This window comes from Manis javanica, chromosome 14 (assembly GCF_040802235.1).
Source record: "Manis javanica isolate MJ-LG chromosome 14, MJ_LKY, whole genome shotgun sequence".
NCBI lineage: Eukaryota > Metazoa > Chordata > Mammalia > Pholidota > Manidae > Manis > Manis javanica.
Window position 1 is genome coordinate 61,059,449 of NC_133169.1, and position 244,147 is coordinate 61,303,595.

Here is a 244,147-nt window from a genome sequence, read left to right on the forward strand (position 1 = left end):
CAGAGAATAGATTGGTGGTTGCAAAAGGCATGGGATAAGGGGGAGGATAAAATGGTTGAAGGGGGTCAAAAGGTACAAATTACCAGACATAAAATAAGTAAGTCATGTTAATGTACAGCATGGTGACTATAGTCAATAATACTGTATTGCATATCTGAAAATTGCTGAGAGTAAATCTGAAAAGTTTTCATCACAAGAAAAAAATTGTATCTATGTGTGGTGACAGATGTTAACTAGGCCTTTTGTAGTGATCATTTTGTAATGCATACACAATATCAAATTGTTACATTGTATATCTGAAGCTAATATAATCTTCTATGTCAATTATACCTCAATAAAAAATTTAAAATATAGAGGATCCTATTGACAAAATAAAAATATTTCTCTACCTTATGAAAATAATTGCAGTTCTCCCAACTCTGTCCTAGCATCTCTGACCACCTTACTCAACCTGCATTATTTTAACACCTACCATACTATGTAATTTTCCTTTTATTTATTGTTACTTTCATTGCCTTTTCTCCATAGAATGTTGGTAGGCACCTAATAAGAATTTGCTGAATAAATGAACAATTGCATTTGACTAAACGCATTTAAAAAATACAAAGAAAGATAACAAAATACTAACTGTATCTCTTTTTAGATGGTGTGATTATGGCTAGTGATTACTATTTTCTTTACACTTCCCTAGGTCATACAAATTTCTGCAATGAATATGGATAATTTTTATAGTAAGGAAAATGTGTGTGTGCATGTTCGTATATGTTTAAAGAATGTTAACCTACATCTCTAAATGGATCTTTACCCTGAATCATTCTAGATCTTCCACACTTTCAAAGACCTCCTGGGGAAATGATTTTACAGTCTTTCTCATCAACCTGTGTCAGGGTTTAAGATCCCTGAGAATGAAGTATTTCTTCCTATCTGACTCAGTTCCATTTGGCCATTGGCAAGGTTAAATTGGTCTACTGTCAGGCAGTAAGGCATGTGTTGAAGACAGGAGAAATGAGCAGGAGAGAAACGTGTTTTTTTACAGTGATGGAGTAATAACGATGAAAACAAGGTAAGTAGGAGAGAGAGAGAGAGAGAGAAAGAGAGAGAGAGAGAGAGAGAGAGAGAGGACTCCCCTCCTAGAAAGGTCCAACCATCACAAATTGCAAACATTTATGTGCTAGCACCCAGCATTGGTGATTTGCTAGAAAAAGGTGATTTCTGCAAAGTCCCTGCTCTCAAGCAGTTTATAACACAGTAGGGGAGCTGTGGGCTAATGTTTATGCCTAGTCTCCTCCCATAAATCAGCAGGCATTTTTGACGGTAGGCATCCTGCTTATTAGTAGTGCATTAAGCGGGCAGCTGCTGGGGATGGATGGGGATGCTAATGTAATAACTAAATGTAATAACACTGTTCAGATATTGTAAAAAGAGTTTGACTATTTTCAATTACCCTTCTATGGACTGTCTCCTCTTTGTACCATCTGCAGCTTTATTTTATTGGATGGTATATTTTTATCTCATTTTATTCCTTGACTAGCTTGTCCTTAGCACAATTATGACACATGCTTGCAAGATTCCAAAATAACTTCAAGCCTAGATTAAGTGAAAGATAAACAGGCAAAACTGGGATGGAAAGGAGCACCAGGATCACGTTAGAATTCCAGAACCAACTATCAGTGAATTAGTTTTGTGGTTTGGGGCATTTGGTCCTAGAGTGCCTCTCTTTCTCCTCAGGAAATGGAGAATTATTTGCAAGGCTGGTGTTTAAACCCTTCCTGCTTCCTGATTTCTGGGAGATGACAAAACTAAGCTGGTCATTTTCCATTATATAATGTTCCTGACAAGTAAGCTTTGAAACCTTTCTTAACAGGAACCCAATTTCTTTGGCTTTCTATGCTGAGTACTTCCTAGTTCCTCACTCCCTCCTGAAGGTGCACAGCCCTGTCCTAACATCAGTGTTAAAGGTGGTGTTTGAATTCTGTCAAGTTCTCCCAGTCCATAGGTCTTCACCATGAGTTTGAATGGTACTTCATGTTTACATCCAGACAAAATGGATTTCCTCAGCACGAGTGTTACGAGTGAGTGTAGCTGGGGCTCTGCTGCACGCCTGAAGCACGTGCACCCTGTCCTTTCCGCCATACTCGCGGCACATGCCCTCCACATGGTTCTGCTCCTTCCCCAGGATGCTGGGCCGCTGTGGTCTGGTGGAATGGCTGTGGGAACTGGAGTCAGGAGACCGAGGTTCAGGTCCCAGACTTGCTGTTTCCTGTCTGTGGCCTGGTTAAATTAAGTCTTTAAACCTACCATGAACATGTAACACGAAAGCAAATGTGAATATGCTTTGCAAACTGCATTCAGAAATATAAAGACTTTTTTGTTTGGTAGTGAATTTCTTGAATCTCCTGTTGCCCCTCCCCATCAAAAGGGGTTCCCCTTCATTTAAAATTCTCTGCTAACCCTTTGTCACCTAGTTAATGCCTCCTCTGCCCCAGATGCCATCTTAACCATCTCTACCTCAGCCTTCCCTGACCTCTTACCTGGGTAATTTCCTCTTAATATGCTTAGTAGTGAACCTTTCCTCCTACGCTCTTGAACTAGTCATAATTTTCCATCAGCAAAATAATTTACTGATTATTGAAAGTCAGTGTAGCTGTGGAGGCAGACAGCCTGGATTCCCACCATGGGAGGTGCTTCCCAGATGCGCGATCTTGGGCAAGGTAAAGAATCCAGGCTCTACCCTTCGAGTGCAAGCACAGGGCCTGGCTTAGAAAGTGCCTCGAAGAGTTTTTGAATGTAATAATGAATACTTGAATTAATGGATTTAAATTCTAAACCTGTCCTCATCTGAAAATGATGGGATCGTGCTTCTATTCCATTATCCATGTTACATTAAGTCTCATAAGTCTGAAAGACAGAGGGCTTAAAACCAAACCTTTAGGAAAATAATTTCCCTTAAATTGCAGCTAAATCGCTGGTAATTATATACACCATTCAGTTGGGTACTGCCTAGCTCATTATTTGTGGCATCTAAAATAGTAATAATAAACACTTACAAATACAAACACCTCTGCTAGACATTTTGGATAATACAATAATGAATGACTATCTCTCTTTTGGAGATGCTGGGTGGGAAGTTATAGTATTAAGTTTTAACACAGTATCAGACCAAGGCTCCCGGTGGTAAGAACCAGCAGAAGAGTGGACAATGTCTAGCCACTGGTGGCAGATGACGGTGCACTTTCAGTCACAGATAAGGTAAATGGGAAAATTCAAGACAATTCACATTTGGTTCTCACCCCTTCTGCCATGTCCATCATTTTGTTAATACAAAAAATAAGTTTACTTTACCCTGTTTTGCCTGTATTTGCTATTTTTCCCCCCAAGAGTTTGCTCTAAAGCTTTATAATATAGACAAGTTACCCTGAACCATTTCCACAGCAACAATTTCTTAGTTTTAATAAAAAAATGTATCTTACTAATTTCAAATGTAAAAAAAGCTCCCATTGAAAAAGTATAAGTTGTGTTTAATTTGTTTCATATAAAATACATCATTTTTAAGGATTTGGGTCTCCATTTCAGAGAACTATAAAGAGAAATGTATACTGCAGAAATGGCCAACCTATGGAGACAATAAAATGACTAGTACTTGCAGGAGGAGGAGGGACATGATGGGCAGGATGGGAGCACATGAGTCGGTAGAGCACAGGGGATTCTTGGGGCAGTGAAAATAGCTGATGTGCTAAATATCACAGATGGATGTGCCCTCAAACCTTTGTCCCAATGCATCAACCATAGCACAATAAAAGTGAACCCTATAATCAGCTATGGACTTTGGGTGGTTAGGATGTGTCAGTGTATGTTCATCTTCTGTTAAAAAATTAAATAAATACACCATTCTGGTGAATGATGTTGAGTGATGTTGATCAATGGAGGCTATGCTTGTGTGAGGGCAAAGGGGATATTTTGTTGTAAGCCTAATACTTCTTCTTAATGAAAAGTCTTTAAAAAAGGAAATGTATGTTTCAAATTTATGGTTTAAAGGGAGATCACTTCATCAGTCTCTATAAAGTGTCCTAGGCAAGGAGCTATCCTGAAAGTGCTAATTGGCTTGTATTATATCCAATCATTGCCTTTTCTTGGTTGAGCAGATAGATTTAGAGGAAGACAATTGGCCTGAGGGGGTAGGTACCATGTTGCCTCAGCAACCTTTCAAGCCCTTTGTCTTGTTAGCAGAACTCATCTCCCTAGAGAAACCCCAAATGCCTAGATCCTCTGCTTCCCTTACACCTCGAACATGGGTATAAGACTCAGGGGGATCTGAGGATAAGTCTGCTAAGGACTTTCTGGGAAAGCTTTTTCTCTCAAATGAGTAAATAAATAAATAACACTTTTCTTGCTTTGATGTTGTTTTGGGAGAAAGTGATGCCTGGAGCCATAGCAACCTTTTTGAGATTTGAGGATCAAAGTCAACATACTGAACATATAGCACAAAGACAGAAAGAATCTAGGCTACTGAAGACCTCTCTAACTGCTGCACTCAGCCCCTGGGTGTATGAGAAACCAAACATGCTTGTTGCTAATGACCTTTAATTGACTATTCTGTTACAAGCAGTCAAAACTATGTGATTTATTAGTATCCCTTGTATCCCTTGGCCATGACAATGCAAGACCAAACAGTATCAACTAAGCAACTTACTTATTTTAAAGTGGGCCCACATGAATCACTAAAATGTTTAGAACAGGGCAAGAGACTGGCCTGTGGGGGTTAGGAATTGAGGGTTCCATCATTCCCATTCTGGCATCAACTAGTAAAGCGACTGTTACTGAGCAAGTCACATAACCTCTTTCATGTGCAGTTTCCTTATGCATATGGTGAGGAATTTGCACTGAGAAAGCATGTAGGTCCTTTTCATCTCTAACATTGTGATTCTGTGCTTACAGCAGTGCCAAGTGGTGGATTCCCTGAGGAAGCAGACTGTGAATCAGCTAAGCTTGGAGGAGGTTTATGAGGAAGTGCTCTTCGGATCAGCACCTGCAGACAGGTGGGACAGCTGCAGGATTGGTCAAAGGGAGAAAAAGAGCTGCAGTGCAATTTCCCTGGAGCTGAAGCTGGGATGGTGGAGTGAGGAGGTCAGGCCTTATTATATCCATGGGTCACTGGAAAGGCTGCCCCAGAACAGTGTGCCACCTTGGGCAAACTGTCTATAATGGCGACCCTGTGAGCGGCTGGTGGCTGAGGGCTTTCTGTGTGGTACACTTCCAGCAACTGGAGAAACATGCTTTCAGTCCTCACAGCATCCACCATGGATAGGGCCGGTTTACTTGTGTTAATAACATAAGGTTGGTAGCTTTCTTCCTTTTATTCACTGAATCAAGAGAAACAGTACAGAAACTTTCAAACCTTCATAAAAATAGAGAGAATCATATAACAAACTCCCATCTACCCCATCCTCCACCATCAGTAATGGTCCACATTCTGCTATTTTTGTTTTGCGTAGTCCCCATTTCTACATTTTTCCTCTCTACTAATGTGTCTTAAAGCAGACTCCAAATATTCTAATAATTGCTTATGGTTGATTAAACTTAATATAGGATGTCCATTTATGTCTTTAATCTTAGAGGCTTTCATTATTAGATTATTTTAAATCATAGTATCAATAACATATAGCATGCACGTTGGCTCCATAAGCTCATTTCAAGAGCTTCTCATGGGCTGCTGAAAAGATACCTTCAGACCAGGAATTCCCACCATGCTTTCTTTCATCCTGCAGTAGGAAACCAAGAAGTTCAGAACTAGATTTAGACTGCGAGCAGTGGGGTCCCATTGCCAGCAAAGCCTTGTAGGGTCCCTAGTGAGCAGTGTGTTTTGCGACCAGTGCTCAGACGAACAATGGCAGGTTGTGGAGCATTACTCAGTAAAATGATGACTTTGTGGTTCCCAGGGCCCATAGGTCCTGGTTTAAAAATAGTGTTTGTTTTAGCTATGCCCTCACTTTTCAAAAATTCTTCCACATAATGGCCCTCTCAATCATTCTCATTTCCAAACAACCATGTCCACTGACACTTCCAATAACATGGAGGATATCAGCCCTGTTGCCATAAAAGGGGATCCCAGACCATAAGGGGTTATGAACAAAATGGAAGGTTTGATTCCTCTTAAAAGTCAGTTGGAAGGTACAGAAAGAAAGACATAGAAGGACAGTTCAGATTGAATGCATCCCCTAAACCATATGTTATCTCAGGAATTTACATGAAGGATCTTCTACTTTGTTTTCCAGAAGGTGCATCTTTAACTGTGTTATTTTCTCCCTTGTGGGAACCCTGACTACAAAGCTAGACAAATGTTTTTTGAGTTCTTAAGTGATTGTGGAGAAGCATGAAGGCCTGCTGGCTTTAACTACTGCCTCACATTGCATCTTTATCCAGCAACAAGGCAACTGGTCCCTATTTATGGGGTAGGCGGAGCATAGAACATGTGACTGGGGCGGGACTGATACGGGAGGATGAGAACCTGCAACACCTATCCTCAAAAGCTGAGGGCTCAATTGTGATGAGAAGCCAGGCAAGCACAGCAATCTAATGAGAGTAGTTACTTTGGAAGCACAGAAGTAAACTGACTGTATCATACGTGTGGATACAAAATCTGCAAGCTTCTTTAATGCTAAAGGTACTCAGGAATCCAGTGAAAGTACGTCACCTTATCTCCATGTATCACCTTCAGGCAGTCTAAGAAATTTAGTTTTTTCTCGTACTGTTTGTAAAGTCACTCAAATAATGAATTCAAGGTTTAAAAATTTAAAAATGCAGACTATATTCGAAGAGTGAAATACCAACCTTATATGGTACTTGCAGGGTGCTTATAAAAGATTTTTATTTGGAAGCATAAGTTTCAAAATCACAAGATGGAAAACAGTTTTAATAACTCTTCTAAGATTCAGTATCACAGAAACTGGGCAAGCAGGGGTAAAATTATTTTGCCTCTAGGAAATAAAGGTTTGGAACATTAGACGGAAAAAAACTAACAAAAATATGAGCAAACCAAACCCAATAATGTAACATAAGTTATATACCATGATCAAGCTGAGTTTTTTCTAGATTGTAGGTTAATTTAACATTAGAAAATCAATTCCAGAAATTCAAACAGAGAAAAACCATGTGATTACCTCAATAATGAAAAAGTATTTGACAAAACTGAATTTACATAATAGAAACCTCTTATCAAAGAAGGAATAGAACTATACATCCTGAACATTGATAAAGAGTATCTACAGCAAACCTCATTTTTAATGGTGAAATGTTGACAGCATCCCCTTTAAAGTCAGAAATAAGACAAGGTTGCCTGTTATTATTAATTCTATTAAAGCTTTCTCCAGCGAGGTTGAGACAAGAAAAATAAATTAAAAGTATAAGAATTGGAAAGTAACACATCATCTATTTTCCCAGGAAAAATCATTGTGTAGAAGAAAATAATCTATAGATAAACAATTACAAGTTGCTAGATATAAAAAAGTACAAAAGTCAATTATATTTCTATATTCCAGCAATGAATACTTATGCATAATTTTTAAAAAGATGCCACTAATTTAACATCAAAAGTATAAAGATTTCAGGAGTGAATTTTAGAAAATGTGTATAAAACTTCTATGAGGAAAATTATAAAGCTTTTTAAAAATACATTAGAGAAAGCATAAGTCAAATCATATACCATATTCATGGATTGAAAAGTTTAACATCATTAAGGTGTCAGTGTTCCCCAATTGATATTTAGATTCAATAATATTTCAGTAAAAATCCCAGGAGTTTTTTTCCTGTGAAACTCACAAGTTGATACTAATATTTATATGGAAAATCAAGAGGGCAAGAGGGAACTTAGTTTAGTAGAAATGAAATAGAAATGCAACTATAATAATTGATACAATATGGTAAGAATAGACATGACTGATCAAAGGAATAGAAAGCGCAGAAAACGTGTGCTCATGCACACACACACACAGAGACACAGTTTATGGCAGCGTAGTCACTGCTTTTCAGAGACTTTTCAATAAATTATGCTGGGACAATTGGTTGTCCATATAATAAAAAAATGAAATTGGACCTGTACATTATGCCACATCTGCAAATCAATTCCAGGTGGATTAAAGACTTAAATGTGACAGGTGAAATTATAAAACTCTTGGAACACAATATGGGAGGATCTCTTTACTACCTAGGATTAGGGAAGTGTTTTTTACATAAGACACAAAAATGCCTCACACACTACACAGGGAAAGGTCGATAAATTAAAACTACATTAAAAGAACTTCAGTTCGTTAAAATTTACCACTAAGACCATGACAGGACATGCCACAAATCAAGAGAAGATATTTGCAAAATATATAAAAAGCAGAAATGGGCAATGGAAAACAGGCCCTTCACAGAAGAGGAAATCCAGATGGCCAATGAAAAGATGTGCAACCTCAGTAGTAGTTGGAGAAGTGCAAGTAAAATCACAATAAGGCTCCATTTTGTTACCACTAAATTGGCAAAAATAAAATAGAACCATATTAAACATCAGCGAAGGTATGCATAATTTCTATATGTATTGCAAGTGAGAGGGTAAATCCATGCTCCAATATGCAAAACAATTTGGCATTACCAGTTAATAAAGATATACATACCTATGACCCAGTAATTCCACTCTCAGCATATCTCTTAGACCTAGAGAAACTCTAGAGTGAATACCAGGACCAATGTATAAAAATGTTTACAACAGCTCTATCGGTAATAGAACAACCTGGAATCACCTCAGATAGCTACTAACAACAGAATGGGTGAAAACAGCACTAAACACGAGTAAATGGTATCATACTACCCGGAGCAAAACTGTGCCACATGCAGCAAAATGGAAGACTCTTCGCAACATGATGGTACTTGAACAAGCCACAAAGAACATGTACAATATGATTCTATGTATATAAAAGTTAAAAAAACATGCTGAAATCTAAAAATATACATTTTCTTTTTACAGAGGAAAACACATGGTATTACATATTAAAATAGGAAGGGACTGCTAATTGGAAATCCAGAATGGGATGGGATAGAAATCCGGGAGTTCAAAGATCTTAAAAGGAAACAGGTTCTTTACTTATGCTATGTAATCATTATATCCTTATTCTTTATACCTCACATACTTGAAGTATTCTTTCGTATCAACTTAATAGTTGGTAAGTTTTTAAAAAGAGGAACTGACCTGTAGCAATCTTCATATTGATTAAATCTAATTTGTGGTTTTTTTAAGGGCATACTTTCCTACAGTAATCATATCCTGACATTAATACTGGAATAGAAGTAAAAAATAAATCCTCATTATCCCAATAAACATGACAGAAAATCTTCAAAGAGGAACTTTGAGCAGAGGAGGAAAGAATAAAATAACCACCCACTTGCACGAAGCCAAAAGACTCCGTTGGAAACAAGTAAGCGAGACACACAACCCCCCAGCCAACACTGCCTTTAATTCCTTGATAAGGCTGTAAATTCTTCCCTGGCCTGGAGTTCAGTGTAAACACTCCGAGAGCTTGAGGGACCACAGAGAGAGACAGAAAGAGGGGGCAATGCTCACCATCAACTGTTCAGCACAGAGCCCGAACTCTCCACATCTACCAAGGGCGCTGCGCCCTGCGGTGGGCAGAGGATCTGGGTCAGGGGGAGGCCAGGGCTCGTCCGACCAGGGCCCCTGGGTCCTGGGAGCCCAGGTAGGTCCTCAGCGGGGGCCAGGCTGCAGCGGCTGCACAGACCTGTCACCTGGTCCACCGCGGCCTCGGGTCCAGGGGCCCGGCTGACAGCTCCGCTTGCGCACCCACCTGGCCCCGGTGAATGAGACCACAGGTCAGGTTCCTGAACTGCGCCACAACAGCCCCTTGGGGGATGAAAAACACACTCTAGGCACGAAGTCGACGGATACTTATTTCCAGGTTTGCAAGTGGGAGATTAGATCACATCTTGTAATTAATTTGGATGCCTTGCCTTTTCATTCATTACCAAGAATGAAACACCCCACTGTGTGCAGCATCGGGGGGAGCAGGCTGCCTGCTGCTCTGCCAGCCCCAAACTTCCCAGATGGCAGTTGGCAGTAACAACTCAGCCTGTCGGCTACAGTACTTAAAGCTGATGGATATATATTGTTTTTGTTTGGGGGGGAAAAAAGCCATTCTACCATTAATGACTCCTGGAGTATTAGCTCAACAATTTTCCTTTATATTAGAATAAAAGATGATTTAGAAAGATTTCCCATGGCTTCCTATACCAGTACATATTTTTAAACCAACTTTTTGAAGGTATAATTCACATACTTTAAAATGCACTCATATTGTGTACGGTTTTATGAGTTTAATCCGTGTAACTACCACAATTAGAATGTCAAACTTTGCCAGAACCCCTTAAAGTACCCTTGCTCCTTCCCAGTGCCCCAGGGGGCACACAATCTCTGATCTGCTTTCTGTCACCATAGATTACTCCTGCCATCTACAGAATTTCAAATAAATGGCATCAGCCAAAATATTTTTCGTTCAAGGTCTTCCCCATTCTGATAAACTATTTTCTGAGCGGTCTTTCCTGATGCTCATTGCTCAAACAGCAGGACTTGATTTTGTTTTGTTTTTCTTCCACTGGTTTTTCCTATTTTAATCTATTTCCCCCAAAGGGAGTACTTCTGATCTGGTTTCAAACTAAAAAAGTTGAAAAGTTAAAGATTTCTAAATGGAAGTGAAAAAACATTTGACTGACATAGTGATAGTTAAAAAAACAAAAACAAAAACCACTCCAACATATCTGTTCCATATGAGTTAACCAGACATATGAAATGTACCCAACCCGTGGCCATGGCTGAGTGCAAGTGTTGGCTTCTGGGGGAGTGTGACAAGATGCATTTATAATATCCATGAATAGAATGAAAAAGAAAATGCTGACAGATCAGCCAATTACAAAATAGTGAAAAATAAAAAGCTGCCAGTTGGAATTAGCTATCAACATTTCCTCTCTGTGGAATCCACGAGAAGAAGGTGGTTTCCCTCTCCACATTTCTAAAATGCCTTCTGCAGGCAGGCGAGTTTGGGGTAAAATAATTGGTTCCCACGGGTTGCCAGCTGTGTCCAGTCCCGGTAGAGCAGAAGTTTCTCTGCAGTGGGCAACGCTGAGGTTCCCGCTCTTCAAAGTAATCTCAGGCACAAAGCCTCTTAGGACTCAGGAAGAGACTTGCCTCCTAACACAATTTTCACCTCCTCCCTCCATCTTCCAGGCCATTAGACTTTGAGAGGCTGTGGAACGGCATCCACCAGGCAGAAAAGGAGACTGCAGACTGTTTTCCTGCCTTCTATTTTTGTTACCCACCATATCTATTTTAATGGCAATTAAACTCTGGTGCCCCCGCTTATCACTGTTGGCTAATGTGTTTAATTCCACCACTCCCAAAGGGAATAATCCCGAATCTCAAGCCTGTGCTGTACTGGAGACCCATGAACGCTTAATCAGAGCAAACAGAGGATTTGGTTTGTATAAACAGCAAAAGCTCATGTCTTTTATGTCCAGAGAGCAGGACTAAAAGAAAAAAATGACGATAAATCATTAAGAAACAGCATAACGTAAATGTTGTATGTTTATTTAAAACTGCGTACAATCATTTGTCTAGAGCTCCAGTCCAGCTTCAGAAAGTGACTTGCTGTAATGAGGTTCGGAGGCCAGCAACGTTCAAGAGCCAAAAGACGTATTGCCTCCTCCCCAAACTGGCTTATGGGGAAAGTGATAAGCTCTTAAAAAGAACCAAAGCGTCCTAGAGGGTAATGTAACAGTAACACATAGCTTTAATTTTTTTTTTTAAACAGTTCTTTGTTAAGGTGTCAGGTTACACAAAAATCTAAGATAGTTTTAAAAAGAGGATGCAACTTCTTTTTGTCTGGGTTGAAGTGAAAATTCCACACTGATAATAACATCCTTCTATTTGCTTCAAACAAAAAGCAGTATGACTACTAGAACGGTGGGGGTGGGGGATTGGGCCGCCTGGGGGCGCCCTGCCGCGCTGCGGTGAGGAGCCCGGGAATGGGGTCAGGGATTCAGAGCCTGGCTTGGAATTCTGACCTGGATGCTTCTCAGCTGAATAGCCTGGGGGAGACCTTTCTCTCCCTCAGTCTCCTCATCTGTAAAATGAGATGACGATAGAAGCATGAGCCTCCGAGAGCGGCTGCAAAGATTAAACCCATATGGAGTGCTTAAATGGTGCCCAGCGCCTAAGAAGTAAGAGTCGGCTACTCAGAAAGAGGGCCCTTCCACATGCCTTTGAACACAGCGTGAAGAAAACCTCAGGCAGGGGTGGTTTCACTGGAAGGTGGTGACAGGTAGCGACTGACAAGAACAGTTAACGTTGCTCTGGAACCTGAAAGCCAGGTTTCCCGGAGAGAGGGGGCGAAAGTATTCTCAACTGGTCTCGGACGGGAAGGGTAAATACATGTCTGTTCCCACATTGCCTCAGAACCATAATATACGGAAGCCAGAGCGAACTGTTATTGCATATGATTGCACTGTCTTTTAAGATGCGCCTTCTCTTTTATTAGCACAGCACAGACCCAGCCAGGCCATATACCGGGGCTGTCATAATGGTGGCGCACTCAAGCCTGACTTCTTTAAGACAATGTCAGCACCGATGAGCTCAAAGTCAGACCTGAGCCGTATCTGAAATTCCCCATTCACCTGCTCGCAATATGCTGCTGACAGGTGATGCGGATTCTCTTTTTTTCCTCATTGATTTATTTGATCGGGAAGGGTGGTTGGGGGGAACCCTTCATGAAGTTTCAACCCCATAGTAATCAAATAGACAGGGGTGGGTGGTGGGGAGTTTGTTTTATTAAGTAGATGTGATACACTTCTCAGTGTATGTTCACACTTCTCAGAGATGAAAAAAAAAAAAAAAGAAAATTCTAAGGAATTGTCCATAGAAAGAAGACATAGTTTATCAGTAGTTTAAGAGAACATATTCTTGGGAAGGAAATAGATCTGAAGAATATACAATACAGCCTCAAAAAAAAAAAGTTAAAATTATGCAGTTTGGAAGAATATTAAAAACAATTTCAATATGACCCAAAGACAAAGTGTTGTTTCCTTTGTCTCACTGCTATCAAAGGCAGATCTTCTACAGAAATCAGAAAGGTGAGGCTAGTGTACTGGGTGACACTTGCAGTTAATGGGCTTCCTCTCTAAGTTTCCCAGGTAAAGTCATAGTGTGTATGTGTATCGTGGGACATTTCTTGACCAGGTAAATAAAGATTCATTTTAAAAAATCAATTATGTCATTCATTTGAGATCACTGTTATTAATGATAAATATATTCATCTAATTCAGCCCTTTTGAATTCTATTTTTGAGACGCCAAACCAGTAAGATCATGTGCCCTGGTGTCTTGGTTTTGCCATTTCCCTTTAGTTTACTTGAATTTAAAAATGACGTTTTCTTATAAAAACCCAAGCAATATTTATATTTGTATTAAAAACATTCAGGAAGCAAAGTTGTAAAGCTTCTACCTTTCTGAGGCTGAAAATCCCAAAGCGGGGCTAAGATAGAAACACATGAAACATTTTACAATAGTTTTGAAGAGATTTCATTGTCTGTGTATGATTAGTTCTTCATAAAATGCACTGTGAAATGATATTTGCTGGAGAAATTCAGTTCCCAGGGAGAGAGTCACAGGGAGAATGTAGAGCTTTGCTCGAAGGATGGGAGGGATGGAAGAGGGGAGGGAAGAGCCTGAGGCGAGCATTAAGAACCGTACATTCGTCCACCAGCAAGTATTTATCTAGTTTCTACTACATGCCAGGCACTGTGCTCATTTATGAGGTGCTGGAGGTACAGGCTGAGCAAACAGGTCCAGTCCTTGCTCTGTTTGAGCTGTTAAAAACAGGACAACTGGCCCCAATTGGCATCGTTTATGCTGAGCCCCACGTCACCAAACTGAGACTCAATTACAGTTCTGGCTTCTAGAAAAGGAATCTTAAACTAGTCCCTCAAGCAATCACCTGATCAGCCCTGGCTAGGTAATTCTGCCTGACAGACCCCTGCCCTCCCCTGAAGGAAAGGAACTGTGTAGTAAACCAGCCCACTCTCCTGCCCCATATAACTTCCCTGTTCCTGCTCCGTCTGCCTGTAAAAGTCCTGCATTTTGTACAACTCCTCAGAGCTCCTTCTTATCTGCTAGATAGGATGCTACCTGATTTGAATAGATTTCTGCTCAGATAAACTCTTACTTTTTATTATCCCTCAGTTTATCTCCTAACAGAGCTTAAAAGAAAACTTTTTAATAGAATTAAGTCTTTGTATTTTTGCTACTGGTCTCATTTAAACTCTTACTTTAGATGTACCCGGCAGGGGGCAACAGCTGTTGGTTGCTTTTCTCTCTCCTCCTACCTTCTGACCCCTGTCCAGGAATGTGGGTCCTCCTGTGTTCTCTACCTTTCTCCCTATGAAAATTTTGTTTTCATGAGCAACAATTCACATAAAAGATTAAGACTAAACAGTTGTCTCCCTCAGGAGACGTATTTTAACAGGAGACAGTCATAACTAATGGTGTTATTCCAGGTACCAGCAAGATTGCCCAGGAGGCAATTTGGGTGGGGGGCGTGTTTGGGGAGGAGGAGAGGGCTTGTGGTTGGGAGGGGCTGCAGAGAGCTTCCCCTCCTCCCCGCAGTCACATCCCACATCCCCAGGCAAATATCCCAACAAGTACTGATTTAACAAACACCTAATATTTCTTTAAAATTGCTTGCACTTCTTCAGTGTCAGCTAACCCGTTGATCTCAAAGTATTGCTCTGAAGTCACGTAAGTGAGCACAGAGAGAAGAATGAAAGTCTTTGAGCAGCTTTCTTCACTTCATAGCCCTGTAGACCTGATAATTGATTTCTCTTCTTACTCTTTGCTTCGCTGTGCATTTTAATATATCTGGGGGCAGTTTTGGGGGGCCTTTTGTTTTGGGGCAATTTTAAAATTAGAGCATAGCAGTAAAAGATCATTTAAGATATTTTCCAACAGTAAGGGCAGTGCTAGAGGCATCTCAGCTAGAGGTTCAGAGGAGACCTGGGAAGACGGGGTTTGCATGCGCCTTGGAGCACCATGAAGCACCTGGGCCTGTGCTGAGACCCCGTCTGCTGCAGTGAAGTTTTACCACTTCATAAGCTGTATAGCCACAGACAGTTCTTTAACCCTCCCAGCAGCAGTTTTCTGTTTTTGTAAGATGTGGATCATCATGTGTCTTCTGAGATCAGTATAAGACTGATGAATGAAGGCATCTCAAATGCCTAACAGTGATGAAGGGCTTCCTAACTGTTAGCTCACTTTCTTTTACTGAGCAAGAGTTTATTGCCTACTATGTGCAAGGTGCTGTTTTCAGGTATGGGCAAGTCGCAGTGGAGAAAAGTTTCTGCTCTCATGAAGACTGCATTCTAGTTGGAGTACCAAGCCAGACATACATGAACAAATAACATGACAGGTGGCAGTAAGTGCTATGAAGAAACCAATCCGAGGGAGGAGAGAGTAATGCTGGTTGGGAAGAGGAGTTACTGAAACAGGAGGTCTTTCTGCTGTTTAAGCCGTGGGCTGCTGGCAGAAAACAGAGAGGCTGGGGTAGGTATCACAGGACACGCAGGGAGGGAGCCCAGAATTCACTGTCCCTTGGCCAGGCCCACTTTCGAGTTGTTCTGTGTCTTCTGGCCTGTCTGCTCTCTTACTGCTCTTTAATTTCCCCAGTTATGACATGGAGACACTTTGTGCTAGGAAGCAGCAGCGGCCGTGGGGACGGAGAGGCTTCGCCACAGCTGCTGCCTCTAGAACCCGTCCACATCTGGAGAAATCTGCACTAGCAGATGGTTATTCTGCTCCAGGCGCCTTGTAAACCATGGGGCCCACCTCTCATTGGAAATAATCTTCCCCAGACCCTGAACTGGCAACCCCTGGGTCTTTTTGCATCCCAGTCAGCCTGCATAAAAGCAGGTGTTCTGAGTTGCAAGGGGCCCCAAAACGGACTTGCATTTTCTTCAAACATGGGCCGACCATTGCTGGAAAGAAATGACTGAATGATACTGACCAATGCCAATCATTCCACAGTGGTAAAAACTGTGGTATCCAATTTATCTGGAATCCAAATTTGATGCCAGGAATGGCTTCCAAGAGAACTCATTATCTGTCTAAATCATAATTATGTCAAGACTAATGTCAGCATCTAGTATTAAGCCAAGTATAAGCCCATGGAAGCAGCAGGATGGAGCTTTTCTTAGCCAGAGTATTACTCAGTCTAGCCATCATTTATTGAGATTCTCCTCCCCACAATGCCTGTCCTAGAAGGCCAGGCCTCAGAGGGCCCTTGCAGGGACCTCACAATCAGGCCGGGTGGTCAGAGGAAAGCACTCTCTGCTTGGCACACCTGGGGCTGGGACAAGAATCAGGAAAGGGCTTGTAATTATTTTATATACAGCAGTCAAGCCCACTAGTATCAATAGCTAATCAATAATCTCCAATTTCTCCAGATTAAAAGTCCCTCCTCTTGGGAAGAGATGAAATGAAGGAGATGGGCAGACAAGAAAAGTGCAAACAGTGCCCCATAGCAGAGGAAGGTGGTGGGGACCGTGCCCTGCTACATTCGGTGTGCAAGCCCTGCTTCAAAGGAACACTGCGTATACCACGGCCCTCCTGGAGGTATCAGGTCCCTCAAGCAGCAGTCTAATGCTAGATGGCAGGTGAGTCATCGTCACAGTGTGAGCGAGGGGTCCAGGCCCGCACACTAGTCTCTCTGCCTACAATGCCTTCTCTTGCTACCTGCTTGGAATGTACCCTCTTTCTGAAGCCCTCCCTAAGTGAGCCACCTGCTTTTCCATTTAGTTTTCTTAGGAACTTGGGTCACATCTTCACTTACATTCTGGTCTTCCATGTAATTATTAGCCCACATGCCCATCCTCCCAACTGAATTCGGGACCCTGGAGAGGTGGGTCTATTCTGGAGAGGGGTCTCGACCTACCTCTGAGGTGAGTTTTACAGCTAATGGGTGCTGAGATTCACACCCATATCCTGGCTCCAAAATGGGAGCCTTTAACCACAGCTCTGTGCTTGCCATGCTCTAACATTTTGGTATATCCACTGTCAGTTATTTAACCCAAAAGAATGAATGAAGCATTTGATCAGTGATTAGGGAGAGGAATTGATTAGGGGTTCCCAGGTCCCGCTGTGTCGATGCTCCCATACTCGGGCTGGGGGTAGAAGGGGCTCAGATGTTAGAATGGAGGGCCAGACAAGGCGGAGGAGGTAAATTCCTTCGGGTAATCCTGGGCCATGGTATCTAAGCTGGCTGCCATTCCAGCAGCCTACAGGCAGGAAGCATGGCCTTCAGTGGCTGCACACCCTTGTTACACTGACAGATGATGTCTGTGACCCTGGTAAATGAAATCTGTGAGAACCATTTTGAAAAATACCTGGTCTTTGTTTTCTCTGCTCTACATGCTGTGTGCTTACTGACAAATAAGCTCCCTTTCTACAGAGATTTGCCTCCATAGTTGGGCTTCCCCACAGCCCGGGAGCTTGAGGGTGAATAAAAGCCCTCTGACTGTTTTCAAACTTGTAAACACAGTTTTTCTGGACCACTTTATCAAACTAGGACTTTGAGTTTTCTTGAATGACTTGTACACTTTGTTTGAAAATGTCTTTCCTCACACAGTGTAATGGAAAAAAAATCCACACAAATAAGAAGTCTGGCTGGCAGGTGTTTTAACAGATCTAAAATTATAAAGCCAAGAACTCATTCTCCTATCTTTAAAACTGACCAGGCCCTGTGGGCCCTGATTATTGTTTTCTCAGTTCTATTAATAGACTTAGCTGGTGCCCTGCAATGTATAGTACATGGCATGTTTTATGGAAACACTAACACAGACTCTATTTTGGAAGTTTTTCTTTCTTTCAGACTTGACATCACATGTTTGATCAGAAGTAATCATAATTTATACATTTTTTTTGGTACAAGCTACTTGTTTTAGCTCCTCAAAGTGGGAAATGTCAGTACAGAGAAAGGTCTCTTTGTGAAGTAAAATCTCTTGAAACACAGAACACTTTTGACACTTGGAGACTGTTCCACAGGTCTGCTTGGTTTCCCTCTTCAAAGTGATCAAATGCAACCTGAAGAGGGTTTCAGATGAAAACTCCACTGCTGTCTGCATTCTCCCGGGCTTGATAAACATGCATGAGAACTAAAAACGGCTCAGCTCTGTAGCGTCACTAACAGCCACTCAGTCCATCCAACTTCCAAGGAATTACTTAATTAATTTTTCACAAAAAGTGATTCATACACATCGCTAAAACCTCAAAAAAGCACAAAGGATCAACAATAAAAAGCAAATCTACCTTTTACACTTGCCCTTTGTACAATTTCTTAGTTTCTTGTGTATCCTTACAATAATTCGTGCATATAATAAACATCATGTCACACATATCATAGCCTACTATATATGCAGTTTAAAATACAGCTTTCTTCAAACACATTTTAGAAATAGCATCTTATCAGTATTATAGCTCTACAGAAATATTTTTTAAACCTGCTTAGGATTTAAAGAGTCCTGTTTTGATGGGCATGGAGGTGATTTTAAGTCTTCCGCTGTTATGGACAGTTTTAAAATAAATCAGAAAAATGAAATAATTTGACTCTATGGGACCTCAAAAGTGTATGGTAGTCATTCCTTAAATCAGGAAGTTACATTCCAGGACAGATATTTTAGTGACTGGTGTACTCTGTATATTCTCCATTTATTTCTCTCTTTTCCTCTTCTTTATTTTGTGTCTATTATGCAAAAGTCACTGTCTCTATTAGTTACCCAAGACAGTTTTTATCTACTGTTCATAGTAGTTCAAACAGAAAATAAATAATTGATTATTTCAGCATTTTAAAATTCAGAATTATACCCCCAATAAAATAATCTTGTCTTAAGTATTGAACCTGAATCTAACCAAGCCCCAATCTGCCAAATTACAGAAAGTACAGGAGAGACAGGATTCAGTTAAACTGTACCATGAAGAAGCAATTAGCCAAATCAAAAAGTTAGATGTTTTGCAGGTCAAATAATCCAGGTTTTTCCATAAGTTTATACCACAAAAAAGGTAGAAACTGAAGTTTGTTCTAGAATAAAAGAAACTTACTACAAATATATGAATTAGATTTGGATTTTGATTCAAACTATCTGTAAACAAACAAACTAACATCTTTGAAACGATCTGAAAAATTTGAATACAGCTTGGGTGATAAAAAATAAATTATTATTAGTTTCATTAGGTGAAATAATGGCCTGGTGGATATGTTTTTTAAAATGGTCCTAAGCAGAGATGTATACTGATATATTTATCAATGAAATGATATGAAGTCTGAGATTTTTTTCAGAATATGCATGTGGATAAAATGAGAGTTCCTGTGGCCAGGATTCTCACCTGGCCCTGGTTGACCAGCTCACTACACACATGTGGGCAATACATAGCTGCTGACTCTATATGAAGAGCTCTACCCAGTGCTCTGGGCATGACACAGTGGCAGGGCTGCAAGGCTGCAGGAGAGCAGAGCAGAGGCTGGAGTGGTGGCAGCACTAAGGACAGAGGCCCAGAGGACAGTTGTGCAGGATGGCTATGCAGGCAGAGAGGCCCAGAGGACAGCTGTGTGGGATAACTGTGCAGAGAGGCCCAGAGGATGGCTGTGTGGGACAGTTGTGCAGACAGAGGGGCCCAGAGGCACAGACTGGCTTGCTGCACACAGACTCGCTCTGAGTAAACAGTATTTTAGTGACTGACCTGCCACCTGGAAATAAAGTTGGGTATAACCCTTTTACTCTGAGAACATTTTGCTGCCATTTTCTTTGGTCACATTGAATCCATAGTGAACTTGCCTGGGGCTGAAACCCATTGGCAAGACAATGCCAAAAATAAAAATATTGGAGGAGATAAAGATGATTAGCAAACTATCGGAAATCGTTGAAGCTAGGTAGGTGGTGGGGACATGGGAGTCACTGTACTATTCTCTTCACTTTGGGAACTGCATCAGTTTGCTAGGGCTGCCATAACAAGTACCACAGGTGGCTTGGACAACTCAGGAGCTCAAATGTCTTGCCAATGGGTTTCAGCCCCGGCAAGTTCACTATGGATTCAATGTGTGTGTGACCAAAGAAATTGACAGAAAAACGTTCTTTGGGGTGAAAGGGTTATACCCACCTTTATTTCCAGGTGGCAGGCAGGTCAGTCACTAGAATCCCATTCACTCAGAGCGAGTATGTAAGCAGCAAGTCAGTCTCTGCTTCTGGGCCCTTCTGTCCACACAGCCATCCCACACAGACGTCCTCTGGGCCTCTGTCCTTGGCGCTGCAACCTCTCCAGCCTCTGCTCTGCTCTCCTGCAGCCTTGCAGCCCTGCCACTGTGTCATGCCCAGAGCACTGGGTGGAGCTCTTTTTATAGAGTCAACAGCCATGTATTGCTCACAGGTGTGCAGTGAGCTAGTCATCCAGGGCCAGGTGAGAATTCTGGCCACAGGAACTCTCATTTTATTCATAAGAGGCCATCCTCTGAAGCTTGTGGATGAGTGCTTTCCGCCTCATCTTTGCAGGGTCCTTCTTGTGGGTATGTCTCCTCCTCTCTCAGACCACACCAGCCATGTGGGATCAGAGCCAACCCTGACTACCTGACTTCCCCTTAGTTGCCTCATTAATGCTCTCTCTCCAAATACAGTCCCAGTCTGGTGTAGTGGGTGGGAGTTAGCAGTTCAACATATGATCTGATGAGGTGGGTGGGGGCACAGTTCAGCCTGTTGAGGTACTGTGGGGAAAACTGAAGTTCATATGGCCAGGATCCTCACCTGAACCTAAACTGCTCAAGGATGTAACTGGCCTGCTGCTAGGCTACTGCTTCCACACCCATAGGCAATAGGCTGTTATTGACTGAGTCATTATATAAAGAGCTCTGCCCAGTGCTCTGGGCAGAGGCAGAGACAAAGGAGGACCACAGACCTTCAGACTGCTGGATGCAGACGTAGTTCTAGTGCTTGACCTGTCACTGGGAGAACAAGCCAGGTAATAAAGCCTTTTACCCCAAGAACGTTCCATTGTCATTCCTTGGTCTCACTGAAACCACAGTGAACTTGGCCGGGGCTAAAACCCATTGGCAAAACAGGGACCTATGAACACTTCCATAAATAAAAAGTTTTATATGTAAAAGAGATATTAGTTTATGCAGGAGACAGTTTACCACGGGCAGCTTTTCTGCTAACACACAAAACAACGTTGGGTGAGCCTGATGTCTTGCTTCCCCTCCTCTCCCACCCATTCACCTGCCACTGACGACAATCCAAGTGAGCCGAGTTGTTTCAGTGACTCTATAAACACAGCAGACCTCAAACTCTAGAAGCCACTTGAGGAGGATTATGTGTTTTATGATTTGCAAAGATCACTCCAAGGTTGGGAAGCATCTGCATTCCGAGAGGAGAGGGGCCGCACGGTTCTCGCAGAGCCGGACGCACGGGCTGATGTGCTGTTTGCATCTGTTTGGCTCCCGTTTTCCTTCCATAACCTTAACAGATTTCTTGATCCCCACCACGCATTCTTCTTTTCCATCCTGCACTTTTTTTTTGGCCCTCTCCATCTCACCAAGCAAACCCAAGGACCATTCCTGAACATTTTATACCACAAATATCAGACCTCCAAGTGTCAGTCTTTTAGAACGAGAAAGACAGTCTTCTTGGCATACTCAGATTACTGGTGGGTTTTCTTTTTGGAAAATTAGTTGGACAATCTATGATCAAGAGCCATGACTTAGTAGTCCCACTTCAGAAATATATGCTTGCCCCAAAATGGAAAAAAATTACAAGTACAAAGTTGTTCATAACAGTAGTATTTAGATTATCTGAAAGTTGGAAACAACAGATACATGTTTAATGGGAAAATAATCAAATTATAACACATCTAATTGCTGGAAAATTGTACAACCATTAAAGGAGAATATCATAATGGAAAATCTTGAAATATTTCTTTATATGAATATTTTAAATTTTGATAGAGGGGGAAAAAACAAGTCAGAATACAGATAGATCTGGGCAAAATTTTTGTAATATATACACAAAGAGCTCATTTCCTTAATATGTGGCAAGTCTTACAAATCAACCACAGTAACAGCAAACTCCAAAAGGTCAGTAAAAGAAGGAACAATGACAACATGCAGTCTGCAGAGAAGGAAACACAAGTGGCTAAACATATGACACAGTGTGCTCAAAACTGAAGAGAGCATCTTACAATTACAGTGAGATATTAGGTCTCATCTTGTGGCAAAGATCCAAAGACTGAGAAGAGGGTTTGGAGAATGAACTGCTGGTAAAAATATAAATGAATTGTGGGAAAAATGGAAGTTCCTATGGCCAGGATCCTCCCCTGACCCTAAACTACCTGATGATGTAATTGGCCTACTGCTAGGTTACTGCTTCCATACCCCTTAGCAATGAGCTATTATTGACTGAGTCACTATATGAAGAGCTCTGCCCACTGTTCTGGGTGGCGTCAGAGATGGAGGTGGATTAAGGACCTGTAGACTGCTGGATGCAGATGTGACCTACAGCCGTGAGAATAAAGCCTAGTATAAACCCTTTTACCCCAAGAACTTTCCATTGTCATTTCTCAGTCTCACTGAATCCATAGTAAACTTGCCTGGGGGCAAAACCCTCAAGAAAGACAGAATATAACCTTTATGGAGCACAACTTCTCAATATCCCTCAAATTATAAATGCACATCCCCTTTCCTTTACAATTACTAGCAGGGGTTCCACTGCTAATAATTCTGAAGATCACCTTTCTGGGTGCATAAGGATGTATGAGCAGCCTTTTTATATGAATGACCATAATTGGGGTCTAGTAGGGTACATTATGGCATGTCTACATGCAGCCACACATGAAAATGACAAAGCTCTGTGTTTGCTGCCATGAAATAATGTCTGTAATGTAGTAAGGTGGGGGAGATTTCAGATTTCTTTTGTGTAGCAAAAAAAAATGTCTGTACATATGTTCATTTATGCCTGCAAATGCTTGGAAGGTGTGTGGCAAGAGGCATGCTGGGCTACAGGCACTGGCTCTCTGGGGAATGAGATGTGGGGGGACAGGCAGGTGGAGGTCACCTTTTGCTTTCTATAATTTCATACCCTGATAGCTTCAAACATGTGTTTATTTTTATAATATAAAAGATCTAAGTGACAGTTAAGAAAAATGTTCAAAATGCTGAGTAATACACAGGAAACAAAATCGAATTTGCAAAATAGTAAAAACGCATTCAGCAAAAAAAAGGAAAGAAATGCTCTCAGATCATCGTAGTTTGTGATTCAGGGACGGCATTATATGGAAATGTTCTTCTCTGTTACCTAAATTTTCTGTGAACTGCTTACACAGCCTTTCCCATTTTAAACTGATTGAAACAAAATAAAATAAGCATACTAATTTTCTCAACTGACTTCAACTGAAAACTGAAACTCCACACGTGCACTTAGAAGTAGGCTGGTGAAGAGCAGACCTGAGTGACAGCTTGCAGCTCCCCCAGAAACCTGAAATCGAGAGGAAAAGGAGAGGTTGCACCCTGGCCATCCAGCCCCATTGAAAGGTCTCATCTGAACATCCAGGGAACCAGCTGTCCATCTTGGCAGTTTTGAGAACCACATCATTTCTCTTGGCCTCAGATCCATGCTGTTCTCAGTGACTTCTCTGCTGCATAAACCATGGCCCACATTTCTCTCCCAGTCTCTCTCTAATTCTCTCAGCCCCCAGCTCTTCTCCAGGTGCCCTCAAATCTTTACATGGGTCTCACTCTGACCTAAAGCTCTCTTAGATCTTCATTAACACCGTCTACTTCCCTGCCACCATCAAACCTGGCTGTCTTGCAGACTTCTCCGCTAGGCCTCTCAAGGGCAGGTCGCTACTTCCCTCAGACCCCATCCATCAGGCCCACCTCTGCGTCTCAGGATGCTGCCATCTCCCAACCGCTGTGACTCCCAAGTATACTGTCTTCCAGCCCAGACCTCTCTCATAAACTGAAGGGTCATGTTTTGCACAGTCCTGCAGCTGATCTCCTTCTGGAATGTCTTGTACACAAATAACATACCACGTATCCCCAACCTGGACCTTCATTTTCTTTCCACAAACCTACTCTCCTCCTCTAGTGCTTTCCATGCTGGAGAAAGGATCCATTCATGCTGGAAACCTGGGACCCCCTCCACACTTCCTTCTCCCCCACTCCCATATCCAAAACATCACCAAATCATATGGACTCTTATCTTCTGAAGACCCCTTGGGTTCAGCCACCCTGCTCATCTTTACTCCACCATCCCAGCTTAAGCCACTCTCGTATCTCAAGCAGACCTTCACCATCACCTCTACCTGGTCTCCCTCATCTTCTCGGGCCTCTTGCCTGTCTGGTCTCCATAAAGCATTCCTAGGTGCATAACACGGGGCTACAATCTTATCCTCCTTGAGACCCCTCAAATGCATGTCTTCACCCACAGGAGGAAGCCCAAGCTCCTTGGTCAGCTCCAGAGGGATTTTTGCCACCTGTCTATATTCTAGCCTCCTTCATAACTCAAACATTTAATGAGGAGACCAAGACAGAGATGGTACCTGTACTAAGGGGAATAAACAAGTAATCTACATAACCGTGACCAGGACAGGTGCTATGACAGGAATGAACAAGTTCTGGATAGACACGAATGGGTGGGAAGAGCTGACCCCCCTGACATGGGGTGATCAGGAGAGGCCTCTGGGAAGAGCTAATAGTTAGGCTGATTTCAAAAGTATGAGGAGGTATCAGACATTGCGAGGGCAGAAGGAAGGGTGTTTTAGCATCTGCGAAGTGTGGAGGCTGAAATAAATGTTAAGGTAGAGAAAGCAAAGAGTATGTGGCTGGAAAAAGGTGACAGGTGGAGTGGCATGACATGCGTTGGGGAACTAGGCATGGGCCTCATAGCTGCCATCAGGGAAGTAGTTGGGACTTCATTCTAGGGACAATGAAAACCACATTTCCTTCCCTGATTACATACCAGTCCCATTGGGGCCCTTCCAGTTCTTTGAAAGGTTCAACCACCTTCCTGGCACAGGGCTATCCAAATCGGAGGTTCTTTTTGCCTTCAAAGCTCATGTCCTTGTCTCTGGCTGATACCAACATGTCCTTTATGCCTCAGCTGAAGTGCCAGTGAAGCTTCCAACTCAGTCCACACCCTATTTTGTTGGTGCTTACCAACAAAAATGAATTGATAACACATCTGTTTGTCCACCACTCTACCCCAAGGACTGGACATGAGCCAGATCTCCAAAAATATTATTAAATAAATGAATACGTGCACAAATTCATGAACATTGAAGCTAGGTTAAAATTTGTTGGGCCAAGGCTGACCATGACCGTAGACACTTCAAAGTTGGAAGACATTTGGAATCCATTTAAGCCAAGCCAGTTGGTTTACTAATGAAGGATGGATCCAGAAGGGAGAAGCACATGTCCACAGTCACTGGGCTCACCAGCATGACCCACCTGTGGGCCCAGAGATGGGCCCTCACATTTTTCTTCCTGAACTCTGCAGCACTTGAATAAGGTCCTAGGGAAAGTGAATTCCTCAAGACAAACTTTTTCGGGCTGCTAAGAACTGAGTAGGAAAGGGAAAATAATGTAGACAGCATTAGTACTTCCCTGATGGATTTAGTTACATAGATTAAAGTGTCAGCTTGGCAAGGTTCCAGCATGTCTCCGGTCTGACACTAGTTTTAGAAAGAAGGTAAAGACATCCAGCGCTGGCTCCTTGACGAGCTGAGTAGCGGTGTCCCCTGGGTCTCCCTCCCAAACCCTTGGTTCGGTTTGTCACAGTGGGCCTGTTTGGCTCTGGAGAGGCCTACAGCTAGAAAGAATAACAGGAGTGTGCAGTTCAGGCCCGAGACCTGTTGGCACCAAAGTGTGGGAAAAGTTCTCACAAGGCCTGCCCACAGTCGGCCTGGTCCAGACCAAGGTTATTAATCTTTCATGTCCCCAAACACTCAAGTCAGAGAGCTTTGAGAAGGAAAAATAAAGTGGGATGGCAGGGAGGCAGTGTTGTGGGGTAGAAAGAACAACAGAAGGTGACTTGGGAGCCTGACCCCCATAGAAATTGAGAGGGTCACACCAGATGAGGTTCAGGCCGACGACCTGCCTAATGAGTGGGTTCAGAGATTTTGAATCCTGTTCGAATCTGACAGAGCTGAAAGCATTTTCAGGCAGTGGGAGTAGCGCCTGTGATAGTGGAGTCAGACTGCCTAGATTCCCATCTTGGCTTTCCCATACATTACCAGTACGCTCTGAATGGCTTTTTGCTTCAATTTCCTCAGCTGTATAATGGGCCTCATGGGGTTGTTTTGAAGATTACAAGGGTTTCTCTATTAAAGTGGTTGGCACATAATAAGTGCTCAGTATCTTCTGACACAGGTGCAGGACAACAGAAAAGACCTGGGCCACAGAGAGTCAAAGGTCATGGTCATTTACACAGAGTAGAAGGGTAATTCCTCAGCAGCCACCTGTTCTTAAGTGACGTCAAATGAAATGGTGCTCAGGACATCAATAAATGAGCAGGTTCCCAGACTGGCCATACACCTTGACCTCATTTTTGCAAAATTCACTGCAAAACCCATAATACATGTATAGGTAAGGGATGGGAAGGAGGTGTACAAAGAAGGTTAGCGGCGACTCTCTCTGGGAGATGATCGGACTATCTGTGGTGTCTATTTCCCCTTTTATAATTATTTGTAGTTTCTAACTTTGTTCACTAAACATATTAATCTTTGAAAACAATTTTTTTAATGTTCAGGTCAGAGAAAAAGGAGAAACTAAATCAAATTTATGTCAATGGCTTTATTATATGGACAGATTATCTATCATCTGGGACCCTAAGTCATTCTATTTTGTACCTTTACATTTGGAATTTTTCGTACAACTGTTTCTAGGTGCAGAACAAAACCAAACAAAACCTGGAGGAGTAGAGTAGCAGTGAGAAACTAAACATAAATGGTTGCACATGATAATTATTTGTTAAATGACGGAATGAACTAGATGATATTGTAGGTAGAATGTGCATGACATGGCAACGGACAGGACACAGAGTGAGATCCAGCTATACTCACAGTATAGCTCAGATTCTGCAGGAACACACACACACACACACCCCTCAGGTTTCCCCAGGCCTTACAGTCTCTGGGTACATACGGAGTTACATTAATGTCAATAATTCAGATTCCACTGGTGCCTGCCCCTATCTGCTTAACACAGAATTCTTTGAAAATAATGATGTCAATGGATAATGAGAAAGCAGAGACAAATGTAAAAAGAGAATTATGTTCTGTTGTTTCCTTAAGGTGTTTTTTTCTCAGTTGGTTTTTAACGTATTGGGCTTTTAAAATAACTTTCGAAATGTTCTCCTTGGAAAGGCTCCTACCTGTTTGCTTCTCTGAAATCTGAGGGGCGTGAATGCATGTCTGCCCAGATGGGAATGCACGGTCTAAATGTTTCCTCTCTTCCGTAGCCTGAGGTCAGCGCTGGGCCCCTACCACAGAAACACCACATTTTTAATTTGAGAAAAAAGGCTTCAAAATCTCTCCTACCCTTTAGCCTAGTGGGATTTCCCAAACTCTCCAGAGCCAGGAAGTCATCTTGTGGTGAGTTTGGGGCTCTTTATGCTAATACTGGGCAGTTTTCATTCCTCTGCACAAAATACTGATTGAAATGGGATCTGGGAGCAGTAGCTGGAAATGCTCCAAATAATCCCTCACAGACCCTCAGTCCTTCTTCTCCTCAGTAATTTGAAAAGTAGAGGAGATGGCAGTGGATTTCAGGATTGGGTGAGTAAAAGAAGACATACCCCAAAAGCATGGCTTTCAACACCTCATTCCTTCGGAAATATTTTCAGTAACATTTTGGGGAAAGAAGATGGGTAAATGAAGAGTTGAATTCAGTTCTTTTCCTGTTCCTCTGAAGCATTTTATTAGATGCTTATAAGTTGCAGCTTATCTAGACAAACCTGGAGACCTCCAGGGCTGGCCCCTTGCTCTGTGATGCCCTCTCTCTGCCTTCATCCTGAGCCCCAGTGCCTGCTCCCCACCACTCCTCCTGGGAGGGACCTGTCCCAGGGCATTAATGAAATCACTAATGTCTGGCCATATACACCCTAATACCACTGTTCCTAGGATGACATTTATATTATGCTCTGCCTCCTGTATCTCTGATAAGGGAGTTTTTACATGTCACTAAAAAATACTGGATAACCCTCTTTATTAGCCCCATGATACCCTAGCTCATCAATACTTGTCCAGGCCTGATGAGATCATGCTATGGTTCTTAATCAGAGGGAAAGAGAGCAAGAAATACCTTGATTAGAAAATCAATTAAAAACCAGTTACCCCAGGTAAACAAAAAGAATCGTCTGGGCAAGAAAAGAGAACTAATCATGAGAAGAAGTGGCAGGAAGCTTTGCACAGGAAAAGGCATGGGAGTTTTTCTTTTGTTTTAGATAAAACTCTTGTCTTTAAATACAACAAATGCAGCCACTTGTCATTCCCATGTGCTCTGATTTTTCTGGGAACAGGGATGGAACTGTGCAGCGTCACACATAGATGTATCTGGTCCTCAATACGCCCAGCCACAGGCAGGAGGCCTGTCTGACGGTCAGCAGGTGGCGCAGGTCTTGGGTCCCTGCTCCAGAATCAGCTGGGCTGATGGTGTGAAGTCCAGAATTCAGGGTCTCATTCCCTGAGAGTCCTGTTTAGTCAAGCTGAGAAGAGCTTAGAAATCTGCATTATAAGCAAACATTCCATGTGAGTTGCATGCAAAAGAAAGGCCAAGAACTACTCTTGTCAGAGGTGTGATCCTTAGCGCAGAAAGTTCACGATGCTTAGGTCTCCCAGTGAAACAACCCACCCCAGCTAAGACGTGGAGCATTTTTGTCCCCCCTAAAAAGATCCCTCGAGCCCCATTGCAGTTCTACCTCACTTCTGACCCAGACAACCACTGGTCTGAACCACCATAGGTTAGTCTTGCCTTTTCTAGAAACTTGTGTTATAAAATCATATTCATTTATGCCTTGCTTCTTTTGTGCAATACTATGTCTCTAAGATTTTATAGCTATAATGGATGTGTAGTATTTAGCACAGTGCTGGGCCACATTTACTTAATGCCAACTGCTATCATCACCATCAATATCATTTCATCCTGTGAAGATTTTTCATTATTATTTTGGATTTTTTTTTCTTTTTTTGCTATTCAAAAATAATGGGAATAAATGTGGTGACCACACAGTCTTGGAAAGATACCCTTTTAGCAGGCTGATGGTCTTCCTGTTGGAAAGTTGAACTATGTCAGGGAACCCCTGAGACATCAGACACAAGACGGTCAGCTCGCCTGACTTCAATGTGGCTGCCACGTAGACTGACAACGAGAGCTCCGTGGCTCTGTTTACTGCACTTTGCCATGATTTCCTGGAGACCGAGGGTACAGTTATTCTACAAATATTCCTGCTTGAGAAATACTGGTTCATAAAGCTCATGAGTAATGAATGGAGCCAGATACCCTCAGACATGGGACGAAACTTTAACACAAGAGCACCTCTACCTACAATCTCAGCTTCTAGAAAGCTGCCCCTGGAGTTGCATGCATTCCCTTTAATTGCGTTCCAGTTATAATTAGGACACAGAGTACAGGTATCTAGAAAAATAGAGAGAATATGACAGGACACAAATACTATTCTTGTGTTTGTTTCTGGTTCAACTATCATTCTTTAAATGGGAATGTAGATAGCAGAGAAACCAGTGTTAGATTTATGTTATTATTGATGTATTTATTTTTGTCAAGAAGGCTTTCAACCTGAAGTCACTGCAGAGCAGATTAGAAACTTTCCAGGAAAAGTCAATCCAGGCCTGAAACATACATGGCACTAAGCTCGATTTAGTAAGGTATTCCCCCTGGTAGGAAACCTAATATTAGACATAATGCCCTGCTTGGAAAAAATAACATTCGTATTAAATAGTTTGCATTTGGGAGAAAAAGGGACAGCAAGCCCCCTCCCACCCAAACTCCCCCAAAAAGCAGAAGTCCTGAGTAAGGGCAAGTTCCGTCTGCCATGCTGATGGTAACAGAACGAAGTGGTCCATGGGAGGGACATACTGCACGTCATGGCAACTAGGTATTCGGTGGTGATGGAACACAGAGGAGAGTGTGAGGAGTCGGGAACCCCTCGGGTGGGCCCTTGGGACAAGCCCCCTGAGGCCCTGCCAGTGCTCTTCATTTGTGGTTAGTTTGGAAGAATCCCTTTGCTTTGTTTTAATACATAATTTTGTGGGCATTCCTATCCATGCATTCATTCAATAAATATTGATTCAGTGCCAATTTTGTGCCTGGTGCTGGGCAAGCTGCAAAGCTGCTCTGGTTCTATCTTAAAAACAAAATATGTCACTGTCATATGGAATGATAGACCTGCTAATTCCATGAAATTCTTGTTCTATTTTTTAAAAGGACTGTTACTTCTTTCAAACAAATTAAACTGTGGGATTTGTCTCTTGTCTAGTTCTTACCTGGTCCTCCCTGATGGTGTTCTGCATATCTTACTATGTGTATTGTGTCCCTCGTGTCTTGATCTCCTTGAAGGCAGACACCGGGTCTTGTTCACCTTTCTCTCTCCAGGGCTTAGCACAGGGGCCAGGATCCAGAAATTCTCAAACATTCTTGAATAGATGAAGGAACAGGGAAAGAGGAGCTTTTCTAATTTGCCTCAGAAAATAAAAACTTACAGAAATACACACTTAACAGGAGGTCATTCAGTTAAGAATCACCTGGAGAGCTATTTTTAAATGCTCATTCTCAGGTGGCTCCCTGAGGCTTTATTGGGTTGGGGAGGGTCTGAGGGAAGCAAGTGCTTAACAAGCTCCCCAGGCAGCTCTTACCATCAGGTGCATTTGGGAAACTCTGCTCCACAGTAAAACAGCAATACAGATAGAAGATAAATTGTAAAATAAGGAATGTTTTATCTGGGGCCCTTATTTGTATGAACAATAAGCATTGGCACCTAAAACATATTTTAAAAAGCAAACAAGATAATGCTGGAAATCATTTACACAGAAGATCTGTTTCAAAGCCCGCCTTGCCTGCAGAGGGGCAATGTCACTCAAAATCTGACCACCCAGTGCACAGGGAACCACAGCCCCACTGCCTCCCTGGTGTCCGAGCTTGGGGGACCTTAGTCTCATTGTTCCTACCTACTGCCATTTCCCTGTTTCAATTCCCAGTGCAAATGAGGGCCATTCTGAGGTTGTCTGACACGTAAATCTACTGCCCATTGATTTCCAGAAATCCTGTGGGTCCTGTGAAATCCTCTTAAATGAGTATCAGATACAGGAACAAAACTGGGAAATTGAATAGGAAACACCATCGCTCAGGGCAAAATGTGAACGTTCGTCTGTTCTGCTGAAAAACACAGGCCTGGTGTGATCCAGCATAAGCCCAGGCCGATGTAGGTGAGCACATATTTTAAGGAAAAGCCTCACACATGCCCCAATTATTGTGCAGATGTCCAGATTAGAGCAGGACAAATGCGGCAATGACTCTAATTGGCTCCTTGGACAAATTCAAATTTTGAATAAGTCAGAGACAGGGTAAGATTGTTGTACCATCAGGTAGGAGCAACTTCTTGCTAAACTATTACTGAATTGACATCCTAAAACTTCAAGCGACACCTTCTGGAACAAGTCATGAAGTCCCACTTCCATGCTTATGAGGCCGCAGTGAGAAGGCCAGCGAATGGCAGGTCATGAGTCAGCCACCCATCCTTCCTCTCCAACTCAAGCGCAATAGGATTTCGGGCAAATTTGTCCGTTTGCATTTCAGTGTAATTATAATTGAACACATCCTGTATCTACTTTGTTAGGGCCTCCTCAGCTGGGTGCTAGAAGTATACAGCAAACTGCACCTTGGTCTCAAACCAGGCAGGGTTTGTAATCTGATAGGAGAGTTGCCTAAAGTAAATAATATCATAAAGGTAGTCCCCACGATGATACAAACCAGTGCTTCTCGAAATTTAATGTACATTTGAACCTGGGGATCTTGTTATGAGGCAGATTCTGACTCCGTTTCAACTAGGATGATGTCCAGGTCCTGCCTTGCTAACAAGCTCGCAGGCAACGCTATGACATTGATCTGCGAATATCGCACTTTGAGGAAAGTGATGCTGGATGTCAGAGCATCGGGGACCAGGTAGGGGATCCTGTACAACCTCAGAGCTCAGGAGAGAAGTATACTGTACTCTGAGGAGTGGCAGACATATGGATGGTACTTAAAGCCATGAAACTGACTGAAGTCCCCGAGAAAGTGAGTGCAAAGAGAGAGGACCCAGGAGGGCGGAGCTGAGGGTGCATTTACAGCGCAAATTTGGGCTGGATCCAAAGGCTCCTTTTGAGGGTAGCAAAAAATAGTTAGGAACTCAGAGCTGGAGTCTGGTTGTGATGGGTCTCAAATGCCGCTTAAAAGGATTTGGACTCGAGAAGCAGTTCTTGCTCTGGACGGTCTTGGGCGATCCAGCTGTTCGTGTAGCCGATGGCAAGATGACATCAGCCTCATGCAGTCACCCGGTGCCTGTACAAATAGAGTCGCATTAAAGTTAGGCTAATATGCCACTCTGGGGCCTGATAATTCCACAAAACATTTAAGAAAGCCAGTTTGAGTGACTCTTTCACTGCTGCCAGTAAGCTATTCCCGTAGCCGAAGGCAGACTATAAATATGACACATCTCCGTTTGGTAATTGCCTGATTTCAGATTAAGACTAGCAATTTTCTTGTCAGAGACAGGCATGCAGTAGAGAGGGAGTGGGGACATTTGGATAGCCGACACAGTTTTTGCCATGTGAAAAGTCATCTACAGTGATTTTCTTTTAAAGTAACATGGCAGATTCGGCATTAGCACCAAATTTGTTTTTCTCTGTGGTTTTCTTTGGTTTGATACTCTTAAGAGTTAAAAACTTTATTAATCCTGTTAAGTTCAGACCTGTTGTATCCTGTTATATTCCCCTAAACTGGACTGACTCCACTGCAAGAGATGTAGATGAGAAAGCTGGAAAAAGTGAATGCTTGTGAAGTGTGCCCAGGTTTACTAATCCCACCCAGCCTAATCAGGAAACCAAATATGCACTTTTCCAGGATTGCATTTAGCTCTGGTAACCAGTCAGTCGACATGTGTTTATGTGTCTTTTACATGCGAACATGTCTGTGTTAATCCTGTCTTCCCTAGGGCGCCCACTGTGGGGATAAAAAACCATAAATGTGACTAATTCATTCCATTTCAGAATTCCTTCCCCCCCATCCCCCATTTCTGGCCCACCCTATTCTTCCTCAAAATCCTTCAGGAGGTAGAAGAGCTTGCCAAAGTTCTATCCATAAAGTTCTGTTTTATTTATGTACAAAAATCTAATACAGAAAAGACATAATGTTAATTTTTTCATTAATTCTGGGTGGTGACTATCCTGATGTTTGTTATATTTGTTTTCCCTGCTTTTAAACTACTTTAACTTTTTTCAAAATAATAAAAATGCCTCTGCTGAGAACACGGGATAAATAAACCCCAAGGCACAAGGTTTCCCTCTGACTTGTCTTTCTTGGCTCCACTTGCCTTAAATCAGAAACCAAGTCAAGAGATTAAAAAAAGGAGTGATGAACTTTTGCACCTTAACTTAAAACTACTTTTGGTTATGGTGATTTTTTTTAATGCTGAATTTGTTTTGCTAATTTACATGCACTAACACTCATGCTTTGGGACAGATGGGTCAGAGTTCTGACACATCCACAGTCTATAATCACCACCACAGTCAAGACACAAAACCATTCTAGCACCTTGTATAGTCAAATCCTTGACCCCAGCAACCACCGATCTGTGTCTGCCCTATAGTTTAGTCTTTCCCCAAATATTATTATTTTTTGTTTTATTAGTTTTATTTATTGGAGCATAGTTGATATATAGTATTATATTGGTTCCAGATGTACAACATAGTGACTTGATAATTATACACATTACTAGATGCTCACCACAGTAAGGGGAGGTACCCTGTTACCACACCAAGATATGACAATATTATTGATTATACTCTATATGTTGTACTTCCATTCCTCTGACTAATTTATTTTATAATTTGAAGTCTGTACCTCTTTATTCCCTTTTCCTATTTCACCTGCCTCCCAACCCCCTCCCCTATGATAACCACCAGTCTGTTGAATTTATGGGTCTATTTCTTATTTGTTTTGTCTTTTTGGTTACAAATATAAGTGAAATCATATGGTATTTGTCTTTCTCTGACTTTAAAATGCTATTATTTTTTAAGGACAGCCACTTCCTTAGATATGATTTTTATTTTCAGATGACTTCAGTTTCCTAGGTTCTAATTGGGGGAGGTTCTTATTGTTCAATCAGTACATTATCACTTATTTTCCAAACCAGTTGGAAGGAAACAGTTAACAATAGTATAGTCTCTTATGATAGAAATCTCACTCCATTTTTAAGCCCCAAATATACATCCAAACCTTCTGAAATTCATATTTAATTTACTAATCTTTTTGTGTAAGTGGATTTCACACAGCTCTCCCATAGAGAGGTAATTGCAGCTCACACTCACATTAGAATCTCACGTGCAATTTCTGTCAGCATCCTTGGGAAGGGTGCGGAATGACCCGACACCAAGTTTATTTCACTCTCAGGGGCTAAATAGTACTTAGTTTCCGGTTTCCACTTTGTGAGAGCCCACAGTAAGGTGATTTGACACGAAGCTGACAGCATTTCCTTTCTTCTTCCCTTCTATTTAATTATTTTTAGCAGAAACACAAAGACGTTTTAAAATTGCTCTCAGCACCTTCTTTTCAAATACTACATTCCAAGTTCAAGCTCAAACTTAAGTGTAATGAGCCTGTTATCAACACCTGACAGCAAAGAACATAATGAATATGTTCAAACACCCTCTTCACAAGACTGCTATATCTTTCCTTATGAAAGCACAGTATAGATTGTCTACTTTTTATGCATATCATTTTCATAATCTACCTTGGTGCCTTAGCAATATACAAAGAGTTTCTATGAAAAATTGCTTCACTACACAGTGTGGAGAAACTTGTGATGTAAAGAGAAGACAATTATATAATATGCATTAGGAAAAAACCCCAGAGATCTAAGGTCATATAAGATAGCAAATAGGTGGGCAGATGGACACATGTAACTTTTTATGGGCCTTTTGTGATTTTAGCATGCATTATTTTAAAGTGTTTAATGCACATATTTACACATTAGCTTTACTTTGCCATAATGCTTGGGATATCAAATGGAAAGAAGCTAAATGTTTTCTTTCCCAAGAAACAAACCTAATGTGTATATATAAAAATTTCAGAGCATAAGCACTTTTTACAATAGCCAAGATATGGAAGCAACTTAAGTGTCCATTTGTAGATGAATGGATAAAGAAGATTTGGTACATATATACAATGGAATACTATTCGGCCATAAGAAAGAAACAAATCCTACCAGTTGCAACAACATGGATAGAGCTGGAGAACATTATGCTCAGTGAAATAAGCCCAGGGGAAAAAGACAAATGCCAAATGATTTCCCTTATTTGTGGAGTATAACAATGAAGCAAAACTGAAGGAACAAAATGGCAGCAGACTCACAGACTCCAAGAATGAACTAGTGGTTACCAAAGGGGAGGGGTGTGGGAGGGCGGGTGGGGAGGAAGGGAGAAGGGGACTGAGGGGTATTATGTTTAGTACACATCGTGTAGGGGGGGAGTCACAGGGAGAACAGTGTAGCACAGAGAATGGACATAGTGGATCTCTGGCAACCTGTTGCACTGACGGACAGTGACTGCATTGGGGTATGGGTGGGACTTGATAATATGGATAAATGTAGTAACCACATTGTTTTTTCATGTGAAACCTTCATAAGAGTGTATATCAATCATACCTTAATAAAAAAATTAAAAAATTAAAAATTTCAGAGCATAAAAAGCCAAATCCAGTACAGAGTTATACGGCTTGTCGGCGTTTAATTTAACACTTAGATCTGTATATGCTTTTTCAACATGAGAACTATTTTTGTATGTGTTCTTTAGATAAAGCAATGAGCTGTTTAACATATTTGAAAAATTAGCAGCCAAAATAATCAGCTCCTAATCTACATTCCCTTTATAACACTTTGGACATTTTAAATTTACGTATATGGCCTACTTGAATACTGAAGCAAATATACCCTGCAAATATTTATGTACAAATAAACAGTGTTTTAGCCAACAGGCACTCAGATGTGAAGACTGATGTTTTATGACTTGACTCTTAGCCTCGATAAAACATGCTCACAAGGCAACATTTTTCTTTGGGGATAAGTTATAACTTTGCTACAGAGGGCTATTAGGGGACCATTTACTGACATGGGACTGAACCTACGATTCCCACAGAGAAATGATATTTAAAAAGGAAGGCTGATTAATAGAGGGGATTTTCGGGAAAACCTCCCCAGGGGACCTCAAGGGGACCTGGGGGTGCCAGACATGCCATGCAATATTCCTTACTGGAATAGAGAATATTATGTTGCAGCCATTGCTCTCAAGTGAGATATGGCCTGTGTGTATCACTCAGTGCTGCACGAAAGAGAACAGAAGGTTTAACCACTGGGAAACTCACACCGTGACATCACAGTGCTGTTTTTAAAACTGTAACTAGTTTGCACAAGAGAATGTCTGTTTCCCTATCTATGTCTGGAGAGACATGGCCTTTATTTTAAGGCCTAATAGTGTCTCCCTGGGGGGGACTTACCCGAAGGTCTAATGGCATTGAGACCTGGGAGCTATTAAATTGATTTCATCGTGAAGCCACAACTTCAGTCCTCAAAGGGCCCCAGAGTGGTTATGAAAAGAAAGGAAGGAAGGTGCTCTCCCCTCCATGGCTGCCGAAGCTGTGATGAGAGCTTCACAGCCTAGGTCCACCTGCGGGTACCTGGTGCCATGTGCCTCCCAACGTCACCCAAACAGGGAATCGGGTCCCTGGGTGCTTCTCCCTCTCCTGACAAAGCAACGCAGGTCATATCTGAGTGTTACTTGGACATAGCACTGAATATGGAAAAAAGCAGGTGAAACCCTTCACCTTGTCCCCTGTGTCTCTTGATCTCCTGAAATTTCTTCCTTTGAAAAGAAAAAGGGTGAACAAGAGGAAATGAGTTGAAGTCACAGCATGAAAATTTGGATTGCATATAAGACATAATTGAAAACCATCTTTCATTTGCATACAAGGTTCAACTTTTCCAATTGCTTCCAAATTATTAACTTGTTTTATGTATCCAGCAACCCACCATGGGACAAAGGGGGCTTATTATTACTACTAACTTAAAAATCAGGGCACCAAAGAGAGTCTCATCTTTCTTCTCAAACTCAGAGTTCCTGGAGAGCTCTCCTGTAACTAACAGTCCACAAACAGCAGACAGCATTTATGAGTGTTTACAATGGGAAAAGTATTCCACCTAGTGTTTTATATGGATATCTAGTATATTTATCCAAACCTATGAGCTATACATTTGATGCACTGTATATATTTTATACATAATTTGCATTTATCTAATTTCTTCATCCCAATCCATGAGACATGCATATGATGGCAAAGAACTGATAGATGAGAAAAGTGATGTACTTTAGTGGAAACAGCACTGGATCTAGAGTCTGATTAAAATTCCCAGATCCATACATAGTACAACTGCAAGGTAGGAGGGGCCCTCCTGCTCTGCCAGCCCATCTCCACCTAAGAGTCATTCAAATGAGGTTAGACCCTCATTGAGCTGGGAGTGGACTAAAGGACTTGGTGCAAATAACCTGCTTAGCACATATAACATACAAAAAGTGCTCCCTAAGTCTTGGTTCTTAACATTATTTTTACTCTCTAGCTCAGTGTCCTTGGCCAAGCCACTTCACCTCTCTGAACCTAAGAAATTATTTATGCTAACCCCTGCCTACTTCATAAGCTCAATAGAGATAATATATATGAAAAAGAAAACAATTTTTGAATTATAAGTTTCAGAGAAATTTGATTTCATTTTTATGACTTCTGAGTTGGTCCTCAGCCCTGGTCAGTCTCCTGAGATCCACTCCCGAGTTTGTTATTGTCTCTTTTTGTGTGGAATTAACATGCAAGTCAAGACAGGGGAGAAAACCAACGTTACCCACACAGTAACCTAAGTGTTGTGACCAGTGGAGCTGAAGGGGGCAGGTGGGAGCTGCAGACTCGGGGCCCCAGGAGGCCTCGTGGGAGGCACCATTTCAACATCACATGCTCCCAGACAACTCATGGTGAGTGCAGTCAAACTCGCTTTTTCCGTGTACCTTTTAAAAAGACGCGCATTCATGTCTATCTAAGGTGTCACGACAGTTTGCTCTACAGTAAGGCAATGGTCAAGGGCCTCCCACCTAATTTCCTTGAGCTGTCACCCCATGAGGTGGGCCTAAAGGATGCCGGCACCTGCAGAATTCACCACCAACCTCAGATACAATTTGTCTGGCAGAGTAAAAACTGGGCTTTCTGAAAGAGGCCTCAGAAAATGGTGTCTATGATCGTTCTTTCATGAGATACCTTCATAATTTGATACCATTAGCTAGAAAGAGTTACGGAATTGTAATCAGTATTTTTAACACCCTGGATATGGGTCTTAGCCCTGGGCTTCTCAAACTTGTTCTCTAAAGGGCTGCTGATGGCAGCCAGAGGGGCCAAGGGCCTGGGTCTTTACATCAACAGCCGGGGGCCTTCCCTAAGCCCGGCAGGTTTTGAAGTTTCACATTTTCTCCTAAAATAATGTCAATGTGGCAGTCTAAGCCATAAGCTAACTCTATTTATTTTAATATTATTTTACACCTTATACTATGTATTATTTTCTCTCCATATCTTGTTTTGTATTTCTCAATGTTTCTATTTATTTCCAATCATGAAAGCATTGTCATTGTAGGAAATTAGCAAATTACAAACTAAAAAAAAAAAAATTGGCTCATCTTTAATTCCCAAACTACTAACTATTGCTGGTGCTTTCCCTTCTAGGGGTATATGTGTATGTTTATATACATATATACATAAACATTTTTATATACCTATATATGTGTATATATATATACATGCATATGTTTATATATACACACACACACTAATACTAAATATATGATTATGTAAATACATACATACCTACAATTTGAGATCATCCTATAACTATCTTCAAGGCTATATCCTGCTCCATTTACCTAACAGTAATTATCTGATGGACATTTTCATATAACAGTTCGATGAGTTGTAAGAGTTTTAAGGATGGGACCTGTAGCCTAGGTTTGAATTCAGACTCTGCTTACTTACCAGCCTTGGGTATCCTACAAACGGAGGTTAATAGCAGTATTTTCTTAGGGGTGGTTGTGGGGAGGAAGTGCATACAGACTCCCCACACAGTGACCACTATATAAGCATTTAGTGCTATTTCCTTCCACTAATTTAAAAGACTACTTTTGTCATATACTGAATTCCCTTATTTGTTTAGGTCTGGGAACTTCTAGGTCTTCTGTTTCCTTCCCCTGCGCACAATCTGAATGTTTATGTGCAAAAGCAACCTTCTGTTTTACCTAACATTTTTACACCAAGAGGCCAAACTGATCAGGCTCATTCCCCTTATCAAGAAAAAGTAATTTTCAGAATTTTCCCGCCTATTCTTTTTTGTCCATTTTTTCTTATGAACATTAGAATAGCTTGCTTAAATTTGTTTCTTATTATTTGCATTTAAATTGTATTTGCTGGATATCTGAATATATGGGCCTGCAAATCCTCCTATATTGACTGCTCTCCATCTTCATTAGAGGCTGCTTTATTTATACCTAGGCTATTCCATTCTTGAGGCTTTTTTATATCACAGTCTCCCTTAGCCCTGATACTTACTCAGTTATTTGTAAAGCATTTTATCTCAACCATGATATAAAAAGAGAAGAGAGCAAGGCAAATAATATCTTGGCACTTCAGAAACATAATGGACGTACGTATGTCCCTTGCTAGCATTCCCCAGGCACGTTCCTTGGAACGCTGGTGCTGTGAGATGCTGACAGGTTTTAATGCACACACAAAAATAGGGCTGTGTAGTTAAATGTATTTCAGAAATTCTAAATTACAAATAATTAAATAACTTTCTATTCTGCAAGAACTCTCACAAACTTTAATATTCTGATGTACTTTCTGAATCTCCAAAAAGAGATTTTGCAGAAGTGCCCAAACTTTTGGCCATGTGATCTTTTCTAGAAGGAATCAAGACACACACCCATTTGGGAAACTGCTATAAATGGGCTGCTTTGAAGGTTTGGGGTTTGGTGCCAAGGGAGATTGTTTTTTTTTTCTTCCTTCTTTCCATAAGCACTGTCCAGGGAGGTGGACTATTCATTTTAAATCTAGGATAATTGGCCTTGAATCTAAAGGAAATTCTTCTCAGATCTGGCCTGTGAGCTGACTGTGAGATTCACTTTTTGGCAATGGTGCTATTTTCACCTCTTCCAATATCTCATGTGTGTTTTAGTGGGAAGTTGGGAGAAACTCAACAAGCCAAATACTTCTCTAAATGAGAAGCCCAATCCAATATTCTATTGGTTACATGCTGAACTGACTCAACACTGAGTCAGTATTGTTGAGGAACAAACACAGAGCAAATGGTTCCTAAAATACATGCTGAATTTATTTTTAAAACTTTTCATTTGGAAGAAAACGATTTTTCTCCAGCAGGGAATTTTTATTATTTAAACAAAACAACACTCTGCACAAGTATTAGGCTATGTACCAAAATAAAGGTTTTTTTTCCTTCTTTGGCTGCAGGAAATCATTTTAATGCAGTCATTTGTTGGACCTTGGGGTAAAATTATATTTCATAGTTCCCTCGTTCCCAGGCTATGGTAAAAAAGAGATTGATGTCTGAAATTTCAAGTGTATTTGTCTTACAAATTTGTTTGATTCTCTTGGGAATAATTATCTCATATCATTTGAAGGTTAGTAATTCCTTAGGAATGACCTCTCTGTTATAATTAGACTAGGGGTATTTACATGCAGCTAGGAAAAGTGAAAGCTGGTGGACTTTGTTTCTGGTGTTACTATTTCATTAAGCTGTTGTTCTTTAATAGCAGGAGTCAGAGGGACACTGTTTAACCAAGTAAAGATTTTGTTTTTTTTATTTTCTGAGAATAGATAATGTTGAAAAACATGGCAATGTTTCGTTAGAAATATCTCATATGACATTATGAGTGCCAAGGGAGATTGTTTTTTTTTTCCTTCTTTCCATAAGCACTGTCCAGGGAGGTGGGCTATTCATTTTAAATCTAGGATAATTGGCCTTGAATCTAAAGGAAATTCTTCTCAGATCTGGTCTGTGAGCTGACTGTGAGATTCACTTTTTGGCAATGGTGCTATTTTCACCTCTTCCACAAACTGGGGAAGGCATTTCCAGTGGGTGTAGAGAGGGATGTCCAATGATTTCTTATTTCTAAATTTGCTGTTGATAGTTTAGTTAGACCCAGACTTGAGAATCAGAACTTCAGTGGAAGGAACAAATGAAGGAAGGGAGGAAGGGAAGGAGGAACAGAGAAGGGAGTGGGGAAAAAAGGAAGAAAATAATTGGATCCTACAAATGGTGAATCCAAGAAGTCACAATCCTTTAAGGAGATCAAAAAAACAAAAACACAAACAATAAAGACAAGAAAGACAGCATTGTGCAAACCACTCAGAACTTCAGCGAATATATGAGCTAGAAAAAGTGGAAAGGGAATTTAAAAGAACCTTCAACATTTACCCTCCCATAGCCAAACAAAAAGAAAGAAAAGAAAAGAAAAAAGATGGAAACACCACAGCTTTGGGATTCTAAGTAAGCTGGTTCTTTCCCTCATTTCAGAAGATTAGGTTTTAATGTTAGGTCTTCGCATACACGGAGGTTTCTCCAGTCAGAGGCTCTATTCTGTTGGGTCAGGGGCTCAGACCCTAAGGACACTCTAATCTTGCTACAACATAAATGAATTCTTTCTTACATGCCATTAGATTCAAATAAAAAACTCAATTATGGAATGCATTATTCACACTTGGAGCACCCATCAATAACTCATCATCAGAGAAAAAAACCTGCACTTAGTAAGAACGTTGGAGAGATGCCGACTACTTCCATCTCCTACTCCATACGGGCATGTCCTTTTATGCCAGACAGATACTAGCCCGTTGTGCCTGATCTGAAACCGTACTGACCTGGAAAAATAATGTATCTGGCTCTAACTACTAGGATAAGCGTTTAAAGCCTATACATTGGCCTGTATGGGTTGAAGAACAGTTAGTGAGAACTTCTTATAAAGCTAGGATCCCCAAAAGGATTGTCCTTCTATTAAAAACAAAACTTCCCAGGGACAAAAGGAATCAGTTAAGAAAGCTCAAATGTCTTAACAGTAAAAAACAGAAGCTGGGAGCCTAGGACACCTGCAAATATTGAGTCTGAATTTATGTCACCATGTGTGATGGATATCATCTGCAAATTTAGTATAAAAACTGTTCTAAGAACCCCCAACAGAAGCAAGCTTCTTTATTAGTCCCATAATCTTGGGCACACTCGCTTAAAAAAAAAAATCCTTACTACTACTGAGGCCCTACTAGACATTTAGAAAGCAATGAGGAAATAATCCACAGTAAGTGAAAGTGAGTGAGACATAGTTAATGGGATAATTACAGCTCAATAATGTTAAAAGAACTATAAGTATACTTTAAAATGGTTAAAGAAGTAAAGGGACATTTTTACAGTGAAATAATAGGAGACAATAAAATTAAAAGATTTTGAACAAAACCAAATCAAACTTCTAGAAATAAAAATGGAGACACTGAATTAAAAAAAACTTAATAGCTGCATTAAAAGCAGATAGGCCCATAGTAGAGAAAGCATTCATGAATTGAGAGGTAGATTTGGGGAAATGACCTAGAGAGTAGCACAGAGAGATTAAACATATATATATATTTACAAGAATTTAAGAAGTACACAGAAAAGAAAGCAAAAGTCTAGCCTGAATACAAGCTTGAGAGATTTGATAATGGAAAGACTGGGAGGGTGGGACTAAACTATCAGCCCTAAATACTTAAGAGTAGAGCGTCTGTTATAATCACAGTTGAAAACATAAGGCCACGTGTTTCATTAGCAGTTAATGAAGAACATCAGGAGAAATCAGCACCAAGAGCTTTTAAGAATGCAGAGGACTAGGTTAGCCAGGAGTCTTCATTCAGATAAATAAGGCTCTAGAATCAAGTTTCCTCCAACTCAGTTTACTAAGCAAAGCACTTTCCGGTAACAGTAAGAAATTTCCTTTGAGCGTTTCCAAGGACTGCTGACTTGTAGCCTTGAGGCCATGATCATTTGTTTTTAGGGAATTCTGTTTTAGATCATTTATTGTAGGGAGCTTTGTTCACTTTAAATTGCATACTATGTCACAGGAAGTTGTGACAGTGGCTTTAGCGATTTTAATGTTTCCCATTTTCTTAAGTTAGGAAAAGAACAGGTCTTTTCAAATAAAATAAAAGAATGCAGTTATTTCAAAGATTATTTTAAATCACAAGAAACATATCTCATTTGCCCACAGCTTATGTAGGTGGGTAGCTGGAGAGTTTTCTGAAGTTGAGGAAGGACATGACTCCTTATATGAGGACACAAATGACTCCAGCGAGATAAAAAGCATTGCTGCATAGCTGGACATACCACAGGCTATTGCAAAACACTGAATATACACAGAAAGCTTAAACATGACCAGAGTGAAGAGACAGATTGTGTACCAAGGAACAACAATTACAGTGACATAAAACTTACTGATCATTACTGTGTCCAACAGAAACCTCAAATATTTATGAAACACCAACAATTTGCTAGACATCGGTGTAGATGCTTGGAGGTAAATCAGCAAGCACAACTGACAGGAAGTCAGAAATAAAGAAAGAAAGGATCGGAAGTTGACGGAATAATATTTGAAACTGAAAAAACCTTGTGATACTTAACTTGCTACTAATACTCTCTGGGATCTCATTATATTAAACTCAATTTGCCTGTTTTCCTTTTTAATATAAAAGTCTGTAGTAGTTATATTGGTTGCCTATTTCTGTTATAATAAATTACTATAGAGTTAGTGGCTGAAAACAACACAAATTTAGTTTCTTACAGTTCGGAAGGTCCGAAGTCTAAAATCAGTTTCACCGGGTGGAAGTCAAGGTGTCAGCAAGACTGGTTCCTACTGGAGGCCCCGAGGGGAGAATCCATTTCTTCTCCTTTTTCAGCTTCTGGAGGCTGCCTGCAGTCCTTGGCTGTGGACCTTCCCCCATCTTCAGAGCCAGCAGTGTAGCACCCTTCACTCTCTCTCCCTTTCTTTCCCTCTCTCCCTCTCCCCTTCCCTTCTTTTCCTCCTTTCCTTTCTCTCACTCACTACACACACTTCAGCTTCATGAAATCTCCCCCCTGCCTCTGCCTCTGACTCTCCTGACTTCCTGTAATTAGGACTCTTGCGGTTACACTGGGTTCACCTGGATACTCAGGATCCTCTCCTCAAGATCCTAATTATATTTGCAAAGCACCTTGTGCCACAGAAGGTAACATGCACGGGTTCCAGGAATTAGGATGTGGATGTGGATGTCTTTGGGGACCATTATTCTGTCTACCAAAGTGGCTGATTCACCTTCCCTTTTGAAGGATAGATATCCTAAAACTCTGTACCCAGCTAAACAAAACTTTTTAAAGGGTGAAGTTCAAATGATATTTCAGGCAAAGGTGGAGAGTTGGCAGTTACAGACTGTGGCTGAGAGAATAGAACTCCTGAAGGATTTTCTTCAACAAGAACGTGAAGACAGAAGGAAGAATTGAGAAGCAAGATGCAACCTCAAAAAAAAAAAAAAAAAGCATACAGCTGCATTAACTATATTAAACACAGTCATGGAAAATCTAATTCTAAATGTTTGAAAAACAAGGTGTCTTAAAGATACTGGAAAACAATCATATGGAGGACAAGGTGGGGATCTGGTTTATGAGAGGAGAACCCGGTGATAGGAGTGCTTGGGGCCCTGGGGAAAAGGCAACAATTTGATGAACTTAAGGGATCACATGAGAACATTTTGAATAATCCCTAAAAAAAACAGAAATATTTGGAAATATGGAGGGGGAAAAAAAAATCACCCAAAGTGTACAAGAACCCTCAGACTCCAAACATAGCATATGCAACTAACAAAACAGCCTTCAAACATAGGAAACCGCAATGGTGGGAAGTGCAAGAGGAAATTAACAAATGCACATTTCTAGTAGGAGGGTTTGAACGCATCTCTCTTAGAATCTGATAGACAAAGGAGCAAGAAATCAGTAAGGGTAGAGGATCTAAGAACAATTCAATAACAGGCTTGACCTGCCGAGCATGCAGAGAGCCCTGTACTGGCTAATAGAATCTGCACTCCTTTTAACGACACTGGAAAATTTGCAAGACTGATCGAACACTAAGTCACAAAGCAAGGGTCAAAATCACCAAATGACCTGTACCAGTGCTGGCCAATAGAAAGATGAGGCGGCCATTGTGTAACTTTAGAGTTCCCAGGAGCCACATTAAAGATGTGAAAAGCAGCAGATGAAATTAATTTTAATAATATATTTAATTTTGCCTAATATATCCAAATATTATTTCTTTTTTCATACTAAGCCTTAGTAATACAGCACATTGCGATTTGGACCAGCCCCATTTCAGGTGCTCATTATCCACATGCTGCTAATGACTGCTGCAATGGACAGAGCAGTACCACGTCATATGGACTACACACTCATGCCTCTGTGTGGTACAGCTAGAAATCAAAATCAAGAGATAGTTTAAAAAATAACAGATTCTGATTGGAAATGCCAGTGATAAATTTAAATAAATTGCAAATCTAGATATTTAGAAAATTTTTAAGACTTCTAAATACTTCATGGTCAAAATCAAATGGAAATTATGGAATATTTAGAACTGGACAAAAATGAAAACGCAGATATTAAATTTGGGGACAAAACGTAGAGCTTTAATTAGCCAGAGACAGGCATATGACTTACATAGGAACTTGGTGTATGACAGAGATTGCGTGTCAGGTTAGTGGGGAAAGAGTAGGTTGTTCATTAAACAATGCTGACAACTGGCTTTTCACATGGGGAAAGCATGTATAGTTAGAATCTTATCTCATGCCATATACAGAAAATGAATTTCTGTTTGGCAGCAGAAAATATTTCCACTTGGAAAATAGGACAATGTTATCAAATGGCTTAAATGATAGATCAAGGATAGTAAACGAGGACAAAAGAAACTGTCTCTAGCCAAAAACCTTCAGTGATGACATCCTTATTTCCCAATTATTATGGGAGAAGACGGCCATAATTTATAGGCTAGTATGGATCTAGGATTCATGAGCAGACAACAGAGGGGAAAGGGCAGTCTTGGAATTGCCTGGAACTGGGTGTGGGCCCTAGGCCAGGCACAACCTCAGCTACTCAGTCCTGGTTCCATCAGCGGGAGAAGAGGGATAAAATGCTTTCCTCCCAAGGCACTAACGGGAATTTACATAGATCAGGTACACCGAGGGCCTAGAAAATGGTAGTTCATTGGCTCTAAAGTATGAGGCCCAGAGTGCACTGGGGCCTCTGTCCTACAGCCGTGCACCCCTTGTGATACCAGAGACCTGAGGATGCATGGTGTCCCACTAGTGCTGTGACGTGGACACGAAGGGCAGGGTGGACATGAGGTCAGGCAAACTTGAATGTGTTCAAATGCAAGCTCCACCTCTTGTTAGCGGTTAGACCTTAGGCAAGTTACTTGACATCTCTAGCCTCAGTATTTATATCTGTAAATAGGGTTAATAACAATACCTGTGTTTCAGTCAAGACTTTTAGTTTCAGCAAGAGATACCAACTCTGGCCAACATAAACAGAAGGGGACTGTATGCATGGTATTGAGTAGCTATGGATGCTGCAGCCTAGATGTCCAAAGTCACGTGTCCCACTGGTCCCACTGTGCCTACTGACAGCGCTGCTCACTGGCCACTCAGACTAGAACCACATCTGCTGTTGGAACCTGGAGGCAGCTCTCTGGAATAGCATATGTTCCAGGCAGTCCCCATGTCTTTGTGTCATTAGTTCTCTGGTCCAGGTCCAGAACAGGTACAGCTGATGATGGAGCATCAGTTACTTGTCCATCTCAGCAGCAAGGGAGGCTGGTAAAGTCAGTTTGCAGCTTCCACAGAGAGGAGGTGGATCTCTGCTTCCACCCAGACCAGAGATGCTCTCCAAGAGAATGGGAGTTCAGATGCTGGCTGGCCACAAAGTATGTCCACTATGCCTGTCTGAAGGACTACTAAGAAGGTAAAATGGCTCACGACCATGAAGCACTGGGCACAGAGCATAGCCAAGTTTCAGAGCTCAGCTGAGCAGCCTGAGGGCAGAATACAGGGGACACAAGAGCATTTTGGGAAGAACAATAGAACATATTCTGACCAGGAAATGGGGCAGACAGGTGAGAAAAGTTCTTTTTGTGTTCCCACCAGCCAAGTTAACAAATATTCCCAGAGATTCTGAATTTACACATAAGAAAGCAGGACTTTGAACAACGTTGAGCCAATGTGAGGTTAGTGACTAAGAAAACCCTGGGTTTATTTTCCTTTTGGAGGGGACTTACCTGTGATGAGCCAAGAGAGAGAAATCTTATTCCATTTTCCCAGATCTTTGGGTGGATATGAGGGCATGGCCTTTCTGAGCACAAGAAATGAACATTGTTTTTATCCCTGTGAGTTATCTTTTTAAAACATAACTTGGAAGATTTCTATGGAGATGCTTTTAGCAGAAACTTAGAAACTCCTGTATGTTTTTTTTTTGGTGGAAGAATTTAATTCATAGAAAGACACTTCCCTCTGGATACTTCATCCCTACAATAAGCCTGAGTACATACTTACTAGCGGTTCTCCATTCTCAGGCCTTCAAGCACTTTCCTATGTCGTAATGAGACAGCGAACATGGGTGGCTTGAAGACTCACAGTGATGGATCACATGGATTTTTGCAATTTTTATTCAACTTCTTCCTGCCTAGACATATTTCTTCAAATCTGCCTCATTTTCTGCAATCTCTGGGACTAAGATTTCTATGAGACTGTAAGTGACTTTGATGGGGAGCACCATGAATTCTATTTTGCTCTCACTTCCCACAAACGCTGGTGCGGGGTTGCATGGAAAGGAAGGTTCAGCAAGTATTATTTACTGCAGGCAGTCTGTGGGCCCAGGCTGCACCCCACACCCCTGCTGGGAGAGTGGTCATCATTAAACTGCATTTGTTAAATAGCTCTGGGCCTGGGGTGCTGGGCTGTGTGAATAAAGCAGCCGCAGTTCACACCCTCTGGGAGCTTACAACATCAACCAGGACATTTTTCACAGCCTGGTGGTGCACTGGTGAGGCAGAACACTAAAAGCATCCATTCACACCGCAGGGCTCAGCTTCTGTCCCAGCCAGGAGCCAGCGGGTCACTGTCTGGCTTCCCAGGCCCTGGACCATCATTTAGAGGCAGCTCAACTTGAACTCAGTGAAAAGGCCCCTTATTGGAAGAATTCACTGAAAACCCACGTGCTAAGTCAGCCCCGTCCAAGGACCTCCTCAAGCTCCATCACTTCCCTGTGACGAGATCCAGGGTGCCCGGTGCAGGTAACACAGGTCTGTGCCAGGTAGTCTCTCCTGTCCAGAGACTCCCTGGCCGTCCAGTGCCTGGAATATGATGGACGCCATCAGGTATGATGTCCATAATACACAAAACAGGACGTGCAAATGAACAAGTGGGAGAGAAACCGGTCATTCTGACTTGTGGGGATCAGAGGAGGCTCCAAAGAGGAGAGGGCATTTGAATTAGGCCTTCAAGTTCGGTGAGAATTTGATGGGCCAAGACAGGGGGCAGAGGCAGGCACTGCAAATTTTTGGGTGAGTCCTGGAAATGTTGAGAGACATGATGACTTTATGAGTCAGGCTGCCAAATAATTCTTTCCCACATAGGGCCTATTTCACCTACTCCCAAAATCCGTGGGTGTGTAAAGTGAGAATCAGGATTGCGCATGTTCCACACGGAGCCCTCCTGCTCTCCCTCCCTCTTCCTGCTGCTGCTGCTCCTCCTCGGTTCACCTGGGAGATGCCCCACCCCAGGACCACAGGAAGGGCAAGTAACAGACCGACCACAGCCTGAACAGCAGCAGCGCCGGGTCAGCAAAGACTTTGGGATGGGCCGGAAACACGAAACCAGCCAGCCCTCCCCACCATTCTGGGTCAGTCAGATGACCCCAACAAGGCGTTCTCACACACTGTTAAACATGTGTCATCCCTTCCTCCCATCTTGAGAGTCCACAAAGAAGCCTCTAAGGGCATTTGGTCTGCCCGGGGTTTGGCAGTAGCATTGACAGGGTAAGAGGCCACCGTCAGCCTCCTAGAGCTTGGAGGGCAAAGGAATCTCAACAGGTGATACAGTCCAGCCCCTGAAGTTTAGTCTGGAAAGCACACAAGTCATAAAGCAGAGATGGTTGTTTCTTACTCAGTTTCTCAGGAAGATGCATTTTAGAAATTGATGTGTCCACCCTGATACAAGAGGTCTCTTTCTAGAGCCTCCCTGTACCTCAGGCTACCCCCCTTTACTCTTCCTGTTGATTTGGGGTCACACATCCAAGAGGCACCTGCTTGTTCTTCCACTTCACATTCCCACAGCTACCAGGGAAAAGGATGGCCTTAACCAAGGATCGCCTCAAGAGAGGAAATATCTGCTTTGTACCAAATTCTTATTTCACCACATCCTACAATTTCCTCTGCCCATGGTAGCCTCAAATGACACCACACAGAGATACATTTTTCTATCAAAAGCAAGCTACTATTTCTTCTTTCCTTTTTCTAAAGAAAAAGGCAAATGATGCCATAGTCCAAAAGATTTCACAACTTCACAGGCAAAACCAGCCAAGTTTGAAAGAAAACATTTCAGCTACATAAAATGAGACCTCTAACACGTGAGCAGCCAAGATCAGAAAGGACTCATTCTTTAAGTGCATGAGTTACTCAAGACACTCCCTGATTTTGCTGGAAGCTTGCCATCCTTCCATGCGCCCCACTTCTACAGCCATCTGACTCACAATTCTTTTTTAATGTGATCACTTATTAAAACCAAATATGTTCTGCTTCTATAATGTAGTGACAGCACATGTTTGGATTACATTTGTGGGTGTCGTATAGAAAAAAAACGGACAATGTTGTTATAAATGAAATTCTTCTGGAAGTCTGATAACTCGTAGACTGTGGTTTCATCTTTCCACCTACAAAATCGGAAGAGTTCTGAAGATTTTATAATATTAAGAGAGGAGTTGTACAGAAAGGACTTGGAAATTTCTGGTTAAGAACAAGTGGCATTTGGGGATTTGTTGCTATTATTGTCCTGATTTTTATTACAATTATTCTGGCTGAACTTGTTTCTTCCATCTACAAATTAGACACTAGATCAAGTAACCCAGACAGGGCATTCTCCACCAGTGAATGTGCAATTCAGATCCATTGCACCAGATTTAAACTACCAATAAGATTTTTCTTCTTTTGAAAAAATTAATGGGCATGTATAATTTCATCCAGGGCAGCAAGAGAAGAAGCTGGTCTTATATCATTTTTATATTATTAACTTTTTGCTCTTCAACTTTATAACTAAATAACAATATATGGGAGATGAGTTGTTATTTAATGCATTTAATTTACTTTGATAGTCAAGTATTGAGTAGAAGAAAAGATTAAGCTAAGACAATTCTTTCCTGGAAAGATATTTTTTCCTCCTTCATTGCAAATATTGCACACTGAGCCACAGTAAAGTAGAAGGAAAAACCACCCATAACATAAATACCCAAAGAACAAGTTACAATGTTGGTAAATTTGTCTGCGCTTTCCTCTAATCATGGTTATTGGGGTGCAAATGCTTGGAGTATATACACAGTATTTAAAACTTTATAACCTAACATTACAACATGACAACTTTCCATGTTTTATTAATTCTTTGTACATTTAGGTGGCTGCAAAATAGTGCATTATGCAAATGATTTACTTAAAGCATTAGATTGTTTTCCTCTTTGAAATAACATTACATTGGACATCTTTGTGCATGGAGCTTTCTCCATCTTTAGGATTAATTTTCACTGGATACATTTTTCAGAAGTATGAATGAAAAAATACTCAGAAGTGAGAGTAAAAATACGTTTCTTGTATTTACAAGACTGTTTCAAGGACAGCTTATTTGATTTAATAGAATCTTTGTCCTGGCCATAGGGAGCACTCACTCTCTGCCAGGTTGCAGTGTATAACTTCATAACTGCAGAGGATTCCCTCTTCAAAATGTCCCTGTTTTAGGAAAATCACATCCAAAAATTAATGCACTGTCCTTTTTCAAATTCCAAATTTCCATGCTGGGTTTTGGGAATATCTAGGGCTTGATTCAGTGTTTGGTGTAGAGAAGGGACCTCATTAAAGATGTGAAGGGAAAAAAGAGAGAGAGACAACTTCTCTTGACAGTATTAAAGTATTATTATATGGCGGGACCAGAGTGATTTTAATTTGTTTTTGCACCATTATGTTATAGAGTTCCCTGGAAGGGTGTGACGCCAGGGTGTGAGACTGTCTATGCACGCACAGTTCACATCTGCTTTACTATGTGAATGTAACTGCACCAGGAGCCCTCGATGTCAGTTTGCGGCATAGAAATCATGCTATTGAGACTTAGTTCCTGAGCAACTGTAGGAGAGATTCCAGAGGGACAAATTCAAGAATGACTTCGAAATTATAGAGCAGATCATACAACTGTCATAAAGCTATCATCAGTTAATAAAACAGCGTTTTCTTTTCATTAAACAAAGTTGGCTTTTTTTCCTTCTTAAAAAAAAATATTGACGCTGGAAGCCTGTAGAACTTTGCCCCTAGGTCTGCTGACTTTTTCATTTCCTGTTTCTTTCTTCCCTTCTTGCATACAGTAGATATCTCTGAAACAAGCTCCCAATGTGTTATAAACAAATACACGTTTCCTCAAAATTGTCAAGCTTCAATGTCCTCACTCCCAGATCGCTGCTACTCTGGGGTCCACTGCTTCCGAACGGAAACGCAGCCAGCCTGGCACACCCATCCTCCCCTCTGCTCCCACAGAAAGAGGCTGTGGAGACATTCATAGGAAGAAGTCCAAGAATAAACATGAGAATATTCTGAATGAAAGCAAATCTCTAATAAGGGTGAATACAACAGTCTGTAAAATGCTTCATAAATGAACTTGCTTTAAATGCAAATCCTTCTTTATAGATCCCTGGGGGGAAAATGAGGCACAGATAAGCCAGAGCAGGAAGTTCTCTCTGTCTCTCCCTCTCTCTCCCTCTCACACACACTCTCTATCCTTTCAGTGTACCGTGTTACCTAGTAGTAAGGTGGCACTCCAGGGCCCTATTTGAGGCCCTGGGAAAGTGCCTCAGCAAGAGTATCCAGGTTCTGTGCTAACCACATCAGCCCGTCAGCTGCCTTATAGAACTTACAGACGCTGAGCAAGCGCACAGCAGAGTTCTTCTGTGTGATGGGCAGGAAAGGAGAGGTATCTTGTGAGACCCCAGAACAAGGGCACCAAACCTTGTCAGGACCAGGGCAGCCACCTGAGGAACGCATATTCAATCCAGACCTGGAGTGTGCCAGCAGTTGGCCAGGTGGGGAGTGGGGTCGGGGGAGAGCATTCCAGGCCCAGCCCAGTGTGTTTGGAGCCCCCAGGCCATGCTGACTGCAGGCAGCGAGGACTTTCCGGGAGGTCTAACACAGATAGGGAATGGGGTGAGAGGAGCTGCAGCAATGGATGTCCCCCAAGACCAGGAGAGATCCTTGAACTTGATCCAAAAGGCAACAGGGAGTAATTATGTGGGGACATGCCACAGCAGATTTGCACATGGGGCCTGAGAGTATTTTGAAATTGTCATTTAGCCATTTTGTAAGTTCTTCCCATATTCTTCTATATCTTTTCCTTTCCAAACAGATGTCTGACTGTTCTTTCTATTGTTTTAGGGGAGGTGTGTTATTTGCAGGGCAGGAAGAACTATACCCTCCAAGAATCTTAGCCTTTTATTTGAAAAAAAAAACAACAAGCACTTAGGAGAACTTGAAGATTTCCAAAAAGGTTACAGGGAGGAAGATGGAGATAGGGGCTTCCCTCCAGGTTAGAAAAATAGATTCCTTGAAGCTGGGGAAGAGAAGGGAGGAGTTAGTATGTTCTAGAACAGTGGACATATGGGGACAATTTGCAACAGCAGGGAGACCCTAGGGAGCTCCTCAAATAAAATCTAGATGGCAGTGGTCATCCCAGAAGACATTGATTGGATGCCCCTAATAGCTTGACCACATAAGACCCTGGAAGCTTGGCAGTTCCAAGGAGTCCAGAACCTCAAGAACATCTGAAGATAATGTTTCTCTTGGCCTGGAAGGATGGGCCCTCAAAATGGACAGAGAGGCAATGCATGAAAAATGAAGTGCTGTCATAGCTTCTGCACTCCTGAAGTGCAGACCACGACTCAGACCACGTTTGCATATTGAAAGGCTGGGTCTGACTCCCGTGTGAAAAATGGATCGCAGAGAGGCAGGTGAAAGATAACAGCGGCCTGTACCCCAGTCCTAGAAGTGAGAATGAAAAGAAGTGAATGGATTTGCAAAATATTTAGAATACAGAAGAGTGAGTACATGGCAATTGGTCAGACGTGGCAAAGAGTGAGGCGGAGGAGTCCAGGGTGAGGCTATGTTCTGGCCTGAACAATTAGGTGCGTGATGGTGTAATAAATGAGGCCATTTTCTGCAGTGGCTACCTGCACAGTGGGGTTGGAGACGCCCACCTGGAGATTTTCCTGGGATGATGTGCTGCAGTTATATACAGGGGATATAACATTTTACCGAAAGTGTATGAATGAGGAGGTAGTAAATGCTCCTGAAGGCAGAAGCTGCAGCTATTAGCTAAGGATATATAAGCTCAGTGGTCAACACATTGCTGGAGATATCACCAAAGTCCTTTCTGTCCAGTGGCTCAAATACTCATGTTGGAAGAGCCCTCAGGAGTCCTGTAGCCAGAAGTGTGGCATAAAGCGGGGATCTTCCTCGAAGGTATGTGGGCAGCTTCTGCCTCTGCACTCCCAGGCCCCCAGGACCTGCTGTTTCTGAAGGGAGACTGCATTTGGGATTCATTCCTAATTCTAAGGAAGTTTTCCTTACCCCACACAGAGAACTGCCCCCTTTTCCCACCACTCCTAGTTCTGTCCTCTGGAGCTACACGGAGTAAATCCAATTCCTCTTCTATATTACATTTGAAAGCTGTTATCATGTCTGTCCTAAGTCATCTTTACTCTAGGCTAAAACTCTACATTATTTCTTTCATCTATTATTTTCACCAGACATGTAGTAACAGAAACAGCAACTGGTATTTATTGCATGTTGTGAGTGTTGTAGGGAGTAGGAATGTCTTTCCCGCTGTGTGAGATGTCATCGCCATCCACCTGCTGAGTGGACAGGACCCTGAGGACCAAGCTGTATGTGGAAGCAAAGAGGACGGTGGGAACCTGGGCCCCTCTACGTGGATGGCCACCACAACATTTGCATGAGGCTGTGATATGAGTAAAGATAAAATTTCCTGTATTAAACCATTGAGAATTTGAAGTTCATCTGTTACAGCAAGTACTACCTTAACTAATACAGTGAAGTCAGATACTGCCCTAACAAAACCAAACATGTGTGGCCACACCTTAGCAGCCAGTTCTAGAAGTTTCAGAAGTGGTAGAAAGGGTCAGGAGGATGGTGCATGGTGGCTTCTAGCTGGCTTTAGGAAGGTACTGTGGAAAGAGATAAGCTCAGGAAAGAATTGGCTGGTTTTCAAGCAAGGTTGGAACAGGGAACAGGGAACGGAGAAAGTCTAGGATCAAGGATCTTTCAAGGTGGGAAAGGTGACTTGCTTCTGGACCCCAGGGAGTAAGAGATGAAATTGAAGAAGGCTTTGGCAATAACGGCCCATGAAGACTTTCCAGTTGAGCAAAGTGACTCAGTCCTGGAGCAGAAACCAGATTAAAGGCACATCACCTACATATCATGACTTCAACGAAGCTGCCATCTGATTGAGAGAGAGGCACAGAGACAAGAAAGCAACAAATGAATGTTCGAGAATAACAGCTAAGAAAGAACTCCATGTGTGGTTACTAAGCACAAGGAATAGATTGAAGCAAATAGGAAGCCTCCTAAGTTTTCTGAGAACATTCTATTGCCAGAGAGACCCTGAGCCTAGACCAAAGAACAAACCAAAACCTCTTTTGACTATTTCAATGTTAAACATCTTTCAGCCCCTAAATTTACACCACCAGGGAGCTAAAGAGCCTGCAGGAGATGCTTCTCAGTGTCCAGCTCAGGAGAGCACAGTTTTCTTGAATCAGCCAGATGACCACCCCATCTGGGACCACCCCACACTGGGATGGAGTGAGGAGCAGACAGTGTCTTTGGAATCTATGACCAGTCACAGCACTGAGGACTTTACATCCTTACCTCACTTAATCTTTCCTTCATACCCAGTTCACAGATGCAGAAAGTAGGTTTTAGAGTGGTTAAGATCACATAGTACGCAGAGCCCATCATCAGCCCTAATCACCAGGTGATCTGAATCAGTAGCTCATATACTATGAACACTTTTTCCCCTAAAGGAAAAGAGAATGAATATTTACTAAGTGCACACTTTATGCAAGGTGCTTTACTCACCCTACTTCACTGAATCCTTACAACCATCCACTGGTACAGTGAAACTTGGAGGCAATAATGTTAAGAGATTTTTAAACAGAGTAAATGATGTATGTAGTAAATGAGTCCATATAAATAAATACTGGGAGCAGAAAGAAGGCACCAACTAGATACATGGAGCCCAAGCTCACTAGACTGGGAGTCTCTGAGAGCAGAGAGCCTTGTCCTATGAGCACTGCTGAGCACAGAGGGAGGACTCAGAGCTGCTTGGTAAAATGAGTCAATGAATGTGGGCCTTAGCAGGTAGACATCAAATTCTCCACGAGATGAATGCTTCATTCATACAAGCATTTATCAGGCAGTTACTATATATAAGATATTGGGAGGGGTGGGGCATGGCTCAGGGAAAGGAGAAGTAATCCAAATACACATACACACACACACACACACACACACACACACAGAGTACTTAGATATTAACTACCCTGATTAATTTCCCTGGGTATTGTGGAGCTGAGCTATACCCAGGCCAGCAGCATCATGAGGGAGAGACGCAGAGCACAGTTCTCAAAGCCCTGCATTTAAACCCAATACAAATATCCAGACTTAGCACAGTGTAGGGTGTTGATCCTCTTAAATCAACATTGGCAGATGTTCCATTGGAGTGGAATGACTGAAGCACAACCATACTAGGGGGTGGATAGGAAGCCAGTCCAGCCAGCCTCTCTCAATGCCATGGAACCTGTGGTCTTTCCAGATTCCCCTGAAACGGACACGAGGGAAGGAATGCCGCATCCACCAGGTGGGGAGTCCTGTTTGACTCTCTTAACGGGCAGCCCTTGTCTGCAGCAGTTTCCCCATTCCTGCTGCTACTTAAACCCTTTCTTGTTCCTCCCTTCCTTCCTCCCTACTTTATTCCTTCCTACTCTTCTTTTCTCTCTCCCTCCTTTCTTCTCTGTATCTTCTTTTGTAATCTCTCTTCTCTTTTTCATCATACTAGTCTCTATCAGCCTCTGTCTAGCAGCCAGTGGAGTTGAGAAGCTCCAAAGAGGACTTAAGCATCTCCTTGTCCTTGCTCTGGAGGCTGAGATTAAAGCTGGCAGGGAACAATTAGAATGCAGTTTCAGGAGCAGCCATTCACAGGCCACATCATACATCCTGCTCACAAATCTACCGGCTGAGCTATTCACATACTATCATTTCAGGCAAAATTGTTTATACATCACATAACGCTAGTCTATGTTGTGTCTGTTGGAGCCCTGGCGAGAAGTCCATCCTGGATTGGACAGTTGGACCCAGGCACATGGTCAACACAAAACACGAGAGATCCATATTTGGGCATGACTTATGCCTTAAACTCCAACGGGGTTTGGCACAACTGTGGTTCTGGAAATCCAGCCCACAGATCAAGTCACACATCAGAGAAAATCAAAACAGAATTAAGCTGGCCACTTTTTCTTTGCATAGACACGAGAGGCATTTTGAGTTAAGTCTGTGAAAGCTTGTTTTTCATGTTCAAGTTAGCATTTGGGCACGGCCAAATGTTATCAGTGCCCTGTTTTATATAACCTTTTCCCATACACAAATGAAGAGGCCCAGATACAAACCCGAAGCATGGATTCAGAGGCAGCACATAATCAAATGGTACTTTCTTTCCTGAAGAGCTTTGAGGTCCCTGCACAAACACCCATCTGCCTAGAACAGTTTGCATATTTTCCTGCCTGGCAGATGGGGTACAAACATGGCCAGGCCCAGTGATCCTCAGAGGTAGGAAGGCACACACTAGGTCTCAGAGCCCAGCCACGATTATTGGCTCCCCTTTGCCTTTGGCCTTGCCTTCCATGGACCCTGACATGTGTAACCTTTTCAGATTTATCCTCCACGATTCCTCTTCATGAACCCGAAGTCTCCATTACAATGGTTAACTCTTTGTTCACCTAATTCGCTTTCCTTCCAGGTCCTGGCTAGTGTGATGTTCCTCTCCATCACCTTCAGCATCTCCAAACTGAAATCCTAGGTCATGTGACTTCCGAATGGAAACAATCCCTCCTCTCACTATAACCTTGGAGCATGTTACGCCCCTTTAAGGATGCTTGTCATTTTCCACTGTGTGTCCAATTGTAACCTGAGAGAATTCTGGTGTCACTAGAGAGAGTGCTAGACAAAAAGAATGCAAAGTTCCAGGACATGTGGGTGACTCAGACTACAGAGATGAGTTTGTGTTCCTTGGCATCCCCAACACCCCTACCCATCTTCAGCATCTGCCCTGCACCACCCTTTCCTTGAACATACACTTCTTCCCTCTTAGTATTTTGGAAGGAGCGAGGTAGGGAGAGGGGGATGATACTGGAAAGAAAAAATACAGCAGGAGCTCAGGAATGAAGCTGTAGGAGAGTTCTCTCTCTCTACCACATGCTCAGCCTAAGGGCTTTCCTAGCAGCCAGTTTAAAAAATAAATGATCAAGGCCGCCAGTGGGGGAGAGAAGTACAGATCTTAGATAAGCCCAATACAGCAACCTAGAAAATTAGGGGCTGGGCTATTCAAACACTAGCTGCAGTCAATACATGAGAGGTCTTGAATGAGAACCCTGGATGGGAAGAACCCCCCTTTCCCTCTCCAGAGATGAGGAATACTGCTGACGACACTTAAAAGCTTGAGATTGCTGGCTTCTCACGTAATCCAAAGGCTTGATGTCTACCTATACCCACACACATGTCCCGGCAGTAAACCCCACTTCTTCACCAATTTTAAAAGTATACTTCGGAGGTGAGGAGTTGGTGAAGGGAAGGGGTGGCACTTGCAGAGGTCCACTGTAACAGGGAATTTGCCTGGTCCCTATCCCGAGCTTCTGGGAGGGTGCCTCTAAACCCTTGGAATTTCCTGAGTGACATGAGTGTCTTTTGTTATTCATGGGGTGGTGGTTATTCATGGTGTCCCACACCCATCACAGCCCAGTGTGTGCCAGTGATATGAGTCAGGATGCGTCTGGTGATGCCATGCGGTATCAGCCCCGTGTATGAGGACAGGGACTGGAAATCAAGCCATGTGGATGATGATTTACCCAGTCATGCTTGAGTAACGAAACCCCAATAAAAACTCTGGACATTGAAGGTAAGGCAATCTCCCCTGCTGTCACACATCCATGTGCCGAAGGGTGATGCTCGCTGAGAACACAGAAGCTTTACATTTAAGAACCTCCTAGACCTCATCCTGGGTAGCTGTTCTTTGTGCTGGTTCTGATTTGCATCCTTTTGCTAGACTGTAAACCTGTAATCATAATTAAAGCTCTTTGAGTTCTATGAGTCATTCTAGCAAATTATCAAACCTGAGGGGGTAGTGGAAACCCTCAAATTTGTAGCTAGTTGGTCAGAAATGCAGATGGTCTGGGGACCCTGACTGTGTGGCTGGCATCTAAAGTGAGGGCAGCCTTGCGGAGAACAGCGCCTTCAGCCATGAAGCCTGACTCCAGGCAGTTGGTGTCAAAGGTCATGCCAGCAGAGTAGTAGCTATCCGCCGGACAAGATTTGGACAGAAAGATGCTATTTCTCCATCTGGAGACCTGAGTTTCCCATGAAGGAATCAGGACCCAAGTCAGAACTCCATGTTTACATATTCTTGTGTCAGGGCCATATCCTAAACAGCCCTGTGGTTCCCTACATAACCAGGGCAAAATCCTAACCTGTGTTTGTGAATGAAGTAAAGAGGTCTCGTTACTAATTCTATGATTTTCACCAATAATAATGCAAAGTTTTGTCAAAGTCATATGTCTTCTATGCCTAGGTTAGAAAGAGAGAGTGGAAGTACATGAATGAACATATTAATGGTAGTTATTTCTGAGTAGGACAGTTGGAATTTTCCAAAACACATATTGCCTCTGGCTTGCTGGTTTGTTTACATGCTGTTTTTCTTTCATAACCTATTAAATGAAATAAGGTGAGTGGGAAAAGTGGCAAGCATCTGGGAACAGGAGGAGCTTTTCCAAAGCATAGATAAGACATTGGGCTCCTTTGTACGCTGCTTATGCATAACTCATATAATAATAATTTTCTCCTGTTGTTGTCCTTCTGGCTCTGAGACCTTGGGCAAGTCATTTTACCTCTGTTTCACTATATGTTAAATTGGGGCTTAAACAAGATGACTGCTAATATTTCTTTCCACTCTAAAATTCCAAGTACACATCAAGAGATTTAAGTTTACATGCCCTTGTCTCCAACACATCCACAGATGTTGGAGGTAGAGATGAGACAGAGGAGTTCCTGAATAGGTGAGTCCCCTTAGGGGAATATTTGCATAAAGCTGATTTGGCAAGTGAAAAATGGACTGTGACAGATTAATGCTGGGAGGCATGATCTGCTCAGTATCTGGCCCACACAGCCTGGTCTGATCAGATCTTCAAAGTCATATGGTCCCTATTTGGTTTTACAATGAATAGCTCAGATGTATAAGTTAGACACCAATTAATGAAATCATCTAGCTCAGAGGCGAGCAATCCTCCCGGGCAGTCATTCTGGAAGCATAGACCATCCACTAGATTTGCAAGCCTGGGGCTTTTAGTCCTGCCAGTGACAGCACTGGTAGGATCCGTCCCGATTCCACATGATGTTTGCTCTGAAATACAGAATGGTTGCCACGGAGGTCAGGGAGGGAATGGCTCCCACAGACTTTACTGATGATGACAGGCTATTCAGAGGTTGGGCTCAGTACCAGGAAGTACTTGGGGTCTGTAGATGAAGGACAAGAAACTTCGGATAAAGCTGCATTTACCTAGTTTGTTGTTATATCCATCCTGAAAGGATCAAGGAAGGACTGCAGGTGGAATGGTTTGGGAAAGCACTTCAGGCTTCATCTTGTGGCACCATGTTTCTGGTTGGGAAAGGAAGCCCTGGACGTGTTCAGAGGTACTGAGAACCAAGCGCACCATGGGTCCTCCATAAATCTCAAGCAATCCATCATTCCTCCAGCCATAGAGAAGCTTCCTCGTCCAAACATGTAGTCACGGAAAGGAGCTTGGCCCCAGACCTCTCTCTCTTTTCCAAATGATGTAGTTCCAAACTCCAGGAAAAGTTCTGGGTGGTTTTTTCCCCTTCATCCTATAGCAACTGATGGCACAAATCTTGGCAGCCCCGGAAACGGTGATTTCCAGATCAAGACACCAAGCAGTGAACTTCTGCCACACGGTGGTCAAACTTTTATAACTTAATGGAAAGAGAATCTGAAATGATCGCCAGAAGGCTAATTGGAAGTGGCTGTGCCTGTTTTCCAACAAGCTCTAAGTAAAAATGGATGTGATTCCGAAAATGGAAATCTATTGTATGGAACTCTTCAGCAATGAAAGCACTTGCTGGCAGATAGCCATAAACTGCATTTATTTAAGTCAATGTTGCATCAGTCAGTATGCTTCACAGATGACATTCTGTGTTTTTTATTTAGTGATACATATTTTACACGTTTCATCCCTACATGTTGGGAAAGAGACTATCAGAAGTCCACTGTAATGGTTGACAACTTACTAACAATTTTTAAACACTGCTACCGCAAAGGTGTTGTTGCAGCTTGAACATTTGGAATTGCGCACTTCCCACTTTCAATACTGAGGTTTCGCCAAATGCGAAATTCACTTCTCAGGGTTCCCCTTTTTACATTGCCCTTTTAAATGATGCATGTTTTAATGGTTCCTTGGGCACATATGATTTGCAAGACCTGTTTCAGCTGTTACTTTATAGACCTTTTGATGGACCATTTGTCATTGGCTTTTGGAGAAAGAACTGAAGTTATGGGATCATGTATGTTTTCTATATAATAGCCATGTATCAAATCTCTATGTGCTTTTTAGTGTGGTGGGAGAATAATTTGATATATTAACCATGTGAGGTTTTCTTCCTTTGCATTTTTTTTCAGCCCTGTGACACTATGAGCATCTCCCAGTAGGACCATTAGATATATGGCCCCCACTGGAGAGCAATTTCAGAAGGAACGGGTGAACAAAGGGGCAAACTATGAGTTTTTCTATTTAAAAGCTGCTTACCTTTGACAGAAGTGATGGGAATCAGACTGACTAACCTCCATCCAAGAGAGCGATCCTTAGAGCTGGTGTGAGAGAGAGCTGAGAATTTGTGAGCGGCCATGAGATGACGGACACTCTGCCCCGGCTGTGGGATGGGTGATCAGACACAGAGGACTCGGTCTGTTTTCTATTGTGGTTACGGAGAGGGGCCAGCCCCACAGAATTCCTTTTGTCTCTGTGCCCCTCAAAAGCAAGCTAGATGGAGTGCGAATGTGGGAATGAAAGAGGGAAGAGAGAGAAAGGACTCGGGAAGTCTTGAAGTCAGGGCAAACAGCCACTGCAGAAGGAGACAGGGTCTGGAGCTTCCTGCCAGGGGTCTGCTGAGGCATTTATTGTAGCAGATGCTGACTTGGAAAGGTGGAAGCCAGTTAAGATTCAAAGTACTTGGTACATCTTAACAGAAGACAGAAGATAAAGATACAAAGGGGCATGTGCACCTCCTACCTTCCCGATATTTCACCCTCTGAACCCTCCCCAGGCACCATATTGCTAAGGAAGACCCCCCTCACATATACCTGGATGATGTGTTGCTAAGGAAGGTCTCCAGCCCCCCTGCTGATGCCCTGTTGCTAAGGAAGGCTCCTGACCCATAAGCCCTCACAGGGGAAGGAAAGCAAAAGAAACCTCTAAGTGACTGAGCCTAATGTTAAAATGACTGACCGAATGTTACAGGTGACTAGATTGTCTTCTGACTGCCAGATGCAGAGGGCAACCCAATCTAAGGAGTGGAGCCATGATTCTTATAAGTTTGTAGCTGGAGAAACGCACCTTCTCCCTTAGTGTCATGTGAAACAAATACTGTCCTTATCATCTACACAAACATAAATAACATACTGAACAAAGGACCCCTTGACTTAGGTCCTAAGTGAAGAATTTACCTGGTGACTGGAAAGTCTCCAGGGGGCTGGGATTCCAGTCCCAGCAGCACCACATAAACAGGTGAGTCATCTGGTCTTTCTGAGACTCTGTTTTCTTATCTGTAAACTGGGAATAACACTGCTGTGCCTCACAATGACTTGCACAGGGTTATGGGGGAGATCAAATAAGAAAAAGTATGTGAGTGTGCCTCCAAGGCTGCAAAATGCTGTTAACTGCAAGGCATTTTAACTATTTCTTTGTGCACAACAGCGTCATGGAGAGGTCAGTTCCAAGAGGCAAGAAGAGCTTTCGGGAGCCTGTAAGGTCATTCAAACAACCTGCCCTCAAGATCCAAGGCACAAAAGTACCTTGAGATTTCAAATAATTCTTAGCTGGCTTATGAGGAGAATGGCTGGTGGTCTATGTTCCAGCACTGTGATTTTAGTCACATCTAAATCCAGTAAGTATGAAAGGTATGATATTTCCTTAGCCCACCTTCACCCCAAATGCCAGGGTAAAGCCCTTGACATTGGCATTAACCTATTTGCATTTGGCCAAACACGTGTTCTTCTTTCCTTAACAACGATGTTTTCTGACTCCATCAAACTAGTTCTTCTTATCAGAAGAATGCATTAAAAAGCAGACAACTAATCTAAATTAAAAAATGTCAGTCCTCTTATGCTTGTTCTTAAGGAAAGTAAATCAGACGTCAAGAGGCTATGAGATACTACAAAGAAATGGGACCATAAAAAACAGGACCAGGTGATAGATAAACAAAGTCTGGGAGTGGTGGTATGTGAATACAGAGGACTATTCCACACGGGCCCTATGGCCACGCTCACGCACGCCTGTGAGAGGAGGGCAGACACCAGAATGCTAACTGACAACAGCTCTGCCACATCTACTCAGATAAAGTCTGTCTTTTCATGCAGTTAGAAATATTATAAAATTGTTTCTTGCATACATCATCTTTGTTATATAGCGTGCTTTATAATGAAGCATTTACATGTATACATATGACTGTAGTTTACATGCATTGTAAGGGGTTTTCATGGATGACTGGACTACACCTATATTTCTGGCCTTAAATTCTGACTTTGGAATCAAATCTCCACATAAAGTGTAACTTTATTACCATTTAGTCAATTTTGCTGAGTTGGACAAAATTTTCAGTATGAAAGAATCACGCAGATCTCTACTGCAGAGTCATCTTATGTATCTTCACCTACCTTTGGAGAAGTACATTGATTATAAATTTATTTGGAAGTAAAATCAGTCTTAGATTTACAGACCTTTAAAGAAGGTCTCCTTTGCTCGCCCATTCATTTCACCTCCAGCTAACTCATTTGCCGGGCTAATACTATTTTTAAAATCCGCAGGAACTTGGCTTGCAGGGGCCATGGCCTCACCAGGGTACCAGGAGGTAAGGGGAGGCGTCTCACTCACACTCAAGGGCTGGCATAAGCAGGGGTATCTGATTTGACAATCAGTCCATTTTAATCACCTCCCAACTTAGACATGCAATCCTCAGGAAGGGATCATGCAGGCAGGAAGTCAGACAATAATCTGACACGTCCTCTTTTGCTTGTGCTAACATTCGCTGGAGACCTAAACTAATTTTCGGTGAGAATAATTCTGCAGGCGCAAGGATATGAAATTATTATTGATGTTTTCAACAGGCAAAATTGTGATGAAGTCTGTCTGTTCTTTCTGAGATCTTTCAGACTGGTTACCTCTAACACCAGTGAATTCAGGAATTAGAGAGTGACTGTAACACGTGTTTCCCAGCTTGGGAGAGACTCAAGAGATGGATTCTCCCTGTTTTTTATGCACTTGGGTGTTGGTGCACGGAGCAACTTGCATATTACAAGGGAGACGAGTGGAAAATGGTGGCTGCTCCTAGCATCCATTCTGTTCCTAACATCATCACTGATGGCAAAACCAAGCCTGGAAGCTTCATCTCCAGAAATGCTGAGGCTATAAGCATCCCTAAATGTGGCCCTTTGCAAACAGGTTTATTAAGGATACCTGGCCCATTGCTTCCACTTGAAAACACAAATTTCCCCATATTTTTCTATGGGGACCTGGGTGTTTCAAGGGACAAAGAGAAGGCAGTGAGCCCCCCTTCTACCAATATATATCTTTTATCTCTTTTATATATTGGGATTTTAAGATTTCATTTTTTTAAGGTTCTACTGTTTTTTAAGAAAGGCTTAAAAATTACTGATCTAAACAGCAGTCCCTACAATTAATTTTTTTCATCTTCACTCAGACCTAAATAATACTCCAAGGTGAGGAATTTCATAGATGGATGATAAGACTTAAAGAGTGTAATCTTGAATCAGTCTTCAATGGCAGCCTTTGACCTAATTGAATGCTGTCTGGGCCTTGAATTATGACAGGACAAAGCAGAAACACCCAGGTGACTACGCATTACCTCAATGTCGGTCATTTCTCCCCTGACGTGTCTCATTCCGGCTAAATACTGCAAACCAGTGACTTCCAGTTGGTCCGCATCATTTTCATGTCTTTATATTTTAGTATCCTTCTAACAAGGTCCTCTTAAAAGACAAAGTTAGCTCCCTTTGGCTCTTCAACCCAAGACCTTCCTAGTCTTCCTTCCTCATCTTGCTGGTTAGAAAAGTTCTTCGTCAGCCCATTCTGGGTGGTAAATTAGAGTTATGAGAGCCATCTTCACAATTTTTCTAGCTACAAGTAAAATGCAAACATCCCTCCAAAGTCAGAGTAAAGTCGCATAGTTTGTACTCTCCCTGCAGCAGGGAAAGAGAAAGGTCTCATGTGTGTGTGCACATATCTCTCTGATTCTTGAATACTGGAGCTCATCCATTGCTGGCTGATTCTTATACCACTTTTGGCCTCCAGCTCCTGACACATAGCTCTTTGCACATGAGGAGTCAGGTTCAATGTTGAGATTTACTGTTGACTGAGTGGCCCCATAAGAGGCAGAAAACCTGATGCTTGCTTTAAGGGGAGAGCTTCACTCGGAGGAGATGAGTTTACATTAAGGAAATGCTCTTTGGCTTTAGCAAGGGACTTAACACTCCCCTTGGCGCTAAGTCACTTACAAGATCCATCCCCTCGTCCTGTGCAAGAATGTTTCATGCCCACTACGGTGCACCCGGGAAAAAGGCATATATGATTCCCGTGCTGCCCAATGTGAAGAGGAACATGTGGTCAGACAGAAAAGGCGGGGCACCTTACACAAAGGCTCCTTTGATGGAATCAAGCACACCTGACTGGGTGATGAGCCCCAGGCCTCTTAGGGTCAGTCAACCTCGGCACAAACCAGCCCGATTTCTGATGTCGGTGCGTTCCTGCCCTTTGAGGAGAGGCCCTCTGAGCACGCCTCGGGCAGCTGGGCCTGTACCGCCCCAAAGGAGCACCTCCCCAGGGCTCTGCCAGCTATAGAATGGCTTAGGGCCCGGACTCTCAAGGGCCGTGGAAGATAGGCCTCCAGTATAGCAAAGGCCCAAAGGGAAAAAAAAAACCCCACAAGACTCAGGCTCCTGACCCTGTCAGAAATGTTTCCACTCACAGGGCCAAACCCAGAAAAAGTGTTGGGCTGGACAGGGTGTTGAGTTTTTCTGTTGGCTTTGCAGGTTGACCCACTGACCAAACACGATACCCCACCACTGCTTAGGATTTTGCAAGTTTGTAATCCATATAGAAGAAACATTGTTATATAAACCTTGCCAAGACTATAGGCCTTTTAAATTCCCAACTAAGAAGCCTGAAGAAATTTATGGCAATCTTGCTAGAAGGGGAGGCCAAGTAAACTCACAATGTTGATCTTAGGTCTGTTTAAATTTCTCTTGCCTTCTGGCACTTGAATTGGTAGTGGAAAGAAATCATTTACTCCTAGGTGCATTAAGCATTTGGAAACACAGGGATACAGGGAAGAGCATTAGGAACGTAATTGATGTGACACATGTGGTCCTGCCTGTGGAGGGCAGGATTTCACTCCAACACTGCAGCCTTTCGTGTCACGGGTGGCACAAAAACCTAACAGTACCTTCATGCAATAAATAAAGTGAATTATTTGGAGGCTCGGTTTTCCTCCCAGTGAAGTCTTAGTAATTAAGCAGTCCTTCCCTCGCCCCCATAAAAGGACATACTGCTTGGAAATGGAGCTAGTCATCCTATAAGGAAGATCCAGTTGGCCTCAAAGTGTGAGAACTTGACTTTTTTTGCAGGTTTTCTCTGCTCCTTTGTCATTAGTCCTGGGTCTCTCTCTCTCTTCTGCTTTTTTGTGTTTGTAACAGTTGCTGGATTAGCAACAGAAGTCACTCAATTTCAGATCATTTTAGGACTATAGCTGGAAGAGAATGAGTTGAACCCAAAAGAGAAAAATCAGCATTTAGCACACGATTTGGCCTTCAGTTGTCCATTGCATGTCTCCATGGGAGAATTGGGCATTCAATGAACAGCGACTGCTTTTGGCCAAAGGTTGCAATTCGGTGGGCCTCGTGGAAGAGCACGAGGCACAGTACTGTAGGAATCTCCACCTTGCCCGAAGCTGGAAGTGCAATGAAGGAGCCTATTTTTACATGCCAGATTACCTTGACTTCATACAACACGAAATGCAATCTGATATGAGGACTGGTAATGACTCAAGTAAAAAGTCATTTTAATGTAAAGTCCTGGATATGATGTATAACTTTCCCAGGAAGCCTGCTAATTGTGCACCCCTAAGGTTCATGGCTACAGGAATTTTCTGGATGTGACGCCTAACCCTTATCTACCCTCTTCCCACCGTCTCCACTTAAGCGCTCACTTGTGTGAAATCTGAGTATTTTATGTAGGGGAAAGCTTGCTGGAGTTGAAACTGGAGGAAAATATGTCTGGATAGAATTTATAATTTAACAACCCAGTAAGTCAGACTGGAATTTATTGGAATAACATCTCCTAAGTATCTTCCATATCCCAATGTCCATAATCAGTGACCTAGATCTTTAAAAGGGAAAGAGAAAATGCCCTAGAATATTTCTCAAGCTGAAGAAAGCTGAACGTATTTAGTCTGTAGGGTTATTTACAGATGTAGGGACTAGAGAAAGAAAAGACAGAGCAAAACACAACAAAACACAACAAAACAAAGTCTTGGTTTCTGATTTTCCCTTAGCAGGAATGACTTCCTTGTTTTCATTCTCTGTAGTCTCCTCCCTATTTCCATTAAGTTCTTGGATTTGTGTATCTTTAGATGCAGACACCCGAAGGCTTTCCTCACTCAGGAAGTTACTCTCCTCACGCCTTGTGAGGTCTTGGAACAAAAAGTAGATGAGAAAGAAACAACTGCTGCTTCTCTGTCCAGAAAAAAAAAAAAATCGCACTGCATCACGTAGCTCAAAAGCAGGCCGGTGGGTTTCTGGGTGTTTTGGTGGCCTGGTGGGGGCGGGAGCATCTCAGTGCAACATGGGAGGCCCCAGCCCTGAGTGAACCCACAGTCGCTGGGCCCGTGGTGGGTCAGAAGCAAAAGGGCCAAGCGACGTGTTTGACTGGGCGCAACTGCTTCAGTCAGAATGCGCAGTTAGTTTCTTTTTTGTCTAATTCTTCATTCCTACTAACTCCTACTTCCCACCCCCAAATACTAAGGCTTTTCTTGATAACAAAGAAAAATATTTCACAAAAAGGAGTTTTCATACTCAGAGAGTTCACTGCGCACTCCCTGAGGGAGGGGAAATACGGTTTGGGAAGGCTCTGTTTGTTGATCTATAAATCACGGTCACCATGTCCGACCCAGTCGCTGGGGTGCCTGGGGTCAAGGGACCCTTTCAGAGCTTAGCTCCGAAGCTTCTCTTTTTGCTGGGCTCTTAATCAACCCTCCAAAGGCAGAAAGAACATCAAACAAGCAAGACCTTGAGAAGGACTGGCGGTTTAAGTGACTCTGCTCTGCTCTGCTCAAAAGAAGGAATTTCTTAGAGATTCTACCCCATCATAAGTGCTTTTTCTGATTATTTGGAGGCAGATGAGGGACCGATAAGGGAGAAAAAGAGATCATTCCAAATAATACAAATGATTTAAAACCAAGAACAAAGACAATAAATACCGACCCCTCTAAGTTCCTTCCTCTTTAAAATAAAAATAATGATGAGAGCTTCCTAGGGTCCCTGAAAGGACTTGGGGCAGCCGCCCAGCATGGTGTGTGATGATGTCCAGTCTCCCAGTCTGCCCAGGTTGGATCCTGGCTTCTTGTGCAATTTTTCTCATCTATAAAAAGGTGTTAATTCCACTCCCTATCTTAGAGAGCTGCTGTGAGAATTCAATGAGAAAAGACACTCACTGTGTTGGGAATAGCCTGGTACATACTAAGTGCTCAGTAAGTTAGTTATTATCATAACATGTTTCAAGCCCCTATCATGATACCGAGGCCCTCAATGAAAGGTAGCTTCTCTACCCATAATTCTGAATTACCTGGGCACATACAAAATGAAGCAGCATGAATGATTACAAGAACATGACTTTTGATGCCAATCAGATCTGCATTCAAATCCTGACTTCTTTAGTCACTAGCTCTGTGACCTTGGGCAAAATCCTTTCAATGTGCCCTGGTTTTCTTATCTCTAAATTAGATAACAATGCCTATCTCACAAGGTAGCTCTGAGGTCCAAATGAAAGTCTGACACAGGAAAATATTTCATTTGAGGGGGTGTCTGGCTTAGAAGGTGTCAGAAACCCAAGGTAATGCTCCACTTTTATGGGTCTGATAAAAGCAGCATGTTCTGAATCCCCATGGGAAACAGGTGCTTCGTGCTGGGCACTGAAGATACAAGGGTGCTTATCACACAATCCTACCTCAAGGAACTTCAAATCTAGAGAAGGGAGCACATAAGGAAACATCGTTTTGATTCTCTGTGGCTCTCAAATGGTCAAAGCATATTCAGAAGACCAGAGAAGATTGGTTAACCTACTGTTCCCTTGCTTGAAAGACCTTCCTCCAGCTCTTCCCCAAATGAACTCCTGCTGCCCTCTGGCTCTCAAACCAGACTTCACTTGATGACGGAAGCTTCCTCAAACTCCAAGCTGTTATCCACAATGAACACACCCCATGTTCCCAACTTTTTAATACTCATCACGTACATAGTGGCTTGTTCGTTACACTCCCTCCTACCTCAGCCCACTAGCATTTTCAGGGCTGTTCATTCATTCACTTGGAGAATGCAGTATAAACTTTTTATATAGGAAGAACTGCTATGCCCCCAAAATTTCCCATGGGTTAATGAACTGATTGTGAGGTGCATCAAGTATTATAGGACATCCTGGGGGCCTCAATGTCTAGCCTCCAGTCTGAAGGTGCAGGAGATAGTTTTGTGATCAACACAATCCAGTAAGTCAAGAATGACTTTGACAGCTCACAAGTAAACCCTCACATCGATGGTCAAGTGGTTTTTAGTAAAGGAGCCAAGACCATTCACTGGGGAAAGGATAGTCTTTTTGACAAACGACATTGTGAAAACTAGATATGCAAAAGGGTGAATGAGCTTGGACCCTTTTTTTATACCATATGTAAATAATAACTCAAATGGTTTGAAGACCTAAACATAAGAGCTAAAATTATATAACTCTTAGAAGAAAACATAAGGGGAAGCTTCATGACATTGGATTTGGCAGTCATTTTGTTGGATATGACACCAAAGGCACAGGCAACAAACAAATGGAAAAGATTGAAAAACTGGATTTTATGAAAATCTAAAAAGTTGTGCATCAAAGGACACCATTAACAGAATGAAAAGGCAACCCAAGGAATGGGAGAAAATATTTTCAAATCATATATCTGATAAGGGATTAATATCTGGAATATATCAAACCCTTACAACTGAACAAGAACAAAAAACTAGCCTGATTTTAAAATGGACAAAGGACTTGAATATGTCTCCAAAGAAGATATAACAAATGGACGATAAGTAAGGGTCCTCAACATCACTAATCATTACAGAAATAAATGCAAATCAGAATCACAGTGAGATATCCCTTCACACCATTAAGATGCTACTGTCAAAATAACAGAAAATAAAAATGTTGGAGAGGTTCTGAAAAATTGTGCACTGCTGGTGACAATGTAAAATGGTACAGCCACTATGGAAAACAGCATGACAGTTTCTTTAAGTTAAAAATAGAATTGCCATATGATCTAGCAATTTCACTTGGTATACACCCAAAAGAATTCAAAGCAGGATCTCAAGGATGTATCTGTATAACCCCATGTTTTCATATAAGCATTATTCACAATAGCTAAAAGGGCGAAGCAATCCAAGTGTCTCTTGATGGATGAATGGATAGAGAAAATGTGATACGTACATACGATGGAATATTATTAACTTCAATAGGAAGGAAACTCTGACCAGGCTACAACGTGAATGACATATGAAGACATTATGCTGAGTGAAATAAGCATGTTGCAAAAGGACAAATGCTGTGTGATTCCACTAATTCGAGGTCCTTAGCATAGTCAAACTCAGAGAGACAGAAAAGTAAGATGGTCCCTTCTAGGGGTAGTGGGGAGGGAAATGGCAAGTTATTGCTTTATGGGCACAGAGTTTCAGTTTGACAAGTTGAAAGAAGCTCTGGAGATGAATGGTGGTAATGGTTGTATGACAATGTCAATGTACTTAAAGCCTCTGAGCTTACACTTAATATATTAATTAATAATGGCAAATATAATACTATGTGTGTTTTACTACACTTCAGAAATGTTTAAAAAAAATAAATGATCTACTTGGAAACTAAAAGCATTTTGGCAATGGTAAATATTCTGTCATGTATATTATCACATTTAAGAAATACTTCTTAAAAAGTAAGAGACTTACTTTAAACTGGAAGCATTTTGGCAATGAAAAGATGCTGAGAATCCCACCCCAGATTTGAAGTCTGAGGTTTATTCTCCATATGGGTTAAGCATGGTTTCTCTGAAAGGCTGAAAGGGCGGTTGTTAGTCCAAGCAGACAGGTGAGGAGAGAAGGTAGGATGTAGCTTGCTGGTGTTTGGAGCAAGGCTGGAGTATAGAAAACCCAAAGACACTGGTCTGCATGAGCTTCACTTCCTGCTTCCTTAGAAACTCCTGTCTTTTGCAGGGAAATGGACTCCATCTGGTCTGAGACATTAGCACTTTTTGAAATGTTGCTTTGAAGATCTTGTTGATGTGTGAGAAAACCTTAGCCTTTTCTTATCTCCTTTGTTTTTAATGAAGGAGGCCTTAGTGATTGTCTGGAGGACTACAAAGCCAGCCAGACTCCAATTCACATCCAAAGCTCAGGCCCCTGGAGTTTGAACACTTTCAAAACTTGGCCCAAAAGAAAAGGGTTGTAAGGACATGCTGCAGAATTAAAGCTGCAGAACTCTGGGTGTTTGAAAAGTGAGCTGGGATGAGCTCTAACTCCTTAAAGGCTTCTGCCAAAAGCAGGGGGAGTGCAGGAGGCCAGGATCCAGGCCTTGCCTCTTGGCTGCGTGGCTCCTGTTCACGGAGACACAGCCCGTGGAAGAGCAGCACGCCCCACCAGGCTAGTGCAGGTGTCCATGTGAAAAGAGCTCAGTCTAGGAAAGCCATCTTACATGGGAAACAAGCTAGAAAGGGGGAGGAAGCTCGGGATGCTGGAAGGAAGCTCTTCACTGTAGGGAATGGTCTTTTAAGAGAAAAGGAGCCAAATCTATTCATGATTCTTCTAACCTCACTTTTGCAAGAATTACTCAAAAAATTTCTACACTGAATCCAGTTTATTTGTCTCATTTGAGGGATGAGCAGCCTGTTGTTTGGCCCAAAGCACATTTATCAAAGTTGCCCCTAGTCCATAGCAAATGGGAGATACCAAATACATTTGTCCCATGAATAATGTCAACTTTAAGAAAGCAAACTTTTTCTAAACTCAAAATCATCTAGCTGTAGATTTTGGCCTATTTCCGTATGTTTTCAACTAAGAATAATTTCTCTTAGAGTACTTGCTTTCTGGCCTGTTTTCTGTGGGTGGTGCCCTCATATCTGAGATTCAATGGATCTGGTCCCTCCCTGCTCCTAAAAATGAGGACCCAGCCAAGAGGCACTTCAAGACTCAGGGCACAGGAGGTGCCCACTGAGGGGCGGGCAGTGCATGAGAAGGGGCAAATTGGAGCCTAGCGTGAAGAAGGAATTTTTTTTCCAGAGTCATGTACAAAACTCACTTGGAGAAGCTGCAGGACCAAGAAACAGCAATTCATTTCCTGAGCCTAAGGAAAGGTGATGTTTAGATACTGCTGAATCAACCGTATGTGTCTATAAAGGGAGCTATTTAAAGGTCCTGTGGCTGCAGGATGAGTGACATCTCCACCCTCTGAGAAAGGTGAACATTGCTATCCATGTCTTTCAAGAACTTCACTGCACTCTCCTAATGCTTTCAAGTTTGAGCTGATTTTCAGATTCTCTTTGGTTTAGACCTGGGCTATTTCTAATATGAAAGGCCCAGAATAAATCTCTGTGGCTTAAAGATTAAAACATTAGGCCTTTAAGAAAAAAATTAAGAAACTGGGATTGAATAATCTAGACATACACATTGCAGAGGAATGCTTCTGCAGATCATTGGGAGTTGCTGGAATCCAATTAAGTGGCTGTGGTAGTTTAAAAACATGGCCCCAAAAGTCTTTGACATTCCTCCCATTGAGAAATAGGAGTCAACATCCCCTCCCTTGAATCTGGGCAGATTTGTGACAGCTTCAACCAATAGGCTAGGGTGGAAATGATGCTTTGTGACTTCCAAGGCTGGGTCCGGCTGGGATGCCCACTCGTAGGGAAGGCAGTCACCATGTAATGCGCCGGACTTCCCTAAGACTGCCATGCTAGAGAGGCATTCTGATCAACAGCCCCAGCTGAGCTCTCCGCTGAGCATCTTGCTGACAGCCAGCACCACTGCCAGCCACGCCATAGGGCCACCTTGAGCATGCAGCCCAGTCAGCCTCCACTCAACTGCTGGCTGCAACTGCTTGAGAATCCAAACAGGAACCACTCAGCTGAGCCCTTTCCAAATTCCTTATCCACCTATCGCGAGCCATATACAAAGCTTGTTTGAGTGACTGAATCTGGGTAATCGGACACGCAGCAATGGTGGCCTGAGTACGGTCCCTTGGCAGCTGGGTGACTTCAGTGGAAAAGGTGAGGCGACAGCTTTGTTTACACACATGTCACAAATTTGCAATATAAGGTTGATTAGGGTTTTTACAAGATCCCATGCTGTTTCACAAAAACCATTATATTCGTACAAGTTACACATGCACTATTAGGATTGCATGTAGTCAGCATGGTGTGGCTGACCTCAGTTAACAGGTACCGTTTGTTATATTTGATGGTTCATATTTACAGTAATAAAATTTGTATTTTTCATTTTGTTATGCATACATTTTTATTTGTTAGATGGCAGATATTTACAAAGCACTTACTATATGAGAGATACTATTTCAAGTGAATACATTTAATCTTCAGATTGGTCCCAGGAGGAAGGGATTATTATTATTATCCCCATTTTATAGATGGGGAAACTTTGTCACATTGAGATTCAGTATCTAGGTCATGGTCACATAATTGTTAAGTGTTGGATTTGAAATCTGACCCCAGGCAGTCTGGCTTGAGTCCATAGACTTTGACTCTGTGCTGCTCTCAATTACGCATTTTATTCCCAGTTCACACACACACACACACACACACACACACATACACACAGCTCCAAAGTATACCCTGAAGCACAAAAGAAGAAATAAAAATACACGATTCAGGAAAATGTCATAAATGTAAACAATCACTGGAACTTAAGTGCAAATATAAATTATGTATCTGTATGGGCTGGGATGACTGAATCCCAGTATACATCTGAAAGTTAGATTTTACAAGATCATCTACCCACTTGTCTCTAGTACCTTATGTTACCAAATTCTGTCATACAGGCTCATGAAGCAACCCAAGTCTTCCTCTTATTCTTAAACACAGCACAACAATCTTCCTGAAAAGCCAGCAACAATATTTACAGAACAAGTGTGAAATCACACTTTCTAGTAAGAAATTTACAATTGTGCTGCTGAAGTAGAGAGGCAGCATTTAAAGTGGCACTCTGTACAGAAAGAAGTCACGCTGCTGCCAGTCAGCCTGTAGAGCCAGCTACGTGTTTACTGGTGGGCATCTGCTTGGCGAGACAGCAGAGCAAGGGCGGGAGATGCTCCCATTCTAACAGCACCAGGGGTTCACATAACAGTGACATCAAGTGCGAAGGAGCAATTAGCATTGCGTGTAGTGATTACGAACATGGATTCCAGAGCCAGAATGCCTACGTCCACACCCTGGTTCTGTCTGCCACTTGCTGGCCAGGTGACCTTAGGCAAGGCACTTACCGTCTTTGTGCCTTGGTTTCCCCATGTGTCAAACAGGAACAATAACAGAAGTGCCTCAGAGCTACTCTGGGGATTAAGTAAATCAACAATGTGAAGCATTTAGGGCAGCTCTTGGCGCACTCTATAAATGTCTGTCAAATAAGTAAATAGAATGCGTGCTCACAGACACTTTACCCCGCATTTGATGCACAATGTGATACATACGGATACAAATAGGAGGGAGAAATGTATGATGACTTTTGTTCTAATTAACACTGAAACCTAATAGCACAGAAGAAGAGATTTTTTGACTAAGCTAACAACTATTTAATGAGCCAGGACATAACTAGAAAAGGTGAGCTGGTTTGAGCAGTGATAGGGTTGCTGAACCATGTGGGCACTAGAATAAAAGAGGAAAATAATTGATTATTGAATGTCCACATTCACAAAGCACCGCGGTGGTCAAAAATATGCCTCCAAATCTTAATTAAATGTTGAAGGAAATAATGAAAATTGTAAATATAACCAACAATATAACCAACTCACAGCCACTGAAGGTCCTCGCGATGTGCCGTACAAAAAGGCAGCGCTGATCACAAACGCTCCGATTCTCCACACTGAGCTATGATGGCTGTTGTATTGGTTATCTACGGCCACAGTGTGTTCTGTAACAAAGAAGCACAAGACCTTTGTGGCACATAACAGTCCCTGTACTGCTCCTGAGCCGAGAGCATGTGCGGATTAGCACGGCAGCCCTGTTGGGTTTAGCCGGGCTCACACATGGCGAGGGGTGGGCTGGCTATTGGCTGGAGCTGCTGGGGCAGCTTGGCTCACTTTCAAGAGTCTCTCCCCCTCCAGCAGGCCATCCCGGGCATGTTCTCATGGCAGGGAAAGAGAGCAACAGACACATGCAAAACCTCTTAAGGGCCAGGCTAAGAACTGGCACACAGTCTTCTCCTTCACTCCATCGACCAACAAGTTTTTGAGATGTGGGAAAATAGACTTCACCTCTTTAGTGGCCAAAACTACAAACTCCCATGGCAAATGGAATGAATACAAAGAGAGGTAAAGTAAAAGGCCATTTCAATGATTCAAAACCTTTCCCCCCAAGATTTACTCTCTGAGGGATGCATATTTTAAATGTATCTAAATTTGGTGGGCTGTATTTTTATAAAGTGCTCATAATGTGTTCTGCAGTTTGAGAACACTCTGACTCTACAGTAAGTCCTAAAATATCATGATGTTTAAGTTAAAACCATAATTGCTTAATAAGACAGAACTGCAATGCACACATCTAACTACCAAGTGCATTTTTGATACTTGACCATTTTTATCATTTGTTGGAGAAAAAAAATCAATGATGTTCTATTGGACAAATTTTAAAACTATAAACAAATACCACAACAGAACAGGATGAAATACCTCCCACATCCATCTGTGACCAGAGTTAGCACTAAAAAAACCACTTGCCTTTAATTCTCAAGTTGAAATTTCAAGTTTCCAACTTTGAAACAGTGTACGTTCTTTCGGTTAGATTCTGACACGGACCAAAAGTCATCTTCAGTCAAGAAATTCTTAATTCCTGGCTTTTGTGCCTAACCTGAATGTCGAGGACTCTGTGACAGAGCCATCAAATACCTTCTGCCATTGTCAATTACTTGTAAGTGGGAATTAAGGGTTTCTCAATTAAAAGAAACAAAGCAAAAGAAAGGAAACGAGATGTGGAAACAAACCCAGAGCTCAAGCTATCCATCCTGGAGCCAGATGACCAGATCCCCCGTCAGGAAGCGAATGTGGGGAAAGACAGACACTACCATTCCTATAGTTTACATGAAAAAAATTATGATGAATGTTTAAGTGTTTTATTTATTATTTGAAACTTACAACAACTCTTTTAAAATATACCTGAAATTGGTAGGCTACGTGGTATGCTCTGCAGATGATAAAAGGTTGAGAAACAAGTAATGGTTAGTCAACATCTAAAAAGGAGCTTGTCAGCCCTGAGAGTCAGAAGAATATAGATTCTGTAGAGATCCAAGCATTTAACTGATTCAAGAGCAGTTGCCATTAGGGAATGTTGTGATTCTGCACCGCAAAGGCAACCTGCCAAGCCTTACTGACCCATGAGAGTAAGGGCAAATGATATTCTTCTGGAGAGAATTTCCCTGAAGTAGACTTGATGGCCCACTCACTCTTCGCAAGATGCTGGGTTATGAGCTCCACGGTGAGTTAGTTTCTTTTGGCTTCTGTGACACATTACCACAAACTTGGTGGCTTAAAACAAAAGAAATCTATTCTCTCACAGATCTGGAGGCTCCAGGGGTCTGAAATCAAGGTGTCAGCAGAGCCATGCTCCCTTCAAAGACTCTAGGAGAGAATCTTTCTCTGCCTCTTTCATTTTCTGGGAGCTCCTGGCATTCCTTGGCTTGTGGATACATCAACTCCAGTCTCTCCTTCCGTGTGTCTTCTATTCTGTCTCTTATAAGGACAGATTATTGGATTTAGGGCCCACCTGGGTAATCCAGGCTGATCTTGAGAACCTTAATCATATCTGCAAAGACCCTTTTCCAAAATATGGTCACATTGCAGGTTCTCTCTCTTAGGGGCAGGGGGTGTGCCATGCAAACGCAGCAGAGAATACAAATAGAAGCTTGAAATTCTTTTATTAAGGGTGTTAAAGGCAAAATAGAGTGTTGTCTCTTACAAAATGTGTATGTGTATACCGGCTACCTGAATGCAGGGAAAATTGACAGAAAGGATTTGTAAGATCACTTCCCACTTATATGGTGAGTCTGGGACCAAAAGTTCTGTTTTCCTGGTCTGATAGATAACGAAACAATTGATTCTGGTTGTGACTGGGGTTCCAAATAATTAGTATTCCCTTACAATTAATTGTATGCACAGTGTGCATAATTTCCATATTTGGGGTTAGGAAAAGGGAATACTCTGGGGTAACAGGTGGGAAAAAGCCCTGGCTAGCTGTGAGTTACTCTTTTAAATGGTAAACAAGTGACTTCTCTAACTTGCTGAGTTCACCTGGCTTTCTTTCTGGGTCCTTATGGGCCTCCTGCTGAGTTAAGCAGAAAAAGAAACTCCTCATCTCTGAGGCAGGCACCCAAGCCCTTTGTCATTTCTGCTAAAAGAGTGAACCAATCCACACAGCTTGTTCTTCCTCATTACATAGCATCTTTATGTAGTGAATGAAAAAATACATATCCCTTCCGGTTACCTACTAGGAATCTTCTGCTTTCATTTCCACTTCATCTTTTGAAGACAGAATTAACAACCGAAAGGTGCCTTTCCAAATGCAAGATCTTGGAGTCAGGGGCCCTTAGCTTGAGATCCAGGCCCTCACTTGCTGAAATTCAGTGTCAAGTTTGGTGTGTTTAAGTTTTTCTGTGGAGTACTCACATTCTCAAAAAGGCCATCACCCTAAAAAGGTAAGAATATCCACAGGTTGTCTCAGTGCTGTGAACCATCAGTTTGCTGTCAACCATTGGCAAGTTCTTCAGTCTCTGTGTATAAAAGTAGTACCCATGCAGGGGATGGTGACAATGATACAGATTCAATGGGAGAAAAATCTTTGGTTCCAACGTGACATCAGCATCCCAGCAGAGGACACACTGAGTGGGTGGGTGGCAGATCTTCCAGATGGGCCACGTGGATGGGGCTCTGTGGTAGCTGTTTAGCAGGGAATCCAAACACTCTTTTCATTTTGACTCAGCTTAGGAAGCGAGTCTGTGGACTGGCCTGAACTCCTTCCTCCTCCAGGGAGAACTGATCACTCCCTCATCTCTGTTCCCTCCTGTTCCTCTATGGCCTCCTCTATATTTTACTCAATTGCAATCTCTCTCTCCCTTCCAGACTTTATTACCTCCATGTCCCATTCATTTTTGTGTACAAGCGTCGGAGCACACTGACTTTTAAAGAGATTTGTTAAGCGAGTATGTGAATGAATGGATCAAGGACAGACATGAATCATCTAAGAACTGGAAGTCCCATTGAAGCTGCTTAGAACCGTCCCAACCAGGAGGCTGAAAACCACAACGGGACCCGGGTCATCCTCCCCTGACAACCCCATGAGGCACTGAACTGGATATATAGCCAGACCAGACAAACCGGTACATGGGAAAATGGTCCCTTGTGTATGCCCAGAGCACCCTTTAAGAATCTCCTGGGACTATGAGGTATTCCTGTTTCAAAAGTAGATCCTCACTTCTGATGTAGTCTTTTCCGGAAGTAACATTTGTGGGTCACTGCCAGGCAACGATACCCATGTAGTAAGACAAAAGGAGCGGCATAAAATTCAACTCCTTGTTTCCAGGTTGGGGGCTGGCTGTCAAGCCAGACCACAAGGGAGGTCAGCAGCCTCGATGGAGAGCTGCCTGCCATGCATGACCATTTGCACATATTACAGGGGAACTACTCATGGAAGGGACAAGAACCCCTAAACCGAAAACTCCGTCTTCCAGTTGCTTAGGCCAAAAACACCCTGGGGTCATCCTTGCTTCCTCTCTTTATCTAACACCCCACATCCAACCCATTCCCACATCCCGCCAATCTTCATACCATGCCCAGGATTCAACCATATCCTGCCCCCTTTGCTGCTGCTTCCCTCACCCAAGGGACCATCATCTCTCACCTGCACTGAGGCGTCCTCCTAACCATCTCCCATGGTAAGCCCATATTCTCCTGGCCTGTGCACAACCAGGCAGCCTGAATGGTCCTTTCCAGCCGACTGCCCTTTCTCTGCTCAAAGCCTGTCGTCCCATCTCACTCCAAGGCAAGAGCTATGTCCTCACGATTGGGCTCCATGGCTCAGTCTGCCCCACTTTACCTCTCTGACCTCACCTCCTACAATCTGACCCTCTCTCAAGCCACCCCAGCCTGTGTCCTCCTTGCTGTCCTTGAAGCTCACATACTTTTTTTCAGAGTCAAGTGGAATTTTATTTTCTAACAGAACCTGAGATAAACCAAACAGCTGACTTTGGCTTCCTAAGAGCCCTGGAGCCCTGGACTTTCTGAAGGGCCACAGACCCAGGTTACTCTCTGGGCAAGAGCTTTCTGCTCTTCCATCAGCTTTCCAGAGGCCAGAGATTAAATACCAAGTCCAGCCTGCCACAGAATTGTGGCCAGGCTTGTGTGTTCAGGCTCCCTTGAGAATGGGCTCGACTTGAGCAACTGAGCATGCAAGCAGAGGAGAGAGAAAAACAGCCGCCTCAAATACATCTGAATAGACCACAGGCCTGAATTCTAACCAGCATTGTGCTCATTAGCTCTCCAAGCATTCGCACTCCATTTTCTAGTTTATTCTCTCCCCGAAAGAGTTTGTTGACTGCCTACTACCTAAGCTGCACACTAGAATTGAACAGCTTGCACTTGGGAAAATGACCAACAGGGGACTGGAAAGAGAGAACCCAGGGGCAGATTAAGTCAGCACAGGAATGTTTTATTAATCAAATATATTTACATTTCTTGGCCAATTATCTTGACACGTGTGCCTGCTTTTCATTTAAACACAACATATTCCTGGTAGATTGTATCATAAGAGCACAGCTGCATGCATGATCTCATTGATCCTTTGTAGTTTCAAGATGTGAGTTTAATGAAGTTCAAAACCATAAACAAAAGGGTTGCTATTCTAATTGTAGGATAATCATTCTTGCCGTATCAGCACTTCACTTATAGCAAGCGCTCCTCACCACCCACAGTGAGCTTCTCTTCATTTCCATGACTGACTAGCATAAACTTTTCAGACCTCAAAAAGCAGAACTGAAATGGAGTGCTAAACCTAACCATTTTATTTGGTACAAAGTTGGAGAGAGAGAGAGAGAAAGAGAGAGAGAGAGAGAGAGAGAGAGAGAGAGAGAGAGAGAGAGAGAGAGAGGGACATGTATCTATTCCAATGGGGAACATTCACAGGAAGTTTTAACTAAACGTATTTAGGAAATTTACACAGTGTCTTGAGAGCATCTAACTATTATCTTTCTACTAGCATGCTGCAAAATTGGACATCTTCTTCTTGATATAACAAAATAAACTAACTTGGGGACATCAGATTTCCAAAATAATTTTTGCTGATCTGAGCCAAAATTTTCCTTAATATCTCAGTCACCATTTTGGCATTTATGCCTGGGGTAGCCTCTTTCACAGGGTACTTAGAACTTCCCAGGAGGAGAATTTTGCCTCTGTTTTGCTATTTCTTTCTCTCCAAGTTGGGAGTACATGAGTATGTGTACTAGATGGTTCAGTGGAAGCGAATCTGCATGGGTTGGTTTTTCGCAGGAGACAATGCTTGAATGGGGGTGACCAGGGACTGCAGAGGTGGACACTTGGTGTGAAGTGCCGCTCTCTCCGACATGTGGTGATGACCTGCTGACAGGATTTTTTTTTCCCCACACACAAAGAGTTCTGCTGTAGAAATAGATCTTCAACTTGTTGAAGTTTCTATCAAGATTGTTTTCAGTCAGGAGTGATGAGCCAATCTTTGGGAGAGAAAGGCAGCAACAGAGATGTCCTGTAAAGCAGAAACAGGAAATGCATGGGGAAAACATGTTCATCATCTTGACACACAAATGTGCCTGTTAGAAGCTGAATTCAGGAAAAAAGTAGCACACTTTTTCAATGCCACGGTAAAAAATTGTGTATGATAAAGTCAGGTCATGAGGAAATTTCCTAAGCTTACTTTCTAAGCACATCCCACAAATAATCTCATCTAGATTGTGCCTAAGAACTGGAACTGGGTCCTTGAGCACCTCACGCATGTAACCACGTTACTTGTGTCTCTGACAAACCAAACCCGTAATGACTCCGATCTTTCTCCTTCACTGCTTTAAACCAGCAGGCTCACCATGTAACCTCATATTCTTAACGGACGCAACTGCGTAATTACTCCATTGATGCCTGAAGAGTAACTCACTTAGCATTCAGTCAGAACAAAGAAAGAAAACTAGATTGCACTCAGCCCCACTCAGGATTTGTATTCGCTTGTCAATAGTTTTCAAAAGCCTCCTTCTTCCTTTTTGGCTGCTGCCCAACACAACCTGCCTTTCTGCCCATTTTCCATTGTCCATTACCACACACTTGACTGGATTCTTTTTTCTCCTACTGTGGAATTCTAGTTGCCTGTTTAGGAAAAAAAAAAAAACTTGCCAGCAATGGGCTATTTGAAATTCTGCTGCCCAGCAGCACAGATTTGGAGATCACAAAATCAGTGATTAGAATGATACATATTTTGAGTATGTTAGCATTGTTTCCACAAACACATCTTATAAACAAATTACACTTGTATTTATTTTTAAAAGCTCTTGTTCTCAAAAAGAAGCTTTGAAAAGAAGTATTATCACTTTTAAAAAATTCCTGTCATGTGGTTTGCAGGGGGGAGTAAAGAAGCTGGTTAAGAGAAGACTGAGGCTATAGAAGAAATACTGACAGTATCTTTGTTACAGGGTTACTGAGAATTAGATCACCCATGTCAAGCAGTTAGAACAGTGGCTGGCATTGACAACACAATAGAAGGTGTTACTGTTATTTTCATATAATGATATCATATTGCTGTCAGCATCTGAGGCAATAAGCTCAGACTTTACTTTTCTGTTCAACTTTACCCAACAGATTCTTTTCTGAGTACGATGCCAGCATCTCAATATAGAGGGAAGATAATTCAATAGTTCTATGTGTTTGCCCTCTATTCTGACATATTTATTTTTCATCATTCTTCATATTGATCTGATGAACCATCTTACATCCATTACTTAAGCAAAGAAATTAAATTAGTATTTTAAATGCTAAGCACAACCTAGAATTACAGACTGAACATCTGTGGCAAGGCCTCCACAGATAGAGCAATATTCCTTCTAGCCTGGCCCTTTCTGACTAGTTGTACCTGACAGCCGATGGGTGGGTTTGTAGCGTTTAATCTTAAGAAGGCTTGAAGTATGTGGTTCTTCCTGGGACTCCATGTTGTTATTTTGTGGTAGTTCAGATAAGTGGCAGTGATGGGAAAACCTCAAACTCTTGGGTGGGTAAGTACCCAAACACCTAGTCACTTTGTAAAATGTCTCTAAACCTCTTCACCTTAAAAGATCCTGACAAACTAATGACATTTGTGGAAACTGCAGCCATCATCACTTAAAGAAGCGTATCTCTTAGTACTTCCAGGATTTGGTGTCAGGATCTGGTAAAGGTTATAGAAAATAAAATTAAAGTCATATCAAAGAAAGAAATAAAATTAAATTATTTAATAGAAAATAAAATTGAAGTCATATCAATGAAGGAAAATAGAAACTAACTTTTTTGAAAATGTGTTTATTTAGCTCATTTGTTATTCCTGGCCTGATTTCTGCAGGCATATGCAGCCTTAATGTGAGAAGGACAGATTTGCTCCTAAACACAGGGCTGCTCAGAGCAACCCATGGACCCCACGTTGTTCTGGAAACGCCCTCTTTTGTGAGATGTGCCAGGTTTCCTATTTTAAACAACTCAACACATACTTGCAGTTGAGTTTTTAAATTAGTGCAGAAAAAATACAGTAATGATGCTACTTCTACTATGAAAAGCAATAAAATGTTAGTGTCTCTTACAACCAATCACTAGCAGTTAGTTTTGCAAAGAAGTACCAGAGACCTGGGGCCTTGGAGGGCGGTGCCAATGAAGGAGACCCTGCAGTCTTAGTCCATGGAGAGCTTGACAGTGGGTTCAGAACCAAATCTAACCCAGCAACTGAAGTACCTGAGTGCAGCTTAGGAGCCCCCACCTATGAGAGCACCTCAGCCACACCCTGGGGCAGGGGTTGTACTGCAAAGGTTTGTCACTAGCAAGGCCCCTCAGACCCCCACAGGGTCTGCAGAGCCCCATCTCTGAGCAACTCCAGTCCTGTCTCTGTTTGTTGCCTTATCGCTGGAATGGGGTCATAAAAACCCTAAAGCCCTGGCCCTAACCCTGGTATCTTTTTTTTTTAACACTGGTATCCAGATATTGCTGCTAAGAACTACTAGCCTGGTGGGGTCAACCAAAGACAATCAGCATGTGCATCTTAATTTGTTTTGAAATGCACTACATTCTAGTCCCCACCACTTGCAGCAACCTCTGTAACTGAACTGAGATGATGGCCTAAAGGACTGAAACACCAACATTACTACCAGCCGCTCACAAGGAGAATAATATTTTCTCACCAATAGTCACTTGAATAATGCTGCCTATAGCAAACACCTAAACAAGAGCTCAATAAATATTTGTTGAGGAAATGAATGAAACAATGAAATAAACAGTTGATGAAAAAAATTGATGAGTTGGTAAATGTTCGTACATCTTTGTTATCTGGATTAGAATGAAGTTTCTCCACCATACAATCCAATAAGCCGTCAGCCCTGTGAGGGCAGAAGGGGCATCATGATCTTTTTCTTTAGGTTGTACACACACTCTGACTCCCCCTATAAGGCTACACTTGAGTAGACAGTCAATAAATATTTACTAATTGAATCAAATTATATAAATTATACAAGATTTGGTTCTACAGCTTAGTTATCCATACAATAACTCTATGAAAAGCACACTCCCTGAAAAATGTAATTGTTAAAGATAAAGACAACAGAAATGAAAAGCTTATCTTAAGGACACAGTATTCAGCATTAACTAAGGTTACTGAGATTTTTCTAGAAATGTGATGTGTGCAAGCCCACCTGGCACTACCCTTTGGCTTAGACTCCTAGCTGGACAAATGAGCATGTGCTAAGATGGAATCTCATTCTTACTAAAGAAATTCAATCCCCATTGACAGAAAAGGGCAAAAAGGGATGGATTCAAGAGCCAGACACTGATTCAGCTCTGATAGTCTCCCTTCCCCACCTCAGATAACCTTCCCTTTTCTCGACTATTTAGAGCTTTCATTCTCTTTACGCCATGATTAATAAGGAAGATGCTAATATGGGAACTGGATAGTCTTTATGACTGCCGTTTTCACCACCCATTTGTAGGGCCCCAAGGCAATGTCTGTCCACTTTAAAAAGTAAAGGCTAAAGCAGGAACCCCCTGCCCAGCACATACTTTAAGTATAAGCTTTGAGGGCCCAAGTGATCTCAGGACCTGCTTTAGGGCCTCACATACGTTTGCAGGGGTAGGCCTGCCTTAGGGACAGATGACCCAGCCTGGCCTGCTCAAAGCTAGCAGTGACTCAGCCATGCAAAAACAGTGAATGTCTCCAACTTTCTATTTGCTAAACAGAAAATAGTTCCTGACTAAATTTGGAGCAAAACACATGCCAAAAATCTCCCTTACTAATAAAGGAGAAAAAGACTTAAATGGAGCAGAAGGCTAGAGAATCTTTTGGTTAGGAGGCTGCCGCCATAGTAAGTGGGAGTTTGGGATGGCTGATAAAGCCATTAGAGTGGCACAGACCATTGTCATCAAACCTTCCCCGTGCCAGCTCTCTAAGGAGGGCAGGCATGTGGAGTTCATGAGCACCAAGTGGCGCACACTGTGTTCAATTGGGAAATGAGGCAAATGGCAGAACCGATTTTTCTCACTGAAAAAACAATTAGGAACATACAGGTGAGTCTCTTATTATCGTTTTCCAAAAGTACAACCAAATGTTCAACCTTAATAAATGGAACGGCTTGCCCATCCAGGTGGTCCACCTGTCAGTTTCTTTCAGGTTTCTCATTAATACCGTTACATATTCCTTCCCCCTTCCCATTTAGCACACATTTTTGGGAAATGTCTCCATCATTTAGGGCACAGAACTATAAAATCAGAACACACTGCTATCTACCAGAGACAATATTTTCAATCAGCAGCAGTTACACAGCAGCACAGACCGCTACTTCCACGATGAGGAGCTGACACCAAGTGGGGGGAAATTCTGAATGACTTGAGATTGGGTAACAGAGGTCAGGATTAAATCAAGTTCCTCCTTGGAGCCCATAATCTTAGTGACTACTTTCAGATATATATAAATATACACATAAAGTACAAACAGTTCATGAGGCCCTGTTTTTTAAATGTGGCAGTTGGCTTCTTGGGTCTACAAAAGCAAATTATAAGGGAAGGAAAATTTTCTATGAACCAAACATACGATAATAGATTAAAATGAAACACAGTGTCCTTGCCTTTTGATGGCTACTTCAGTTAAGAGTCTCACATTTTTGTTAAGAGAAGACAGTGTAAGGGTAAAAGACAAAGGAGCTTCTTTAGAAGGCTGGGTCCTGCTCTCCTGTGCCCAAGAAATCTACCCAGATTGCTGCTGTTAAGCGCTCTAGACCAGACCGCTGAGCTTTACCTGTGCCGGCCAATGAGGTACACTCATCTCAGCCATGAGTGAAGGCAGAGGCTGTCAGCTCTCCTCAATGTGGGATCATTTCATGGACTGTGACCCCCTTTCATTGAGCATCGCTGTTGAACTGCCAAAAGGCTAGATGAAGGTATACTTAACTTTTCTTGCCCTCAGAAAACAGTGACATTGCATACATAATCCTTTCTCTTTTAATGGATTAAGTTTGAGAGAAGAACATTCCCAGGGCCAGAGATGAAAAGCTAATTCCTTTTGATCAAATTAGCTGTTCTGGACTGTCTGTTCTAACCACAGCCCTCTCCACGGCTCCTTCCTCTCAATGTTTCCTTGCCTGGGCTGTTTTCACTTATTTTTACAGAAATGCTCCCCCCACACTCAGCAGTGAGTAAAGGGCCCCCTCCAGGCTTCACCCGTATCAGGAATAAAGATAAAACTGCCTTGACGGAGTCGCTTAGCACCATTTCTGCTCAGACATTTGACACCTTCACAGATACAAAAAAAAAAAAAAAAATTCCTTGAAGCCCAAAACCTTATATTCAGCCTCATACCAACAAACTTTATTTTTTTTTAAGCTAAAATGTTACTGAAAACAAACTTTTCTCAACTAGCTGCTTCGGAACAATATACTGTATTATGAAGCTCTGTACATTTTAAATGTTTCTGAAATCCTGACAGGACAAAGTAAGTTCCCCATTTTTTCCCCTTGAATTTTGAAATTTAAACCATGTTCTTCCTCTTCCAGCCTCTTCTGCGCCAAGACCAGGCTGCTGGATGGAAGGAGGCGCGTGGAAAGTGCACAAGAACTGAGTGTGGAAAACATGGAATGGAGTGCCCGCAGGGCTGAAGATGGTGCTGACGTGGGGAAGGTTCTGCATCTGGTTCTTCCGTCCCCAAGGGGGCAGCTGCATCAGGCCAGGTCATACTGGAACAGCAGGAAGGGCTGGACAGGGGGAGCCCCCTGATTCATGCTACTAAAAAAAGGTGCAATGAGAAAAATGTCCCTGCGCATTCATAGTCACAACTGTGGGCAGAAGAACCCATACAATTCCTCCCTTTGGTATTAAATAACAGTTTAAAAAAGCTTTTTAGAAACAAAGCAAACACGTGGTGGGACAGGAAATGGTAATCATCCCAGGTCAGTTGTCCACTGAAATAAGTCTCATTCCCTAGTCATAAATAAATAATCTCTTTCCTGGTCTGACTTCCATGCCAGGATCAATATCTCTTAACATCTTACTTATTTTATTACTGCTTTTGGTTTTCTGGGACTGATTGAAAGTTGCTCAGAGGAAATCTTTGGTTTTGCTTAAGTGTCCGTGACATTTAATCATGACTTTCCTTGCAGTTTAATTCCAACCAGTCAATCAGTTAATCCACTTCAATTGATTCTGGGCTCTCGGTTATTGGCTTGCACTCATTGGGCATCCTCTGGTGTCGGCTCAGCTGGGTGGCCTGTGTGAAGCTTCTCTCACACCTCTCGCACCTGGTGGAGGCAAGAGAGAAAATTGAGACCGGGGAGCGGGGCCTGCAGGGTGATGGGCTTCCTCTCATCCTGCCTAATCAGAACAGACACTCCAAAGTGGCTTCAGATTTTACCGGCTCAAGAGGTTTAATTGGTGGCTCCTTCCAAGGCCTGGATGCCTGGGATGGGACAAAGCCCGGCTGATGCAGAACAGAGGGATCTGTCAATAGGCAGGGGGAAGGTGATTTCTCCAGAGAGCCCTGTCCTGCTGCAGCTCTGATCACTGTCAGTTCAAATAGATAAAGAACAAAAAGAGATTTTTAGGAGTGAGCCATCAAAGCAGCAGCTTGTCTGCAGTTTTCTGCTCCGTAACCCCAAAGAGAAATTGATGACAAATAGAATTTCACCTGCTGCTGATTTAAAATCAGGAGTTCTCCCCTCAGCATAGCAGCTGAGGAGCAATCATCTCTGAATTTGGGAACCAGAGGAAGCAGTACATTAGTGTGCAGAGACTGTGCGAGGTGGGGGTGGGTGGCCGCTTTTTGTTACTGCACAAGCTAGCTGCGGGATCACAGCCCAGCCAGACTTCGGGTTTAAAAGGTGTCTGCACTGGGGTGGAGGACTCAGAAAAACCCCAGAATCCACCAACATTTGTGTGGTTTAAGAAGTTCATCTTTCTAGAAGGCACAGTAGAAACAATGTGCATGCAGGGCATAATTAAGCGGGTGTATCTCTGAGAAGGAGAAAATGCCTCTTCTCCTTAACTTAAAAAAAAAAAAGTTAATCTGGATATTCCAGGCCCTCCCCATCCCAAGCAACACACACTTCCTAGTTCAGTGGCTACTCAATCTGCAGAAGCAAACACACACACCAGCGGTAGCCTCTGGGTTTTCTGTGGTAGCTGTTGTCCTGGCTGGATGTCTACGGCTGCGTGCGTGCACATCACCCACACACACTGTAGAAAGCCGGGCATGGCACCAGCTTTCCTGTCCCCACCCTGCTTGCATGGGCTGCTTGGAGCACCAGCTGAGCACCCATTGGAGCACAGCAACCACCACAGCTGTCCCCTTACTGTCCTCTCCTCACATCTTTGAAGGAAAAGGTACTCAGGACTGCTAGAGACAGTTGTGGCCCTTTCAAATGATGCAGTCTCTGGTCCTGGGTCCCTGTACCCCCCGGGGCAGTGGCAAAGCCATCCTGAGCAAGTCCACACTGCTTGGCCCCGTGCTGCAGGACTTGTGATCTGGGGGCAGCCCCCTCTCTCTCCTTTTTAGTACATTATATGAAGTGCCCTGCCATGGAAGTAATTACCCATAAAAATAGAACACATCCATCCACATTTGGGGATTCTTGCACATTTTTTAATGTTGGGGGTGCCGGAACAGGGTTATCATGCTTGAGATTTTTCAGGAGTCCTCTGCCCACCGAACGTGTCAGGGTGAAGAAGTTGTATTCCTCCGATTGTCTTTCAGGGAATATTTTTAGCAGCCTGTTTCACTGTTAAAAACTGCACTGTGATCTTGACAAATGTATAATGTCAGCCTTAATGTATCAGACCTATCAGCTCAATGAAAATAACTCAGAAGTATTGATCAGTTAATGATTTTTGGTGTATTCATTAATGCCATGGGCAGCTCATCCCCTCTCCAGAGCTCTTGAAGTGCTGATGACATGTTAGTGAATTGCTGATTGTTTATTAGGAAACGGATTAGTTACTGGATTAGTGTGTCAGAATATACTACCTTTCACTGCCTGACAAACTTTCAAATTATTATATTCCTTTTTTGAAAAAAATTCTGAAGCCCTAGAATCAATTGCAAAGAGAGCAGAATAGCTTCAGCAATGCTGAGGAGTGACTATTTACCTGTGTCATGCTTTTGCACTTCTAATCTTGTGCAGGAGATTATAAAGAATTCCTAAGTGGGAAGTGCTTCACACAAGGCAAAAGGCTATGTCTACATGCAGTATTCACACATCCAGGTTGGAAAGAGACCTTCAGGGGAGTTATATTTTCCTCAAGGGTTTGCCTAAATTCCTCACAGACATTTATGCTATTGGAATTATTTGTTGTAATAATCAGGAAATTCACAAAGTCCTATTTCTGGGGCTTGTGAGATAGTCATTTCTAATGCCATCTGCTCACCAAGTGTGAATAAAAACACATGCAGATGTGTCCCAAATTACCTTAGTGTAGAGCCTTTTCCCAGGGAATTTCCCCTTCTTGAGGAAAGTAGGCTCCTAGAATTAGTAACTACGTGAATTGGCATTTATAAAAGTACAATGTGTATAACTGAGGAAGGAAGAGAGGTTGGATATACAAATACTTTTTAAATAAAGAAGAGCCTCAGTTTTTATGCTCATCATCTTTTTTACAAAAACTGTTTACAAATTAATTCATAAATTATTTTCATAATTTAACGAAACTCATCAGAAGGACGAAACTCATCTGGCAGGTCCAAGATGGACAAAACTGGGCTGGCATTTAATTAACCCTCAACTGCATGGCAATTGAGTGATGGGGCCTGGGTACTTCAAAGCATGGACTTCATGAAGTGAAGCAGAATAATGAGAGAAAGATGTGGGTAACGAGCCAGGAGCAGAGAAATGGTCTTTGCTCCTGCAAGAAATGCTCTGGGACACAAGATCCTTCTCACCGCGCTACGTCAAGCCTTGAAGGGACACCACAGGAACGCCGAAGTGGAAAGTCGACAAACACACCAGCAAAGACCTTCCTGCCTTCCTGCCTGTATGGGTATTGTAATTAGACTTGATTTCCTTTTAGATTTGGGATCATTCTTTACTTCACAGGATGACTGACTGGATTACAGGCACAGGGAGCTTAACAATTACCACCTCAAACTGAAAGAGGCACCAAAGGATGTCAAGTTCTGGCACACAGGAAACCCACAAGACTCTTTCTTTCTGTGCTTCTATGGCATCACAAAAATAGTCCTTGAATTAAACCAAATTGCAGCAGGGCTTTGTACATATCATGCATTCAATAAATATTTACTGATGTGCTCTTTTTATCTGCTTTGATTTTGGCTCGATCTTGTCAAAATATTAGACGTTCTTTGGAATAGCCTTTGGATTTTTTTTTAATACGGAGCCAAACTGTCTTAGGTTCTGCTTCTACCAAAGATGAAGAGAAGAACCTCTCCTCTGCACAGTCCTGGTCTTCCCTGGCTCTGAAGCCAGGCTTCAGCCAGGCTTCAGTCAGGCAGCTTCACGCGGATTCTCCAGGCAGAGGGAGCAGTCTCCCTGAGATCTTCAGAGATTGTTTAGTGAAAGAGCAGAAAGGAGTCCTCACTGTAAAGATAAGTTTTAGACTGCCAGCTGCCTTTCTTCCTCCCTTCCTCCCTCTTCTGCAAAGTGCTTGGCAACTGCTGTTGCAAGAAATGATGTCTTGTTTTGTTCCTTGTTCTCCATGACTTCCAGTCTCACGATATAAAGCAAAAACCAAGTTCTAAGTCTAGAGACAGGTTACCTGAGAGGCCCACCTAAAGCTTGGGGGATGGAGTCATTCAGAGGGTTTCCAGCCAATTAGATTGAGAGGCAAACCCTGGAATGACTCACTGATCTCTTACTGCCAAATCTTCTCCAGCCTTCTCAGGACAGCCTTAATCTTGATGTGCCTTCAAAAACCACAGTTCAGTGCAAATCTTAGAAGCTGGAGAGGGCTTTCCCCTGCTGCCGCTCGCCTCACCCCTGAGAATCCTGTGAAGGCCTTCTGGGCCCTTGCATGGGTGGGATAATTTGGGGAATGAGCCATTTGGGGCATCTATTTGGAAGTTGCCCAAGGGTACATTTTAGGGTGGTGCATCTTTACAGGGTTCTTTTCCTCCTTTGCAACATTGTTTAAGCCAATACCCATTAGTTGAAGTTGTAAAATTAACTGTTGTGGTGAAACTCATTTTATTGACTAATTTGTAACAAAAGTGTTTTTGAATGTTTGCTTTGTATGCTTATAAAAGGGTGTCTTCATAATATTTACAAATGTCCATGGGATGGATATCCATGAGCTATGGTTAGAAGTTCCCAAATCTTCCTTGGGATAGTTCCATCCTGAATGATCTGGGTGTATACATCAAAGGATTTCGTTTTCCATTTTCTAGAAGATGTTTAATTCTGGCACTTTTACAATGAACATACACTCAATTCTCCCTGGGAATATATATTTGATAAGTTAAAAAACAAACCTTATAGCATGTGCCACCTTCATACAATAAGAAGGAACTAAAACATGCACACAGAATCTTATCCAGCCAATTCTGGTTGTTTACTTTTTTTTTTTTCCCAGATGAAATTAGGTTATGGTCACACAAAAAAATACACTTCTAAAAAGGAAAAAGATACAATTACTGAAGCCTTTCAAGTATTAATTTGATTAATTAAAAGTTAAAATGGCAACTGCATTGGAAACATGACAAAAACAGGATAAGGGGAAAAAATTGAGTACAGTCAATGGGTTACACATAAGTAACACCTTAACATTAATAGAAATCTATTTCCCATTTTGACCCTGAAACCTCTTCAATTAATTACTAAAATCTATTTACACAGCAACCAAGATAGAAATCAATCTGACTCCTGGCACTGTCTGGCTGGCTGCCCTCTCTAATATAAGGGCCAGAAGGATCCTCAGTTCTCCTGCATCTCTGCTTCTGAAAAGGCATGGGGTACATGCCATCATCATTTTCCACATCCAGAGGAGGGGTGAAGCTAGAATTTTTGAACCCTCGAGAGTCAGGCTTGTGGGCCAAGCAAAGTCCACTGGGCAGGACCCAAACACCTGGGATAGGGCCCTCTGGTACTGTGCTAAGCCGTCTGCCCTTAGGGTGGACCAGAAAACAGTGACCCCGTTGGCTGTCGCAGCCCCAGAAGGCAGAGCTTGGCTGGCAGAGCACAGGGTTGTCTTCAGACCCCAGCCTGTCCCCTTAGCCAGGTACTTTTGTGCAGTGGCCAAGCTGTACTCTTGCACAGACACAAATTTAAACTACTTTTGTTATTAATTAATATCACAAATTAAGCCATGATGGAAAAAAGTTAAGAATAATAAATACAGGTAACCGACTCATGGAGAGGTGAGGGATGGTAACAGCCTCCCTCTGCTGGCAGATGGAGGGGAGCCAGCCCCCGGCTGAGCCTGGCCACAGGCTGAGCACCGCAGGGACACCGCGCTATGCCAGCAGGTCCAAAGGGAAAACCGTGGGTCCTGAGCCTCTGGGAAGCCTCCTTGTCTGAGCCTAAGCAAGGGCATCTCCTACTGCCTGAATCACTTCCTTTCTTGCCTGATCTTGTCCTACAGAAGGTAATTAGGCTGTACATCTAAGCCCTTCTGATTGTCCTTCTTAAGCAAGGGAAAGCGAGTGTGGCAAATGAGTAAAGAGTTGTAAAAGGGTTGAACAGAAAGGAGTCCATCACATAGCCAGCAGAAACTGCTTTGAAACGACCCACCGAGTCATACCTGCTGATTCACCTTCCAAGCCTTTCCACATGCTGTTTGGGCCGCCACAAATGCCTCTGTGCTTTGTATGTCTGGAAAACTCCTACTCATCCTTCAAAACACATCTAAACATCATCTCTCCCAGACATCACTGACTATGCCACTTCCATGCTATCCTGTAACACTGTATGTACATGTCTTAGCATTCCTCACTTTTGCATTTTTCACCCTATGGTATAATACCTGTTTATTAATTGGGCTTCCCATAAACTGTAAAGTCTTCAAAGACTGTATCTTTCACCTTTGTATCTTTGTGCCCTGCAGGGTGCCTAGTACAAAAGCAGGTGCTCAATGTTTGTTGAATGAACAAGCACACACATGAATGTGCGAGTAGATGAACAGGCCACCCTGCATGACTCGGATGTCTGTTTTCCTTGTGATTGCGCTCTGTCTAGAAACACACTCTCTTGCTCAGGTGGCCCTGCCTTGCCAAAGCCCTTGGGATTCACTTCCACCTCTTTCCTCATTCCTGGAATCTTTCAGGACTCAGCCACGCCCTGTGTTCAGTTGTGTGCATATTTTTTCCCCACCAACATGGTAATTCTGAGATCTAAAGGGCACACAGAAAAGCTGCTGAGTTGGCTGCTATAATAACTTCAAACATGTAGAAAAGAGGAGGAGATAGCTCACCAGAAGCCCAAAGGGTTCAAGTTCCCCAGGAGACGATTATTCAGATGTCCTAACCTGGGGGCCACCTTGCTGGTGTCCGTGGACTTACTGGCGACTATAAGATAACACTCACATTCTAGAAGGACAGACCCTCAGGAACCAGAAGATTCTCAAAATGACTTACTCCTGCTTCTCTATTTTACTGATGAGAAAACAGACTCAGACAGACTGTCTCATGTCCATGTTTGCAGCACCTGAGCCAAGATCAGCATATAGGGTTCCTGAGTCCATCTTCCAAATGTCAGCCTCCAAAACAAGCAGGTCCTTTTGCAGCCTGGACAGAGACTTCCAAAGAGCCTTCTCCACAAGCTGGCTGAAGTGCGCAGGGCTGTGCAGATGCGTCGGCCAGCTCTCGGAAAAGGCTGAGAGAAAGAGGGGACCGAGGGTTGGCCGCTACTTACTTGAAGGGCTTTTCTCCAGTGTGGGTTCGGATGTGGTTGTTGAGCGTGGTGGCGCCAGCAAAGGCACGGCCACAGTAGCCGCACTTGAACGGCCGGTCACTGGAGTGAGTGACCACGTGGTTCCTCAGTTCAGAAGGCTGGGAAAAGGACTGGGAGCAGTGGCCGCACTGGTAGGGCCTGAAACGGAGAAAGCAGCCGCCTGGTCATTATCTTCTATGGTAGGCAGTGGGAATCAGCATCCTGAGGCAGGGGCCAAAACTTTCTGGTGGCACCTGCTCAGGTTTTATAACAGAATATAGAGCTTGGGCCACTGGGTTCCCATTAATTTACTTATTGTTGCAGGAACAAAATTCACAGAGCTGATAAAACACATTTATTCCCAAAAGAACATTCTTGTCCAATACTAACCATATCATTTTAGGAACCTCTACGTCCCTGTTTTTTGTTCCCACCCCTAGGCATATACTAGGGTCCTTCTGGGAGCATTGAGAGGACAGACTTGATGGAGTAGAATGTCACAAGAGAAAACTGGTAATTGACTTTCATCTTTCCACAGCACTTTTAACTTTTTGAGATGCTTTACAATCAATGATTTAGCTTAATCTTTACAATGATCCTCTGGGGCAGGGAAAGCAGTTGTCCCTGTCAGTTTAGAAAACGGGATGAACTTTCCTCAGATGAAATATGTTCTTGACACTAAGGTCACTCCAGGGTATTTGGACTCTATTCTAAAAGCCAGGTAAACACACTGGCAAGTTAGCAGGTTGCATGTTTTAATTAATAGGAAACTGTCTTGGGGTTCCCTGCTAGTACACAGATGAACACAGGTGTGCACCCAGACTGGTGTCTTTGGTAAGGATATCTTGAGTGCTAGTTACTCTTCCCCCAGCCCTGACTAATATTTATCCATCGGATCTTTTCCTTGAATTTCACTCCCCAGTTAAATCTGCTAGCCAGCGATGATTTTTAGCAGCACAGAAATGACGGGCTGTCACTACGCTTGCAGTAGGAGGACTGTGAAGCAAAAAGCAAGTGGAAGAAAGTTGTGATGACAAATACCTGATAATTAGCAAGACTATGGGAGCACGTTCTTTCCAGCTCATGAAAAGTAAATCAATTTTTGGTTTTCATAAAATAGATTAAAATTCTGTCCTCTACAGAAGTTCTTCTGCTTACTTAAGCAGAATCTGGTGAGTGATAGAAAACATGGGGAGTTTTCCCTATTCAAAGCTATTTCATATCACTCTTTGACAGGCCTCTAATTTGTTTATCAACATTTTTGTTAAGAAAATTAATAATCTGTCATGAGGGATATGAACAGTGCTTACAAAGCCCTGGGTTGTGGCCCAGACCTGGCTGTAATTAGAAAGCCAACTGGTCTACCTCTAACATATGCATAAGCTCCAGTGATCAGAAACCAAAACCAAGGGCTGGGAGACAATAGTGAGCCAGCATGTACAATTCAATTAAGTACAAAATAAAGTGTACCCTCTCATTTGTCAAGTGAAGTGCTTAATTGTGGCTACTTGCCTCACTGAACACAAATACTATTATTTTACCAGGCTGCAGCACACTGAGCACTGATTGTAGAATTTTTTAGCTTGATTAATAGTCCAGGAGTGATCAATAACTCAATACTATACAATTTTAATTACTTGCATTTAGAAATCTATTTAACTGCTCTCAAACAAGTTTCAAAGAAATATATAAGAGTCCTTGGTAAGGAGTTTATCGATCTTGACAAATTACACATGCATTTTATTACAATTATAAAATAATGCTCGGAAAGCCAATAAAATTGTATGTAGATAAAAATGTTCTTCTGCCAAACAAGGTCTTTGTGGTAACCATGAAACTTAAAGTGTTCCTCAAGAAATAATTTTCTCAGGGGTGAATTTTTTAAAATGTTATTGAAAATTAGAAATAAAATAATATATAAATATATGCTATACCCACTGACAATTGATTTTTTAATAGTGAGGGGACCATTAACAGTTATTAGCCTCTGGTTATCTATTTTTAATAGCTATCACAATAAACAATAAGCCACTAAATAAAACCAATTAATCTTTTCTTTTTTTTCTAACTCTGCTGTCAAAAGTTCAGGTGATTTATTTCCTATAGTCAGAAGTCAATCCATCCTTTTTATGTTCACAGTCACAGTGGCAAAGATTTACACACCTAAGGGCAGAAATGACCAGAGAGAAGCTTGTGCTGAATTCTTCTATCAAGCTAACAACCGTGAAAGGCAACAGGATCCCAGCACCAGCCGAAAAAGTGTTTGCTGGGTACCCAGTGGCTATGGCACAGCTTTTAAAAGTTTCCCAAAATTTGCTTGACTGAAAGGAAAGGCCTAGATCAGGGAAGACGGGAGAGGTGAGTCCTGCTTCAGCCTCTCACCTCCACCAGCTGTAGGACTTGGACAAGTCATTGTACTTCCCTGAGTCCCCCTTTCTCATTCCTCTGGTCAGGGGGATGAGCAACCAGAAGCTCCCTCACATCTTGTCACGTCTGCTCCTGCTTCCAGATAATCCACAGACGTGCGCCCCCTGCGGATCTTCTCAAAGCACCGCCGGGAGACGGCATCAACAGTGTGATGTCCCTCATCACGGGTGCTAGCCAGTCTCCGGTGCACAGAGCCTTCTGTGGATTTGTGTGTGTGCACATGCTAATAGGTCATGGACCATTTAAACTTCTTGAGTTAGCAGTTGAGAATTCAGAGCAACAAGAAAACCTCATCCCAACATGTAGGACTAAACCTTAGTTTTTAGTTGTTCTCAAAAAACAATGATATCCTTCCATCCTCAGGTACCTTGAGGCATAAGATTTTAGACCACAGGGTCCCATTCACCTCTGCAGAGGCTGATTTTATGTAGCATTTAGAACTAAAATGAGTGCTCTACTTGCCACTAGAGCAGACTGTCTCTCTCAGCCAAGAAATTTATAGAAAGTTAGCCCTCAGAAAGCATAAAAGTTACACAGCAAGTAGACAAGATTCCTTCTTTTCCTGGATTTTCAATAGTTCCTAAAAAATGAATAAAAGGAAATGATCACAAAGTAATTAACATTAATGCATGCATGCTAGGGTCTCATCTCAGGACATAGGGATACATTACAGACAAAATGAGATCTTCAAGGCCAAGAAGCAGGGCTTAGAAAGCAATATGGCTGCTGTGGAACCTCAGACATCAAACTTCCTTCAGGAAAGCTGGCCCCAGGAGTGAAGACTCTGTGTGCAGGTTTCTATTAGGACACCCTAACTCCTCACTGCTCAGTTTGCAGCTGGAGGCTCTGGGGCCAGAGTCAGTTGCCTTTACTCAGCTTTTTATTCTGATGACTAACATTCTCATTCATTTGTCAAGGTCTGGCCAGGAGATAAGACCAACTTTACTAAACTTTGAGATAGGATCAATTTCAACTCCAAAGTTCTGACTCCCTTTGATGTGTCTTCATACCAGAAGTTTGGGAGGCCTGACCTCAAGTGCTGTGTTTACCTTTACTCCTTCCAGGATCTCATGTCACTGAATCACTAAATGTAGGAATCTCCCTTCTAAAGCGCTTTGATTTTCCCCAAGTCATCATACACAGACAGCATTCGGTTAAGCCCCAGAACAAAAGCAAGCACTCCTCACGGAGTGGTGACATCTCACAACCAGAAGCAGCTTACAGCTATTTGTTACTGCTGGAGACATCCAGCAACGGTATCCAGTGATCAACCATCTGCATGACCCAATACGGGAGCCACTAGCCACATGCAACTGTTCAGCTCTTGAAACGTGGCTAGGGCAACTGAGAAATGGAAGTATTACTTCACTTAACTCTGATTAATTTAAATGGAAATAGCCAGGGGTGGCTAGTTGGAACACAAAATATCAAGCTTCGTGAAAAACTGGAAGGTGCTCCGTACTCAACAATGAAATAACTGAAAAATAGACAAAGCCTAGGGCGATTTATGTAGCACGTATCCATGCTGGTCAATTCTTCAACAGAAAGAAAGCAGCAAGACAACGTCATCCCTTCCCCAGCATTCTCTGTAACTGGCAGCCCCTCTGCCAGAGATACTCCCATAAAATATGCAGTTTATCTCCTGTGAGTCTGTAATTGGCTTGGTGTGCACATAGGAAGAGGATAAAACCTTTAACAAAATTAAGTGTGCTTTGGTTTACAATATTATTCATCTTTCTTTGCTTCTTCTTTCATGGCATGAAAGCCTCCAGGACAGAAGTTGTTCAGCTGGGGCCATATTCTCTCCTTGCCCCACATCAGTCGGCCCGAGTGCAAGTCTCCCAAGACTTCAAAAGGCCTTAGGTCACTGCTGGCTGCGTGGAGTGAGAAAAGAACTGAGCTCTATGTTAGGAGAAAAAGATTTCAGGACAGCAGCACAAAAGCAGAGCCAAAGGTCCTGGAGAGAACATGGAACTCTAGAAAGAAGATAACCTTCACACTTGGGGGAGGGAGGACAGTGGGATACAAGAATACTGACACATTCCAAAGAAACTATTATGATAATGGATTATCTCCTCCCACCAGATAGTACCTTCTAGAGTCATCTTCCCCTCTGGTACCACCGTGGCCAGTTACAAGCAATGACACTCAACACACACATGTGACCAGCTGATAGTGTGCCCAGGAGGCTAAAGGTACACTTTCCCCATGTGGCACAAACAATCAAAAAGGAGGGGGGCAAAAAAAAGGAAGAGGGTGCAAAATAAAGATAAGCATTAAAAAGACACTTTCTGCAGAAAACAAAAGAGAGTATATTCATCAGAAAATAATCCACTGTGATTGAAGTCTTTGCTTACCCCTTTCTGGAGCCCCCCCAATGGGATTGTTGAGAGTTTCTGCAGCAGAAAAACAGAAGAGAAAAGGGATTTCTAACTCCTGGTTCAAACAAAAGTGATTCAAGCTAGCCTGGCCTAGGTCATAAGCTTATGCAAAACCCCAAATGTTTATGGAGTCCTTAATAAAATCTTGGTTGGTCTAGACTCCAACAGCTTCTTCCCTTTAAATTCATTCAGGAAAAGAAAAGGACAGCAGTCTGAGAAAAAGGAAAAAGATATCTCTGGGTTTGTTTCATATTAACAGGAAAAAAATCAAGAAACAACAATGCAGGGACTCCTGGCCCCTCATGGATGTGTTTTTGTCTCGAGTGTTAATGCCTACCTTGCCAGGTCAAATGGAATTTTTTCTGCATTCAGTGTAAATAGCATGGTAGTAAAAACTGGTGATGCTGGCAACCCTGTGAATGCTTGGATCTCTTTCCATTGTATCAAGGCACAGACTTTTTGATGGTCCCTCACATGAAAAAGCTTATGAATATTAGACACACACAGTCTCTTTGATGAAGGTTCAAATGTCTTGGGTTTCATGGCCAAATATTCAGTTCACTGAGTTAAAAATCTTTTGGACCTAAGTTTTAGGGGCCTGTTTCAAATTTGGACCTGTCTCAAACTCTAACCTGTTTACCTTCTGATTGTGTCTTCTGTCTGTCTCTTTCTTGCCTCTGGTTCTAGCAAGATTTTCCTATCAAAATAAAGGCATTTGAGTTTTTCCCTTACTAGGGAGATGGTTTCTGACTCGTTGGTTCTAAGCTTTTTCACTGTATGTGGCTGAAAGGCCACAAACTTCCAAAGAGTAAAAGCCAGCTGATTTATGAAGTCAATCACTAAAGAAAATTTATATATTTAGCAGTTGTAATTCCCCACATGGATAATAAGAGAAAGGGCTCCATATTGTTTGACTATCATGAACAGATTTAGTTCCATCTTAATTCTGTATTCTCCTATTTAGCAATTCAGCCATGTGATTAAGAATTACTCAAGAGTATCTTTTACTTCCAAACTCGCTGATAGAAACAGAAAAAAGTTAATTGCCAGTCACATATAAAAGCAAACTAGGTATCTAGAATGAAACTAGTAGGTTCAAAGTTCATGGGCATCTCCTTCTATTTCCCCATTTCTCCAAGAATCAATTCAGTTGTGATGGAGCAATTCAAGCATCTCCCGTCTTTACTAAGAAATACTGTACAGCTGACCCTTGAACAACACAGGTTTCAACTGCACAGGTCTACTCATACACAATTTAAAAAAAATAAATTGGAAAAGCTTCTGTTGGAGATTTGTGACAATTTCAGAAAACATTTTCTTTTCTCTAGCTTACTTTATTATAAGAATATGGTATATAATACATGGAACATTAAAACTATGTGTTAATTGACTGTTTATGTTACCAGTAAGGCTTCCAGTCAACAGCAGGCTACTAGTAATGTTTTGGGGGAGTCAAAAATTATATGCAGATTTTCCACTGCACAGGGGCATAGTACCCCTAAACCTCACATTGTTCCAAGGTCACAGGGCCGTATTACTTTGCCTATAAAGGAACTACTTCTTTTGAAGTCACAACTCTTAGTTTTGATTTATTCATCAAAAATGATGGCCACCTCTCAAGTCTTCACCAAAACAACACAGGGAAAGAAGTAAGAACCTACTGCTTAGCTGATGTGATCCCACTCTGCTATCTTATCTAGCTAGGTAACAAGCACTCACTACTTCACCTCATCTGAAAAGGCCTGGCCACATCACACTTGGTTTGGGCATCTGAGTCAAATAAGCCCATTAGGGTCTCTCATACTCAAACCTAAGCTGTGAGTTCCGGGATCTGGGAATTTGCAACAATCATGTCATTTCACCTCTGCGTGTTCACTTATGATGGCAACCAGTCTGTACAAACAACAGATTCATGCATCTGAACTCACTCAAATTAAAAAACAAGTTCATAAAATGATTGTAATGCAGACTTTATATTTTAAAAAGCTACTAAAATGTTTTACAAACTGAGTAGATACATCTTGAGGCTACATGTATAACTGTAAGGAAGGCAAACTTTCACACACACAAAAAATCCTGAGTAAGGAAAATACTTTCAAAAGTTTGTTTCACCTCCAAAGCCACTAGTCTAAAATGTGCATAAATCTGGTGATTTTCACTACGGGGCTCTCCTACTGAAGGTGAAAGATTGTAGACATACTTGCTGTCAATAGTTCTAATGCAAATGTTTCAACATTAATCAGCTACCATGCTTGGCATTAAGAGAATGACTTCTAAAATGACACAAATGGAAACATACACATGCAAATGTGCATATGTACACTAAAATGGATCACTATTATGTTAGAAAATATCCACCCTCCTTGCACCTCCATCCTCTCTATCCTGACCTGGGTTTTCTAGCACCCTATTCTGCAGAGATGGGAGTGGAGAGCTTCGGTGTATAAGACACGGAGAGCTGAGTGGCTGAAGGTTAAGCCAAATTAAGAAAATAATTCAGGAGTCCTGCTTCTGAGTCTCCCATCCTACTTCCAAAACTCATCTTCTGCTTTTATATTCAAAGTGCATTTTCAAAGCTATTACCTATTTTGAGTTTAACCAAATATTCACAAGACGTGAAGGAGAGATAAAACACAATCCTTTCTCACTGAATTATTTTGATTTTTGTCTTTTGCGCTCCCAGATATCAAGACTGTCAAATAAACCAGTTTTGATTCATAAATAATAGTTCCATTATATCTACTGTGCCACTCATCAGAGTACCTGAAATTTTAATTCACTTGTTCAGCTAAATTTCATCTTCAGTTCATGGCCATAAAATTCTTTATTGACAAACTTTCAAACCAACTTTGACTCTGAGGTATCTAGTCAACATTTTTCTTCTGTGTGGATATTAGTTTATTGAATAAGTGGCATCTGTTTTCCTCCACATCACTAGCAGAGTAGGTATTTCCTTTTGACAGCTTTGCAGGATTTATGGGTTTGCATGCTCTGAAGAAAAATAGTACTAAGCAAAAAATTCCAATTCATTACCTCTGAGTACTTAATTAAGTTCATACCCATAGCCCACTGGAGGTGAACCCTGAAACTGTGACAGCAGCAGAGCAGCCAGCTCTATTATCTTTGGAAGACAGAGAGGATTCTAATGATCCTGACTTAATTTTTCCATTTATGATATTCATAAATGTTCCTTCTATTTTGCTCCCCTCTAGACCTGGACAGAACTGTTTGGCAAACAAGCACAGATTCCTCTCTGCAGCCTCTGAGCACTGTTTGTGCAGCCCATCTAAACAATAATGCCAGGCAGTAGCCTAACATTACTCTCTGGCCTTCCAGAAAGTGGACACCTCTTATCACAGGGTTTCCCATGAGGTGCGGCTGCAGAAGGCAACTGGCCCCCAGGTGGGAAGACAAGCAGTTGTCTCGCTAAGCAAACTCACAGAGAGCAGTGGAAGCCGGGGTTACCTGTCGGGGTTCTGTGTGCACACGTGCATCTGTAGGAGGATCCGCTGTGTGAAAGTCTTAAAGCACTGCCCACATTTCCAGAGATGCCAGTCACTGAACTCTGAGTGGAGCTGGCTTGTGGAAGTCGGGCTTGCGAGGACTCGCTGATTTTTCACGTTGATTTGGTTAAAACCTGATTCGATGGGCCCAGACTTATCCAGGAGAGAGAAGTTCCTGCTGCAGGGGGTCTGTGGGAAAACGACGGAGCGCTGCTGAGTGGTGGGGGACAGTTTGCTGCTCTTGTTGAATGGCTGCAGGGCATCCTGTCTGCACATGGCTTCCATCACGGTTGAGGGAACATTTACTGGGAGAACAACAATCATTTTAGAGATCAGTTTTATTAGCACTTAAACTAAGCAACCATTTTAAAGAAAATTCCTATAAATTAACATTAAAAATTTTTGTTTTTCTAGACTCAGAATTAACATAATAATATTTTGATTTGAGGGGGGAAGCATTATTTGCACCCATTAATAACTCATTCAACAACTATTTGTTAAGCAGCTACTATAGACTCAGGATTGTTTGTCTGTGATCTTTGCCATCACAGAGTTCACTCTGACTTAAGACGTAAAGACTCCATAATGAAACTCCACAGCGCACCCAGGGTTTGAGGGAGCTTAGATGGCAAGCAGAGCAAAAGGGGGAGAACGGGAGGCTGTCCAGAGGGGGTGGCCTTGAGCCATGCAGAGAAGGTAGATTCAGTCCTTCAGGATTTCACCAGACTCTGTCAGCACAGGGCAGCTATTCAAGAAAAACCAGCTGAAGAGATGAAGGCAACACTATGAAAACCACTTGGAGACAGAAGTCTGGCACGTCGGTGGGACAGCAAGGGGAACAGGCTGATGGAGGAGGGCATGGGTTCTCGACACTGTGGGAATGAGGGGTGAGAGGTGGGATAGACTTCAAGGGCCTTTAAAGTCCAAATCAACAAATAAACCAAAGACTTCAGGCCTAGGAAATAGAACAGCCTGTTTCCAAGCTGAACAAGTAAGAAAAAAAAAGAATCAGTCAGGGAGGGCTTGAGTGAGGATTGATTTTCATACAGGAAGCAGCAGTGGATAAGGTGAGACGGGAAGGCAACAGAGTGAGGTGCTTGCACCTCGGGCTTCGGAATCAGAAAGACCTGCCTCTGCCTTTTATGATCTTGGGCAAGTCATTCAATCTCCGGGTGCCTCGGTTTTGTTTCTCCGTCTGTAAACTGAGGACAGTGGTAGTAACAGAATATAGCTTGGTAGTAGAGACAGCCTAGATTTCAACTCCACTGTTTACTGGCCTTGCCATGGGCAAGAACGGAACATGGATATCCACAGTTTAATCCTTGGTAAGATTGTAATGGTCATCCTAAGGATTTTAGGAGCATTTGGTAAATCCATGGTGGCCCCTCCCTAGATGGTAAACTCTGTGAGCTCTGGCTTCCTCATCTTTAAACCCCTTTAGTGACATTTAAATGAGATGATGCCAGTATTCATCACTGGGCTTACCATCCACAATGGCCACCATCCTCATCACTATAGAGGAGACTGGAATGAAGGGACATAGATCTGACCTCAGGGGATGATGGTGGGGCTGGGGAAAGAGCTAGAAGTAAGACACATTTTTGAGGAGGGAAACCTTGAAATTTGTTTTTCTTTTTTTTTTTAGTTGTTAGTCTATATATAATATATATCATATGCTCACTATGTCGACCCACAGATAAGAGGTTATTAGAATCTAATATGCTTAAAAACTATTATTATTTTTTTAAGTAACTACTAACCCAATAAAATGTATTTATTGGTAATTTCAGGAGTCAGAGATGAAAGGTTACAGGGTGGTCAAGGAAAGGAAATTAGAGACCAAAAAAATTTGAAAAGGCTGGCGGACAAAAAGATGGGTGATAAGAGGTCAACTATGGCCTTTGGCCACCTGTTCAAGACCACAGGGAGGGAAACATGAGCTGGACACTCTCATTCAGCCCGGCCACAGACCTTCACCAGGATTCCTACACAGCATGACAAGTGTGCCCAGCTACAAAGAAAGAATGGTAGAGGCCCATGACTGCCAGAAGGCTTTGGGTGGACACGTAGATGCCACGTGTGCAGACACACAAGGCTCGGTGGGTGCCACTGATGACTCTTCAAGCCAGAGAGCATTCTGCATAATCACAGGTATTCTACGAGCCCACCCAAGGGACGTCTCTGTCTGCAGAGCGCGGTCGGCATGGCCCATCCTGGCTTAGGGAGGAAAAATACAACAAGAGACTCACCGACCTGGAAAGACCCTTGAGTTTGTCAAGTAGGCCTTGTTTTATGCTGACAGCACATATAAAAAAATAATATGTTTTATTAGACTCATGGGGAGATTTAAAAAAATTAAATCAGACCAATGTAGGGCCTCACCATCTACATTTCTTAAAAGTTCCCTAGGTGCTTCTAATGTACAATCAGAATTGAGAATCATGGATCTAATCAAATCCTCTCTTATTGTGAGTAAAAAAAAAAACAGAAGTCCAAGAAGGTCCAATAACTTGCCCAGCATAATATCTTTAGTTAAGAACACAGCTAGGTTGGAAGCTTTAGCTTTCTGTTTCCAGGGTATTTTTTTCTGACTACATGCCTACACTGACTCTTGTTCACTAGCTGTGTTTCAAAGATAAAAAGGACATTTCACGACATTTTACAACAACTGTTTTGAGCTTGTATATATATATATATGTATCATATAGCTATTTATGCATAATTTCAACTTCTGAGGCAAAAGCATGTAGTCAATATGAAATTTGCCCCTACATTTAAGACTTAAAAAAAAAATCTTTGCACACAGACTGTTACTTTTTAAGTCGGTAAAGATAAGGAAGAATGTTTTACCATGTCTGGTATTTTTAAATAAGAAATAAAAACAGCAGCATTGAAAGGGATTAGGGGAGAACCCTTCTCGTTTATTCCGTTTATGACTAACCCAGAAGAAACAAAACAGAGGGAAACCCACAGGTTTTCAGGCAACACGGAGCTCTTGCGGGCTGGGAAATGCCAGACTGACAGGAAGGCAGGCATGGGGGGAGGCTGCGGAATGAAGACGTCATCCACATGCAAGAGAGCAGGAAAATGGACCAGAAGCTTCCCTGTTGGAAAGAGGAATATAATGCCCTTTGTGGGAAAATAATTCAAATAATTACTCTAAGTATAAATGATAAATTTTGACTTCTCATTTGTGCTCCTCCTGGAAAGTAACCTAACGAATCAATTTTCAAACGCTGTTAAGGTCATGTAACCATTTTATTAAACCAAAGAATTTGGCGGCCAATGAGCTGTTGAAAGTTTAATGATCAATGTCAAAAGGGTAATAAAAAAAATTTGTACCAGTTTCTATAATGATCTGAGATACATGGAATCTGAGTTAATGATAATAATAATAGCATTTAGGGGATATAAGAGTGGGGATGATTGGAATAAAATTATTCTCTGTCCTGTTATTTTCTTCTCAAGCACACAACTCAAAACAAATGTAATATGCTTCCAAGATGCAGGTAGGAGTACCTGCACTCGACAGTCTACCTTTGACATGGTCCTTTCTTGCACCTGTGAATAAATGCAGTCCTATTGAATGAAATGATCATATAATTCTGAGAGAAGAAAAGGTAAGAATAGGAATGAATAATTTTCATGAAAAGAACCATATGTGATCTTTAAATTGTCTGGCAGAGCTCCTGCACACTCCCACGGGACCCTAGAGATCTACAAAGTGTTAAGTTTTTAAAGCAGGACGTAAAGGACACAGAAGATTCTTCTTCCTAAATACCAATCTGATTGGACCCACCATCAAAAATACTGACCAAACACAGGGAATCATCAGAAAGGGGACAGGGTATGAGTCAGCAAACACTCATCCCAACTCAACAGCTTGCCTTACAGACAATTGCAAAGGGCCCAGAGATGACTAGCTGATATGATCAAAAAGCTTCTACACACAGACGGAGCTGACAAAACCTCTCCAGTCTGCATGACAAAGATTAAGGGGAAGAGGGCAAACTCTCAAAGCCTGAAAGAATACAGCCAAGAAAGAACATGGTCACTGGATGACTAAAACACTGTGAGAGACAAATGCAGGATCCATAACACAAAGTCCTACTTTACCGCCTTGTCCATTGATGGAGCCCATAAATGCTCAGTGAGTAGCTATCACGTGCCTAACACAGTGCTGGCGCTGCAGACACAGGGGGGACAAGAAAGCCACAGTCCGGCCCTTGCGCCCCTGCAACACTAGTGAGAGAGACAGGTACTAAACAAGGGTTTTTACAGAGAAAGATCTACTCAGTTTCATCAAATTGAAATTCCCATTAGTTTACCACTAATTGTAAGATGTCAGTTTCAGAAAGATGGAAATGTGACAAACAGATGCATTTTAGGATGGACAGGACACAGTTACGACAGGTGTGGTAAGTGCTCTGAGAGAGAACAGGGTACCAGGAAAGCATATATCTGGGATGCATCCCTGAGGCAGTGACCTCGAGGGTGAGTCCTGAGGGGCACACAGGCTCAGACAGGTGTGAAGGGAGGACAAGGCAACGCAGAGACAAGCACGGCGGCCTGGCCATCTGCATGGTGTGCTGAGGTGGTGGAAGCTCAGGGCACCAAAGGAACAGAAAGAAGGCTCATGGGCCAGAGAGAGAAGGTGAGAGGGGCTGCAGCTGGGCTGGAGAGGAAGGGGGCACAGCCCCCACGGCCCGCGGGGCAGGGCAGTGCACAAAAATAAGTGATGGGGGGCAGGTTAGCACAATATGGGGTGCGGGGTCTGTAGCAAGTTGAATAGGGCATGGCCAGTCTAAAGATGAATTCTTATTCTGTGAAACACTGTGAGCAACACAAAATATTTCTGGAGACTCTATGTGGCCTGTAGGCTACCATATTAAGAACTTGGGGTTTATTCTGAGAGTCACAGCAAGCCAAAAACAGGTTTTAAGCAAGGGAGTGTGTGATGATCAGATTTAAGCTTTAGATATATCACCACTCTGCACTGTTCAGTGAGAGGAAGGTGCAGAACGACGTACACGGTGCGCTGCTCTTTGTAGAAAAGCAGAAGGACCGACGAGAGGAAGGGGAAGACAGGGAGTGCTTCCTTGCATGCTGAAGGGCAAAAACATGTCTGGAAGCATTCCTAAGGTTCAGGTGGTGGCAGCAGAAAGGAAAAGAAATGCACATAAGCATAGACAGTCCACAGGACTGGAGAGCTGATCAGACAGGAAAGTGAGGACGAATGAGGCGTCTGCGTTTCCAGAAAGAACCACTGGGTGAATGGGAGGGAGGGCTTCTGAGGTGGGGCAGAGGCAGCTGGCGGGCCCAGAGGAATGGTTTTGGTTTTATATGTTCAGCAGGAGATGCCTGGAGACACACAAGTGCAGATGTGGAGAAGACAGCTGGGTAGGGGTCTGGGGCTCAGTAGAGGGGTCTGCATTGGAAATATAAACCTGGGAGTACCCACCTTAGTCCCCTGGGAAACAGCCTCTGAACTGGACGTTTGTGGTTTTGTGTGCAGCTTACTCGGGAGTGCTCCTGGGAGTGAGTGAGGCAAGAGGGTCATGCTGAAGAAGGGTGTCAGATCTGGAGCTGGGATGATCCTTCGGAGTTTCCCTGCTCTGGGACAAGCAAACCAGTCCTTAGGACCCCCACACTGACCAGGCACTGGATGTGAGCTGCAGGGGGAGGGGGCAGGACCACCGGTAATGTGGCTCTCCTAAGCGGAAGGTATTTCCAGGACACAAACTCACTTGAGAGCTGTCAGCCCCTCACATTCCCAAGAATGGGGGCAAGGAGTGCCTCAGTCCTACAGCCTGGTGGGGATCTGGGCCGCACCCTGCAGCACCCTCCAGCACCCAAGAGGTCCGGTCTCTAATGAGGGCAGGTTTCCCCGTGTCTTTCATCATTTATTTCTGTGGACACGTTTTCCATGGAAGCTGCCTTCTGTTGGAATCCTGCATGGACACCAAGGCCTCCTGTGAGGTGACTGTCTCCTTTGCTTCTTCCAGGACTCTGCAAGGTTCTCCAGTTCTGGACCAATTTTTGTATTAGTTTCTTGGCCCAGGGTTTCCAAACCCGGCAGGTAACTGGAAATCAAGCCCCCCACCATAGCTAGGGCTGATGTTTAGAGTATGACTCTAATTAGAGTTTTCACCAATGGCCCAGGATGGACAGTTCCTTGGCTGATGGGCTTGAGGGTAGCCTTTTCCTAGTTGTCATTCAGGGACCAAAAAGGAACCTCAGGTTCCTGGATTTATGAAAGGGGTCTAATCCCAGCTCCCTACTGTGCACAGAGGCCTGGGAGCTTGAAGCCCCCCACCCCCCACCCCACCCCCAGCTGCACAGATGCTCAGCCTGCCAGCCTCAAGCTCAGGCTCACTGGCATGGCCATCTCACATGGCACCTGCGCTCGTTTTGTTTGCAGTTGTGCTCATGTGCCTTCTTCTACACTAAGTTCCTTGAGGACGGGGCCTTGGTTTCTGGACCCCATCACAATGCTTCCTACGGGGTCTTGCACATTTGATGTTCTCTTGTTGGACTCAACTATACTGTAATCTCCTCAATGTTCACAGACATAAGGTTTGAGTTAGGGCCTTCTTGACCCCGAGAATCATTTCTCATTATTGGGGATGTGTAGAGGTGCCCCTTTTTATTTTCTGCTCTTTAAAATCAAGAGAATAAGGCAGGCCTCCTGGAGGAAGCACTCACTTCCCGCGTCGCCATCACGTCTCACGTTCACTACCTCACCTTCACCTTCGCTTGCCAAGGCAGAAAACACAGCAGGAAGATTTGTTGAACATTTATTCCTAGGGTTTTTTTTTTTTTAATTTCCTCTGAAATGAATATGAACACACGACGGTCTTTACACTCTGCAGGAGCTAATCCCTCACTGGAAGCTTGGGGAGCCTCATTCCTTCTCGTGTATGAATATGTCCACACAGGGTCCCCTTCAAGCTTTTCTGAAAGGACCACAGTGGACGGAGTGGCTCTGTCTTTGGGGCTCTATTACATTTATAACTATGTTTTTTTTAAAAAGAAAATAACATAGAAATTGCTTCCAGAACCCAAATGCCTGTGTGAAATGCCGCCTTCTCTTTGAGGCCCGGCGGCTTTCAATGGCTTGTCCGTGCCTGTGCCCCACTGCTGCACGGCCGCCGCTGGAGGGGCAGCTACTGAAGCCCGAACCCACCACCATGCCCGATAGGAAATGTGTACTTTCGATGTTGAAAGAACCATGGGAAGGAAATGATACTTTTATAAATAAAAAGTGCTTACTAAGTATTATTCACTAAGTAAAATCATATTTTCCCTGAACATCTTGGACCATGTATCAATTTTGTTAACAAAGAAAAATCTGGCTGAAACACTTAATCCCTTCTAAGAATGGCAAGAAAATCCTCAGTATTTGTCCCCTGAGCATTCACTATTTCCTGTGTACTTAGTACTATAAGGAGGCTCTGTGGAGGTGTTTTGTCAAATAAGTCTTTAATCTCAAGAAGCTTCTTTTTAAGGTACCTAATTTATTTTGTGGCTAGCGCAGAAGGATAAAAATTGTCTTCGAATTGCTAAACCAGTTGAGATGATTTAAATTACTCAGGGCTGCAGAAGGCTATCTGTTAAATGATCTGTGCATGCCCTTTCACACATTTGTGCTTTTAAATCACAGAATATTTTCCCGGTACAGAATAAGGAACCCTCATTAGAAGGCATTCCCAGGTCTCTGAGTGAATCATGGGGAATGTGAATCTATCTCAGAGTTAAAGTCATATATCTCCCGCACACTGTCTGATGAAACTTTCTGCAGGTTTCTTAGGTAGCCAATCACATGACAGATATATGACTCTGAGACAGGAACTGAAATAGAATGCCTATAATGCCCTTAGGGGGAAGGGGGATTGTCACTGTTGAGCCTTTTAGTCAATGACTTAATTCCCTGTCAACTTCCCTCCACTCTAGTTTAGCACTCTGAATGCAACCCCAAAGAGCTGCTAATTTGCCTAATGAATCCACAATACTGCAAGTGGCTATGGCTTTCTAATTTTCTTCCAAGGATTTCAGGTGCTAAATGATACCACATTTGCTCTGGTATAGTTAATTTAATACTCTAATCAACAACCTCAAGCACGTTTCACAAGGGTTGGACTCTAGGAGATAGGACTGAGGTGCAAAACACACGGTGTTTCCAGAAAGCACCATTTTTGAAGTCAGTGAGGCACTGAATCTGAAGACCAGATGGTACAGGCTTAGGCACCCATTGTCAGGTGGCTGGGAACAGCACATGGGACCCTCAACATCCTGCAGCCCAACCCCTAAAGCCCTCTCATCTGCGTAACGGCATCATGAGGTGGAAGCATTGTTCCACCCCAGAGATCCACAGCAAGGGGAAGAAATGTGCTTCCTAGGTAGCCGTTCCATAGATGTTTCCATTTCTGACCCATAACTCAGTGAACAGCCACACCATCCTTCTAATTCCTCAGACCAAAGCCTTGGAGTTATCCTTGTCTCCTTTCTTTCTCACTCAGCATCTGATGCATCAGCAAAATGCTGTTGGCTTTACTTACAAAACATAAGGATGACCCAACTGCCTCTCACTAGCTCCACCACTTCCCCATGGGTCCCCGCTACCACCACCTCGCCCCTGGCTCCCTGTACGAGCCTCTAACTAGATTCTCTACTTGGCCCTCACCCTTACTGTCCAGGCTTCGCTCCGAAGACAGGTAATCCACGAACAACTGCAGTCAGATTAGATCATTCTTCTGCTCTAAGCTCTGTGGCAGCTGCCTTCACCGGAGCCACACAGAATAAATAAACTCCAGGGTCCTCTGGTGGTCTCCTGGGCTGTACACGATCCCAGCCCCACCCCACCATATCTAAATTAAGTTCTCCCCACCTCACTCATTCTGAAATACCTACGCTAACCTTGATGACGCTCTTCCAACAGGACAGGAACATTCCCACCCTGGAGCCGTTACACCGTTAGTCCAGCTATCTGGAACACTGTTCTCTCAAAACACGCATGGCCGATCCTTCACATCCTTAAGGCTTATCCGAAGGGCCACATTCCCAGATGGCCCAGCCTGACCACTCTCTAAGACTGCAACTCCCAACTCCCAGCACTTTTAGCCCTTCTCTGCTTTGTTATCTGTACTGTGCTTATCCTACCTGACAAACCCTTTATTTACCCATTTACTTGTTGATCTGTCTCCCTCCACTAGAATGTATGCTCCACAAGTAGAGAATTCTTGTCTGCATTGTTCACTGCTCTATCTGCAGCACCTCCCATGGCACTGACCTACAGTAGGTGTTCAGTAAATATCTGAGCAATGAATGAATGGATATCTGGACTATGTGCTACATACTTTAGAACTCTAGACTTGGATATGTTTATTCCCAGACATTTCTCAATACCACAATAATGTCTTCAGAGTCTGAAGCAGGCTGTATTAAAGGACGAAACAGAGGGCCTTACAGAATTTCTGGAATCGTTGTGGATCAAATTCCATACCTCAGAGATAAAGTTATATGTCAGAGTTCTAATGTACAGACAGGCCCACGTCAGCAGACTGAGGGCTGCCCCTGGTGCTTTTCTGTGCATGGACCTAGATCTAGTTTAGCGGACCTGGGGCCTGGAGCATCGTGGGAAGACAGAGCATACTGGTCTCCACGTCTGTATCTGTCTCCACCTCCAACTGCACACTCATGTCCAACACTAAGATGTTGTTCTGTGAAAACAGATACTTCCTTAAACAGGGGTATCGCTGCAGGAGAGAAACTTTCCAATGGAAACTTGGGAAGTAAGAAGAATGTACTGTATGTCCAAAGACTCATTTTTTTATTTGAGATTGGTTTGGGGTTAGGGTAAAGTAGAAAAGGAAAGTTGTTAGAATATGTTTTTTTGAGGATTATATTTTTTACAAAGAAAACAAAGGCAAAATGGAAAAGAAATATCTGACCATCAGCATTTTGATCAGGAGTAACAGAACATTTTTACTGGAGTTTGTGTATGTTTGAGGGAAAGTAAGTAGAGAAGGAAAAAGCAAAATAACGCCTTTTTCAAATTCAAAACAAAGTTTTAAAAATAGATCTGTTGTCTCGGTTTCTTTCTCTATTGCATAATCCTGAATTGTCAGGTCACAGATCAATTTGGTGACAAGTAAAGAAAGATACCATCATGGAAACCAGTGTTTCTCACTGAAGTACATCAGAATCATCTAATTCTGTTCCAAATATTGGAAATCACCTTACAACATTTTCCAAAGAATTGATACAACAAAAGTATAAAGTTTTTAAGTATAAAAAAGTGAAAGTTGCTACATTTGCCTAGGCATTAGAATCTTTTCTTAAAGATAATGATTGTCATACTAATAAAGACAGAAGGAAATCACATGGTTGACTTTGGACTAGGAAATTTTAACAGACACAAATTCCTCAGTCATGTATCTAAATTTTCACTACCACTTTTCATTCCAATGACTCCTTAGGAGGAAGCACATTCAAGCGACTGGAGGGGCATGATTCCTGATTAAATAGTATTGTTTGCTCATTATTTCATGCCTGCATCTAGTATGACTCCAGGAAAACTGCACACCCCTTCAGAGCAGAAGTTGTATCTTACACTGCTCTTCCAACACCATTTGTAAGGTGACAGGCATAGAACCACACACATAGTAGTAGGTGCTCAGTAAATACCAGCTGCCTTCACGTTGCTACCAGTCATTATTAAAAACTATGACAAAGGTTTTGAAACTGTAAACAGGTGAAGAAGGATTGGCCTGTGTGAGTCAAAAGGCCCTGTGAAAACGCAAAGAACATAGAGGAAACTGAAAACGATGGAACAGACACATGTACATTTGTGTTACGTATCAGAGTGAACTGCATTTCAGGAGTTTCAAACAACACTCTTAAAAATTACATTAGTTTTGAAATAGTATTTTTGAGATGTGAATTCAGAGCTAAAATAAATTCTTACAGTTTTCATCCTGGGCCATGCATTGTAAGGGAATCCCAAAGAAAGATGTATAGCTGTCATTGTACCACACCAGAAGCTCGGTGCCCCTGGGAATATCTATACAGGCTCGGTAGAATATATTCGACCTATTCAAAACAAAAGAAAACCCAGCTTAGTAATAGGTAGGATCCACGTGCCCCCATCCATATTTTTATTGGCCCACCAAAGTTCTGGCCAGTTCCAGCTAAACAGTTTCTGTTTGTCATAAAATCTGCACCCACCTTATCATTCCCAGCAGCCAATAACAGCCTGTAACCCAGTATGATACACAGCTTATAGTTTATTTCCACAGTGTCCCTCTATAGAATGTCTGGGCTGAAAAGACAGATGTTTGGCCCAAGAGGCAGAAGAAAGGAAGAGTTCAAAAAAAACAAAACTTGCAGCTCACATTAATGAGAAAAATCTCTTCTCTTGGCGAATTGCAGATGCTAGGACCTCAACCTTATATATCAATTAATACCATTGACTTCATAATTGAAAGAAAAGTATTACAAGTATTCTTATAACTTGGCCTTGGGAGTCCCCAAATTTGTAATAAAACTAAACCAGTCTGTGATAGAGAGACGGAGAGTAATAAAAATCTTCCCCGTTGACTTTCTTCTAAAGTTTGATACAGGAGAAGAGAAAAACCTTCTGATGTGAAATAGATGGAAATTCAATAAATACAAGAGAAGCACTTCACTCTAGCTGAAAGATTACACTCTGAAATGATAGAGTGAAGTTACCAAGAAACGTACATTTTTTATAACAGCTTTGGTACTGTAAAGAAAAATCTACAGATTTAAAAATAAACACATACAAGGAGACTGCGAATGGTTTTCTCAATGAGAAATTGCTACCAATATTAGCCTCAAGTTCCAGATAAAAGTGTTTAGGGTTGGTGGGCCTTAAATTTAGCCTTTGTGTAAGAAATTGGCTGTAGCAGGGCAATTTGTTCCTTGTATAACATTGCAGACACAAGGCGAATCCTTCACCACATTTTTCATGGCAGTGAGATATGCACTTGTCAACATATTTTGTCACCACAAAGTGGCTCTTGGCAATAGGATCATAAAGATCAATAAAAAAAGTGCAGATTCTCAATATTTTACTTGCAGCTGCAAAAATTTCATTTATCTTGTTATTTTCCTTACTTGCTGCCATTCTGTCTCACGAGGGCACTGCTAGCTAAGCAGAATGTTTTTCCCAACATTCTATGAATATCTGACAAAAACTCCAGCCAGTTGTCCGGACCTCGCCACCCTTTCCTCCCTCCGCATCTCCGAGAGCTGTGCATTTTATTAATTCTTTCCACTGCTACATAAAAAAATCAGAATGAGAGCCGAGCTATAAATCACTGGCATCTCCTAACTTGAGAAAAATTGAGTCTACTTTGTACTTCACCCTTGTAACATTTCATCTCTCGGTTTGGCTTCCCTTAATGTAAACACAGCGCCCAGCAAATGAATGTGCTAAAACCAAATGACACACTTTGCTGCTGAAAGAGCAGAACTGTTTTCGAGCAATGGGTGGTCTTCTGAGGCACAGTGCAGGCTGAAAGGGGGGGAAAGAAACGTGTAAGCGTACACCGTTCCTTACAAGCAGGCAGAGCTTCCAAAACTCGCAGAAATCTCTGCATGTTGAAGCACATCAAAGGGATTTTTCCCTTTTCAGATAATATTTCCTCTGCTGACATGCATTTAGTATTGTGGTTGGACGACTCATAAAGATAGCTTCATGGCGTCCCAACGCAGTTGAAGCAGAACACATGCCAGCAAACATTACTGTCAGCCTCAAAATAAAAACAAAACGTTCAGCTGAGGGTCAATCAATCAAGGGCGCTTTGAAGAAAATTCCATTTAGATATTACAAATCATAACAGAATGAATCTAAACCAGCTGACTTTTTGTGAAGAGGACATTCATGTACAATAAAAATTAGGCTGGCTCTTCAGAGTCCAACTTTTCTATTTTCTTACTCTTGGACGTGGTCACTGGGGATGGATGCCAGTTTTTTAAATTGTGTTTTTGTAGTTCATTTTATAAAGATCTGAAGTAATCGAAAACAGATCAGCAGAGAGAACACGACGTTTAAGCGCCACCATGAAAGGAGAGCTATAAAATCCACTTAATATTGACAGATAGGTAATGACTTACTCATGCCCACCTTCCTTTTAGGGGTGTCTTGTTTCCCCCGAATTTGGAATTCGCCTCAAGAGCTCCCTGGGTGCTCATTACAGAACTAGTCTAACTATCTCTCTTGCTCAATGGACAAGCACAATCGTTACTAATTTTCTAGCTCCAAGTTTCATGAAGACTTCATGACAGAAATACAACTGCAATAAAGGTGAGTAAAGCCTGTACACAGCAGTGTAACTGAATACCGTTGTGCACAATTTCATTTAAACCATTATTTAATGAAATATAACTGCATATGAAATCAAGGCAGTGAGTCAATTTCATGATGCAGTATGTTCCTTTTGAAGTGGAGACCTGCAGAGAGCAAGCCAGATTTGTGCAGCCTTTAACCTGTAAGTAAGGGAAAATACAGCTGTGTGTGTGTGTGTGTGTGTGTGTGTGTGTGTGTTTAATGCTGTATTTTTAAAACTTCCCCCGCACCCCCCAAAAAAGGAAAGGAAAATAAATAGCTGTAGGCAGGACTCCAAGTTGCCAAGCACAGGGTCTTCTGCTTTGAAGTGTCTTTGGTGCCTAATAAAGCTCAATAGTTGCTTCTGATTCTAAAGGGAACATCGCTGTTTATAACTGAGGTCATATATTTATATGGCACATGTTTTCGAGGGATTTTGAGAAAAGGCTTTTCCTTATGTGATCTGATGTCACCCTCTCTTCTCCACTCCAGCCTTCTCTAACACTAAGTGTAACTGCTTGGCCAGCAGGTGCACAGAGCAGATGCGGCTCAGCACTTGGCAATCACCTTGCTTCTCGGACGCCACCCCCACCCCCCACCCCAACCCTCCCCAGGGCTTCTCTGGAAAATGGGGTAGGGCCACCTTCTCCTTGTTACTCATAGGTTTTTCCCAAACATCCCAGGAAACTGGGGACTTCCCTATGCTCTGGACCCACCTCAGCACTTGAAACATATTCTGAATCATTAAAGGGCGAAAGTCAGATGCTCATCACCTTTCAAGGGATCAGGAGAGGTTACTCAGGCTCGGCCATTGCTGCTGAGCATAATGGTTGTGGAACAGCAGCCCTGGGAAGGTTGAGAGGTCCTGGTTTCCCATGCCTTTGTGCAAATGAAACTGCTCCCTGTGGGACACAGCTTGAAAGTGACCGAAAGCAAGGGAGCTGGGGCTGCATCTTGGAGTTCCCGTTTAAGTGTGTGTGCACAACTGCTGGGGCAAATCACCCCACATCTGTGGGCTTGCTGGGCTGCTACAGGCCTTTGTGGAAGTTCAGGCAATGACGTGGAAGTAACTTCACCATGTGCACTGAGCGAAAAGAGCCTCCTACTATCATCTTTACTCCTGAATTCTCAGGAAATGGCTGTTGCAAGAACTAAGGAGATTTCAGAAGCCTAGCAAAAAAAAAAAATATGCCAGTCTTTGCAGAATTCCTAGGACCCTGCAGAACTAGCAGCAAGCCTGAATTTGTATATACAAGCCAGAGGCCTCCAGCTCCATAAGTGGTAAATCAAGATATACTTTACCTGTACTGAACTACTGTTAGATTCTGTTCTCCGCAGTGCCTTGCACATCGGATATACCTCATCCAGCTCGACTTACTAGGTTCCCCACCATCAATAAAGTGCTGTAGTGTCCCATCTTGGTCATATATCTAGAGAAGAGGTCAGAAGGTCAAGTAGTTAGAACGAATCATCAGCAATCATTTTCCCTGCTTCCCTTGGTGTCTTGTGTGTCGGCTGCAGAAATTTATTGCCCATACCTTTGCTAGTGGTTAGTGAAACTTGTGGAAACTCAACTGGAATAACAGGAAAATATATTTTGGTGATGCAAGTCGAGCACATTTTCCTTATCAAGCCAATCTTCCCTGTATTAAACATATTTCTGGTATCTGAAGGATGTGAGTGCCCATGTTTTCCAAAGAATATTTAACCTATTTTGACAGGCTACTCTTAAGTAATGAGCTGCTGGATAAACAAAGCAAGCTGAAAGGAGAGGCCACATGGACATGGCTGGAACAGTCACACAAAAGGCCCCCGGCCCCCCAACACATAGCTGTTCGAAGGCATTCTGGAGGCAGTAACCATCTGTTCTACAAGCTGGGTGACCCCTTGCAGAAGGCAGAGAGTTATGGAGCTCTACAGAACTGATAAAACAGACTCTGATTGGAAGAAATAAATGGACTCTCACCTCGCAGAAGATGGAGGACTTCAGCTGTCAGGACCTGAAACTATTAGGAGAGGAGTCATCAAAAAAGAGAGACCCTCGAAAAGGGAAAGAAAAAAAGAATAACTGTTTCCTATGGATTTTAAATATCTTCACTGAGGTCAGTTTAGTAATTACTGCCTTAGGTCATCTCAAGCAGATTTCCTTTCAAGATTACTTTCAAGGAAATGAAATCTGCTTCAAACCAGGCAATAAGCATGGCACAAAAAGTCTTATGCAAAGCAACGAGCCAGCCCAGCACGCATGTGCGGAGGAAGCCCTGCCAGGAGAGGCAATCGGCTCCCACTTCTAGGAACCAGGGTGGCCCCGGGCCCCTCGGAGGATGTGGTAACAGAGGAGTGGGAGGTCAGGGGGTACATAGGCACAGCAATGCTAGGACATCCCCAGTCTTAGGGGCATCGAGGAAGCAACAGCTACAGTTCTCAGAGGACCATGGTATCGACGAGACCTTTTAAAACCCGATAGCCTCTGAGATGCTCCCCTGAGCATACTGAGAAATCAAGTCTCTTTCTCCTGCTAAACAGTCTTTCCACTTTTCCTTTCCAAATAGATGCAGAGAATAAGCCTCACTGGTTACATTTACATCCTACAATTAGTTGGTCATTCATATTAATTTAGTTCAGTATTTCTATTCTGAGGGCCAAAGGCCTTAGTGATGACAGTTTCTTTTATTATCACCAGTCATTCTAAAACAGCTGATTTTTTTCTTTGCTTTTCTTCAAGTCATTTATCTCCACCCCCAACCTTGCCAGTAACCTGCACAGATAAAAGACATCAATCTAATAAAGACAATTGTTTCCCAGTTAAGACTGGGTAGCGTGCCAGAGTGATCACAGCTGATAATCAACATAGCCTTAGAAGAATGAATAGATTCCTGGATTATATTATATTATTATTAAGATGAATGACTCCTTTAAATTCCTTGTTTGGGGATGATGGCAGAGAATGGAAACATCTCATGTGGGGGCTACAACTGCTAGGTGATCTCTCTAAGGACAGGCTTCATATTCAGGTTAGCTTACACTGTAGTTATTTTCTTCTTGTTCTTATTTTTGTTTAAGGAAGCTGGTTCAAAGATTCAAAATTTCAGTACTGAGCCTGCTGTTGACAGCTGATGCGACATTGAGCGAAGCCATCAGTTCCTTAAACGCCACTGTTTATCTAGAACAGAGCCAAAAATGTTGATGACCGAGGCCTCTGCCCCATCCTTTCCCCTTGAACAAACCTCCTGGGGGTGCTGCTGGTGAAAACAATTATGAAGCGCTTTGAGAAGTACGATTTTCCTCTGTGCTTCTAGCCAGTGTTCTCAACAGCAGGTAAAACTCTAATATTTACATGTAGTCATGCTCCCTTGAACCATTTTGAACCATTTGAACATCAGACACAAACAGTCTTGAGAAGGAGTATAAGAAGTGTTTCCTCCTACAATCTTGTTTCAGCCATAATCTCCTTCAACTAAGTATACTGGCACTACAGGCATCCTACACTTCCTGCCTGTTGGATGGAACTGACACTTGCCTACTTAAGGAAAAGTACTTGGCTACTGGTCAGGCTTTTCCCAAACACCACACAGTGCAGCACACAGCATAAGGCTGAGCCTCACTGGCTTCAGCTAATACTGATCCTACACTACTTCACATGAAACTGTGGTGAAAATCCTGTGCAGCTAGTTGGCTCCCTTTGCTGTGCACCCACTTGGAGTTGAGGAAACTCATTCCACCATCATACTTTCTCGCCCTCCCTCCTCGGAGCCCAGTGGTCACCAAAGCCAGTTGATGGTGCCCCCAAATACCTCCCAAGCCCATCCATCTCACCGGAGCCCAAGTCAGCCGCCGTTCTCTCCTGAAGCCCTGCAGGTCTCTGAACCGCTCTCACTGCAGCTTCCCCAGACCCCTCGGGCCTGTTCTCTTCACTGGAGCCAGAGCGCTCTTTCAAGACACAATCTACTTTTATCTGTTTCACCCGACTCCCTTACCCCAGAGAAAAGCTTCAGAAATGTCATAAAATGTCAAGTCATAACAACACATATCCACAGCACGTGGGGTGTCCTCATTAGCTCATCATGCTAACCTGGCCAGCGCCTCCTATCAAAGTTATTTAGGGAGGTCAAAAACGCCTCTGCATTTGGCTCAAGACAATCCTGGGCCCTTTGTTGTCTGTGCTGTTAAGAGTTAACATTTAAACTCCATGTTTTTTGAAAGAGAAACAATGGGCCTGAAGGCACTAATGCCTATTTCTGCTCATTTCTCTAGCAGAAGGAGAATAAAATTGGGAAAACTGGGATACCCAAACGGGAAAGCTAAATAGGAACTAGAGACTTCTCAGAAAGTTCTTGGTACTGATTTGCCCCATTATTACTCTCGAGTAAAGCTCAACTTTGTTTCCATTTAAGGGCTCAGTTTTTAAAAAAGAGAGGTGGGCAAAATTCTTCATGTAACTGAACTATATGTGGACACTGTGCCTGCATCCATCTACTGCACTGTCAGGGGCTGCCGCCTTCCTCCTAGGAGAGAAGGGACTAAAGGTGGGGAAATGTTTCAACAGGGTTCCCTGCAGAGCAGAAACAACAATCCAAGTTCAGGAAGTTGTTCTTGAAGGTTGCATTAACATCTACATTGGTGTAACGCTAAAATGCAATTTTAAGTTAGTTACCTAATAGGTATAAAAAATTTAAGGAATTTAAGGAGATGAATTAATGTCAAGACCAAGAGTTATTTTGTTTTCATTACCTTTCAGAAGATTTTTAAAAAGCAAAGAAGCATCAAAAATCTTGTACAAAGTATTTAGACATTCCCCCTCAGGACCTATGAAAATGTCAACAAGATCAGAAATTTTATTAATTCAAATAGTGAGAAAGAAGACAAGAGAGTTAGTTCATATTAAGGGGAAGATATACTCTAAAAGAACACTTGCAGTTTTGTTGAAAACAGCATGCTTTCTTCTGAATGACCAAGAACCACCAAAGTTTTAATAGCTGCTCTGTTCTTTCTAAGGACGCTAAGCAAATGATCCTTCAGAGATAGGGAAATAGATGTAAAGAAACACACAGGGCACTGGGTGGGAAAAGGGTTAAATACTGCCCTGGCAAACCCTCAGAAGTACAGAAAATATGTTTAGCATATTTGTTTTAGAAACCTAATTCCAACATTGCTGAAAGGGAGCATACAATGGCATGTTCACGTTGGAGAACATTTTGGCAATATCAAAATTAAGTTGACCATGCACATATCCTACGACTCAGTAGTTTTACTGCTAGGAAATTACTCCAGTGAAACTGTGACGTGTGCCCAAAGAGGGAGTTCACTGTAGCACTGCTTAAAATAAGTAATCAATAAGACACAATGGAAATATCCAGCATCAGAAGAATGAATGAACTGTGGTTTATTCAGTAACACAGCATGAAACACTTAAAGTGAATGAACTAGATCTGTTTGTATTAACATCCAGTTGATAAAGATAAATATCAAAACATAATGTTGATTGAGACAACCAGGTTACAGATTGATGCATTTGTTAACATTTTCAAAATACGTTAAAATAACATTTCAAAATACGTAACACTCTTATTAGTATATTTGATAAGTGTATAGTGTAATATACATATAACTATCTTTATAGCTATCCATATAATAAAATTCAGAAAAGATATACCTCATCAGAGCACTGGTCATGGAAGGGAAACAAAGGGGACGAACACGTTACCTGAAATGTTTCATTTTTCTTAAAAAAAAAAATCTGAAGCAGATACAGCAAAGTGTTAACACTTACACTTTCAGTGGCCTGTATATTGGCATTTTTTAATGTGTAAATTATACTCTCTGCTTTTCTAATCTTTTTCAAAAAATTCAAAGAGAAAAATAAATGAAAAGACAACCTAATCATTTATTTCTTTGTAGTTCAGTTTTTCTCTGTGTCATTAAAATTCTTGCTCATTATAAACCATGCGTGGCATTAACTGCAAATCACATGCAAAAGGCATTTTATTGTAATCCAATCCCTGATATCAGAAAGCACCACTTTGTCCCACAATCTTACTTTTCTAGAACAAGAATCTACTTTAAATGAGAACAGCATGAGTAAAACATACATCAGTATGTCTGATAAATACTGGTTGTGAGGGGCTTGTCCACAGCTTGCTCATTTATAAATGCTGCCGATTTGCATTAACAGTAATAATAATCATAGAAACAAAGTAAGCCATGATGCGGACCCATTTTAAAAGAATAGCAAGAAATCCATCTTCTGAATTACAGGCATGTGTGTACATTAGTGCCTCTGTGCAATCTGGTCTCTAAAGCAAGATATGCCAATCAGTGGCTCTCAGGCTGAATTCAGGCAATTGACCAACTTTGTTTTTCCTCCCACAGTGTTTAAAAAATTTAGAAATTCTACCTAATTCCTAATTTTTCTTAAAAAATTAAAAAAAAAAAGAAGATGGTTCCCTAATCTCTGGCAATAATCTGCTGCAACTGAGAAAATGAAGGTGGGCCCTTTTCAATCAACCATGTACTTTTCTAGTTCTCCACAGTCCCTGCCACTCCCTATTGTCCTATGTGCTCCTTACTTCACTAATTTACTTGCCTTCTTGGTCTCTTTAAGCATGCAAGTTTGTAATCCCAGCTGTGAAAGAATTATTGCTACCACTGAAAGTTGGTCTATTACAACTGGGGGGTGGGGGGCACTTTCAAGGAAAACTGCTGGAACTGATGGCCTGGGAGCCCTGCAGGTGTTCATCATTCCTGAGCTGTCCAGAAGCCATCATCTGATTGAGATCCAAGTTCTCTGTGCTACAGGGCTCCGGGGGTGAGAGAACAGAGAAGAGAGTTCATGTCTTTCATTTTTATCAGCACAGGTTTTTAATGATCTTTTTAAACAACGGAAACCCTCTAATTCAAAGACGTCTTCAATGTAATGCCACTATAAAAACAGTTTAAAAAAAAAAACAAGGAAGTCCATCAGGAAGCCCCTCGCCAGCCCCACCGACCTCACCCTTGCTCTCTGGAGCAGCTCCTGAGGCCTCACCAAGGGCCTGTGGTGAACTGGGGGACTCTGAAAAACCAAGGGCAGGGCACTTCCTCCAGCAGACAGGCCTCTGTGAATGTATCAGTTACTAACGCTCCTGCGAGAAAGTTGAGTACGTTGGCTCAAGTTAGAGCCCAGGAAAATCAGGTTTGGAAAGACCTCAGAGACCATCTGTTCCAACCTGATCAGTTTATACGTAAGGAAAAAGGATCTCCAGAAGTTAGTGTCTTAGACAAAGTAAGACTACTGGTCAGGGGCAGAACGAAGCCCCCTCTCCAGGCCTCCCCACACGCTCCATCCCTCTACCCTTCCCTGGGCTGGGGCCTCTCTCACCTCACTTACTTCTACAGCTTTCCTGAAGAGAGCCAATGACTTTAAACAGAAGGAACTGGAATTACAATGTAAGCATTAATCTGCTCCTGCTGGGACCTGGGTCTCTGAATTTTGGCATGGAAGAAAAAACAAATAAAAAAAAAAACCCCAAAGGTTTTACATGAAAAGGATTAGCCGATTTTCAAGGAGGACAGAGAGATCTCAGGCTCCTTCTCCCATGGTTCTGCACCTCGGCATGTCCCTGTGCCAAGGTTCCAGACACCAGCATTTGATTGTACACTGAAATGCCAGCCTCTCTCAGTTTTTGCCAAGCAGCTGACATGAGGGAGAGGATTTCAGGTCCAAACATCTAACAGAGGGCCCAGCATACAGACGCAGCTCAAAACACAGCAAAAGGATTTGAACTGAATTTTCACAACAGTTCTGTAGCTTCTTAAAGGTCTTACACTTTATTCAAAGCTTGAGAAGAAATCAGCATTAAATGCAATTAAAACTTTATTCTAAACACTAATATCTAGGGTTTTTACATCCTCCTTGAAACTAACTTCTTTCAATGCTATGAAATGCAAAGGTGAATTTCATATGATGATTAAAATATAATAAACAACTGCCATACAGCTGAGAAGAGTCTTTGGGAGTTTTTGAGGTATAGACCTGAGAACCCAGCACTATTCTAAGTCCTACACAGGGAAGGTCCAGGGAAGAACTGACCCAAAGATGGTTTCTCACATCTCTCTACCTATTCTCTACACAGTGCCTTTATATGGCCCCATCTTTCTGTAAAACTCCTAAAATTAGGGTTTCAATACTCACTGTTATTAGTAATTTGAGAAAGTCCATTGAAAAATACACCATTTCCCAAGAGGGATAAAAATGTTTTACTCTGCGATCCTCTGAGTCAGGATGTAGAGGTCCCTTACGGTGTAGCCCTTGGATAGCTACACAACTGTTGACTCAAAAGGATGACTCTGGGCTGTTTGGACTGTGAAAAGTCAAAAAACAGAATTCCTTCATTGCTAAATAAATATCTTTCTCTTGACAGTATGGTTCTTAAAGGAGACTTTCTTGAATGTTACCAGTGAAAACGTGCAATAGAAGTCACTCAGTCGGGAGTGACAGGGAGGGTCAAGTGCCCAGGTTAAGAGCACGCCCGTGGGTGTCAGCTCCAATGTGTGTGTTACAGCTGTGGCTCTGCCTTGGGTAGCCGTGTGACTTTGGGCACTTACATAACTTCTTGAGGAAACTGAGACCCTCTTTGAAAAAATGGTGCTAATGATAGTCCATATGCCAAAGGGCTGATAGGAAAATCAAATGAGCTCGTATATTGTAAAGGACTTAAACCAGTGCTGGACACACAGTCCAGCCCAGAGAGCACTAGCTATCCTTAGGCCATCCCTATGATTAGATGGGAAACAGCAGCCCAGGTATGTCTGCTAACTCGCTCATGGACACTGGATCACAATACGTGCACCATGTGCAAACTTGTTATGACTGATGTTATGGAACTGTAAGCTCCTTGAGGTCAGGAATACGTTTTAATCATTCTTTAAATTCACCTTCAGGCACCTTACACAAGGCCTTGTACATACCAGGAAATCAACTTTTGTTAAAAGAGAAAGAAAAAGATTTGGGATGATATCAGTAAGGTGTAGGAGTAAAATAGTCATTCCCATTTAGTCTTTATCTCCCAGATGAGCTTTGTAAAAAAATAAAATAAAATGTTTAAAATGCTGGATGAATGTGAATGCCATCTAGCCAATGGTAAGGAAGGTTTTCTTTAGTCCTACGTTTTCCATTTCCTAAATTTAATCAGTCTCCAGTTTAATGCAATGTTATAAAAATGTCATCCAAAAGACACAGGCACCCGCCACACCCTTAGGTGCACTCCTGGAGCACATCTGTAACTAACAGGTAGTTGTTACGTATGTTTTTATTAACTGTGGCTTCAGGATCCCAATGCCTTGTCACCGAACATCACTTACCACACAGGACAGGTGGTAGGTGAACACCACCTACCTACCTCTGAAGTCACTGACAGTTTTGGCCGGAGGAGGCCCCAACTTAGAGTGCTTCATTCCACCCTGGACACTGAACATGTTCAAGGCAGGTGGGCTGTCTCTGCAATTAAATGGACCTGGTGGAGGAGCAGGGGACATATGTGGATGGCAGCCTGGAGCAGCAGCTCAACAGGGAGCCCTGCGGGCGGGGGATTCCAGGCACTGCTTCCCCATCTAGGGAACAGACCACTGGGGTCTCCTAACCGTTTTGCTTTCCAACTTCCAAATCAAGGCTTCAGGAGACACCACAAAACAGTATTTTATAAATGACTGAAAGCATCTGCTGCCATCTTAACCCACAAAACAGCAGCAGCTGCCGACGAAGTCACACACATTCATGTGACATTTCAGTTAATAAAATACTTTCACAAGCTTATTTGATCTTAACTGACCTGGAAAGTAACTGGAATATTATTTCATATTACAGATAAGAAGCCTTGGACTGAGGAAGGGTAAGGGGCCTGTCCACAGTCCTACAGTTGATAAGTGCGTGTGACAAGGATGAAATCCTCCTGAATCACAGGCCACCTTGTTACTGCTATTTTCATCACATCCCATTTGTCCTATCAGGGAGAAAGAATGGAGCTTTTTCCTTAAAAGCATCCACAATTCTCCAAATGAAGGTCATAAAAACATTCGTAATGATTAATAATGGCATTTATGAAACACATTCCTATTTTCAGAGCACATGTCAATTTAGGAAGAATTCCTGAATCTGGAATTTACACAAAGCAACCATACAATGAAGAAAGATACAATTACCCAACTCTAGGTAAAAAATCACCATCCTTCCAGTGGCAATGTGCCTAATGACCAAGAAGAACATAAAAACATGGACAAGGCATACATTTGTGGATGAAAAAGTACATCTTACAATAAAATCTTCTTTGTTTAAGCAAATTCTAGCTCATGAGCCCATATTTATTTGTGTTCACTTTTTTCTCAAATAAAAAATACCAGAGGTTTTTTTTCCCCCATTTCAATAATTTCTCTCACCTGCCCCCACTACAATAAATTTATTTTGTTGTTATTTCTAATAAGAAACCTCTCTCCTCTCACTTTGGCTTGTACTATTTTGGAATGTTTGGAATGCCAAGATTTTAAGATGAGGTTTCCAAGGTCAAGTGATAAATGCCCCATAAAATAAATGAGTAATGGTTATATACACCGTGGCTGTATTTTCAGTAATGCTGATAGAAAGCTATATACTGTACTTTGTCAATTCACATTCATCAAGTTTCAGAAATATTAGAAAATCATTAGATGTTTATGTTGAGTTTGCAGATAATACTAACATATAAGTCAAGACTGAAATACGGTAATCAGAAAAACAGTTGAAAAGTGTCAATAAACTGTAAAACACCCGTGGTCGTGTTGGTGAAGCCTGCATCAGACAGGGGCAGAAGCAGCCGCGTGAAGAAAGGGAAATGGGTATTTCGGTCACACTGTGGGTCGGCTGCTGCTAAGCGTCAGGCTGGACGAGAATTCCAGCCTGGAGACCCGGGAGCTCCCGAGAGCTGCAGAGTGCTTGCTGAATCCTGCTTATCTCCGAGGACGCAGCAGCCGTCGATAGGAAACCTGCCATCCATCAATCTGGAGTCTTCTTCAGACATCTTCTGTCTGCTGATCAGAGGAAGACTTTGGGGAATCAGGATTCCATTATCAGGATTGTGTCTGTGATCTGAACAAGCCACTGAACCTTTAACTTTTCCCTTGGCAGAAGCATAAATGCTGGAAAAGTCCTGACAGTTCATTCATTTTGCTCCATCCTGGAGCCAGCTGATGTCTGACTGCTGAGACCCGCCCTCTTTGATGTTGTACTCTTTTGAGAGTGCCCTGCTGTGAAAAAAATTTTTATCCTTCCAAATTAGAGAGAAATATTTCTGCATCCAGCTGTTAGCTGTGACATGTCTGCCATTTTTCAGGGCACTGGCGTGGTGCCATCTGCAGGCTCTGTTGCAAACCTCTTTTCCCTCCGCTGCAGCATTAACATCCCCCATGCACAACTGTCTTCAGTGTCCACACAACATCAACACTAAAAAGGGAAATACTGCTAACCCTGCATTGCTGGGAACGGCCTCAGAAATATTTTCATGCAGCAAGTTCTTTTTCATTTCTTTTCTTCCTTTCTTAAAAGAGTTATCAGCACTGATGTCTTTCCCAAAGTATAAAATTCTTTGGCACAACCCACCCATTTAAAAATTGCTTCAGTTCAGTTTTTTAAAATCCCAGTTGTCATTAAAGCAACCAACAACAAGTCCTCACCTCCTAAATAAATTGACACATAAAATGAATTTGGATCCTGTGAAAACTTGTTCCGTATGCACAGAGTCCACTTTTGAAAACGGACATTCATTCAGTGAAGAGAACTGTGTAAATGAAGAAAAACTCTCAGGGAAGCTTGAATAAATATTTAGATCTAAGTAATCAAGAAAGCCTGCATCTTCTCATATTTATTCAGTGCCATCAGGGGTTTATAATGATTGCTGCCATGAATTGTGTGTATTATAAACAAAGGGCAGCTCACATTATTGCCATGTTTTTCTCCACATACTGAGATGAATGAGTAAAACACCAGTTTCCAGCTTCTCTCCCTTCCTGGCGTTCTTGCTCTTCTCTCTCATTTTCACTTTTGCTGAGACGGAGAGGGATCGGTGGAAGAGATTTCAGCCCTCAGCATCAGAGAATCCTGCCTTGCAACTGGTCTCAGACTCAGACACCACCCTTTCTCATGTAACCGGAAGGTGGATTAGGACACAAACAAATGACAGCAATGATGACAACACGCCATATATGAAAAGGTATCCACTTCGAAAACTAAGCCACCAGGACATTTGAATTAGCATCTTCTGCATCTGGAAAAACAGAGCCCTAGTTTTCCACCAAACAGGCAAAAGAACCATTATGGTCCTAAAATCATCCTTGAAATAATACTGGTCTGAATGGACAGGATTTGTATCTTTTCAATAATAATATATGAAATAGTTCTACACTTGAGAACTGTAAGATATCACATTAAAATGACTGCACACACTATGGGACACACTGGAATTCTCCATATGGTTCATGCAATATACCTTCAGAAGTACTATTCAACCCTTCCTGTAGTGGAAAGTTATGGTGAATAAATTCTAGAGTGCATGATACCATACAGACCTTGGTGAAAACTATTACTGATTTTACACCAGCATGGTAGCTACTGAAGCATACAATTGCCAAGTCTAGGTGCAAAGTGAAGTGTTAGATGGCAGTCATACTAAATACTTAAAAGGTTCTAAGTAGGGAATGTCTGTAAAGGGAATGTTGCTAAGAGAGAGACTGCTTCTGTGCATGTGTAGGCAAGCACACACCAGGTCCTAGAGCTCACCCACTTTTTTTAGAAAGAACTTTCTGGAGACACACAATGTTTGTCCCCATGAAATAATGGTTTCCTCTGGTTTTACTTCTCTTCAGAGCAGTCTACAGCTTTCTTTCTTCACTGAAATGTGTCACTCTTTAAATTATTATGTTTTCTTAAGTCTAAGACATTCTTTTCCTAAGCACACCAGTAAAGCATGATTCTCAGACACACTTTGGTAAGGGGAAAGTGACCATCTGTCCAGGGCAGAAAACACATCATCAGATCTTAAATAATTTAGGAGAGATTCCTCATGTCAACTCAGGACAGTGCCGGGCATGGACTGTGCCAGGCATGGACTCGGTTCCCAGTTTATACCATTGTGCCCCAGATCACAGGACAATGCAGAAAAGCAGTGAGCCCTCAGTTCCAGGGTGCTCAGAGAGTGAAAGTGGGAGAGTCACAGCTGGCCTAGACCAAGCACAGTCCCAAGAGAGGAACCTCAGGTTGCTGTCCTCCCAGGAAAAACCCAGTGAAATTCCAAGTTTTTCCTGGATCAAAAGACATGGGAGAGGGATGGATTTTGGCTTTTCAAAACCATTTTTCTTGAAGGAAGGACTGCCCTGTTACACAGTGGCCTGAATGAACCTAACAGCTTGCCATATATCTCCTTCCCACCAACATTTAGGAGAGGAGTCACCAAGGATGGAAAGTGATGGCAGTAATGACGAGCCTCGAATATAGACCTCTGACCTCCCAGACAGCATTCCTCCAACAAACATTTCATAAGCAACTACTATGTGTCAGCCGCTGTGCTCGGCGCAAGGCATTAAAAACTTAAGACCTAGACCCTGCCCTCAAGTAACTTACAGTACAATAGGAGAGAGATGCACATAATCAAATCAGGAGACATTTATTCTGGCATGAAAATCTGTAGATTTCCCCATCCACTCTTTGGACATTGTATGTCTAGGATGGGGTTCCTAGATGTGGGAACAGTAATCAATTACAATTTTGCAAAAAGGACCAGATTTAGAACTAGGGAGTTAAGCAAATTCTCCCCTGTGAAGGCAACATTAAACATTTCTTTAAAATTTGCCAGACTATTATATCAATGAAAGCAAAGACAGAAATCTGTCTTGTTTGCCTCAGTATCCCCAGGGGTTAACAACAGAGCTTAGCATACTCTAAGTGCCTGGTGGGCTGGTTGGTTAGATGGACGCTTAAGTGAATGGAGATGTGGAGGATAGGTGGACAGTCAGAAGAATACAGATGAAAGGACAGGATGGTTCTAGGTACCCAAGCTGGACCGTGTCCATCTGTTCTCTGGGCAAACCAACACAGATAAGGATGAGCTGGATATCCAAGGGGAATTTGACGGGATGCGATGCTGCCTTTAGGAGTCCTCACTGGCTAAAATGAACACTTTCTTTAAAGATGCCAAACAGTGTCTGCAGAGTTGAAGGCACTGTAGAGCAGCTGGATGGAGACTTCAGTCAATGGCGAGGCCAGAGGCTACCTACCCAGAGCCTGGCACATACCTGTCCCTCTGCGAATGCTAGTGCCTCCTCCCATCCTAAGCCCCCAAACTGCCCCTTGCTGAGGGAGACCGTTGCTATCTCTTTTTGGTAACTCTTGTTCTACCCTCCTTCATGCTTGATTACCTTTTTTCTGGGCAAAGTACTTCCTCTCATCAGGATCCCAGTAGCTGCAATTCACACCTAGTTGTGAACCTAGGTCAAGGTGCTCCAACTGGAAAGAATATTTGCATTTTGACCTTTATCTTCAAATGAGGCTTGAAAGGGGGATGCCTTTTTAAAGGAATTTGAAGTACTGCATTAAGGGTTGAAGTCATTCTGGGGAGGACAGATGACAATGTGGGACCCTTCCTACTGCACAGCTGGTACTTAGAGATCCAGGTGAGTCTGATGACTGGGTTGCTCCACTGCCAGGACAAGTGCACAGGCTTCTGAAGGAGCTCAGAGGAGAAGCTAAGGATTCTGGTAACGGGGGAACTCAGGTCTTCCTACCGAAGGGCTCAGTGCAGAGAGGTCCAGAGGTGCCAGCAGGGCCAGTCAGCCTCACTTTCATAAAGAGCCTCAAATTTAGAAATTGAAGTCATTTCCAAATGAGGTTATATGTACAATCACAGAAACAGACTGGCAGGATTGAGAGGCAGCCTCCTTTGCACACTCTAAAGCTGCCTCCTTTGACCAGACCACACTGCCTGTAGTGAGCTATCAATTAACATTTTTATAAATCTTGTAATTAATGTATGAATAGCACAATTATGTGTTTCTGGTGTTAAAGGCATAAAGTTGTTCAAGGTAAACATTTAAAGTACACCACTGTTTTTGTAACCCTGATTTGGCATTTTTTTTTCATTTTTCGATATATCAAGGGCCTCACAAAATGGAAGTGGCCCAGGCCCCCTAAACAGCCCTGGTGTGGGCTTGTGAATAAAGCTCCTTTCACACAGTCGGTCCAGAGGGCTGGCCAGTGTGCAGCCAGTGATGGGCCATGGCACTTCCCACAGAGAGACAGCCCTGTGTTCCTGGATAGGCAGTCAAAGTCCACAAGGCATAAATCCCCAGGAACCCAACCAAAGATCCAGTCAACTTGACTGTCTAGGGGGTGTCCGCAGATCCACCCGTTAACAGAGGTGTGACTGACGCCATCACCCAAAGAAAAGCAGCTATCTAATTCCTATGTTGTTATTACCTGTATGCTTTCTAATTATTAGACAAGACAGGATTCCCTTCTTTCCACAGGAAGCAACTGTGGGCTGTGAAAGGGAAGAGTACGAAAATCTCTCTTACACTGGGACCCACAGGGAGGTTTCAGGCTAGGTACAAACAGCTTGAAATCTCAAGAAAATGGTGTATATGCATGAGTTGTCTTCTAAGAAGGTTCATAGCTTTAAGTAGATTCTCAAAAGGGATATGTTAACTCACACACACACACACACACACACACACACACACACAACCACTAAACTCCACACATTCAGATAGGAGAGTACTGAATGGAGAAGTGGAGATGAGGACAGTGGATAAACTGGAATTGTGGAGATGTTTCAGGTATTTTTGAGAAGATTCTTGTCAAATTCTGATAGGTTTCTTTGGTCTCTGAAGCACCTGATCTCACTCTCATTTCCTCCTCTCCAGAGCTGGAGACCTGGGCTTCCTCTATTCCTTTTACTACACTTTCATTCTGCATTTGATTGCTACTGTGTTTTGATGTATTGGTTTTGCCTAAATCTCTGACCATATTTCCAGGACCACTAGATGAATAAACTGGAATAGAGTCCTTTGGTTGGTTTATTACAGAAGACATGTATTTCTAGGTTAGAGATTCATGCAAGAGGGCCAGGTTATATCAGGCGGCTCAATGCTTCAGCTTTGTGAACATTAAGCATTGCCTGTTGCTGCATTTAGTGAGTTAGTGGTTTATTAATAATGCAAAGCACTCCCTTTCAGTTTCAATCAAACCCTTTGATGCCATCATTTTTTCCTACTAAAAAGAAAGTGTATGATCACATTAAATCAGTCCACCCAATAGACCCATTTGCTTTGTAAGCAGAACAATGTTTATAAATTAAGGAGTTGTTTATCTTCCTCTGGCTTGTACCTTTATGTTTCCTAGTTAATTCCTTGGTAGATGATCTGAAAATTAGGGATCTTGGGTTCTAATTCTGGCACAGGCAGTATCAACTCTGTGACCCAGATAAGTCACTTACTCTGACTCAGCATGTCCTCCAACATGGAACACAGACATTAAATTAGATGATCTTTGGGATCCTCCAGCCAGCTTCCATGACCCTATGATTGATGACTATGTGAAATCTACCTTAAGAATAAATACTTGGCTGCTGGGGCCTGAAGGATAAAAGCCATTTTGAATATATATAAATATTTCCAATGCCCAATGAGGGGGGTAGGATAACATAACAGTAAGGCACATGCATTTTTATTATGCCTGTACCAATTTAATTATAATACATACCTCACAAGCTGTAGAGTATAACTAAGTTAAGAATAAACTCTAAACAGTTATATTGTTTTAAATTCCGTGCAATTGCAATTTAATAAATGAAAGTGAATTCATTTATACAAACGTGTACTGGGTACAATTAGACGGCATGCTGATCATGGTAATGGAATACAATCAGACAGCCTGAGTCTGAATCTGGAATTCACAATTATGAGCTGTGTCGTCCTAGGCATAGCACTTAATTTCATTTATATGATGAGGTAGACATTAACACAACTCCAAAGGTTTCTGTGAGGATGAAATAAGATAGTACCATGTAAGAGCCTGACACATAGTAAGTGCTCAATAAACAGCCCCATCAGCATTTACTTTTACTGGGTCTTCCTTTTGAAAACAAGTTTTGTTCTTCTTTGATATTCCTGAAGAACTAAGTACAGATGGACATGACAGATGTTTTTCCAACTGTTGTGTGTTAAGCAGCTCTGAGCAGGGCAGGAATCAAATCTAAGCTGTGTGACATCAGGGAAATTACTTAATTTCTCCAAGTCCATTTTCTCATGTGTAAAAAGGGAAAAATAAGCCCACAGGGTATGTAAGAGTTAAGAGAAATAAGGCATAGAGAGGACTGGGAAGAGTGCTCACATGCAACTACAAAAGAGAATTCCTAGAAAATGGAATTACTTTTTCTGAGTTTAGTGATCCCATTATCTTAAATACAAAATGTGCCAAATCAGAACGCATTTTGTAAAACCTCTATACAATTGTTCTGAATTATTACAAATGCCAAGACATTCAATAATGTTTAAAATATTGAGGCACATTCAAACTTGAAAATAAATTCCCCAGACACCACAGTTTTATATCATTGAATCACACCATATTTCTTTTTAGGTTAAAACAATAGTTTAAAGGCGGAAAATAATATTACTCCTATATCCTTAAGACAATCAGATCAGAATTTTACATATTTATTTTACAGAACAATTCTGAACTTGGGGTATATTACTCAAACCTAGGTTATAAAACCAAGGAAATATAATCATGAGAAGCTTCACAGAATTTATACTTTTCTCTATCTCAATACAAATATTTAGTTTCTATAACTCCCCTTGGAAAAACTATGAGAATTAACCCTAAAAAAATAATTAACTTTATTTAAAAAATTTAAACTTAGGATTGGAGGTTCAATTTAAAAGGGAAGACATGTCTGATGAAAGAATGGGCCTGTAAACAACTTTAGAAACAGTAATAACTGTAATTATGACTTATTTAAGAATTCACAATTTGCCTTCTCTTGGCCAGGAAACCATTCACAAACCAAATTCCCAGCAAGAGTAAATACCTATAAGAATTCCATGTACCAGAAGAAAGAATGAATATAAAGACACGGTCCCATTCATGAACCCCTTTCTCAGACTTTTGCTTTCACTAAAAGCAAAATTATTTCTCAGACCTTTTCTTTCAAAACCCATCTTTCAACCTTTGCTTTCATTAAAAGCAAAGTTATATATCCTTACCAGGACATGTGCCAGTTTTTATTAGGTAAGAGTATTTCTTTCTATAGCCAACTTTGCATTTCTTTTGCAATAAATTAAATACATGTCAAATTCTAAACGTCACAATTAAAATCCAAGAATATCTTTTTTTTTCTGAAAATGAATTTTGTCCTGCTAAGAAGCTGCATAAATCCTGGCTAGTTCATACATTTTTGCTTTCAAGGATGTAATGTAGCCATCAGAGCCTTTATATCATGTAAATAAATTTCAAAGATGGTATTAATATAAAAACTATATCATATAACCCTAAAAATTTAATATAGCTGCCATGGCAATAACCAGATCATTTTTCCAAACAAATATATATTCCATCATGTCATTTTGAACTTTTTCTGACCTGTTTTTTTTCTTTTTTAAAGACAGAAAACTACAATTGAGACCAAATGTTTTGTGAAAGAAAATACAGGCAAGCCAATTTGACCAAGCATAGATAATTTCAGATTAAAGATGTTATTAAATCTTAGAACTTAACCAATGTTTTTCCTAATCCAGTAATTATGATACAATTATGATCTGAAATCAGGATGCCACTTAGAAAGTCTATGAGCTTGCAAAAGTGCTTAGGAAATTTTTTGAATGTTGTTTTATATAAACTATGACTACCAACTACACAGTTCCTTTCTTAAAAAAAATTAAATGAAGGGCTTTCAATTACATCAGTATCTGTTCATAAACAAACTATGAAAATGCTTATGTAAAAAAAAAAAAGAAAAAAAATGCTTATGTCACACAGAGGCCACGCCTGCAGCATCTCTTCTGCCACCCAGCCTTCCCTTGTCCAGGTTGTCCTCCCCTGTCTCCCAGTCCAGCCCGGGTACTCCTCCCCCTCCTATTTACTCAAGTCATGTTGGTTCCAGAATCTCTGCCTTCTTTCAATTCAACTAAGTGCCTGCATATAAACCCCAAGTCCCCAAACCCCCACATTTTAAGCATTGGTTGGGATCAATCCATGGAAACAAGACAGTCAGTGTACTGAATTTAAGCTCCCAGGGTCCAGGAGCACCTGCATGCCCCGAGTGAGTCTGTGTCCCCAAGAATGAGGTCAGCATATGCCAGTAAGAACATGATTCCTACAGTCCACATCACCCACCTCCTCCTCCCAAGTTCATGATGCCCAGCTACACACACACAAATTACAGGAAAAAAACGGGTGCTAATTGAATAACACAATGGCAAGACCTAACTTTCACTAAGTACTATCTGTAAATTATGAGCTGTGCCCCTTCTGAACTGTCCACATGAGAAGAACAGCTCATAGACTACCTGAAAAAGGACTGGCAGCTTCAGAACCAAGAAATTCCATATTATACCTTAAAGTTCATGTCAGCTGGGCTAGATTACTAGTTGGAAGGATAATAAACTTCTCCTTTTTCTTATTTGTCAAAGAACTACAAATTGAGTATTAGAATTTTTATTCATATAAAAATGGCCTAAGTTACTTTAAAGGGCAGGGAGTGAGCCTGGTGCTTAACAAGGGTCAGTAAGAGCTACCTGTGCCTCCCCTCTCTACAGACCAGTTGACATTTCCAGTGGCTTCCCTCCATTCCCTCAAACACAAACGACAAACAGCACAAACACTGACACAAGACCAGTGCTTTCTGTCCACTATGCCCAAATCTTGAACATTCTGAAAATCACTGCTCTGCTTGAAGAAAAGGTGATACCTCAAAAAATCTGTTTACAAGAGACTTTGCTTGACAAAAAGCTTCACTAGTTTCCTTAAAACCTCCAACTCCCAGAGTCCTCAAGTATGACTTGAATAAAACAAGTTCATGGTATTTACATTTCAAAAATACAGCTACTCTGTGAAATAGGGTTTACCTGGTTATACACACAGATAAAGAGAAGAGATGATAGAGGTGCTTAACAATCTTTGCTGTGAGTGGGTGAACCTTCATATGCATGTGATAAGATAAGCTGCTATCAGAACCACTCCTGACATTTTGGTTTCCATATCTGTCTTTCCCTTCTAAAATGCGTGTCACACTTCCCTCAACTTCATGTAATTGCCAACAACTACGGTTGCACTTTGCACTTGGGATTCCAGAACAGCATGTCCTGTGGTTAACAAGTGCCCACTTATGCTCTTCTGGATTTTTTTTTAAGTTATTAACATGAAAAACTCCTCAGGCCTAAGGAGTGTCTTATCTTTGGACAGATAATCATGATTGAAAAAAAATTTTAAATCAGAGAAAACCATGTGAGCTGCCACTGAGTGTGGCCTCTCTCCATATCTGAAAGGGAAGGACAAACCCGTAATGGGCAGGATTTCCCAAACCTCAGCACGGCATTAATGATTTTCACTTTTTCTGTGTATTACCCATACCATTATGTACTTAATACTCTTCTTTAAATGATTTCTAATCAGTTTGTTTATGTTAGCCTCACCAACAGCAATATTTATAAAATTGTGGGTTTGATGCACTATATACATTAGAACATTTTTCTCTATACCACCTAAAATTATTTTGACTAACAACACAAGCACACTTGGGAAACACTGGCTTAAGAAATAAGAAGACCACATTGGCTTCCAAGGCCAGTAATTTCAAGCTCTGTGAATCTCCTGGTTTGCCCATTAAGTAAAATGTCAGGGTGACCTCAAAAGTTTCTTCTCAATTCTAAAATGTGATGACCTCAGACTCCTAGAGTGAGGTGCACAGTCACCCTGCATAGTAAGTCAGAGCAGAACTGGATCCAAACCTTAGTTTTCTGGACTCCCAATTTAGTGCTCCTCTGTCCTCAACCTACTGTGCACACAAATGTGCAAGCCATTTGGAAATGAGCATCTTGGGAAATGACAGTGAACATATCCTTGTCCCAGGGATGTATTATCTCACTTTATTCTCACAACCATCCATTAACCTACTTCACTGATAGGAAACAGGCCTGCAGATAAGAAGCTTGCAGAATATTATCAGGTTACTTAAGAAGTGACGTAGCTGGGAAGTGGGGTCCCAGGACCATGGCTACACAACTTTGGCTTCTGGATATGTCCAGCACCACACTGAGAATTTGGGGTATCTCTCAGATGCTGAGGTTCCCATGCACATTTTGCTGGCAGACCTCAAAGGACATAAGGAGAGCAGAGGGAGTGACAGAGAACATTGAAAAATAGCATGGAAAGTAAATGGCAGCTGGAAAATGATAAGGTGACTGAAAAGAAATATACTACAATGTGTCTTTTTGCATACATCAGTTCAGTAACATTAAATCTTTAAATAGCACTAGGACCAACCAAAAAAAGATAAAAAACAAAAAACAAAAATCCAAATAAGATTACATCCCCAACCTCCTTCCCCTCCAGAAAAGGTTTAAAATTAAAAATTTTGGCCAAAATGTTCCAAAATAAGAGTTGAATGTACTATAAAATACATTTGCATTCACTTAGATTTACTGGCTTCTTAAATCATTTCTAACTAGGTTATTTTTTTCTTTTTATATTTTTATTCTTTCTACAAAAGAACAGGAAATAACAATAAGAGACACTTGGGCCTCTTGGGGTATATACTTAGTAAAATAGTCTACTGTGTCATATGAATAACCTCATATATCTCACTGATGTTGTCAGCCAACATGAACCCTATAAACACATTAAAATGGTTAGGGCAGAAATAAAATAGAAGTTCACTTTAGGCCTACATAGTTCATGATACATCATGCAGCATGCCAAAGAATACATTCAAAGTTGTAGTCATATGATCGTCTTGAAATTTGTAAATGAAATGATTTCCAAAAGGAGATAAAGGTCTGATTTCAGAGTAGGATAGGGCTGAAGATACAGCCTTATAGTTAAATCTTCCCTCAAACTCTTGCAAGGACTTAATTACTCACTTCACAGAGACCTCCGCAGAAGCCATGTGTGTCCAACAGAACAGGGAGACTTGGCCTAAAGAGAAAGTTTCATTTTTATTGTAAGATCTTAGACCATCTGTAACTTAATTTTAATATTTTAATTTCCTTTACTGACAGTGAAAAAGTAATAAAACTTTTAAAAAATAATATCCCAAAGCAATGTGACAAGTTAACAAAACAAACTAAGGAAACTCTAAAATAATTCTGTTGAACTCTGATGTCCAGATGAATTGGTCTGGGTATTTTAATATCTGTGTAACATGGATAAAATATGTGTGTGTGAGGGTTGGGGGTGGATGTGCATGAATAGATTCTTAGGAATTTAGAAATTCATCCAAAATCTAGCAGTTTGAGATGACTTAAATGAGTGTGATAATAGGATACAGAAACTTTAATTCTTAAATCATTTGTTTTATTTCAAAGCCGTCAGGGGTGATTAATCAGCTTTAATAATAATTTGGTGGCTGAGGTATAGTTCCTGGGGTTCTGGGCTAGGGAGCTGAGGGTGGTTTGGGTTAATACTGCCTTACCAACGTCCCATCTATAGCAGCGATTAGTGGACACACCCTATGTTTTATTAAATTCACAGGTCTTTAATGAAAAGCTGAACTGCAGCCTTGGACTATGTGCACCCAGTGGAGCTACGCCGGGGAAAAACTGCATTCTCTCCACGGCCAACAATGCTTTCTCTCTTGTTTTCTTTGATTTGGTTTTTGTTTTGGGGGGGCAACAGCCTTAGCTTTATACCTCGTGAGCTTCACGATATTTTTGCCTAAAGATTTTCCACTAACACTTTTATCAGAGTTGATTTCTAAGCCTTTATCTGATAGGGATGTGTAAAATGTTTCAAATGCATATAGGCAAAGGCAGCTTCCTTCATGTTCATAGAACATTTTCCACTTTGCATAGAACCTCATTGTTTTAAAAATCCTTTCATATATTTTACCTGTGGTTTCCTGCCTGTATAAACCGTCTAACAATTGCTAATTCTGGGTTGAATACAATCTTTTAAAACAAGATAACCACAGAGATTTGTATTTAGCAAAACTTTGTAATTACTTAAGGAGAACAGGGATCAGTGAATCTTTCCTCAAAAATATTTTTGCTCTTTTTGTACATTTATTTCAGAAAGATCTGGTTGTCCTTATTGCCTATGGAAGCTGAATGTGTCAACCACTGCAGGCTAACTGTCCCCACACGGCCTTGCAATTAGCTTCTTAAAACGCTGATGTCTTATAGATCGTTCTGTTACACATTGAAGTATGCTGAGCAGTAACTGGACATGGACCAATCATTGAAATGTATTCAAAAAAGTTAATTCCTGGGAGCTAAACCACATACTGGTCAGCAGAAATCTTATACAGCAAATGACTGGTGGAGACAGGTGGTTAATTATTTCTATGTCTGTTTATAGTTATTCTGGCTTAATTTCATTTAATTAATTCATTTTATGACAAACACATGAAAAAGCTCAATTCCTTTCAAAAATAAATTCAAACATGCCCATAAATTAGCTTTCTGTGTGTGCTATTATAATTTAAAATATAAAAAGTTTTCTAAATAGACAGATCAGTTCTAATATCTAAATTTATTTACTTACACCAATTCGTATTTTGGTACAGACTGCATCAACCCGCTTCATTAAAGTAAACTTACTCTATTACCTTGAAATTAACAGGTACAATTTTTACTCTCTTACAGATGCTAGTTTGCAGAACTAAAATAAAGATCTCTACTGAAAAACTTAACTGACTTTGCATTCATTTACATACAAATACAATGGTAAGTCATGCTAGGAAAGATATACGTAAACCCCACATTTATTTTTCAGATACATGTTAAGTTTTTACAAAGGGAAAAGAACTACAACTTGGCTGACAATTAGAAAAAGACATTTGGTAAAAAGACAAAGTAACTCTGAGTTGTTGGAGCTATTTATACAGAACTAACCCCAAAGTTCATAAAGTGATTATTAAAAGAGGGTAATTAATAAACGACAAGAGAAAATGAAAAATTTGTTGTGGCATTTTGATAAACTACCCAAGATGTTAAATCAATGCTTTTCTGTTTAATTTCACTATTTTTTTTGAGCTGCCAGTTTTTTTAACATGCTACAGAAGGAAGAGAAACTTTCTTTTTTTTTTATTGATACACCTCGCAGATTTTTGTTTTGAATCAAATGAACTTTTTCACGATAATCCTTGCATTTGCTGTCACACTTGTGGTAAAGCCATTATTCCATCAAAATTCTTTAAATAGTCCTCCCTTTTTTAGCTACTTTGACAAGAACACCATAACAATTCACATCACCCTTGACCTTCAGGGTGTATATCATCTTGTCAACATATAAACAAACACACTAGTGGTTGTATTTTAATAGATTTTGTAAATATCAAGATTCAATTTATCAAAAGGTTCATCCTAAGTGACAGCTCTGAAGTTCTGGATTGTATGTGCAATGCTAATTCTTACTTTTAATGGAAAAAAGGCTATTTTGGTTGTTTTGTTCTTTTGTCTTTTTTTTGTTTTGTTTTCAAGAAAGTGTAATAAGTTACCAAAACTATTTTTTTTCACCCTTTTCTATGACAGAAGCTTTGACTCTGATGCCATTTCAAAAGAAGACTACTAGTTCTATCAAAGGTGGTTATTTCTCTCAATTACTGGAGAAACACATGTTCATACAGGAAGAATTTATGAGATCCTAATACTCCCTCCTTATGCAGAATGCATAAACCTCTGATAATAAAAATACTTTGTTTTAAATGGAAAAGGACATTATGACAAAGGGCATTAACACTATTTCTATATGATCAAGTCATTATTTTCTTTTTATTTCCATATTCGTGGCTGTCTTACATTAGGTGTTGCTGACTTTGTATCTTCTTTCCAAAACATAAAATGTGTTATCAGTATTAATGTGCCCTCTTTCCTTACCCAGTCCTTTACTAGAGAGATAATTATAGGAATTCAGTACACTTTGTGGGCTAAGAGAATTGGATGGACAAAATGTCCTGTTCATTGGGAAATGGTATTCTAGATAATATTTGTTAAAAATAACATGTATGAGTTTATCAAACTTGAACAACTGTAATGGTATAGTATGTACATGCTGGCAAAATAGAAAAAAGTTAATAAAAAGCTAATCTATCTGGGGGAGAAAAATTTTAATAATGAAAACCTCTAAAATAGTGATCAGAGAAAAACAGGAGTTGGTATGAGATACAGACCAGCGTGTACAATCACAATTTCATCACGTTAGAAATCACACATGGAGACTATCTTATGGAGACACATTTCTCTGAGTCTGGGCCAGCACTCGGCCCAAAACAGTGATGCATTTAGAAACATTTCAAAGCTTCCCGAAATGTCAACACACTTTGAGAGTGCTCCACCAGAGACAGGGGGATGATATACCTGCTCTTGTGAAAAGCTAAACAAGGAAACCCATTAGAAAGTACTTACAGAACATGCAGCATTTGGAAACTTCTCTTTGATAAGTTAGGAAGAGGAAACAAACAAACAAAAAAACCCCACAGCTTGCTGTTACTTGGACAGAGGAATTTGTTTATCCCACTTATGTGCCGGTGGAGCCAGCAATAAGTCTGAGTGGCCTGAAGTGTTTCTCCACATTTATGCACCCCATGTGTTAATGGATGGGATTCTTGGCCCTGTAAAGACGGCAGTGTGGGAATTAACTCAAGGAATAGACAAAGGAAGTTTGGATCTCTGTACATGAACATGTTTAATTAGGACATCAAGAAAGCTTAGGTACAGGTATGCCTATACTTAAAAATACTGTAGTGGAGACTGGAAATATGCTAAGGGAGTAGACTTCAAGTGCACTCATTGGATATAAAAAAGTAGTAACTCGGTGAAGAGATGATATGTTAATTAGCTTGACTGTAGTAATCATTTCACTATATACATATATCAAATCATCATGCGGTATACCTTAAAGGTATAAAATTTTTATTTAAAAATATATAAATAAATTTTTAAGAAGAAAGGCATTTTTATAAAAAGACCACATACTTTGGAATGAGACACACCTGGATTGGAAATAATGAGAGTTAACATTTACAGGCTGCTTGCTCTGTGCCCGGCACTGTCCTAAGTACTTTATATGTTAACTCAAAATAATCCTCAAACTGCCTATGGAAAAGATCCCATAATTATGCCCAATTGGCCCTTGAGGCATGCGAGACACAAAAACCTACAAGCAACTCACCCAGAGACATACTCCTACTAGGCGAAAGAGTGAGGCTCAAGCCTAGAACATTCTAGACACAAAACATATGACACTGCACCAGACACATAATAAGCATTCAATATCAATAAATGTTTCATGTTCATTCAGCAAATACTCATCAGAACTTGACATATATTTAAGACATGACCTTTATCCTCCAGTTGCCTTTATTCAGTCTACTGAGAAAGACAGTTATTAAAAGTTAAAAACTATCGTGCATCATGGTGTTATGATAGATACAGCCTCTTAAGGCCTCGGTGTTTGATGCACAAAATGGGAATAATTAATCCACCCTCAAAGGGATGATTCAAGGATTAAGATGGATTACGTGTACAAAGTACACAGAACAATTCCTGGCACATAGAAATGCTGCTAATTTTAATAATGATTTTTTAACATAATTAATAAAGTATAGTAGCAGGAATACTATGTGCTATTAAGAATAAAGAAACAAAGTAGAATTCCATCTGTAGCAACTTCTCAGACCATCTCTTGAGAGAATTAGTAATTTATTGACTCAGATACAATTTTTAATCTCTTAATACTCTAAGTACTTTAATGGAACACATGGACTTTATCATTTAAAAAGACCCATAAATAAGTGAGAGAATTTAAATAAAGCCATTACAAAAAGAGATCTTCTATGTCTGATTCTAATCTAAAAACACATGTGTACTGATGCATGCATTGAGAGATTAGTTATTCCCCATGCCTGAGAATGTCCTGACCTTTCAAAATGTGTTTCAGGGCTAACTGCTGTTGAGGGAGAGACAGAGAAGAGACAGGAGGGAACGAAGGGAAGGATGGGAGGGGAGGGAAGGAGGGATGGGAGGGGAAGGGAGGGAAGAAAGCAGGCTGCCAGTCCGTTCAGATGCTGTTTTTATAAACAGGAATTTCTTAGGTTTGAAACACTGGATTTTCTGATACTCTCTTGATTAGATCCTAAGTGAAGCAGAACTTCATATGCCAAATTCATTGAATGTAATAAACGGAAACATTTACAGAAAACCTATGATATGACAAGCAACATGCTATGAAATTTGTATCACCTAGTTTTCATTCTTACCAAAGTTGGAAAAGATTGGTATGCTGCATTTTACAAAAAGCAAGCTGAAGCTAAGAAAAGGTAAAAGCGACTTGCCCACAGTCACATGAGGTGCAGCCGGGATTTGAACCAAACAACGTGATTGCTAAGGCACTTATGCATCACAGCACCCCAAACCGCTCTGCCCACATTAAGGCTCATTTGCATAGCACTGGGAGGAGGAAAGGTGTCCAGGAAGATCACACAACCACCTTCATTTAATGTCCTCAAACATTTTTGTGCTTGTTTACAGTGCAAGGTGTTTCCCAGACACCTTGATCCAGTGGTTCTGGGGAGACCTATAGCTTTAATGAACATTCCAGGAGAGTCTTCCTGCAGTTAGAATTTGAAGACGTTTTGTTAATGGTAATCTATATACCAAGTCCTGGATTCCACACTATCCTAGATGGCTTCACAGTAACATATTATCTGAGAAATCCTTTAGAATATAATTTCTCTGAAAGTTCTGTTTTAGGATCAAAATCCTTTGCTTTGTTTTCATCCATACATCATTCCAGGAATAAATTTTAAAATTAGCAAACCTTGAAAAGAGTTAAGTCTCACAACTAACAATTTTTTCATTTTTTAACCCCAAATAGTCACTTCCCCGTTTACATTTCCCAGTGATGCTGTGTACAGAGAGAACAGATCTCATTACCCTCAAATTAACAGTTCTAAGGATTAGAAATGGGCACTTTTTCCCAAACTCTTGATTTTTATTTCTTCCACCTCAATTGTCAAATTTTCCCAGTGCTTCTAGTGAACAGGAGTAAAAGACAGTAAGGGTTGTAAGTGGAGTGAGGTCTTTGTCTAAATTTCGGTAGTCTGGCTTTGCACTTAAATTTACTGCTAAGTCATTTGTACCCAAATAACAAAAACAATAAACATTTATCAATTTCCCTTATATGAACAGAAGAAACCACTTTGTATCATATTATAAAACACAAATAGCTTATTAATGATTGTGATTATGATCGGTGAGCAGCTGGAAGGTTTCTTTCTTGAAAACAAAGGTAGGGGTGATGTAAAACGTTTGGAATTCTTGTTATTTGCCTAAGAATATTTTTGTTGAAATTAGTCTTGTTTCCTACATTCTAAGAAAATGTAGGAATATGTATCATCTATTGTTCAGAAGTGTATCTTACTTAAACAGACAAAACTTGGTTAAAATGAACCCAAGACACTGGTAAGGTCTTTTAAAGAAATGGACTGGTTTGGAGCATGTGTCCGACCCCAGGTATGGTGGTGGTTCGCAGGAGACCATTTCCGTAACTAACGAGCTAAGCCAAGAGAAGATGCTTGTCCCCAGCGTACTGGTCGCCTGGTCACCACCAGAGGTCTGGGCGCCCTCATTGCTACAGAGATGCTCCATTTGAAACTTCTCCAGAAAAGTCATGATCAGTGAGGGTCGGCAGCTCCCTTTCAGATTTTAAGCCCTCACCCATCTCCTCTGACCTCCCACACCAGGCAGAGGTCTAGGGATCGCCACAGGTGTGATGTGGCCCGCAGCGCCAAGGTCCCCTCTCTGCCTTCGGTGGGGCCACCCCACACCCTCTCCCACGAGTGAGGAAGATCAGGCCTAGTCATGCACGAACAAGAGCAAGAGGCTGAAATGAATTTGTGAGAATTCCTCTCAGGTTGCTTCCTCATTCCTAGAATTTTGCAGGGTCTATTTAGGTCCTACTTCTAGCTACTAAAATATAAGTGATTGAGACCTTAAAATAATATCTGCTCAGCCATAAATGAACCGTGCCATCTCCTAACCGGCTCCACTGCGCACAGGCCCAACAGAATAAACACACGGTGATCGGGGCGGGGACCTACAGGGTCTCCATGAGGACCTGAAAACGGCCATAGGTATGCTGTCCTCCGAGCTGTCTGAGCAAAGGCATCCCACCACTTCTCTCCAGAACCTGTACGCTGGGCTCTGTGTCCTTCAGAGCATGAAACTCCCTCTGTCGTCAATGAGACCACTCTGGGAAACCGCCTCTTTGTCAGATGTCTGAAGCCAAAAAACTTTCTCACACACACACAGAAGACCAGAGGGAGAAATGGAGGAGGAAGCGTCTGTTCTGAGTACCAGGTAATTTCTTTTCAAGCCAGATTACAATTTCCTCCAGCCAAGAGTGTTCATCTAGCTTACATTTTGCTTTAAAGCTCTGAAGCACACAGGAGGAGTAAGATTGGAGGGACCCTGTCACGTAGGCTTTGAATTTCTGGCAAATAGCTCACTGTGTATTTCATTTCAAAGGCCTAATTATGTCTGCATAAATAAACTGTGCTACGCAGCTCGATGCATGGCCATTTGTCATATTAAAACAATGGCATCCAATGTAAATCCCCATTAACATTGTTTAACTTTAATGCTTTGGGGTGTTTGCTACTCAAATGATTAAAAAATGGAGTGATTTATGACACCACAATTTACATGAGGCAACAAAACAAATAGACTATGAGTCACCAAGACCTAAAATGTACAAGAAGCTCAGCTGGGTTAGTGCAAAAGGCACCCACAGCTGAAGAGTTCATGTGTGTGTGTGTGTGTGTGTCTAGGTATATGGATTGAGCAGAGCATTGGGAAAGTTTTCAGGAAAATACACCACAAGGTTTAAAAGAAATGTTTTATAACTTGTTTACACTTAGCTTCTAGGGAAATATTTGTAACGCTGAGGTCCTGGCATCAAACATCTGGGGTACACAAAATGTGGACAGAAGAAAAGGTACGTTTTTTTCACATAAATGGGTGCAATGGGATAGGGCTTTTTTCCCCCTTTACTTTTCTCTTTTAGAAAAGTGTAAGTAGACTATCTTTATTTTATATGAAGAAAGAAAACACTGAGCTTGAAGACATATCCTTTTTAGAGGTCACAGATCAATCTTCTAAAGTAAAACATGTTGCCTAGGCCAATAAATTCATAAATGACAGACTGTCTAACTTTCCAGACTTCCCTGGTCTTCACCATAAATTTTCCGGATGCAGCAATGACTTGGTTTTCACTACTGTCAAACTTGTCTACTTTCCTTTCGGATAGAGCCATTTTAATCCCTGATCCCTGTCCCACCTAAACCAACTTTTTTTCAGTGTGATTTGCCAAAAACAGCAAAGTTTCTGAATTAGACACTGTATCTGTGAAATATCCGAATCACTCTATCTAATGCCAGCTCTAAATTGGGCTATTGTCTCTAAAAGCAGATTTGGATAAACACATTTACCAACGGAGTAATAATATTTTCCCCTTAGCCCTTGAGAACCAAACTTCCTGTAAATACTTCCATAAAAGACTTTGAGGTCTTTTAACAACACACCATATGAAGTGTGTCTAAACAGCACAAAAGTAAACTAAAATTTGGCAACATTCATTCTACCAATGTGAGTGGCTAAAGTGGACAATTTTAGATAAAATCATTTCCATTGCAGTCTGAATTATCCTGCTGGCCATCTACACTAAAATAATTATTTAGAAAACCACCAGATTGGCTTTTCCTGTTGTGCTGTGTAAACAGTCGCAAACGCAGAGAATTTGGGTATGGTGTTCAGGACAACTGCCCCACAAAACAGAGAGGCACAGCCCAACCTGCTTCCAGCCCAGGAGGAACAACCGACCACCCAGCCTGGCAGGTCAGACTCCACAGACGGCCCACCCTGGGCCAGGTCAGAATTTACCAGGGATCCTGTCTTTCCTGACCTTGCTCATTCCACTCTCATGAGCTTTGTGTAAAGGCTTTAATCCACATCAGACCATGGATTTCTCCAGTTTCCCAAAATATTAAAATATCCCAGCTCTCTTGTTCCCCACCCAAACCTTAGCTGTCTCTCCTTTTCTTCTCCATGCTATTCCTTTCAGTCTCCCTATGATGAGAGCCCACGGAGGTCCCACCTGAGACAAGAGATTGGACGCAGCTAAAAAATCTAGATAAGAAATCAGGGCGCACATCTAAGGGTTAGTATTAAATGGCACTAAAGTTTCAGACTTTATCATTGAGTGGTACCAGAGTTCACCGGAGAAGAGAGAGAGAGAGATCATATGCCTAGGATAGCGTCAGTATAAATGTGGAAGGGAAACGAAGAATAAAAAATGAAAATAATACAACTAACTGTAAAATGTTTTTTCTGCAATCTTGGACCCCAAGGATCCTGACAAAATCAACACTTATTTCTTTGGGCTTCTGTTTGCTTACCCATGAAATGCAGCCACCTTTAGAACCTGGACATTTCATTATCTATGCTTATGATGAAATACCTAAAATGATCAGACTAGAGGAAAAAATACAATAGCCAGCTACATAGTTCCGATCATCCTTTATCCTTGTAGTGAGAGCTGAGGGCTTTTGAACTGACCATACGTGGCTTTGTAGACCTCCAAAGCATGTTTTCCTAATACTGAGAGTCCGAAGGGCCTCATACTGAATCATGAGGTGTGACTGCCTCAGAAAGCATACCTGAGGTCCTAGATTAAAAACCACTCATATGAAAGGAGGAAGAACATGCACATGGTTTATAACAGAAAAAGAGCACAATGTGGACAAGGGATCAGGGACCCAATACTCTCTCATTCACTCAGAGGAGTACAAACTGATATAACCCTTCTGAAGGCAAATTAGGCAAAGTTAAAAGCTATTAAAATATATAAACATTTTAACTCATAAATATAGAAACGTGAATCAGGAAAACAGAAATAGATATGCAAAAAAAAATCTATATGGAATCCAAAAGAACGTTATGCATACCAGGGAAACAATTTAAAAAGGACAAATATCCAAATGCTAGAATACTAGGCAGCCACTAAACCTATAGTAAAAGAATGATCAGTCATTGAAAAAACATGTCAAATATACAGGTTAGATAACTACAGAAATGAAGCAAACAGAGGAATTTTAGTATAGAATTCTCAACGGAACATGTAAAAATGTGCTAACAAGGACTATTCAGTAGGAGAAAAAGAAGTGACTATAGAGAGAAGCCATAAACCATCTCAATCATCATCCATAGAAGACATGTGTCCCATCTGGGGGAAACCCAATAAATGAAGGTTCACATCTATAAAATAAATGAACTAGGGAACTACGAGGTGATTATATTTCAAAAAGTTTACTTCCCTACTAAAATATTAATTCCTAAATCATCTGAAGTATGCTCCTTTGTACCAAGGTTCTCGAAGCTGTCTGTCCATCAGATCACTGCTGAAGCTTTTATAAAATGCAGACCATCAGACTGCATCCCTGATGATTTGATTCAGTGGTCAGAGGTAAGACTCAAGATTTCACATTTAAACAGAAAGAAGCTCCCCAACCATTGAGTTGTTACAGATTAAAGGAGGCCTGAGGGATATTTCAACAAAATGCAACCTGAAGATCTTGCTTTTAACTGTTATACAAACTAACTAACTATAAAAAAAGATATCTGGGGTATGAAAAAAGAAATATGAAAAAGAAATGAAGAGAGATGGGAAACTACTGCTTTTATTGCTGGGTATAATGATGGTGTTGTAATTATGTGATATTTTTAAAACCTGTATCTTTCAGAGATAGATACTAAAGGATTTGTAGGTAAACTGTTACAGTATTTGGGACTTATTTTAAAATATTCCAACAAAGAAATACAAAATAAAAACAAAGCAAAAAGAAAGCAGGAGAGAATGGAGGAACAAGAATGGAAAGAAAAAATTATTCAAAATGCATACAAAATATAAGATGATTTATTATATTATTTCTCTCTCTTATTTTTCTCTACTGCTTATGTTTAAAATTCTATAAAAAGTCAGGGAAAAAAGCATCCAGGTGGCTTGGGAAGCATGGCCCTAGTGAATAAAAAATATTTAGTTTGCAAAACTGGACCTGAAGCAACTTCTCAGGACCCTCTCTCTTCTATAAAGTAAGAACTTTTACTTTGGAATTATCATTTGTAATACATCAGCGAGTTGATGTTTATAAACATCAACTCACAGATCCTTAAGACAGCCCCATGAGGTTCAAAGGTAAAGAAAAATGGAGTCCATATTTAGTATTTATCATATATTGCCTTATTCATTATTATAATAACACTATAAGGGAGAAATAATTCTCAATATGTAAAAGTCAGAACTATGGCTCCAACAGTATAAGCAGCATGCCTAAATTTGTTTACTAAAATAATGCTATATGACAAAAAATAGGGAAACAAGCAAATTCTGACTCATTCATTTGATGGACAGTAAATAGAACAATTACAAGAATATTAATTATACTAGGACATGCTTAGGTAATAATTTTAAGTAAAAACAATTTTTTTAGCACAATACACACAAATAAAGGCAAATATATAATTTTCTAGAAAACATTTAAAATCTTAGAGTTTGTCTCCAGGTGGTAGGCTATGACACTTTTAATTTTTTCTGTATTTTCTGAATATTTGGTAATAAACACCAATTACTTCAATAAGGGGGAAAAAATTTAACAAAGAAACCCAGAATTGCACAAATTGTCAGCTTACCCCATAGACCAAGACTTCACCTGCCCAGCTCTGCCCATCTGACTCTGCCCACTGTAAGGCACCACTTCCCGATGATGGAGCAAATATCACATCCATTCTATGCACAAGCAAACAAACAGCAGACTGCCTGGAGGTGGAGGACACCAGATAACTGTGCCAAGAAAACACTGTTTGGGTGTGACACATCCCAGCATCACAACATTATCCAGAATATTTTTCAATTATGCACATTTGTTTCCATTTAGAATTTTCTATCTTCATAGTCTCAAAACATTTATCCATCTCCAAGCTCAGAGTTTCTAAGAGCTTTTCTGGAACAAGGTGCCCTGAGAATAAGCAAAGACCTTTAATAAAATGAAAGATATACAAAACAGACCAATAACTCTTCACAAGATGTCTAATGTGTATCAGGCACTGCAGAAGACATAGTGTGGGAAAAAAGCCCTTAAAGACGTATTTGTAGGTAAACTGTTGCAGCAGCTAACAATTTCAAATTAAATGTTGAAATATAAATTAAAATAGTACTTTTTAGCCTTGCTGAAGGTCTGGAATAAAGCTGACCTGATTTAACTGTAGCTGATAGAGCCATAGATATATTTTTTAATGTCCTTACTTAGCTTGCCCTCTTGAATTCCTTTTTGTTGCTTAACTTCCAAACAGAGATATAACTGCTTAAATGGACAAATCATCTGAGAAGGGTCTCTCTGCCGCTGCTGACAACAGTAGTTCTAAAAACAGAGAATTATGGATTATCAGAGAGGGAAGTTTTGAAGTATCAGTTTAGGGTCTGAAGTATGTCTTGTGAGGCCACCCAAAAAGACCGCCTTTCTTATTATAGTCCCCCAGCATGAAACTCTAATCTCCAGCCCACAAACAGATGCATTCCTCTAATTCCAAGAGGGGGCAGGGCCAGGCGTCACCAGCAGAAGCTCCTGGTCTCGGTAGCTGGAGTGGAGATGTCGCAGCCAGTGGCGCTGAAGGCGGCAGGGCTGTAGCCCCACCTGCAAGAGGCACCTGCAGCCCACAGCTGTCAGAGTCTCCCGCCTGGCAATTCTTTCTCCACCTCCCATAAGACTATCATCCTTTGCCCAGGTCTCCTCAACTCCTAACCTTTATCACCGACCTTGTTCTCGTTCCTTCATCTTTAAAATAATCTCCCCTTATTTTCTTCAAATCTCTGCTTACTCATACATTTGCATTCCTTAGTGTTCTCGTGGGTTACAGTTAGTTCCTCTTTTTTTGTTTTCTGGTGTGCGGAATACGAGGTGACACTACTGCTGCTACAGGTGAGCCAGTGGCACATTACTCAAATTGCCTGGACGTGTCATGGGAACACACACACCCCCAGCCAATCTATCGACTCTGTGTTCTACTTTTCTGTTTGTCTCTGTATTGGCACAGTTCAGTGCTGTTTGTTGAAGGACTACATGAGGGCAGAGACCATGAGCCCCTGAATCCAACAAGATGCATTCACTTGTCACAAAGCATAATCTACTCCTCTTTGTTTCAATTGAAGATCATGCACCTGTGTGTGGCCCTACCATGATCACCATGAGAAACAGGAAAAAAAACAAAAGCCTGTAACACGGAGAACAGCTGCCTGCCTTAGAGAGGTCCTATTCCTCTGCTGAGCACCACTCTACCCAGACTTGCTCTGTTCCTTTGCCCACGTCATCAGATGCTCCCTGGAGCTCCCTCCCAAATCTAAGACATTCTAGCACTCCAGTTCCCTGAAGGTGCTGCGCAGCATGCCTGTCAGCTCCCGTGTACAGTAAATGCTGGGGCTCAGAGATGTCCCCAGCTTTTACCAGCATCATCCTCTGTCTGAATGAAGGGAAGATCTCCAGTGTCAGTGGGATGTCCATTACCTATAGTCATACTGGTTGAATATTATCCCTTGACTGAAACCCACGTCCTCTTCTGCAACCGGTCCTCCTCTAGTCACCCTTCTGAAGATTTCAGAGTTTCCCATACACACCTCCAATCTCAATACTCTAACAAGTTTTCAAGAAACCCACTCGTGTCCTCATTCTTCAGCCTCATTTCTTACTGTCACCCCACTGAGAGGGACTAAGTCAACCTTTTCCACAAAAACAACTTTCTTACTCCTCCTCTGGGCTTTTGCTTTTGCTATCTTCCCATCTTAAAATCCATCCCACCTCTTGGTTACCATTCCACGTACACTCAGCCCTAAAAATCCTGATGCAAACCCACCTCCAGAGGCTTTAGATGACTCTCCTTCCCAACGGGGCCCTCATCACCTCCTTGGTTACCCCTCTGGCTTTTCACAACCAGGAACTCTATTATACTCATTGTAACTGGTCTGTTCCATCTCGCAGAATGTAACCTCCTTGCAGGCATGGACTATGTCCTTGAGACACACCACCACCCTCCAAAGACCCTGTGCATGGCCTGGTACATAGGAGAAGCTTATCAAGTAAGTGCTGGATGATGGGATACATGTTTCTCCTCAGACACACTGTAAACGCCACCAGCGTTGGGACTGCCTCCATCAACCCTGCTAGTTCGCACAACTCCACAACTTCTGCTAGTTCGCACAATGGCAGTCACCATGCATGTACAGCAAATGCTGCTTGGACTTCACATTCACCCCCACACAACACACTGCATAGTTGCTTTGAATGAAACTCCTTGCTCTGGCAACTTTTGCAAAATTTAAGTAGAACTTGTATCACTAGAGATTTTACACCAGCAGAGTGAATCTGAGAAAAATCCATCAGTGATTCCAGCCAAACAGGAAAGGTGACAGGCCACCAAAATAAAACCTACTCTTTCTCCTACTGGTTATCTAGTCTTTTCTAATGTGTCCCTAAAACACCCATTTTAAACTTTCCAGACAGGAACTTGCTGTGATCCAACATCAAGAACATGAAAATTTCCATCATGCCAGGCCTCTAAACAGGGTTTTCAGAAGTAGAAGTCAATGCCACACCTCTCCCTCAGCTAGGGAAAAAAAATGCCAAAAACCAAAGGTACCTTGAATGACCCGCTGCCTTCTAAGGCAGTCCAACCTTGGCTTGACCACATCAGCCATAAAGCCTCTAGGACAGACTGCCTGGCTATGTTTACTGCCCTCACCAGGACCCCACCCCCTGCTAGGAGCCCTTAGATGGTTACAAGTTGCCCGGTTCTAGAGTTACTCTTGCCCTGGGTCCAAAACGAAGTGAACTGTTGGGATATTGGGCACCCGTGAGGCCCCAGGGGAGACTTATCAGAAAACCCATAGCTGTGTCAGGGCCCCAGAGCGCTGTGGCCAGGTGGCAAGAAACAGTTTGTACATAAAGCAGGAAGCAAGACAAGAGTCTCACGGCAGAACTTGGTAGCTGGAGAGCCAGTTTATCTGAAGTACAGAACACAGAAATTTGCCAGCTACAGAGAAGTGAAGTAAATTAGGGAGAACAAGGAAATTACTGGCTGGGAGACAGAGTTATTATGAAAAGCTGATTTCACTGTCCAAAAATGTTAGCCTGCATTTATTCTCAAAATTATCCAAATATTTCAGCAATTATCTATTTATATGGTTGCTTTCTGGACATTTCCTTACTGTTTCTCTCCAGTCTTTTTACACAGTGAGAAAGCAATTTGCTTTTCAAACCATGTCCTCACTTCTGTCACCCTGCAAGGCCTAACCAATCTGCCCAAGATCCCAAAAGGTCTGGACTTGGAAGAAGGTATCAGCTGGCCTGAGGGAAAATGTCCTGTGACAGACAAAACATTTTTATTCACTTTGCTACATAAGTAAGTTTGATTTGCATATTTATCCCCTCTAAGAGCCACTGTGAACAGTGGTCCAAATGTGCTTTTAAAAGATATCCCCATTTTAGCTCCATACTTGGAAGACAAGGTGTGTGAAGGTGTGAAACAATGTGACTGCTGGAAATCAGTTTCACATCACCTTGGCTATGCACAGTTTGCAAACCAACTTCTTTCTGTTTGGTATATTTTAGAAAATAAAGCTCATAGTAATGAATACATGAGTCATTCTCATGCAGGTGACTTAAAACTCAAATTGAATTAACTGTAAACGCAAGCGATTTGAAAAAAATGAAGGCCTTATGTTCAGTGTTGCCACTATAGTAGTTAAAGATTTCTTCACCGTGTGGAGGCATTTAGTTGCAGGCCCACATTTGGACAGATGGAAAGCTCCCCTGGAGAGCACGGGTCAAAAGAGCCCAGCTCTGCCCAACCTTCTGAGGAATGAGCAGAGATTCCAGGATCCAGCTTCGCCTTATCACTCGCGCCACACGGGACAGAGTGCTCCCTGAGTTTTGCAGGGCATGGCAACAAAATGAGGGAGCCCTTTCTGAAATCTCTGACATAAACCAGAATATGATAGACACATGTCTGCTGCTTTTCTTACTATTGCCATTGTTAATATCAAAGGGACTTGGTCTGTGGGTGTTTCTCCGTGCAGGTATTTTGGCAAGCATGATCCAATACACTCAGGATAGCCAATGATTCGTTACATTTTCAAAGTAAGGGGAGAGGGAGGGAGAAAAGGAGGCAGGGGGGGTGGAGGAAAGACAGCAGTCCACCCTCACCCCAGTTTCACTTTCTGTGGCTCAGTTACCCGCGGACAACTGCAGTCTGGAAGCAGATGACCCTCTTTCCCGCTTACTGCCAGAAGGCCGATGGTAGCCTAACACTAAGTCACAATGCCTACATCCTTCCCCTCACTGCATCTCATCACACAGGCATTTTATCGTCTCACAACATCACAAGAAAAAGAAGGGTGAGAACAGTCCAATAAGATACTATGAGAGACCATGTTCATATAACTTTTATGAGAATATATTATTGTAACTGCTGTTTTATTTTTAGTTATTGTTGTTAATCTCTTACTGTGCCTAATTTATAATTAAACTGTATCTAAGTACATACATATGGGGAAAAGCATAGTATATATAGGGTTTGGTACTATCCTCGGTTTCAGGCATCCACTGGCGGTCTTGAAACATATCCCCCAAGGATAAGGGGGTTTGCTGCATAGCTAATAACAATCAATGGCTACATACTCAAAGGACTTTTCAATATGGAGAAAATGCTTATGATTTTATGGTAAGAGGCAAAGAGCATGGTTTCATACATATATTAAAAGAAAACACTAACTGCAATAAGAAAGAATGACACCAAATTAAATATAGCCCATTTTTCTTTTCTTTTTAAAATATTTGTCTGCATTTTCCAAATTCCATATTATAAATGTACTTAACTTTGGTAATCATAAAAAAATAAAGATTTCAAAGTATCACCGTGAAAAATGGAAGAGAACAGTATATGTGCCCACGTGTGTGTTCCCATGGGTGGGTGCCTCTATGAGCAGAAGAGATAAATGAGATTTTTGGTAAAACAGGTAGGTAAGTCAGATTAAGCATCCTTTTCCTGGGGAAAGGATTCCTGTCTAGATCTTAACTGGAACATGGAACGTAGATTCCAACACATTTAGGACTAGCGACATCATTCTGAGGTCACCGTGCTACTGCCTCATGCCCCGTCCCCTAAGGCAGAGGTAAAGCTGGTTCCTGTTAACAGCAGAGGAGGAATGCAAGATGAAGTATTCACAACGCTGCCTAACTACATGGCACTTCCTTCACATTCAGCTTGCGATCCAGCGCACACAGGTTCATAGAACTAGAGACATCTTAACCCTCCTGGAGTCAAAGCTCTACCTACCTACACTCCCCAGCTGACCTCCAGGGCCCCATGGATTTAAATAGCAGTTGCACACTCACAACTCCTAATTTATTTCTCTAGCTTGTGCTCTGAGTTCCTCATAACAACTTCCACTCTCACCCTACCACAGCCGGACCTCCACACAACACCCACGTGATGCTTGTGAAACCTAGGTGGGCTCATGCCACTCCTCAGTCAAGATCTACTTCACTCAGAGTAAAATGCACAGTCTCTTGGGTCTGAGTTCTCTGGTGCCGGCTGCCTCTGACTTTCTCTCTCATCATGCTCCCTACCTCACTGGGCTTCTGGCACACTGGTCTCCCCAACAGGCTCAAGGTTCATTCCTTTTTCTATCAGGCTCAATGGTCACCTTAATAGGATTGCCAAATTTAGCAAATAAAAATACAAGACACCCAATCAAAACTGAATTATAGATAAACAAGTTATTCTTTAGTATCAGGATATCCCAAATATGAGTTTACCAATGAACTGAGGCTGCCAACAGCATCAGGTGATAAAGCAAAACTTCAACAATTGTCAAGGAGATGGTTGAAGGAAAGAGAATATGGAAAGGGTGGAGGAGACCTGGAATTAGCCCAAAATGAATTCTTGGGAGATGTGACTTTAAAAAAGTAAAAAAGTGTAAGTTGACCAGAATAAGCAGGAGCAGCCTTCTGTGTACTGAAGCAGCTTAGCAGAATCACAGCAGTGGAAAGCAGCAAGACATTGGAAAAGAACAGGAAACAATTGACTTAGAGTGAAGAAGCAGACAGGCAGTAAACCTGGGCTGGAAGGACGGTGCGTCCATTGGTGAGGCTGATCTTCTCCCAGGAGCGTCCTTCCTCCCAATCCCTACCTCTCCAAGTATTAACCATCTATGCTCCCAGACCATCTTCTCCTCCTTCCCTGGACTTCCTAGCAGATAGTCATCTCTCCCTCTCTGGGTACAACAAAAAGCACTTGGGGGCAATTATTCATGGTCTTACCACTCTACAGTCCTGGAGAGCAGAGTGGGTCTTGCCCATCTCCATGACCTGCATGACTCCTCTCAATAAATGGATTTATCTGAATGCTGGGGAGTTTTAAGTTTTCTGGGGAAATAAATATGGAACCCTTGGTCCTGGAACATAAAGTAGACTAATCATGTCAAACCCCTGAGCTACCTGGTCTCTGTGAAACTGTGGCTGGGCTGTGTCTGAGGAACCAAAGTGGTGTCCACCAAGGAGGGAAAGCTCACATCCAGGTTCAGAGGCCAGGGTCAGCTGCATGCAGAAATCTGGCAGAGGCTGGAGCGCTGTAATTTAACAGGAGTTCGGGTCCCATGGTAGATGCAGGCAGGCAGCAGAGAAACAGACTGGTTAAGAGCAAGGACTCTGTAGCCCACAGCACCTTGGTGGAAATCTACCTTTACTACAAACAACCTCAGGCAAATTGCTTAACTTCTCTGTGCCTTCATCTGGAAAATGGGAATAGTAAGTCTTTACCTCACTGGGCAATCCTGAGGATGAATTAAGATAACCCCTGTAAAACTCTTAGCAAAGTGCACACAGTCTCAGCTTGTGTGCGCTTGTATTATTGTTAGCTGAACAACAGGGCTTACCTAAGTGCCTTTTGTGTGCTAGACACTCTGTTAGCCACCAGGAATACAAATCATTTTAAAAGCCATTAGAGCAACTCCAAAATGTTGGGCTCATAGGCCAGAAAGGACTGTGAGAGCACTTATACATTAAGGACAGAGAGACACCTGTCTGGGGAGGTGCAGGGCGGGGGAAGTTAGTGGATGCAATTTGAAACAATGTCAGGACACCCAAACAGGATTATTCCACAGACAACTGAGAATAGAGGATTTAAGAGAGATCAGTGTGGGAAATAGAGTCCAAGAGCCATCCTTCATTGGGAGCAACTGAAATAATAACAGGTGAGCCCTCTGAGTGTGGGACAGTAACACCAGAAAACCAGCAGCCTGTTCACAGACTCCCTCCACCAGCGGGCAGAAATGGCAAGCAGAGAAGGAAGGCAGGAAAAGATCAGCAAATTTGCAGATACAGTTGGCATATGGAAAATTTACAGACTGCAAATCACAGACATCGTGCAAGGAACATATGGCCTCTCTATATGCTAGAGGCCTGCACGGAGGGGCTGGCAGGAGAAATGGAGAGGACCGTGCAGTCAGACGCAGTGCTGGTAAGAGCTGAGCGAGTTAAGGTGTCTGCTCATGGTCACATACCTCAGGCCCAGAGAAAGCTGGAACTCAGGCCCCAGGAACACCACCCACTGCCCTCCAGGAGGCCACCTCCTGCTGAAGCACATCTGGATTACTTAAGGGCTAATTACACACTGCAGTTAACACACAGTGTGAAGCTTCCTGCCTTTTTGGCTGCTTCCTTATGCTTGGCCAGGTAGACTCCGAAATACAGAGATGAAAGTCATGGGAGTACATTTTGTGATGTTAGTAGTTCTTTAATATTTACGTGTATCTATCTATCTATCTATCTATCTATCTATCTATCTATCTATCTATCTATCATCATCTATCTGGATGGGGGGTGATTAGGGAGAATATTGGAAATGTCCAGACATTAGCCAAAGTGTAGCAGGAATGAAAGCAAGATTGAGACTAGAATTAACACAGGAACAGACTAGATTAAGTGTAGACTGAGGCAAACTAGACCAGATTTGCTCAAGAGTAGCCAAGACAAGGGAAGAAGCAGGAAACTGAAAGCCACGGGAATGAGGAGGTGGAAGGAGGAGCCTGGCATTTTGTTTCTTAAATTGTAGTTCCAGGACCATGTGGTACTAAAAAATAGTTTCCTGTTAAAAAAAATAGATTTCTGGCCCCAGTGGAGAACTAGTGAATCAGAATCTTTTAAGGGGCAGGTCCTCAGATTGAATTTTGCTTGTCTCCCTGTACCTGGAGATTCTTATTAATTTTAGAATTTTAGAATTACTGAACTAGAGAAAAAAACAAAAAACAAAAAAAACCACTGAAAATATACATTTTTTTTAAGTTGTAGGAAAATACATGTAACAAAAAATTTACCATTTTAACCATTTTGAAGTATAGTTTACTAGTACTAAGTAGATTCACATTGTCATGCAACCAATCTCCAGAACATTTTTACCTTGCAAAACTGAACTCTATACCCATTATACATTATTATTCATTTTTTCATCTTTATCTACTTATTTGTATTGAGATATCATTGACATATAACATTATATATTATTTTCAGGTGTACAACATAATGATTCGATATTTGTATGTACTGTGAAATGATTACCACAATAAGCCTAATTAACACCCATCACCAGACAGTTACAAAATTTTTTTTTATGGTAAGAACATTTATTATCTACTCTCCTAGAGACTTTCAAATATGCAACACAGTGTAATTAAGTAGAGTCACCATGCTATAATATATCCAGTGTGTGAACTTTTTATTGAGGTATAAAATACATTTAGAAAAGTGCCCAATCTTAAGTATATAATTTGATGAATTTTCATAAACTGCACACACCTGTGAAAACAGCACATGATTGAGAGCCCGACATGGCTAGGACCCCAGAGCCCCCATGTCCCTCCCCCCAACAACCCCCAAGAGTAACTGTGATGTTGACCACCTGACACCATGGATTAGTATTGCCCATTTTTAGTTTTCATATAAATGGGATCACATAGAATGTGTTCTTTTGTGCCTGGGTTTTCACTCAGCATCATATTTTCGAGCTTCCCCGTTGGTGTCGGGAGCTGCTGCAGCCAACCCTGCATGAACAGAACAGAGTTCATCCATTGAACCACTGATGGAATTTGGGTTGTTTCCATCTTTTGGTTATTGTAACAAATGGTGCTCTGCTAATTCCTATACATGTCTTTTGGGGGGATATACATGCCTTTCTGTTTTGTAGATGCCCAAGAGTAGAATTGCTGGGTCATAAGTCTGTTATACATTACTATTGTTACTGTTTATTTTACAGTTTTGCTAAAGCTCAGTTAGCTATCCTAGATTCAGAGCTGACATACAATCCCTGGAGCACAGACTTGAATGCAGGCCTCCAGGTTTACAGGGCCAGGTCTAAGCTGAATTGGTTGTCAAATATTTTTAATATCACCCCTTCGTAGCCTACCTAAGTAATAACTCCAGATGCCACAAGAGAAATGATTAATATAAAATAACTATATGTTAGGAAAAATATCAATTTTAGTTTAAATTTTTGTCCATTATGACATGTTCTGATGTTTATGTTTATTTTTTCATCTATAATTTTCTAACTGCAGACTGTCACTTGGAATTCTTGCTTTTTATAGAGTCAACATGGGCACATATTCAAAATGCATACAGTGTACTGTTATGATTGTATTCACTGGTACACACGCAGTTGTACACACATTTCACAGCAGCAAATCTGCTACTATGTTAATTTGTTGTCATTTAATATTTATTGACAAGCTACAATATATTAGACATTGAGATGTTCTTCTATTCAGAATTCAATACCTCGTGTCAAACCTACCTAACGAAATGCTCCTGATTTGAGGTCCATAGTCCGAGACCTTCAGGGCTTAGGGCTTCCCTGTGATTTTTCTCAATGTTACAAGGTCATTCTCCTTACATTTTCATGTTGCATGTCAGTTCTCTGCTGTGAGGATGAAGGGTGATCATTTCACTTACTGAACTCGTACACTGGCAGAATTTTCCTTATGTACCCACTATTTTAGTTACCTTGGCTGCCTTCCATTAAAAATGTACTTTTAAAAATTAAAGCCATCCAATGATTTTTTAAAAAATCCATGTTGTATAGGATTCCTTTAATACATAGACCTTTCTTACATTAAGCAATACTAAATAAATTTGCATGTAATGTTATTTAAGCCTGATTTTGTAGTAAGTAATTAAATTCAAACTGTGTGTCATGGTCTACTGTGTACAATCTTTTGTTTTAACAGACAAAAAATAAGATTCTTTGTATGTACAAAGTCTACGAGAAACTTAAAAATTACTACTAAAATCCCAAGTGAAAAAGGGAAAATCTCTTTGTTACAAAAAAATTCATAAATATTGTCTCTCTAATTTGCATACTAGTCCAATATGACTCTCTCTGACATGGAGAAAAAGAGGTATGAAAAAATTAAATAGTTTCTTTGAAGCCTCCCATACAGCTAGATAAATTAACAAGTCTCTCTACTTAGAAAAACATTTCAAAGAGATTTGATCCTTTTTTTTAACAGAAGTTAAAAAGGAAAACAAAGTTCTTCTTCCTCTCTGAGGACCATTAAAATCTCCCTAAACCTCAGCAGGTATCTGGTCTTATTAAAGATATATGCTATAAAGCATATGAAAATAGCAGAAGTGTTTCTATATAATTATAAAAACAGGCTCTTCAGACTGTTAATGAAATTTCCCACCAGAAAAAAGTACAGACAGGAGGATGGGACTAGACACAAAATCACAATCCATTCATGTGTGAGAAAAATTTAAACATCTGCAGAAGATCCTATGAAAACAGTGCCATTGGTTGCTGCTCTTAAAAGTTTGCAGTATCAAGAAGAGAGTGCAAACATCTTGTACCAAAACAGTGATTCAATAAAATAAATATGTATTGCATTACATTGTCATCTCTCAAAAGGCCATTATAAAAATCTTCAACAGGTACCACTGGTTTAAACTTAAAGACAGTTTGGGTTTCTTATGATGAAAAGTTCATTTCTAGAATTTTAAAGCTTAATAACTAGACTTTCCACTTTGCAGCTTATCCGGGTCAAACTCTAAATTGCAACTAACTGCAATAAGTTGAAATTAAGTACTCTCCTTGATAGCACAGTATTTTCCAGGCCTCTTTCCCCCAGGAACTATTTGTGTAGTTTTAATATAACAAATGAAGTTTAATATTAGTTTGGGACAAAAACAACAGCTTCTTAAAGCGTTATACTCTAACCTAAAATTTATTTATGGGTTATATACCATTTTGGAGTTTGCATGGATTATCTGAGAATTTAGTACTATTGTAAATTTGTGATAAACATCCCAAGCACGCTAACAACACTTAGGCCTTGGTACTTTACAAGACACTGAAAACATGACTTGATTACATTTAATTTGATTCCAATTAAAAAGCACTTAAGTTTTTACTGAATTAGATTACACTGAATGTTTCTATAGAAGACACTTCATTATCTGAAGCAGCTTTAATTTAAAATGATCACAGAGAGTGAAAAACACTGTTCATTTTAATAAGATGGGCTTAATCCCATATCATATTTCACAATTGCACACTGTAGGTTTTGGTTTATTAAATAAACCTACAAAGACCCTGGTAAAAACATCTATAATACTGAGTGCCTCATTCACAGTTTACCCAAGCTGCATAACTTTTAAGTCTTAACAGAAATCTGAAATAAATATTGTGTGTGGGAGCGGGGGGAAGGGGGAGGTGTTAAATAAAAATGAGGAGATAATAACAAGACACTGAAGTGAAAATATTGCTTTTTTACTAAATTTTTAAGCAGTGAGTTTCATAACTAATTAAAAATGAAAACAAACTTCTGACTTATGAGGCAACAATAGCTAAATAAATGCAAGGTGCCCCCAAGCCATAGAACTTCCTGAAACTTCACATTTCCCTTTTGAAACAAATAACTATCTTGAAATCAAATTACTATGTATGTATTTGAATCACAACAAACCAAAATGTTTGTCTTCCCTGTGTTCAACAATTTTCTAAAGTGCCATTATTTTACAAGCCTCAGTTTAGATTAGAGTTCCAAAAGGGGAAAATTATAATTAAAAACAAAATGAGGACTAGAACAAATGTCTAAAGTCACTAACTTTGTACTAAGCATAAACTGATGGCTAGCTTTCATTGGCTAGATCTCTGCTGACACATTTGGCTTGCCTGTCTCTGATATTTCAGGAATAAAGGCAAATTTGTGGTTTGTGGTTAGTGATTAAACACCAAGTGAACTTGTGTGTGTGTGTGTGTGTGTGTGCTCTTGTATAGGAAAATCTGCAGCATTTTGAGCGTTTCGCACTTGTAACAATGTCTTTATTATGCCTTCCAGAATTAACCGATCTAAAATCCCGTGACTCTACGATTGGATAATTAGAACTCTAAGGACCAACAAATAAAACACATTATTGACTTTCAGATCTTCAATCAAACAAATATTTACAGCTGCAACTCGCAAAAATTATTTCCCTTTAAATTGGCATCATCTCAAAAACCTGTGCTACTTATCTGAAACATGGAAGGATCATCAACAGCCTCTTCCCAAATTAGGTTTAAACTGTAGAAACAATGCTACAAACTTGAGAACAATCTGCATGTGACCCACTGAAGACAAATGAAACTTGGTAACTACAAGCTTCTTCAATGGCTGCCTGACCTTGAAACCCAGAACAGCAGGGGGTGGTGAGGAATAGTGACTGGTTTAGTGACCAGTAGCTATAGATATCAGAGAATGTGCTTGTTGTCAATGACAGTTGCTGAAATCTGTCTATACCACACCGGAACAATCAATTTTGTAAATGATTGCAATAATCAAGGAAATTGCCTAATTTATAAATCCTTGCATACAGCATTTTAATGGATTCCTCCATTTTAATGCTGATGCCTTCAGAGCTAAATGAATTGTTGTCTGAGCTGTCATTACCCAAAATGATAAAAACATTCCGTCTGGTGGGGAAACCACATCTCATGGATATTCAGGCCCTCAACCCATAATCACTCACAAGTGACTTCCATGAAAGTTTCACACTGCTGAGCCTCAAGAAAAGCAAGAGAGCAGGCGTGCTCATGTCGAGGCCTTGGTGCAAGTCCCCATCACAGTGTTGGAATTTGAACAGACCACCTTTTAGACAAACCGCAATGCCCCCAGTTCCGACAGCCCCACATTGTAGGAGTTTTTCTCCCCTTTCTTTCTGCCTAATGCCGGGTCACTCTTTGTCACCAAACCCTACAGTCAGCAGGCTTGGCCACTCAGAAATCCCAGATGGTGAAGCACACCAACACGGATGACGCTGGAGGCACCGAATCACATGCGTGATGGCCCAACCCTGACACTCCCACTAACGGGTAAATCTATGGCCTCCGCCTGAAGACCCAGTCTGCACGCTTAGCTCTTTCCCTAAGGCCGGCACACGCAGACTGCTCTCCTCAGTTAAACCTTGGCCAATTGATTCCAGCCAATAGTGGGCTGTCAGTACTTTACTTACTGCTCAATCTCACTAACCTGACATTTATGGTGCACTGATTGGCCTCTGTCAGTGGTGCTGGTTGTAAATTCACTTTGAAAAGCTTTGCGTTAACAGCCTTCAACCAGGCTCCGAGAAGAGCTCGAACAGGCAGCCTGACAATTGCTCGACCTCCTGCCCTTATTACAGTGAGTAAATCAGGGTTTGAGCCATTAGGCTGGAGCCTGGGGCCTACACAAAAAGGATTGACATGACGAAAGGTCAACCTCTGTCACACATGTGTAACAATTTGGATAATGGAATTCTGTAACTTATCGGAGCAAGGTGGCAAATGCTTACAAGGAAAAGTATATTCTGCTCTGGCTTCTCTGGCTTTTACGCTAAGCAGTTACACCAGAGTCTGTATTTCTTGTGTAAATACACAAGGAATGTCTGAAGTCATGAAATCTTGAGTATATACGATACTAAAACAGAGAGAGAGAGAGAGAGCAAGGCAGTGGCTCTCCGGCATGGAGTTCCTTAGAATGGCAAAGCGTTGTTCCCACACTACCCGTGTGTCAAATCACATCCATCTGAGAGAAGAGGCTTTTTGACATCGTGGACACAGTTCCTCAGCTAAGTACTAGGCAGATTTTTCATACTCAATCAAAAATTTCTAAAATCGATGAGATCATACTACAACTACACCTGACAATTGCTAGGTAACACAATTGCAGGTGATTTATGGGTAACACAATAGATTTACTCAAATAATTAAAACTACCTTACTTGACACAGTAAATACAAAGGGTCCCCTGTAGGTTCCTCAGCCCAGTGTTGTCACAATCAACATTTCCATCAGATTGTTTTCTGCCATTCAGTGAGTGGGGAGGGCAGATTTCATCTGTCCACCAACCTTTGAGATTGATCTTACTTTCTATACCCTAGTTTTAAGTCAGCAGGGGAAAAGAAAAAATTATATAAGAAAATATGCAGTCGTGGACAAGAAATACTTGTAAACTGTTTTCTTCACATGGACAAAATGCTATCAATGAAGAAAGCAATCTATAAACAACAGATACACTGAACTGACTAATGCAACAAAGAGTCCTACAGATACAGAACACATCACTCTCTATAATCTGTAGGTAGAGCACCATAGCGGCACACGCACATTTGGAGTAAACCTCACTAACGTGAGAATTTCCAAAGGGCTGTTGTAATTTTTGTTAAAAGCAGAGTCACTTTTGGACTTAGAGAGCCAACGGTGGCTCTGTTCAGAGTGGCGCATAAAAAAGGACCAGGGCTTTCATTAGACCTTTTCAAAGCCAACTTTAAATACTAAGTTCTCATTTTTAACACAAAGCTGGAAACCATTCCAAGAGGCAGCAGATGGTTTTACAGTTTATGTAAAACTACAAAATGCTCACACTCTATCAAATGGGCACCACTATAAAAGACATCTTCAAATCAAATGAGGCAAAGCCAGAGAGATACACCAGCTGTTACTCTGAATAATTTAAAACATAATCATAACATTGCTATGGTTTATTTTTAAGGAGAAATTATTTGGATTTTTGAGAAACTCAAATATTCAAAAGCACACTGACAAGCAGTCTAATATATTATATGACAAATTGCTAAGAAACACAATTTTTATTTCAGTATAACTGTAACACAATTTTTACTCCACATATTTCCATCCCCTGGCTTTTGGCGAATCAAACCAAAATGAGCCAAAGTCTGCAAAGCAAAATATGGAGTAGATAGTTACAGTACTATCACTGGAACAATTTTTAAATAAGTGCAATTTAATTTTTAAATGATTTTAATTTAAAGTGATTAATTTTTGGCTATTTTTTTCTCAACATCTAAATATATACAAATGGGTACAGTACTATATGGGAATTGGGTCATTTATAGAAATATACATTAATATATTTAAAATATGAAATCAATTCATTTCCTTCTAGTACTAATTATCTGTGATGGTTTTGAAATAAATACACATTTAGCAACATGTACTATATTTTTAATACTGGTTTCATTATTGTCTTTTGACCTAAGCTAAATGGTAGTGATATAAAATAGACCATTTGCTTAAAGCAAATTTCTTATTAAATCTAAAATACTGCCACACAGTATCAAACCACAAAAAAGGACATTATCTCCCTTTATGTTCTAAAGAAAAATAATGAAGTTTTCTACATGGTACAAATGAAAATGAAATGCTCACATTTACTCAGGCACAGAGAAGACAGGTTCTATAAAATTAAATCCCTTTCTAGTCTCTTGACTATGATCCTAATAAGTCACTATATTATTTCAATTAGCAGAATAATTTTTCCAGGGTGAAAATGAGTACAATCTATTTTGTTATTGTTGCCAAAATTTCTTGTCAAATCAAACTTTCAGTTGAAAGGCCTAATTTTAGCCTATCTAAAACCGTAACATTATTTTAAACTTCTGTATTTCATTCCAGTAGAATCTTAAGTATACACTATGTACATTCCTCAGGTTCAGTCATATTAAATTCTGATGTTAAGCAGAAAGGGGGAAACCATGTGCTAACTAGATTAATTTATCTCAAGGGAAAAACAGCACATTAATAATTGAGATAATGTTTTCATAAATGTTGGGATCAAATGTCCCTTTTCACTTCTTTATTAGAAAACACATTAGGACAAAATTATCTCACTCTCATCAATAAGACCTAATTGCTGAGAAAGACTATGTTTTCTTAACAAAATGTTCAGAAAGATTTTTCCCATTATGTCCAAATAGTTAGAAATATATCATGCACCCAAGTCTTGTTGGAATAAATGTATAGAAGCAGGGCAAGTGACTATTTAATCCATCCTGTAATGTTTTTGTTTTAAATTATCTGAGTTTATTATTTTTTGTAAAACACATAAAGTTCTGATTCCAAAAGAAAAATTGGCCAAAAAAAGGAGTAATTCGGCATTTTGATTGTTAATCTCCTTAAACTCCTTTTTTAACAATTAACAATCTCCTTAAAATATTACCTTGGCTTCTTGCTAAAAAAAAGGAAAACTCTTACAACTTTCCAGAAAACCTTAAAGAATCAAAACATATTGAAAGTAGTGAATGATATTTAACTTTCCTTCCTTAAGTTCCCATATTTTTAAGAGCTAGGATTATACAAGAAATATTAACTAAAAGCTGATAGCACACTTACAAACCAATCAAACAAGCTCTCCATGGCTGATATATGTTAAATATTAAAAAGTCATTTTCTAAAAAGGATATAGAGCTTTTAATGATTAAACAAAAGGAGTAACTAAGGTGAATCTGATTGTTTCTATAATATGCCTGTATGTGTATAATAAAATACAACCATACTAAAAACAATGAACTGTAAACTGAAACAAAAATCCATCACCTACTTGGAAACAGTGGCAGAGAAAGATTAGCAATCCATTTATTGTACCGAAATAAAGATAAGTAACTCTGGTAAGATCCGTCAGGACCTGAGTATTGAACTCATCAAGTGACTTGAAAAAATGTGAGGAAGAGAAATGATTCCAGTTGCCTTTTAAAATGAAATGGTCATGATTCCATTGCTTTTAATTTTTTAAAATATCAGCCGATGTGATATTCTGGAAGATATCTAAAAGAATATGTTTTAAAAATGGATAATTACTACATGAGTCATTAAGCAATTATTGCCAGAAGTTTTCTATAGACCTGTGGTATATTCCAATTACTAATTCTTTCTAATATAAATAATCTAATGATCAAAATTTTTCACAAGGGAATTCAGGTTTAAAAGGAAAGCCTAAAATTTAAGGAATAATCCAACATTTAGAATCCTCTGTTGTAAATTTAACATAATTCAAATAGTCACATTTCATAAAAATACTGAATCATAATACTTAAAATTAAAGATAAACTCATGCTTTCTATCTTAAAAATAATTATACTAATAAAAATCTGAAACCTATTAAAGTGTTTTATCTTATAAATGAACATTGGCACTAACTTAGTTACCTGGCCCTGGTCAGTCATATTTTACATGATCTCCCACTAGACTGATACATTTTGCATGGCTACAGTTTTAATACCCCTTCATGAATCCCCTAAACGCAAGTCATTCTAACTGTTCTTACAGATGACAAAAGTAGATTATGTCCTGAATTTAGAAGTAGAGACCTGTAGATCATTCAAGCATACATTCAGCAAAGTCTTTTATGAACTAGAACCAAGTCTAGGCACTCCCCAACACATCAACTCACATACCCGAAACAACCGGTCAGACTCACTTTATAGCTACTCAAGTATCAACTGTAAACAACAAAACTGATTAAATTATCCAGTCTTTTTTCAACAGAATTTTAACTTCATCAATACAAGTAAGTAAAGGTACAAATGAAAGGCTTCATAGTTTTCACTATTAAAATATATCATCATATTCTGTATGTGCAGTGGGCTCCTGCCAACATCCCAACCATCCAAGGGCTTTCAGAAAAAGAAAAAAGATGAGCCTTGGGATTTTTTTTCATGTTTACAGTTTTGTCCCCTGGCTCTCTAAAAACTGATGGGCTCTAAACCTGAGTATCAGAAGGCACTATAGTAGTGCTCAGTTTTAACATTTGCAGATAGAACAAATCTGCGCCACTGAACAATTGTTTTATGATTTATTCAGAAAAGTATTGGCCGACCTCTGACTGCATATGGTATTAGAGTTCCTAATAGCACCACTTTAACATGGAAAGTGCCTGGAAGCATTTTATAAACTTTAAACCACATTGAAAGTTATAACTAATTAGTCAGAAACAAAAACCAACTAGGAGATATTTCAAAATCAGATCCTTTGATTATTTCTCACTTGTCAGTTTTTCCTATCCAAGACCTCTGACTTCCAGCCTGCCTCTAGGTACCAAGCCATTTTCTCCTAGCCTGTTTTCCTATAAAACTTTGTATAAAAAAAAACTGGTAACAAATATGCACAACTTTTTTTTCTCATTCAAGAATCCTATCCTGAAAGATTAAAAGTGTGTAACTGTTTTCCAATTTAAGAGTGAAGTGGAACCTGGGGGCCTGAGCATGGGGGTACGTAGCCCACGGCCACCCGGTGGTCATCCTGGCCTGCTGGCCGGCCTGTGAGCTCATACACTGAGCTCCTCCCGCACCAAAGGAGGCTTTGCAGGCACGGTTCCCCTAGTTATGAAGGGTTCTGGAGACCAGGTCTGTTTTTCACAATACTGTATCTCCAAGTGCATCTCAGCAAAAATTTGAGGGCATTATTGAGTCAAATGAGTTTTAGTGAATATGAAGCACCTCACCATAAAATGATCATTTTGATAGGCCACTGAGACAAGTGTGTGGTGAGCTGCCACAGAAATTACCCATTAATAGAGCCCTAAGGTCCATGCCAACTTGGTCGCTGGCATTTATGAAACTTTCTTTTCCGCCTATTCCCACTCCGTTACATGGCCTGGACTCAAATGGCCAGATTTACATGCTGCCCTCAAGGGTAAGACTTCCAGCATCTTGACTTTCATCAGTAACTCCAGGGGTGGGAGGTGGCCAACACTGGGGCAGAGATTACCTGCACTAAGGGTCTGTCTCCTTGGAAAGGGACCTCAGTAACCAACAACGACACTCTAGGACAAATTTCACCTGAACATTTGTCAAGGAAGTTGCTTATTCTTAAACAATAACAGCAGGTTAAGATTGTGCCATTGCCAATATCACCAGTTGGATGATGACAAAGTGATTGGACTTTTCTACATTTTGGTTTCCTAGCTTGTTGAAGACTGCGTAATTGTACTTTGTCGGAGAGGAAGCCAAGTTTGTGATTTCTGACTCACAACATAATTTGCTTACTTTGGGTACTTTGAACGTTAGGAAACGTTTCAGTCTCTCACATTCAGCATTTGCAAAACTTTTTTATCTGGGAAAATGAGGTTCGCTCTCCTTCCTCCTGTGTATGCTTATGTTCCTTCTTGCCCAGTGTGCAAAAGCTTATTAGAAGAGCTTAGAACAGGACACAAAGTTCACCTAGCTCACACCTCAAGGCTATACTTTGCTCCATCTCCTCAGCTGGTTTCTCGTTCTCTAAAGATCCAGGGAGACCAACGGTCAAATCCATCCCAGCTGGAACAGAAGCTTGTCAAGGTGATACCATCTGCAGAAACCTGTAGGCCCTGGAGGGCCTGTTGTGCCAGGCCCAGCTATGCACCTCTCCTTATGCACCAAGCATTTTCATGACCTGAGAAATCTAATCTCTACTACCTTTGGGGAAACAAGGGAGGCTCTCCCCGATGTAGCCACCCACCAAGGCTCCGGCTGGATGCAAGGTGCTGGGCGGCGGGAGACTTACCTCCCAGAGATGTTGCGTGTTCCTCACCGCGCCGGCTTGCACCTTCTCTGGGGGCAGCACGACGCCCTGGAAGGGCCCAATCCAGGTGCCCTGCTGGATCCTCTGTGCCGCACAGATGCCGTAGGCCAGTCCGGGCACGGTGCTGGTGCACAGGCACACCTCCCGCGGCAGGTCCCGAAGCCACTCGGGCAGCTCGGGCGGGGGCGCGGCGGCCGCGGCGCTGCTGGTGCCCACGAGCCGGCGCAGCGAGTGCAGCGGCCCGTGCATGGGGCACTCCCCGTTGCGGTTGTCCGCACACATGTCGCAACCTGTTGGAGACAGGTGAGGGGAGGGAGGGGAGACGGTTAACCCGGCGGCTCCGGGCAGCCCATACTCAGGTAAACCCCTGAAACCACAGCATCCCCTCCTGGATAAGCCACCTGCGAGGGAGGAGACGCCGTGAGGGCCCCGAGGCCGCCGGGAATGGGGCGAAGGAAACCCGCGCCGCTCCCTTGGAATCTGCCGCACACGAATCCAGCTGTACCGAGTCGAGACCCCAGGCGCCCCCAAAGGCCTTCCGAGCCGGGTGCTGTCGGCACGGTTGTCCTTTCCGCGGAACCAAGGGCTCCCTCTTTCCCTCCTCCCTTCCGTCCCCAGCTCCCTCTGATCCTCCCCTGCTCCCGCGGGTTCTCTCCCCACACGGTGTTCAAGGCGAGTTTGTCCTTACGCCGCGAAAAAAGCCCGTCCCTTGCTCTGACAGCTCGCAGTGAGTCTACCTTGGTCTTACGGGTATACATTGACTTTCCTCTTTATACAATTAAAGTGGAGACTTTAAAAATCACCAAAGCAGGTGGGCGATCAGCGTGGCACGCCATTTCCACTCCCCGGGACCGCGCACGGGAAGGCGGAGCCGGCCTTGGCCCGCGTGACCCGAGCCCCAGCCCCCGCAGCCCCGGCGCAAAGGCAATGAGGTCCCTCAAGGGCACCAGGGGGGTATGGGTGGGTAAGTGGGGCTGTTCTAGCGGGGTTGGGGTGCCTGTGCCTGCGTGCTAGCCCATCCCAGAAGCCAAAAAGGAACCAACAGCAAGTTTAACAGTCGGAGTAATGGGTCTTTACTGATCAGGATAATGGCTCAAGAGAGAGAGAGAGAGCCCCAACTCCCGCCCAGATGGCTGATCCCCAAAGCTAAATGCAATTGATAAGCAAAGTGAGAGCTGTCATGAAGCAGGCTCTCTCCCACGTTCCCCAGAGCAGCCCGCGTGCGAGGGGTCCCCCATCTTCCTGGCCAGTCTCTGCGGATGCCCAGGGTCCCCCCACACAAACTGGGCCGGAAGAGGCCGGGCAGCCGCGGGAAACAGGGCCTGCGGCGACCGAGCTGTCGGATCCCAGCTCCCTCCAGGTTATTAATGGGCCCGACGGAGCCGCGATGTCTGCGCCCGGCCAGGGGGACCTGCTTCAGGGAGGAGGCCTCAGTGCCCGCTTGCACCACCCCGCCTCCTGGCCCAACCTTCCTGGGGAGCCGCGGCGGCCGGTGCAACCCAGCCCTGTGGTGCTGGGCCTGGTATCCGGCGAGTCCCGACTGGCAGAGATGGAGATGGCCAGAGCTGGGCACAGGCAGATGAACCAGCGCTGGGCGGCGGGTCACCCTCAGGGCCTCCCAGTACCTGCAGCTGGCTTGGTTGTAACCCGTCCTGGTGGCTCACCCCGGGTGTGCCCTACCCCTGCAGCAACAGTCTGCCGCCCAAGGACCTCCTGACAAAGTGAGTCACTGAGGAGTCTTCCACTAAGAAACACCTCGTGGCAGCTCAGCACAGTGAGCGAAACCTTGTTCCTCCATTTGTTTCACAGGGAGCTGAGGGCTGACATGTGAACATCCTATGTCAGTCAGAAGGGATCCAGGGGGTCCAGTGGGCTGTGCTTTCCCCCCAGTCTGCTACTCTCCCAGTCCTCCCCAGGGCCCAGGAACCTCCAACACATAAAGCTCCCCCTACGCCCCCAAGCAACACAAACTAATGTAAAAACAGCATCAGGCTCTGAATCTGACCCTTAGAGCCTGGATAGCAGGTACGCCAACCCCATCCATATGTCAACCCCTCCAGAATATATACTCCACACACCCTCTCAAGCCTCTGTGAAAATAAAACCTCCAAGACAAAGGGGAACTGGAAAGAGGGACAATACAAATTCATAATCACCAAGTGCCTACTATGTGCCAGACACCTGTCTTGAACCAAACAATCACCATGTTGTCTAAGTATCATGATTCTTGTTTTGCAGATGATGCAATTAAGACTTCATGAACAATGTAACTTGCCCAGGAGCCAGAAACTAGAAAGTGGTGGAGAAATATTCAGTCAGGTTCTGACTGACTCCAAAGCCTCCAACCCTAGAATCTAGGAAGAATAATGAAAGCTGTGAGACTTTTATATCCAAATGCCAAATGCATAAACTCAATCAATAGAATTGAAATAGTTCACTAACTCACTATTTTGGGGCCACAGAAATTGCTATTGCATGACTGAATTCCAGAGATTTCTCTCTTTTGCACACTCTTGTATTTGGGGAGGTGAAGAGAATGAATTGGAAGGTAAACAGATTACATCCATAATTTTGAATTTTAGTGCTTGCCTTCAGAGATAGGCACCTTTCAGCACCTTAGCAAGAAATAGCTTAAAACAAATGAAAATACGCATAGGCAATGAGCCCCTAAAAATAAAAAGAAATCACCCTGGGAGGTGCTTAACTACCATTCCCATTCTGGTTGGCTCAATGAAACAAAGGGTGAGAATCAAGAGCGTTTGGTGCTCACTCCCCTAACAGTCCATACCAATGATTCTGTCAATCCAACATCTGTACAACATGTCATACTGCACCAGCTGCATCAGTAATAAAATGAGAAGCAAAAGTACCAGCTTCAGCCACCATTCCCACAGTCAGCAAGCACACTCCTGGGATTTGTTACACATGATAGAACTCTGCCCACTCCTCTCTCCAGGAAGTCCTCTAAAGCCCTCTTCAACCTCCTAAGTTTCATTTGTCTCCACAAGGTGTTGGAGAAACTTAATAGAATTTTGCAGAGTAAAAAGCTGAGGCTCTCCTAATGTGTAGACTACCTATATGTTATGTCCACGGCAGAGTAGGGAAGGCCAATCCACTTTAATTAGTCCACCCAACAGGAGTCTTCTTAGTTCATAAGCCACTGCATGCTATATCAAAATATTCTGCCAGAGAAGTTGACCAGTTACATCAAAATACATGTCATACCCTAAAGTTATTACGTTTTAATACACAAAACCTCCACCACTGAAAATATTTGGCTCTGACTTATGTCTCAGAGTAACAAAGGAGCTTGAAGATGTTTAAACAAAGTAACTGATTACTCAAGGGTTGACAAATGTGGTGGAAATAGACAAACATTCTACGAAAGTGTTTTCTAGACAACCAGCCATAAACACCTACATGAAAGGTTTGAGGGACACAGGGGCTAGATGCCCAAACTACACATTTAAAAAAACACGTATGTATTATAACACATAAAGCATTCCATACAAATTTGTATCTGTAAAGAGGAGGCAAATAAATGTTCTTACTTCTCTTAAAACCAGGGTAAGGTTTTGTACAAGTTCATCATTTTTTTTATAAGAGTTTTCTGTATCTGTGAGAAATACCAAATTCCCCCAGCAAGATACTTTGCAATGCTATTTCTGCATTAGGAAATTGTATGAAATCATGGTCCCTGTTCCAGTTTAAATAGATCTGTTAATGCTTCTGTTTATGGTCCTTGAATGAGACTCGCTCACCTACTGAAGGCCGGGCGGAGTAGAGTAGAAGGCAGACTGTCACTCTTCTGTCCTGTCCTGTATTGTTTATTTTTACTAGTGCACATGCTACCTTTGTAATTGCAAATAGATCTATTTCAAGGTAAAGGGGACAAAGCAGGCTGTGGTTTTCTTTTCTGGCATTCACTTCTCATACGAGGAAAGATGAAATGTAAAACGTTTCAGGGATTTTTTGGACAGGCGGACAGGAGCGTGTAGGGACAGACGGAGCCGGGACCACGGGGGCTGGAACCCACGCCACGCCAGGTCTCTGCTCCTTAACCTCTTCGCCTGCCCTCACCAGTTCTCTGGATCTAAGGAAACCAAGTCGCAGCTGAGAAGCCTGCCTCCCCGCCCGGGCGGGGGTAACAGCTAGACCATAAATCCTCTGGAATCGCCGCTGAGGTCGCGGCCCTCAGTCCGGCAGGCCGAGCCCGGCGGGGCCGGCGCCCATCGATCCCCGCCCGGGGACGCGACCCCAGGAGTGCCGCCTGCTGGCAGTACCGCGTGCGCTCTGGGCCCGTGCACCGGCGGGGTGGGCCGCGGGGTCGCCGGGGGCTGCCCGCCAGGGCAGAAGGCAGGCCGAGCGCAGCGGCCGGGAGCTTCCCGCACCAGGGTTTCGCCTCCCCCAACCCTGGCCTCTCCCCCCAGCCCGGCCCGCACAGTTGGCTGGACGGGACGGGAACGGGACCATGCGTGGGGTGGGCGGCCAGGCCTTGACGGCCGGCCGGAGACCCCGCACCTACGTCTAACTTGTGAAGGCCTCGGCACCCTCCTGCGGGCAAAGGGCTTTCTCACAAGCCCCGACGTGGCCGCCGCCACAACCGTCCGGAGCCCCCTGCCGCGCCCTGGCAGCCCTAGGCCTCCCCTCCACCCAGCAGGGGTCTTTCCTTAGGCTCCCCCGGTGGGTCTGGAAGCAGATCCAGAGGCGAGGCAGGTTAGCGCGGCCGCCGGGAAGTGGAGACAATTGTGGTCGCGCAGAACCTTCTCCAGGATGCTCCCTGCGCAAGTTTAAAGGTCCCCGCGAATCGCAGACGCGCCGGGTTTTCCGTGCCTGGCCTGGCGGCTGGCTTGGCCCTGGGACCAAGACGGAGAGACAAAAGGGTGAGCGAAAGACAGACGTAGGGAAGCAATGTGCATTTTGTCTCCCGATGACTGTATTAATAAATTAAATGGGAGCGCGGGGCGTGAGGGTGGGGGAATATTCCGCCGAGATAAACCTCGCCGGCCCCTGCCCCTGCGAGGCCGCCGTATGCGAGGCTGAGATGATGAATAGGAGGCGCGAGAGGAGATCGAAGCGGGTCCGCGCTGGCTCCACTCTCTCCTACAAAACTATAGGGCAATTAATTGTGGCTTGTCCCCTCATCCTTCATCTCCTGGTGGCACATATCGATGGAGATTACTGCTGATGGACCATTTTATCACCTTAAATAAACAGTCGCCACCTCTTCTAACCTCAATCTAATATATGGCTCTATGTTCAGTTTCGGGGCGCTAGATAACGAATGATGTAAAATAAAAATAGCTAAATCATGTGTGTAACGGGGAGGGGCTGAGCTTGCACACAAAAAGAGAGAAGAGAGAAAAAGAAAAATAGGACAACAGAAAAGCCCGCACATTGACGCCGAACGTGCCCACCACCAGGGACCAGGTCCGAAGTCTGAGTCCCCCGCCGGCCCCCGAGAGCAGCGCGGCTGGGCGGGAGGAGCGCGGCGTGCGCCTCGGCGGCAGGAAGAGCCCGCTGGAGGGTTGGTGGGCTTAGGAGCCTCCCAAAGAGGGAAGTGTTGCCTTCTGGGTGGGAAGAGATTGGGAAGGAAAGAAAGTACTCTCCCTCCTTTTAACTCTTTCCCCGACCCGTCTACTGGACAAACCCCAGATTTCCATCTCTCGCCCGGCCCCGCTCCCCAAACCCTTAGGAGGGTGGAGCCACCGGCGTGAGAGCCTCGGGTCCTACTGCTACGCTAGTGTACACTCCGTCGCTGTTCCGAACGCTGTTCCCTGCACACAGGGCTCCCCATGAATGGAAGCAGACCGAGACCTTCAGCTGGGGAAGCTGCACAGTGCCCCACTCTTCGCAGACAGATCCTCGGGTCAGCTTCCCACCCGGCTCCCAGGTGTGAGAGAGGAACATAGGGAGTGCCCAGCATCATCCTTCCAAACACTAACGCCCAGCACACCTTGGCGGCCTCTCACTGCCCTCCAAGAGCAGAGAAACGAGGGTTCAAACAACCACTAGGTCGGAGAACCCCATCAGCAGCCACTGTGAGGGAATCTGAGGCTTCAAACAGTCCAGCAGCAAAGGAGGTCAGTAATAGAAGAGGAAGAAAAGGTTCCAATCTCCATTTATATTCCACAACACCCCACCCACGAAACAGAGATGAAAGAAGAGGCAATTAAGTGTTGAGAGCTTCAGTGCAAAGTGTACTTCAATCATAGAATAAATTAATACATGGAATTAGATAACAGAGATATATATTGGAAGAGCTCACCCAGGCAGCTTGTACAGTTTCTGCTGTTTTAAAATCTTTTTGTGTGAAAAAAAGAAACTACAAAACCTTTCACCCTGCCTCTGTCATAGATGCCAATAAAGTCTCAAGGTGAAACTAGTGTTGCTGATTCACAAGTGTTACTGATCCCAGGCAAAAAGTTACTCTTCTAAGGGAAAACAGCAAGCAAGGAGGCCCTTTTCTTTGCCTTGCCAGAAAAAAAGAAAATGACTCAATGCAAGCAATATATGTAATAAAATGAAGCAATGCTAACTGGTCACTTCACAGCATTCTTTTAGAGGGAGATGGCAATAGACTAAAAAAACCTATGAAAACCTAGGCATGACAAATTAATAGGTGCTTTCCTTCTACCCCCCTCTCACCATCCCCACCCATATACAACCTAGAAATGGGGAGAAGCTCTGTTTTTCAGTTTTCATGTAACATATCAACTACTCTTGCTAAAGGAAAAAAGAATTTCCCACCCTTTGCAAGTTCTGATTTGTTTTGGTCCCTAGTTAGATTAAACTCACATTACTTTTCACTTCATCCTTGTAAAACACATCCCATGGTTTCAAATCAGAGTGTACTCTTGCCCTGGGTAGTTCCTGAAAAAATGGGAGACCTTCCTGGTCTCCCAGCATGACACAGTGTTACCTCAGCTTTCTATTTTCTGTCTCAATTGCCCTTTAATTAGGGAACAACGTGAAACATAACTGTAATAGCACAATCTGACTCCTTTCCCTTCTTTTCCCTTGCACTACGCACATGGACACAGTCCACTCAACTGAAAAGGAGATACCAGAAGATTAACACAGTAGGAATAACTTAAATAAATCATAATTCATTTCCTCCAACCAGAGGAAAAATGTTACCTAGGCAATAAACTGGTTCAATAGCCACATATTAATTAGGAATCTATCCCAACTCTTTCTCTGGTTAGTCTAGGTTTTTCTCTGGTTAAAATGTATTGAACCTCAAGACAGCACTGTAAACAGTACAAGGAACACAGTGCAAGCCAGGGCTTTGGGGGTGCACATGCTGGTGTCTTTTCCAGCACTGACTTAATTCAGAAGAGAAACTGCAAGCTTGATCAAGTAGTCTCAGCCACCATGACTATATTTCACTTAACTGTAAGAAATGCTGTTTCCAAAGCACTTCTTATCTTTTATTTCACATTTTTAAAGAACTGTTCTGAAAATGACATATTCAAGCAATGCAGTAGGAGATAAGTATTTTTGAAACTTCATTAAGATAATGCAATTTTATAAAATTTTCCGAAACTCCAAAATAACAAGAGTCTTCTTTAACCGCAGAGCAAATTCGAGTTGAAACCCTCCTTTTAAATCAGTTCTTTATCCTCAGACTGTAGAAGGGGAAAAGTAAATACAACTTCTCTTTTTGTTAATAATTATCTCCATCAGAACGATAATCTCCAACCATTATGAAAGGATTGATAAACCTCCATCACTAGGCTCAGGCAGTGTATTTCATCAAAGTAATGACTTGGGAGTCCTTTAAGTAACTATGACCTGTAGTGGTTTTTTTTTTTTTTTTTTTTTTTGCTTTTACAACGAATTAAGAGGTCCACAGAGTGGTAGATATTCTGCAAGAAGGGACTTATTTAAAATAAAATGATAACACATGTTTATGATCAACTTTCCTCCTACAGAAGCTAGATGAAGGGATGAGATTAAGAATATAGCTGAGTGGGTGCTGCTCTTTCAAATGCCATATTGCTTTAAACCTGAGTCTCTTAACATGCGTTAAAGTTCTCTCTAGAGGTCTCTGGAAGTATATTTATCATTTACCCCAACACCTTAGGTATAAACATATCATAACTTCTGAAATTACCAAAATGAATTAGATACAAAGCAATACACATTCTTGGTCTTTATTTAGAACTCTGCCTCCAAACCTCGAAATGGAACTGTACTTGTAATAAGTGTTTGAAACTGTGAATACAGGAACGGAAGCTAGAAAGAGACCTGGTGGCTAATTAGGCATTTGCCATTTACTTGGGGACAAAGAGAGCAAGCGTCGAATACTAAATGACTGCTGCCCTCATTTAAAAAAATAAGTAAGCAAACAAGCGTGGCTACAAGATTGCAAATATGTACAGATTAAGGGTGCACGGAGAATGCGGGATTTGCAGAGAATGACCCTGCTCTGTAGTCGGAAATTTTTTCTCACTAAGCAGCTGGCATTTCCACCCCCACCCCCCACGCCTCCTTTGCTAAATAAATAGTAAACCGAAGAATAACGCCTGCCTACAGAGTGACGGACCCAGCGCCATCCCAAACTCTTACTCCAGTGGGGCCGGCCAGTCGGCGGCTCCAGGCCAGGGCCCCAAAAATGAGCTGTCGCAGTTAACTCCAGAGGTAAGAGAGAGAGGAGGAGAAACTAGCCCTGGACTCCATGCTCCCCAGAAATGCTAAGGGTCCCTCCCTTGTCCCCTCTAAGGCCAGGCCAGCTTAGGCCCGGGCACGGGCCCATCTCACCGCGCGCTGCCAGCACCCGCCCGGCCTGGGACGCTACCACGCGGGAGGGCCGAGATCTGTGCGCCCCGGGGCTTAGAGCATCCCGGGTCCTACTGAATTGAGGCTTCGAAGCAGGGTTGGAGGAGGAGGTAACCCCGAGGTGCCACAAGGCCTTCCCATCCGCTCGCCTTCTTCCCTAACGCCAGACAACTTTTGCCACCGTGGTCTGAAAGGTGCCGGCTCGCGGCCTGGACCAGCCCACCACCGGGTGCCCCTCATTCGACCCGCCTCCCGACGGGCGCCCGCGCCCCGGGAGAGAGTGCGCGGGCTGCGGCTACGTACGGTTGTTGGGGTCGCTGGTGTGCTGGTTGAGCGGGATGATCTCCATGCGCTGCTGGCCGTACAGGTAATAGTCCAGCTCCTCGGCGCTGCAGCGGAAGCGCGAAGTGCCCCGACCATCCCCGCCGGCGCCGCACTTGGAGGGCCCCGCGCCCGAGGCGGCGCTGAGGCACAGGTCTTTGGGGAGCAGCGGCTCTGCGGCGACGGTGGCGGCGGCCAGGGGCGCGAACACCGGCAGCTGCGCCACGGGCAGGGCCGAGAGACCGGCCAGCGCGGCGGCGGCGGCGCAGGAGGAGGCCGAGGAGGCCGAGGTGGAGGAGGAAGCCGGTGTGGAGGAGGCGGAGGAGAGCGACGCGGGCCGCGGGCGCAGGCTGTCCGGTGAAGGCTCAACGCGCTCCGGGGGCAGCGGCGGCGGCGGCGGCTGGAGGGGCTGCGGCGCGCCCAGGGGAACCCCGGCGCCGCTGCCCTTAAGCGGGCCTCCGCCGCCGCCGTGCGGGAAGAGGTGCTGCCAGTGCTGCAGATAGGCTGGGTCCACCTTGAGGAAGGCCGAGCCGCCGGGGTCCCCGGGCTTCAGCATGTCCGACGCCTCCAGCTGGCAGGGCAGAGGGCAGAGAAGAGGGAGAGCGTGAGCGGGGCGCAGGGCCAGGAGCGAGGGACAGAGAGCACGGCCGCCGAGACCCTGGAGCGAGAGCTGAGCCTTGGGCCCCCCAGCGGCAGCCCGGTTCCGCGGTCCCTCCGCCCAGCTCCGCCGGGGCGCAAAGTTTACTCTGAAGCAGGGGCGCTGGGCGGAGGGAGCTGTGTGCACGCTGCCTTGCCGCCAGCCCGAGGCGCCCGGCTCCCACCCTGCGCTGTCGGAGCCCGGCGAGAGGGCGCTTCCCCGCAGGACTCGGCTGCGGGACGCGGCCCCCGCCCTCGGCCGGCTCCCGGAGCCGACCCGAGCCGGAGTGGCGCAGCGCCCGAGCCGCGGGGGCCTCCGGCGCCAGGAGGCGGGACAGTCTCGCCCCCCGCCCCCAGCCCGGGACATCCAGCCTCCTATCCCTGGGGCCCAAGACCCTCGGCCCTGGGCGAGCCTCGCCTTACCAGAAAACTCGGAGCCCGCGGCGGGTGCGAGCGCGCTTGTTTGGGCGAGCGTGCGGGAGTGTGCCCCCCGCGGGCGCTACATGCCCCTGGGCAGCGTGGGAGGGGAGCCCTAGAGATCCGGCCCCGCGGAACCCGCCCCGGCCGCGAGCGAACGGTCTGGAGGCCCGCGGAGGGCGCGAGAGTGGTTCTGCCGAGCGCGCGGGAGCGCGGGGGACCCTGGCGCCGGACTGAGCCGCCGTGGGCTGCTGCGCTCGGCCGCCGCGTCCCGGCTCCTGGGCTCTCCGCTCTGGCAGCCTCCCGGCTGGACACGTGGGTTTTACGACAGCACAAAACACAAGTGAGTGAGTGAGTGAATGTGTGTGTGTGTGTGTGTGTGTGTGTGTGTGTGTGTGTGTAGAGGGGGGGGGGAACGAGAGCGGGAGGTGGGGGCTGGCGGGAGGCGAGAGGCAGGGCAGAAGAACGAAGGGGAGGGGAGAGGGGAGAAGGAAGTTCTAACGGCTGGATCCACACACTGCCTGGGCGCCTCTCCTGCACAAATACCTCCTCCTCCTTCCCACTACTTTTTTTTTTTTTTTGGCGTGAGTCTCCTGCTCGCCTGTTGTCTCTTTCTGCCCATGATAAGTCTTTTTTAGTTACCGGCTCATTGGCCTGATTCCGAAAGCCGTGGAAACGCGCAAACAGGAATGCATCTCCGCACGCGCTCGGGCGTACGCTCCGGGGCAGGAGCGCGCGGCCGAGCGAACGGACCAAGTCCTGGGACCGGGTTTGCACTTTTACCGGACTCAGTATTTCCGGGAGTACTGCTGGGTGCTAGAGTCCTGTAGACCGCCACGCAACCTCTACCCTAAATCCTGGAGGTGGGGGGAGCCGGGGGCGGAGAGGGTTGCCGTTATGAAACCCTCCGTCGGCAGCGCAGGAGGCCAGCCTTGCTGAGCCAGGCGGCGTGGGACCGAGGGTCTCTCAAGGGCGGTGGTTGGGCTCGGCGGGACTCCAGACTGGCCGCAGGTCTGGGAGGCGGCTGCAATGGAGTCCCACACTGCCCAGCGCTCAGCCCACCCACTCCTGATTTGTCGCCCTGTGGGCTCGCTCCTTCTTGTTGGCATCCGAGGCAAATATCCGGAGCTACGTCTGGTGGAACTACTGCTCCCAAACACAGGCGAGGTTATTTGCCTTTGGTTGCCCGACTGTCCGGGGGAGTCATCATGTATAGGTCTCTCGTCCCAAACCTGGCGTCCAGGTGCAGGATCCGGGCGCAGCCCCACCCGCGCCTTGCACACTCTGGGAGCTTTGGCTGCGCTTCCATGCTGGTCTCACATCCACGAATCAGGCCCCAGCTCGTCCAGGCTTTTGCAGCCCTCGGCGGGGGTAGACCACCCAAAGGGTGTGTGAAACTGACCGGTCCTGCGCTTCCCATCGCCGGAGTTGTGCCCACATCTCAAAGAAGAAATGTCGCTTGTCTTCCCCCCAACCAACCAATTTCTTTAGCACCCGCCACTCTGAACAATTAATAGCCATTCTTTGCTGATTTCTGCTTGTTTCTTTTTGGCTTCCCAGCACTCTTTCTGAGCCTGGGAAATGCGCTGTTTAGACTGTCCGGGTCTCACGCAGGCTGTCTCGATGCCGGTTGGAACAAAGTTGGACAGAAAATGTTTTGACTGGCGTCGTTGTGACACGGTCATCAGTCACCTCTGGATCGTTAAAGCAAACACCACGAGGGAAACCCCACGGTGCTGAGGACCCCCAGGCTAACCGGGCAGTCTCAGGGGGCTTTGAACAACACCCGGAGGAGAGGATGAAGCTGCAGGCCCGGTTCAATCCTTCTGCTCACACAGCTGCCGAAGAGCAGCTTTGGGGCCACGGGAGAAGATGCCAACTCGCTTTCTCACACTCTCGCGCTTCACCGCTGAGCGAAGAGGAGATTCTGTTTTCTGGGAGACACAGGGAGCACCGGGAATGGGAGCCCGACGCCGTGGTAGCGGCCCACGGCCTTCTTGTTTTTGCCCAAATGTCTACTTACAAGCGTTCGGTCCCAGGACTGGCTATCCCAAAAAATTCCTTCCCGTACCGCCCCGCAAACGCACTTTTAAATCTCAGGATTTTTGAGACGCTTCCCGAGGCCTCTCGCGGCCCTCGCTGTGGGACGTAATAAGATTAGCCCGAACGGTTGAGGGGAGCTTTCTCCACGCCAGGGGCGAGTAGGCTCTTCAAGTACATTTAGTCCGCCCAGCGACCACGCGGAGAAAGCCCTTCATGAACCGCCCTGTTGCAGATGCGAACACTGAGGCTCAGAAAGGTTGGCAGGTTGCCTAAGTTCACGCCCTTAATGAGTGATGGAGGCAGATGCAAACCCGGGTCAGTGAGGCGCCAAGTGCATTTCCCAGCCCACCCTGGTCAAATATTTACTCTCACCTTCGGAGTGACGCCGGACGGCTGTGCGAACCCCTCGGGGGAGATGTGGCTCCCCGTGGTGCGGGGACCGGGGGAGAGGCCTGTGTGTAGTGGCCCTGACTCGTCCGATTCCAGGCCTCCCCAGAGGCCCCGGGCGGACTCAGGTCTCGGGGCCACGGGTCCTGGGGGCCCAGAGGCCTTAGGGAACTAGCGTGGAGGTGAGCGGAAGTTAGAGGGGGCGCTCGGGGGGCCAGGAGCGCGCGGGAAGGTCACCTGGGGGCGGGGTGGAGCTGGACGCGCGCACCCGCAGCGCTCCCTCGGCGGGGCCCGACGCGGGGCGGGGCGCTGCTGGGACGGGGGGGGGGGTGCCGGCGGGGCTGGGTCGGGGCCCGGGCCGCGAAGCCCTGCCCACCGCGGGCGCCCCCAGGGCGGCGGGGGGCCGCTTCTCGCTCACCCAGCGGATCCTGCGCCCACCAGCCACCGCCGCGCTGGCACGGCTCAGCGGTTTTTAGAAGAGTGCCCACCGACCACAAGGGCCTGCACCCCTCAAATCTTCTCCCCTCCTTTTCATTATTTAGAAAAAGACCACGGAAACAAATCACTTCAACCACTTAGGAAGCAATCAAACCTTTATAAAAATCCATCGCTCCCAAATCGATGGGTGCATATTTGCTGGGAATTTGTTCAGGAGGAATAAATAAGGAGCGTGAGTGTATTAAATGCAAACGGGGGGACACGGTGGTGTTTTTCTTCATTGATTAATGACCTCTAAAATAAAACAAGTGGGAAGAAGAGCGGGATCGATAAATTAACTACCCAAATTCATCATTTTCTCGAACAATTTTTTTCACCTGAAAATTATCCTTAGTAAGCCCATTGTACCCCTAACGGGGAGGGGAAGAAGGGGACAGGAGGCCAGAACCAGTAGGGAGTGGCAGGGAGGGGCGGGAAACCGAGAAGATGATTCTGGATGGGGAACCCTCTGTCTGATTTCGTTTGTCATGCAGTTTTAAAGTATGCCTTTCGTATTATTTTTTTCCAGACGGAGGAGGGGGAACAAATGGTCCGTTGCCTTTGACAGGACTCCAATAAAGGATTCAGTAGCTCTCCTCTCTGCCCTCGGCGCTGGCTTCTAGGTTTAAGGTCATGGGTGGCTGAGTTAATAATTCATTAATATAGACATTTATTCAGAAGGCTTCTCTGAGATCCACTCTCCCAGCCTCCTCCCAGAGATTTATTTTCCTGGGAAATGAATGGGTGGGGGGTTGGGGGGACTGTCGGGCTGCAGGTGACAGGAGAGGGGAAGGAGAAAAAGGAAAATAGAGAGAGAGCTGGGCACAGCGGGGAGGAATCTTTGTTTAGCCAGACTAGCAGACAGGTCCCTCGAGCCCAGCATCATAAACGTGGTTGAAAACGTGGCATCCAAACACTACGGGGCCTCTGGCCTCCCGTGGTTCTGTTTCCTACTTGTACATCTGTTCATTTACACTTGTTCACAAAGCTCCTTTCCTCCACACTTTAGGATCAGGGAAGAGCTGTCTAATCGAGGACCTTGGAGTGCAAAGGGGAAAACTCCGGAAAGAGACTCCACCTCCCCCCACGCCTATGAAGTTCTCAGTGGAGGAGCTCTGCCACTTGCCTGGACCTGGAATTGAAGAGCAGAGGCAGCTTCTGCTGGACCCCCTATCCCCTCAGAAAGGCACTGTGGAGGCATTTAAACAAGACCAAAACAAGCATCCAAATCCTTCTGAAGTTTGCCTCACAGGAGGGGCAACAAAAAGTAAACAATAAACAAGTACTTGGCAGGTGATAATAAGGGCTAAGGAGAAGAGTAGAGAAAGGACAGGAGAAAAGCGGAGGACAGTAAGTGCAGGGTGTTACTGTTGAAACTGCAGTGGGCAGGGAAGACTTCTGTAAGGTGGAATTTGAGTAGACACTTAAAGCAAGAGGATGCCAGTTTTGTGCCTGGAGAGGGCTTTTCTGCCCTAACCTATGGCCCAGGGGTTACCAGGTGAGAGTGGCCTCCCCTGCAGAACCTCCAAGGCCCCAGCCAAGGATTCTGCCTCCTTGGCTTCTGGCCACTCTTGGCTCCCTTTGTTTCTACCTGTTCCCACTTGGTTCCTGCGACACACTTTGAGCCACTCCATATCCTTTCCAATACATCTGTTCACTGCTTACACCAGCTAAAGTCACCTCTGTTGCACCTTACACAGTGACCTACCCCAAACTCTTTGGGCCTCAGTTTCTTCAATAGCCAAAGGAAACGAAGAGATTAATGTGGCTTTTAGGAAGCAGCTACCAAATTCTGGCTTCCCGCTCTACCACCTATTTTATAACACCCCCTCCTGGATGCCACGGTTCTAACATACATGGGGTGTAAAATGTACCAAGAAACTGAAAACCAGAAAACCCACATTATTTATTTTCTTCTCTGCTATCTTCTCATTGATCCCTTTGCATCTTTGCTCAATTGTCCTTAGGGATAGAAAACAGTGCCAGCTACTGTCAGAAGGAAAGAAAGGGTGCGAGGAGCAGCACATGGGGAGGAAGATCCCAGAAAGCTTAGCAAGAAGTCAGCTCTTTGGCAGATGCTGCAGCAGGAGCCTCCTGATGCCGTTGCAGGCTGTCTCCTAGGCTTTCCTCCTGTCATGACAGTGCTGGGCGGGCAAACTCCTTACTTTGCCATGTCAAAGACGGCCTCTGGGACGACAAGACCAAGGTCAGCCTATTTCTGACCATTGTCTTTCATCCTGTGCCAGAATCACCGCACACAGCACCTGTTCACTCCACTTGAAATTCAGCCAAACCCTCCAGCTCCTTTCAGTCCGGCCACCAAACAGCTGTCACTCACACAATGCCTCTCAGCCACTCCAGGCCTGATTTGGATGTGACCTACTGACCTGGAGGTGAAAGGCTCTACAGTCCACTACCAATCCCTGGGGCCAGTCATTCTCCCAGGAAAGACTCTAAATATATCCTTTCCATTTGCAGGGAAACCAACTATTATTATTTACAAAGGCCTCATGAGTTTAAAACATATCAGGACAATTCAGTTCCATAAAGATTTAATGAGTAGCCACTGAGTGAAAAACAGCTGTTCTTCTTTCTTTAAGTCTTGACAGGAAAAAGAGAAATAATTAGACAAGGACAACTGCCACTTCCGAAGCTCATGTATTCCCTTGACTATATCTGTCTCATCCACCCTTCCCCCAGGAATCTGCTCTTCCGTTTTTCCAAAAATTTGTAAGAATAGACAAGCTTAACTGTTACCTTCAAATGAACAGCTATACATATCTAGTGAGCACCTACTGTGTGCAAGAGACTACTGGTAAGGATCTTTGGGACAATCTCTTTTGCAGGTCTTCTAGGAAATGCTACCTGATCCTAACAGTCTTCCTTCAGTCACCAGATTGTAGCCTAAATTAGCTGAAGCCTGTAGGCCTTAAATTTTATAGTCAGGATGAGCAATCATATTGCAGGGCATCTGTTTGAAATTAGGAACATATGCTATGGTTGATTCACTTTCTGATGGTTGGTGGTTCCTCATATGTGGTGGGGTCCCGTGAGTGCCTAGCCACAGTCTCTAAAAGCCAGGAGAGCTTCTAGTTAATCCCATAAATGAGGGAGACCCTGAGGCCTTCCTCCCAGGGCAGCCTGAGAAACCAGCACCCACAGTCCCACAGGGCCCCTTATGTACACCTGTGGAAACCCTGCACACCTGTGTGCCCTCTCAGCATACACTCTCCTGGCTGGATTGGTGTCCTAGCTTCCTCTGACTTAGGGGGTCAGAAGACGACACTAAGGCTTGTTGTTATTTTATTATTCCTGGTGAGTCTGTGCTCTTTGTGTAAGAGCCTCTCAGTTACTTAAAAAAAAAAAAAGGAACCTATTCTCAGTTTCCTTTCTGAAACTGGAAAACTTGTCTTTAGACCAAAATAAAGACTATGCAGGTTGCTGGGGGGAAACCAAAAGAGTACACTGCAGTGCCCCTGCCTTCAGTGATCTGGGAAATCCTTCAGTTCAGGACCCAGCTTTCCCTCTCCATCTCCCAGGATCTGGAGCCAGTAAGCACCAAGAGTTCCAAAGAGGAACCCATCACCACTTTAGGATGGAGATGATCAAGCAAAGCTTCAGAAACAAGATGGGCCATTAAAATTTTCTGTGGGCAGAGAGGAACTAGGAAAGGCACTGTAGGACAGGGGACCTGCCTGAGCAATCCCAAAGACAGGACCCTACACAAATAAACAGGGGGCCCAGGTGACCTCTCCTCCATTCATGAGAGTGACAGTTGGATGTCTGGGTGCCCTCTCTGGAAATTTCCATCTGGATAGGCTGTCTCCTTGGGAGCCCTGTGGTCATATTCCATAGATTCAGAGTGATGTTTTTATGAGAAATGTCTTGACCTAGTATGCTCAAGTTTGGTCTGAGAATTAGCTCACAATTAAGATAACTGAAAAACAGTTGAGGGCTCTAGTACGAAGTTATCAGCACAACAGAAATTGTACTGGACTGTGACTTGGGAATCTTGGCAATGCCACTTCCTGGCTCTGGATGACACAAGACATGGTTCTCTTTTTAACTGTAAAGTGTTTTGTAAAAATTTATATGTTTTACATATATAATATATATAACATTTATATATATATGGAACAAGCCTGAGAGACCATTTAAAAGACTAGTAACCTGGATTTTTCTGAAGTTAAACCAGTGTAGGAAAGTGTTTTAGAATAGACAGATACATTTCCCAAGCATCAGGCTAATTATGGTTAATTCCCCTTCGAAAGAAAAAATAAATAAATTACAGAAAAATGACAAGATTCTTGAGACTTAGAGAAAAAAATCATTTTTTCATTGATAAGACTGCCAGATTCTTGAATAATACTTTAAAAAGGCAGTGCTTGATCATATAATACATTCTTAATCCATTTTTATAAAACAGCAATTGACAAGTGACACTAGAACATTGATTGTAAAACTAACATTCTGAAAATCAGTGTTTAACAATTTGACTTTTTAAAATAATTTTGGGTCACTAAGTTTGACCATATTTTGGGCATTCTCTTCTTGTCTATCTACACTGGCAAGCATTTTTCAATTCAAACAAATGTTTGGGTGGACAAGTGTTTTATTTGGCAACAACCTAATAGTTTAAGTATAGACTTCAAAATCAAATGTCTGCTCCATAAGCAAATGTTCTCAAACAGAAGCACTTCTAAGAATTGTTTCCTCAAAACAAATGTTCATCTTGGAGGAGCGAGAAGGGAAGTCCAGGCCTTCTCGTAAACTTCAAGAGGTCCATCACTACTATTCTGTCACCCACAAGACTTTCTATTGGTCACATTCTCTTACATATTTTCATGAGTTCCTTTACAAGTCTAGTCCCCAAAACACTTTGTAACCATCTCTATTGATGGTTGATCTCTCATTTCCAGATGTAGAAAATACCACTTGTTTCCCAATTGTGCCAACAGACGTTCTAGATTTGAGTCCTAACAGGCTAAATTGAGTCAGCCAGCCATCCCTGAACTATCACTGCAACCAAGGAAATTGACTGGCTAGGCCCAGACCTCAGCTCCTGTGCAAACCACAGAGACAGGATTGGGACAGGAATCACTTTCCAAAGGAGAACGAGGGTGATATTACTAGAAGACTGGGAATGAATGCTGACCAGGTAAAAGTAGATGCCCCTCCCCTAGGAAGGTTTTGGCTGCTAACAGCTACAGGTCTACTCTGGCAGGGGAATATTGCCATTGACAAGCCCAGGCTAGTGAAAGCGAGTCTATCCATCCCTTGGATAACGGGCAGTAGTACTTGGCCTTCCCTCCTGAAATGACCAAGAGTATATCCTAGGAGCAGAGCCTTAACTAACAATCCTGGCTCCCAGAGCAAGTCATCTGTGACCCACCAATAGGTGACTGATCCAGTTTCCATCTGCGGCACTCTTTTCCCTATTCATTTTCTAGAATTGATTTAGAAGTGGCTTAAGAAAGCTTTTAAGAAGAAAGAGCTTCATCTGCCGTGCCCTTCAGACTTTTGACTTTTGTCCTTTGCCTCTTCCCATGCCTATCATCCCTGAGCACAAACCTAGTGGGTGAAGGTACAGAAGTCACCTTGCTACCTAGAGAAAGACAGCTACAGACTAAGAGGGAGGAGCCGAAATGTAGTGGTAGTCCAGGTGCCTTGTCAATCACAGCCTTAGACTGCCTAGCCTATCCCGAGACTTCTTATGCAAGACAAATAAACCCTTTGCTTGCATCCAAATGTAATCTTTCCAACACCTAAATCTCCAAATCATCAATGTTTTCAGATTTTATTAATTAGGCACACCACCTGGTGACTCTCTCTTTCTAATAATTATTCTTGCAAAACAGGTGCCAAGCTCATGATTTTAATGCTTAAGGAAGACATACACTGTGAACGTAGGCAGAACAGTTAGACAGCATAGTCAGTGACTCTAAGAGCATTTGGGTTCAAACCTAGCTCCCAACACTTAAATTAGTAGTCATGTGATCTTAGATACATTACTTCCCATTTTCCATACCCTAAGGACCTGACCTATAAATCCCTAAGGTTATGAGCATTCAATGTGTCAGTCCTGCAAAAATCATTAGAACATAGAGAGCATTCTATGTCTTATATCTTATTACATACATTGCCTTTTAAAAAATGATTTAAGAATTAAGTCCCCCACATTTTGGTATCCTAGAGACATCTCCAGTTAACACAAACAGCTCCACAGTGGACATATGACATGTGGACACAAATGGTTAATTGTCCCAGTTTCTTGTCTTCTGGCTTTTCCCTCCCACTTCCATAGGGTGGGGACGACTGGTTCCAAGGACAATTGGCCGTTTCAAAATTATTACATCTACAGTTTTCTTACTGAACTCTGGCTGAAAAACCAAGGTTGGTTATATTTCTACTTTTACATGTTTATGAATCAGAATCCTATCCAAGCACAGACAGTCAGTGCTCCATCCCCAAGTTCCCCCTGTCCGTACATCACATGGCAGCTTGATTCCAGTCACTTTCAAGATATTTATTCTGATGTTTGGGTTGATCTCTTAAATGCACATTTACTTGTTTTGGCTGAATTTATTTTCTCTTTATAAGAAAAAGCTGGACATAGAATCAATAATTATGATTGAGAGCACAAATATTTCACACAAAAAGAAATGCCTCAGGAGAAATATATGCCAGTTAGTCCATTACAAGTAGGATAAGTTAGTACCTCTTGGTAATTAGGACACTCACCTTGTAGTAACTGGTTAACTTAATACCCACTACCCCTGCCTAAGTATATGCTGTTTGCCAGGAAAAGAACTGGGTTTTGGGATAGAGATAAATACTTTCAGTTAAAATTTATTGAGCGTAGACTGTGTGCCAAGTTGTGGGATAAGTGCTTTTCATGTATTGTTTCAGGTAATATTTACTTTAATATAAGTTACCTTTTAAAGGAAACAGGCTTTTTTCTGTACAGTTTTACTACCTAAGAGAGCATCTCTAAATAATATAGTTCATTTCACTTGTTTTTGAGCTTTATGAATAGAATCATGCTGCTTTCTTTATTCTTTTGCTTAAAAATCATATTTGTAAGGCTTATCTATATTGTTGTATATGACCGAGTCCATTCATTTTTAATGTTACATTTTATAAGAATTTACTATAATTTATCCATTTTACTGCTGATGGACATTTGAATTGTTTTCATTATTTGGTTGTTATGAGAAATGCTGCTAGAACATTCCTAAGCCTGTATCTTGTTACATGTACACATAAGGCTCTGTATGTTATAGATCCATGAGTGGATTTACTGGATCAGTAAGTTTGTAAATCTAAAACTTTACTGGAAAGTGACAAACTGTTTTCCAAAATAGTTACATTAATTTGTACTCTCACAAGCAATATAAGAGAGTTCTTGCTATAGTATACTTTGTTAGCACTTGGAATTGTTAGTGTTTAAAATTTTTATCTATCTGGTGGCAAAGTTTCACATTTTGATGTTTACATTTCCCTGATTACGAATGAGTTGAGTGCCACTTCATATGGCCATTGACTATTTAGAGTTTCTCATTTATGTGGCATCTATTAATGACTTTTGCACTATTTTATCTTGGGGTATCTATTTTTTAGATCTTGCTTTGCAGGCCTTTTTTTTCATTCTCATATAGTCTATGTATGAGTCATTTGTTAATCAAGCACATTGCAAGTATCTTCCTCCCTTCTGTGATTTGTATTTTCACTCTCTTTATGGGGCTTTATTTTAATGTAAAATTTAATCATTTTGTACAATATATGAAAGATGGAATAATAGGGACTGGATTCACCCTCCTCTCCAAAATAACTAAGAAACTGAACAAACTGCACAAAACAAAGAGTTGTCCAAACATTAAACATCAGGCAATAAGAGATGAGATGAGGTCTACGATTGCCTCTGCCTATTGCCTCGAGACATGAGAAAACCACGTAGACACCAGCAGACTCTGAGTTTGGAGACAGAGCCAAGATTGTGGGGAGTCCAGGACAGCCAGATCAGAGGACCAGAAGAGAGCCAAACAAATAACTCCAAAGATGTGCAGAGAGCCCCCTAAAATGTTCAGCAAGTGTTGAACAGCTTATGTGTATGAGTCACCCATTTCCCCTCCCCTGAGGAAATCAATGATTCTACTTTCTTAAATATCCTTCTGGAGACATTTGACGTGAATATACCCCCCACCCTTTCCCAAAAATGTTATATGACACATTCTGTTCCACACCTTAGCTATTTTAACTTAAGAAATACAGCTTAGATAGTATTCCATAGCTGTAAGTAAAGAGTTTTCTCAATTTTTTTTAACTTTATGGTTAAATCATTAATTTAAGGAGTTCTCTATTGATGGCCATTTAGATAGTTTCAAATCTGTTATTACACATTAACAGTGAAATTTGGTACATATATCCTTTTGCATATTCTGACAAATATTCAGTGGTGTGCCAGGGCAGGCTTCTATGGGTTTTCAAGAGCCATTTGTTAAAATTTCAGGAATTTTGATTGCTGGTTGATGTTAGGAGAATAGCTTGAATTTGACAATGGTAGAAGTATTTACACCATTAAAACCAGAAAAGTCTACAAATAAAAGGCCCCCATGCCCTTTTGTTTGGGGAAGAGTTGGCTGTTAATTATGCACAGCTTCTGCTGAGTTCCCAGTAATAGAAACACAGGACCAAAGGTTATGTAACACATGTAATCTTGACATATACAGCCAAATTGTCCTTCATGCATCTCTACTAGCAATGTATAAAAGTTACTCCTGAATTCTCACCAATAGTGTTATCAAAATTATTAATCTTTGCCAATTTGATGGGTGAAACTGGTTTCTCAATGAGGTTGTAATACAGCACTTATGGAAATGAACATCTTTTTCTATGTTGAGTTCCAAATTTTTTCTTTTTATAAAAAAATCTATATTCATATGCTTTGTTTATTTTCCTCTTTTGATTGTGGGGATATATTATTAAGGAGATAATCCCTTGTGGGATATGAGTTGCCCATATCTTTTTCCAGAATATTGTTTGCCATTTGAATTTGCTGTAGTGGTTTTTGCAATACAGATTACTTGACACTTTTGTATATAACTACGTTAATCAATATCTTCTTGATGCTAGTGATGTTAAACATATTTTTATGTTTGTGGACCATCTATATATCTCCTTTGGAGGAATGTCTTTTTAAATCCTTTGCTGATTTTAAAATTAGGTTATTTGTGCTTTTATTGCTGAGTTCTAAAAGTTCTTTTTGTATTCTCAGTACAAGTCCTTATTAGATATGTAATGTACAAACATTTTCTCTCATTCTGAGGGTTGTCTTTTCACTTTCTCAATGGTGCCCTTTGAAGCACAATGTTCTTAATTTTGGTAAAGTACAGTTTATTTTATTCCCTTGTCAAAAATATATTTTGATGTTGATGGAGATCACAAAGATTTGCTCTTATTTTTTCTCTTAAGAGTTTTGTAGCTTAACCATTACACTCAGTCTATAATGTCTTTGGGGTTAGTTTTTTGAATATGATGTCTGGTAGAGGTCCAACTTCATTCTTCTGCATGTGGAAATCCAGTTGTCTGAGTACCCTTTGTTGAAAAAACTGTGACATCATCATTGACTGTTCTTGTCATTCTTCTGGAAAAATCAACTGACCATAAATATATGGGTTTCTTTCTGGGTCCTCAATTTTATTCCACTGACTTATATACCTATCCTTATGCTAGCAGCATACTGTTTTGATTACTACAGCCATGTATTAACTTTTGAAATTAGGAAGTGTGAGTCTTTAAACTTTGCTCTTCCTTTTCAAGAGTATTTTTCTTTGCTATTCTGGGTTCCTTGAATTTCTATGTCAGTTTTAGGATTGGCTTTCCAAACTCTGCAGAAAAGCCAGTTTGACTTTTGATAAGGATTGTGTTGAATCTGTAGATCAGTTTGGGGAGTACTGTGATCCAAACAATATTAAGTTGTCTAATACATGAACATGAGGTATCTTTCCATTTATTTAGTCTTCTTTAATTTCTTCCAACAATATTTTATGGGTTTCAGTTACAGGTCTTGCACTCCTTTTGTTAAACTTACTCCTAAGTATTTTATTCTTTTTTATAGTATTAAAAATAATGTTTCCTTAATTTCATTTTTGCATTTTTCAATACGATTGATTTTGTGTATTGATTTTGTATCCTGAAATCTTCTGATCTTAGTTAATTCTAGTAGTTTTTAAAAAAATTTAGTTCTAATAGTTATTTTGTGGATTCCTTAGGATTTCCTATACAAAATCATGTCACCTACTTATTAGAGGCAATTTTATATCTTGCTTTCCAATCTGGGTGGCTTTTACTTCTTTTTCTTGCCTAATTGCCTTGGCTAGAACCTCCACTACAATATTGAATAGAATAGAGAATGCAGAGTGGACAACCTTCTCTTTTTCCTGATCTTAGGGGGAAAGCAATCAGTCTTTCATCAGGTTAGCTATGAATTTTTCAAAGATGGCCTCTGTTGATTTGATCATTTCTTTCTTTTCTTGTTTTATTTTGCTTTTTGTTTTTTAACCATAAAAGGTTTTGGATTTTGTCAAGTGCTTCTTCCAGTCTTTTGAGATGATCTTATGGCGTTGGTCTTCTGTTCTATTAATACAGTGTGTTTCATTGATTGATTTTTAGATGTTAGGTCACCCTTGTATTCCTGGGATAAACCCTGCTTGGTAATGGTGATTAATCCTTTTCATGTGTTACTGAACTTGATTTTCTAGTATTTAGTTCAGGAATTTTCTGTCTGTATACCTAAGAGATATTATTTATAGTTTTCTCTCTTGTAATGTCTGTCAAATATCAGTGTAATACCGACCTTACAGATTGAGTTGAGAAGTGTTCCCTTCTCTTTTATCTTTGGAAAAGTCTGCAGGATTAGTATTAAATCTTTGCATATTTAATAGAATTCATCAGTGAAGCCATCTGGGTCTGGATTTTCTTGTGGGAAGTTTTAAACTTACAATTCAATCTTCTTACTTGCTGTAGGTCTATTCAGATTTTCTGTTGCTTCTTGAGTGAGTTTGGGTAGTTTGCATCTTTCTGAGAAATTTCCCATTTCATCTAGGTAATTTTTGTTGGAATAGAGTTGTATATAATATTCCCATTAGTACTTTTTATTTCTGCAAGATTTGTAGTGATGCTTTCTTATAACTTTGCATTGTGAAAGCCTTCATTACTCTGGGATAACTAAAATTTCTCCCATTTTTTTTCCTACTATTTTTATTTCCCACATTTTAACATTCAGCACACTAGAATTTATTTTCACATAAATTGTAAGGAGAGATATAATTTTTTCTCCAGATATCTATGCAGGTGTCCTAATAATATTTGTTAAATAATCATATCTAGGCTTTATCGTATCCTTAATCCTTGGTTAATTTGTGTGTATTTCTAGTCACATGCTGTTCCATATTTGTGTCTGACTATTCATATGCCAGAAGCATGTTGTCTTAATTAATGTAGCTTTATATTTTCATATTTGGCAAGGTTCACTACTCTTTTGAAGATTTATCCTAGCTAGACTTGCTTGTATATTTTTTCAATATGAACTATATATAGAATAGGCTGTTGGAATTTTACTAGGTTCAAGTTAATCTTTAAATTAAGTAATTGAGTTGACACTTTTATGATATTGAGACATGTTTAAGAACATGGTATGCCTTTCTATTTCCTCATGGGTTTTTTTTGTTTTAAACTTTTCTTTCTGTGTACCATGCAAAAATTTTGCTCAGTTTATCTTGAAGAATTTTAGCTGTCTTCTTACTATTGTGAATGGGAGTTTTCTTTACTAAACATACTATTTAGGTAGTTTTTACATATGAAAATTACTAAGATTTATATTTAAGTTGATTATGAATTGATAGACTGAATACTCTTTTTGGTAATTTGCTGTAGTTTTTCTATTGGTTCTTTTGTTTTTCCAGATGTATAATTATATTATCTACAGATATTATTTTACCTTTTGCTGCTCATTATTTCATGTCTCTAATTTTTGTTTCATATATAATTGTGTTGTCTATTATCACTAGACTAATAATATTGATAGTGGTTCCCTATGAAGCATGGTGCTGGTTTTAGAATATAATTTTTTTAAAGTTTCTTTTTAGATTGAAAGGTAGCAGAAGTATAGTGGTTAAGAGCATGAACTTGATCTGAATGACTGGCTTGAATCCATGCCATACAACTTATTGGACATATAAAACTATGGACATCAATTTTCTCATTTCTAAAATGAGGGTGATAACAACCTATCTGATAGGATTGTTGTGTGGATTCTATCAATAATATATATATATAAAGTGCTTACAACAATGCCTGGCATATAGTAGTGCTATATAAATACTGATTGTTATTACAGAATTATATTTATACACAGTACATTTGTTCCTCCTTGAAACTATGGGAATTTGGATAAGTAAATGATGCTAAATGTTTAATAAAGATATAATTTGTCAAATATATGAATTATTTGAACACTAATGTAAGAACAAGTCAAGGTATTGTCTTCAACTATATAAAAAATTACTGAAGTTGTAAATAAAATCCTCCCTCTTGCCCTGAGCTACATCCTTAGCCCTTACCACAGTTTAGTTAGGTGAGCCAATACATTCTCCTATCTAAATAAGCCACTGAACACAAAGCTTTTTATCCCTGGTAAATACTGTTTGATTCAAATATACTTATGTGAACTTGTGTCAAAAAATCCTTTGGTATTTCACACAGGGTCAGGGGATTAGACATCCCCTCTTTGCTCCTTTCCCCTTTGCCCTGACACTGCCCACCAAGGAGCTTGCCCTCATCAGGGTTTACCCTCCCCCTGTTCTCCCAGGCATACCACCTCACAATTTGGGTAATGGGGGAATCCTCAACTATCTTAAGCTCTTTGCAAAGCATCACATTTCTATTCAAAAGTTCCAGTGGTTCTTAAGACCTATGGCAAATAAAGTCAAAACGTGCCGTTTCTCTTATCCAAATTCCATCATCACTCTACCCTGATCTAATTGACACTCATGGCCCATAGTTCCAGATACGCCCCTTCCCTCTTGCCAGAACGGTCTCTCCACTCTCCCCCATAAAGACCGTTATCACTTATGACCTTTTGCCTTTGCTTATTCTGTGTTTTCTGCTTTGAGGTCCCTTCTCCCTATTCCATACCTCCCCATATTTTAGGGTCCTGCTAAGTCTTATTTTCTCCAAGTAGCCTCCGCCACTTATGCTCACCTTTCTTAGAACACTTAGTGTTCTACTCTTTGGGCCATTATTTTGGCACTGACATTGCAAACTGAGAAGCATTGAACTAAAGTCTAAAACATGTGCTAGATTTGTCTTTCAAATATAATAATGCATTTCTGGAGTAGGGATTGTGACTTACTTTTATTTTTTAATGAGACTCAGTAAGAGACATTCTACAAGGCACATAGAGGTTCTCCTCAAATACTTGCTCAATCACTGTCAGATGAGTGAGTGCCCTTATGAGTAAATGAATGAATGAATGAAGGGGAGTACACATAAATAAATGTACACATGAATAAATGAATTGTCCCTAAGCCCCCACCACGTGGAGGCGTGTCAGAAACAAAACCAGAAGGGTCAAAGTCGGCAGGTGGCTCATGATGCTCAGACCACAGCAGGTGTAGAAGACGGGGTTGGCAGATGAGAGCGAGCGTTTGAGTCCAGCTCCCCTGTGTGTCAGGAGGGTTCTTTCTGGGACCCAAGTATACACAACTCACCCTCTTTCATATCAGACATAAATAACTACAAACTGAGTTATTTCTCCATTAGTATACTCCTAAATCCTTCCTAAAGAAAAGGGTCTTAGCTCCTGAGACCCCCCACATGGCCCTCACACAGCCATCTGGACTTGTTGAACTGCACGTTTGCAAGCAGTTCTTCCAAAGAAGGAAGGAAAATTAAGGGATTCCTCCTTTCAAATGAAATGACTGATAAAATGATCACATTACCATTATCTCTTACAAATCTTCCCTATGGTCTAATAATTCCCATTAAGACTTCAGAACCACAAGCAGTAAGTGTGTGGTCCATTTTTTTTCTTTACTAGGAAATGCCAGCACACATCTGTGAATTAGCAGATTGCACTCATAACTCACACAGGCGTGATGCCATGACATTCTCAATGAGGTCCATTGAGTGTAATAATGGCGTGGAGAAATCTGAGTGTAAGACATTATGTGATCTAATCAACACAGAGGAAAGAATCAGGAACTTGGCTGGTCCCAGCAAAGCCCCAAGTCATCTGAAAGAGCAAACAAATTAATCTGAAGTGCCTTGAATTTCATGAATTCAACATGCAAAGCAGAGTTCAGAAATAAGCTACTTCAGCTCCTGGAATAATGGGAGAAACTTTCATTTATTATCTCCACCCAAGTTCCAGATACCTGAATGGATGTGAGCAAATACACACACTCACAAGGGCACCCCTGCACAGGTGGATGTGATGGTATTGGGGAGGGGTGGGAAGGTGGTAGGCCAGGGGAGATGGACATCTGATGAGGAAAGAAAGAGGTGGGGATGAAGAATAAATTCCTCTCACTTCTCTGAAGGTACAGAATTCCAGTGACTGGGAAAATTAAAGTTGGAGCTGTCTGGGAACCCCCACTGTGCCTGCATTTTTCCATCGCTTCCCTGGTGAGGAGCTTGTTATTGGCAAATGCAACATATAATTGTATCATGTGAAACCAGTACACCAACCACAGCTAATTTGTCCAGGAGTGGATCCTGACCTCATCATGCTCTCTAAACCTGACTAGGTGGCCTTGTCCATGATATCTACGCAGAGGCACACTCTGTGCTGGAAGGGGATTGGCTGACCAATCAGATCTTTCCTCATGGGTAGTGTGAATTTGGGAGTCTTTGGGTCTATAAAAGCCAGCTCTTTGAAGGAAGAGAGCAAGAAGCTGACTTCCTACAGAAGTGAGGAATAGAAAGATGCCAGTGTGGAAGGAACAATATGACCCATTCTTTAAAGTTGCTTTGCTCTTAAAGGACATTGCAGCCTTAATGTGACTGGGATCTTTAAGACAGCCTGAGTCAGTCTTCTTGTTTATTCTTGAAGTATCAATACATCTACTATATAAATTTTTCTCACCTGGGGTATTAGGGGTACAGAGAGGCTGTTCAAGCATTTCTTGTACTTATTTCTGTCTCAGGTGAAAAAATGTAGCCCCAACACCTGCAGAGGTGTCCTTTGTTTGTGGCAGGCATAAAATGTCCTTGGGAACAGGAGTAAGACTGTCTTAGCCCAGGGAGCAGTGCCTGACACATAGTAGGGCTTCACAAGATATGTGTTCAATGAGCAAATGCTGGGTGAACAAAATGTCTCCCCTATAACCTCCTCCTCTCATTTAGAGAGGAGAAATACCACCCACTGCTGCTTCTTGCTAGGAGCTGGCCGACAGCTGTAGAAGGGGAGCGTGTGTGTAGGTGGGGCAGATGGAAGATGTATCTCAGGGAGTCGCCAGCTCCACACTGCACAGGTCAGCTCCCTGTGGGGTTCCAGCGTCCCGCAGAGAATAGCCGCAGTGGGCAGAAGGGGCTCTGGCGCAGGGATGGCAGGGGTAGTGCAGACTGGGGAAAGCCCACAGGGCTGGGCATGCCTGCCCCTTAGCCTGTCCTCTCCATCTCCCTCTTACCCTTGCCTCTTCTTCTTCTTCCAGCATTCTTGCTCTTGAGTAAAGGAAAGGGAACTTGACTGAGTCAAACAGTCAGATCTATTTTCCTTTCCACCAAATACATTACAATTCTTTATTTTTAATGCTGGAAATAAAATTTTCCTTAGGAAATGCTAAATTCATTACAGTTGATGTCTTTGAAAGGCCTCCCCTCCTTCCCCTCTCTTCTTGTTAACTCTTTACAAGCCACACTGCCTCCTCACTGTTCCTCATGACAAAAAGGTGGGCTGCCACCTCAGGGCCTTTGCACTTCCCTCTGCCTGGAAATGTATTCCCCCATGTCTTCATGGCTCAATCCCTCTTCCCTCTCTACCCCTTATGAAAATCTCACCTTCTCAGTGAGGCCTGCTTTGATTGCTTCCTTCATTCATTTTTCTCTAAGGTGTGTATCATTATTTTAGAGAGCTTATGTTTTACTTATTTATTTTGTTTAGTGTCTGTCTCCCACCGTAGGTTGTAAGCTCCATGAGAGACAGAATTTTTGCCTTTCGTTTCCTTCTCTTACCTGGTGTGCAGAACAGGGCCCGCTCTCTGTGAATATACATGGAATTTCAAGCATATGTACACTGTCATGTCTTGGGGAACTCCAGAGCTTCATCTCCCACTGTGCTGTGCCACATCCCCCTGACTATGAGTCAGGCACCCCTCAGCCTGCCTACCTAACACTAGGTAATCAGATGGCTGCATAGGGTGGACACCAAGTGGCCCAATACAAGGGATTATATTGGTACCAATGAAATGAGACCAACACTGAATGGAGAGTTCATCCAACTAGGTTAAGTGAGCAGCTGTGTTGCAAAGGCTCGGCAGTTTTGTGGTGGAGAGCCGAGTGGCAGCGGTGACAGGGCACCACGATTTGGTGTTTGAACCCTAACGAAGTATCTTTAAGTCAGTGTTACATGGAATCAAGGAGGGAATCTAGATAAAAGGCCAAATGTTACCCCCACTGCTTCAGTGTTGCCATGTTGCTTATCATAAGGAAAATGAAAGGAGGAAATGAGAGAACTTGTTAAATTTTTTAATGGGCTGAAATTTTTCATCTTCACCTCTTTTCTGGATTGAAATTCAGCAAGTGTGATTGAATGTTCTGGAAATTCTGCTGCCATCAAAATTAAATTGATGGTGGACAAACTGAGAGAGCTTTGAGAAAGGAGGGTAATCATTAGTGTTTCTCTGGACCAGACACCTAGCAAAGTTAGGAGAGACTTTCCTGTGAACAATCCCCCTGAGGAACTAGAACTGGAAATGCTTGAAGTGTGCCTGCTTGAAAATTATAATAATCTATTTTTTTTTTTTTGATTTGCAAGTCCCAAGTTGTGCGCATTGAAAGTTAAGCTTGAGGCGTGCCAGTTTTAATGACCTACATTTTGTGCTAGGATTGGGTCAAGAATTTCCCATAATTTCTCTTCATGGAGCACAAGCTTCACTAGGCTCTTTTCCAATGACAAAAACCAGAGCCATTTTTACAAGACAGGGAAGCGTGCTCATCCTGCTTGGGAGGTGAGCAGTAGCCTCATGTGACGTGTATGTGGGCATCTCCTCTGCACTTCTATGGAGGTGCTTTACATCTGAATTTGTACCTGGGATCTAGAATATTTGGATCATGATTACCTGGCAGCTCACACTCTCCTTGTTGTAAAGTCCATGGAGTCACAATAGCTATTAGAAGGAGGAACGAATCACAAGCTAACATATTAGCAGAGGTACCAGCAGAGGCTACCAGGCAGCAGCTGGAAGAAGTGTGCAGTTCAGCCTAATGACAAGTGGGAAATATTTTAAAGTAAATTAGCACATCCAATTAGCAGAGGAGGCAGCATTTGTTTCTTTTTCACATACGGTATTCTTTCAATAAGCATGGTTGAGTACCACCTCTGAGCCAGGCAAGCTGTAAAATACAGGGATGCCAAGATGAATAGGGGCAGTACTCACCCTGCTCACAGGATGTATGCTGTCGGATGAATGCCAAGGGCATCTGCTCAAAGGTATCTGGCAGATCCCCTCAGAGGCACTGAGGCAGATCAGGAAAACTAGATGAGGTACAAGGTATTTGACCCATGACAGGGTGATAGCTGGATATGACAAGGATATTACACATTTAAGAAAATGTAAAATTTTTAAAAAGTGGAGAAGGTGTAAGACAAGACTGGCATAAACAAGTTGACAGAAAAATATAGAAAGAGTAAGTTTACAAAATCCTTAACTCTAAAAACCAATCTGCTCAAGTAATATCTATTCAACTTAAACTATTTGTTTAAATATTTTTTAAAAATGAGGTGGAGATGAATTTCTTCTTTCTAAAGACTTCTCCTGATCATGATGATAGCAAGAAGTGGCTCTGGATTGTCTGAAGGCTCCCACATTTCCATCAGAACCTTCTAGTCACCATAAAAGAAGTGGACTTTCTGCCGATCTTATAAAAAGAGCTGCAAACATAGCTTCCAGACAGTCCTGTAGCCCTGCTCCACCCATCGTTTGCCATCAGACTGTGGCACCCAAGATTCTTCCCCCGTGGATATTCTGGTGATGCTTAATGCTTGCTCATGCTTTTCAACAGCACAGGAACGGTGATTTTGTGAAAAGTAAAGGGGGGTGGTGCTGAGTTGATTAGTGGTCCCCAAATTCATGTCTGGAATGTGATCTTATTTGGAAGTAGGGTCTTTGCAGATGTAAGTATTTAATATCAAGTCATCCTGGATTAAGGTGGGTCCTAAATCCAATGACATGTGTCCCTGTTAGGAGGCCATGTGGAGACAGACACCCTGGGAGACAGCCGTATGGACACAGAGGCAGAGATTGGAGTTTTGCTGCCAGAAGTCAAGGAGCCAGCAGAAGCTGGAAAAGCCAAGGAAGGATTCTCCCCTTATGCCTTTGAAGGGAACTTAACCCTGCTGAAATCTGGATTTCAGATTTCTGGCCTCTGAACTGTGAGAAAATCAATTTCTGTTGTTTTAAGCCACCCAGTTTGTGGTACTTTGTCATGGCAACAGCCTCAGGAAACTAATACAGGGGTCATGAGAAAGAATCATGGGTTATAGGCAAAAGGCAGCAGATATTAGTAGAAAGAATGGGTGATTGAATTATGGACGGATGGATGAATGAATGGATGAGTGAATGAATGGGTGGATGAATGGTTGGATGGATGGATGGATGGATGGATGGATGGTGCTCCATTAACAGAAGGCTCCTGTCTCCTCTCCCCTGCTGCAGTGATGCCTTGAAGCAGGCCCAGGCACTCATAGTGAAGAACCATTCAAACTGGCCCCTTAAAATCAGCACTGCAGGTTGTGAGTTGGGGAAACAGGAAGAAGGAGTTGCTCTAGGCCACTCCATGCCTGCTGTGGGGCTGGAATGAGTTCTCTGGAGTCTCAGAAAAGAGGTCCAAGTCTAATGTCTTTGAAATCACTGATGAAAACCACACTGTGAAGCATACAGACCTGGTGTGAGGTCCCCACGGTGGAAGTTACTGCATGAGCGTGGGCAAATGCTTCCTCTCCTTGAGTCCTGGTTTCTCTTGACTGAAAAACAGAAATAAGACAAGACTGAACTCTTACTATCCAAATATTTACCAGAGAACTTGCAAAGCTCATTCTACAAATTACAGAGCTGCTCTGAGTAGAACAACCCACATCCTGCTTTGGCCTGGGTAGTTCCAGCTTCAGGTCTTAATCCACTGTAATGATGCACAGCTCCTCTGTCACTCACAACTGTTCCAACTTGACTGTGAGCTACATGTTATCCAAGTTTTGAGAAATTTTCATAGACATGGCAGAGAAGTTTGCTGCACACTGGGCCTAGGCTAGGAGATGCAGAGAGCCCCATGCTCACATCTCAGCCCTAGGGGACTGCACTTTGTGTTGTTTGCATTCATTGTGCATATTTAACACATAAGTGTATTGTTATTTTCATTTCAGTTCATTTCAGAGTAGAAGGAAGATATAGTTGTACATGGTACTGTATAGTATTATGTATCAAACACAAAATGCCCACTGATGTGTTGAATAATTAGATGACTGGTGTTCTTATTACTTTATATGATGCAGAAATTCTTGATGGATTGGTATATAGATGTTTAAGATGTTTAGTGACTTTTGGAGTGAACTGATCGCAATTTTCAGATAAGCCTGCAACTCATTATAAATTTTGATATTTAAAATAATGGAATATAACCTCTCTCATTCCAAAAATCCTCTATCTGGCACATTTTCAGGAGCAAATTAAGCTGATAATGAGTGGCACTTCCCTCGGTGGGCTGTGAAAACTAACTAGAGTATATGTACATAAAGCATGTGGCTCATGGTGGATGCTCCGGCCCCTCCGCTTCAAAGAAAAACACCATGGATAGTAGGAATTTCAGCCCCCATGCTCAGGGGGCAAATATAAGTGCAGCCCCTTCACTTATACTTTAAGTGCCCACTTAGGCTGGAGGACAGAATGTAATATCACTTGGAGAGAGCGTCCAGCCTCGCCTCGGACTGTGATGGGAAGTTCTGGATGCTCCCGTCATGCCCCCCCCACAGCCGCCACCCTCAGTCACCAGTCCACACAGTGCCGGGGCTCCCCTGACCCTGCGTCCGGTTCCTCAGGCTCCTGCTGGCCCTCTGCTCTGCCAGCCCCATGCAGGGTGCGCACAGCCCCAGTCCTCCCTGACTCCAACCCCACTGTCTCAGTTCCAAGCGCTGCTGTAACAAATCATTACAAACTCAGAGACTCCAAACAACACAAATACATTCTCCTAAGAGTTCTGGAGGTCAGAGTCCCAAGTGGGTCTTATGAAGTAAAACCAAGGGGTCAGCACAGCTGGTCCCTCCTGGAAGCTCTAGCGGAGAATCCGCTTACTTGCTTTTCTACCTTCTGCTTTTTTCAACTCGCAGACATTTCCTCCATGTCCAAAGCCAGCACTTGTCAGATCATCACATCTTCACTGATTCTGCTCACCTGCCTCCCACCTGTGGGAGTCCTGTGGGTGATGGCACCCACCTGGGCACTCTAGGCTACTTTCCTGTCTCAAGATCCCTAGCTTAATCCCATCTATAGTGTCTCCTTTGTCCCACAGCTTCTGGGACTAGAAGTGGGTGTTTAGGGGGCAGCATTATTCAGCCTAGCACACCCCACACGACCCTCCCCTCCCCGGAGCCTGCACCTCTCAGACTCTCCTGGGAAGCAGGGCGCAGCACCCTCTGCTCTGGGCCCTACACTTCCGTGTTCATGCCCACATGGCCACCTACCTGCCTTAGTTCTCCCCATCCCCTCCCCAGCCGTGGAGAGTCTTCTTTCAGGTTCAGAGGTGAAAGGAAAGGCCCTTCCTCACCCAAACACTGTTCAAACCCAGTCTTTAAGTGTGTCTTGCCAATGGGTTTCAGCCCTGGGCAAATTCACTCTTGATCCAGTGAGACAAAAAAATGAAAAGAGAACCTTCTTGAGGTGAAAGGGTTTATACCCAACTTTATTCCCATGGTGGCAGGTCAGTCACTAGAATCCCATCCACTCAGAGCGAGTCTGCGTGCAGCAGGCCAGTCTCCGCCTCTGGGCTCCTCTGACCCCGCAGCCGTCTCAGTCTCCATCCTCAGCGGCACTGCCACCACTCCAGCCTCTGCTCTCCTGCAGCCAAGCAGCCCAGAGCAACAGGCAGAGCTCCTTATGCAGAGTCAGTAACAACATATGGCCCACGCATGTGTAGTGAGCAAGCCTACTAGGGGCAGGTGAGAATCCTGGCCACAGGAACTTCCATTTTCCATTTTCCCTAGTGTCCCTCAATCTTTGGGCCTTTGGGACACAAAACAAGTGATTTATAGTATGCTTCTGCTTTTTGTCTAGGTATTCCCTTTTCCTGAGATTATGGACCAGAGCCAACCATCCATAAACGGAGGTTTTAAAAGGAGGGAGGTGAAAAGGAGAAATAGGAGTAAAGTCTGTACATTAACATCCAGTTGCCTCTGCAAAAGAGCATAGAGCTTTGTGAGGGATAAACTCAGCGGTGTGGCAGGGAGGGGTCCCAGGGAAGCCTGGGCCCAAGCTTCTCCCTCCTCCTCGTGACTTCTCACCCTATTTCCATGGAGCCACCACCTTGCCTGGCTCTGAGAGCAAGGACCCTGCTTCCCCTTCAAAATATGGGCCCCAAGCTGCACAGAACCTTAGCCCTTGGTCCCCTTGACTCCTGAGACAGGCTGGCACTTTCATAAAAAGCCATACTTAGTACCAAGACAGAAAAAAAAAAAGGGAGACAGGTACACAAAATTCAAATGGCATAAAAATCATCATGACTCCTTCAGGCAACGGTCTGACTGTGACGATACCCTTTTGCCCAGGAGGCTGCTGCAGCCGGGCAGGAAGAGTGTTTGGCTTTCTCCCTTGATCCCACCCCCAATGCCACCTCATCCTTACCTTCCACTCCAGAGCAGGTGCCACATTATTCTCTGATGCAGGGCAGCAAAGCAGACAACTCCCCTTCTTCCTGGTCCAAGTTAAATCTAAGGCTACATTCTTAAATCCGCCATCCACCCTACCACTCAGCCCTGCTTCCTCACCTGAGGTGCTCCCCCAGTTTGAGGACAGCACCACAGTGATTGACATGCGGATGATGGCAGCCTTCAGGTTATCAACTCTACCACCTGTGGAGAATTTTATGTTATTCATAGGTGAGGCTGACCCTCTATCACATACACACATAAAAACATCTCAAGAAGGCATAACTATATTTTCCTTATATAATTACACACTTGTAGAGCAGGATGGTAAGTTTTCCAGGGAAACAAATGCACAATTTTAGGGGACAAGGCATAATTTATTTTTTAAAAAGAAATGCAGAAGCAACCCAATTTAAAAATAGGCAAAGGACTTCACATTTCTGCGAAGAAGAAATGGTCAAAAAGGACAATGAAAAAATGCTCAGCATTAGTCATTAGGGAAATGCAAATCAGAACCACAATGAGATACTACTTCACACTCACTAGGATGGCTATCATTTAATAAACAAAAACAAAATAACAAGTCTCTGTGACAATGTTGGATACATTTCTGGTGGGAATGAAAAAATGGAACATACATTGTGGAATACAGTCTGGCAGTTCCTCAAAAACTTAAGCAGGAATTATATGACCCAGCATTTTCACTCTGAGGTATATGCACAGCAGGACTGAAAATCTGTACATGCATATTCACAGCAGCCATTATTCATAATGGCCAAGAAATGGAAATGACCCAAATATCTATTAGCAATAATTAGCATTATTTCAACAAATGCCCACATGTTCTTAGCAGCACTGTTGACAAAAAAAAAAAAAAAAAAAGTGGGACACTCATCAATGGATAAAAAAATTCTGGTATCTGCATAAAGTGGGTTATCACTTATCCCTAAAAAAAAATGAAGCCTGATATGTGCCACAACATGGATGAACCTCAGAAACACTATGCTAAGTGAACAAAGCCGGACACAAAAAGTCACATATTACATCACTTCGTTTATATGAAAAATCCAGAACAGGTAAACCCATAGAGACAGAAAGCACACTGAGGTCGCCACGGGCTAGGAGTGACTGCTTAATGGGTACGGGGTTTTTTTTTTTTGATGAAAATGCTTTGACACTAGGGAGATGTGCTGATTGTACAGTATTGTGAATGCACAAAATGCTACTGATTCTTACACTTTAACATTATTGATGTCATGTTGTGCGAATTTCACCTATTTTTTTAAAAAGGAAAAAGAAATACAGAACTATGGATAAGAGGACCAGAGATTGAGTCCTGATTTTAGTGCTTATTAGTTATTTCACTACGAACAGTAACTAAAACTCCTTCTGAGTCTCAGTTTCCACATCTATAAAAAAAGTGACACAATTTTATTTACGCCACCTACTTCACAGGGTTTTTGTAGGAATAAAATGAGACATTGCTTATGACATATTTATACCATGTAACTGATACGAAATTCTATATATATTGTTATTGAGGTAATCATTAAAATGTACACTAAGTAAGACCACTGCTTCTTTTCATACTTTTACATAATCCATGTTGGAGTAAATGCACTCGCAATGTTTTGCTCTTGGTTGATTTACATATTGTAAGCACAGGATGAAAACAGACAATTTCAACCCAAATAAGTAGGTAACATATTAAAGTTTACTCTAGGATATCATATCTCATTATAGAATTGACCTTTGGGGGAACATAAAACATCCCAAATTCTTTTCGGACAGACAATGGAAATGTGAGTTGTTTCACATGCCCAAGAGGCATGAATGACACATGGGGACTTGGGCTCTATCAGTCTTCATTAGAGCAGGTTGCATAATGTTTTCAACAGAGGAATGATAAAAATATGGGACGAGGGAGCAAAAACATCTTTAGTTTAAATAGGGCTTACCTCGTGGTTGTAGTGGTTTAATGGTTAGTTCCCCTGTTAGTAGTCTTCCCCCAGATTTCAATCTGGCTTCAGTCCATTTCAGATCAGGATCATGGGAAATTTGAAAATACAAAATAACGTTAAAATCATCCACATATCAGAGAAGTTAGGAAATACTACTGAAAGATCAAAAGATCTCTTCCTCCCTCTTTTTCTTTCTTACTTTCATATCATAAGAAGACCCCTTAGGAATTTGGTAATAAACAAGTGATGTCTGATGAAATCGTTAGGTTTTTTATAGCATATGTATGAGGCTGGCAAACAATCACTGTTCTCTGATTTTATATCTCTATGTTATCTCACCAAAATATGCTAGGTGATAATTTCTTGAAACCTTTTAAAGAGTAAAATAAAAGAGAGTTGAGGGTTAGTTTTATAGGATTTCACAAATAACCTGGACTATTTAAATATAACTCTTTATTTTAGACTGCCATAGTCATTTCATGCCACTGTGAGATTCTGCCATGTAATAGTAAAAGCCTGTGGTAAAATTATTCATTACCTGCTATTTAGTAATTTGCAATAAAATCCTCTAACAGACAACCAGACCTACATAGCTGTTATATGAATTTCAGGCAAAATTTTAATAGCTTGGTCTAGCCAGAATGTATGTACTTACTGTTGTGAAACTGGTTTAGTTTTATTACCACACTTGAAGTGTTTAGCAGTGGACACTACAGTCCCTTAACATAGTGTGAAGCCATTGTAATTCTGGAGTTGGGAAGCCAGGCCCAAACCAGGTGGTTCTGAAAAACAAAGAATCCACTGTAGTTTCAAGTGACCAAGGACACCTCATGAACTCTGCATTGTGAGTGTTTATATATTAAATTACATATAAATAGTTTATTTTCTCATTTTTAATTAATCTGAGACAGGTATGTACCAAGAAGGATCACTAACGAGCCTGAGACAGCAAGGTGGTGCATTTCCCAAAAGAGCTTAACATTCTCCTTAATATTATAAAAAATAAATATAACAATTCTATTAGTCTTTTTGAACTATTAAAAAGTTTTCAGTCCCTTACTACTATTTTCGAGGAGCTCTACATATCAGTAATGTGACCTTTAATGGAAAAGATCTAACATTACTGAGTGTTAGATTCTACCCTATGATATGATAGATTCTACCCTAGATTAATATATGTGTGTATATATACACACACACAAGTATGTGTATGTATCCATTATATGTGTATATAGATATATATGTACACATCTATACAAAATTTCATTTAACTGTCACTAGAATCTCGTGAAGAAGGTGTTACTATCACCTCGGGTCCTATAGTTAATAGGTCAAACTGGGGTTCAAACCCAGGGTCTTTTGACTACAAGGAAAAGGCTTACAAACCCAAGTTAATGAGTTAACTAAGGAACCAGCAGCCTGCCATCAGACAAGCCTCCTGGGTGTTGAGAACAGAAAACCAGACCCAAGCCTGCCCCACTAACAAGCATTTTCCACGCACCTGCTATGTGCCTTGTGAAGGGTGAACGAGACAGACACAGTCCCTGCCTCCGCAGTGCTTGCACTCTAGAGGTGAGTTAAGACTCTGAGCCAGTGACTCAGATGACTCAGAAGAACTGTGGAAGTGGCACTGGTGACATGTCACAGGCGAGGGGCCTTCTGGATCCCACGCAGACTCTTGGCGTGATGCCTATAAGGTGAAAATAAATCTAGTAACTGCGTCAGACATAGCAGGTTTAATGTGAGACCTTCAATTGATTTAAAGAGCATTGAGACAGCACCCACTAAGTGCAAGGTACCAAGCTGAGCCCTCCTTCCTACGAGGTATTCCAGTCTTCCGTGCACCACCCGTCTCATACACACAGGCATCTAAGAGAAAGCTGTACTTTCCTTGAAAGATCACAGGTATTTATTAAAAATCTCATTGATCACTCTAAAAGTGGTATGGAGATAAGAGTCTTTTCCATGTGGGGAGCCTGGTTGGACCTGAGGACACAAGGGCAGGGTGTTCCAGACCAGATTACATGCAGGCAATGACTACAGAATTGGAGCATTCAGGCCATGTCTCCCTCCAATGCATCTAACTGTGGAAACTCAATCAGGTCCAGAAATGAATCAATTTCCTTTGCCTGTGTCCTTAAATTTGATGAATAGAGCCTTTGCTTAGAGCTACTGAAGCTGCCATTCATCTCAGTTAGTTGCTAAATAAAACGTTGTTCTTGGATGTAATTCTGGTGAATATGACTTTGGAGATTTTTCGTTTAACTATGTAAGCCCAAATTATTCCCCAAGTGATTCTACATTTGAGCTATTTTTGTTTCGCATGCACCATATTTTTCCACGTTAGAAACTAGGAATCTAGGAAGACTAGGTTTTCTCATTGACTATGAAGATTAACTCAAGTAGAATTGCAAATTTCTGAGACAAACAGCTAATGTAATCATCATAATTACTTTTCTATTCAATGCAGATTAATAATCTCTACTTCTGTATATTTATATATATAAAATTAAAAGTAATGAAGAAAGACAAAGTTTAAATGAGCAAATAAGCTTATCTTATAATGATTAATGATATAACTCTTATAATAATATAATTAGTAGTTAACAATTAATAATAATAAGATAAGCTTATCTCTTCTGTCTAATGGGAGAATAAGCTATTTTGACTTGAAGTAGAGGATCTAGTTGGCCCTTCTTCATATAATAGTTCAGAACCTTACAAGTCTTCTGTGGTTAAGGACTTGCCCATCATGTAACTAGCAGTGGTAGAATGTAACTGGACCATGAGTCCTTTTTTTCTTTCCTTTCTTTAAATTTCTAGAATTTCTAAATAAATTTTGTTAACTTAGTGAGGCATGCTCATTGTTTAGGAAGTCAAAAAAAGGCTTCTCATGAAAAGCACCAGCCCCTTCCCCACCCCTTCCCCACACCTCCAGTCTCTGTCTTGACGGAGTACCACTTTGAGCTGCTGCTCCCAACATTTACATATCTTCATTTTTCTGCATCTAAGGTTTTCATTCATAGCTTTTATTATGAAAAGTTTCAAAAGCATATATGTGTGTGTGTGTGTGTATATATATATATATATATATTTATATAGTTATACACTCACACATTTTTGATGAAGTCTTCCAAAAACTGCAGATATCACAACACACCACTCCTAAATATATATATAGTAATATTAAATAAAGAATAATGCTCTCTTTGCTTCTTATGTTTCAGACATTATCACACAACTTTCCATTATGGGAGCTGAGGATTTTGTTTTCTTACACCACCTTTGGTCTGTTTCACACACTCCCATCCTCCCAGTATAATCAATAGTACAATTTTTGGGTTGAATATATTCAATGTTATGTATGCTTTATTTTTCCTGAAATTAATAATTGCCTTGGTTTTTCATTCATTAACTTTCTCTGCTTAGTTTCTTATTAATTCTTCCTATACCTCCCAAAAGCCTTTTCAATCATTTCATTCACATGCCATTTCATCAATCTATCATTTTATATTTATTTATTTATACAGGCTTTTTTATTTAGACACCCCTCCTAGAGAGTGCCACCATCCCTTGGCTGCCATCCCCAAATGGCTGTTGCCCGTCTCAGGTTTAGACTCGTGTCTCTTGGGTCTCAGGCTTGGGTTCCCTGTGCTGGCAGACACAGCCTCCACTAGGCCCATGAGGAGGGAAGGGCGGCATAAAGGACTGCGGCTCTCTCCTGAGTCACACTCTCCGGTCAGGAATGGGACCCCTCCTCGCCTGTGTGCAGCTGTTGCCCTGGCACCCTGTTTCTGAACATCCTGAGGGTTCCTGCCACCACACTCCTGCACTGCAGCTCTGCAGACTGCACTGGGCATCTTCTTCTTAGTTTACTTACTCCCTTGCTTTGGTGGCACACAATCTCCAGGAACCTCCTGAGAAAAGTGCATGGAAGGCAAAGTTTTCTAGAACTTTCATGTCTGAAAAATGTCTTTATTTTACATTTGATTGATATCTTCGCTGGCACCGCATTCTAGGCTGGAAATAACTTTCCTTCAGAATTTGGAGTCAGTCTTCTGTTTTAGCTTCCAAGGACCCGGTTAAGAAGTCTAACATAATTCTGATTGCTGATCCTGCCAATGTGACTTGCCATCTTTGAAACTTGTAGAATCTTCCTCCTATTTTGAAATTTTAAAGTGATGTGCTTCAATGTGGTTCACTTTTGATTCATGATGCTAGACACCTAGTGACCCATTCAGTCGAGATTCATGTTCTTCAGTTCTGGGAAAGTGTTTTGAAAAAAATTCTGATGTTTTCTTCCCCTCCTTTTTTCTATGTTCTCTCTTCTAGTTTCCATTTCTCTGTCTTTTTTCTTCTATTTTCTGGGAAACTTACTCAATTTTCTTTTTCAAGATTTCTAACCAACCCAATACCATTTCTGCTATTATTCTTTCAATTTCTAAAAATCAGTTTTTGTTCTTTGAAATTTCTGGGATTTTTGTTTTATTATACTGGAATCTGGTATTTTTGGCTAATATCCTGTGTTTCCTACATGCAGTATCTTCTCTTAACTCTCTAGGATAGTAATGATCATTTTGGTGTTTCGCTTTGTTTTCTTGTTTTCTTCTCTCTGCACTGCTTCTGATTTCTCCAAATCGCTTTTTTCCCCATTGGTTCATTTTAACTTCCAACTGCAGAATTAGTGACATCCTAATGATATTCGGCAATCCACGGCTGTCTGCTTCTGTTTGGCTTGGGCACCTAGAAAGCAGACTGGAAGAAGTGAGCTGTTTGGTTTGGGCTTATCCGTGTGGAGCTTCACTGCAGAATGATCTGGCTGGGTTGTTTGTTGGGGAGCTTTTGATATCAGTGGGTTTAGGCCTCTCTTCTAGGGCTGCTCAGTTTCCAAACAGAATGCTTTTCTTTCTCTCGCCCAGAAGTTAAAAGGCTGGCTTTCGGTATTCTGGGAGAAAAAGCTGAGTGTATAAACATTTGCTTAATTTCTGGCTTTGATATGACAGCCCCACCCTTAGCACTGTCGGATACCCCCACCCACTATGCAAACATCCTCAGTTTACCCAATGCAGGGAGTAGCCCTTCTGCACCCTGCATGGCTGGGCGAGGAGCTGGTACCCAGGATGGAGGGGGCACTAGCCAAGGGCTGGATTCACTTTCACAACAGCTCTCATGAGGCCTGCTTATTTTGCTCTGCACCCCAGCCCTCCCCCATGGGCTCCAGAGTCCCTGCTGCTGCCAGGCCCCAGCCTGCTGAGGACCGTGCATAGAGACCAGGGTGGTCCTCAGCTTTCTCCACTCCAGGTTGAGGATTTGGTTTCCTGCAATGGCTAAGATGCCTCCTGTTCATCTGCTTTCCAATTTACAAAATGTTTTTCTTATATATGTCGTAGCCACCCTGGTGGATTAATCATTTGTTTTAAATTTCTTTCCTGTAGTTTTCACAGGGTGTCAGAAAGAAGCAAAATTAGATAAATAAGTTTAATCTATCACATCATCTGGGACACTCCACTGTGTTTTCTTCTGCTCCATTATAAACATTTGTGCTACTTGTGTAAAGTATGTAATTCAAGATGATATGAAAAAGGAAATTATGATATTTACCTAAGTAACCATCTTATCCAGCTAAACTATCTATATCAGAAAAACCATGAGGTGATAACCAAATGTTCTTAATTTTGAAAGAAAGAAATGGTTGCAAAAGGAGGGAAGAGAGAGAATTTTAATTTATTGTGCATGATGTTATAAATTGCAACTTGCAACAAAGAAAATTGAAATGACTAGGAAAAAAAAAAGAAGATAAATGTAGACTAAATCCCTCTCATAGAGCAAAAAACAAGTAATTAAGGGGAAAGTTCCAGAAAACAACCTGACATTGATATGTGTACTAATAAAAGTTGAAAATGACCAATCAATGAATCACTATGTTGTATACTTGAAACCAATACATTACATATCAACTACACTTCAATAAATAAAAATCAACAACAAAATAACATGCATTGCTCAGTTCCCTTATGAATTTTATGTAAAGAACAAAAGGCTTTATTGTATTTTCTGTAGGATAGCTGAAATCTACTCCAATCTACGGTCATGCAGTCCATGTATGGACTCAGAGTAATGGCTTTTTCAGCGTCTGTTCATTAAAGACATAAGAATTAAAATGTCAGAAGTGCCCAACAACCGATATCTCCAGGGACACCCTGTATTTCTCCTTAGGTCTCTCTCTCCACCAAGTTACACAGAGACCTGCTAATGAGTCAGTGTCAGACACCTGCACCATAGGGCACCATAACTGGCATCTCAGAATGAGCTAGAAGAATTTGGGCAAGAGGAAGGAGTTTAAGAAAAATCTTTAGTCAAATATAGCATGCTTACTAAAAACTTTTTTTAAAAAAGCACATTCACTGCATTGCAAAGAGGATAAAGGGGAAGCCCTAAGGAGGAACAATCTCCAAGACTGGTCATTCTGCCATTGGGAAGATGCAGCTGATGCCAGGCATGATGTGACGAGATCCCTCTCTCAGGGCCAGGTGGATGCCATGGGGGTTGAGTTGGGGCTCAGGGTACTACCTAGACAAACAAGCTGTTTTGCAACTATACCCTCCTTATCCCATGAGACTGACTCCCCTTTAAAAACCTTGCCACCCCTTGTAAGTCAGAGAAAGGCCCCTGTTCTTCGGGACAGTTTGCCTTATCAGAAGCAGTAACCTGACTCTGGTTTGCCTTTGTTTCTTCCCACTGGCTCTACTTTATCTCACTCATAAACTAAAGTAACACTTGGAATGAAAACATTCATGTAATAATGTTATCAGCTGACTGGGTCAAATTAACTCTGATTCACTTTACATCTTAAGCCAAAAAATATTCATGATCTAACATTAGCTAATCAGTATGAAATTTATGTCATTCTTCAGGTGAGAGATCTAAAGAATAATCTCTTAAAATTCTGATATCTGGGTAGGAGATACTATTTCCTCGTTTCCTCACCACAGGGGAAAATGGTCACCAATTATATTTTAAGACATGTGCTATATATTGTGCCACTAAGATTAGTACATCCAGGTTTGTTGTGCGGGCTAGGGTTCCTCATAAAGGGTCCCTGACACAGCCAAATGATGTCTACAAAACTCAATTTGGACCTGGTAGCCTGGCTTTGCTTCTCCAACCAACTTGATCTTACTCTTCAGATGTGGATTTTCTTGATGATGTTTGCTAAGACCTGAGGTCTTTGTGGGTTGACTCGGACCCAACATTTGTTATCTGAACCAGGTTTGATGGCCTCACACCTGCCCTCCCCAGTGTGACCTCTGAATTTCCACTCTTCACTGGAGCTGGCAGGTGGAAATTGGACTCAAAGGGAGATGCCCTTGCAGCTACTCATATGGAGGGTGGGCTGATGTGTTCCAATATGCTTTGTTTGCAGGGGCCACTCTATGGTTGCAGGTGCAGATCATCCTCTATTGGTCAGGTTTTTTGATTGCAGACAGTAGAATCCATGTTAAGATAGTTAAAGCAGAGGGGTTTATATCAGGTACTTCATAGAATTTCTGGAAAGGCTAGAGAACTGGGCTTGGTGGTTACTCAGCCAGTTTCAAAGAAGCCAGGAGAAATGGCTAGCCACTCTGTCAGACTCTTCAGGCGAAACTTCCCTGCCAATAGCATCCACCATACCCTGGACACTAGGGGCTCAAAAATCTCCAGCAAACCTGGACCAGGCAATCAGGTGCCTCATGCATGTCACTTGCCAGATCTGACCACTCTCTAAAGAACCACAACTCACAATTGTCATCTCTGCTTCCTAATCCTAAGTAGTATGTCTTCCTTGTGAAAGCCAGGTCACCTGCAGAGACTAGCTACCAGGGAGTTTTGGGAATGTAGTTTTAGCATCCGAACCTCCATGGTAACAGGAGGAAAATGAGGGGGAAATTGGAAGGAGTGTGGAGAAGCATTTACAGTATCTGCCCCATGCCAAATGGGTTGGGAATTCCCCACATTACTCACCTGGGGCGCAAGAAGCTCCCACCCTCAGGCCTGGGCTCTAGGAGTCTAGAGAACAAGGTGTTCCTAGCGGGTGAGGGAAGACAGTGTCTGGCCAGGGAGGCAGGCTGGGAGTTAGAAAAGGAGCTGGTGCAGCAGGAAATCCACATAGAAGGGGTGGTACCTAAGGGCTTCTAAGGCAGCCACATCACATCCAGAGCCACCATCCATGACTGTGAGGTGGAACGTAGCTGTGAACAAGACTCAGGAGCCAGTCTGCTAGGCTTGAATCCTAAATCCACCCTTTTTGCTGCATCATCTTGGAGGGTGTGCGTGTGTGTAGGTCCAGCTTCAGCTGGGGCTGAGTCTGTATCCATGCCAGGGTGGTAATATGATGAGAGAGAAAAGGGGGAGCAGTCCTTCCTATACGAGATCCTCTCTACTCCTAACCATGGGAAACTGGAGTATTCTTTTATTAAGAAAGGTAACTGCTTTCCTTACAAAGAGTCTGTCTCTCTGCATGAGGAGCCACAGAAACTTGCAGAAGAATTGTAAAGATTCCTTTAAGCAAATAAGCTCCAGTATCATAATTGTGGATTAAAAGATTGTGACAGTGTATTAGTTATCTACTGCTGTGCGACAAATCACCCCAAAATCTTAACTCTCTCTCACACTTCTGTGAGTTGGCCAGGCAGATGCTTGCTGGTCTTGCCTTCACTCAGCCCCAGTTGCAGGCGGCTGGCTGGGTGGCTGGGCCGGAAGCCTCAGCTGGCCCCCCTCATGGTCTGGCAGTCAGAGCTGGCTGAGGTGCCTGGTTCTGGTCCGTGTGGCCACTCAACCTCCTGCAGGCTGGACCCACTGCCTTTTGTGGCATCTCTGTAGGACTCCAATAAGGAAAGGCAGCACTTGATGCTGAAGCATAGCAACTCAAACCACCTGACTTCCACCATCTTCTACAGGTCACAGCAAACAAGGCCAGGCCAAATTCAAGGGGGTGGAGAAACGGATGCCACCTCTGGATGAGATGAGCAGTGAAGTCACACGCCGAGAGAGTGCATACTGGGATGGGGTGGGATCTGTGGTCACTCAACAATCTACTGCATGGGTAAGTCTGGAGCTGATACAGCTAAGCATGCAGGGATGACAGATCCCACATTCAGTACCCATCATCTTAACAACACAAACATAACCATCATTCTGACTAATAATTTTCGACTTTCTTTTTTTGGAGTTCAGAAAAATTGAAAAACTCTTTTTGCAACACATGTAGTTGAAAGCAGGAATTTTAAGTAACCTCTTGGTGATGGAATTAATAATCTCCTTCATCTTTTTTAAACCCTAGCTTAAAATTCATCCACTCATAACAAAAACCATCCCCTGTATAAAGCCCCTTCAAGCCAGAGGAGTCTGGAATTCCAGGATTTACATCAAGCCTGAAGGACTTTATTGGGCCCTGTTACTGAAAACTTCGTAGTTTCCATCTTTCTCTGGCATGTTCCCTCACTAAATGGAAACCTAAGAGGCTTTTCAGAATTATTCCAATCACCTTATGATGTACCCTTGGTAGAAAGGGAGGTAAAACTCCTGCTTTTCCCCTATTTAAAAATTTTATCTGGACTTATGATTGAAAAAGGTCTGATGGTGGCCATCACTGCCAGGAAGTCCTCTGCTGGCAGCTGGGGCATAGAGAGCAGCTGTGCAGAGGTGGACAAGTGGCCTGCTCCCCTGCATACCGCTGCTGGCGACAGCACCAGCCTGTGCAGAGCCACTTCCCTTCCCTAGACCTTGGTGTTCCTATCTGCAAGCCAAAGGCACTGGATTAAAGCTCTCCTGTTTGGATATGGTGAGACTCTGGGAGCAGGCAGATGGGGCAGGGCGTATCATTCCCCTGCCACATTCCTCCGTGGCCTGGCTGGTGGCAGCAGCATGGGCCAGGCAGGCCGAGATCTACAGGGGCTGGTGAAGCCCTGGGAGCAGGTGGGGACTGACTCAGAGTGCCCGCCTGGACAGACAGTACCTCCACACCCTTCTGCGCTGACGCTGGTATTCTTTTTCCTTTTCCTGGCTACCTTTTCAAACTGGATTTTCAGTTGCCACATTTGAAAACTATTGTGTGGTGCTGATGAAATTTGAAAATCTTTTTCTTCTGCAGATTTTTTTTTTTTGTTACTGCAGGAGAGACAATACTTAGTACTCTTTCACTTCTGTAAACTTATGCCTTCCAACAACATGTTTTAAACACAGAACTTAACTCATTATAAAAGACATCTCAGAGCATTACATTAGTTGAATTCAATGAAACAATAAAATGCAAATTTGGATGAGCAGAGTAACTGAAAGGCTGAAAGGAAAAACACCAGAACATTAACAGTACTTACTTTGGAGGATTGGGGCTTTGAAGATTTTTTTTCCTTCTATTTTCCTGAATTTTAACCTTTTCTATTGTGAAAAAAATTCACAAAAAGAATTAATTTCCTCAAAATCATTCATTATAATAGACCCATACTTAAAGCCACATGGTTAATGAGCAATTAAGAATTTTGTTTTCACTCCTAAAATAATTCATTACCTTGTTTGTATAGATTGATGTCAAAACTGGCTTACAGTCTATCTTATATTTGACTCTATAATTTTATGGCTCTGGACTAGCCCTATGACACTGAATACAGGCTAGATTTACAATATCAGTGCCTTCTCTCTCCAAGGAAAGCATATTAAACCACCACTCTGATGCCCAGGCTCAATCTGGAAGCTACATATCTTTTAGACCTCACCTCAAATAGGAAAAAACAAACAAGCAAATGGAACAGGAAGAGAAAGAATGTTCTCTGCAACAATTTCAAATATGTGCTATCAGCTTTCTATCTTGCCCTGTGCTCTTGACCAGAAATCCTAGGAGCCACTGGCTTATCAGCATCATGATGGAGGAAAGATATTCAAGGAGAAAGCCACAGCAGACGCTGTTAGCCAGGGGCCAGCACCAAACGCACCACATGATAAGAATGCCAATGTTTAAAGGAGCTGGAACTTTTTGAAACAGAGTAGTACATGGACTTTGTCAATCTGATGTTTTAACGAGGATAGAGATGCCACAATTTTACTTTGCCAACTTTTTTTGGTGGTGGTGGGAGGCATATTTGTTTCTGAGGATACTAATTATATCTCAAGTTGCAGCCAAGAAGAAATTGCTCAGCAATTTCACTACTGCTACTGTTGCTCAGCAATTGGACTCCCAATTGGGTATTTTTTTTTTAAACCAGTAATACTGGAAGTCTTTTAATATCCCTTCAAAATGCCAGTAATTTGAGCTTTCCCAAATTACCAGTTTTTAAAGAAAAATCATTCAGGCAATCTCTATTACCAAGTATGCAAATGACATAGAGGTTTTTAAAGTAGGTTTCTCTCTTCTCTGCAATAGTAGGTTTTCCTAAACACAGTAAGTCTTAGCAATAAGTGAGAGCTAATTTGTGTTTTAACTTTTAAATTAAGCATAATATCTAGAATGATAAAGTCCCACAAAACATATTTTGAAGTAGGTAAATCGGTTTGTGGTGACTTCACAAATGTTCCTTTGACCTTGGATTATTTATTTCAACAGTATCTGGTAAGGGCATTTCATATGCTTATAAATCTCTTTAGTTTCTTTTTGGGTTCTAGGGTTTTATGTTAATTGACTCATAAGAAAAATTAATTTGCTCAAAATTATTCATTATAATAGACCCATACTTAAAGCTGTTTAAGTTACATAAAATACAAGTATCAGCAAAGGTTTAGGAACAAACATTTATACCAACGCTGTTTAAAAGTTGACTGCCTTGGTGTGTAGTAAATAACAGTGAAGAGGAGAGAACAAAAGCATACAGATCAATAAAATAAGATTGTCTCCAAAGAATTTTTTAAAAGGTTGCCTGAGCTGTCAAGGCAGACACACCCAGTGCTCCGATCAATGCAGCACAAAACAGAAACCCTCAGGGCTTCACAGCATTTGCTTTCGCTCCCTCACTTAAATGGATTTTCCCTAATTTGAGGGGATATAATTAATGCTTAATCATCTCCTACTTCACTCTAATTTGCAAGAACCATATTCACTTGCTCACCACTTTAGATGACTTCCCAGGTATCATACTCAAATACAACGATGCTTCCCTGCTCCCTAAATTTTTGATCACTTATGTTGTTAGGTATTTGTGAAATCTCCATTACACTTGAACTTCATAGAAGCAGCCTGTTAAAGCTTCAGAGGAACTTCAGTTCCTCAGTTTCTAACACTGTCCACCTCACAAGGCTAAAGGGGATATTGTACGCAAGGTGCCTTCTCATAACGGGAACTCACTGAAGGCCAGATTTCTCGTCAGCAGTCATTCTCAAGGGGCTGAATGTCTCTGGGTCACTGATTGTCACACAACAAGTGTTACTTCACATGGTTTCAATCCTCTTCGTGTACGCATCCTTCCTCTGAAGTTTCTTGAGAGCAGGAATCTTTGCATCTTCGTTTTGTACCTCAGTGACCAGCCTGGGTTAATTGCCAACAAATGTCAGTGTTACTGCATCTTCTATGGTTGGTGAAGGAGCTCAAGGAGCTTGAGAATGGGGCATCACCAGTCATTAAGAGCTCTGGTCAACTTTGTCTAGGTTGGCAAATAAAAGCAAGGTTACTTTTTAATTCCTTGAAGACTTTGGCACTGAAAGTTTGGCCGGCTCAGTCCATGAAGGGGAGAACATTTGCATAGATGATTAGCTCCACAAAAACGTGCTTTGGCATTAAAGACAAGGACAGTAACATAGCCCCAGCCTGCAAGTTCTAGCCAGTAGACCCCACTGCCTCCTAATGATACAAGGTGACTGCACACTTCCCTCATCCTAACACTTGAAAGAACTTTCCTAGGCAGAAACTCACCATTCAAACAGCTAATATTTAACAAAAACCTTACACATATATTCGCTAAATGCAAATTTAATTTAACGAAAGTATTTGTACCAGTTTCATTGTAGTTGGAGGACAAGGTAATACACGACTCAGCTAAGATTATTTACATAAATGAGGAGAAAACACAGAGGACAAAAAATAATGGGTTATAAGAGACACTGAAATGGAACTTTAAGGGCTACATTTGTTTTAAAAGTAGCGGCGATCTAAAACTTGTCTCCGATACACTAGGAAAAAAACTTCTCTGATAAAACTGTACAGTCTGGTATCCATAACCATTAATAAATAACATACAAGCAGTCCTTCTTTGTGATGAATCAAAACTACCACAACAAAAATAGCAAACTATAAAAATAGATGTGTAGTGGTATTTTATATATTTTATTTTGATAGTACAAAAGGTAACTGCCAACAGATTAGCTAATCCCTTTTAATTTATACATGTAATACATTTGCATACATGTAATACATAACATAACCATTTAGCATTTATCTTATATTTTACCTGCAATTTTAATTTTACAATTTATACTTTCATTATATTACTTCTAATGCTTTTGAAACATGTTGAAGAGACTATACAGGAATGCATGCGAATTGTATTAAGTAGTGAGATTGATTATAAGTGACTGTAAAGTTAAAGACTGAGTTAAGAAGCCCTATGAATCCCAAGCAGGAATATAAAAAGAAATCTACCCTTAAGCCAATTCGAATAAAATTGCTTAAAAAACATACATATAGAGAAAATATCAAAATCATCCAGATTGAAAAAATACAGATTTCACTAGAAGGAGGAACAATTAGACTAATGGCAGATTCTCAATAGAAATAATGGAAGCTAAAAGTCAAAAGAAATGACATAGTCATACTACTGAAAAATAATTTTATACTGGGCAAAAATATTCTTCAAGAGAGATATTTTCAGATGAACAGAAATAAAATAATTTTCACCAGCACACTAGCACTTCAGGAAATACCAAATGGAGTTCTTCAGGCAGGAAGAAAATGATGTAGATAAAGTAGATACAGGTAGTAATGAATAGTGATGACAATGTAAATATGTGGATAAATCTAAATGCACACAACTTTATTAGGCAAGAATGATTATTTGTTGTAGGGGTAAAAATAAAATGATGATGAGAATGGCATAAAATTCCAGATGGCACATGGAGGTTAAGTGTCCTGAGGTTAATATCCAGAAAGAGAGTAAAAGTAGGTAATATTGGGTTTTCAAAAATCAAGACTGTGTGTTGTAATCTTGAGTCTAACTACTGAAAAAGTATTAAAAGAATGTGTAACTATTGCACTAGTAGTGAAAGAATATAGGATACTAAAATCTGAACCATCAAATCAGAATAAGGCAAGAAAAAGAAGAACATAAAACAGGGTATCAATAGAGAGGAAATACTAAGAGATTAGATTTAAATCTAAACATATAAGTAAATACATTAAATGTAACTAGGCTACATATTCTATTTAGATAAAGATGACTAAGCTTCATTTAAAACCATTGTACGGTATTTACAAGAGATAGATGTTAAAATATAAACACAGGAAGATCGAACAAACCACAGAAAAAAATAAATGAGGCATTCAATAACCAAAAGAAGTATGGTAAGTTATAGTAGTACCAGATTTTAAGGTAAAAAGCATTGTTAAAAATAATGACACTTCATAATGACAAAATATTCATCGAAAGATAGTATTAGATTTGTCTATACTCAAAGTTGCCTTAAAACAGATAAAGAAAAACACATAAAGAAAAAATTTACAGAACCTACAAAGAGGATAGACAATCTACAAATCATAATGAGAGATTTTCACATATATACTATAACTCAGTAACTCTTAACAAGCAGATAAAAGTCAGTAAAGATAGAGATATGAAATATGGGATTGACAAACATGATCTAATGGACACATATATAGATTACTCAACCTATCAAGGGCAGGATGCACTGAAATCACAGGGAATAGTTTCAGAGAAATTGATCAGATTCTATGTCATAAGTCACTACATGTTTTGAAAGAATGAGATAATATAGAGTATGCTCCCTCATCACAAATACAACTAAGCTAGAAACCACTAACAAAAAGATATTTTAAAAGTCATGCTTTGAAAACAAAATATTACATTTCCAAATAATACATGGGTTAAAAAAATAAAAGTGTAAATTAGGAAATGTTTTCAACTGAATAATAATGAAAATAGTACACATCAAAGCTTGTGGGGATCATCTAAAGTTAAGCTTATTAAGGGAAATTTTATAATTTATACATATATAAACATATACTAAACTCACAACAGATTGGTGGTGACCATTGGTGGGAAGTAGGAGAAATGGGTAAACTATTTTGTTTTCATTTTTGCTTTAAATAAATTGGTGGGGGGAACCTCATTGTCTTAGTTTTCAGGGTTTTTTCTTCTCAGGGATGCTGCAATATTCATGGATTAAAAAAAGAATTTGGCTAAGACACCATTAAAAACTAAAATACTACTACCATGCATCTAGCAAAATGGCTAGAATCTGAAACACTGACACCAAATGCTGGCAAGCATGTGGAACAACAGCAGCACTCATTCATTGCTGGTGGGAACACAAACGGGTACAGCCACTTTGGAACATAGTTTGTTGGTTTCTTATAAAACTAAACATACTCTTACCATATGATCCAACCATCACTCTCCTAGGTATTTTCCCAAACAAGCTGAAAACTTGTGCCTACACAAAAGCCTGCATACAGGTGTTTATAGCACCTTTATTAACAATTGCCAAAACCTGAAAGCAACTGAAAGCTGTCCTTCAGTAGGAGAATGGATAAGCAGTGGACACCATACAATGGAGTATTATTCAGTGATAAAAAGAAATAAGTTCTCAAGCCCTGAAAGGTTACAGAGGAGATGTCAATGCATATTACTAAGTCAAAAAAAAAAAAAAAAAAAGAGACTGAGAAGCAAGATGGCGGCTTGAGTAGAGCAGTGGAAATCTCCCCAAACCATATATATTTTTGAAAATACAACAAATACAACTAATCCTAAAAGAGAGACCAGAAGACACAGGACAATAGCCAGACCACATCCACACCCAAGAGAACCCAGCGCCTCGCGAAGGGGGTAAGATACAAGCCCCCACCCGGCGGGACCCGAGTGCCCTTCACCCCAGCTCCTGGTGGGACAGGAGTTGGAGCAGGGAGGGAGAGGGAGCCCAGGACTGCTGAACACCCAGTCCTAGCCATCCGCACCAGAGCACAGACACAGTGCATGCGTGGGGTCCTGGATACTAGGGAAACAGGGCAGTAAGACCTGTGAGTGGATCCCTACAGCTGGCGCCCCGGGGACAAAGAAAAGCAAGTGCTTTTTGAAAGTCTTAAAGGGACAGGGACCCCACAGCTGGATGGAAGCGTCCCGGGACACTTAGCCCAGCAGCTGGGAATCCAGGGGAACTCTGGGTGCCCAAACCCCTGCAGCACAGCTCAAAGGCCCCTCACCACGATAAACAGCCTCCCGCCTGTTCCCCCTCTGACGCAGCTCTGCCATATTGGAGCAGCAGCCTGAGGCAGGCCACGCCCACAGCAACTGCAGAGCTAAATAAACTCTGTAGAGGCCAGGCATGATCAGAAGCCCCGTCTACACGCAGCTGCCCAGCACAAGCCGCTAGAGGCCGCTGTTCTCCCAGGAGAGGAAGGCCACAAACTGGCAAGAAGGGACTTCCTCTTACCCAACACACGAGCCAACTCCCCACAAATATATCTATCGCCATGAAAAGCAGAAGAAATTGATACAGACCAAGATCACAGAGGCAAACCCTGAGAAGGAGATAGACCTAACCAGTCTTCCTGAAAAAGAATTAAAAATAAAGTTCACAACCATGCTGATGGAGCTGCAGAGAAACATGCAAGAGCTAAGGGATGATGTCCGGAGGGAGATTACAGAAATGAAACAATCTCTGGAAGGATTTATAAGCAGAATGGATAAGATGCAAGAGGCCATTGATGAAATAGAAACGAGAGAACAGGAACACATAGAAGCTGACGCAGAGAGAGATAAAAGGATCTCCAGGAATGAAACAATATTAAGAAAACTGTGTGACCAATCCAAAAGGAACAATATCTGCATTATAGGGGTACCAGAAGAAGAAGAGAGAGAAAAAGGGATAGAAAGTGTATTTGAAGAAATAATTGCTGAAAACTTCCCCAAACTGGGGGAGGAAATAATCAATCAGACTATGGAAGTGTACAGAACTCCCAACAGAAAGGCCCCAAGGAGGACAACACCAAAGCACAAAATAATTAAAATGGTAAAGATCAAGGACAAGGACAGAGTTTTAAAGGCAGCTAGAGAGAGGAAAAAGGTCACCTACAAAGAAAAACCCATCAGGCTATCATCAGACTTCTCAACAGAAACTTTACAGGCCAGAAGAGAATGGCATGATATATTTAATGCAATGAAACAGAAGGGCCTCGAACCAGGAATACTGTATCGAGCACGACTATCATTTAAATATGAAGGAGGGATTAAACGATTCCCAGACAAGCAAAAGTTGAGGGAATTTGCCTCCCACAAACCACCTCTACAAGGTATTTTAGAGGGACTGTTCTAGATGGGAGCAATCCTAAGAGTAAATAGATGTTACCAGAGAAAATAAAATCACAGCAAAGAAAGCAGACCAACCAAATACTAACTAAAGGCAAAAAATAAAATCAACTACCCACAAAAGCAGTTAAAGGAAGCACAAAAGAACACAGAATAAAACAACCAACATATAAAGAACGGAGGAGGAGGAATAAGAAGGGAGAAAAATAAAGAATGACCAGACAGTGTTTAAAATAGCTCAATAAGTGAGTTAAGTTAGACAGTAAGATACTAAAGAAGCTAACCTTGAACCTTTGGCAACCTGCAATGGCAATAAGTACATATCTTTCAATAATCACCCTAAATGTAAATGGACTGAATGCACCAATCAAAAGACACAGAATAATAGAATGGATAAATAAGCAAGACCCATCTCTATGCTGCTTACAAAAGACTCACCTCAAACCCAAAGACTATAGGAACAAAGAAAGACTGAAGGAACAAATAAGCAGCAGAATCATAGAACCTAAGAATGGACTAACAGTTACCAAAGGGAAAGGGACTGCGGAGAAAGGGAGGGAAGGGAGGCATAAGGGTGGGGAAAAAGAAAGAGGGCATTACGATTAGCATGTATAATGGGGGGGGTATGGGGAGGGCTGTGAAACACAGAGAAGACAAGTAGTGATGCTACAGCATCTTACTACGCTGATGGACAGTGACTGTGATGGGGTTTGTGGGGGGGATTTGGTGAAGGGGGGACCCTAGTAAACATAATATTTTTCATATAATTGTAGATTAATGACAAAATTAATTAATTAATTAATTAATTTAAAAAAGAGAGTAATCTATCTCAAGGAGATAGAAAAATAGCAGTAAATTAAGCTCAAAGAGAGAGAAGGAAATAATATAAGTTAAAAACATAAACTAATGAAGTGAAATCAAATATAATCACCAGCTCCCCAGTGAAGCTGCTGAAGGAAAAAGAAAAAAGAAATAAATAATGTCAGACACAAAAGATGACCTTATCATAAGTTCTACAGACCTATAAGGTTATAAAAAGACATACTGAACAACTTTATATATATATATATATATATATATAAAAATATAAAGGAAACAGATCAATTCCTCAAAAAATACTACATGTGAGCCACAGGGCATAAATCTGCAAAGAAGTAAAAAGCTAACCTTTTCAAACAATATGGCTTCTCTCTCACTTACCAACTTTACATTTCCCTGTATGGCCCTGGAAGATGACTGGTTAGCCAGAGACGGGTAAGATTCCTCAAAGGAGGAACAGCCTAAGACAGGCACAGTTGCAGGGGGGCCATCAGGTGAGAAATCGGGGAACAACAGTGGTGAAGCTTAGAACCTCACCCCCCCGTTTTGAGAGAAAGCTTCTGCATCCGTGGATGTTTTATTGCCCTTGTCTAGCTCGGATTAGCACATAGTCTACGGGCACACACATGATCATCTACAATTGCTCTCTTACAACACTAAACTATGTTTTCTACCTTTATCTTGCATCTACCTACCACTTCAACATTTTATTAAAAACGAATAAATTTTATTCGTTTTAATAAAAATCAAACAAATATTCATATTTGACCTGATTGTTTATAGTTCATAATGCGTGATCAAAACCGAAAGTTCCTGTGATGAATGCCCTTGTACTGTTCACCATGTAAGAACTTATTCACTATGTAAGAATTCGTTCACCATGTAAGAACTTGTTCATTATGCTTCAGAAGATTGGAGATTGATGAGAATTAGGCTTGAGATGGATTAATGACTGTGCATTGAGCATTGACCCCCCTATACAGAATTTTATTGTTATTAACAACCATTTGATCAATAAATATGAGAGATGCCCTCTCAAAAAAAAATACTACATGTGAAAATTGGGAGAATAATTTAAATAATCATTCAACTGCTTAAAAAATTAAACCTGTAACTCGAAAGTGTACAAGAAAGAAATTTCCAGGCTCTGATGGCCTCCGTGAAACATTCAAGGAAGAAATGCTGCCCATCTTTCACAAAACCTTTCAGAGCGCAGGGAAAGACAGCTGCTATATGTCAACTCATGGTTATGGGCCAGAGTCACCCTGATCTAGAAACTGACAGGGAATTTCAAGAAAGAAAAACTTGAGGCTGGTCTGACTTACGAATATAGATGCAAATATCTTGAATATAAGATAAGGGAACTTACCCATTAACATTAAAATGGACTATTGGCGATTAGCATGGTCTGAACTGGAAAGCCAGAGCCACTTGACTGTTTTTTCCCTGAACTTCAAGAAAAATCCTTTTTTCAGGTTTTGGCACGTTTGTTTTAAAAAAAGCAAAATGAGTGAACTACCCAGCAATATATGAAAAGCCGATAAATGTTGGGCATATTCCAGAATGCAGAGTTGGGTTAAGATTCGAAAATCAATGCCATTCAACACATTGACAGACCAAGCAAAAACCACCTGTTTTTTTCAGATGATTTCAGTAAATGATGATGATCAAATTCATGAGAAAAACTCTTAACAAACTAGGATTAGAAAGGAATTTTCTTAAATTGAAAAAAAAGACATCCTCTCCCAAAAGAATCCTCAGCAAAGATCAGACTAATTAATGGTGAAATACTGAAAGCTTTCCCTCTGGAATTGGGATCAAGACAAGTTTATTAGTTACCTAGGGCTGCTGGAAAGAAACACCACAAACTGGACTGCTACAAACAACACAAATGTATTGTCTCAGTTCAGGAGTCTAAAAGTCTGAAATCAAGGTGTTTTCGCAGGACCATATTGTCTCTGAAGGCCTTAGAGAAGGACCCTGCCTTGCCCCTTCCTGGCGTCCAGTGGTTGCCAGCAATCCTTGACATTGCTTGGCTTATGGATACATTGCTCCACTCTGCCTCCCCTTGGTGTTTCCCTTCGCATGTGTCTCTGTCTCATGTCTGTTTATAAGGACACTACTCATACTGGAGGAGGGCCCACCCTCACCTTAACTTGACTACATCTCCAAAGACCCTACTTCCAAATAGGGTTACATTCACAGATTTTGGGGTTTAGGGCTTCAACCTACCTTTCTGGGGGGACACAATTTAACACACAGAAGGATTCCCCCAGTTGCTATTTCCTTTTGAACAGATCTAATCAATGCAATAAGGCAAGAAAAAGCAATAAAAATTAGAAAGAATGCTCTCATTGTTCATGGATGATACAGTTGTCTATGTAGAAAATCCTAAATAATTCACAGATAAATTGTTAGCATTAATGAGTTAAACAAAGTTGGTCTCTTCAAGATTGATGTACAAAATCATTTTTATCACAATATAGTAGCAACAAACAGGAAAAGTCTCTAAAAAGGTGTAATTTACAATAGCATAAAAAAACCCCAAATCCTTGAAATCAATCTAACAGAATATGTGTAAATTCTTTAGGCAGACAATTTAAAAATATTATTGAGAAATTAAAGAAGATGGAAATAAATGGCGGAATATTTCATGTTCAAGAACTGGAAAACTCAGTATTACTGAGTATTACATTATGTCAAGTCTTTCCAAAATGATCTATCAATGCAATGCAATCCCAATCAAAATCACAGTTTATGGAAACTGCGAAGTAGATTCTTAAGTTTAAATGGACATGGAAAGTGTCAAGAATACCCAAGGATCTGTTGAACAAAATGAGAGGAGTTGTACTAATGAATATGAAGACTCATTGTAAAGCTATTTTCAGTAAGACAATATGGTACTGCACAAAGACAGACGAATATGCCAATGGACAAAAGAGAGGGCCTAAAACAGGTCCGTGCATGTATGGACATTTGTTCCATGATAGAAGTAGCATTATGGAGCAGTGAGTAAAGGAGGGGCTTTTTAATAAATTGTGCTGAGACAAGTAGATATTCATATGGAAAAAAAATTGAATTTGACCCCTACCTTGTACGAGTCACCGAAATGGCCACATGCAAAAAAGTGGATGAGTTTCACAAACATCAATTTGAGCAAAAGAATACATAGCATAACATTCCATTCACATGAAGTTAAAGCAAAACTAAACCATAATGGAAGAAGTCAGGATTGTGGTTAGTCTGGGGAGAAGAAAGTAATTGTAACTGGGAGTGGGTACAAGAGGAGTTAGAGAAATGGTGAATATTTCATGTATTTACAGGTGGGGTGGTGGGTCTAGTTGGGTTTGCTTTGTGATAGTTCATTGATATTTACATTTTATGCACTTTTCTTAATTTGTACCAAGTTTCCCAATAAAATGACACTTAAAAAGTAGCTAGACAAATCCATTCACTGAACAGGTATTTATCCAGAAATCACTATCTACCAGGCATTGTACTAGATCTGGGTCACCAAAAGGAATAAATACAGACATGCTCCCCACGCTGGTGATGCTTACAGTCTGGTAATGGAGAGAAACAAAAGCAGTTACAGTCATGAATACAAATATATACAACCTCTCAATGGGATCAGTGCTCTGATACCCTTTGCTTGCTACAAAAGGGGGCCTCTTTCTTTATTGGGGGTGAAGGTGAAAAGGAAAGCCTTCATTAGACTGAATATCAAAATAATTCAGAAGTATTCTGGCCACCCCTCAAAAGTGGCAGTCTTTCTTTTTAAATATAACAAATGGTTCCAATGTAATTTTAGATCTACACTTAGTTACATGGTTGGAATGTTATCTGCTTACCAGAGAAAACTCGGCTTAAAAGGAAAGGCACCAGGCTATTACTCTAAAATTTAAAAAGTTATTTAAAGTCCTAATTCAAAAAGCATTGAGTTTAAATATAACGTTTTCCTGACTATAAAACACTTACATGCTCTCAACAGCTGGGAAATCAGAAAATCACAAAGAAAACAAAGATCCACAGTTCTATCACCATAGCTACTATAAATGTTTTGGTGCATTTCTTTCCATTTTCAAAGATGCCTTTATATCTTTATTTTCACAGCTGAGATCAGAATTTCTATGTGGTTTTGCAATCTGAGTTTTCCATTAAAAAATATAACGAGCATTTCCCCATATCATTAAATAATCTCCATAAACATAATTCTTAAATTTTTGTAAAAATTATATACCCAATTTGAATCATCTCAGTGAGAGGCCAATTATCTAGTACAGTCAACCCATCCGGGGTCCCAACGCTCTGCGAGGAGGCCACAGCTTAGCTTCAAGTCTCTGATGGGACATTGGAATCCGGCAGGCGCGGCCTCCAAGGGCAGCTGCGGTCACAGACGGGGACCCGCCCGCAGTGTCCCCTGCCCCACGGCGCGCAAGCTGCCAGGCAGACCGGGAGCCCCGAGCGCCCCCGAGATCCGCCCAGGGCTACCACGCGCCTACGCGGTAAGTTCCGAGGTGCGCCCGCCGCATCCCTAGGCTCTCCGGCTCCGGGCCGAGCCCGAGGGTCCGTGCGCCTCGGCGGCGCGGGCTCTATCCCGCCCCGGAGACAGGCGCACCCGTGGCAGGCACGGCCGTCGCCCCCGCCTGCGTCCGGAGCCGCGCCTCCCGGAGCGCCTACTTGGGGTCACTGGGCTGAACTTGGGAGGAGCGCGCCCCAGGTTCCGGCCCTGCCCGCACGCTTCCCTCCCCCCACCAACGGGGAGCGCGCAGGCGCAGCCGGCCGGGAGGCCCACCCGCAACCCGCAGCCCTCCGCGCGCCCCGGTCGCGGTCGCCGCTCGCCATGGGCCCGGGGCCCCGGCTGCTGCTGCCCCTCGTGCTGTGCGCGGGGCTCGGCGCGCTCGTGCCGTGTGTGGGGGCCTCGAGCGCCCGCAGGCGAGGCCCCACAGTGACTGCCAAGGTGACCGGCGGCGGGCAGCAACCTCTCGCGCCGGCCGCGGGATGGGGGGGCTTTGGGGCCTGGGACCTCAGCGTCCGGGCAGCGGCAGGGGGCGCGGGGCTGGGCGGGGGGCTGCCGGCGCGGAGCGTGTGGGGCGCGGGGCCGAGGCCCAGCCCGCCGCCGCCGCCTGCGGTTTACACTCGGTTACCGGATGTGTGGCCCGACGGGACCAGACCGGGGCCCCGAGCAGCTCCCCGAACCGGCGGGCCCTTTCTCCGGGAAGGGGCAGCCCGCGCACTGCCTTTGGCGTGGCGGGGCCTGGGCTCAGAAGCAGGAAGGATGGGGGCGGCGGGGAGGAGACGCGCTCGGAGCCGAGCGGCTGCGGCCTGGCCGCCCGCCGCGGTCGCTCGGCCTGGAAAAGCCCAGGGCCCGCCCCCGCCGCGCCGGTGCCCCGGGAGGCGTTACCTGCTTTGCTCCAGCGGGTGGCTGTGCTCCGTTTAGGATCCGTTGTCCTGCCCGGGAGGGAGGGGTGCGCTCTCAGCCTTGGGCGGGTGGCGGGAGACCCTGGGCTTTGGGGTGGAGCTAGCGGGGCACAGACGGCGCCGGTAAGGCCGAGGGACTCTTCATCTCTTAGGGGAAACTCTGCCATGGACTGCGTCTTTCCAGCCTCAGTTCTTTTTTTTGAGCGTATACCCAATGTTAGAAGGTAACGCGAGGGTACAAAGAGGGACGGAGGCTGGGAGGGAATGATTAAGTTGCGCTTGATCGCCACTTCTAGAAAAACCCTCGGGCTAGGAATCGACGGAGGGGCAGCTGCAAGTGGTCCTAACGGTACTCCGGTGTTTGCCAGTGGAAATGATAGTGTGGGACTAGGAGTAGAATGCTTAAATCGTCTCCGCAGACCCCGCCCAAGGAGCGAGGAGAATAAGGGAAGGTTCGGAAGGTGGACCCAACCTGTGGGGCAGCCTGAGGGAGCAGAAGGCCACGCCCCGTAGCCTGCCCACGAGAGGCACGCTTGGCCTGGATGTTGGGAGCGCTGACTGTGCTCCCAGCCCCTTGATCTTCTGAGCACTTATAGTTTTGGGAAATGGCTTGTACAAGGCCCCAGAGCTGAAGGGCTGGGGGTGGAGGGTTCATTAAGTTTGCACACAGTACTTGACCTACAGCCATAAACATAAAATTAATAAAGTTAAGAAATGAAGGCAATACAGTAGTTCCCCCTTCTCCACGGGGGATATGATCCAAGGCCCTCAGTGGGTGCCTGAATCCACAGAGAGGCCCCGACCCTGTACATACTGTTTCCTATATGTACACACCTGTGGTAAAATTTAATTCGTGAGTTAGGCACAGTATGAGATTAGCAACAATAATTTATAACAAAATAGAACAATTACAAAAATACAACGCAATAAAAGTTATGTGAATGTGTTCTCTCTTGCTCTCAAAATATTATTGTATCATACCATTCTTTTGAGATGAAAAAAATGCCCGCGTGATGAGATGCAGTGAGGTGAATGACGCAGGCACTGTGCCTTAGTGTTAGGCCACTACTGGCCTTCTGACCATACTTCAGAAGGAGGATCATCTACTTCTGGACTGCAGTTGGCCGAGGGTAACTGAAACCAGATAAGGTGGGACTACTGTAAACGCAGTTGTAGATGGGGTGAAGGATAAGAAAAATCAGCCTGGGAAAGAATTTAGGAGGCAAAGGGGGCTGCATGTGCAAAGACCTCCAGACAGGGAAGCAATGGGTGCATCCAGAGGAGAGAAAGGGGGCAGTTTGGCTTCAGCCTGGGGATGCAGCGGGAGTGGCTTGGGATAAGTTTGGAGGATTGAGCAGCAGCAGATCAAGCAGGGCCTTTGAGGCCACCATGAGGAGTGTGGGTTTTGAGGCAATTAGTCTTATAATTTGAGGTTTTATTCTAAGTAGTCAGAGCCACTGAGGGGTTTTGGACAATCACTGTGGTCACTCAGTGGATTGTGACCTGGGTGGTCACTCAGGTCTCCATGTCACAGTCCAGCTGGTGGAGGCTTGGATTAGAAGTGATTATTATGGATATGGGGAGCAAGAGAGACACTTGAAATAGATTTTTCAAGTTTAACTAACAGAACTTGCCGGCGGTTTCTCTGGGGTTCGGGGAAAGGGAGTAGGATTCCTGGGTAAAATACAGGATTCCCAGTTAGATGTGAATCAGAGACGAGTGATTTCTTAGTGTGAGTACATCACCTGCAGTATTGGCAAAGAAGCTTCACCAGGGAAGGCAGAGACCCACTGCAGAGCGAGTCATCACAAACTCTGGGGGACGGAGGGGAGGAGCTGGAGCATCTCATCTTAGCCCCTAGTCTAGGGTGCTCTCACTGAGGGAGTTGTCATGAGCTGTTCTCAGAATTGTCACAATATTTATCTCCTTTTTGTCCCACCCAAATTTGTCATTAAGTTCTAAAAGCTAATTGGGTAGGTGAGTCTTCCACAGATTGGACTCTGTTGAATTAGTTTTTCAGTGGACTTGTAAAACAACTAAGTCTACTGAATTGGAGATGTTAAAAATTATTTCTCTGACAGGTATGGAAAAGTAGACGAATTGGCCATCACTCCAGTGTGTTGTTTTCCCCAGCCATCTTCTCCTTTTCTTTCCTCTTGACTTCATTTAAAAATAGGAATCTGTAAATAAGAAAGGCGTAAGGTGCTCTGTCCTCCAACAGGGCCCTTTAGTGGCCACCGCCTTGTCCATGGATCTGGCTCCCAGCCACGGCCTCAGCTTCCTGCCCAGACAGAGGCCTTCAAGTCGGGGCTGTGGCTCACTGCCTCAAAATCCAGACTTTGAATTGGCATTTGCAGCCTTGCACTTTGTAGCACATGCCATGGGCTCTGTGCCAGGCCAGAGAATACTGCTGCCATCTTTCCAGCTGCAGTGTCACAGTCACAACCTGCTGCCACTTTCTGAGGATGGCATGGCCTAGCGGCTATGGCTGGGTGACTGGGCGAGTTATCTCCTGTCTGAGGCTCCCTTTCCTCCTGCGAATGGCTATGGAAGTCATACCTACCTGGGAGGCCTATTAGATGTGATAAATCAGCTCAAGAGCTTAGCTCTGATTTAAGTTCCTGATTTAAAAGTCAGTAGCTCGTGTGATTTGTGTGATCTTATGAATCCTCCCGTGTCAGGCATCATCATCTGCCTCACAGATGAGGACTGGGAACTCAGTTTAATTAACTTGCACAAGGTCCCAAGGCCACTTAGGGATGGCGCCAGGTTTGAGAACAGTTTCCTCACATCACAGCTCAGGTACTTGGTGTCTTCCTTAGTTACTTTGGAGATGGAAGAGTTAACCCTGCAGGGGTTTGAGTCAGGCTATGTGAGTGTCTCTTCCCTCTGCCAGTGCTCCATAATTTTCAAATGACTTTCACAGGCAGCCTCGAGGGGAGGAAAGGAGTGGCTGAGGTGCCCACTTTGAAAGTGTAGTGTGGAAGCACCGCCTTATCCAGGAAGCCTGCCTGATCTGTATAGATTATCGCCACTCTAACCACATTTTATCTGTCCTAGTCTTCTTATCAACCTTGGTTTCCTGTTACACTGTAGCTACTTGTGCACGTGTTTTCTCTCCTGTGGCTCCATACGCCCTGTGAGGACAAGGTCTGTGCAGCCCCACCCCTCACCCAGCACAGGGCCTGTTCCCAGGGCTTGCAGCCAAGTTAGAGAGGACCTCAGGGTGAGAGGTGTGCGGGGAGGCTTTGCCTGGCAGCCCCTCAAGCCCTGCTTCACCCTCTGTCTAGGTGTGTGTGTGTGCCCTGCTCCTCATTAGGCATTGCCTGGCAGTTTTGGGGACCTGCATGAGCCAACCCTGGGCTGGGCACTGGGGGTCTAAAAACATTGCTTCTACCCCTTAGGAGTTCCCTGCCTGCACCAGGAGAGCTGGATTCAAAGTAAATCGCACCCCAGTTGGGATGCAGCCTAAGACTGAAATTTTAACTTTCACACTCCTTGCTGGGAAACTGCGGTAAATCACTTAACCTCCCAAATCCTCACTTTCATCATCTGTAAACTGGTGACAGTCGTGCCCGCCGCTCCCACCAAGGATGGGGTGAGGATGAATTCTCTAAGAGATGCCAGTGACTAGGTGTGGTTTGCATCCTTCCTTCCCTTCCTCTCCTCCCGTGTCCCCGTTTATTTAAATGCCTCTCCCTTTACCCCATCCTTACATTCCCGTGGCCAGCATCCTTCCTCTGCCTTCTGGAAAAGGCTGACCACATACCACACTTCCTGCTGTGGTGCTTGGGTTCCAGAGGGGATTCTGCCAGGCAGGGCTGTACCTGTTCTTGTCCCCTGGAGACTGCTGCCCTCCTTCAGGCCCACCTCCTGTCATGCCTTTCCAAGGATGCTTCCCTCAGCCCTCAGCCTTCCTCCCAGCCTGGGTGTCTGGGGGTGTCTGGGGGTGCTGGGCCCATGCTCCCTCAGCACAGGGACTCTCCTATAGCTCGTACCCTCACAGTGAGTGCCTTTTAATGGATCTTTGATATACTTGTTCACTAAATAAGGTGTGATTTTATCATTTCCATTAGCATTGGGAAAAATGCTCTGTAAGTTGAAGGATGCTACAGTTTGGGAAAAAATTGTATGTATGCTGGAGCATGTATAAGAAAATCAGATTTTTATTGAAGAGTTAGACTGGGTGACATGCCTTTTCTTCATCTTCTCATGCTGCTCTTGCACATTTTAATCTCCTTGCTGTCTAAACAGCCACAGGCTTTATTTTCTCTTCTTTATTTTAAAAGTCTGGCAGGCTTTTCTAGTGTCTTCTATGGTTTTCCTGCAGTATTACACCCCTGATTCGGTTCCCACTGCTGCTTGATTATTGCCCATATTGGATTTACTCCTTGGCTTGGGACTCCCTTTGCTAAGGATCTTCTTGTCCCTGAAGCTTGTTGGATTGTTCTCCTCTATTGCATTGCCTCATCTTTTAAGGGCATGGTGTTTTATGCATTCTGTAAAGTTCTACCATGTAAATAACAATACAGTTTTTGCTGCTTTGGCCATGTAAAAAATGTAAAATGCCACATGGAACACTAAATATCATGTCACCCTGTGACAGACGTACTGACGTATTGGCAGAAGCTTTTGTCTTGAACTGAAGCTTGACAGTCTTTACTTCATGATTTTTCTAAAGTGTAAGACATCTTTTCTTTGACAACCCTTCTTATATTTTTTAAAGCCATCTCTTGTATGCCTTTTTTTACTCATTCAAACAGTAAATTGGTTCCTATAACCTAAACTCACTAGTAGAATGCCCTTCGACTCTGTGGCCTTTTCAAGCATTCTGTCTCAGAATCATCTTAACACAGTGATTTGTGAAGCAAAATGTATATAATTTCATTTCAGGTCAAACAGTTTTTTGAAAAAGGCCAAGAGAACTTTTAAGGTTTATCTTCAAAAAAGTGACTCGCACTGACTCCTGGAAGTGTTTTCTATGCCAACCGAATTCAGTGTCTAAAGTTTACAGGGTAAACGGTTGTGTCAGTGCTCTGGGCGGGGCTGGGGACCTGGGGCCTGACTGCTTGGAAGTGAGTGACAGGCTTTTTGGAGAACCATGTTGTGTTTGATCACCTTTCACAGCCCCCTTGACAGCAGATGTCTGTTGAGAACTCATTGGCCATTTGGCACTGTTCAAAGCTGCAAAAAGTAAATCTAGATGGTTAGGGTATTTCTCTCCTCACCATTTTCTTTCTCCTGCCAAGACTACAGAGCATTAGCTTGCAGAAGAGCAGCAAGTTTCCACTCTAACCTTCATCCCTAAAGCTGGGAAACAGGAAGTAGCAGTGTTTGTATGGGGTGTGTGGGCAAGTGGACAGTATGGAGCCAAACATCCAACCCAGTACCTAGTAACAGTGCCTGGCCCATAGGTGGTACCCAATAAACGTTTGTTGAATGAATATTTGTGAGGGAAATGCACCCACAAAATCATTTCAGAGGCCCTTTAATTTAGCTCATGCTCCTTCAAGACTCATAAAATACTGCTGAGCAGGGCTTTCATATACAGCTCAATTCTCAGATTTTAATTTTCTCTTACCTTGTATTGGTGGCTTTTCCATGTTATCACCTTCCACTCTGCCTGTCAACCACATGCAGGTCTTCTTTGATGTGAGGATTGGAGACAAAGATGTTGGCAGGATTGTGATTGGCCTCTTTGGAAAAGTTGTGCCCAAGACTGTGGAAAATTTTGTTGCTCTGGCAACAGGAGAGGTATGTCTGAGCTTTATTTCCTTTGTGCACAGCATTAGATCTTCCTTCTCTTAAGCTAAGCATAAAGATGTCTTCGGGGAAAATACACTATTAGATTACTTGGTCAGAGGAACCTGAGACATAACATTTTACTTTGTTTTCCTATAAAATCTGATTCTTCAGGCATTCAGTGTCCTTAGGGTTCTAGAAAATGATGGTCCACAATCATCAAGTGAAAATGCAGATTACCCTCTTCTTACTTATTCACACTAATACTTTCCTCCCACAGTTTGTGTATTTATTTTGCCAGCTAATGATAAATATCTTTCAGTGAATTATATCAGGGACCTAATCAAGCTCTATAGCTATTTTGTGTTATTTTCTCATTTTGTCATTTCGAGATAAAACACTGGGGTTTCTCTTTCAGTATGGGTTATAGCTACTTGTATATTCAATTGCCATAATCTCTTTAGAAAGGATATGGATATAAAGGAAGCAAATTTCATCGTGTCATCAAAGATTTCATGATTCAAGGAGGAGACTTCACCCACGGAGATGGCACTGGAGGTAACCCTGTCGTGTGCATGTTTCCCTTCTCTACTGACCATATGGGAACCTTAGATGAAGCCAACATATTCACCCAACCTAGTGAAGTACAAGATTTAAGGAATAAAGTCATAAAGACCACCAAACTATTTCCTTAAGAAGGATAGGTTTTGGGGGGGCCTCATTTGCCTGAATCCTGGTAGGTACAAATGAGTGGGGCTTCCTAATTTGAAACATTATTGCTTTGATGTTCTTTATCTTTCCACGGTGAGTATATTCATTTAGTAGACTGTTTTGCAGCTATTAAACTGCGAGACCACTAGTATGTATAGAAAGATGTCTGTTCTGGGAAGGACAGGAAGACTATAAAGTTGTTTGTACACTGGGTTGGCAGCCACCTCCCAATGTGGATGCTGGTAGAGGAGGACTGGGGCTGTCAAGCCAAATAATTACATTTATAGAGTTTCAAATATCCCTAAGCTTACTGTTGTTTCTTATTGAGGAGTCCAGCTCCCCAGCTCCCTACACTGTTTTCCCTCAGAAATGTGGTGAGGGCTTTTCCTGAACACACATGATATACATAACTACATGCAATTTAAATTTACTTAAGGCTGAAGATTTTTGATTCAGGAAATACTGGTCTTGGTGGACATTAAAGTGCCAACTTGTTGAAGAAACACTCAGGCCACTTTCAAGCCCGATTTTCCTTCTATGTGTATGGCAATGGTTTATTTCAGGAGGACTACTTTTAGCCCTTGCACAAGGGCTGCAGGGTGTGGGGATGTAGAATGGGGCAGAGAAAACAGGCTCAGGTGACTTGGGTTAATGGGCTGGAGCAGGTGCCCAGGGGATGGTGTGAAGATGCTGCAGAGCTGGGTCTCCCTGGGAGAGCCCTTTGGAACTGGCATCCCTCTGTCCTACCCTGGGGCCCAGCAGAAATGGTGACTGAGCCTCACTGTGTCCTCTTTTCTAGGTGTCTTTTTCTCTCTGCCTTCCCTGCCTTGTGAGTGCATGTGTGTATGTGTGCATGTGTGTATGCAAACATGCGTATGCATATCTTGAGTTAAAATTCTCCAATTTTGGAGCAGGACCCTGTGGATAGTTAAATTTAGCCTAGACCTCTGTAAGGAGAGCTTTCCTTCTGGACCACCTCACCTGTCACTGACCAACTAGCTATACATCGCTTACCTTTGGTATCCACTTCCAGTGCTTCTATGGATCTTAAGGTTGTAACCAATGGCTAAGGAGACCTGTAGAAGGGGAGGAAGTGGGCATGACAGGCACTCAAGGTGCTGGAGGATGAAGCAGATATTTCTCATGGTCCATAGTGTTGTTTTATGGGAAAAGATGTGTTCTACTCTGCTCACTGCTCTGCCAGAACTCCAGCCCTCATGCCTGCCTTTGGTGCTTCCGTTCAAAGCTGGATCACTGATGCTCCCAATCGCCATCCCCTCCGCACCCTGAAGTCATTGGGCTTAATAACCTCCAGGCTGGCTGCTGTTGCTCGCTGTGCTCAGGCAGGGAAGCATACCAGCTTTAGAGTCGGGAGGTCAGATGTTCAAGTTCTGCTCAGCTGTTTTAAGTTTTGTGGCCTCTGTTTGTCACTCGGAAGGGGATTGAGAATCTAGGTTCCATAGAGTCGCGGTGGAAACTAGCTGAGGGTGTGTATTAGGTGCTTACTGCTCCCTATTTGGGTGTGGAGGTAGCAGTGACCCAGGACAAGCGGCCTGAGCCTGGGGACAGGGATCGAGCCACTAGGCCGGTTCATGAACCTTCCCATCTGGCTTTCAGACATCATCCTGCCTGTTAGCTACTTCTCATTTCAGAGCAAAATCATGGACTTGCTCAGTGAAGGTTTGGGTCTTGGTTTGGGGCCCGAGGGTCACTGCCAACTCTGCCATCTTGTGTCACCTTTAAGGCTTTTGTTTGTTGCTTCGGTCCCTGGTGCTCTGCTTCCCTGAGGAGTTCATTTTATCCTCTCCTTATGTTAGGCTATCTTTTCCCCCTCCTACCTCCTGTAGGGGTCCATTAGTCAATTTTGCTAAAACCTTAGGCTTCTCTTCAAAGAATTTACTTTTCATACATCTGCTGATTCTCCCCTTTTCTGTCTTGTCTCATCCAGGTGTAAGCATTTACGGCGAGACGTTTCCTGATGAGAACTTCAAACTGAAGCATTATGGCATCGGGTGGGTCAGCATGGCCAATGCCGGACCTGACACCAATGGCTCTCAGTTCTTTATCACCTTGACCAAGCCCACCTGGCTGGATGGCAAACACGTGGTATTTGGAAAAGTCATCGATGGAATGGTAACTTGATATATTATTTTTTCTCAATCAGAGCTGTATAATGAGAATACTTTCAGTGATTATTTTCATCTTAAATGTGCTTGTTAGAGGTCCATTGTTACATGCTGACTGTCCTCTTCAAAGGTGGATAAATTATATATGTATGGTATTTAGTTGTTAGGAACATGGGATAGAAGCTGGGGACTTGACATGGAGAAGCTGAGTATCTAACTTATCTCACTATTTGATATAAATGGAAACTTTTTAATGTAACCAAATAAAACCAGGGCTCCACGTGTGCATCCAGTGGGATATTATTCAGCCTTACAAAGGAAAGAAATCCTGTCACATGCTTCTACATGGATGAACCTTAAGGATGTCATATTAAGTAAAGTGAGCCAGTCACAAAAAGACTGGCTGATTCCTCTTATATAAGGTATCTAAAAGTAGTCAAATATATAAAAACACAAAGTAGAATAGTGGTTGCCAGAGGCTGGGGGGATGAGGAAATGGGAACTTGGCATTCAGTGGATAAATAGTTTCAGTTTCACAAGAAAAAGTTCCAGAGATTACTTGCACAACACTGTGAATATACTTAATACTATTGAACTGTACACTTACAAATGAATAAGACAACAAATTTTATGCTATGTGTTTCCTACCATTATTAAAAAATACATGTGCTTTTAAAGCTCTGAGCCCCATGTGGTTCAGTACAGATGCAAATCATCTTCAGAGATACACAGAGTAAGAATAAAATTACTAAAGATAAATCAAATCTGCGCTGGTCTGTCTCAAAGAATATGCAAGGAGTCATTCATAAATCCATAGAACACTTCTGAAAGTCCTCATTCTCTTCCACTCCCAACATTTCTCCTCCTTAACAACTGCCAGAGAAGCTCTTCCAGGTCCTGAACCGGCCATGTAAGGTCTGCCCTACCTGATCCTGGGCTGTCCTCCACTCCCTTGTCCTCTTTATATTTCATCTCATTTTGTTTTGCTTTCATATGAGTTGTTTGCCTCCCTTGTCCAAAAGTAATGAAATCAATCTTATTCATGGCAATTCTTCCACAACTTCTACCTGCCGTTCTGATTCTACCGAACAGAAAGCCGGGAACTGAGCCGGTGGAATAGAACCTCTCTTACAAAAAAGGCAGTATTCAACTGCCTTACTTAACTCCAACCGCACAGTGGTGTAAAGGCCTCTTCCTCTACCCTGGAAGGCTTCACAAGCCCAGGGCTCACCCATGAGCCATCAAAGATGGAATTCTCATTAGCACATGGGGCGCCGGGGAAACACGCTGGCGCACAGCACTCCGTGAGGGGATGGCACTTTGCATCCCATCACAATAAAGAACATGCCCGTATTCTCATAAGCAGTAACTGTCCTCAAAAGAATCTATTCTTAAATAACAACAAATTTCAGCACTCCTCAGGACTCTTAACTGTGCTTTTGAAATGAGCTAAACACAGGGTTTTTGGCCACTGAGCCTAACCAGGTTCTAACTAGTTTAAATGTAAACTGACTCACGCATTCATTCACCAAGTGATTTTGCACACAGCATCATACTCAGCTATGAGAGACATGAGGAGTGCAAGTTCTGGGTTTTCTTCTGGCCATTGCTTTTCTTCCAGCTCTGATGTCTGTCTGCCTTCCCTCATCGACTCCACCAACTTCCCTCCACCCGCTAGTATGCATCCGGGAGGCCTGCTGCCTGGTTTCATAGGCACAGTCCTTGGCATTTTATGGGTCATAAACATCTTTGAGAGACTAATGAAAACTATGAACTTTCTGGAAGAAAAGAAAATACATGTGTATGTGTGTGTTCCATATAGTTTAATTTGCAGATTCTCCAAAGTTCCACTCCTTGATCCCTCAGGGATCAGCTGGATTGCTTTGTTAACACTTGAGTGTTCTGGACTGCACCTCAGACTTACAGAATCAGAGCCTCCAGAGCTGGGTTCCACAAATAAGCATTTTTCATCATTGTGGTAAGATATACACAGCATTGAAATTTCCACTGTAACCATCAAATAAGCATTTTTAGGACATGCCACAGGTCATTCAGACGTGTAGCCACTGCTTCAGGTACTCGTGTGTGTATACACACACACATGCACACACAGTCTGTTTAGAAATATATATTATAAGAAGATGAATGCTGGTATTTTATCTCACATTAACCTAAGTTAGCCAGAAATTGGATTAGGTGACATACCATGTCCAAGGCACCCACACACTTCGTTGCTATTTCTGTCTCAACTGTGGTTGGGAGACCCACCAGAGGCTGATGTTCTTAGTCCTTGACCAGTCCTCCCACCTTCAGTGTGAACCATGGTGGTACCTGGGCTTGTGAAGCCTTCCAGGGTAGAGGAAGGGCCTTCACACCACTGTGCGGTTGGAGTTAAGTAGCGTCACACTCAACCTGCAGATTAATGGCTGGCAGCAGACCCAACTGGCTTGCTGTCCCATTTTATTATTCCTGTTACAGGGTGGAGCTGAAGTTGACTCAAATTGGGTTGAGATGAATGAGTAGAAATACCTTTTAATAGAGCCAGCTGTTTACCAAAACATCTGCATTTTTTAAAAGAACATAAAGTGATAATAAAAAGAAGTGAGGAAATACACAGATATGTTCTCTGATTAGCAATTTAGTGGGTGAATTTTATTCTGTTACATATAAATTTCCTGACTGTTCTAAGTTTTCCATCATTTGCTTGCACGGTTTCTGTAATCATAAAAACAAAAACAAAAAACTGATTTCCCACTTGGGCTCTCAGACTTGGCGTTCATTTCCCGTGTTGGTCGCCATAGCTGCTGGTCAGAAGTGAACCCCAGGCCTGCTTTTCTCTCATCAGACAGTGGTCCACTCCATAGAACTCCAGGCAACCGACGGGCATGACCGCCCTCTCACCGACTGCACCGTCACTAACAGCGGCAGGATAGACGTGAAAACGCCCTTCGTGGTGGAGGTCGCTGACTGGTGACCAGCTGGTGGGAAACAAGCACAACACGCTCTGGCAGGGCAGTGCACACATGTCTTCTGATTCATCAAAGTGACTGTTCTGCTTCGGTTTCTCACTTTCTTCTGTTTCCCACCCCAGATCACAGGAACGTTATAAAAACCAACCACTCAAAGTTTAGTTTACGTGAATTTTGGTAAATCAGTTGCTTAGAGACTTTGCACAGAAAAGATATATATATCCCCTTCCTCCAGTGGTGCTGTTTTTAAACTAGAAAACTTTGTATTGGCTTTCTTCTGGAGAACACAATCATTCTGCTGAATTAATTATGATGCCCACGTTGAGTGAGGTGGAAGATTCATCTGCAAAAGGCAGGTTCATGAAGTTCATTATTTTGTATTCAATCAGAAATTCTTTTCAGGTAAAGGGAGATTTGATTAGGATAATCTCATCTATGTCATAGGGACTTTTACCTGATCAAAGGTGCTTTTGTGTTCTCTATATTAAATACCTTTTATGTAGATCAACTCTTTTGGCAAGACTTTTTTAAATTAAAATTCTTAGAATGTACACTTACTATGCTGATGGACAGTGACTGTACTGGGGTATGTGGTGGGGACTTGATAATGGGGGGAATCTAGTAACCACAGTGTTGCTCATGTAATCATATATTAATGATACCAACAAAAACAAAAAAATGAATGTACAAAAATATGCGTACCCTTAATGTTAATGAACAAATTAGAGAGGGGTCTGTCAAAATACCAACACAACTGCCTAATTTGGGATGGAAGTGCACGGAAACAGTGCCCATCTACCTCCCAAATGCTTGAGCTGATTATTCACTGATTTTTACTCAATGTAGCATTTTTAGAAAGTTCCCTGAATCTAGCTACAACAAAAAGGAAACTTTTTGCTCTTACATACATAATAGGTATGCCCCCATTTATATAATGGGGATGAAGATTCAGGCTGCACTCACACCAGATGCGCAAGTAAGATCCTGTTGGGGCCCTGCTGTAACACGGTGTACAGGGTGGCCTCAGCTCTGTTCAGATGGAGGATGCCTGCCAGAAAATAGCCCACAATTTCTCCTCCATGACCCATGTACTGAAGGCCCAAGACAATTCCATCTCCTGAGCTGTATTCTAAGAACATTATTTCAGTGAGAGATGAGATGAAATGAGAATTCTAAGTGTTGATAGGGGTGTTAGTTGCTATAACCCTCCAGGAGAGAAATTTGTCAATTTTTTTCCAACAAAAACACTCTAAAGGCCTTTGATGTGCCAGTAGCAGTTTTGAGTTTTGGGGCTGCAGCCATGGGCAGCGAGAAAAGGCCTCACAGAGCTCACATTCTAGAGGTGAAGACAGAATAAATAGGGCAG

At 42.3% G+C, this 244,147-nt stretch overlaps 2 protein-coding genes across 6 annotated transcripts; one reads left to right on the forward strand and one right to left on the reverse strand.

The window, feature by feature from the left end:
- Window positions 1-80,587: 80,587 nt before the first annotated feature.
- Window positions 80,588-231,330, reverse strand: PRDM6 (PR/SET domain 6). 4 transcript variants are annotated; one of them, XM_037005253.2, is made up of 14 exons: window positions 231,217-231,330; window positions 208,997-209,185; window positions 208,151-208,277; window positions 207,493-207,558; window positions 205,512-205,738; window positions 202,565-202,645; window positions 179,425-180,013; window positions 170,320-170,627; window positions 117,457-117,584; window positions 113,770-113,894; window positions 102,766-103,108; window positions 94,475-94,651; window positions 88,033-88,181; window positions 80,588-87,919 (listed from the first exon to the last, which is right to left on the reverse strand). In XM_037005253.2, exons 5-13 carry the CDS (start codon window positions 205,698-205,700, stop codon window positions 88,046-88,048), a joined length of 2,076 nt encoding a protein of 691 aa, XP_036861148.2. In that variant the 5' UTR covers window positions 205,701-205,738; window positions 207,493-207,558; window positions 208,151-208,277; window positions 208,997-209,185; window positions 231,217-231,330; the 3' UTR covers window positions 80,588-87,919; window positions 88,033-88,045. The 4 variants fall into 4 exon arrangements, with proteins under 4 accessions (XP_036861148.2, XP_036861149.2, XP_073077172.1 ...); XM_037005254.2 differs by lacking the exon at window positions 88,033-88,181; XM_073221071.1 differs by lacking the exons at window positions 207,493-207,558; window positions 208,151-208,277; window positions 208,997-209,185; window positions 231,217-231,330 and having other exon boundaries at window positions 205,512-205,581; window positions 205,655-205,713.
- On the forward strand, window positions 230,547-243,339 carry PPIC (peptidylprolyl isomerase C). Of its 2 annotated transcripts, none has more exons than XM_037005217.2 (5): window positions 230,547-230,772; window positions 236,874-236,987; window positions 237,440-237,533; window positions 239,635-239,819; window positions 242,614-243,339. In XM_037005217.2, the coding sequence occupies exons 1-5, from the start codon at window positions 230,656-230,658 to the stop codon at window positions 242,674-242,676; spliced, it is 573 nt and encodes a 190-aa protein (XP_036861112.1). In that variant the 5' UTR covers window positions 230,547-230,655; the 3' UTR covers window positions 242,677-243,339. The 2 variants fall into 2 exon arrangements, with proteins under 2 accessions (XP_036861112.1, XP_036861111.1); XM_037005216.2 differs by having other exon boundaries at window positions 230,553-230,772; window positions 242,658-243,339.
- The last annotated feature ends 808 nt before the right edge of the window (window positions 243,340-244,147 follow it).

What these genes read in the sequence shown, in the direction of transcription:
- PRDM6 (XM_037005253.2), bottom strand. Translation starts at nt 205,700, where the DNA reads ATGTCAATCACTGTGGTGCTGTCCTCAAACTGGGGGAGCACCTCAGGT. An exon ending in ACACGCAACATCTCTGGGAG is followed by an intron (nt 117,585 to 170,319) that starts GTAAGTCTCCCG and finishes CCTCTTCTCTAG; the next exon opens with ATATATGACCAAGATGGGAC. An exon ending in ACTGGAGAAAAGCCCTTCAA is followed by an intron (nt 88,182 to 94,474) that starts GTAAGTAGCGGC and finishes TTGAACTGACAG; the next exon opens with TGATCAGAGCTGCAGCAGGA.
- PPIC (XM_037005216.2), top strand. Translation starts at nt 230,656, where the DNA reads ATGGGCCCGGGGCCCCGGCTGCTGCTGCCCCTCGTGCTGTGCGCGGGG. An exon ending in TTGCTCTGGCAACAGGAGAG is followed by an intron (nt 236,988 to 237,439) that starts GTATGTCTGAGC and finishes TAATCTCTTTAG; the next exon opens with AAAGGATATGGATATAAAGG. An exon ending in CCACGGAGATGGCACTGGAG is followed by an intron (nt 237,534 to 239,634) that starts GTAACCCTGTCG and finishes TGTCTCATCCAG; the next exon opens with GTGTAAGCATTTACGGCGAG.